At 39.6% G+C, this 288,358-nt stretch overlaps 1 protein-coding gene across 1 annotated transcript; it reads left to right on the top strand.

Moving 5' to 3' along the window:
* Positions 1 to 73,973: 73,973 nt before the first annotated feature.
* FAT4 (FAT atypical cadherin 4) lies at positions 73,974 to 209,975 on the top strand. The gene is given in 74 exon segments (XM_032224616.1): positions 73,974 to 75,540; positions 75,543 to 75,667; positions 75,723 to 75,854; positions 75,856 to 75,994; positions 76,033 to 76,137; positions 76,140 to 76,409; positions 76,412 to 77,212; positions 77,215 to 77,464; positions 77,466 to 78,247; positions 78,250 to 78,843; positions 78,846 to 79,157; positions 79,160 to 79,308; positions 146,339 to 146,435; positions 146,438 to 146,472; positions 153,801 to 153,943; positions 153,945 to 154,060; positions 155,435 to 155,488; positions 155,491 to 155,661; positions 155,664 to 155,780; positions 160,003 to 160,671; positions 160,674 to 160,924; positions 161,382 to 161,556; positions 169,556 to 169,736; positions 177,479 to 177,696; positions 177,699 to 177,725; positions 182,270 to 182,771; positions 182,773 to 183,699; positions 183,701 to 183,974; positions 183,976 to 184,634; positions 184,636 to 184,727; positions 184,730 to 184,936; positions 184,939 to 185,025; positions 185,028 to 185,129; positions 185,132 to 185,176; positions 185,179 to 185,250; positions 185,253 to 185,305; positions 185,307 to 185,364; positions 185,367 to 185,510; positions 185,513 to 185,566; positions 185,569 to 185,901; positions 185,904 to 185,951; positions 185,954 to 186,009; positions 186,011 to 186,062; positions 186,065 to 186,163; positions 186,166 to 186,273; positions 186,276 to 186,314; positions 186,317 to 186,432; positions 186,434 to 186,606; positions 189,031 to 189,070; positions 189,072 to 189,129; positions 191,966 to 192,071; positions 192,073 to 192,271; positions 195,917 to 195,971; positions 195,974 to 196,001; position 196,321; positions 197,478 to 197,656; positions 198,215 to 198,314; positions 198,316 to 198,340; positions 198,791 to 198,816; positions 198,818 to 198,936; positions 198,938 to 199,007; positions 200,485 to 200,714; positions 205,828 to 205,854; positions 206,230 to 206,440; positions 206,442 to 206,501; positions 206,503 to 206,643; positions 206,645 to 206,766; positions 206,768 to 207,123; positions 207,126 to 207,241; positions 207,243 to 207,423; positions 207,426 to 207,476; positions 207,479 to 207,520; positions 207,523 to 207,927; positions 207,930 to 209,975. Coding segments are annotated over 74 exon segments (14,835 nt in total). The 5' UTR covers positions 73,974 to 74,033; the 3' UTR covers positions 208,097 to 209,975.
* Positions 209,976 to 288,358: the final 78,383 nt, after the last annotated feature.

Here is a 288,358-nt window from a genome sequence, read left to right as displayed (position 1 = left end):
GGAGCAAATCACTAGATTACAGGAACAATTTGCATTGAGAAGAAAAAATGTCTACAATGAGGCCTGATTGCATAGTTGACATGGTTGCTACCTGCAAATACTGTAGGAATCAAGGATGTATTCAGACATCTTTATTGCCAGCTCAACTTTGGAACTGAACAAAATGCCTGTATTATTACAATGAGAAAAACAATGAGAAAGAAATTAATGAAGTGATCACAATTCTGCAGCTGACAAAAGAGTAGTCACAACAGGAAATTAAATTAAATTGAATTAAATCTATGTAGATACTGTGGGGATTTCTGGCTTCATCAAATTGTATTTGTGACTATAAAATGTAATTTTAAATCAGGCTCTGTGAGACTAAAGCTCATTAATGATGAAACTGTGATATTCTTCAGTTTAACAGTTTATATTATTAATAATTATATTTTCAAGACTGAATTTTTTCATAATTAATTTAATTATGATTCCATTATAAGTTAAGATAATAATAAGTGATTAGCCATGTATATCCATGACATATCAGGGTATTTAGAACTATGTTTGTTCTTTATTAGAAGAAGCCATTTGATAACTATGCACATACGCTTCTCTCATTGTTATTCCAACACCATGTACTCTCACTGTACAATAATGGGCTAGAATAAGAATAAAGAAAAATAAATATTCACAATCTATCTGCTTGTATATAGGTGCTTGGGTGCTGGCTACACTCCCTATGGCATTTAGTTTATATGTTACATGCTTTTATCATAGCATATATTATTTTAAATTTTATTTATAAAAATATGAAACTTTTACTATTGCCTTGGCATTAAAAAACAAAATATATTTCATTATCTGCATTTCCAAAATAAGATGAGATGAACTGAACCTATCAATACAGAATCTGCTTGATGTGATATGTCATAAAGTCAATGACTCCCACCCTGCATGCGATCAGGCTCCTGAATGCAACACAACATCCTAAGTATATAATATGATGGACTTTCAGGGCGGGCACAACATGTTCATATTAGAATACACCTGAATTTTCAGTGTAGAATAGGGTGACCAGACCTCCCGCATCTGGCGGGACAGGCACGCCTTTTCATAATTTTTCCCACGTCCCGGGCCGTTCTCAAAAAACCCCACTTTATTTTGGCGCTCGCTGGCTCCCCCGCCCATCAGCTGCCGCCAGCTCGCTCGTTCCGTTCCCCCTTCTATTCTATTCTACACTAAAAATCTAAGCCAGCCCAGCCTGCCGCTCACTGATTGGCCTGGACTCCAGCCAATCAGTGAGCTAGCTGGGATGGAAAACTTTAAGCACGCGGCATCCCAGCCAGCTCACTGATTGGCTGGAGTCCGCTTAAGCATGCCGTGCGAGTCTCCATTTCATTTCACCTTCGCCGTTTGCTTTTGCTGCTTCACTGGTGAGTAACCGGTGGGAATCGGGAGGCTTCACCGCTTTGGGTGGGCAGCGGTGGCCTTTAGCAAGGGAAGGCCTTCCCTAGGGAGGCCAGGGCTGGCAGTAGCTGCCGCGGTCTGGCTTTCCCCCCCCTGCCCCGCCTCCTCCACTACTAGCCTTTGTCCCTCCACAGTAGGGCGGCTGGGGGGAGGAGACGGCCCTCCTCTCCTTCTCCCCCTTTGCGGAGTTGGGCGGGTGGGCCGTCTCCTCCCCCCAGCCACCCTACTGTGGAGGGACAAAGGCTAGTGGAGGAGGCGGGGCGGGGGGGAAGCCAGACCGCGGCGGCTACTGCCAGCCCACGGCCTCCCTACCCTGAGAGAGAAACCAGGGAGAAGATGCGGGGGGGGAATTTGCATGGGGCGGGCTGCAAGAGGGAGTGAGTGAGTCTGGATTGCTGCAAAGCAAGTCTTGGGAAGTCCTTTGCACTGGCTAGAAAAGGTCTTCACTCACTCCCTCTTCTTGCAGCACGCCCCGATGTGAAAAATGCCGAGATCGGCGCACTTGGGGCTGCAGCGATTTCTGTCAAAGCAAACGTGGGCGCAGCCAAAGAGCTTGTCTGGACGGGGCTGAAGGGAGGGAACCAGGAGCCCAGCAGAGCAAGAGCGCCACATGCCCGCCGCAAACAAAGCACATCTGCGCCCGCTGACAACTCCTGCGTGTGAGAAACGAGCCGGGCTTCCCCAGGAGACACCCACCCCCAGGCTGGGGGGGGCTGCAGGTGGGGGAAGGGTGGGAGGGGGGGTGGAGGAGCTGCCGCAAAGGCACCGCATTTACCCCTGCACCGAGGCTGGAAACGGCAAAGGCGACCAGGAAGGTCCGATCGGCCGAGACCATCACTCCATGCTTCCTTCCCTAAAAATTTACATTTCTGTCAGAGAAAAGGTCACAATGATGTGTGGTAGGCGGACCTCGGAGCACAACGGAGAACTTGAGAAACAACTTGTTCCTTGAGAAATCAGTGGACAGCCTGAAATTCCTGTAGAAAATGTAAGGTTTCAGGTACCTAGATAGACTGTGCCAGAATTTAAATATGCAGTGGTCATGACTTAAAAGGACAGATGCAGAAGATTGAATAGAGTTAAAAAGCAGTGATAAATACATTTTATAGCTGACACGACTTGAATTACACAGCAACATACTAGGATTTATTAAACTTCATATAAAAATATTATATACAGTGTGAGAGAGAGAAAGTGATTTCTGCTTTTATACACAGAGACATTTGAGTGTACATATAAATAATTTGACAGTTGTACTATATTTGTATGGTCACAAATTAGACAGTTTTCTTCATACATTGTAATACTTGTTAAAGTATATTTTACATTTTTTTTTCTAAAAGCTGCAATCTTCTGTTTTTATATTGGCAAAATTCCAGCTAAAATGCTGTTATCAACCATATCATCAAGAAACATATGTTGGTTCAATAAACCTAACCTCTTCTTTGTTTGTGTGAAGAAGACTTGATATCTACAAATGACAGTTTCAGAAATTTTGGAAGAAACATATCCTTCAGAGAGAAAAACTGTCTTGGAGACAGTTAGAAAGATACTACCCAAAAGATTCATTGGCAAACCATAAGCTATAATGTGTTAGATAAAACCAAAATCCTGGATGACTTTTCAGGTCAAATAAATGACCCCACACTTAAATCAAAAACCTTAGTTTTATTCTGCTTTTGTTCTGACCTAGGCTTCACCAAATCACAAAACAGGCTCCTTGTGTCCCACCCGCCAAACCTTTTTATTTGACTAATGAGAATTCCTAGCATTCACGTCCAGCAAAGTCCCAGCAAATAGACTTTCAACAGTGAATTGCAAACACACACCTTATCAGTCCTTGGATAGTTGCCAGGTCAATAACTTCTAGATGCAACACTGTATAAGGAAATACTTGGCATGGAGTCTCTCAGATAAGCAAATCTTCACACTAATGAACGAATTGTTTCCTGCAAACACCTTTCTCCCTTTGCTCCTATTTATTTCCTATGGGAGGGACCATTCAGCATCCCCTTGTGCCTTTACTCCCGAGCCGACCTCTGATCCTTAATTGTTTCCTTCTCCTGACAGCTCTGCACATGTGCACATCAGGAACAGGCTCCAGCTGTTCTACAGCTTATCTCTGACTCCAAAGATAGCTGATACCTGTCGGAGTGTCCTGGCCCCATCTCTTCCTCCAACGCAGAGCACTCATCAGAGCCTTCCACAGACTCCAGGACTGGCCCATGTTCCTCCCCAACCTCCACTCTGTCGAAGTCTGCTGCCAGCTACGCTGGCCACTGGTGGGCCATAACAGCTTTAGAGAGAAACAGGATTCTCTGTTCCAAAAATTGTTACCCTATTTCTATATGACATTGCTGCATTATATGACTCTATAACATTGCTGCATTCAGTCACCAATAAGTTTAAGCCTCAAATCCTCAACATTATTTTTGTATCTCCTTAGATGGTGTCACACTATTTTTGTCGTACCAGTGATCTTCATAACTTGACCAATACTCACTTCAACTGACCAATGACATATATCTAACAATTCCCCACTTGACTTTGCCATATGTTTTTTTTTTTAATGGTGAGGGAAAAGTCATCATTTGTTCTGATGGTGACAAGACAACATGATGCATCAACTGGATGCAATGGAAAAACAAAAGGAGAAGAAGAATAAAGTGAGTGTTCCTACCTGTGGTGATAACACACTGCACTGTTTTAGAGTTTATGCTTCTTACTGTAAGTGTTCTTGTAACATTTCTTCCTGTTACAGAGACCTGAAGTTAACAGAACACTATGATATCACTGGGGATATGGCTAGGTGATGGTTCCAAGCATGGATTGTCAAAAACACCCCATATAAGGGAGCCTTTTGTGAATTTAGGGCTGACTAAAATGAGATCAATGATAGTGAAATTTTGTAGACAGCTTTGTTTAATATAACAAACTATTCTTTGGAGAGGTGGCATTATAGAGATCTTCTGGCTGCTGTGATAAATTTGCACAGGAAAATAACTCAGATTTCCTAAAATCTTCAGTTCTCATCAGTAAATGATGACCAGGTGCTATTTGCCATATTAATTTGGACTCCTTTTGATTTGTGATCTCTGAGGAATATTTAGTTTGGCTGTTGCAAGTGGAATATTGGTCACCCGGATCTAAATTGTTAATGCCTCCTATATGATTAGATTTGCCAAAAACTGTAAAGGAGATTGTGGTGTGCTCCTTTGAATGAGATCCTTTAGATTGTTTGGTTCTAACAATTAGTACAAATTATCTATGCAGCTCTCTAAAAGGAAGATTATGTTTGCCTATTATAGATTATGTTTGCCTATTATAGGCTTCAGGCCTGGATATGAAATTAAGGCATTTTGGTTATTGTTGTAGATTATTTCTATCAGGCCTGGATACCTCTTCTAATGCTTTTAAAGCTTGTGTCAGCACTTCTTCATTGGATAATCAGGAAAGAAATCCACAAGACTCCATTGATAGAAATCAAGTGTACTTTTACTAATTATAAATGAACAGAAGCGTAGCAAAGCAAAGTCTGATTATTTAGGCGCGAAAGCAAATGATATATAGAATAACCCATTCCCCACCCCTTGGCATCCCATGCACAGTCCAATCATAATTCCCCCAAGTGTCAGGTGCGAGATAACTTCGAAAGGCATCACCAAGATGGAATGTCGGTGCCATTGGCCTTGGCGGGAAACCTCCTCCGCATGCGCAGTACGACGGGCAGTAGAAACTCCAGAATCTTCCTCCAGCACAATTAGCAGTCCCCTCCCAAATACCATGCCCTCCCTCCTCATTTCAATGGCAGCCGAAGCAGCACAAAGCAGAGGCTGACAGGTTGGTTGTTGAACACTATTGACCATGATATCTTATAGTACTATGGGAGTTGGTGATAGTAGGTACTGTCTTACAATGATTTTACTCCTTCTTCAATGAATAATTGTAGTCTATTGTGGAGTGAGAAGTTGGCCTAGTGGCCTCCGATTTACACTATGTGAAAGGGGTTGGTACTTTTTCCCTGTGCTTTTTAACACATATATGAAACTGTTGGGGAATGTTGTATGCCAATTTGATATGTAGTTTCATGAATCTTCTGATGATAGCCAATGGTATAGAGTATAAGCAATAATCAATTATTTTCTGTGTTTAAAGACAATTAACTAATTTGAAGTTTTATTAGGACTATTATTTATGAATATTTACACATTGGTTCTAATAAATTATTCTGGCAAGTAAAAAAAAACCCAATACTCAGAATTACAAAGTACAGATAAATGTACAGAGGCTTCCATTCAATCCAAAAAGCTTATCATGCAGAACTATTAATGTTGCATATATCCACTAGTCTGATGCTTACACAATAAATTGCCCTAACTGAAGAGGTACAGCAAGGACAGTAATTAATATTCCTTATTCATTTTGGGTGCATTATTTTAGTGCAGGTATAATAAACATTTGGAAAGATTTCCATTTTATTCATTTTGCTATAATATTTGAAGAGCCCCATTTTCTCACACATATGTTTACCATTTTATATATAAGGCTAGGCAACTGTAACTGAGGTTTAAAGTTGTGGTTTACCATAAATGACAGTGAAACAGATATTTCTGCTTATTTGTTCATCTTTGCTACTGTCTAAAGGTTGTTTGAATTTTTGGAGTACAGGTCTGGTAGCCGAATTGGGAGCTTTTCCATACAATCTGAAATCTTGCTATTGATCAGAAGATAAAGAAGGAAACTAGAAGTAGGATCATTATACTGGGGTTTTCCCTGAGTGCTTCTAATCAAGACATTTATTATATTAAATATTATTTACATTTAGAATGTGTGATTATTATTTTTCCCGTTCTTCCTTTTCCTTTCCTGTTTTTATTGTCTTGCCTTTTAGATTATAAACTATTTTGTATGCATGAAGATTCTTGTTATATTAATTGTATGCAATTAGATATACTGGAAATACTTTTCAATTGGGTATCAGATAAATACAAAGAAATAAGTCAATAAATAATAAATTAGCCTAGAATCTTTCTCAGAGTTACCAAGTCTGGGTTACAAATTCAAGATGACTATTAGATAGCAGCAAAGAACAAATCAGAGTAAAATATGCCATTCACAATTTGTTCCCACTATTCAAAGTTTTTATATATATTTCCTGTATTTGGTTGGCACTGAAAAAGAGAGATTTTTTTTATTGTCAATAAAAATTGTCATGATTGTCAATTATTTTGATAGGTTTCTGTCCACTAACTGAGTCTCAGTGCTTATACTAGATGCTCCACATAGATTAAAGCATTTTTATTGGATGCAGCATTAAGCTTTTGTAAATAAGTTTATCACTGAGTAGCAAATGGGTAAGAGCTGCTTACTGTCAAGTAGGAGCAAAAAATCATTTGATTATTGTCTGCAACATCACACAACTTTTACTCACACTATATTAGGAGAGAGTCTAAATATATTTTCAGAATGGAAATTCAAAACAATGGCAGCAGTTTTCATTAGGGTACTGTATGTACTGTATAAGCTGAAACATCAAGCCAACACAAAATCATCAAAACTCTTGGGGCCCAGTTCTTGAAATCTGAATTCCAAAGGGTTCCCAGAAATTGTGTGTGTGTGTGTGCGTGCGTGCGATGTGAAACAGTTTCAGTTTATATTTGTTTGTGTGTGAGAGTATTTGTGTGTATGTATGTTAAACAGAAATATAGAAATATCAAGGGTTTTTAAAAAATTGTATAGAAAGTATCAGAACATAATGATAAACATAGATATTAAACATAGCTTAATGATTCTGATTATAATAGTAATGATGTATAGTTACATCTTTAGATCAAATAATACAATGCTTGCCAGTGGAACTACTGTTTAAAAATTAAATGGCATGAGCGCCCTCTACTGTTACAATGCTTTCTTAACATGCTCAAGAAAGCCAATAAAAAAACAGTTAAAGGCTTCATGATTACATTGATGAGTACAGTGTTGTGCTTATTTCAGATACTCATGTAATTTAATACGGACAAATCAAAGGTTTTTTAAAAAACCAATGTGATCTTTATAGAATTTTTTTTTTAAAAGTAGAAGACAGAGAAAGCGTCAGAGAAAGCAATTATATTTTAGCAGAACTATACCCTTAAACTGTCACGCATAACTTTTGCAGTAAGGTCTCATTTCAAGGCCAAGATGAGAGCAGCCACACAGCATGTAAGAATCTATATTAAAACCATATATTATTAATAGCAACTCATCCAATATTTCATTTTTTTTATAAATTAGAACAAAATATAGATTTCTACTTCATTAACGAGCAACATATTTTATTCATTTCCCCTAAAACCAGAGTTCACAGAATAAAATAATTAAAATACAGCAATGAATTATTACTAGTAAATTAGGGTAAATTTCTTTTTAGGTTACTGTACATTGAATGTACAAGAGTTGATTGTATTATCTGCTCATTTTCTTGCAACTGGGTTTGTTTTATCTAACCTGAATATTGTTCTTACCTGTATTTAGGTTGGTAGGTGCGTCATCTCAGAAATATGCTGTTTAGCTTTTGATTCTTAAAGAAATTTAAAGCACAAATGATAGTATCAACTGAATTCAAAGCTCTACATACTTAACAATATTTTTTTTTAAAAAAACTCAAATAGGATACGATCAGCAAAAGTTGAAGCACCTCTGCTGAAAAATGCAACTCTACAAATAACAGCGTGGTTTCAGGTTTCTTTCTGCTTGTTTTTTTTTTCCAAAACAGTTCTAGATCACAGGTTGTTACGTTCTGGGTGATAAATGGAGGAGATAGTATTTTCCTGCTCCAACAGAGGACCAGAATGAGAACTTCAACTGACAATTATACACTATATACAATATATAAAACAAGTATGTTTAAGTCTCTATGCAATTACTTGTAATTTTAGACCTTGCCCAGATTTTAATAATATTCAGTAAAGTCCATATATTCCCAAACCATTATTTTTTCATCGTGTTATCATTGTCTCCAAAAGCTGATTTGATTGCTAACAATTTCTTCTTAAAGATGTCAGTTTTGTTCCAGACCAGTCAAAACCCTTGAGAAAAACGTACAAGGCAAAAATCAGTCTCCCCTCCTCAAATGCTTTGTGCTGCGTTTCTGTCAAAGCAAATTTGTCTCCTTTTTTGAAGGAGTGAGGACTGTTAGGGTTTAGCCTAATCTGCAAAGTTTGGGATAAATGTTCTGTAAAAGTTAGCCAGCTTAAGAAAAGCTGTGTAAGAGTTCAGCCATTCAAGTCTGCTTGCACTTTATGGGATCCATTTGGACACCATCTGTGGAAATACAGTAATCCAAGAAACCTATCTGTTTCAGATCAAAAGCACCCTTTTCCAATTTGTCAAAAAGGTGATTTTTCTTTTAATCTGTGCAAGACCTCCACACATAATGGTCATGCAGTTTTTCATCTTCAGTGTAAATAAATAAATTTAGTACCAATTTTTTAATTACCTCAGAAAAAATCTGGTTCATAAACCTAGAAAACATCTTCACAATTAAGCAATCCAAATGGCATCATGATATATTCAAACTTGCTATACCTGAAGTCAGTTAAAAATCATCACCATCTTTGACCCTAATGATATTGTATACATTGCGAAAATACAACTTGGTAAAAATGTGTATACTTTGCAATTTAACCAAAAAATATGACATGCGGGGCAATGGATAGTGGTCTCTCATCAACACAAAGGTATTTGTAGTCATGGACTATTGTCAGGGGAAACCTCTTTTTATGATTTGTAAAGGTAGGTGCCGACATTCTTGATTTTGAAAATATGATAAAGCCTTTTTGCAAGTTAGAATAAAAATACTGTTTCAAAGTTGATAGCTCCTTAACCAATATGGAATATTGTGTCTTAGCATGTATTTCATGTCCTAGGACATAAAGTGGATTGACAAGATTAATATAGACACAATCAAAGTTTCTTTTTTCCAAAAGTATTGTAAGATTTTAAAGTTCAACTACTCCAATCCCAAGACAATATGAAAGCAAAGATGGCTTATGATATACAGGATAATGGTTCTGTATGCTGGGCTGCTGTTATTCACATGAGGTCATGGCATGCATAATTGGGCCTGTTTTCAAAGTTTGCCCATCTATTGTTTCTACTTGCATTGGAGTTGTCAGGTTGACTGTGAATGTTGTATGTTGTATGTTTATTATACTTGTATGCCGCCATATTCCCGAGGGATTCACTGCGGCTAACAAACAAGTGGGGAAGGGGGAGATACAAAAAACAAACAAAGACAAAGACAAGATACAAAAAACAGATTAAAAGCAATGCAACAATCACAACAATTCAAGTGGGGCTGGGAACTCATCAGCCCCGGCCTGCCGGAACAGCCAGATCTTGACGGCTTTGCGGAAAGCCTGAAGGGTGGTGAGGGTCCGAATCTCCACGGGGAGATCGTTCCAGAGGGCCGGAGCAGCCATAGAGAAGGCCCTCCCCTGAGGGGTCGACAGTTGACATTGGATAGCTGATGGTATAAGGACTGTGAAGGTCTGTAGGGCTTTGATTGTCGCAAAGTCTATAAAATTAACTATTGCCCCAGAATCCATTAAGACTACAAACCCTTCTTCCTGACTCTGGGGTAGGGTCAAGGCAACAGAAAGTTTCAGTAAGATACCTTGATTTAGATGGTGTGGGGCCCTCTTTAATGTTTGAATAGTCCCTCCTGTGAGCTCTTGTGAGAGGAGGCTGTTGTCATTTCCTGATTCTGAACTCTACATTTTCATTCACACCCTGCCTGGAGGTTCTTTCTCCTCTTCTGGGGGCTCAGGTTGGGCTGGTTTTCACCATATGCACAGATTCTCCACTCCAACAGAGAGCCAAGTCGCCACCTCTTTCTTCTAGGGTGGTGAATTCTTGTCACCCCTTTTTGTATGGTTTTTTTTTTACCTCTTTGCTTGGTACCTGTTGTCAGGTACCTGTCTTTGGCATCCAAATGGTTGTGAATCTCTTCCAAATACAAAGTTGGTAAGTTTGGTCCAAAGCCTATGAAACTCCTTGCCTTATGACTATGGTCATTCAGTACTTATATAAAAGCAACTAGAGCTTCTTCATTCTAGTCTATGTGATTAGTTTGAATTCTGCTATATACAGTCAGACCTGAGCTGATGGATCCAGTGAGTCACTGTAATCTTTCTTATTGGATCTCTGAAGTTACCTCTGAAATTGACCATGAAGTTCTGATAGTTACCCATAATCAGGTCATTGTTTTTAATTATCAGAAATGACCATTGAACTGTCAGTAGTACCTGCAGAACAAAGGATCAGTTAGTTGACAATTCTGCTGCTTGAGTTCTCATAAATAACTTACATTGTGTTATGAAGGCTTTCATCCTTTCTGATTCTCCTCCAAATCTTTCTGGCAAATTTTCATGAATTCCCTGTAACATGGGTTGTGTTTAGTTCTCGTAGTTACGAATGACAGCCAGCAACACCCAGGCCGCGCCTGATTGGCTCTGGGGCGGCATGGCTGAGCACGGGCTGTGGTGCAGCACCTGCTCCATTCTTTGGGGCAGAGCTGCACCTTTGCCAAACTGGACATGGCGCAGGCCTACCAGCAGCTTGATGATGCGGCGGCCACCCAGACCATCGTCACCAACCGTGGGGCTTTCCGTTGTCGCTGCCTTCAATTCGACGTCTCCGTTGCCCCGGGGATCTTCCTTTCTTGCCGCACAAGGCGTCACTAGCCGAGCCGCTGCATCAGTTGCTCGACTGATCTGCGGCTTGGTGCTGGGGCAGCCGCGAGGCACATGCATTCGTGTCTGTCAAAGCCATGCTGACGTCAGAGACAGTCTTAGTGCAGTATAGCGACAAGATGCCACTGACGTTGGCAAGTGATGCCTCCCCCGTGGGCTTGGGGACAGTCCTGAGGCATGTCCTTCCCAATGGCTCAGAGGCCCCCATTGCTTTTTATTCCCAGACACTCTCCTCAGCCGAGAGGAACTACAGCCAGATTGACAAGGAGGCTCTGGCTGCGGTGTCCAGGATTAAAAAGTTCCACGATTATTTGTATGGTCGGTACTTTATTCTCTACACCGACCACAAGCCACTCCTTGGACTTCTGGCCAGTGATAGGTCGACTCCCCCCATCCTGTCTCCCAGGATGACCTGCTAGACGGAGTTTCTCGCAGCGTACTCCTACACGCTGAGATACCGTCCTGGCAAGCAGCTGGGGCACGCAGATGCCCTTAGCCGCTGCCCTCTACCCTGTTCTGACCCTCAACCATTCCCTTGTCTCTTGGTCCTCTTCATTGCTGGGTTGGACCTCCCACTCTCAGCCACTGATGTGGCCACCCACTCTGAAGCCGACCCTGTCTTTTCACAAGTCATGGCATGGGTCCTGAGGGGCTAGCCTACAGGGGGAGTCTCTCTGGAGTTCCTCCCCTTCAAATCACGTCAGCTGGACCTGTCACTCCATTGTGGTTGCCTATTGTGGAGTGACCGGGTTGTCATTCCCCCTCCCTCCAGCCCCAGGTCCTCTCTCATCTCCATTCAGACCACCCTGGGGTCATGTGCAAGAAGGCACTTTTCCGAAGTTACATCTGGTGGCCCCGCCTGGATGATGAGATTGAAGGCTGGGTGGGGAGGTGTGTGCCCTGCCAGGTGTCCCGCCCGGCACACCCCCCCACTTCTCAGGAGTGGGAGTTGCCTAGGGGCCCTGGTCCCACCTACATCTTGATTTTGCGGGTCCCTTCCACGGCCAGGTATTCCTGGTGGCTGTGGATGTCTATTCTTGCTGGGTGGAGTTGGTCCTTATGTCCTCCACCACTGCGGAGAGTATGGTGTGGGCCTTGCGGTGCCTTTTCACCACATATGGCCTGCCGGATGTTGTGGTGTCCAACAAGGGCCCGCAATTCTCATCCACAGCATTCCAGGCCTTTCTGGCTGCCCAGGGGATCTGCCAAACTCCAGTGGCCCCTTACCATCTGGCCAGCAATGGCCGGGCGGAGAGGTGGTCTAATCGGCCAAGGAGGCTTTGGGCCGAATGGACCGTGGCAACTGGCAGGCATGGGTGGATGGCCCAGCACTCCACTCCTTGCCCCCTCATGCGGAAAAGCCCCGTGGAGCTGTTGATGGGCCGGTGCCTGCGGACTACCCTGGATAGATTGCACCCCCTCTATTCAGGGACACAGCCTGGCAACCTGGGGGCCCCTTCCCATTCCTTCAGGGTGGGTGATTTCATGTGGGCCAGGAACTATACAGGGAACCCTCGGTGGGTGCCTGCCACCGTCACCGAAATAACTGGTCCCTGTTCCTACAGGGTCCACCTACCCGATGGCAGCGAGTCGCGGTGCCATGTGGACCAACTGAGGCACTGCTACCCTCCAGAAGCCTCGACTCCATCCGACACGCAGAGGCCAGCTGCCGTCACCTTGCAGCCAGCCCCGGGCCCGCCGCAGTTGCATTCTGATGTTTATGGCCTTCCCTGAGTCAGGCCTTCCCCACCCAGTTGCCAGGTCCCAGCAACCCATTGCACCGCTTCAAGCCATTCCCGCAATACACAGATCCTCCCAGTTAGGCCTTCCACCGTCAGGCCTCCCCAACCCCCTTGCTGCCTATGGGCCAGTTCATATTTTCCCGCCTGTTCAGGCCATGCCCCCTCCGCCCGGCCTACCTATTCCAGGGATTCCACCATTGGGACTAGACCTCGGTTACGTCACCTGGAGCTCCACTCCCTCCAGGGAGGAGCTACTATGGGGACATCTTACCTCTCCAGCACCGCCTCTCGAACTGAGGCATTCTGGGCGTGTCCGCCGTCCGCCCGCCTACTTACATGAGTACGCTTGCGCCATGTCTGGTGTCTGCACCCTCGCTGAGGGGGAAGAGGTGTTTAGTCCTCGTAGTTATGAATGACAGCCAGCAACAGCCAGGCCGCACCTGATTGGCTCTGGCATGGCATGGCTGAGCGCGGGCTGTCAGACATGCTGCTATTAGCCTCCCTGCTTGACAGCTCCGTATAAATAGCTGTCAAGCAGGGGGGAGGTCCCTGTCTACCACTAACTTGTCTGCTGTTCAGTTCTGTTAATAAACTGCTGTTGACTTACCTCAGGAGCCTCCTGCCTCATTCCTTCAGGGAACTGATCAGGTTGTACTACTGAAGCTGCTGTGGGTGCCAGGGCCAAGGGGACTGCTGACTGTACCAAATTCTGCATCTGTTGTAGAGTTAATGCATTGTTTCTGTTAAATTGTGTAGTTCCTGTCAGCATCCACTATTGCTTGCCCAGACATTGCTCCTGCTTGTGGGTTAGATCCTATGGCAGATCTTTCTTTTGCACTCTGGTTAAAAGTTTGGTGAGTTGAGAAGACTAATGTCAAGTATTTTTTTAAAAAACAGGAATACACATGAATGTTCAGATTAACAGATGTATTGCTAAAAGCCAATTCACTAACTTCTCAACTAAATGATCAGTACATAGTTAGAGTTAGTTAAGGGGCAATGACATTCAAGATTGGTTGGATTTCATTCTTTTGTAGCTATGTAAGAATTCTAAACTGATACCTCACTTCACTCCAACTCCGGACTCTGCCAGTCTCTCTCCTACAGTATTGCATTTTTTAAAAACAAAACAAAACAAAACGATTCAGGAATGGAATGAATGATATTTGAGAAACAGTATGTATAAATTAGCCTTATACAGAGTAAACTCTTATTTGCATACCATCTTTGCAGCGGCACAATCATTATGTTGCAAAATGGGTTGGAACAATGCTATTTATCATTTAATAATTAAGCATAAAAGCCTAATTACTTCAGAACAGAAGCATACGTTTCCTGTAGCCAGTATTCATTATTTTTATGAACCCAATGAATATATGCAGTATATTATTTTATTACAAATACAAATATTTATGATCAGTAAATTCAATTAAGGCAAATGAGTATAGAATTGTGGCTTTCTATTTCAATTCTATAAGCACATATGTACAGGTAAAGCCTAAAGAAGTTTACAACTAAAATGTATGCGTAGGAAATTATATACTGACACCACTATTTAATGATGCCTCCTGATGTTATTAAAACTCTCCAGAATGCAACTTGCTGTTTAAATTGACAGGTGGCTAACTTGGTAAAGAAATAATATAGATGGAAATAAAATGGAGCTATATGCATTTAAGTACAGCGGTAAAAATATAAAGTAGAGTTGGCCACAGAATTTGTTGCAACCATAGTATGGGATCAGCAATTGATGAATGCTAATATTAGTAGTAAATATAAATATTTAGCTACCAAAAACACTTATTGAAATCAACTCACATAATTTTTTGCACCATTAATTTTTATAATAAAAAAGATAAAGTGCTGCACTGGTTTTACTATGTTTACTGGTTTTAACTAAATAGCACATGAATACAAACATATTGCAACCTATCAAACATGCAGAACTCTTATTCATCACATTACAAGCCAATACCTGACTCAGAAGAAGATTAACGCCCGTCACTTTTCTGGGAAATGAAAAACATGGCTTGAGAGAGGTGCAGGATACATAATAGTCTATAGAAAAAAGCCAAGAAAAGTTAGCAATCACCAATATATGTTCTGTCATTTGAACACTATCAGGCCCAGACAGCATGGCCAATGGTGAGCGATAAAATACCATTAAGTTTAGCAAAACCTGGATATATTGCTATGTGATAATAACCCAGTTCTAACTCCTGCAGTAAGGCCATAGATACCCCAAAAAGTAAAACATCTATTTGCCTGTTACTTTTCCTACCTCTTTATATTGTTATCTCTTTCTCTAACTCTCTTTCTCTTTTTCCTATCTTTGGATTTATTCCTACTGATGTAGATTCAAATCAATAGACCTTTTCCCATCAGCATGTGATAATCAACCAACCACCAGGGGGAAGTAGACAATAAGTAGAAGGCTTAAACTTCATGCATCTACCTAACACTCTGCCTGTTCTTTGTTTAAAATGTTGCTAAATTTAAGTGACTTTCTTCTGCATTCTTCCCAGATATACTTAAATGCAATACATGATGATTGGCTGTTCTCTGGAGATGCTTTTTTTTTGCCCATTCTTATGTTTCATGAAAATAAATCTCTTTTCTGTTATAGAAATAAAACTTGCTTCATTAATCCTCAGATAATATAGATTTCCATTCCCAGGAACACATATATACAGAACACATAAATATCTAACAAGGTTGTAAGTTTTGAACTGAAGTGCTTTAAGGAGATAAAGAAGAGAGAAAAGGTAAGTCTCATCAACAGCTAAAGAAAGATTCAAAAAGAAAGTGGGAAGCATTCAATATGAAGTCTAAAATTTCACCCAGTAGAAAAATTAGAAAGACTATAATTTTCCCTCTGGTCATTCATGATAAAAACAAAGAAAGAATCCTCTTTATGCAGTACAAAGGGAGTCCAACAGAAACATAGCAAGACAGGAGAAATTGGGATATTGCAAGGAAGAGAACAGCTGGGATTATCTGTCTGGTGGGAGTGAATGTGTTACTGTGTTCCCATTATTCTTAAGTTAAATTCCCACACTTATTTGGATGAGTCTTCTCTCTTTGGTCTCCTTCCTACCACTAGCTCTTTATCAGTCTTAATGAGCCAACAACTGTTGGTGAGCATCCACAAGCCAACCACAACCGTTTTCAGCCTAATTGGCTCCATATATCTTTGCCAGTTTTCCTTCTATTCTACCTGTTATCTGAGCTTTTAAAATATTTCATTTGTTAACTGAATTCTAAATTCTCCCTCTCTGCAATATACATACCTGCTAGCCAAGTTTCAGAAGGCCAAGACTGCAAATTCTTTCAGTGTCTCAGGAAAGATGAGCTATCTTTGTTGGCTCAATGTTTGCCATTTGTGTCCACACACACTCCTCCAAGTATTGTATCTTTAAAGAATTAGGTGCTAGACATACAGCTGAGATTTTTAAAAAGTATATGTTGTTTAAAATCATAAAGCACTATCAACTCATTTTTCTAGACTATTTTATTTTTAGAAGACTGAATACTTTCTTTGATCTGCTTCCTTCCCAAGGTCCTGCTCCTTATGTAAGCTATTTTTTTCTAATCTATCCTATTTAGTTGCCACCCACCAATATATGATAGCTGATGAAATTCAGAAGCATTGAATGTGGTAGTTTGGACATATCAGTCACATGGCACAATGCCAATTTCCTTATTTTTTTTTTTAATATATTTTATTCATTTTCACATTCCATTTTGCAATCACTTATATACAGGGTAAGAAAAGAAAACACAATCAAAAGGAAAACACAACTCATCGTTCACAACCCCACCTGATGCTTTCATCCTCCATACACCCCATCTACCCCCTCCAACTTTCCTTTCTCCCTCTAACACTCCCCGCCTACTTCCCTTTCCCCTCAAACCTTCCTTCTCCCCTTACTCCCAACACACCCTCCTTTCATTCCCCTTACTCCTTCCTTACTCCTCCCTCTTCTTTCCCTCTACCTCCCTCCTTGGTGTATGCCTTTATTCAAGTGCTGTTTAATCTGATAAACCAAGGAAAAAAAAATATAAAGAAAGAAAAGAAAAGGAAAAGAAAACAAAAAAAAGAAAAAAGAAAAACAACCGTATATAAGTACATTCTTGTTCTTATTGAAACTATGTTAACACCCACCCACCCCCAAGAATCCCCATCCCTAATCCCCCCGACTTCCCAGGGCCCACACCTGGCACTGCCTTCTGTCTAAAGTATCTTGTGTACGTATGGATTAAAAATAAAAGTAATATATTAGAAGAAAGAAAAACAAAAAAAAAAGAAAAGGAAAAACTCTTTGTGTTGAGCTCAGCCCCCCATCTTTATCTATGCTTAAATAGTATAAGTCATTCTATCTATATTTTATTCTCATCTCTTACTTCTTTGTTATTTACCCCAACCTCCTGTAGACTCTCCCGTTCCTCTTCCTTAACCTTGTATTCAGATAAACATTTATACAGATTTGTGTAGGCATCGATATACAGTCTAACCAAAAATAGTCCCTTCCGGTAAAGTTTAAGCAACGTGGCTCATGCCACATATTCAAATATTACTTTACAGAGGAATAATCAAACTTTCCCTTCTAATAGAATTTAAACAACGTAAATAATCTTTCTTAACCTCATTTTAAAACAATAATTCAAAATAATCTAACCAAACTTTGTTTAAGCAGCGTGTATCAAGTATTACTTTACACAAAAATCAGTTTACGTTCTATCTTAAGATAATCCCAACCGGCTTTCTCTTCTAATAGAATTTAAACAACGTAAATCATTCCGCATGCATTTTACCCTCATCCCTTGCTTGTCTGATATTTACCACTATCAAATTTATGCAAACATTAGTTTAAGATCTAGCTCAAAGTAATTTCACCCAACTTTCCCTTCTAATAAGAATTAAATAATATGGATCATTCCACATATTCAAATAATACTTTCAACAAAAGTCAGTTAATCTTCTGTTTTCAAACTTTCCCTTCTAATAAAATTTAAGCAGCGTAAATAATCTTTCTTAACCTCATTTTAAAACAGTAATTCAAAATAATCTAACCAAACTTTCCCTTCTTAGTAAAGTTTAAGCAGCATGAATCAAGTATTACTTTACACAAAAATCAGTTTACGTTCTATCTTAAGATAATCCCAACCGGCTTTCTCTTCTAATAGAATTTAAACAACGTAAATCATTCCGCATGCATTTTACCCTCATCCCTTGCTTGTCTGATATTTACCACTATCAAATTTATGCAGACATTAGTTTAAGATCTAGCTCAGAGTAATTTCACCCAACTTTCCCTTCTAATGAGAATTAAGTAACATGGATCATTCCACATATTCAAATAATACTTTCAACAAAAGTCAGTTAACCTTCTGTTTTAAGGTAATCCCTTCTAACAGAATTTAAGCCACATAAATCATTCCACATTCATTACAATCAATATCACCCTACCAATAAGTTCCGCTTTTTCTACCGGAGAGAGGTCGCAAACCCCCATTCAGTCCACAAGTTTGGCAAATATTTTAAAATGTCTAAATCCTCGATCTCCGCTTTTCCGCTTCTCCAAGGGAGGAAAGGCTACCCCCTCCATCTTGCAGCCACGCGGCCTGCCGCTTGCCTTCTCCTTCCGCTTGTCTCTCCTCTTTTCCAAGTGAATCAGGAGGTCCCGCCTTCAAAGTCTTGTAATAGAAATCTTGAGCCTCCGAAACAGAGTTAAGACGAAATCTTTGATTCTCAAATGTGACCGTAATGCCGGCTGGGGCCTCCCATCTGTATTGAATCTGTTGGTTCCTAAGATCTTTAGTTAAAAAGGCGTAGTCTCTTCTTGCTTTCAACATCTGGAAAGGAATTTCTTTAAAGACAATCAAGTCCTGATTATCAACTCGCAGACTGTTATTATGAAACTTTTGCATAATCGCGTTTCTGGATTCTTTTGTGGAAAAATATATAATTATGTCCCTCGGGAGCTGTCGCTGTTCCGCTACCAATGAGTTCTGGCGATAGATTTTCCGAATCTGCCAATCAAAGTTAAGTCCCGGGCTTCCCACCACATGGCTGAGGGCTTCAACAAAGGTCTGTTTCAAATTCTCTCGCTCCTTTTCGCGGAGTCCTCTGACTCTTATTGCAAATGCCTTCCTATTAAAATTCATCATCACAAGCTGTTCTTCGGTGTCTCTAATTTTTTGTTGTAATATTTGAATATTAGTAGTCAAATTAAAATTAGCCTCCTCCAAGCTTTCCAATTTATTCTCTATTTCAGCAGAATAATCTGACAGGGCAGACACGGCTGCAAACGTATTCGCTTTCATTTGGTCAATTTTAGACTTTAAATCATCATATAGCTCCAATACAAATTCCTTGATTTCTTGTTTAAAATCCTTAAACATTTGAAAGAAAGATTCCTGTATTAAAAATTCTCCAGTAGAGGGCATAGGAGACAAGGGCTGTGACTCCAATATAAATTCTTTAGATTCTTTAGGCACATTTGTAGAGAGACGCTTCGATTTTGACCTGGGTGCCATAATAAATAAACAAATAAACAGCGCCTTCGCTCCCCTCTGTTTCCAAGGAAAAAAAAAGTTTATTTTGTTAAGGAGCGGTCTGCAGGAAGGTAAAACCGGCTAAGTACATCCACTATCAGTCACCAACGGAGAGAAATCGCCATTTTGAAGTCCGTTTAGACAAAGAAGTCTCTAAGACAAATGGTGCTGGTATTTAAGATAGTAATAAAAGCATAAATCTCGCAGGAGTGGGACCCGCCCGTATTAATCCTGGCTTGAAACAACTTTGCTTTGTCCTGGGGAGGGGCTCACCTGTCTGGGGCTGCAAAAAAAAAAGCAGCTAAGAAGAACTGGCTGGAGATAAAAGCTCCGCTCCTGCTGGGTCTAATCTCTGTCCACAGCCGAAAAAAAGAGAAAGGCTGTGGATTACGAATAGACCCTAGCACACAGAGCACGCAGAGCTACTCCCTGCCCCTTTCTTAGCCAAAAAGGGGTGATATCTATGATCTTATTTAGATATACAGACCAGATCTCTGAGAGGAGCTCGGTTGAGCCCTCCTCGGCAACAGGCTCCGCCCCTCGGATCGCCAATTTCCTTATTGATAGCTCTGGAAATCACATCCTGTGGACTGGAAAGTGTAGTAATCAGCTCCACTTGGTTGAAGAACATGGAAAAATATATAGTTAAATTGATTCAACCATATATAACAGAGAAACAACAGATCTTCAACAAATAAAAATGAAAAAATATGTCATAGGTTGTCAGCATACCGATGGTGCCTACACATGTATATGAGTTTTGCTGTGTGTAATTACAAAATGTGAGTTAAGAAATTCAGATTCAAGTTAGGTGCTACAGCCCAACCTACCTCACAGAGTTGGTTTTTTTAATTTTCTATTTTTATTTTATTCAAAGTAAAGTTAAAATACAAAACACCAAATATATATATATATATAAAACACAAGACAATCAAGAAATTAAAAATGTGCACTGAAAAGAAAAGAAAACCAGCACATATATACATATTATCCCACCTAGTCGAGTACATTGCAACATTGGTTCCCACCTCTTGCAAAATAGCCTCACCTAATTTTTAAACTAGTAAATATATTTGCAAATTATTGACCTGTCTTCTATATAGTATATCAATGACAAAATAGCCAACAGGAAAAACAATAATAATAAAAAGACAAGATTAAAATTTCAAAATCCTCTGTTAACAAACTTATTGTAGTCAACTCGTATAAAATTTACTACAGCATCTTATCTATTCCAAATTGTCCCAAAAATTAAGAGTAATTAATCCTGGATCAAGTATTCATATTTGTTTCTTAATGCCACCTCTTATCAATTGTTGTCTAATTAAATGTAATAAATTCAGTCTGTCTACCATTGTCAGTCTATCTTCCCAACAAAGTCCAAAGAGAAGTGATTTCCAATTAAGTAGGGTCAATAAATCCACTCTCCATTTTTTTCCTCTGTCCTATGAAAAAAATAATGTGCTATTGCTGCATTCAGACAGGCTTCTAGTATTGTAAAAGAATGCAGGCTTGAATTATGCAGTCAGCTCTCTTTGATCTGCAACTTTCAAATAAGATTCTTTTTGTGAATATAACTTGTCCAAAGCTCCGACCCTGTGGAACGATCTCCCCGTCGAGATCCGCACCCTCACCACCATCCAGACCTTTCGCGCAGCCCTCAAGACCTGGCTCTCCCATCAGGCCTGGGGATAGGTTCCCAATTTACCCGCCCGAGTGTTGACTGTTGAATGAAAGTTGTGTTTTATTATTTTTCTTTTGTTCACATTTTGTTTGTTTTTTGATATTGCACCCCCTTCCCCGTGATTGTAAGCCGCCCTGAGTCCCCTCAGGGAAAAGGGCGGCCTATAAATCTTAATAAATGATTAAATGATTAATGAATATTTTCCATGGTCATTATTATCTCATCAAGCTTTTTTTTTTTAAGGTTCATCTAAAGATTGCATGTTACTAAAAATTGTTTTGTCAGATTTTGGTCATGTTGCTTGTCTGTGGTTAGAATTATTGCTCTTTGTAACTTAATCAGGGAACAAAGAATGCTGAAGCAGAAAGAGGAAATATATTTTCTGGATATTTGAATCCAAGATTAAAAGAAAAATTAAAAAAATAAACTCCAAATATTTTGCAAATGCAAAAACCCTGTGGTGATAGTCTAATATTAATGCAAATCAAATGAAAGCACTTCACCATCCAATACTACACCGTGCTTCCTTATGAAGAAAATTAAAGTTAATCAAAACAACAGCATAAAACCAAAGGGAAAAAGAAAAAAGGACAGCTAGAGTCCAGCAGGGAGTTAAATAAATCAGCATTCAACCAGCGAGTCAACGTTTAAAGATAAAAGCAAAGTGGAACAGAAAAATTAAAAAGTGAAGTTAAAACCAAGGCATGCTTGGAAAATGACTTGCCAAGAGAAAGATGGATTTGCCCAGTGACTTTCTGACTGCTCCCAAAGGGAACTGGAATCCTCGAAACTCCCCTTTCAAGATGGGTCTACAGCCATCCAAAAGTGGTCATGGGTCTTTTCAGGTTCCCATTCGAATCCAGGGAGCAGCACTGCCAGATAATCAGCTTTGGAAGCAAGATCAGCAGATCATTGGCAAGAAAGAAAAAACAGCCTCTTACCATTCAGCAGCCATCTTGGGGAGGAGTCCCTCACAGAGTTGTTGTTGTAGGGAAAATAGGACCAATATTAGTTTGTTTGTCACCTTAGGTTATATATTTTTTAAAATGCAGGAATATAAAACAGCTTATATCCTGCAATGATACCTTTAATATTATTAAACAATAACATCTGTCTATCCCAGATCCTTTGTTAAAAATCAACAGGTGGGCAAAAGTGCCAAATGCAGTCTAAACATCTGGCTAATTGTGCTACCAACCATAATAATAAGGTGACAGACAATACCATACTATATTTTGAATATTAGATACATTTCTATTGATAAAATAGAAACAGCTATGTTTAAATCCTGAAGGCATTGAATGAAGGAATGTATTTTTATTTATTTGTTTGTTTGATTGATTGATTGTTTGCTTCATTTATTTATGTGCTGCCCATTTTACACTGGGTGACTTACAAACATTAAAACCAAAACCAGTAAAAGATAAAACAGTAATAACAATACCGTGTTTCCCTAAAAATATGACAGGGTCTTATTTTCTTTTGCCCCATGAAATATGGCCTTGGGCTTATTATCAGGGAGGGCTTATTGTTTTGGGGTTGCCAGGTGGCTGCTCCCTTGCGAGCAGACTCCCGAAGAGCCAGGCACAGCCTCAGGGGCGAAGCAGCCATGAGGTAATCATGTTCACGAGCAGCCGCCCAGCAAATCCCCCCTCCAGCTGGGCAGAGCGCCATTCACTGACCTAGGGGGTATCACTAAGGTGCCAAGCCACGTGGCGTTCTGCCTGCCCCATAGCTCCCACGGCTCAGAAAATTCAGGATACCCCCTAGGTCAGTGCATGGAGCTCTGCCTGGCTGGAGAGGGGGGTTGCATGAGCACCTGTTCCATCCCCAGCCTCACCAAGCCCTTGCACAGCTCTCCCAGGGCACCGCCACTGCCCACCACCGCCACGCTCTGAGTATAATTTCCAAACTCCAAAACTCGGGGCCGAGTCTTCAAGCATCGGCCGCTCTAGGAGTGCTCTCTATGGGGGGTGGCTGCCGGACAGAGAGACTTCCGGACAGAGAGTCTTCCGGACAGAGAGTCTTCCAGCAGCCGGCCCTTAGTCAAAGATTTATTTAGGTGTGTTTGATTTTTCTCTCAGTTGGTATGGCCCTAGGGTGCAGAATGATATAAAAGGTAGCTAAGGACTTTGAATTGGCTTTATTTCATGAAATAAGTTGTTTTGAGATATTTTATTATGTCATGTACAGGAAAACATATGTAACATTGATGGAAGGTAAAATAGACAAAAGAAACAAAAGAAATAAAATGACATTTCAACTTTGAGAAAGGGAAGAATCAAAAAAAATCAATATAGACATGCCTTTATTTTATATTGTACAAGTCAGAGCACAAGAAACTCTAGCTGGTGTACAAGTTTCTGTTATTATACCCTAAACAATAAAGTGGAATTCCAGTAATCCTTGTAATTGTTTCTTGCTTCATGCCATGTAACCAAAGAAGGATAGTATATTATATCTTCAGGAATGAGACAGAGGCTCGTGTCCGGTAACTCTGTAACCAATTTATTTTAACACAACTTGTAACAGTAACAGGTAACAACCAGGCAGGGTGCTGGTTTAACAATGTAGCAACAGAAGGATGATCTGTGTAGAGAGAGAGGCAGAGATGCAGCTCCAGCTGGACTGGAGTGTTCGTCTGCTCTGGTGCTGAACAACTGACAGTTTGAACGAGTCTGCCTTTTATAGTTCCTCAGACTCGCCCGGCAACTGACAGGCACGTCTGATTGGCTAAGACGCGCCTGGCTGCTGCCGAGCTGTCATTCGTAACAGCGAGGACTAACTTTTACTATACAACACTTCTTCCCCCCCAGCTGTGCGCATGCGTGATGTTTGCGCATGCGTAGTCTTGTAAGTATACAGGAGAACGGCGGACACGCCCCGAACGCCGCAATTGCATTGCAGGCGGATCATCGCATTGATGTCCCTGTCTGAGCTCCTCCCCTCGGGGAGTGAAGCTCCAGGTGACGTCTGATGGCAGAGGAACCCTGAATGGATGACTCCCACTGAATGGTAAGCTGGGCGAAGGGGGCGCGGCCGAGGATGTTGACGGCTTATGACTAGGCCGGTAGGCGGCCTCTGGAAGGGGAAGGCTAGGTCTATGTTGGCCTAAACGTAATGGGTTGGGGTTTTCAACTCCGGATTGAGAAGCACTGCTGGGCTGTGATACTGAGCTAGGCTGGCCTGAATTGGAGAAGGCTGGAGAGTTGTGGTTATTTAACTGCGGTTGCGGGTTCAGGTCTGGCTGAGAAACGGTTAAGCCAGGACCTTGCGTGTCGGCTTGAGAATCATTTTCTGATGACCGTCGTTGTCTCAATTGATCCAGGTGTCTTCTCCAGGTTGATCCATCTGAAACTCGAATCCTGTAGGAAACGGGCCCTGTTATTTCGGTTATAATTGCAGGCACCCATCTCGTCTCTCCTCCATAGTTTCTAGCCCAAACCAGGTCCCCAGGCTTAAAAGTGCGGGAGGGGGTTGGAGGCCCCAGGTTGCCAGACTGAATTCCTGAATAGACGGGATGCAATCTATCCAGGGTGGTCCGCAGGTGCCTGCCCATCAACATCTCCGCGGGGCTTTTCTGTGTCAGGGGGCAAGGTGTGGAGTGCTGTGCCAATAAGTAAGCATCCACCCTTGCCTGCCAGTCTCCACGGTTTAGACGGCCCAAAGCCTCCTTGGCAGATCTAACCGCCCTTTCCGCTCGGCCATTGCTGGCCGGGTGGTAAGGGGCAACCAGCGCGTGGCGGACCCCTTGCTCGGCCAGGTATGTTTGGAACGTTGTAGACGTGAATTGCGGGCCGTTGTCGGACACTACTGTGTCCGGCAACCCGTGGGTTGCGAACAATCGTCGCAAGGCTCGCACAGTACTGTCAGATGTGGTGGAGTGCATGAGCAATACTTCCACCCATCGAGAGTACGCGTCCACAACTATAAGGAAAGTCTGGCCGTGAAAGGGGCCAGCGAAATCTATATGTATTCTAGACCAGGGACCCCGAGGCATCTCCCATTCACGGGAGGGAGAGGAAGGAGGAGATGGTCGGGACTGCTGGCAGGTTTCGCATTTGGCGACCCAGGCTTCGATCTCTGCATCTAACCCTGGCCACCAAACGAAACTGCGAGCAAGGGCCTTCATTCTGCTTACTCCGGGGTGACTTTCATGGAGACGTTGCAGAATCTGTTGTCGGAGGACCGTTGGGATGACCACACGGTCGCCCCACAGTAGGCAGCCTGAATGTATAGAAAGCTCCCACTGTCTGTTCTTGAAGTGCTTGAACTGAGGTGGTAACTCACCCGCAGGCCAGCCTCTCAGGACCCAGTTCAATAGCTGTGACAGTGTGGGGTCAGACCGAGAGTAGGCGGCCACATCGGTAGAAGTCAATGGCAATTCTAACTGAGCAATTGCCAGAACAGAACGGCAAGGAACCGCTTGATCTTCCGTGTCCGGAAGAGGGCAGCGACTAAGGGCATCTGCATGCCCTATTTGCTTGCCCGGACGGTAGCACAGGGCATAAGAATACGCCGCTAAGAACTCCGTCCAGCGGGTCATCCTTGGGGACAGGATAGGAGGGGTCGGTCTATCACCAGCCAGTAGCCCAAGGAGTGGCTTATGGTCTGTGAATAGGGTGAAGTGCCGCCCGTATAGGTAGTCGTGAAACTTTTTGATTCCAGACACTGCAGCCAGAGCCTCCTTGTCAATCTGGCTGTAGTTCCTCTCAGCCGAGGACAGTGTTCTGGAATAAAAAGCTATGGGGGCTTCTGAGCCGTTGGGCAGGACGTGACTCAGAACAGCCCCCAAACCGACGGGGGAGGCATCACATGCTAGAGTCAGGGGCATCTTGTCGCTATATTGCACTAAGACTGCCTCTGACGTCAGCAGGGATTTGACAGCCGCGAATGCATGCGCTTCGCGGCTGCCCCATTGCCAAGGCGCGGATCGGTTGAGCAACCGATGTAGCGGCTCGGCTAGTGATGCCTTGTGAGGGATGAAAGGCGCATAGAAATTTAGAAGCCCCAGGAACGATTGGAGCTGCGCCTTTGTAGTAGGAGTGGGAGCGTTCCTGATAGCTGCCAATTTAGAAGGGGTAGGATGAATTCCCTGGGCATCAATTGTGAAGCCCAGGAAATCCACTTGGGGCACAGCAAAGAAACATTTGCTCCATTTAAATTTAAGACCCGCGCCCCTGAAACGGTCGAGGACTTTCCTCAGTACTTTGATGAGGTCTGAGCGGCTGTCAGCAGTGATCAGGACGTCATCAAAGTAAGGTACCACTCCAGGGAGCCCATGGAGCAGACGTTCCATGAGGCTCTGGAAAATCCCCGGGGCAACGGAAACGCCGAATTGAAGGCGGCGACAACGGAAAGCCCCCCGGTGGGTGACGATGGTTTGGGCAGCCGCCGCATCGTCATCCACAGGGAGTTGCTGGTAGGCCTGCGCCATATCCAGTTTAGCGAAAATACGGCCCTGCCCCAAGGAATGGAGCAGGTGCTGTACAACAGGGACTGGATAGGGGTTTGCCTGAAGGCCAAGGTTGATGGTCGACTTATAGTCGGCGCAGATCCTAATGGAGCCGTCGGCCTTCACCGCAATCACAATGGGGGTCTCCCAAGGTGAGTGGTCGACGGGCTCCAGTATGCCCTGCGCCACGAGCTTATCGAGCTCAGCTTCAACCTTTGGCCTTAATGCAAAGGGCACCCTGCGGGCCTTCAGTCTGATTGGTGCAACCTGGGGGTCCAAGCTAAGGGATATGGGGCTGCCTTTGTAATGGCCTAGCTGGCCATCAAAGATATCAGCATAGTCTGACAAGACTGCTGCTATGTCTGGGGGCGTGTCCGCAGTAGAATGAATCCCCTGAAGGGAGATACCCAAGGGAGAAAACCATTCTAACCCCAGAATTGCTGGTAAAGGTTTCTGAACAATTAAAGCAGGTAAAACAGCGCAGAACTTGCCATAAGAAACCCTCAAGGCATATGAACCTAGGATAGAGATATGGGACCCTTGATAGTCTGTTAAAATTGCGTTAAGGGGTGACAAGTGACAACGTTTCACGTGGGGGCACAACATAGAAAAAGTGTCCCAAGAAAGAAGGGATTTTGATGAGCCGGAGTCCACTTCCATCTGACACGGCTTCCCTTCAATCAGTATTTTAATATTGATTTTGTCCGTACCCTGTGAGGATGAGTTGATGGAGGTGTCATGCAGGGACGAAGAAGCTTGATTGATGTTAAAGCATTCGTCTTGACGCTGAGCAGGTTTCCGCTGCTGCGAGCTCTTCGGCGGGGGTGGAGGAGGACCATATGGAGGAGGTGGCTCGATTGCTGCAGAAGGAGTAGGAAGTGAAGCCTTGCAGACATGGGCTAAATGTCCTTTCTTTCCGCAGCGGCGGCAAACCGCTGCCTTGAAGGGGCAATTAGCCCGGGCGTGCGCTCCGCCACAGCCAATGCAAGCAGAGGAGTTTGAAGGGAAACGGCTGATGGCTTGACTCTGTCGAGGCTGCTGACGGCGGGGTTGTGCTCCAAGTCTATCTACCTGAAGTTGTTGTAGATAGTCAGGCAGGGGTGCTAGCTCATCAATTAGATTTGTAATGTACGTTGGCTGCTGGAGCGGAGGAGGAGTTGGAACGGTTGAGGCTTGAGTGGCAGGTAACCCTCCAGCAACCGTCATCTGCGCGAGGTAGCGTTCTATTTTGTTGGAGGATGAATCTGCCAACTCTGCAGCGCGAGCCTCGTCTATGGCATAAGCTAATGTGACCTTAGGCTTGCCCAAAAGTCTACGCCTGAGAAAAATATCCTTTAGGCCACAGACAAATTGCTCTGCGAGATTTGCCTCAAGATCTGGGAACTCACACTGCGCTGCAGCAACTCTCAAGGCTTGCAAAAATTGATTTACCGTTTCTGCAGGCTTTTGGACTCGCCTGCGGTAAGCGAAGCGTCTGGCTATTTGAGATGGAGTAGGTGCGTAGTATGCCTGCAATCCGTCTGTTAGTTCTTGCCAGGTGAGGTCGTATACCGCTCTAGGGGCGGCAAAGGACCTTGCGGTGGCAAACATTTCTGGGCCACAAGCCGTAAGGAAGAACCCACATTTCCTTGCTTGAGACTGACCTTGACGGTTGTTAGCGATTAAAAAGCATTCAAACCGTTCAAGAAATGCCTCCCAGGTTTCACCTCCAACCCCAAAAGGGGCAAACATTGGCATTCCGGCCATAGCAGTTGGTTGGAGAAGTGGCAGTTGGTTCCTTTTTCTTCTGGTTACAGGTCCCCAGTCCTCGTCGCCAGTATTATATCTTCAGGAATGAGACAGAGGCTCGTGTCCGGTAACTCTGTAACCAATTTATTTTAACACAACTTGTAACAGTAACAGGTAACAACCAGGCAGGGTGCTGGTTTAACAATGTAGCAACAGAAGGATGATCTGTGTAGAGAGAGAGGCAGAGAAGCAGCTCCAGCTGGACTGGAGTGTTCGTCTGCTCTGGTGCTGAACAACTGACAGTTTGAACGAGTCTGCCTTTTATAGTTCCTCAGACTCGCCCGGCAACTGACAGGTGCGTCTGATTGGCTAAGACGCGCCTGGCTGCTGCCGAGCTGTCATTCGTAACAGCGAGGACTAACTTTTACTATACAACATAGTACATGTGCTTTTTAAGACAATGACCATATTTATTTGTTTGTTTATTCAGGGTTGGTGGTAAGGGACATTCTATTAACCTACTGAGAACATAATAATTACCTTGTCAAGAGTGAATAATTTGGTTGTCTTTGAGAAAAATGCCTTGGCCATGATTGCACATAGTGAGGTTTCTCAAAAATGGTTGCCATGATGTAGGCATAGCCAGTGACAAAATACTTCCTAACCTAAAACTTAATTAGTGAACTTTATTCATTCAATAATTCTAGTCATTTCTGATCTCCTCCTCCTCCTCCTCCCTTTTTCTCAGGATGGCTTCCATTGTTCATCTATCTTATCTCTGCCACCATCTCCAATGTGCAAATATATATCAATTCAAAGTTCTGGGCTTCATCTACCCAATATTTTTACTGTTTGAGAATACCAATGGGTGTGTCTATTAGTGTACCCAGATATAATGCTAGATACATTTTAGGGCCTGAGGTAGAGCTACTCATGGTACATGTCAGGTCAAGGTGAATAGAGTTCAAAGGCAATCAAGTTATTCTGCCGTATATAGTAAAATATACCACCTCTTATATTTCTTCCAATAAATATACCAGTTAATATACCAAATATTCAACACAGTTAATATTCTTCCATATTTTTATTAGCTGTTATCTACTTAATTTTTTTCCTGGTAGATTTTCAGAAACATTCCTATAAATAAGTATGAAAGTAGCATCTGACTGGTGCCTTGGTGATTAAAATCCCTGTATCTGGTAAAAGGGATATATTGGCTCAGTGGCTAAGACGCTGAGCTTGTTGATCAGAATGGTCAGCAGTTCGGCAATTCGAATCCCTAGTACCATGTAACGGAGTGAGCTCTTGTTACTTGTCCAAGCTTCTGCCAACCTAGCAGTTTGAAAGCATGTAAAAATGCAAGTAGAAAAATAGGGACCACCTATGGGAAGGTAACAGCGTTCCATGCACTTTCGGTGTTTAGTCATGTTGGCCACATGACCATGTCCAAAGACATGGACATGTCTTTGGACAGCGCTGGCTCTTCGGCTTTGAAACGAAGATGAGCACCACCTCCTAATGTCAGGAACAACTAGCACATAGGTGCAAGGGGAACCTTTACCTTTTACCTTATCTGGTCTATAGCACTTGAACATTTTCTTGAAGAACAGCTAGATATCTCCCAATCTGTACCAAAAATACTGTCATCTGATTTTATTTTATTTTAGTAAGTTGAAATGACTTTCTCTGTGGGATATGCCATACTTAAAAATAAGTTTCTTTAGATTCAATAGAACTGAGTTTGCAGGAGATAACAGTCCAAAACATCCTTTTCTGCATGACCATCATCTTTGAATATATATATTTTTCTTTCTTCCACTGAAGAAATATTGTTTTGCTTATGAAAAGACAAGAATGATAAAAGTGTGAGTTATTTCTATGAAGGATATTAGATCCAAGAAGAGCAAAGGAAACAGTAATAGCCAGTCTGTAGGAGATGAGGTGGTAACATAATCAAATTAACTTCAAAGTTTTTTCTCTTTTACAATAAGTATTTCTTTCATTCGGATTCTGAAAGAGTCTAATCTTTAAAGTTCTTCTGCCGTCTTATATATGTGCCAGATGCCAAATAAAAGAAAAGAGACTTGCAAGGATTAATGACCTGTGATATCTCTTTGTTTTTCAGAGCAAACCCATCCAAAACATTTTCAAGGCTCCTTGTAATGCTTATATTTGATTTCCTGCTTTCATTGCAGCCTTGGGAAAACACCACAACTAAGAAACAGAGGGAGAAGATTGGGCATTTCATAGTGATATGGAAGAACCAGTCAGTGTTTTTTGGAACTTCCTTTTGTATTTTTCTCTTTTCTCTTTCTCATATTTCTCTTCAGAAATTCTTCTTTATATTTTGCCTTCATGGTTGGATGTTGGATCCAAAGAAAAAATAGCAACATGAATTTATTAGTGGTTTATTCTCTTGTTCTTAGGGAGAAAAGACCTGTAGCATAGCTTTGATTCACAAAATTATATTCTGCTTTTCTGTAGTTATATGACCGGATGTAGTTTTAAGGCAATTTAAGCCATAAATTTTAAAATACATCTACATACATATACATATCTATACACACACACACACATACACACACATATAAATGTTGCATTTGTGCTGATAAATATATGGAACAACAATGGAACAAAAAAAATATTGTATACCCACAAGCATTGTGAAATTAAACATATTAGAAACTTGTGCTTTCTCTTTTCTTTCTTTTCCATTTAACCAGAGTAGAATATATATACACACAACATATAATTGTCCATGTGAGCAAATATTTTCAATTGCTGGAAAGACGTTGGATCCGGCCATTTACCAATAGGATGCGAAGAAAGAAACATTCCCAAGGTGGTTCCCTCCGGGCAGGGTCATGCCATTGCCAGCAGCGGCAAGGTTCTCGAGGGTCTTGCTCACCTGGCGGGCCCTGCCACTCACTGCACCAGCCATGGCTCCCCCAGCAGAAGCTCCCCCCACATGAAAGTGAGCCACGGTGGCCCCTACAAGAGCCGCCATGAAGGACGCTCCCGCAGGCCCCGGCCTGGCACCCTCCAAGCTCCCCATGTGTCAGGCGTGCAATTATATCCCTTTTAGGATCTTTGGCCTGCCTGTCAGCCTCTGCTTTGCTGCTGCTTCGGCTGCCATTGAAATGGGGAGGGGGGGCATGGTATTTTGGAGGGGACTACTAATTGTGCTGGAGGAAGATTTTGGAGTTTCTGCTGCCTGTCTTACTGCGCATGCGGAGGAGATTTCCTGCCAAGGCCAACGGCACCAACATTCCATCTTGGTGATGCCTTTCGAAGTTATCTCGCACCTGACACTTGGGAGAATTATGATTGGACTGTGACTGGGATGCCAAGGAGTGGGGAATGGGTTATTTTATATTCATTTGCTTTCGCGCCTAAATAATCAGTCTTCGCTTTGCTACGCTTCTGTTCATTTATAATTAGTAAAAGTACACTTGATTTCTATCAATGGAGTTTTGTGGTCTTCTTTCCTGATTATCTAATGAAGGAGTGCTGACACTGCCACACTTTCTCTTATTTCATTATGTTGTTTCATTAGTGTAGTAGTTGGGAGGGGGAATACAAAGGAGTAGGATTGTGGAATGTGTTGTTGTCATTCTTTTCTAGAAGACCAAGGTCATCTTTTGTCTCCGCACCTTTGTACCTGACCGGAAGCAGCTGGGTGGAGATGCCAGCGTGGAAGAAGACGATTGGACCATGTGATGGATTTGTGGGTGTGGGGACAAGATCATGAACTTTTAACTGGGTGGAATCCCAGGAAGTTCTTTAGAATTGGGATTACACAGATATGCTAAGATGTCTGATTTATTAAATTGGAACTTTAAGGATCGTTTTGCTAATGAAGGAGTGCTGACAGTAAGCGAAGACTCACTCACACCCCACCAGGAGCTTTCAACCTACCGTGGGGGGTGTACTCACAAGAAGGAATGAAGAAAATGCCATTGCGAGCGAGCGATGAGGAGGAGACTCAAAGGGAAACTGCAGACCCATCTTTACCTGAAAGGCTGGCTGGCCTAAGAGTAGAGGAGCCTGCAGTTCGCCCCCGATGGACTTTGGGAGTGGGGCAAAAAGAGGATTCTGAGGAATTGGATGCAGGAGTTACCAGAAGGAGACTAAAAAAAAAAAAACCAGTGGACTGGGAAGAAGCTATGACTGAGCGGAAGACCCGAGGGAGAGTGATGGAAAGGGAGCAAACGGAAGAATTTGAACAAAGGTACTCCATGTATAAATTTAGGGAGGGTGAAGAGGCCGAGGGGGGATGGGAGCAAGCAAACCCAGAAACAGCCTCCCCCCCCAGCCATGGCTGCTGCCAGAGTAGCCCCCCCCCAGAAGACACAGAATGGCAAAAGTCCCTCCCTTACCAGTAAAATATAACGGTGATGCCAAGAGGTTGGGCCTTTTCGTCATTCAGATTTGGAATTACATGGAAATATATGGTCCAGATTTAGAATCCGTTGAGATGAAAGTGAGAATGGTTTTACTTTCTTTGGAAGAAAAGGCAGCCAATTGGATGGTGAGCTTACACCAATGTAATTCCCCTCTCCTGAGGAATTTTGATGACTTTATGGCTGCACTAAAGAGGAGGTTTGATGATCCGCTCATTGAGAAACGCGGGAAGGTGACTTCCTGGGAGGAGCCTGCTGGTGGTGGCAGCAAAAAATCAGCTGCCTCCGAATTCCTGGCTACGTACCTGTTTAGAGGATCTTCCATCTGACGTCTTATCAGGTTTTCTTATCCTTCAGGCAAGAAGGAAAGAAGAAACTGTTTTGCTGGCAAATGCTCTTCGATTTTTGCAGCTTTTGTGCTTGCAGGGAAAGGGGGGCTAGCCCAAGGCAGAACGGCTGTCCGTGCTGGGAACGTCAAACTGCCTTGTGCAGGACAAAGTAGGTCTCCCCCACTCTGTTCAAAGTTTTGTTTGATTTAATCTTATCACGAGCTGAATCCGTTTGCGTGGACAATAATTGTTTATCAACATTTTAGCTTCTTTTCTTTTTCTCCTCCGAAAAATTATTTACTTAGAGGCTTTTAAAATGGCGCCGAGCAGGCTGGTTTCTCCGGTAATAACGAACACTTTTTCTTAATTCTCACAAGAATTCAAAACAAAAGAGATTGCTTATCATATGTTTTGGTTTCACAATAGGCCAGCAGAAGCTTTTTAATTAGTTTCATTTCTACAAGAATTTTACTCCTTCATTAACCTTGCTTATCTGGAAGTTAAATGGTGATGAATCTGCTGAATGGTCTTGTTACAATGTTTACTCACTGAAAGTTTTGCCAAGCCTTAAACTTCAAAATAAAAGGGGAACTCAGCCTCTTTACTTAAAGCTGCATATTCAGGCAATAGAGTTTTATTAACTGCAGGCAGATAAATTTTGAAATGGCCTCAAAACCAAATATTAACTTGAAGTCGTCACCCTCTACTTCCAGGGGCACATCCTCAGTGCCTGGCACAAAGCTGCAGCCTCCGCTTCCTACGCCCCCTGCTGGGGATGTGTTAACGAAAGAATTTTTCCTGAGTAATCTAAGCGAGGCTCTTAATGCACAGACAATTAAAATGGAAGATAAGTTTAGAGATAATAGAGAGGTGGTAAAGCAGGAGAGAAAAGAGGAAATAAAAGAAATGAAAGAAGAAATTAAAAGTGAAATAAAAGGACTTAAACAGGAGCTGTATGAGAAATTTGATGCTAAGGTTGGTAAAATTAGAGACGACATGCTGAGACTTGTAACTGTATTAACAGAACATATTTCTGGAATGGAAGATACTCTAGAGGTTCTTAATGATGCCAATGCTAACTTGACATTGAAAACAGAGGTGGTGGAACAAAAAGTGGAAAATGCTGAAAAAGAAATTATTATGATACAGTACCGACAAATGGAGTTCGCATTAAGAGTAAGGGGGCTGCGTGAGGAGAAACAGGAGAACCTGAAACAGATCCTATCGGAAGCTTTTGACCGCCTGACGGGAAGACCAGGGACCAACCTAGACTGGCAAATTGACAAAGCTTACCGCGTTAACTCCTGGCTGGCAAAGCAGAAGCAGCTTCCTCGAGACATCGTTATATATTTTACTACAAGAGAGCTTAGAAATATGGTACTGCAAGCGTCTTATAACACTAAGCTTCAAATTGGCGGTCAAGACCTGGCTGTTTTGAAAGAGATACCACCTCAAATGTTAAGAGCCAGGAGAGACTACGCTTTTTTGGTCGAAGAACTCAGAAATCGTCAGATACAGTATAGATGGGATGCGCCATTTGGCATCATATTTACATTTGATAAGCAAAGGTACCGCCTCAACTCTGTATGGAAAGCCCGAGATTTTTATTATAATATATTGAAGGCGGACATCCTGCACCATCTGGACCTAGAGAAAGACCACAAGAAGGACAGGATAGACAGCAAACTACACAACCACCAGACAAGATGGAGCATCTCTCTTCTCTAGAAGTGCAAGGTGCTATGGAACCAAGACCTAGCCGCATGACTACTAGACGTATGGAGAAACAAGCTAAAAAGCAACAGCATCAACAATCATCGGCCATCGATCAAGGAACTACAATAACAAATCTGGAAGCAGTGGGAGGAGCTAGACCTAAGGTTAAACAGGCCATGCAGGAAGCTCTAAAAATGCTTCAACCAACCAAAGATGACAACTAAGATTTTAACATGGAATGTCAACGGACTGAATTCTCCACAGAAGAGGAAGAAAATATTTCATTATCTCAAACAGTTTAAGAACGATGTAATTTGTTTGCAAGAAACTCATATCAAGTCAACTGATCAAAAATATTTGATCAACTCAAAACTTGGTCAACATTTTGCAGCTTCTGCTATGGAAAAGAAGAATGGTATAGTTGTATACTTAAGAAAAGATATGAAAGCTGAATTAATAGAAGCAGATCCCTTCGGAAGATATATTGCTTTAGACTTAATCTTAGAAGGGAAAAAGACATTACTTTTGGGAATTTATGCTCCCAATCAACAGCAAGATAGATTCTATAGAAATCTTCATGCTAAATTAGTACAGTGGGACTATAGTTCCTGTATACTATTGGGTGACTGGAATGGAGTGATAGACACTAAGAGAGATAAGAAGATTTCCCGCCTAAATACCAAGATGCGAGCAAAGTTACCCAAATCTTTCTTTGACATTATGGATGACTTTGAATTGAGAGATATTTGGCGAGAAAGAAATGCAGAGGAACATGATTTCACTTTCTTCTCTGATAGGCATCAATCCCTTTCAAGGATTGATTTTATACTAACCACTAATGATTTGCTTTCTAGGGTCAAGAAGACAAAGATTGCGGCTAGGGTCCTTTCGGACCATAACCCAGTTTGGATGGAGTTGGGAAGGGTAGTGCAGGCAAGAAGATCTTGGAGATTGAATGAAAACTTATTTAGATATGAAAAGTATATTAATGATTGTAAAAAATTGTTATCTGAATATTTCGTTTTGAATATGAATAAGGGTACATCTATGGAATTTGTATGGGATGCAAGCAAAGCGTATATGAGAGGAGTTTTGATGAATATAAATAAAACACATAGAAATAAGCAAGGGTTAAAACGAACAGAACTGGAAGAGGAAATTAAGAGAAAAGAGCTGGAGTTAACAATGAACCCAGACGATACAAAGGTTAAGGAAGCTATTAACATATTAAAATCTCAATTTGACATGTTGATCTCTGACCAGGTAGCTACTAATTTATTATATGCAAAACACAATACTTTTTGTAATGCAAACAAACCTGGCAGATGGTTAGCTTATCAGATTAGGAAAAAAAGGAAAACTCGAAATATATCTAAACTGATTTACAGAGGGAAGGAGGTGTTTCAACAGGAAGAGATTCAAAAGGCTTTCTGGGAATTTTTTACAGAACTGTATAAAGGGGATAAAATTAATGGTTTAGACATAGACAAATATTTAGACAAAGAGAAAATACCTTCAGTTAGAGAAGAACACAGGCAAAAATTGAATCAACCAATAACCTCGGGGGAAATCCTGCAGGTAATTAAGCAATTAAAGTCAGGGAAAGCACCAGGTACAGATGGCTTGACAGCGGTTTACTATAAAAACTTACAGTTAGAAATGGTAGAACCTCTTAGAGAATTATTTAATATGATTCAAACGGAAGGTAAAGTCCCTCCATCTTGGAAGACAGCGTTTATATCTTTGATACCCAAAGAAGATCAAGATACTACTCAACCCAAAAATTATAGACCTATTTCATTACTGAATGTAGATTATAAAATTTTTACTAAAATATTAGCAAATAGGTTAATGTTGGTCATTCAACAATTGATACATACGGACCAAACAGGTTTTATACAAGGGAGACAGATGAAAAGTAATGTCAGATTAATTATTAATGCATTAGAATATTTGGGAAAGAACAACCAGATCCCTGCTGCGTTTATATTTTTGGATGCTGAGAAGGCCTTTGATCGAGTTAACTGGCAATTTCTGCTGAAGATACTCCAAAAAATGCAGATAGGAGATAATTTTTTACAGTCAATTAAAGCAATATACCAACAGCAAACAGCACAAATCATAGTCAATGGAAGTTTAACAGACTCTTTTCAAATTGGAAAAGGTACAAGACAGGGCTGTCCTTTGTCCCCATTATTGTTTATTATAACTTTGGAAGTATTGTTGAATAAAATACGGGGCTTGGATGGTTTAAAAGGGATCAAGATTAGGCAGCAAGAATATAGAGTCCGCGCTTTTGCGGATGATTTGGTTATAATATTGGAACAACCGCAGGAATCCAGTATGGTTTTAATGAATACGATTAATCAATATGGTCAAGTGTCTGGCTTTAAAATAAATTTAGGAAAAACCAAAATATTAGCTATAAATATGAATATTAAACAAAAGGAAGAATTAGGAGTGATGTTAGGATGTGAGGTAGTTAAAAAAGTCAAATATCTTGGAGTTAACATTTTAACTTCAAATGGGAAATTATATAACCATAATTATGAACCACTTTGGCATAGCATACAGACAGAGATGAAAAAATGGGAGAAATTGCACTTATCTTTGCTGGGTAGGATAGCGGCAGTGAAAATGAACATTTTACCAAAATTTTTATTTCTTTTCCAAATGTTACCTATACTTAAAAAAGATGCGAACCTTTTAGAATGGCAGAAGGGTATCAACAAATTTGTGTGGGCAGGAAAGAAGCCGAGGGTAAAGATGAAAATAATGCAAGATGTACGTGAGAGAGGAGGATTGAAACTACCTAATTTAAAACTATATTATGATGCAGTGGCATTATCTGTAATTAGTGATTGGACTCATTTAACCAATGATAGAATATTGAATATTGAGGGACACGATCTGGTATTTGGTTGGCATGCTTACCTGTTATTCAAAAAAAAATTGGATAAGAATTTTAAAAGTCATATTTTAAGAAATGCTTTATTGCGGGTTTGGAAGAAATACCAATATAAATTAAATGACAAGATACCCATGTGGGCAATTCCTAGACACGCAATTGAAAATATGAATACAGCACAAAAACAGGACAGAATTACTTACAGACAGCTTCTTACCTCGAAAAGGGGGGTATTACAATTAAAATCTTTAGAGGTATTAAAAGAGGAGAAGGTAGTTCAAACATGGTTCCAGTATGGGCAATTACAGGCTAGGTGGAAAATAGATCAAAAAATTGGTTTTATCCAAGTTGAGGATAATCTGTTTAAACAAGTAAGAGATCAAAGCTTAATGCATATAAAGAGGATACATAATGTATTAATACAGATGGATTCGGAAACAGAATTAGTTAAAGATTGTATGATAAAATGGGCTCAAAATATTGAGGAATCAATAATGTTGGATACATGGGAAAGAATCTGGGTAAGAAACGTGAAATTTACACAAGCTCAAAATCTGAGAGAAAATTTTTACAAGATGTTCTATAGATGGCATTTAGATCCTAAAAAGTTGGCTTCTATGTATCCGAATGTACAGCCTAAATGTGGGAGGTGTGGTTCTCTCAATGCTACATATTATCATATATGGTAGACCTGCCAAAAGGTTAAGGCATTCTGGATAAAAATATGGTGGGTCATGCAAAATATTTTTAAAAGAAGGATAAAGTTTATTCCTCAGTTATTTTTACTAGGTATATGTACTGACTTTACAGTGGTAGAGACTAATTTGATTCTGCACCTGATAACTGCAGCAAGACTGTTGGTGGCGCAATATTGGAAGAAGGAAGACTTGCCTACAATCCAAGAATGGACATTGAAAGTGACAAACTTAGCCGAGATGGCTAAAATATCGGCATATCTCAAAGATCATTCAAATGAGATATATAAACGAGACTGGAAAAAATGGATTGACTATATACAAAATAAATACGGGACCAAGAAATTCCAGTTAGCCTATGCTTAAGATCAGAAATGATTTAAACTGTTAAAAGTTAGTTCAGTAAGAAGAAGCTAAGGTCAATGTAGAATGTCATTAATTTCTTTATTTCTTTTTTCTCAATAGATTTTAGACTGTGTTAGTCAAAAATCCATACCGTGTACGGGTTCTGGGAAGTCGGGGGGGGGAGGAGGAGGGGGGGTGGAGGGAGGGAGGGGCACACACAAAAAAATTGTACTTCAATGTCTTAATGATTGACAAATGATGAAATATTTGTGTTTTTTTTTAAAGAAATAAAATAAATATTTGGATAGAGAAACGCGGGAAGGTGAATTTCATGGCCCTAAAGCAGGGAAATAGACCAGTGGCTGAATATGTTCAGGAGTTTCAACAGCTTTCATCGTATATGAGGGGGTGGTCTGAGGAGGCCCTCCTGGATCAGTTTGCATTGGGATTAAATGAGGACATTTACCAACAATGCGTTAACAGACACCTTCCCAAGTGAGTTGTTGCTTGGTATGAAAATGCAGCAGACGTTGAGCTAGATTTGATTAGACTTCAACGTGCAAAAGGGGAAAAAGCGGAGAGGTCATCCCCCCCAGCTCAAAAAGCCCCATTCCGCGTCGGGGGTGAAGGGAGGGGAAGCTCCGCCAGCAAGACCAAGGCTTTCACGTGCTTCTGTTGTGGGAAGGGAGGCCATCGCACCGTGGATTGCTGCGTTAAACTTCCCCCAATGCCCCACCCCCTGCCAAGAGGGAAGGGAAGGCAAGCAGGGCCCCGGGAAAGAAAAAGGAAGCTGTGTGCGCTGCTGAAAATACCCCCCAGCGTTTCCAGCCAGAGGTGGAGGAGGAAGCGGACGTGACCACCAGCTCCTCTGATGAATCCGATGACGATGCCTCGCCTCGTTGGGTGAGTTCAAATAAAGGCCCCATGTTAATCCCAATTGAGTTAAGGGTGCCACCTGCTTGTGCGACAGAGCAACCCTCGCATTAACAGAGGGAGGGGTGGCTGCGCATTCGGACCAGCACAGCCCCAGACGGGGAGGCTGAAGCCTCAGAGCCTGCTGGCTCCAACCCCACTTTGGCAGCCAGGGGCCAAGATAGAATTGAGGGGGAAGAGAAGATTCCAAAGGAATATTGGGACCTGAAAGGAGTTTTTAGTGAAAAATCTTCCGATAAGCTTCCGCCCCACAGACCCACTGATTGCTCCATCGAGATTTTGCCTGGGTTATCGCTTCCAAAACCCCAAATATATTCTATGTCACCCAGGGAGATGGAGGAAATGAGGAAGTTTATTGACAAGAACTTGCAAAGGGGTTTCATTGAACCAGCCAGACCCAAGGTGGCTGCCCTGTACTATTCAGAGAGAAGAAAGATGCCTCTCTTCGGCTCTGAGTGAACTTTAAGAACCTTAATTCAATCTCTTCCCACAATCTCTACCCTTTGCCTCTGATGAAGGACATGCTGGCCCAACTGGAGAAAGGCCGCATTTTTACTAAACTGGACTTACGGGAGGCATACTATAGGGTCCGGATTAAGGAGGGGGACGAGTGGAAGACTGCTTTCAACTGCCCCCTAGGTTGCTTCCAGTTCCGGGTAATGCCCTTTGGCCTGCAGGGGGCGCCTGCAATTTTCATGCAATTAATTAATGAGGTTTTGCATGACCACCTCTACAAGGGCGTTATCGTATATTTGGATGATATCCTTATTTACACGCAAACACATGACGAACACATCAAGTTGGTCCGCACTGTCCTAAAGAAACTCCAAGCCGCGGAGCTTTATGCCAAATTGTCCAAATGTGAATTTCACCAGGAAAAGATAGACTACCTTGGCTATGGTATCTCCCACGCAGGTGTGGAGATGGACCCCGCTAAAGACAAGGCGGTCACTGAGTGGGAGGTGCCCCGTACACGCAGGCAATTGCAGAAATTTTTGGGGTTTGCCAATTTCTATCGTCTTTTGCCAAAATTGCACTTCCCATCACTAATTTGTTGAAGTCCAAAAGTGGGCCGAAACCCAAGCCTAGCAAGCTGTTGAATTGGACCATGGAGTGTCAAGCTGCTTTTGAAAAGTTGAAATGACTTTTTGCCGAGGAGCCGGTTCTGAAGTATCCGGAGATGGACAAGCCCTTTGTCGTTCAAGCTGACGCCAGTGACATAGCGGTGGGGGCCCTATTGCTTCAGACCAACGACCAAGGTAATTTACAACCTTGTGCCTACACCTCTCGTAAACTCACAGACACTGAGAGACGTTGGGCGATCTGGGAGAAAGAAGCATTTGCTGTACGTTGGGCTTTGGCCACATGGCGCCACTTCCTGGAGGGCGCTAAGCACCCGTTTGAGGTGTGGACTGACCATAAGAATTTGGAGGCTTTGAGGACTCCCAGGCAACTCTCCCCTAAGCAGATGCGCTGGGCTCAACATTTCAATCGTTTTAATTTCACACTTAAGTACATCCCGGGGGGGGGGGGAGAACTTCATGGCTGATGCTTTGTCCAGACTCCCTCAATACAACTGCTCTAAGCTCAGCGTTGTCCAGCCCGTTCTTCCCACATCCAGCCTCGCTACTCCTGTTGTTACTAGGCAACAGACACGCTCTATGGTCCCAAGATTTTCTTTCTGACCTCAAGAAGGCCCTTCCTCAGGATGATTGGTTCCAGCAGCATCAAGGTGAATGCACCATGAGAGATGATTTGCCATGGATTGGAGCGAAACTTTACGTCCCTGCCTCTCTTCGTCTCGTTGTTCTCCAACGGGCTCATGATTCCAAGTTGGCGGGGCACTTTGGTTTTGTGAAGACGCTGCATCTGGTGAAATGGCAGTTTTGGTGGCCCTCTTTGAAGAAGGACATTGAACTTTATGTCGCCAGCTGTCCCATTTGTGCAGCTGCTAAACGTCCGCCGGGGAAACTGCAGGGTTTGCTCCAGACTGTAGCTCGCCCTGTCTCCCCCTGGAAGGAGATTTCTATGGACTTCATTGTCGAACTTCCTGAGAGCCAGGGGCACACTGTCATATGGGTGGTTACTGACTTGTTCTCCAAGCAAGTTCATTTTATACCTTGTCCAAAGATTCCTTCTGCAAAAGCGCTCGCTAAACTATTCATTTCTCACGTTTACCGGTTGCACAGCGTGCCTGATTGCATCATTTCTGATAGGAGCGTGCAATTCACCTTGGTCTTCTGGAAAGAATTTCTTAAGCACATTGGCTCCGCCCAAGGCTTAAGCTCCGCCCACCACCCTCAGACTAATGGGGCTTGCGAGAAGACTAATTCTGTTCTGGAACAATATTTACGTTGTTTCATCAATTACCAGCAAGATGATTGGGTGGACGTTGCCGCATGAGGAAGTGGCTTATAATAATTCTGTACATAGCAGCACTGGGTTCACCCCTTTACGAGTTGTGTTTGGCCAGGACTTTGTTCCTATTCCCGAAGTTCCTCTTGAGCAGCCGCAGGTTTCATCCATCTCCGAGTGGAATGAGCGGTTGCGGCATATTTGGCCTTTGGCACTTCGTACTTTGGATGCTGCGCATCGCGCGCATAAGAAACAGGCTGGTAAGAAACGTGCTCAACCTTATCAGTACAAAGTGGGTGATCAGGTTTATCTATCCACAAAGTTCCTTCAAACTACGCAGAAATCGAAGAAGTTGGGCCCTAAGTATGTGGGCCCGTTTCCCATAATCAAAGTCATCAATCCTGTTTCGGTTTGCTTGCAGCTACCCAAGCACCTCAACCGTGTATATCCTGTTTTCCACATTAATCTCATTAAACCTGTTCGTTTTTCATCTTTACGTCTGCCAGTGGATCCGCCACCTGCCCCCCTATTGATTGATGGTGAACAGCATTTTGAAGTTCGAGAAATTTTGGATTCTCGGAAACGGTGGAGTCGCATTCAGTACCTGGTGGCTTGGAAGCATTTTCCCCAGTCTTATGCCGAGTGGGTGGACAAGTCCCATCTCCGGGCCCCCCAACTGCTCCGCCAGTTCTATTCTGCTTATCCTGACAAGCCCTAGTTGTCTCTCCTTCCTGACTTTTTCTCCCCCCCTATTTTTCTTTTTCTTTTTTTGTTGTTCGTCTGTTTGTTTGTGTTTTTGTCGTTTTCCATGCCTGACCGCCTTTTTCCGGAGGAGGGCCAGATGTCAGCCTCTGCTTTGCTGCTGCTTCGGCTGCCATTGAAACGGGGAGGGGGGGGCATGGTATTTGGGAGGGGACTACTAATTGTGCTGGAGGAAGATTCTGGAGTTTCTGATGCCCGTCTTACTGCGCATGCGGAGGAGGTTTCCCGCCAAGGCCAACGGCACCGACATTCCATCTTGGTGATGCCTTTCGAAGTTATCTCGCACCTGACACTTGGGAGAATTATGTTTGGACTGTGACTGGGATGCCAAGGAGTGGGGAATGGGTTATTCTATATATCATTTGCTTTCGCGCCTAAATAATCAGTCTTCGCTTTGCTACGCTTCTGTTCATTTATAATTAGTAAAAGTACACTTGATTTCTATCAATGGAGTTTTGTGGTCTTCTTTCCTGATTATCTAATGAAGGAGTGCTGACACTGCCACACTTTCTCTTATTTCATTATGTTGTTTCATTAGTGTAGTAGTTGGGAGGGGGGAATAGAAAGGAGTAGGATTGTGGAATGTGTTGTTGTCATTCTTTTCTAGAAGACCAAGGTCATCTTTTGTCTCCGCACCTTTGCACCTGACCAGAAGCAGCTGGGTGGAGATGCCAGCGTGGAAGAAGACGATTGGACCATGTGATGGATTTGTGGGTGTGGGGACAAGATCATGAACTTTTAACTGGGTGGAATCTCAGGAAGTTCTTTAGAATTGGGATTACACAGATGTGCTAAGATGTCTGATTTATTAAATTGGAACTTTAAGGATCGTTTTGCCTTGGACTGTGATTTAATTCTACATGATACTTGGAATGCTGACATTATCCCAATTCTCTCTTCAAAATCAATCACCAGCACCCCCCCCTCACGGGGGCTGGTGAGGAGGCTGATTCCCAACGCTGACTGACCCGGTCAGCATAAAATATCAGCGAACAATTATGAGAAAGCCTTTTGAGATAAGAAGCTGAGATGAGACGCTTCTCTTCAAATCTTCAAAGGTGAAGGAGTTTCTCTTTCAAAATTATTGCATCTGGCAAAAAGCACAGCCAGAGGGGGATGAACAGAGGGGAATGGAGAGGCTTATTCTCCACACAACTAGAGGATGGCCAGAAGATCTGATGAATGGAGATCCCAGCCATCCTCACGCAGTCATCACTGATGGGCTTCCCGGACCATTTCAGACAACTAAACGTGAGTGCATGCTCCCCCTCCTTCCCCCCAGCCAAGGCTTGGAAAAAACCTGGAGTTAAGATTTTGACTCCTTCCAAACAGTGAGAAATGAAATGAACCAATACCCTGCAACTGAGTTGAAGACAGAATCCCAATCAAAATGGGAAATTCAACCCAGCCAGCAAGAAGGGATTTGACCAGCATCTTTCACTTGCCAGCCACCAGAAATTGCGCTGCAGCTTGTGAATGAAGCACCACCAAATTGGGCTTTCTTCCCAGAGTATGGATGGATAAGATGCCAGTGGGCACCTACTGAGCCATCAACATGGGAAAATCCTCCAAGCCAGCAGAGGGGGCCTTGGCCCATAACTCCTCCAAGCCAGCAGTGGGGCCCTTGGCACATAAACCCCCCTAGCCAGCCATTATTGGTTGAACTGCAACCTGTGAATCTGGCAACCCCGGGATGGGTCTTAACCCCAGGTCATGGATGGAAGGGATGCCAGTGGGCACCTGCCCTCCCTCAGCAGATGGCACCATGGCCGATAACTGGGCAGTGGCCAACCGAGGGATTGACCTCCCCACTGGTTCCAGTCTCCCCTGCAATGCCCCAACAGGTTCTTACCCCACCTTCCTGCAGAGAAGAGTTCTCAACAATGGAAGAATGGATGAATGAGGGGAAGGCTGCAAGGATGGATGGCGGGACAATGTGCACCTGCAATGCCCCAACAGGTTCTTACCTCACCTACCTACAGAGAAAGGTTCTCGACAATGAAAGAAGGGATTACCAAGGGGGAAGCTGCAGGATGGATAGCAGAACAATGTGATAAGGCAGTTCCTAAGTTTAGAGATGTGTTCTGTCCCCCCCTTCACGGCTCTTATCAAACGGCAAGATTTAAAAGGACTTTTCTTTATCAGTTCTCAGTTCAAACTGGCTTCGAGCCCAAAAATAATATAAATACAAGTCTCTGACAAGAATGCAAAACAAAACTCTTACAAGCAATGCACTTCTCCAGTGTAGCCTTGAATCAGGGTTACAAGAAACAGAAAGCACTTATCCAAGTGTAACAAGCAATGTTGTACGAACCAAGAAACCCACGAAGGAACGTATGTTGACTCCTGCGACTAGGGCGTGGCAGCATCCATCCTTTTATCTCCAAACCTGCCTCCAAAAAGCCCCAGCTGCATAATGAATCTTGTATCCCGAAAAGACTCACAGCAGACATCTGCTGAGTCACAACACTATCCCCCACCGCAGGGCCCTTTCCCCGGGGTTCAATGGTCTGGATGCGGTGGGAATGTCGTGTCCACAAGATGACCCGCACCCATTTCCCTTGGTGCCTTTTTCATGAATCCCAAACCTCTGGAGACATAGCCTCCTTGAATCTGAACTCTTTAGGGATCCGGTGGCCACCATGTTTCCTTCCGCCCTTCCCGGCTTTGACACCCTGTCCAGGGTCATCCACCCTCCACAAGGCCAATCCACCAGCCCCCCTACCGTCGGAGGTTGATGGCAGCTCCACCAGCTTCGGTCGAGCCTTAACTCCCTGTCCAGGGTCCTCCACCCTCTGCAAGGCCGACCTACCAGCCCCCTTTCCGTCAGAGGTTGACGGCAGCTCTACCAACTTCGGCCGAGCCTTAACTCCCTGTCTAGGGTCCTCCACCCTCTACAAGGTTGACCCACAACCCCCTTTCCGTCGGAGGTTGACGGCAGCTCTACCGACTTTGGCCAAGCTTTAACTCCCTGTCTAGGGTCCTCCACCCGCTGCAAGGCCGACCCACCAACCCCCTTTCCATCGGAGGTTGACAGCAGCTCTATCGACTCCTGCTGAACCACCACGCAATCCCCTTCTGCAGAGCCCTTCCCCCGGTTTCGATGATCGGGGTGCAGCCCAGAAGGGTTGGTGACGGCCTTCCCGGAGCATGGTCCAAGACCCTGGGACTCCACTGGGACCCTAGAGACAAAGTCCAGTGTTGCGGGGACCAGAATCGACAACGGCTGGAATCTCGACGGAGTTCTCTTTGTAGACCTGGCCAAATGACACTGGGGACATGACTTCATGCACCTCCATACATCATTTTTCAGATGGGGCCACCAAAATTGACAGGAGGCCAGGCGCAACGTCCGAACAAACCCACAACGTCTTGCTGCAGACGTGCAATGAATCTGCGTGAGCACCCGTCGACGGATGTGCCCTGTGGCAACATAGAGCCGGTCCCGACACTTCAAAAGATCCCCTTCCAAAGTCCATGGGGATGCCGGCCCCACTTCCGCCTTTCGTCGCTCCACCCAGTCGTCACCCCGCTGTGCATCCTGTACCAGAGCCTGCATGCTCACAGGATGACAAACAGCAGCGCAGGATGCAATGGGTAGAACAGTCCGAGGTGGAAGCAAGTTCACAGGGTCGGAGTTCTTTACTTTACTCGGAAGGGCATCCACCCTGGGACTCCACACCCCCAGAATGCATGCTATCTTGTGCGAACGGGGTAACACGGCTGCACCAACGTGTGGGTTGTCCGACTTGATCGTGCGTTGCTGAGGGACAGCTGCAGTCCGCACAACCTTTCTGTTCTTCTTGGGGCAGCTCCCTGCCAAGTGTCCAAGATCCCCACAGTAAAAACACAATCCCTCCGCACGTCGTCTGTCCATCTCTGTCTGTGACACTCAAGGTCGGACAGCACCCAACTCCATGGGCTCCTCCCAGTCCACTGCAGTCTCTTGCTGAACCGGCATACTGGTGGTCTCCTGGAATACACGGCGAGGCTTTCGCCTCTGCAGATGGGTGTCTATCCGGAGGCACAGGTGGACCAACGCGTCAAACGTCGGTGGCCTGTCCACCTTCGCCAGTTCATCCTGCAAGGCCTCAGACAATCCATCTTGGAACGTGTCCATTAGAGCTGGTTCATTCCATGTGGAATCCTGGCTACGTAGCCTGAATTCAGGCACATAGTCCTGCAATGACCCAGTCCCCTGCTGCAGTGATTTCAAACTTCTGGCAGCTGTTTCCCCTTTGATCGGATCTTCAAACATCCATCTGAAATATTGGCAGAAGCCCTGGAAGTGATCCAACAAAGGGCTCTGCTGAACTAACAAGGGGGTAGCCCACGGGGCAGCTGTGCCTGAGAGCAAACTGATCATGAATCCCACCTTCGTCCAGTCAGTGGGAAAGTCCTCCGCTCTCAGGCTAATAAACAGCTGGCATTGTCCCAAGAATGCTGCAAACATGGCCAGACTCCCATCATATTTATCTGGCATGGCTACTGGGCACTTCCTCCTTGGCTGGGTGGGGGGGTTTGCATCTGAGAGAGTTGCTCTCTGCAACTGTTGAATTTGATCCAATAACCTTGCTATTTGCTGCACCATTAATCTACTTTCAGCCATCATCTGTTCCATAATTACTGAGATTAAGGCTTGTCAGGGGCAGGAGTCAATCTGTTCTGTCCCCCCCTTCACGGCTCTTAACAAACGGCAAGACAGGCAAACTTAAAAGGACTTTTCTTTATCAGTTCTCAGTTCAAACTTGCTTCGAGCCCAAAAATAACATAAATACAAGTCTCCGACAAGAATGTAAAACAAAACTCTTACAAGCAATGCACTTCTCCAGTGTAGCCTTGAATCAGAGTTACAAGAAACAGAAAACACTTATCCAAGTGTAACAAGCAATGTTGTATGAACCAAGAAACCCACGAAGGAACGTATGTTGACTCCTGAGACTAGGGCGGGCAGCATCCGTCCTTTTATCTCCAAACTTGCCTCCCACAAGCCCCAGCTGCATAATGAATCTTGTAGCCTGAAATGACTCACAGCAGACATCTGCTGAGTCACAACAGAGATGTAACTAGGTTCCTTTCCTCATGGGGGACAATAAAATGCCACCATTTCTGTCAACTTGGCCACAAAGCATCAGAGTGCTTGGCTCCAGCCCCCATGCCACAAACGTGTGCACAAACCACCATGGCGGTAAAGAGAAAGCCCCAGATGCCACCACAGAAGAGTCATCTGGGCCAACAACCTCTGGAAGAGGATTCCCAACTTAAGGTGACGAAGAGTCCTACCAAGGGGGAAGCCTCGGAGGAGGAAAAGGGCAACCAACCTCTGGAAGAGGACCCCCAACTTAAGGCAGGGGTGGGTTCCTGCCGGTTCGCACCAGTTCTTGCGATCCGGTTCGTCAGTGAACCCGGAAGTAATTAACTTCTGGGTTCCTAGCTCCTAGCCCCTGTCGCTGGGTGCCTGCAGGGTTTTTCTTTTTAAAAAACGCCTCTCCGGATGATCTTGAAAACCTGCAAGGTTGCTTTGGAAGGGGACATATGGGCAGCATTTCCCCCTGCCCTCCTCCCTGGGAGCCTGCAGTTTTAAAGCAAGCCTTTGCACAGTAAAGAAAATCTCACGAGCGAGAGAAGTTCTTACTTGCTTTTACTGTGAAGTTGCGGAAGCTTCCGAGGCTGCAGGCAACCAGAGATGGGGTGGGGGAATCCCTCGCAGGTTTTCAAGATCGTCTGCAGAGAGGTGTTTTTTAAAAAGAAAATCCTGAAAAGGATTTGGAGAGATTGGCAATTGGTCTTTGGTGGGGGGGAATCCCCAAAACCAGGAGCATAGCCCATTCCCCCTCCCAAGAAGACCGTTTTCTTTTTAAAAAACCCTCTGCAGAAGCTTCTCTGTGGAAGCTTCCAAGGCTATAGGCAAGCAGAAATGGGGTGGGGGAATCCCTCGCAGGTTTTCAAGATCGTCTGCAGAGAGGTGTTTTTAAAAAGAAAATCCTGAAAAGGATTTGGAGAGATTGGCAATTGGTCTTTGGTGGGGGGAATCCGCAAAACCAGGAGCATAGCCCATTCCCCCTCCCAAGAAGACCGTTTTCTTTTTAAAAAACCCTCTGCAGAAGCTTCTCTGTGGAAGCTTCCAAGGCTATAGGCAAGCAGAAATGGGGTGGGGGAATCCCTCGCAGGTTTTCAAGATCGTCTGCAGAGAGGTGTTTTTTAAAAAGAGAATCCTGAAAAGGATTTGGAGAGATTGGCAATTGGTCTTTGGTGGGGGGGAATCCCCAAAACCAGGAGCATAGCCCATTCCCCCTCCCAAGAAGACCGTTTTCTTTTTAAAAAACCCTCTGCAGAAGCTTCTCTGTGGAAACTTCCAAGGCTATAGGCAAGCAGAAATGGGGTGGGGGAATCCCTCGCAGGTTTTCAAGATCGTCTGCAGAGGCATTTTTTAAAAGAAAACGGTCTTCTTGGGAGGGGGAAGAAGAAATGTTATTCCTTTTTGCAAATGTTTTATTTGTGATGCAATATGTTGCTTTTAAGTGTTTAGACCAGGTTTATGTGTCTCAAAGTGGCTGCTTTTCTATGGGCAGGCCAGGTTTGTTGCAAGGCAGTGTGTTTCACCCTCCTTGTTTAGGTAATTCTGAGGTGGTTGATGGTTCTGTGAGTGCCTGTCCTTTATAATTTTCCACATTGCCTTGATGGTTTTTATTCCAGTGACTTTGTCTTTCCTGTTCTTAGACTTAGGAAAAAAAAAACTGGTTTCATTGGCAGTCTTTTTTTTGGGGGGGGAGGGATTTTTATTTTTTTGGTGTTTTCCTAGCACTGTCATAGTTTGTGGGTGTGGGTGGGTGTGTAATGTCCCGCAGTTATCTATGCATTAATAATGATCTAGTAATATTAATAATATCTAGTAATTAGTAATATCTAGTAATAACATCGTCTTGGCCACTCCCACCAGGTCACATGGGTGGCAAGCCACTCCCATCCGGTCACATGGGCAGCAAGCCACTCCCACAAAGGAGGCCACGCCCACAGAATAGGTTCAAACAATTTTTGAAACCCATCCCTGACGAAGAGTCCTACCAAGGGCGAGGCCTCAGAAGAGAAAAAGAGCAAACACCTTCTGGAAGAGGATCTACAACTTAAGGTGACAAAGAGTCCTACCAAGGGGGAGGCCTCGGAGGAGAAAAAGCTGAAGATGACCCAATGGTGAATGCACCCATCTGCCCCTTCACCTTCCAAGTCAACCTCCAAGTGCCTGAGACGGGGTTGGAGGGGAAAGTTGAAGCAGTTGTGGACACCAGTTGCACTCGATGCTTAATCAGCATGGCGATTGTCAAGCAACTAGGCATAAGCACAAGACCTCTAGCCTGTCCCATTCGGGTTGAGCAGGCAGATGGAATGCTAATTGGAGGGGCCCAAACCACACTAATAACTGACCTGGTGAAGTTACAAGTGGGCCACCACTATGAGCTTCTCAGATTCATTGTGGCTCCAGAGATGCCGGAAAAAATAATCTTGGAGCTTGCATGGCTTGACAAATGGAAGCCTACGATAAAGTGGGAAGATGGTGGTAGGAAATTGATGATTGTGGTTGAGCCGCTATCACCGGTGGAGGAAAAGGGCCAGCCAGGGATTATTGAATCCAGGAGCCCAGAACCTGCAGCAGAGACAAAAAACCCCAGCTGTCCAACAAGTACCCAAAAACTTGTTGGGCAATGTTTTGTCGAGAAAACCGCAGCATGACAGTAATGGAAGCCAGGATAAGCTGATGACAGCTATCAAAATTGGTGCTCCCAACAGACCAGTGGCTCAACAACAACCAGGAAATCCTAACAATGGAAAATGGATTAGCCTGGAAAGGCTAATCTGTACGTCCCCGCGGGGTTGAGGCTGGAAGTTCTACAGCGAAGCCATGAGGTGGAACTAGGAGGCCACTTTGGACTCTTAAAAATGCTCCACCTCACCAGGCATCAATTTTGGTGGCCAAAGATGGAATCAGAGGTGGAAGATTACATAAAAAGCTGTGCTATTTGCTCAATGATGAAACCACTGCCGGAGAAGTCCCCTGGACTGCTACAACGAGTGGCCAGCTCTAACCGATCATGGTAAGAGGTCACAATGGACTTCATCATGGAACTCCCAGTGGAATAGAGTAATCTGGACAGTTATTGACACTTCATCGCTTGCTCAGGGTTGCTGTCCACAAAGAAATTAGCGAAAATGTTTGTGAAACACATTTATCGCCTAAACAGAGAGCCCAAGAGGATCATTTCAGACTGCGGAGTCCAGTTCACAGCCAAGTTCTGGAGAGAGGTTCTGAGATCAATTGGGTCCACACAAGAACTGAGCTCAGAGGTTCATCCCAGGATGAACTGCGTAGCAGAGAGAGCCAATGCGGTAGTGGAACAATACATCCGGAGTTATGTGGACTATCAGCAAGACAACTTGTCACACTTGCTACCCTTCGCCGAAGTGGCTACAACAATGCGGTTTACAGCAGCACTGGATTTATTCCTTTCCAGATTACCAGTGGCATGGAATTTGTTCCCATGCCTGAGCTGCTTAGAGAACCTTCCTCCTCCATGTCTTTGAATGAATGGATGGACACGCTAAAGAAAGGATGGAAGAATACGAAGAAGACTCTAGCAGATGTGGCAGAAGCCTACAAGAAGCAAGCTGATAAACACAGCTCGCTCCAAACCCCCTTCCATGTGGGGGACAAAGTTTTTGTGTCTACCAAATACATAAGATTAAGAATGCCTAGCAAGGAATTTGGTCCAAAATTTCTAGGTCCATTCCCAATAGTGAAGATAGTTAACACAATTACAGTTCAGCTCAGTCTATCCAGAAGTCTAGGGAAAATTGACCCAGAATTTCATTGTAGCTTGTTGAAACCTGTAATTGGGTATAGCATAAGACCATCCACCCAAGCTTTCCCTTCTCTTGTAGTGATAAAAGGGGAACCACAATCTGAGGTGGAAAAGATGGTAGACTCCAGGCTGAATAGGGGTCACTTACAGTATTTAGTGCAGTGGAAGGGTTACCCTTTGTCTGAAGCCACTTGGGTGAAAAGCTGGAACTTAAAAGTGGAGAAGTTAGTAGAACAATTCCACAAGAAGTTTCCCGATAAGCCAAAGGGTCTCCTGGGGGGGGGGTTGTAATTTGGGTTATGTTAACTTTTATGTTATTCTCTTTTCAGGAAACATTTTTCTTCTGAGGAGAGGCCGTTTGTAAGGCCTGCAATTATAACCCTTTTAGGATCTTTGGCCTGCCACACTTTCTCTTATTTCATTATGTCGTTTCATTAGTGTAGTAGTTGGGAGGGGGAAATAGAAAGGAGTAGGATTGTGGAATGTGTTGTTGTCATTCTTTTCTAGAAGACCAAGGTCATCTTTTGTCTCCACACCTTTGCACCTGACCTGAAGCAGCTGGGTGGAGATCCCAGCATGGAAGAAGATGATTGGACCATGTGATGGATTTGTGGGTGTGGGAACAAGATCATCGATTTTTAACTGGGTGGAATCCCAGGACGTTCTTTAGAATTGGGATTACACAGTTGTGCTAAGATGTCTGATTTATTAAATTGCAACTTTAAGGATCGTTTTGCCTTGGACTCTGATTTAATTCTATATGATACTTGGAACGCTGACACCGCGACAGGCAGCCTCTGGAATGACGGGCTGGATGGGGCCCCTCTGGACATGGGTGGGGGGACCCCAGCGTGGGAGGGAGGCTGGGGTGTCCCCTGTGGGTGTAGTGGGGTGGCGGGTGAGCACTGCCATTGGTCAGGCCAGGCGACGCTGGTTGGGGGAGACGGCGCCAAAGCTGTTGGCCTCATGGAAGTTGTTGAGCGTCTCTCCTCAGTGGAGCTGCGCTTGGGTTCCCCCAATTCGGTGGCCTGGAAGAGCGAAACATCCATGATCTCGGAGGAGGAAAAGTCCTCGGTGTCTGACTTGTCCAGGTTATCATAGCTCTCCGTGTCTTCGGCGATGCTTTGTTGGAGCTGAGGCTGGCTGAGATCTGCACCGGGGTCACGCTGGTGATCTGGAAGCCGCTCTTCTTCTTCAACTGGGTGCCCGCCGGCAAAACAACCAAGAATTGAGGAGCTCTTTGTTGGCAAGAGATCTGTAAGTAAAACTAACCTCCCCATCTCCAACAATCTGGAGAGATTAGAACAGGACCGGCAAAAAGATATGGCAAATCAGCATTTACTAGACTTCTCCGATCTGGGGGAGGGGGAACAAAATGAATGCCAGCTCTTATCACAAACAACTAGTCCAACAACTTCCTTTATGGAGTCTAAGTTAAAGACTAAAAAGGCAAAGAACAACCAGATAATTCAGAGTATGGAGAGTTTACCCTGGGAAAATTCAACTGAGTTTATGGCAAAGCAATGCCTTCTCACAGTGCAAACGGTGGTTTCAATATTTGAACAATTAATTGCCATCCAACATGATGTAGAGTCATTGAAAAAAGATTTAGCTGTTTTTTTTTCAAATGCAATATCAGGCCCCAAGAACTCCCACTAAAGTTCTGGCAGAAGATTTGATTAACTCCCATTTGCAGGATAAGGAAAAGGAAATAGAACAAAGAGCCAGAGAAACAGTTAAAGAGACAGATAAAAGGAGTCCTCTCAAAAAAACAGTCCCCCCCCCCAGACAAGGCATCGAGAGGAAAAGGTATCAATAAAGAAGAAATCAGGAAAGAATCCCTCCCACAATTACAACAATCACATCGCTCGCTACAAACACAAAGGATAGCTTTTAGAATCCATTTGAACTTAATTATGGACGTTGGAATTCCAGAAGTGCAATATTAATTTCCCTAAGCCAGCTTCTTCACTGTCACAGGGGCATGATTGATCTCCGTGCTGTGGAGTGGTTACCTGAGGCCCCAAATTGGAAATGGATCCTTCTGTCTTTCAAACAGCCCACCATACCACAGATGTTATTCAAGATGAAGGCATTTTTAGCCTCCTTCCAAATCTTTCCCATCAGAGTCTTTGGTGAGGAAAGGGTTATTCCATTAATAACTAACATGCGAGCCTCCAAGGCTAATCACACCACCTCATTTTCAACCTTGGAAAAGAAAGAGAATGATAGTGGGAGTCAACCAATCTTGCCCGGAGAAGAGATACTTAACAGCACAGAAGCTGGCCTCATTAACGCTTTTGGTGCTCTCCCAAGGAAAGAACAAGACAATATATTATTCAAGCTAGAAAATTTAAAGAAATCCTTATTGGTCACAATGGACACAGCAGAGCCACTTATAGACCTGGTTTCCCCAATAATTGAGCCTCTCACTCCCCCCCCCCCCGAGGACAAGAGATTGCATGAATTCAAGATCATAGAAAATAGAAACCAAGACCCAAAGGGGGTATTAGAGACCCCAGTAGAGATGGAGATTTTTCATCCCTGTGTGAAAATTCCCTGACACCTTCATCACCGCCAGCTCCAAACCAAGATACTGAGAGTCGACTCACGAAAGAGCCACCATTGCAAAGAATGAAAGATGACCTAATAACGCCTTGCCCTACAACCAGAGAAGAGGCTTTGGAATGGCAAGCTCTGCTAGCTGGTGCTAAAACCACTTACCCATGGTTGTTCGCCACCCTGAGTCTCTCGGGAATAGGCAGCATACAAGTTGAATAAACCTAACCTAACCTACCCTGAACAAGTTTCTCAAGAGTCTACACATGACCTAGACGGGTCGTCCCTACTTTTAAAGAAGACCAATTCAGTGAGACTCAATCCATGGTAACAACCAGACAACTTCCCTTTGTATAAATCAAGTTTCCTGATGAGCTCCAAAAGTTGACCCACTCTCCCTTATAACCTGGAATATAGCAGGTTGGTCTGTCCCATCAAAAGACCAACTCTTTTTTGACTATATATCACAATTTGACATCCTCTTCTTGCAGGAAACCTGGGCCTCCACAGAGATTCAGTTAGATGGCTATTGGATCAACTCAATTCTGGCTGTCCCAAGCAAGGTGGGGGGGGAGAGCTAAAGGGGGTATTGTGACATTAGTTAATACATCCTTGCATTTTAAATGTGTACCACTGCCACCTTTCCAGTCATGGGTTGTAACTACATTACTCTTATTTAAACAGGTGGAGATTTTGCTTTTCAATATCTATATTCCTCCACTTAATAAGAATAATGTGATTAACATCTTGGGACAGCATAGAAGATTTTATTCTTGGCTGTTCAGCCAAATTCCCCAAAGCTGCAATAATTATAGGGGGGGGGGACTTAAACGCTAGGATGGGACCAAATGATCAAGCATTATATAAGCAGTTTAAGATTCACTATGATGAAAATGTAACAGATGAATCTTCACACGCCAGACAATTTAAAGACCCTAAAGCTAATCGGGCAGGCTTATGTGTAAGACAAATGACTGAACGTTTGGATCTGTGTATCCTTAACGGGTCCCCATGGGTCGATTTCCCAGCAGAATATACTTACCGGGAAGCAGGAAGAAAATCCACAGTTGACTACTGGATAATATCATATGAACTCCTGAAGTTCTTACAGAAGATAGAGGTAGACTCGTGATTGGAAAGTGATCATAATACAATACTCCTTACTCTCACATTGCACCAGAATTCTCTAAGGGCAGGCACAGCCTACCTACCCAGGTTAGAAACTCAAAATACCCAGGTAAAAATTAAATGGAATGAGAAAAACACTAAAGAAGTTACCAAATGGATGTTAGCCCCTGAAACCATAGAGTTACGTACATCTCTACTAAGAAATAACTGTGGGGGATCTTACCTAGAGGGGTTTGAATCCTTAATTTTAAACTTGAATTCGGTTCTCAGTAACAGATCACTAGCTCACCCCAAAATGCTAGTTTCAAAAAACAAAAAATAGTTTGATAGAGATCGCGTTCAACTAAAAAAGATATATAATGAAGAATACAAGAAAAGTAAAGGTGCCCCCTCCGAGGAGCACACTTACTACTTAAAGCAGCTGAAAACACAATATAAGAACCTTCTAAAAGAAAAGAAAAGTGTGGCTCTGAAGGAGTCTTGGCATAGACTAATTACAGCAGTCAGGACAAAAAATACATCCCTTTTTTGGTACATCACCAGGGGACTGGGAAAACCTCCCCTACAAATCAGGTTCCAATTCATGCCTGGGAAGAATATTTTAGGGAGCTTTATACAGATCCTGACTATGTAACCAAGGAGAGCCAAGCTAGTTTGCACCACACTCCTCACTGGCTCCCTGTTACACCAGAAGAGATATCCCAGTTGATTGGAGCCCTAAAGGCTCATAAGGCACCTGGAGCTGATAATGTCCTGCCAGAAATAATCAAAAAGAACGCCAGTTGGTGGGCTCCACTTTTAGCATCACTGTTTATATTTATAGACAATACAGGCCATATGCCTAGAGACTGGGGAGTAGCAATTATCATACCAATTTATAAAAAAGGGAATAGAAATGACCCAGGCAACTACAGACCCATTAGTCTTCTAAGCGTTATTAGTAAACTGTATGACAAACACCTAAATTTTTTTTCATGCTTTAAAATTTAACACATATTATATTTCCCCCCTCCCCCCCTCCCCCTAGATCCCCGCCTCCCTTCCCTCCCCCCGACTTCCCAGAGCCCATACATGGTATAACTTTTGACAATCACAGTCTAAAATATCTCTACATTGAACTCAGCTTCTTGCTGTTACCCAAATTTTTAACAATTTACGTTATTACTAATTTTAAGCATAAGCTATCTGGAATTTCCTAGTCCCGTATTTGCTTTGTATATAATCAATCCATTTTTTCCAGTCTCGTTTATACTTCTCATTTGAATGTTCTTTAAGATATGCTGAAATTTTTGCCATTTCGGCTAAGTTTGTAACCTTTAAAGTCCATTCTTGAATTGTAGGCAGGTCTTTCTTCTTCCAGTATTGCGCCACCAAAAGTCTTGCTGCCGTTATTAAGTACAGAACCAAATTAATCTCTACTGCTACGAAGTCAGTACATATACCTAGTAAAAACAGTTTGGGAGTGAATTTTATCCTTTTTTTGAAGATATTTTGCAAGATCCACCAAATTTTTATCCAAAATGCCTTAACATTACGACATGTCCACCATATATGAAAATATGTAGAATCGAAAGACCCACATCTCCAACATTTAGGCTGAACATTTGAATACATAGAAGCAAGCTTTTTGGGATCTAAGTGCCATCTATAAACATCTTATAAAAATTTTCTCTCAAATTTTGTGCTTGTGTAAATTTTACATTTCTTACCCATATTTTTTCCCATGTGTCCAACATTATAGGTTCTTCAATATTCTGAGCCCATTTTATCATACAATCTTTAACCATTTCGGTTTCTGAGTCCATCTGTACTAATACATTATATATCCTCTTTATGTGCATTAAACTTTGATCTCTTATTTGTTTAAACAAGTTATCCTCAGCTATTACAAAACCTATTTTTTGGTCTATTTTCCACCTGGCCTGTAATTGGCCATACTGAAACCACGTTTGAACTACCTTCTCTTTTTAAGTACCTCTAAGGATTTTAATTGCAGCACCCCTCTTTCTGTATTAAGAAGTTGTCTATAAGTGGTTCTATCGTGTTTTTGTTCTATATTCATATTTTCAATTGCATGTCTAGGAATTGCCCACATGGGCAATTTGTCATTTAGTTTATGTTGATATTTTTTCCAAACCCGCAATAAGGCATTTCTTAAAATATGATTTTTGAAATTCTTATCCAGTTTTTTGTTGAATAACAAGTAAGCATGCCAACCATATACCAAATCATGTCCCTCAATATTCAATATTCTGTCATTGGTTAAATGGATCCAATCACTAATTGCAGATAAAGCCACTGCATCATAATATAATTTTAAATTTGGTAATTTCAATCCTCCTCTTTCACGTACATCTTGCATTATTTTCATCTTAACCCTCGGCTTCTTTCCTGCCCATACAAATTTGTTGATACCCTTCTGCCATTCTAAAAGGTTCGCATCTCTTTTAAGTATTGGTAACATTTGCAACAAAAATAAAAATTTTGGTAAAATATTCATTTTCACTGCCGCTATCCTTCCCAACAAAGATAAATGCAGTTTCTCCCACCTTTTCATCTCCATTTGTATACTATGCCAGAGTGGTTCATAATTATGCTTGTATAATTTCCCATTTGAAGTTAAAATATTAACTCCAAGATATTTGACTTTTTTAACAACCTCACATCCTAACATCACTCCCAATTCTTCCTTCTGTTTGGTATTCATATTCATTGCTAATATTTTGGTTTTTCCTAAATTAATTTTAAATCCAGAGACTTGACCATATTGATTAATCGTATTCATTAAAACCTTACTGGATTCCTGCGGTTGTTTCAATATTATAACCAAGTCGTCCGCAAAAGCGCGGACTCTGTATTCTTGCTGTCTGATCTTGATCCCTTTTAAAGCATCCAAAGCCCGTATCTTATTCAGCAATACTTCCAAAGTTATAATAAACAATAGTGGGGACAAAGGACAACCTGTCTTGTACCTTTTTCTATTTGAAAGGAATCTGTTAAACTTCTATTAACTATAATTTGGGCTTTTTGCTGCTGATATATTGCACCAATTGACCTTAAAAAGCCACCTCCTATCTGCATTTTTTGCAGTATCTTCAACAAGAATTGCCAATTGACTCGATCAAAGGCTTTCTCAGCGTCCAAAAATATGAATGCGGCAGGGATTTGATTATTCTTTCCCAAGTATTCTAATGCATTAATAATTAACCTAACATTGCTCTTCATCTGTCTACCCTGTATAAAACCTGTTTGGTCAGTATGTATCAGTTGTTGGATAACCACCATTAACCTATTTGCTAATATTTTGGTAAAAATTTTATAATCTACATTAAGTAGTGAAATAGGTCTATAATTTTTTGGCTGAGTAAGATCTTGGTCTTCTTTGGGTATCAACGATATAAACGCTGTCTTCCATGAGGGGGGCACTTTACCTTCTGATTGAATTTATTAAATAATTCTCTAAGAGGTTCTACCATTTCTAACTGTAAGTTTTTATAATAAACGGCTGTTAAGCCATCTGTACCTGGTGCTTTCCCTAGCTTTAATTGTTTGATTACTTGCAGGATTTCCCCAGAGGTTATTGGTTGGTTCAACCTATACCTATGTTCTTCGCTAACTAGGGGGATTTTCTCTTTATCTAAGTATTTATTTATATCTAAGTCCCTAATTTTGTCCCCTTTATACAACTCTGTAAAAAATTCTCGAAATCCCTTTTGGATCTCTTCCTGCTGAAACACTTCCTTCCCTCTGTAACACAATTTGGATACATTTCGAATTTTCCTTTTTTTCCTGATCTGATAAGCCAACCATCTACCGGGTTTATTTGCATTACAGAAAGTATTATGTTTAGCATATAATAAACTGGTGGCTACCTGGTCAGAAATCAGCATATCAAATTGAGATTTTAATATGGAAATTGCTTCTTTAGTCTTTGTATCACCTGGGTTCAATATTAATTCCTGCTCTTTCCCTTTAATTTCCTCTTCCAATTCTTTACGTTTTTGCCCTTGTTTATGTCTATGTATTTTATTTATATTTATCAATACTCCTCTCATATAGGCTTTGCTTGCATCCCATACATATTCCATAGGTGTACCCTTATTCATGTTAAAAACAAAGTATTCAGATAACAATTTTTTACAATCATTAACATACTTTTCATATCTGAATAAATTTTCATTCAGCCTCCAGGACCTTGTAGCCTGAACTACCCTTCCCAGCTCCATCCAAACTGGGTTATGATCCGAAAGGGCTCTGGCCGTAATCTTTGTCTTCTTCACCCTAGAAAGTAAATCATTAGTAATTAATATAAAGTCGATCCTTGAAAAAGATTGATGTCTGTCGGAGAAGAAGGTAAAGTCATATTCTTCTGCATGCCTTTCACGCCAAACGTCTTGCAGTTCGAAGTCGTCTATCATGTCAAAAAAGGATTTGGGTAGTTTGGCTCGGAATTTAGTATTCGGGCGAGATGTCTTCTTATCTCTTTTGGTGTCAATCACGCCATTCCAATCACCCAGTAGTATGCACGACTTAAAGTCCCACTGTACTAATTTAGCATGGAGATTTCTATAAAATCCATCTTGTTGTTGATTAGGAGCATAGATTCCCAAAAGCAGTGTCTTTTTCCCTTCTAAGATTAAATCTAATGCGATATATCTTCCAAAGGGATCTGCTTCGATTAACTCAGCTTTAATGTCTTTCCTTAAGTATACTACTATACCATTTTTTTTTTTCCGTAGCAGAGGTCACAAAGTGTTGACCAAGTTTGGGATTGGACAGATATTTTTGATCGGTTATTTTGATATGAGTTTCCTGCAAACAAATTATATCATTCTTAGATTGTTTAAGATAATGAAATATTTTCTTTCTCTTCTGTGGAGAGTTCAGTCCATTAACATTCCATGTCAGAATCTTAGTTGTCATTTTTGGTTGCCTGAAGCTTTTTTAGAGCCTCCCGCATGGCCTGTCTCACCTTGGGTCTAGCTCCTCCCACAGCTTCTGAGCTTGTTGCTGTAGCTCCTTGGTCAATGGCCGAAAATTGTAAAGATTGTTGCATTATGGCTTGTTTTTCTGTTTGTCTGGTGGTCATATGGTTAGATCTTTGTTCCTTAACCCCTTGCCCTTCTGGGAGGGGGAGATGATACGTTTTGTCTGGTGATTGTGTAGTTTGCTGTTTCTCTTGTCCTGCTTGTGGTTTTTCTCCATATCCCGATGTTTCAGGGTGCCCCACTTTCAAAATCTTATGATAGAAATCTCGAGCTTTCCATACAGAGTTGAGACGATATCTTTGCTTATCAAATGTAACTATGATGCCAAACGGGGCATCCCATCTGTACTGTATCTGGCGCTTTCTGAGCTCTTCCACCAAAAAAGCATAATCTCTTCTGGCTCTTAGCATTTGAGGTGGTATCTCTTTCAAAACCATCAAATCCTGTCCGCCAATTTGAAGCTTGGTATTGTAGGACTCTTGTAATATCTTATTTCTGGATTCTCTTGTAACAAAATATATTACCACGTCTCGGGGGAGTTGCTTTTGTTTTGCCGCCCAGGAGTTGACGCGAAAAATTTTATCAATCTGCCAATCAAGATTGGATCCCGGTCTTCCCACCAGACAGTCAAAGGCCTCAGAAAACATCTGCTTTAAGTTCTCCTGTCTCTCTTCGCGCAGCCCCCTAACTCTTAATGCAAGTTCCATCTGGTTATACTGTATCATAATCATTTGTTTTTCAGCATTTTCAACTTTTCGTTCCACCTCTTCGGTTTTAGATGTCAAATTAATTTTGGCTTCATTGAGAGTTTCTAAGTTCTCTTCCATTCCAGAAATATATTCTGTAAGTACGTTTACGATTCCCAACATATCATCATTTATTTTGGTAATCTTGGTATCAAATTTATCATATGAGACTTTTATCTCATTGCTTATCTCTTTCCTTATTTCTTCTCTGAACTCTCTAAGAGCTTCCAAATTCTGTTCCCTTGATTCTCTAAACATTTCCAACAAAAATTCTTTTGTTACAACATCTCCACTAGGGGGCATAGAAGGTGGGGCTGTGACTTTGTGCCAGGTATGGGAGAAGCAGATTTAGGAGGTAATTTCGCAGGATTCGACTTTGAAGCCATAATATCTTTGCTTCAAGCACTTAACAAATCACTATGCCAAGAAGAGGAAAAAAAATTCTCCCTTTTTTGCCAAGAATTTTACGGAGGATTTCAAAGAGCTGGCATTACGCCAAAACAGTTCAACAAAACAAAACAAAAAACAGAGAAAAGCCCTGTTCGGAATGTCTCTGGGTCAACAAAGGGCCTTTGAAAACTTTTAATTAGATAAGGAAGTCTCTTCAAAGGGAATAATTAGAAAAGCTGATTAGAAAAGCTGCCGGAATGTATCATCATTGCAAATACAAAGGCTGGAGAATCGCCATCTTTAAAAAAAAAAAAAAATTGACACTGAAGCTTGAGTTTCTAAAAAAACAGACGTAAAGTTCTCAAATATGAGCTCTGCTTGTATTAATTTCATAAGAAAAAAAATAATTTCATTAATTTGTCCTAAGGGGGGGTCTTGGCCTTGTGCCGTTAATACAGCAGAGAAATCTGGCCGGAGATGACTCAGCTTAAAAAAAAACAACCCCCCCCCTCGTTTGCAGCAGAAAAAAAAAAGCCACAAACTGCAAGGAAAAGTTCTTACCAGCTGAGACGCTCACTACAATCTTCTTATCTGAAGTTTGAGTTATCTAAAGGGTGTTTAATTAGATAACGAACCAGAAATCTGGGAGTGGCTCAATTAAGCCGCTGCCGATGGCTAAGTTCCTCCCCGGAAGCCTCAAACACCTAAATTATAAACTTCAAGATTTGCTAATTTCAGGGGGGATAATCAAAGATGAACAAGCCGGTTTTAGAGAAGGAAGATCGACGTTGGATCATATCTTGGTACTCCACCATTTAGTACAAAAATACACACACACACACAAAAAATCCTCTCTTTTTGTGGCCTTCCTGGATTTTAAACAGGCCTTCGATTCAATATCCAGGATCACCCTCTGGGAGAAGTTAAAATGCACCACTATCGATAAATGCCTCCTCTTCCTCATGCAAAAATTGTATGCCAATTCCACCCTGAAAGTGAGATGCAATCCCCAAGGAAGTTTAACTGGCTCAGTAAGGGTACAAAAATGGGTATGGCAGGGTTGCATCCTGTCCCCCTCCCTCTTCAACTTCTATATTAATCCCCTGATTGATCTTTTACAGAACCCTGATTTCCATCCTCCAAACCTAGCACAACGCAAAGTGCCAATTCTCTTATATGCTGATGACGCCGCTATCATTTCACAAACCCCCATAGGACTGAAGAGAGCAATTAGGGCAACACTCGGGTATTGCAGGCAAAACAAGCTGGTCCTTAACTTCGATAAATCAAAAATTTTAGTTTTTGCTAAAAGACCAAGCCAATACTCCTGGCAAATAGAAGGTTATAGTTTGGAACAGGTGAGAACATTTAGATACCTTGGTGTGGTTTTCCACTCACTAGGGACAAGGAAGGGACACTTGGATCACACATTGCAAGTAGCCATTAGGTCCTCAAATGCAATCAAACATTTCTTTTATACAGGTGGAGGTCAGTTAGTACCTGCTGCCTTAAAACTTTTTGAGGCCAAAACATTGGCACAAATTCTTTACGGGGCACAAACAGGAATCCTTGCAAAGAGAGACTTGTTAGAAACCATTCAAACAAAATTCCTGCGAGCCATCTTAGCTGCACCCAATGGAACTCCAAATGCCCAGTTAAGAATTGAGACAGGCATGCCTCAAATTCAAGTAAGAGCATGGAAGATGATGGTCATTTATTGGCTTAAAATGCATTTCTTTCCAGAAGGACTGTCCTCACTAGTGTTGACTGACAATTTCTCTTCCCCCTGGAAACAAGCAATTGATCACAAGCTGGGCTCTTATGGGCTCTCACCATTATTCTTAATGTCCCTAGGCTTTGAGCAAGCAAAGCAAGTAGTAATCAATAGAATGAGGAACATGGAATTCCAAGAAGAACTAAATAGGTTGCCTTTCCACAGCAGGGACTGAATCAAACAGGGTGTGTGGGAATCGGCAAGATATCTAAATGACCTGATCTCTCCAAAACAAAGAATAGCTTTCTTCAGAGCCAGATTTAACATTCTTCCTTCAGCACTCCTCCAGGTCAGGTATAAGAGAACACCTATAGCCGATCACATTTGTATATGTGGTAAAGGAGAAGTGGAAGATAATTCACATGTACTATTACACTGCGAGCTATACAGAGCTTGTAGGTTGCATATATTCTCCCCTTATTAGAGAGATTGCCAGGGAGGGCAGACAATTTTTATCTAGGCTTCCTCCTCCAGGACACTAACCTGGTTACCACGTATGCAGTGGCAAAGTTCTGTGCTGCTGCAATGTCCATAAGAAAAAGATTGGCTACAGAAGTATAGTACCATCTTGTACCAATTATCTGGACATATCTTCAACAATCTTTGGACCATAATGTTATTATCCACTTTTAATGTAATTATATTTTAATGTTAGTATTTTTAATATAGTGTAAAGACAAATGTACATTGCTGGTCTTTGACCATAATAAAGATCTTACTTACTTACTTACTGCTGCTGGCCCTCCAAGGCAGCATTGTGGGCTGCACCATGTTCTTCCTCTCCCGCGCCTCCGCTGCTGAATGAGGCTGCTGCTGGTGCTCTTGCGGCTGCTGCTGCATTGGGGCCAGTGGGAGGAAGGCCTGTTGCCACCACCGAAGATGACGACACCTCCCTCTGGTGTCGCCCCAGCTGGGTTGAGGAGAAGAGGAGGAGGAGTCGGCCGCCCCCGACCAGGCTTCCCTCAGTGGTGGTGGTGAGAGAAGGCGGCCGGTGTCGCCTGAGGAGCAGGATGAGGAGGAGGAGGAGGAAGGAGCCACCCCTGGCGACGCGGCTATGAGGCAGCCCCCGCTGGCTGCAGGCTCATCCAGAGATGGTGCCTCTGCTGCAGCCACTTCACAGGGCACCCAGTGGCTGCCCCAGCCCCGCTGCGCCTCAGGCTGACACTGTGGCCACTGCCCTGTTGGAGCCATCTTGGCGAGGCCATAGCTGGCTTGCTGTGAGGGGGGTTGGAGAGCGCACACAGCCGGCCGGGCTGAGGAGACACTCCACCTCTGCCTCCTCTGGAGCTCTGCTGGCTGGGCAGGGGGAGGCTGTCTTAAGGGTGGGGGCCCAGGGATGGTGCAAGCACCACCCTGCTGCAAACAGCAAAGGCCCAGCAGGAGGGGAGGGGAGAGAGGGGAGGGGAGGCCAAAGGGCTTCAGCTCCCCTTGGCGGAAATGGCTGAAGCTCGTTGGAGGAGGGGCAGAAAGGGGAAAGGGTGCGGCCACAGCCCTGCCACACATATAAAGGGACTGTCGGGATGAAGCTGGAGAGAGGCCAAACTGTTCCAAATATACTATACTCACGAAATGAATGCTATGGTAAACGACACAGCTCAATTCCAATGCAATGTCACATGAAATAATTAAATCAAAATGAAAATAAATCCAAATCTATGAAAATTCAATATAACAATGCAATCGGAAACATTGAAATGGAATCGTGAAATATTTAGTATAGTGTGTATTGCTTTTACGTCCAACAGATGATGCTGGTTTTTAAAAAAAGCATGTTTTTACCTGTCACAGGTGTGACATCTATGTAATATAGGTATATAGAAACACATGCATATTCAAATGCAACATTGTGTCAAAATTTCAAAGCAATCAATGAAGAACATTTGGAGATTTAAGATTTTGAACAAATGAACATTTACATTTTTATTTATATAGAGATAGATGATAGATAGATAGATGAGAGAGAGAGAGAGAGAGAGAGAGAGAGAGAGAGGGAGGGAGGGAGAGAGAAGGCGTGTCAAACTCAATTTCGTTGATGCCGGCATCAGGGTTGTGTTTGACCTTGGGGGGTTGGGGTAGGTTTGGCCAGAGAGGGTATGGGCAGCTCAATGTCACTCATGTCAAGAGTGCCTGTGGTGGCCCAAGTGCTCCACCAGCAAAAACAGACTCCTGAGCTCTGTTTTTGGCCATGTATGGCCCTCCTAAGATCCGTTTTTGCTGGCAGAAGGACTACGGCTCAGTCCTTCACTGTTTCCAGGGCAAGCCTGCGGGTGAGATCTAAGCACCCCATGGGCCGAGCCATCTCGGGGGCCTTGAGCTTGACACCCCTGATATAAAGGGACTTCCAACAAATGCTCGAAATGCAATCAAATTCCAGGTGTATTTTATCATATAACTTAATAAATATTCTTAATTACTGTATTAGATAAATATAATAATGGTAATGCACAGAATATTTAAATAAAATATTAAGGAAATCTGAAGCCTTTCTTCTAGATAGTATAGACAAATTTATTGAAAAACAGTTTGGGATGTTGTTTCTCTACATGGTAACTCTAGAGTGCGAGGATTGTTTATGCTAAGGATTAGAAGGAAAAGGAATGCCGACGGATAGAGAGTAGACTTTAAAATTATTGAATTAGCAGAGATTGTGAAATTAATTACATTGATTAGGAACAATGGGTTAGACAAGTTTGTAAAAGATTGGAAGCTATTTGTGGACTTTCTGCATGTTAAATACAACACAATACAAATTTGTATTTGTATTTGTATTTGGTTTATTTGTATGCCGCCCTTCTCCAGGAGAGACTCAGGGCGGCGAACAACTCAGGGGGGAAAGGGAACATAAACACAATACACATAATTAAAATACACGAAAATCACACAGCCATACTAGTCGAGAGGGGAGGGGAACTCATCAACCTCAGGCCTGCCGGCACAGCCAGATTTTGACGGCTTTCCGGAAGGCCTGGAGAGAGGTGAGGGTCCGGATCTCCGCTGGGAGTTCATTCCAAAGGGCCGGAGCTGCTACAGAGAAGGCCCTCCCCCGGGTGGTAGCCAGATGGCATTGGCTGGTGGACGGAACCCGGAGGAGGCCGACCCTGTGAGATCTAACGGGTCTTTGGGAGGTAATTGGCAGCAGGCGGTCTCTCAAGTACCCAGGTCCAATACCATGAAGGGCTTATAAGTTATGACTAGCACTTTGAAGCGTATCCGGAGACCGATCGGTAGCCAGTGCAGCTCGTGGAGGATAGGTGTAACGTGGGTGCACCAAGGTGCATCCACAATCGCTCACGCGGCTGCATTCTGGATGAGTTGAAGTCTCCGAATACTCCTCAAAGGCTGCCCCATGTAGAGCGCATTGCAGTAGTCCAGTCTTGAGGTCACGAGGGCGTGAGTGACTGTTGCGAGTGCCTCCCGGTTCAGGTAGGGACGCAACTGGTGCACCAGGCGAACCTGGGCAAATGCCCCCCTGGTCACAGCCGACAGGTGATGTTCTAAAGTCAGCTGTGGGTCCAGGAGGACTCCCAAGTTGCGCGCCCTGTCTGAGGGGTGTAAATTTCACCCCCCAGCCTGAGTGGTGGAATACTGGCCAAATTCTTGGGAGGAAAACACAACATCCACTCGGTCTTGTCTGGATTGAGCACAAGCTTGTTAACCCCCAACCAGACCCTGACAGCCTCCAGGCACTGGCACATCATGTCAACGGCTTCACTGAGTTGGCACAGGGCGGACAGATACAGCTGAGTAACGTCCGCATATTGATGGTATTTAATTCCGTGCCATCGAATGATCTCACCCAGTGGCTTCATGTAGATATTAAACAGAAGGGGGGATAGGACCGAACCCTGAGGAACCCCATATTTCAGGGGCCTAGGGGTCGACCTCTCTCCCCCAACTAACACCGACTGCGACCTGTCCGAGAGGTAGGAGGAGAACCACTGAAAAATGGTGCCGCCCACTCCCACCTCTCGTAACCGTCGCAGAAGGATACCATGGTCGATGGTATCGAAGGCTGCTGAGAGGTCAAGGAGCACCAGGATGGAGGAATGAGCTCCATCCCTGGCTCTCCAGAGATCATTGGTCAGTGCGACCAAAGCGGTTTCTGTGCTGTAGCCAGGCCTGAATCCAGACTGAAAGGCGTCCAGATAATCGGCTTCATCCAAGGACCTTCAGAGTTGAGAGGCTACCACTTTCTCAACAACCTTCCCAATGAAAGGGAGGTTGGAGACTGGCTGGTAGTTGTTCAAACTAGCTGGGTCCAACGATGGCTTCTTCAGGAGGGGTCTCACCACCGCTATCTTTAATGCCAGTGGGAAGAAGCCCTCCCGAAGAGAAGCACTCACCATCGCCTGGATCCAGCTCCGCGTCACCTCCTTGCTGTTCGCGACCAGCCAGGAGGGGCACGGGTCCAGTACACACGTGGCAGCACTCACCACTCCCATGGCCTTGTCCACTTCATCAGGAGCAACAGGTTGAAAGTCAGTCCAGAGGTGGTGTTCAAGACCTTCCCCCGGTACCCCGGCTGGCTCTGCGCAATTGGAGTCCAGGTCCATCCAAAGCCGAGCAACTTGTCCGCGAGGAACTGGACATATTCCTCTGCTCTACCTTGTAAAGGGTTATCCGCAACCCTCATATTTAGGAGGGAGCGGGTCACCATAAACAAGGCGGCAGGGTGAGACTCAGCGGACGCTATCAGAGCGGCAATGTGATTGTTCTTAGCTGTCCGTATTGCCGATAGATATGCTCCGATGCAGGTTTTCAGAAGTGCTCGGTCTGACTTGGATTTACTGGCCCTCCAGCGGCGCTCTAGGCATCTCTTTTGGCACTTCATCTCCCGGAGGTCGTCGGTAAACCAAGGAGCCCTCCTGGATCCACTGCTGCGGATCGGCCGTAAAGGCGCAATTCTGTGGAGAGCCTCAGATGCTACCGAGTTCCAAGTAGCAATTAAGGTCTCAATAACATAGGTTAATAGAGGGATTTATTTTGAAGATGAGGGTTAATAACCATTGGGTTAATATAAGATATATAATATTGGTTAAATATAATAATGACAATGCATAAAATATTTTAAATACAATATTTAGGTAATCTGAAGCCTGCCCAATGGTAAAATTAATCTCTCTCTCTCGCATACACACATACACAGGTAAAACTAATCTTTAAATCCCAAGCTGTTTTTCAGTCGATTTGTCTATATTATGTATAAGAAAGCTTCAGTTTCCTTAAACATGTATTTTAAATATTTTCTGCATTGTCATTATATTTATCTAATATAATTTAGCATACTTTCAAGACATTTAAAATACACCTGGAATTTGATTACATTTCCAGCACTTGTTAGAAGTCCCTCTATACATTTTCACCAATCCAGAATCAAATACCAGCAAAACATCATTTTATAAAGGTGTTCTTTTAAATTGTAATTCAAAATAAATTTTAAACCATTGGTCCATATGTTCTCCCTTTGGTCTAACATTATGTTATAACATTTTTTGTCCATTTTATCATACGGTGTTTCATCTTCCAGATTTATGTTAAATAACATTTTATAAACTTTAGCAATCAGGTGGTCATCTCCAGAACGTAAATTCATATTCTATTCAGATTTGTCTCCTGCAAAAGTGAATACTGGTGTTTTTATTAAGTTTTAATCTTTTAGAAATTCTCTAATAATGAATGGAGTCGACCATCAATTTATAGGCAACAATTTTTGATAACTTAAAGAACAGGGGTTCTTTTAACATATTCTTTGCTGTTGCACATTTTTATTGGCAGAAAGAATTTTTTTCCATTAACAAAGATTTATAGACCTACTCAGAGTGAAAGATACAAAAAAATAACTTTAATTCTTGAACCAGTTATAAGTTTATTACTGCATGCTAGCTAAATAATAGAAGATAGTGGTGGGAGGGAGCTCCATAAATGTTTTGGTTTTTTGCTTCTAAAACCTAGTTGCAAAACTCTTTGACCAGAACTTGCTACATCAGTACACTATGAGGCATAATTGGCTCTATATTTTCTTATTTAGTGGTAGTTTCCTTTTATCACTTCTCTGTGGATAGAGAATCTTACCACAAGAGCCTTTTCAACTGCCACTCTGGAAGATCCACCGCTTGTAACTTTTTGCTTTCATGGGTCTTTACAAGCTCAGAGCCCTCCTAGCTTAAAATAGTAGTATCGTTCTGCTTATAAAGACTGATGGAACATTACCACCTCTTAAGGAGCAACATACTGTATATGCTTCTACACAAGAGTCTAAGGAGGAATGTTATGCTCCAAAGTGGAATGTTATTTTTAAATTCCTTTGGACAATGAAAGGCAGGAAATGCTTATCACATTCATAGATAACAAAAATCCTGAACAGGATAGCTAAGATTAAAGGAAACAGAAAATGACATACATATTTCATTATGTGTAATAAAATTTAACAACATTTCAAAATAACAAAATAACAAAAACATTGAACCAACACAGATAAGAGGATTAGGTATTATAAAAAGAGGAGTATAACTACTTATGTGGTGGTAGTTTTTCTAAATACATTTAAGAAGACATTTAGCCATTTAAGTAACTAATAATTTCATGTGTGTTCCTGTTTTTATGGCCCCTTCCAAATACATGAGAAGGTGGATGAAGAATTATATGGAAGTTAATGCTATTTATTCTTATTGATATTGATTTGATTAAATTAAAGATATAACTTGGGTTAATTTGGCTGAAGTTTTTTTCTTCCGTTCATAAATAATCTATCTAGACATTACAATCCTGCATCTTTACACGTGAAAAAGCCAAATGCTTCACAAATATTTATTTTACTAGCATTTGCATTTATTTAGATATTTAATTTGCTGATGCTTCCTGATTTTGTTTATTTATTTATTGAACTTGACGTTTCAAAGTCAGAAATATGAAATTTCTTCAGGAACCAGGGGCCACAAGTGTCAACTACATTGAAAAGAAAATGATCAATCTGGTGTCACACTAACAGAGGTCTTGGCCTTTCATACTTTTGTCATATCAGTCCAAATATGTAAATCACAAAAATTGGGTCATGATGTTGCCATACTTTGGTCAACTGCTCCATGGATGCCTATGCCACTGATTGAATACAATTTGAAGTTTTTCTAGAAAAGATACCTTCTCAAATTATGTATCCTTCCACTAATTTTGTTCAAGGCAACTACAAATAAATGTTATTAATATTTTACACAACACACACACACACACTGCAAAGGACAGTTGAAAAAATGAAATCCTGGGCTTTAATAGTATAAAAGAACACCAGGGGGAGCTCTTTGCCTGCTATTGAGTTGCTGAGCACCAAATCCTGTGCATTCATGTCTGCAAAGAAGTTGAAAACCAATGAAACTTTATTTCTATCTAGCTTACAATTGCTGATTTGACTGTGTTTTTCTAAATAAAAAGTCCCATTCCAGACAATAGCAACCAGATTGCTCTCATTCTATTATTGTCCCACTTGTTTTTTAAAAAAAGTCCCAATAAACTGGAAGGAAGAAGGAAACTGCAAGGGGGGGGGGGGAAGAACAATTTTCAAGTGGGGAATTATAACAGTGAATCATTTATCAGAAGATTCTGGGCCAATTCTGCCTGTTATCATCTCCTGTGATGTATGTTGTGGCTGCTGACTGTACTCCTAACAGACTCTGTCAGATTGATGCCAATTCTCTCTCCCCTTCAATTCACATTAGGGTTCCTTTGAAAATTTACTCCACAACAGCATTTTTTTATTTAATAAGTTTATTTATTCTTATTCTTGTAAAGCTAATCCTCAAGTCCAGTATATTTTCCATTTTTTTATTATTTTTGCCCTCTAAACTTTAACACACACACACACACACCCCTACCTACCTACCTTATTTCAATTATAATTGTAAAAATACTTGTAGTTTCCAAAAATGGTGGAGAAGTGTGAACACCCACACAATGATATTGGTCACCAACTTCAATAAACAATGATCAACAACCCATCTGGAAATTTATACATGATTTCCTGATACTCTTCCATATCTATATTTGGTTGAAGTCCAGTCTTTTAGCCCCATTTGTAGTCTGCTTTCAGTTGAGCTCAACTTCATAAATCACAAAGTAATAAGAGAGACAGTATATGAACCAGCTAAAGGAGGATTTTTAGTCAGATTAGTTTGGTGGAGAGTTCATGTACGCTTAAATCTTTCCTCATGAAACAAAGGGATTTAAACGTGCAGCTTTCTTATCAGCTGCTTTGGAGCAGTAGCCACACCAGAGTTGGGGGAACAACAGTACTGACCCCATGCCTTCCCTTCCCTACTAAAGGAGCAATCAAGGCTGCTCTTTACCTGCTATCTTCCCACAGAGCATGGTGGAAATTCCTGCCATTTATTAAAGCTAGTTCTGTCCTTAGGGGTCAAATGACAATCAAAAGAGCAGGTGCATTTTAAAACATTTATTTATTCTACTCTCCCACTGAGTGGCACTGTGGGAAAGAGGGAGTGCTCAAATGCCACCAGCAGCTGTTCTTTGGCATCACACCTGCTGTTGGGCCACCCACTTGAAGGCACAGTGGCCAAGCATCATCCATCCTCTCTCTTCACTTGTGTCGATCCTGGCCTCCCAACACTCATTTCACCTCCTGAACAGAAGAATGTGGGAGAATAGGCTGTGAAGAGTATGAGCCACCAAAGAAGCTTTTGAAGATTGCCTGATGTCTTCTTCTTTACCGGCCTTACCTGGAAAAACCAAACTGCAGCACCTCATAAGAAAGAAGATAGTCTTTATTACTAATGGTTCCTTGCCCAGATTTAGAGGGAACTATAGCCATTGCCTTCTGATTTTTCTTTTTTTAAACTGGACCTGCTGGGAACCGTGAATAACCGGAGACCTCTCCACCAAAGGCAGGACGCACCACTTTCTCTCCCTTCCTAAAGCACTGGTCCTCGTCCTCAGCAAAAAAAAAAAAAAAAAAAAAAGACGAACAGAAGGTATGCACGGAATGGATGGTGGGAACTGAAATCCTACACCTCTGGAACCAACAGTTTAGGCAAAACATGTTATTGCTGCGCAATAAAGCAATTTCGGCCGAACTTTTTATTCTCGCGCGGGTCCTGCGAGGTCTTTTAAAGCAACCCACCCCCTTCCAACGGAGAGGAATAGTTAAAGTTAAATTCGCGTCGCCCCTTCCCAGACATGCTTGCTTAATAATCCCTTTCGGACTTATTGTTGATTACGGTCATTCAAAGTGGATTTAGCCCACCCCCCATCCTTTCCTTTCTCTCACCCTCTGCACAAAGCTGACATCTAAGCAGAGACGCGGACAGACTCCCTAGCTTCCCGGCCCCGCTTCTGCCAAAAAAAGAAGAAAAAAAGGAAAAAAAAGCCTAGCAGACCAGATTTCTCTGTCCCCGCATCGTGCCCCCACCACCCCCGACTGCCAATTTCTTTGATTGACACCCTTGTAGAGCCATTGGGGCTCAGGTAAAAAAAAGGGGGAGAGCTTTTCGAAGGCAGGCGATGAAGAGGCGGAGACTCGATTTACTCCGACTCAATGAAAAGAAAGGTGGGCGGGGTGGGAGATGACAGACCAATTGGAGGCGGAGATGAAGATAGCGCGGACCCGCAGGGGGAGGGGGGCAGTCGCCTCTGAAAGTAAAGAGGGAAGAGCTGAATGAGTACCATACAAAGTTTCTGCCTGGCTCGCTGCTGTGCGGTTTGTGCGGGCAGGAGGCTCCCCCCGCCCTCCTTTCTTTTCTTCCCGCGGAATCAAGTAGCTCCTCCGAGGGTCCGAGGGGGCTCGCGACGCCGGAACGAGAGGGTGCGTTTAATGTCTTCCAAGGCAAACCTTCGGAATTACAAAAGTGGGCAACTGATTTTAACAGAGTAAAGGACCGGTTGCTTCCCTTCCCCGCTTCATGTTCCCTTCCCCGCTTCATTTTCTGTCTGGCTCTCTCACATCCCTGCCCTTCACTTTCTTTCCTTCCTTCCTTCTTTCTTTTTTCACACTCTCCCCCCACCCCCGCCCAGAAAACGCTGAGCTCAGCGAATTTGCAAAAGTGGCTCGCTGTCAGAGCCCAGCCTGGACCCGAGCGGGTGCGCCGAAGGAGGGACGGAGGAGGAGCGGCTCGCTTTAGCCGAGGGCGAGAACTTTTGTTTAACAATGCCCGGCAGCAGCCTGGACTGCCCCAAAGTCTCCGGCGGCGGCGGCCACTCAAGCTTCGGCAGGACGGGGCAAGAGAAAAGAAAGCGAAGGAGCAAGCGGCAGCGGCAGCGGCAGCCCGTAAGTGAAGGAGGAACTGTTTCTTTTCCCCCTTGGAAGGCGCTTTCACTTGCCCGCCAGCAAAGCCGGGAGGCTGGAGGGAACTCGGCTCAAATACTCTCCCACTCACCGGGCGTTTTGTGGAAGGGAACCGTCTCCCCGTCCTTTTGCACCGACCTCGGGGGCCTGCGGAGGGTTGTCGGGCATGCAAACGTTCCCCGCCCGCACAAGTAGCTTGAGGAGGGGAACTGGGATCCGCCTGCCTCTCATTAGGAGGCAGCGGCGGCGGCGGCTCCTGGACCCTCCGCCGACTCTTCGCCTTGTGCTGACCTTCGTATGCAGCGGAGAGAGAGAGGGCGAGAGATGCCCGCGGTGGCGGAGGCGTTGACAGCCCTTCTCTTCCACCTAAGCGCTCCTGGTAATGTGGATTGACGTTGCTTGCCCGACACCCGCTGGACTTTCCGCCTTGCTGGGTTGGCTTGCCGACCTGGATTGTGGCTGTTAGACGGATTTTGCTTCACTTTCCCACGTTGCCCCTCACCTGCACCATGGGCTGCTGGGGGGCGGGCAGCGCCTCTTTTACTTTGCTCCCCTGCCTTGTGATCTTCCTGCTGCTGCCGCTTCGTGCCTCCACTGAGCCCAGGCAGCTTTTCAAGGTGTTGGAAGAGCAGCACCAGGCACCGTGGATAGGTTCCATTGTCACCCGTCGGGGCTTCACCTATCGCTTAAGTGAGCACCATGCTCTTTTCTCTATCAATGCTACATCGGGAGATCTCCACACACTTGCCACTATTGACCGTGAGAGCCTGACCAATGATGTAATGGACCTTGTGGTGCTTTCTAGCCAGCCGACATACCCGAGTGAAGTGCGCATCGTGGTGCTTGACCTCAACGACAATGCACCTGTCTTCCCAGATCCTTCTATTGTGGTGACTTTCAAGGAGGACACAGGTAGCGGCCGACAGCTTATCTTGGACACAGCTACTGATGCAGACAGTGGGAACAATGGGGTAGACCACAGCTCTTACCGCATTGTGGATGGCAATGAAGAGGGCAGATTCCGACTTAACATCACTCTTAATCCTAGTGGAGAGGGGGCCTTCCTGCACTTGGTCTCTCGTGGTGGGCTGGATAGGGAAGCTACTTCTGCCTATCAGCTTCTGGTGCAGGTAGATGACAAAGGGGAACCTCAGAGACATGGATTCCTACAAGTCAATGTCACTGTTCAGGATATCAATGACAACCCACCTGTTTTTAGCCAGACTCTCTACCAAGCTCGAGTGCCTGAGGATGCACCAGTTGGGGCCAGTATTCTTCAGGTGACGGCAGCAGATGCTGATGAGGGCACCAATGCTGACATCCAGTATCGTCTGGAAAGGGCAGAGAGTACTGGAGGAGATGGAAGTGGGATACTTCCTTTTGAGGTGGACCCTGAAAGTGGGGTCATCCGTATCCGGGAGGTTCTGGACTATGAATCTCAACGGCAGTACTCACTAACAGTTCAGGCTATTGACCATGGAGTACCAGCTTTAAATGGCCGTGCTGAAGCGCTAATCCACCTGCTTGATGTGAATGATAATGAGCCAAGGGTCAAATTTCGCTATTTCCCAGCTACTTCTCGTTTTGCCTCTGTAGATGAGAATGCAGCCCCTGGCCCAGTTGTGGCATTGCTGACTGTGAGTGATGCTGATTCACCAGCAGCTAATGGGAATATTTCTGTATCCATCTTGGGGTGGGAATGACAGCGCCATTTCGAGGTCCAGAGCAGCAAAGTACCCAATCTCAGTCTTATCAAAGTGGCAGCTGCTCTTGACCGAGAACGCATTCCCACCTATAATCTCACCGTGGCTGTGATGGACAACTTGGAAGTTCTCCTCCATCACTGATTCATCCCTTCTTCTCTGAGTCCAGATGGAGCTTCTCCTGCCCCAGTGAGCCGCTCTTCTGTGGCCAGCCTTGTCATCTTTGTCAACGATATCAATGATCACCCACCTGTTTTTGGGCAGTCAGTATATCAAGTCAATATTAGTGAGGAAGTACCACCAGGCAGCTATGTACAGGCTTAAGTGCTACAGATCATGATTCTGGTCTTAATGCCAACCTGAAGTACAGCATAGTTTCTGGAAATGAGTTGGGTTGGTTTTATATTAGTGAACACAGTGGCCTAGTTACTACTAAGAGTGTTGATACTGTCATGACTACATCTCTGCTAGGTATCTCTGGTCAAGGCATGGCAGCATCTGGGGGCTGGACCGGGAATAGTTTCACAGGTGGTGCTGAACATTAGTGCCCGTGATCAGGGTGTGCAACCTAAAATTTCCTTTGCAAAACTCGTAGTGAATATCCTGGATGTTAATGATGAAAGGCCTCCAATTTAGTAAGCCAGATGGATATCATGTTTCAATAGCAGAGAATACACCTCCGGGAACTGAGTTGCTAGTCCTCACTGCTGTAGATGGTGACTTGGGTGACAATGGGACTGTGAGATTTGTCTTGCAAGAGAGCGAAATTGGGGGAATTCAAGGTGGTTTTCCAATAGTTAGCTGGGGAGCCTTTTGCTTGATCCTGTTTCAGGTAGACTTAGCACAATCTCACAGTTAGACAGGGAAGAACAAGAACACTACTCACTGCACATCCTGGCCACTGATCTGGGCATCCTGCTCTCTCTTCAGTGGCTCTGGTCAATGTGAGCTTGCTTGATGTGAATGATAACAGCCCTTATTCTACCCTATCCATATTTTGCTCACGTCCAAGAAATGAACCTGCAGGCAGCTATGTTGTCACTGTGTCTGCTAGTGATCCAGATCTTGGACTCAATGGCAGACTTAGGTATAGTATTTCAGCAGGAGATACTTCCAGGTTTCAAATTCATAGTCAGACAGGGGTCATCACCACGAAAACCACCCTAGACAGAGAGGAAAAAACGCTTACCAATTACAAGTAGTAGCCAGTGATAGTGGCAATTTGCAGTCACAGAATGAGGCCATAGTTACAGTCACTGTTTTGGACACTCAGGATAACCCCCAATATTCACCCAGGAAATCTATAGCTTTGTGGTGTTTTGAAAATGTTGCTCTGGGTTACCATGTTGGCAGTGTTTCTGCCCATACTATGGATCTCAACATCAACATCACATATCTGATCACTACAGGTGACCAAAAGGGTATGTTTGAAATTAACAAAATGACTGGCTTGATCACAACTGCTAGTATTATTGACAGGGAAGAGCAAGCATTTTACCACCTGAAAGTCGTGGCCAGTGGTGGAACAATAACTGGAGATGCTCTGGTTAATATAACAGTTAGAGATTTAAATGACAATTCACCCCACTTTCTTCATGCAGTAGAAAGTGTGAATGTGGTTGAAAATTGGAATACGGGGCATACCATTTTCCAAGCCAAAGCTGTTGACCCCGATGAAGGTGCAAATGGCATGGTTGCTTACAGCCTGAAGCAAAATCCTAAAAATCTGTTTAGTATTGATGAACAAAGTGGTGCTATCAGTTTGACAGGGCTTCTTGATGTAAATGATGGGTCTTATCAAGTGGACATTATGGCCTCTGATTTGGGAGTTCCAGAACGTTCCTCTAGTTTCATTTTAACTGTCTTTGTTCATGATGTAAATGACAATCCACCAGTATTTGACCAGCTTTCTTATGAAGTCATTATTTCTGAACTGGAGTCTGTGAATTCCAGATTTTTTAGTGTGCATGCTTCTGACAAGGATTCAGTACAAATGGTGAAATAGCTTACAACATAATTGAAGGAAATACAGGAGATGCCTTTGGCATATTTCCAGATGGCCAGCTGTACATAAAAAGTGAACTAGACCGTGAAGTTCAGGACAGATACACACTTCTGGTTGAGGCTTCTGACAGAGCAGTAGAACCACTCAGTGCCACGGTAAATGTTACTGTTATTCTGCAAGATGTAAATGACAATAGACCACTGTTTAACAGCACCAATTATGTTTTTATTATGAGAGGAACAGAAAGGTGAATCCTTTGTAGGTAAAATAAGTGCTGTGGACAAAGATTGTGGATCTAATGGAGAAGTCAGATATTTGTTTGAACACATGCAGCCTGATTTTGAATTGAATGCTCTAAGTGGGGAAATAACAAGTACTCATCAGTTGGACAGAGAATCCCTGATGAGACAAAGGGGAGCTGCTGTATTTACACTTACTGTTATTGCAGTAGATCAAGGGTTGCCAAAGCCTTTAAGAGATCAGGCAATAGTGCAGGTGTACTTGAAGGACATAAATGATAATGCACCAAAGTTTTTGAAAGAACTGTACCAAGCAACAATATCAGAATTAGCCCCAAACCTAACACAAGTTTTAAGAGTTTCTGCTTCAGATGTCGATGAAGGTAATAATGGACTAATCCACTATTCTATAATTGAAGGAAATGAAGAAAACCAGTTTGCGATAGATACTGGCACTGGCCAGGTGACTTTAATTGGGAAATTGGACCATGAAGCTACTGCATTTTACTCACTTACTATCCAAGCAGTGGATTCTGGGACAGTTCCCCTTAGCTCCCTTTCCATGCTGAACATCAATGTGTTGGATGAAAATGACAACAGTCCTTCATTCCCTAAAACTGTTTTATTTGTTGATATCTTGGAAAACATGAGAATTGGTGAACTTGTAACTTCAGCCACTGCTACAGACTCAGATTCAGGTGACAATGCTGACCTTAATTATAGTATTATAGGAACGAATAATCATGGAACATTTAGCATCAGTCCTAATACAGCCAGTATTTCCTTTCAAAAAAGTTGGATTTTGAAACACAGTCATTGTATAAACTAAACATAACAGCAAAAGACAAAGGGAGGCCTCCTCGGTCTTCTACTATGTCAGTTGTAATATATGTCAGGGATTATAATGACAACCCACCCGTGTTTCCAGCTGGAGACATATTTAAGTCTATTGTTGAAAACATTCCTATTGGGACCTTGGTCATTTCTGTAGTGGCACATGATCCTGATGCAGATATTAATGGGCAGTTGGCATATACAATCATCCAGCAGATGCCAAGGGGAAACCATTTCCGTATAGATGAAGTCAAAGGGACAATATATACAAGTGCTGAAATAGACCGTGAATTTGCTAATCTTTTTGAATTAACAGTCAAAGCCATGGATCAGGCTGTGCCTATCGAATCTAGAAGATTTGCTTTGAAGAATGTGACAGTTCTTATAACTGACCAAAATGACAATGTTCCAACTTTTGTATCCCCAAATGCTCTGGCTGTAGAACCTTCTGTTGTAATAGGTACAGTCCTAACTACAATTGTGGCTGCCGATCCTGATGAAGGAGCAAATGGGGAGGTTGAATATGAAATAATTAATGGGTCACAGACATATTTATTCTGGATCGCTACAGCGGAGAACTGAGAGTGTCATCAGCTTTAGTGCCATCCCAGCTTATGTACAGCTTCATCATTTCAGCCACAGACCTTGGCCCTGAGAGAAGAAAATCAACCACTGAGATGACTGTAATTCTACAAGGACTTGATGGTCCTATTTTCACTCAACCAAAATATATTACCATTTTAAAAGAAGGCGAACCTATTGGGACAAATGTGCTATCCATTGAAGCAGCTAGTCCTGGAGGGCCAGAAACTGTAGTGGAATATTTCATTGTATCAGTTCGTTATGAGGACAAAAAGTTGGCCGCCTCTTTACTATTGGCCGCCACACTGGGGTGATTCAGACTGCTGCTGTTTTGGACAGAGAGCAGGGAGCACGCCTGTATCTGGTGGATGTTTATGCCATTGAAAAATCTGCAGCTTCGCCTCGGACCCAGAAAGCTGAGGTAAAGATTTTTGCTTATTTCATTATTTTTCTTTCCTGTCCTTGTCCTCTCTCTTTCCGTATGGCTTTTAATCTCCAAAATACGACATTGATGTTTGTTTTTCTTATCATCTTAAACTGTCATTGCGTGCAGTGTTTATTAATACTAATTTTCTCTGAATTCATTGTGACTTCTGAATAAACACTTTCAATCTTGGAAGTGTTATTTTCTTTAGAATTAACAAGGTATTGTCACACTTTAGAAGTAATTTGTGGAATGCAATATGAGCAAAGATTTTTCTGCATAATTAGTACTTGCCCTAAATATTTTGCCAGATTTGAAATAAAGGATAGGATTTGAATATTTTGTGTTTGACCAACTCATTTAAGCAATAAATATGAAGTGTAAGGCTTTTTTCCCTATTTTAGTTCTATTGTCCTGCAATTTGCATTACCTGTTTTATACCTGATATTTCAAAGTGTAAGCAAAGTGCAATTAGAGGAAAGAATTTTTGCTTTTGATATCAGCTCAAATACACACACACACACACACACACACACACAGATATGTGTGTATATGTGTATGTATATGTATATGTATATACATATGTATATATATATATGTCTGTGTGTGTGTGTGTGTGTGTATAATATATATATAATATAATATATATATATATATATATAGAGCTTGGTGTAACACACTGTGACATTTCTTCTTAATCATTTTACCAATAATACAGTGTTTGGATGAGACCCAGGGAAACTTAGCTGGTGCTTCCAAATGAGTTTCCCTTCACCATTCTTTCCAGTTTCTATTTGTCTAGCCTTGCCAATATTCAGCTTTATAAAAACATACAGAGAGGACGAGAGTTACAGAAGCCAAATGGTGAATAGCAGAATGATTTTTTTTTTTACTACCGTGGTTCAGGCTACATGGATTCCAAAACATTACAGGACATTATTGCTATTATTATTGTTGTTTCAAAATGTTGTATTAAGTTCCTAATAGGCAATTTGTATCATGCATATATTTGTTTACATGACTTTCCTAAGCTAGAACCTGCTTTGTCTGTTGTGGAAAATAAAATGCCAGCTAAGGTGGGGGCTTTCTTTTTTCCGCTTGACATTGTTTGAGGCCCTCATTTCTGCATAGTAATTCTGGCTTGTGTTTTTGCTCACAAAAACTTGGAACACTCAGTTAGCAGGGGATGCCGGAAGTGAGAGTGACTCATTGGCTTCTGTTATGGTGTAAAGAAACTTGAGCTCTGAACTCAAACAGAATTGAGTTCTGTATAAAAATTGCAGCCAAGAAATAATACCTTAAGCATATAGTCTCACTTAATTAGTGATCACGTGAAATTCCCTCCTCATAAACATACTTTATTTTGGATTGTAAAAATGCTGTATTTTAAATTGAAGTAAGTAAATTGAAATAGCATACTTGCTATTATCCGCAGTAATTTCATACCAGTTATGACATTATTCTTGATTACTATTTGAAGCTGCAGAATTCTGATATATGTTGCTTGATTAACCCATATACAGAATTATTACACTGTGGTAGGCCTGAACTACATTTTTCCTTTGCCTAGTATGTCTTGGTTCCCCCCCCCCCCCAGATGTGTCATTGAAGTCATCAGAAATCAAGTCTGATTCTAAGGAGATTTTATATAGTTCATGTTGAATTAAAGCAATTCAATTTGTCCTTAAAGACTTATTTATTTTATATTTTTATTAAAAATCAATGCATTTTTAACACGAATAGTAATATAACTATTGTTACTGGAAGGAGTCTTACCATGTTTTATATATTCAATGAATACTACTGTATATATTATAAAAAAAGGATGTCCCCACTGGTTTCTTTATCCCCGAGTTTAGTCCAAGGCAGCTAAAGCAAAATAAACTTTAAATTTCAGCATGGGTTGTAATTTTACATCCATTCATATTAGCTTGTCCCATTGAACTTAATGGTGTTTAACATTTCATAGAACTATATGGAATTATTAATTTGTTTCCTATTTGAATGTTAATGAAAATTATATGATTGTATAGCAAATAGTTCATTAAGTGAGCTTCAGAAATATTTGAGAAATTCCTGTGAAAACAGTACATTATTGCAAGGAAAAAAGATTTGAGCAAAATAATTACATTATTTGTACAGTATTTTATATTGTAACAGTAAAAACACAGTTTTATAGGAAAAATGAATTATTGTATATGCCCAAATCTAGTATTTGTTATTAGTGCTAGACTGTGCTTACTTTATATTGGCAGTGATGCTTTCGTAGAACAAAGTTCTATTGACTTGCATGCTTGCATACTTGCATTAACTTGCATAGCATAGAATTCCAAACCCTATTAATATATTAAATGGATAAAGGTGCCACTTTAGAACTGACATATAACAGAGGGAGCTCATATAGGTTTTATTTCATTTTTTTATTTTCTGACTTTTTCTAATATGCAATAGCAGTTGCACCTAGACTTATATATCACTTCATAGCCCCCTCTAAGCAGTTTTATAGAGTCAGCGTATTGTCTCCAACAATCTGGGTCCTCATTTTACCGACCTTGGGAGGATGGAAGACTTAGGCCAGAGGTGGTTTTCATCAGCTTCTGACTAATTCAGGAGAACCGGTAGTGGAAATTTTGAGTAGTTCGGAGAACCGGTAAATACCACTTCTGACTGGCCCCACCCCATCTATTCTCTGCATCCCAAGTTCCAGCTGATTGGGAGGGAATGGGGATTTTTCAGTATCCTTCCCCTGGTGTGGGTCAGAATGGATATTTTACAGTATCCTTTTCCTGCCACAGCCAACAAGCCACGGCCACCAAGCCACACCATGCCTGCCACATCATACCCAGCAAGCCATGCCCACAGAACTGTAGTAAAATTTTTTAATACACCACTGGCTTAGGCCTCACAGAATCAAATTCCTGGAATGAGGCAGTGAGTTAGCCTGTGATATTGCATTCTAACCACTGCACCACCACGGCTTTAATATGCCTAAATGTGCTGATTCTATAAATTTTGCACAAATTATTACAAAGGAATGTCATTTCCCATGCCATATCTAACAACTATCATCTCCCCTATCTTCTGTCTACCTTTGCAAATTATACACTTAATAATTGTTTCATTGGTAGCTATTCAATTAATATTTTGTAGCAACAAAAAGTCTTTATAACACTTGATCTTCTGTCAGTAATAAAACTAGCAGTTCTTAACCCCAAAAAGTCTTGTTTGACTTTTCATGTTTTGAAATTAGGTACAATTTAGAAAGATATTTAACTTTCAAAAACTGGTTCCAATATTATGATAAAAGAGAAACTGTCTGATACTAATTTAGGTAAATGGCATTATCAGTAGCTTTTTTTGAACATCTTCACAGTAAGGTGTACAGTATGAAAAAAGAAAAGAAAAGACCCACCCATTGTTGCTGCTGGAGCCACTGGTTCCTGGATTACACATGGTACTAACACTGCTGATGCACCTATACTTAATGAGAAAAGAATGTTTCACAACAGATTATAAATTAGGAAAGAGATATGAAGACCTATATCAGTTGTTGATTGGGAAATATTTGATCAAGAATTTTTTAAGATGTCCCAGGAAAAAGCATGCAATTTTAGAATCTCTGTTAGGGTTAGGATTTCATGCATGGTTGGTTCCCAAGAACAGTGTGCTTTAGGATAAAGGGTCAAATATCATTATTTCAGTTGGGCAAGGATTTAGGATTTTTGCCTTAAAATTCGGTTTTAAAAGCAGGGGAACCATATAGTAACAGGAGTGACTTGAAAGATTCTACAATAGAAAACTTTATGTTTCCTGATCAAATAGGCACAGTAACATGTATGCAGGAATTTTTTCTTGTGCATTTTCCATCCCAAATCCATTAGAATACTTCTTCTACAATTTATTTAGGCAGGCATTTATTAACTGGAATTGATTGCTGTACTATCTTTATTTTAACAAGATACATTTTTGATGATGTTTTAAATAAACACTTGACCATAATATTAAGTTGTAGAAACATTTTGGTTAAACTCATCTGAAGAAACTTATCTCATTTAGGAATTTCAAGCTATCTTTAGCTGCTTACACAGTAGAAGTGTTAGGTTTGTTTAGCAAGGTGTATTGGAGCATCCTTCTTTTTTCACACAATTGAAGGTGTTGTTAATTTCCCACATATTTTATTGTAATTATTAGGCAAAGATAAATATAGAACAATTACTTAAGTGATATGTGCTTTCATGATTTTGAAATGTAAGTATCAGCATAAGACATTTCTCTCTCTCCCTTTCCCTCTTTCTCTCTCTCCTTCCCTCCCCTCTTTCTCCCCCTCTCCATCTCCTCCCCTCCCTGCCTCTCCCCCCCCTCTGCCCAGATATTTTCTATTGGAATAGAAAATGAATGCTACATTTAGAAGTCATGGAATCTATTCATGAACACTGAATAAATTTAATTGTGTAAAACTGAATATACTATGTAGAGTTACCATATCTGGACTGCAACAGTCTGGATGATCACTATATTTATTGTGTCAATTTTTGTACCCGTCTTTGTGGTAACTTTAATCTTGAGATATGACCCTGTAAAGGCATGTGTAATTTAGTTACATAAAACTTACTGTCTAACTTTACAGTGTGTACGATTAAATATTTATTATGATGGTCTAGGAGATTCATTAAAATGATTGAATTTTTAAAAGTCCTCTGCAATGATTAACACAGATGTTTTTCTTGGAGTGTTTCATATAACAATTTTAGATACCCCGTTGATCTGTCTGTTTCTCCATTTTATTTCCTCCCCTGGTGTTTCTGTAATCCATCATGAAGCCTCATGCTGTGTGAATGAGAAAGAAATATTTCCACCACAGGTGGACCAGATTGCCTTCACTTCTCAATTGTTTATTGGCTTCCTCCCTTTGGTTTATATCTGGATTGGTTTCTACTGGGTCCTAGGCATAGGAAAGTCTTTCCTTCCAAGGTCAACAAAAAGCATTTCATTCCTAGTAGCATCACTTAGTGCCAATACTTTAGAACTTTTAAAATTAACTCAATAAGGGGAAGGAAAGTAATATACCAAAGACTAGCATATTTGAGGAATATTATTAGCAGTTCAATAAGATAAAAGCAGGATTCCTTTACTTAGTTCAATGGATTTAATCCTACACAATATTCACCTGTAATTGCAACATATGTGTTCATTTTTTCATGAAATTGTCAGAGTCTCAACACTGAATTACAGTTGACTTTAGCAGGATTTTTCTCAGATTATGGAGCCTTAGGTTTAGTATCTTTCCCAATTCATAAGTCAAAGTGAAAACTTCATATTTCTGATTAGTGAGAAGCAAACAAATTAACTCATTTACATACTTTCTGGGTGATTTAGTTTTCCTTTCAGTTTTTCCTTTTATACTGCTGAGATGCCCAGAATCCAATCATAGCAATATCATAGGGAAGATATTACTAGACATTGTTATTTTGGACTATCATATTTAGAGGACTCGTTTACTTTCTCCAATTATATGATAAAACCTATGAAAATTAATCCATACAGTAAGATAGAGGTAAGGTGAAAAGGTTTTTTTTTTAAAAAAATTAGCGTTTTGATTGAAATTTTTGAGTTTTATATGGTTCTTAAGGATATTTTGTCAAACATGAGAAAGTTTGGTATGTTAGAGATTTTCAAAATCTTTCATCCTTAGATGGAAAAAAAGGGCTAATAACATTAATAAAATAGGATCTTTTAAATTAGATTGGAAATCCATATATAATTTCTTTTTCCTTTATCGTGGCCGTGTGTGTGTGTTGTGTGTGTGTGTTGTGTGTGAGAGAGAGAGAGAGAGAGAGAGAGAGTTTGTATGTGTAATGTGATTGAAGTCTGCACAAATATATTTGTGTGTTTAAATAAATCTCTAAGGAGAAAAAAGGCAGTTTATAGGAGTGAAGAGGCAAGATAATTAAAGGTTGTTATTTATAGCAGGAAAATAGGTTATATCAACTAAAGTTCATCAGAAAAATAATGTAAGTTTTTAATAACATGTTTTACGGGAGAAAAAGAACATTTGTAAAGACAGACGTCTTTTTTCAATTATAGACTGTTTTCATTTTTGTAAAAAGGCTGTGAAAAATAACTATACAATTGTGTGTAAAATGTAGTTTGGCACAAATTCCTTTATCTGTCAAAGAAATGAAAGTTTCAGTTACCAACTCATAATGCATAATTAAATATAATTAAACAAGAGTCAATAATACCAAGCTATTTAATCATATCCTTGACAGGGATAATTATAGTAATAAATTGTCTAATGAATTTATAGTAAAGAATAATATAAAAACTACAGTTTGTGCAGAAGAGAGAGAAATATATGTCTCTTTGCCAAAATGCTTGGCCTCAAAAAAAAAAAAAAAAAGAACAAGGAATAGTAACGGATAAATATGCATTACTATAATTGTTATTGTTACTATAAGTATTATTTTTTTCTGATCAGTTCTTTGCATATGTCTACACTACATAATATGTATGCCGTAGAAAACTATAAAATTATAAAAAGCAATTACAAATGAATAAGGATAAACACATTCCAGAAACCATTGTTCTGTTGTGACTTTAACAAGGGGCACAACAATCCTGCTTGACAGGGAAAGAAAGTTTGGTATGTTAGAGATTTTCAAAACTTCCTTTGTTTGAAGTTTCCATTATCTTAGTTGGAAGCCAGATAGTGTCCACCTAAGTTTTTCTGATCTGTGCTGCAAAATCAAATATTCCACTAGATGGCAGCAAAGTGGTACAGAACCTCCAAAGTCTGCCGCCATCTAGTTTTGTTTTGTATTTTAAAAAACATAGATATGTTAGTTCTAGTCCATCTTTCATCCTTAGATGGAAAAAAAGGGCTAATAACATTAATAAAATAGGATCTTTTTAAATTAGATTGGAAATCCATATATAATTTCTTTTTCCTTTATCGTGGCCGTGTGTGTGTGTGTGTGTGTGTGTGTGTGTGTGTGTGTGAGAGAGAGAGAGAGAGAGAGAGAGTTTGTATGTGTAATGTGATTGAAGTCTGCACAAATATATTTGTGTGTTTAAATAAATCTCTAAGGAGAAAAAAGGCAGTTTATAGGAGTGAAGAGGCAAGATAATTAAAGGTTGTTATTTATAGCAGGAAAATAGGTTATATCAACTAAAGTTCATCAGAAAAATAATGTAAGTTTTAATAACATGTTTTACGGGAGAAAAAAGAACATTTTGTAAAGACAGACGTCTTTTTTCAATTATAGACTGTTTTCATTTTGTAAAAAGGCTGTGAAAAATAACTATACAATTGTGTGTAAAATGTAGTTTGGCACAAATTCCTTTATCTGTCAAAGAAATGAAAGTTTCAGTTACCAACTCATAATGCATAATTAAATATATTAAACAAGAGTCAATAATACCAAGCTATTTTAATCATATCCTTGACAGGGATATTATAGTAATAAATTGTCTAATGAATTTATAGTAAAGAATAATATAAAAACTACAGTTTGTGCAGAAGAGAGAGAAATATATGTCTCTTTGCCAAAATGCTTGGCCTCAAAAAAAAAAAAAAGAACAAGGAAGTAACGGATAAATATGCATTACTATAATTGTTATTGTTACTATAAGTATTATTTTTTTCTGATCAGTTCTTTGCATATGTCTACACTACATAATATGTATGCCGTAGAAAACTATAAAATTATAAAAAGCAATTACAAAATGATAAGGGATAACACATTCCAGAAACCATTGTTCTGTTGTGACTTTAACAAGGGGCACAACAATCCTGCTTTAACAAACAAGTCAGGGGAAACATAGTTTACTTGACATTAAGAGTCCATGAAAAATATGTATAATTAAGGTTGAATTTGTAGCAAAGTAATATTAATATATCTTGCATTACAATTAAAAAAAGACCATATGATGTAAAACAGATCACCACCTCCAGTGCTAAGTCTCAGGAGCTTTTTATGGAAATTAAAATAGTGAATTGCTGCAACCTAGCACTTTGCTTGGAAATAAGCTTTTTAAAATGAAACATATAGTGGTGCTATAAATAATGATCAAATCATGAAAACTCAATTCTTTGTTTTCAAACATCTGGACTAATGTGAGCTCATTAAGGCTATGGAATATTTCTCATAATAGGAATTTCCTCATCAGAAAGAGTTATTACCATCATAAATCAATCTTCAACTTTGGTTTGTATAAGAAATAACTCATAAAATTTTCTTATATATTTTATTTAATAACTAAATGCCATTATTGTACAACAGTGGACATGTATTGTCTCTACCTTTTAACGTTTAAGTTTTAAGATTAAATCTTAACCTTGCAATATCTTCATACTAATCTTGAAACTAATCATAAAAAAATGGGACTTCAAGTGTCTTATTAAGATCTACAAAATTTGACTTTTAAAAATTTATTTTCATTTACTGAAATCTGATATACACGAGAACTTTTTTTTAAGGCAATTCAAGGAGATTCCAATATTTGGATAAGAACCATGGCAAATGTTGTTGACTACAATATACACATACATACATACATACATACATACATACATACATACAGCACAGGCTGTGCTCGATACAGCACAGGCTCGTTCCCAGTAAGGGTATGGCTAGCTGATGAGAGCTAAATAGCTTGAAATAGATCTATACTAGTCTCCCTTTATTATTTATTAGCATATATATATATATATATATATATATATATATATATATATATATATATATATATATATATATATATATATATATGTATGTATATATATATATATATATATAATATATATATATTATATATGTATGATATATGTATATAACTATATATATATAAGTGTCACAACCCCTGGTAAGCCCCAATTATGGGAGGAAGCTAACTGCTTCCAACATCTGTCAATCGGCTCGTCACAAGAGTCCATCACGACAGAAACCCAATATTTTTACTGTTGCCTTTTTGTTATATTTGTATCAGCACAAATAAAAACACAAATAAATAAATATATATATTTATATATATATGCTCACACACACACACACACACATGTATATATATATGTGTGTGTGTGTGTGTGTATATATCTATATATATATATATATATATATATATATATATATATATATATAAGATTTTTACAACCCCTGGTAAGCCCCAATTATGGGAGGAAGCTAACTGCTTCCATCATCTGTCCTTCGGCTCGTCACCAAGACATCTCCAATTCTACGCGGGAGAAAACCCGAACAACTAGAGACCTACACACACACACACACACACACACACACACACACATATATTTAAGTCACAACCCTGGTATGCCCAATATGGGAGGAAGGTCACACTTCCACTCTCTGTCTTTGGCTCGTCACAAGAGACCATCCAGACAGAAACCCAATATTTTTTTTTACTGTTGCCTTTTTGTTACATTTGTTATATTATGCTGATAAATAAATAAAGGGAGACTAGTATAGTCTATTTCAAGCTATTTAGCTCTCATCAGCAGGGTATGGCTAGCTGATGAGCTAAATAGCTTGAAATAGATCTATACTAGTCTCCCTTTATTTATTTATCAGCATAAATATAACATACATATATATATATATATATAATATATATATATATATATATATACACACATACACACACACACACACACACATACATACACACACACAACACACACACACACACATACATACATGCATTGCTCCTGGAAGCACAAAGCCTGAAGATGACGAATGAGACTTTGTCGAAACGTCGCAAAGACACCTCCAATTTTACGGGAGAAAACCCGAATAACCAAAGACCGACCGACCTACTACCTACATACATACATACATACATACATACATACATACATACACTATATACCCAGAACAATCTTAATGTGTATGTGAACAACGTGATCACTCTTAAAAGATCTATCATGTAATAATTTCATTTTATGATCTTTGGCTTAAAATATTCATTACTGAGTCCACCGATTGTTCAGCCAAGTAAAGAACTTTGGCTGTTCAGTTCTTTCTTTCCACTTAAATAAAGAACTTGGAAAAGATTGACTGATGTTCTGTTTGGTTTGAATGTTGCCACATAGCTCGGGAATAGTGATGGTTTTAATTTACATTTTTTAGTTGGATCATGAGTGGTTTTTACATACTTCAGAATCATTGCGGGATGCCTTGTATATTATCTATCATTGGTTTCCAGTTGAAGGATTTGATGCTTTATTGAAAAATTAATAACTTTTTTAAAAAAAAAATAGCATCTAGTAATAATAGTAAGAACAATAACATAAAACCTTACATATTCTGTATTTGCTGAAGATAAGAATGGGGAGAATGTGCAAATGTGGCATGCTACAGATGTTTTTAAAGAACAGTTAAAATTCCATAATATTTCTGCTCTAGTCTCTACTATTGGCATGGATAGTCTTTTGGTGGATGACTAAGAATCATAGGGATAAGAAACATGGAGCAAACAAATAAAATACCATTTTGATAGGGTGATGGGGAAAGGAAGATAAAAGAAAACTTTTTTTGAAGAACTAAGCTAAATCTTCTTTTAGAGTTTTATCAGGCCTGGGAGTGGTATTACCCACTTTACATTGACAGAGATCACAAGTAGCTCATTGATATTTTAATAAATAATGTAATTGTACTTATAAGATTGTACAATACAACATGCAGTAAATATAAATGAAATGGGACTAGCATTGAATGTTAGCATAATATCTTTTGTCCAGAACCATATGCAATGAGAACTCTGTAGAGCACCAACAACTCTTGGGCATTTCTACAGCTTCAAATTCTGCAATCTATTCTGCTGTCTCCAAGTCTAAGAGCATCACAGACTGAAAGAGATTCACATGTTTTGCCTGCAATGTAATTTCTATTGGCTGCTCTGACTTCGAATCATTGTTCAAGGATTTTGATGCAGACTCACAAGGTTAACGCAAAATAAGTTTCTACAGAAGAAGATAAAAAGATAAAAATCTTGTGGCATGTTAGAAACAAGTCCCTGGCATAATTGTATAAGATTCTGACAGTGGAGGTACCTTAAAAGGGCATATCCTGATGATCCAAGGAATCAAGGATGTTTATAGCAGGACAAAACATCCCTCAGATAATCAAACCCAAATTGGAGATGGTCCATTTAATTAAGAAATATGCGTTCATTTTACAGCTGAAGCTCAATTTTTTAAGTTCCTAGCATTATTTAACAAATTAATTTTATTATGTCAAATTTAAAAGGAAAACTAAGCAGCTTAGCCTTCCCCTATTAAAATTAGTGGAACCAAAGTGCACTCCACTTTCATTGGATTGTCTTCTATTGTGTTTTATAGCACTGGAGATAATGAAATGGGTAATTTAGTTAATAGATTGGGTTGTTAAATCTTCATTCTCTTCACCCATCTTTCTTATCTCCTCCTTCCCCCTTGCACACTATAGAATATTATGAACAAAAATGATTATAGTTTATTTACATGCATATAATCTAATAGTTGTTAATATCTATAAACAGATGATAAGATGTTGTAACAATAGCAATAGCAATAGCAGTGGACTTATATACCGCTTCATAGGCCTTTCAGGCCTCTCTAAGCGGTTTACAGAGAGTCAGCATATTGCCCCCAACAATCTGGGTCCTCATTTTACCCACCTCGGAAGGATGGAAGGCTGAGTCAACCCTGAGCCGGTGAGATTTGAACCGCTGACCTGCTGATCTAGCAGTAGCCTGCAGTGCTGCATTTAACCACTGCGCCACCTTGGCTCAATAATATTTAACATTCTGCAAAATGTGTTTTGTATCTTAAAGAAAGTACTTTGGAGTACTATTCTCTTATTTGGCATTAACACACAAACTCTAGATGCTGATTAGTAATGCTTTAAAATAAAACAGTTTGAAGTTCTGTGGACCGCTTCTTCTTCCATCAATTATAACGTTTCTCTCATCACAAAGAAGAAACCCTTATTCAAACCTCTTTACAAACTTTTTTAGTGAAAACTTTTGGAAACTTAAAAGGCTGTTGGGTATAGATAGGTTTCAATTGTCTGAATTTTCAAACTACTACAGAAGTTGATTTCTCTTTCATTTAATTGTTTTCTTTTATCTTTTTTTATTTTAAATCAGAAAGCACTTGACTAACATTGCTCTTTTTGGGTAACAAAAGTGTTGGAAAATCTTTAGACATTTTATTGCTGCACTTTTTCACAATAGAAAATGGCAAATAAAGGCCCTTTCCACTTGATTAGATAGTAAGGCGAACATCGTCTGAGTGAAGAAATACCTTAACATTCCCTGATTTTCCTCTCTTTATATCATTGTCTCTCTCTATTTAATTTGACAAAATAAGAAAACTGTGCCTAATCAGCCACAATGCAGTCATTCAGAAAGAACTTAACATTGCAGGAATTGATGCATTTTTATATTGCCTAATGACTTGAGGGAATGATTGCAACATGTGAAAAGTAAGGTTGGGGGAGAGAAAAAGAAAAATTATAGCCATCTTTTGGTTCACAGGATCAAGAAATGCAGGTCATTGACTTGATTTTCATGGGAAGGCCGACTCTGGCTTGCTCACAGACTTGGTGACTAAACAACCTGATATTGACAGTCCTGGTTTGGGTGGGTGAAGCAAAGTAATGCAAGATTTAAAAGAAAGATTTGAATGGACGACAATAGTTCTAATTTCCAGAACTGTACTTCTATTTTCTTAGTGAAAATGTTATTTAGCATAGTGACAAGAGAAATATTAATCATTAAAATAAGATATCCACGTTAATTAATGGAATTGAAAAAAGAGAAATGATGTATAAGCTGAAATCTATCCATTTTTTTAAAAAAGTGTTTTTTTAAAAAACTGGAATATATACTGTATACACATACACACACGTGTGTGTGTGTATTGTACACACATACACACACACTGTCTTGGCAACGTTTCGGTGAGGTCTCACTTGCCATCCTCAGGCTGGTGTTTTTGGCTTAAAGCGTGGTCGGAGATGCCGTCTTTCTATAAATCCTGGTGGGGGGGTGGAGTGCTGGTGTTGTTTCAGTAAGTAGATTGATTGGCTGTGTGGCTGTATCATGATTGGTAGATTGGTGCTGATTGATGTTGGCTGTGTGTCCATTGTTGTTTTGTGTTGTAATGGCCTGGGTGGTGGGTGGGATCTTAAGATCTTAAGAAACCCCAAAGACAAGATCCAGCTAGAAAACCAAGGAGTCTATGAAATACCATGCAAAATCTGCCTGAAACATACATAGGACAAATGAACAGGAGATAAATGCAAACATCGCAGAACACAAGAATGCAGTAAGAAAAAAAGAAAAAAATTCCTCCCTCTTCCAGCAGCTTAAAGCTACAGGACATGAAATTAATTTTGAAGGAACCAAATTAATTTCCAAAATGGAACACTTCAACAAAAGAATAATTATGGAATCTATCGGAATAGAAACATCCCCACAACATGAATAAAACATGACAATACCTCCCGCCTGCCAGACATCTGGAAACCAGCCCTGGTAAACAAACGACCCACCCACCACTCAGGCCATTACAACACAAAACAACAATGGACACACAGCCAGCACCAATCAGTACCAATCTACCAATCATGATACAGCCACACAGTCAACCAATCCACTTACTGAAACAACGCCAGCACTCCACACACCTCTATCAAGATTTATAGAAAGACGGCATCTCCAATCACGCTTTAAGCCAAAAACACCAGCCTGAAGATGGCAAGTGTATGTGTGTGTGTGTGTATGGCATATATATATATATAATATATATTATATATATATATAATGTTTATATATTATAAATGTAAATAAATGTTTTTGTGTGTATATATGTTTGTGTGTGTATATGTGTGTTTGTATGTATGTTATGTATGTATATGTGTATATATAGGTGTGTGTGTGTGTTTGTGATATGTATGTGTATGTATGTATGTATGTATGTATATATGTATGTATAATGTATGTAAGATTTTTACAACCCCCGGTATGCCCAAATATGGGAGGAAGATCACTACTTCCATTCTCTGTCCTTCGGCTCGTCACAAGAGACCATCCAGGCAGAAACCCAATATTTTACTGTTGCCTTTTTGTTACATTTTGTTGTATTTGTGCTGATATATATATCAGCACAAATATATATATATACACACACACACACACACGCACATACATACGCACATACATACACAACACATACGCACGCACATACATACAGTACATACATATATACGTATTTTTATAAAGCAGTTTTTATAAAATCTTCCTTGCAGAATTTGTTGGTTACCCAATTTTTTAGTCCAGGACAGTCACATTAATTCATTCATGAACAAATCTGATTTCCTTTACATACATTCCTCACTTAATGTTTCTAAATATAATTAATTTTCACACTCACAAATAAAACTTTACAAATCAACCTTTATTATCTTGGTTATGAATCCATCAGCATTGGTGTCAGTTTATACATCCCTTATTTTGATCACAATCCATGCTACTATATATGAAAATGACTGTGTCAAAAACACCTCAGGATTTCACTTTCACACTTTATTCTCAATAAAAAAACTAAGCCAATTTATATTTCTGTCTATTGTGTTCAAATAGCAATGGAACTTCCCAGGATAAAAGAAACTACTAAATCATTTTCTATCAACAAATCAAATCTTATTTACTTACATTTCCTGCCGAATAATGTCCTGTACATACATCGTTGATGATACCAGATACGCAATAGTTGTAAGTATATGTTATATGACTACAGTAGTGTATAGGAAGCCAGCCACTGTCCTCTATTAGTTCTAAAATACCTGTTGCAAGAAAATATTGAAAAATTAGAATTGGTTTGAGAAATTGTGTCTGTGTCAGGCCTGCAATTATTTCTTTTAGAATTTGGCCTGCCACACTTTCTTATTTCATTATGCTGTTTCATTAGTATAGTCGATGGGAGGGGGGAATAGAAGGAGTAGGATTGTGGAATGTATTCTTTTCATTCTTTACTAGAAGCCAAGGTCATCCTTGTCTCTGTACTTTGACACCTGAACGGAAGCAGCTGGGTGTGGATGCCAGCGTGGAAGAAGAAGATTGGACTATGTGATGGATTGTGGGTGTGGGGACAAGATCATGAACTTTTAACTGGGTGTAATTCTGATGTCATTCCAGTATATGGGATTCCATAGCATGATGCCAACATGTCTGTCTTATTAAATTGGAACTTTAAGGATAGCTCTGCCTTGGACTCTGATTTAATTCTGCATGATATTTGGAACGCTGACACTCTGTTTATTTTATATACACAATAGCATATTACAAAACATGAGTTAAGTAATTCTGATCTTTTTGCTTATGATTATCTTTTTTTTCCCAGCAGTCAGTTACAACTCAGGTCCTACAATCTCTCTCTATATATATATCTATGGCAAATCTAAAATATAAACATGGATTTTGATAATTATGAAAGGAATCAGTGAACCTTCAAGTTACCTTGCTAATTAAAAAATAATATGAACAAATGTAAACAATGCTGTAACCTATAGAGCAGTAGTCCCAAACTTTTTTGGCCATGCCCCACCTAAGCGTCTCTAAAATCCTGACACCCCCCCCCATGACATATAATTCTTACTATTCAAAAAGTGAACTCCTACTTACAGGAAGAAGCTTAACTTGGTTTAAACAAGGTTCCAAAGATGCAAATTATAAAAAAAATAACTATTAAAAGAAGATGGTGCCAAAAGTGGGAAATTTAAAAAACATTCTTAGCTTAATTTATGAATAATAAGATTGTCATGAATGAAAGGGGGGCTGTAACCTATGACCCCCCCTACTCACCACTTGGTTTGAACCTGCAGCTTAGTGGGGAAGTGCTTTGGTATTACAGTAGGTGGAGATGAATCACACAGGCCTGGCAAGGCCTATGCATCTGTGGCCCAGCCCCAGATTGCTCTGAGAGAAAAAGTCTTGTAAAACATGGCCTGGGAAAACACATACTAAAAATAATTGTAAATCTAACAATGTTTTACTGAACTTGGGTCCTGGTTCTGTAGTATCCTCACTGCTGGGCTTCCCTCAGCAGCCATCTCCCTACAGAGCAGCTTTCCCTGCAACCACCCAGCAGCAAAGCCAACAGGAAAGAGAGAGAGACTCTGCCAGGCCCATGATCCTTATTGGAAACACATTTGATTGGCTGGCAGCTGCTCCCTCCTCCCCCCAGCTGGGATATCCTTTTCAGACCAATTCCTAGGAAATGCATTTTAACAAAGACAACAATAGGTAAATGAAACACAGCTGTTGCATCACAAATATATAAGAACAATTAGCAGGCTTTCAAAAATTAAGTTAATAGCTCATTTTCGAATTGCCCCCATTAAAAATCCAGTTGCCCCCTCCCCATGGGGCATGGGCCCCATGTTGGGAACCACTGCTGTTGAGTAAGAGACTAACATATTTATACTTACAAGTGGTATAAAAAATTTGAAGTCATCTCTTTACAATCCTTTTTATTCCTTTGATCTCAGCACTTCTGTCTTTGGTATTCTCTTTTTTCTTCTTTTCATTCTAAATACTATTTCTTGTTCATTTTTGTTCTGCATTCAAAATGCTAATAAAAATTATTTATAAGGTGATAATCAAACACAGTGATGATGAAGGTTATGTTACTCTATGTGAAAATTCCTAGATCAAACATATTTCAGAGGAGACATGTCACAATAGAATGAAACAAAAATGCAGAGCTATTAGTTATTTTTGATACATTCAAAGTTATTTGTATTATTATAGTTCTTTCTTTGGAGCAACAGAAGTTTGTCTTTATAGAGAAAATACTTCCTGAAAACCTGTTATTTTTTAAAAATACTTTTACCAAGGCATACTTTAGCTAAAGGTAAATCTAGCATGGCCTGTCATTCTTAAGTTGTTATATGTGCTACAGCTGTTTATGCTGATTGACACAGTAATTCCCTAAAACGAGTGTTCCTGCTGATTTAACTGTGTGGTATGTGGGTGTCGGCAGTATATCTACAGCACTTTCTTCCAGGGGACCCAAAAATGTTGGATAAAAGCTGTTTTGTCACTGTAACCTCTTTGAATTGTTCAAAGGCCAAGGTGACAGCTGCCTTATTGCTTACAGGGGCATCAAGGGTGGTCTCATTTTTGCACAAGCTAATAATTTGTTTTAAGCAAAGTGGTGTCTGCCATTATTTACTTCAACCTCATTCTTCTTTTATGTGGTAATAGTTGCAGATAAAGAATTGTTGACTGTGTTAACAATTCCTTATAAACATTTTTATGATGTTAAATTATTTATATGGGTAAAGATGGCAAATTATTTATATTGTACACCTCTTGAAACACTCTCTGAGAGATATAGACTGTTAAGAAATATAAATGAATGCATGAAAAAATGAATGAATAAATAAATAAATAAATAAATAAATTTGGATTTCATGAACTGAGTCATATTTAAATGTCTTATTAACAATGACACCATTATGTACTATTTAGAACAATTTTTAGTAATTAGCTAAATACAAACACATGGACTTTTATACTATTGAATTTAATCCTAATGTTAATTTTTTTATATACAAAATATACCATATCATGATTTCAATTTCTTCAGGTATTGTAGAACCTTATAATTCACAAGCATTATTAGCAATATCAGATAAAATAATAAGATACTACTCCCTAGCATATATTTTGCATTCAGTCTTACAATCAGCAACTTAAAGGAACAAATTATAGGTAGTGTGGTTTTTTTTCTTATGAATTGTTGCCTTAATTGTACTGTCAAATATAATCCTTAATTCATATGAAATTTAGTCACATTGAAATAATAAATTTTAATATATTTTATAATTGGAATGACTGTTTTAGTATAATACAGTATTGGTTAAATTATATTTCAAGGTAATAAAATTATTTCTTAATATGAATTTAAGAGCAAAATTGGAAGAAAAAGTCATTGTTCTATTGATGTTATTTTTTATCTATATCCAATACATCATGAAGATAATATAATAATCCTGTCAGTATTATTACAGATTATAAACTATCTATTGGTGATATATTTTAATTGGTAATTGAATCCTTCCTGTCTGCCTTAGTCCCTTCCTCCTTTCCTTCTCTAAAAGCAAAAACTAAACATTTTTCAGTTGATTATATTTCTGTAGTGAACAACTTGGCTTTTTTGTGTAATTGTTTTTTGTAGTTGTGGCTGGTGTTCAGTGATCATTTTTTCATTATATTCTTAATTCATTTGAACTGGGGTATTTTCAAATAATGTGGGTGATATCTCCAGTTGTCAAGTTACATATCCTCTTTTGTCAAATCATAACAGCTTTAAATGAGTAATGACCTTAACAAGATTTGAAATATTGACCTCAAGGTGAAAAGCCTTATATCCATTACAAACTTTACAACACTCACATCTTCCTATTTTTTTCCTCAAAAAAAGAAAATGCTTAACATTGTAAAAAATATGAAATTGTAGTTCTATACATGTCTCTTCAGAATTAAAACACATTTTGTGGAGCTTATTCCCAGAGTACTTACTTATTCCAGTTGAAATTTAGTACAAATAAGTGTAACACATATATGTAAATTAAGCTATATAATCTATATAGTGTCAGTGTCATGATGAAATTAATTTATTAAGTTAACATTAATTAGTTAACAGGGTTGGGAATTTGGAGATGAAATTTCTATGTACAGTGGGATAATTGTCTGGGTTATCATTTAAAAATAGGCTGAAGAAATAAAACTATGATTTTGAGGATACAGTATAAAAGGGAAAAATAACAATCTGTGGCTTTAAAAATATGTAGCCTTTTAGTGGTACTACATGCTAATTGTAAACTATAATCAGGAAGTGTAAAGGCTCCTAGAAAGAGTGGTAGCTGCTTCTCCCACAGCAAGAACACACAATCTCTTACCACAAGCATAAAGGATACTTTGCAATTTCCTATTCCTCTGGGGTTTGGATGTTTGTTCAGTACAGTCCTATGTTCTGACAGTGACATTTTTCCAAGTAGCTAATCAGTAGACTGTCAAAAAATATGTTACCACTGTTCCCTAGAGATTTGGTTGGCCCCAACCCTGCCAGCCTTTTTGAAAACTCTTCGATACAGTTATGTTCCCAGGCATGGCGATTGGAGTATTAGTGGAGCCTTTAGCATACTATAATGTTTAGACTGATTTGGCCTCTTGGCTGTTGCATGGGTGTTGCTGTGTTTTATACTACGGTTTGTATTATTTTTACCTCCTAACTCCTCAGAGTCACTGTGTGGACTTATACAATATAACTGATAAGTATGCAAAGTTAGCATAACACCTAAACATGACAATCCTGGCACCATCACAGTGCAAAAGAATGTAATATAAAAATGGGCTACATTAAAAAAAATATCCTTCAAATCAGGCTCAACTTCTGGTAACTTAGCAGAGGTGGGTTCCTACCGGTTCGCACCAGTTCGGTAGAACCGGTTCATCAAATCTACCTAACTGGTTAGAAGAGGTTCCACCAGTGGACCTGGAAAGCAGGCCACACCTACAGAAGAGATTCCAAAAATTTTTGAAACCCACCACTGTAACTTAATCAAACTTCCATATAGTTTTCTTAGCTTTTCTGTTCAAATACAATTTTTTGTAACAGCCCCAGAATGTTTGAAGGAACATTCGGAGATGAAATATTGTTATTGTAACAATCACAGTGTGAACCTATTATGTTTTGAAAAGAAAAAAATACATACATTACATCTCCCAGGCACAGATCTGAATTAATAATGCATAATAAAAAGGACAAGGAAGAAGATACTAAAGAATTTCTACTGAATATTACGATTTGGAGAACTGCTGGATTATCAAATGACTTATTATTTCATGCCTTATTCCCAGATTTTTTCTACTTTCCTATTTTATATCCTTAAGGTCTATTAGGCCTTCCATCAAAATGCTATTCATACCCAAGCCTGCTTGAATTATAATTAAGATCAGTCTGGCACCTTATATAACACAGATTACAGAGGTAAAGCAATTTTTAAGTGGTTATATCCATAATGGTGAACCTATAGCACCTCTCTGTGAGCCATCACCCTAGTTCAGCTCCACCGAGCATGTGTATGCATTTCCCACTAGACAGCTGGTCATTGGGTCTCTGCTGCATATGTGCAGGGAGAATGCGGGCATGGGGGGATGTATGCATGGGGGGCATGCGGGAGGCACACACGCATGTACAGGAGCGAGGCACATGCATGTGGTCATGTACACAATGCATTTTGGGGGGTTGAGCATGTGCACGCTTTGGGCACTTGCTCCGGAAAAGGTTAGCTATCACTTGGTTCAGGGACGTGCAGTCACTAGAGGCAAGGGAGGCAGAGCCTCACCACTCTCCTCAGGAAAAGAAAAGAATTTTTTTTTTTTTAAATAATTAAAGCCAAGATAGTTGCTACCAGATTCCAGGTCACAGTGGCTTGGTGTCTGCTTAGTGTTAACCAAAGCAGGAGGCGAGAGAACTCGGGGCCTCTTTTCCATAAGGAATTTTTCGCCTTCTAAAAGTTAATAAAGAGTTAAAAGGCAAAGAAGTTCAGATGGAAAAGAGGCACTAATTCTCCTGCCTCCTGATCTGGAAGCAGCCAATCATGTCTTCTTGAGCACGCTTATGTTGGGCGGGTTATTTCGGAGGGCGCGCTTCAGAGGAGAGGGGAGTGGGGAGGAGGCTCGCTCTTCACCCCTCCCCAACCTTCCCAGGGTCCAGATTCCCTTCGCTGCAAGCCTTGCTGTCTCTTGCATCCCAAAGGTGGGTGGGTGTGGGAGCTTTGGTGGCCCCAATTCTTCTCTGGGGGCGGGGGTGTCTCCTGGGGCTGCTGGCTAGATAGACTCCCGAGGAGCGACTCCTTCCCTCCTAGTCCCCCTGTGGGTGGCTGGAAATGTCCGCACATTTCAGCCAGCCACAAAACGCTTAGCCGGGGGTTTCCTTACAACAGCCAGGCGGGAGAAGCCCTCGCTTCTTTCTTGTGGAGACGGGCACTTTGCATCGCGGGAGCTGCCAAGCGCCTTTACTGCAGACCTGGGCGCTTGGCGGCTCCCACGATGCAAAGTGCCCCGCCGCCCACCTGCTGACCCGGCCTGCGGCCGCTGCTTCTCCAAGCTCCACCGCTGGAAGTCTTGGATCGCCTCTGGGGGAAGGCTGAGTGAGAAGCGGAGCGAAGCTTCTCCGCGGCCTCCCGGTACTGCACAGAGGCTCTTGCAGGAGTGCATGCGGGGCTGCTCCAGGGTGGGCGGCGGCATCGGGGGCGGGGGGCACTTTGCATCGTGGGAGCCGCCAAGTGCCTTTGCTGCAGACCCGGGCGCTTGGCGGCTCCCGCGATGCAAATTCCCCCCCTACCGCCGAGGCCGAACGCTGCCCTGCTTCGCAAAAGGATGCCCAGCTGAGCCTCACCAGGCATAAACCTCACCGCACGTCACTGACTTGGTTATATAGTGTCTGGAGCTGTACTAGCAAAAATTGTTGGTAATATTTGATGTTGATAGCAAATCAGTAAAATAAATTAAATCATAACCTCAAAGCACAGAAAATAATCTTGATAGCTGCTGTAGGGTCTTCCAAAAACTAGAATAGAATTATAGCACTATTGGTTCTATTGCTTAATGTTGACAGAAGATATACAGAATGAAGTGCACACATTTGAAGAAAGCTGATGTTCTGTATGCTACAAATTATACAGTATGCTAAAAAATAATAATCTAAACCCCAAAACCAATTATTACTCATTCTTTGTTTCAGACTGAACTGTTTTATAAATGCTTTTATATTTGAATGTTTTACTCCTGTTTATTCTTTAAGGAAAACTTAATGATTTGCCATAATAGTCTTCATGCCTTTGTTTATGATGCAAGTGTTCAAAGTAATTCAGGGAACAGGAGAAAAACATGAAAGTGAACTTATTAGGAAATTGCATATATCCATCTGTGAAATTTCCTTGAGTTGACACGTGGAAAAAAAAAGTGACATCCTTGTTTTTAATAGATTTAGTTTTCATTTAGATTCCTTGCCTTTGCAGTTAAATGCTTTTCATAAATAGCCAGTAAAAATAACGAAAAACTAATAAAGCAAAAAAAGGATGAAAAATGTTTAATTTCAATTGTGTAATGCTGAACTGCATGTAAAACTACTTCTTGCTTCTTACAGAAATAATTACTGAAATGGAATCTCCTAAGTAGCTTCTGTGAAGAAATCCCACACCCAGGTTTTGTATATGTTGTTTACTATAAAATGATAGACTTCCTTCCTTCCATTGAGCATTAGATGTTTTATGAGTAAACATATTACAAAGAAAGGGTGTGCATATGCATAAAATTACTATTATTTTTTTAAAGGTCAATTAAAATTGGAGACTAAGATTAGCCTTAATCCTGTTTTGTCCTTAGGGGGGAAAATTCTTTCGTTTAATTGTAAAACTATATCTTGCCTTCCTTAAAATGCCCAACTCTAACCAAAAGTGCTGTAACAAATATAGCTTGTAGCTCTTAACAGCAACCTGAGTATGATTGCTCATATTTCTCAATAATACTAAACTAATCTTTATCTTTTGGATACATGCAGATTTTTTTAACCCTCTCACAGTTGGAGGAACATCATTGTCAGTAATTTTGAAATAAATCATCATAAATTGGCAATAAAAGTATGACACAGAGGAATCAACACAAGAAACAAGCTAGATCTACAGAAGATTGTAGAACACAACTTTGAGGCTGTTTCTTATACAGGCAGTCCTCGAGTTATAAATGGAATAGAGCCTGCTAATCGAATGCATGGGTGATTAAGTGCACATGAGGTATTTCTGGATGGGAAAGGCCAAGGGGGATTCAAATAATTTAACAACCGGTTCTCTGCCCTAATGACTAGGTGGTCATGTGACTGGGTTGGCGTGGCCAGCTTGATTGGTCTCACCCTTAGGAAATTTCTCCTTAGTCTAACTCACAATAAAATAGCACTGTTCCAATGTTTAGAATAGAATAGAATAGAATAACAGAGTTGGAAGGGACCTTTGGGTTTCTAGTCCAAACCCCTGCTTAGGCAGGAAACCCTACACCACTTCAGACATGGTTATCCTATCTCTTCTTAATATCTTCTTAAAATGCTCCAGTGTTGGAGCATTTACAACTTTACAACTGGAGACAAGTTGTTCCATTGATTAATTGTTCTGTCAGGAAATTTGAAGGGCTCCTACAAAAATGAGATGGTCAATCTATTTTCCACAGCACCAAAAGGCATGACAAGAAACAATGGATGGAAATTAACCAAAAAGAGAAGCAATCTAGGACTAAGAAGTAATTTTCTAAGGGTGAAACCATTTAGACCTACAGGCAGTTTGCCATCCAAAACAGACCTCCAATTAGGCCTCCGTATACCTCACCCAGCACATTGCAGGTCAAAATGGAAGGGCTGGAAAAGGACTGCCCCTCCAAACCTCAATTTTGGATGGCAAAGTGCAGGACAAACGTTGCAGAACCTCTGTGGTTGTTCGAAAAGGCAAACAACTGCTGTGGTGCTGCAAGATTTGTAGGTTCAGGACTTGTTCATAAACATTAGGGGGCCCTAATCGCATAACTTTGAATGGTCACTAAGGGAAAACTCATAAATTGGGGATTACCTGTATTGCATTGTGTGTGTGTCTCTGTGTGTAGTTTTATTCAATTTTGTACATCACCCAAAGTTATATTTGTGAAATTGGCAGGCATACAGATTTGATAAAAAAATAGTTAATTGACTGATGGTACTAATTGCCATGCTTCTAGGAATTCCATATTATTTTGGATTCAACTTGGTCTAGGATGCTGTTTTCCAGTTGAAACTATACAGTAGTTAAGAATGTGTTGTGTTGTTCAATTAAGACATTTTGTGACTGAGCATGTCTTCCGACTGCTACTTTGTGTTCATGATGTCCTCTGCTAGTCTTCTTTTTGGAAGTTGTTATATAAGCAGTCTGTTTCCTATTTCTGGTATTCCAGGTTGCTGCAGTGTGCTTGTTTTTGATCGGTACATTTGTACATAAATGCATGTGTGTACACCACACATGCATTTGTGCTCATCTGAATAATGTTATTATGAAGCTCCTCTTGTTGGATCTAGAGCTAGGGTTGTTACTTGGGTAGTGGAACCATTGGTTGGTGTGAATGGTTTTACAATAGACTTGTGTTTCTATTGTGATAAGGATATCCAGGATGAGTAGTATGTTGTTTTTTCTTCCTTTCCTTGGGGAGATTGCTAGTTGTGTTATGTGTTTTCTCTAGTAGTTCCTTTTTTATTTATCTGCTTCTGGGCTTTAGCCTGAGCAGTTTGGTTTGGAGTTTAGTTTCCTTTTTTCCAGGTTGTTTTAGGGATGTAGTCTTGATGGTAGTTGTCAGCATTTTGTGTGTTTTGGTGACATGATTTCGTCTTCTTTTTCTACATGTTTAATCTTAAGTAAGCATCCATGAACATTAGCTGAATCAATTTTCACCTAGTTATTATTTTATTGTAGATTTAATGCCAAAACTGAACTTTTATGTATTCTAATATCAATTTGATCTCAATCAGATTACAATAAGAACTAACTAGAAATTGCTGCATTGCTATAAGGAATCAAAGAATCGAGACATAATTCAAGTGTTGAATATAATATTTTATCTCTGTATAGCACAACACAGCACAGCACTGAGATATATCAGGCAATACGTACCAGAATCAAATTTACAAAGTGTGAGAATGGGTCTATTGAATAGAATAGAATAGAATAACAGAGTTGGAAGGGATCTTGGAGGTCTTCTAGTCCAACCCACTGCTCAGGCAGAAATCCCTATACCACTTCAAGCAAGTGGTTATCCAATATCTTCTTTAAAACTTCCAGTGTTGGAGCATTCACAACTTCTGGAGGCAAGTTTAAGGTGACCAGACGTCCTGCTTTTGTCGGGACAGTCCCGATTTCTCACAATTTGTCCCGTGTCTCACGGCATTTTTAAAAAGTCACAATTTTTGGAAAGAATGCACGACAAGTAGTATCTCAGTTTCACTCCAAAGATTTTGAGAAATCCACCGGTGACTTCTCACTATGCTAGCTGAGAGTTTCCATTAGAGGCTGCCTGAGCTGCTCCCTTCCATTGGCTGGTTGCTCGGGACCCTGCTCCTCCCCTTTTGCATCCCTATTGGCTGGCGGGCCTCTCTGGCTCTTTTCCCACCCACTCCCGCCCCCATGAAGTGTCCCCACCAGCTTAATTGCTGCCTTACGGTCCTGGAAGGGGTGTGGTGAATTCTCCTACATCGAATCGGGTTCCTGCACTTCCAAATGGAATTCATTCTCACTGTTTCCTCTTCAGAGAGTTAACAAAGGGCGAGAGCCCCCTGGGGGTGGACGGGAGAAATTCTAAGCGCTTGCCATGGGTGAGTGGACGAAAGGGCATCGGCGGTGCTACCAGGACCTGCTGTGTTAGGGCGAGGGAAGAGCAGGGCGGGGCCTGAGGGAAGCCAGAGGGAGGGGGCTCGGAGGGAGGGGGGAGCCAAGATGGCAGTGGCTGAGGAGGAGGAGATCTCCCGGCCGCTGCTGCCACCAAGGAATTGCAGGATGGTTCCCTCCGCTCTAGTCATTTTGCAACCCAGGGACCGGGGGAGCAACTGAAAGGCTACGCTTGCGGGGCTGTCCTTGCACAAGGCTTGCTGCGAAGAACACTGGGGGGCACTGGGGGGGGAGGCATATTGCAAGGTTGTGCCTTTCTGGCAGAAACGTTTTTGGCATGGGGAGGGGAGTGGGAGGTGGGGAGTTTTTCTGCTCAGGTTCTCAGCTCGAGGTCTGGTTTAAGGCCAGGAAACGTGACTTGATCACCAACTGTGGGGCGGGGGGGGGCTGCTTGTGTTTCTGTTTGTGTGTTTGTGTCTGGGTGTTGAGGCACTCAGGTGCACAGGTTTCCCCCAGCTGGGAAGCTGCATCCTCAAGTCCTCCTTTGCACGTCCCGCATTCTTCACCGCAAAATTTTCTCTGCTGGGGCTTAGAACAGACACGGCGCCTGTTCTGCCACCAGCTGGAGAAAAAAAAACTTATCTGGAGCCCCGTGAAGGAAGCCAGGTTCACGGGGAGGTGGGAGGAAGAGAGGGTGGAGGTTAAAGCATAGGAAATGTGTGAAACCGCCTTCCTTTGCCTGTAGAGAGAGGGCTGGCCTCCCCAAACCCCCTACGCAAGGGCCGGGAGAGGCCTGCATCCCCACGCGACTGTACGCCATTCAGGGCGGAGGCCTCTCTTCCTTTCCCTGCAAAACACCAAGCAGTGGATGATGGGTCGCTAAGCTGCATCCTCCACGAGTTTCGGAGAGGCAGGATGTCTCCCGACCCAAGTGGACTTGTTTGCAAGCCTCTCTTGGGTGTCAGAACGCAGCAGCGCTCGGCAGAGTATAGCCCTAATCTTCCCCCTTCCACCATCGCTGAGACGGTTTTCCCCTTCTTTCGCTTGGCTCGCCTTTGCTTTCCTCCTGCAACAAATTCGCGAAACGTAGCAGCAAGCGGGTCCAAGCTACCCGTCCCCTCCTCCGCGCTGTTCTGTTTTCTCTCTTCGGTTGCCAGTGGCTAAAAAGCAGCTCCGGTGAGCCAGCTTCTCCTTTTGAAAGAGGCCGGAGCGTTTTTGGCGCAGGGAAAAGGTATCGGGGCCTCCTTGTGCGGGTCCTGGGAATTGGAGGCTGCTGCATCCTGGCTGACCTTCCTCTTCCTCTCCTTCACCTTCCAAATTTCAGCGACCCACTAGGGGGCGTCTCAGCAGAAGACCTCCAAGGAGTAGCGCCGTGGGTTTGGGGTATATAAGGTTGATTTTAGCCTATAGTGGCTGTGCCCCGGGAGGGTGGCCTGTGGGGCTGGAGGCTGCTGGCGCTGCTGCGCCTCTGCTCTGCCGCCGAAGATGCCACCGCCACCCCCTCACCGGCTCTTCCCTCCCGGACGCCTGCCGCCCAGGAGCCGCCCAAAGGCTTCCTGCCCACCACCAGCTGCACCATGGCCGACTTGCCCCGGGTGGGCTGGAAGGCTTCGGGCGGCTCTTGGGCGGCAGGTGTCCGGTCGGGAAGAACCGGCGAGGGAGTGGCGGTGGCAACTTTGGCAGTGGAGCAGAGGCACAGCAGCGCCAGCAGCAGGGCAGCCTCCATCGGGCGATGAGGCAAGCTGCGTGCGAGGCCGCTTTGGCCAGCCCGCCCCGCGACTCTTGCTATTGCTTGGGATGGAAGGCTTCGGGCGGCCAGAAGGTGAAGATGAGGCCAGGCGAGAAGAAGGACCTGGGCACGCTGGGCTACGTGTTGGGCACCCCTTTGATTCCCCCCCGTCAATGGTGTCCTGCTTTGCCAATTTTAAAATCTGGTCACTTTAGGCAAGTTGTTCCACTGATTAATTGTTCTGTCAGGAAATTTCTCTTTAGTTCTACTGCTTCTCTTCTTGATTAGTTTCCACCCGTTGCTTCTTATCCTACCTATTACAGGTCTCATCTTGATAAGATACAAGGGCTGTAAACCAGGCAATTGGCCTTCTTGTGAACAGCTCACATTTTATGGAATTTGCTGTTCTAGAGGCATAGATGAGACCAATGATCTTGCCTGCCAGCAAGAAGTGGTGAGGCTCAAAGCAATGCATACAATTTGGACAGGAGATTACTTGTTTTTCTTACATTAATTTAGTGACATCTATGAAGATTTTGTATTCCAGTAGAGACAGCCAGTATTGAGCTATGCTATAAATACAGGGGAAAAATAGCATTTTGCTGTTTGGTTTGATGATCACAGACTTTCAGAATTTTCACATTGTGCAAATTATATAGTTTAAACAGAAGAAATACAGAACTGTGAGTGCTGAAGAATTGTTTCTTTATAGCAGACTGGTGTCTGAAAGAACTCTAAGTTGCTTATCCAAACTCCAAAATATTTGGGATTTTAGAATAAAAGAAATCTAAATCACATAGTAAACAACTTCTTATGTCTTTGCTTCATCTTTAATTTTGATGCCTAGGTCATAATGCTGTTAATGGTATGCATTGTTGTCACCTTCAGAGTTTCTTAAATTGTTTTTTCTAGTTTGATCCACAAATATTATCAGTATTCAGACCACAGATTCTAGATTCAGACATTGGGATTTAGGGAATAGTGGCTTTATGAAATCAGAAACATTGTGCCTTAAAACATATTAAATAAATGAATGGAGAGAAAAAAGTGTATTGGCAAAAATTGGTTTCTTAACTGTTTAATAAATGAATTGAGATAGTTATCTATTCAGTAACTAAACAGAAAATAGAAATTTGTAATTTAAAGCTCTGTTTTAAAACAAAATGCATTATACATTAATCCAAAGAAATCAATTTGATTATTTTTCATTTGTTATTCATTTTTGGATTATGTATTATGACACTCTTTTTGAATGTATTAATTATTGTGCAATGGTTACAACTGTATTTTCAAAATAATAAGTAATTCAACCATACTTTTAAAAAACTTTTTTAAGGCTGAAACAGAAAATTATAATAGTAGTACATACTAGAAATGTAAAACAAATCTGTCTGGGTCTTCTTTTCAAGCCAAAAATATGGATGCCAAAAGTAGAACATGTTACGATATAAGTGAATGTGCTATTTAGAGTTAGCTAGAGAGCCTAGCAAATGACTGGAATCTTAATTAAATTCCAACAAAGTTGCAGAGTGAATAAGTATTTCATAAAGTATTAAAGTGTGCATTGTGAGATGTGTGTTATGTTTACATTTCTATACGAAAAAATAGTACAGACTATATGGTAGGGAGAATTGAAAGCGACAATTATAGAATATTTTTATTGGTTTCATTTGTCTATTTGCCTAATTTGCAGAAAAATGATCTAATTAATGTTACTAACTGATTTTCATGTTCCTAATTTGGATAGTCTCTAATTTTTGTAAGAAAGGCTAGCATTCTCTTTATCAAATTATAATTATAATAGAATTTCTAATTAGGTATTCATAGAATTACATTGTGATTATTTTTTTTTAAATAGTGTGGAATTCTTACAATAAAGCTTATTCTTTGCATTTAGTTTTCTGCTTCTTTGCCACCCCATCCTAGAATGACATGCATTTGTGATGAATGTAAATATGTAGTAAAGATAAAACTACAATAATACAATGTATAATTGTTATTTGGTTTGTTTGGCTGTTAATCTTGGGACATTGTTTATGTTCAGAGTTTTTTTCCAATGTTCTAGAATTAGCTTATGGTCTCCATAACATAGATTAAATAGATTACAGATGTGTTTGCAGAAGGTTGATCATATGCCAAAAGGAAAACATTAGGAATGTTGAGCAGGCACTATATGAATAAAAAGTTATTGAACTTGCAGAGTTATATTTCTCAAAGCCACATAGCCATATATCAAAGATTTTTTTTAGTATTAAAATAATACTGTATATGTTGAACTGATTTTCAAATAGAACAATAGCCTACAACTTAAGTTTATGGCTAAGTTCCTTTCTCGCTTTCAGTTTCTAGATAATAGTTTTTATATTGTCTTAGCCTCTTCATAATATTTCTAATGTGATTACAGAAAATGACTAAAATTAGTATAAGCCAGCACATGCACGCACTGGAGTGCCAGAACTCAGAAGAGAGCAGCTTGCCACCACACACATGTGCACTGGACCAACTGTCTGCCATGCATTTCCATGACAGAACCCAGAATAGCAGCTGGCGATGGGGTGCATGCTCACAGAGAGGGCTCTGCGTGCCACTTTTGGCATGCGTGCCATAGGTTCGCCATCACAGGTATAAGCAATTTGTTTTATAATTAAAATGATAATTCTGTCCTTTATTGTCAGTCTTCATTCCAGTTATTGCTAAAACTTTCAGCTCTCCTTAACCCTAACCCTAACCCTGTATTTGGTAGCTAATCAGAGAAATTGACTTGTCACTGCATAACTTCATGAAGTTATTCTATAGTCCAAAATAAAGAAGTTACAGTATGTTCATTGAAAAGATCTGCTGCTCCAGGACACAAATGTCACTGTATATAAGTATTTGAATATATATGTTATTGATATTACTCCCAGTTTAAATCCTAAGCATCTTTTTCTGTCCTTTTGAGTCAACGGTCTTTTAAACATTAAATTCATAGCTTTGACATTTGTAGGGACCTGTTCAGTGTTTAAACAACACTTCTTTCTGGCCTGAGCACATTTGGTTCCAATGTTAGCCACTTCAAGCCTTACCTTTATTTACATTTTTAAATACATGTAGCTGTAATAAGCAACTTGTCTTTTGGTTATTTTGGATTCAATAGTTCTAGGAACTAGAGGAAAGCCTTGCTTGTCAGTAATACTTGGGACCCAGAATTCTGTTGCTAAGCTAAGCTAAGGCAGGATGTCAAATGACTGCATCAAGCTATGAGGGCAGTTCCAGCAGTCCCAGTTGCCAATGTTAGGCAGATCCTGCATGGTTGCAGCATCCCATAGACACCTGATTGTGAGCCAGTTGCCAATTGCCAATTTACTTGGTTTGTGTGCTACCATAGCAATGCCATAGCATTGTAGATGTAGGCCAGTGTTACTTTTTTCATACCTGTATCGGTTGTACTAGTCGTCAGGCACTTTTTGATAGAATGTGTGGGTATCCATTTTGCTGGAGGATGTTGTGTAGGCAGCCTTTTTCCTTTTTCTGGTGTCCTGGGTTGCTGCAGTGTGTTCGTATATAGAGAAATAAACCACATTTACACACTATTCAAAAAAGACAATTGAAAAATTAAGAAGAAAACAAAAAGAACAGGACATATTTTCACCAGCAACCAATACCCAGATAAGTAGGAATTAATATATTAAATAGAAAACAGTATCTTAATGAAGAAACAACCAAGGAGAAAACCATACTCCCATCAACATTGATAGGGCAAGCTACTGTAATAAAGCTACTGTATATAAACCTTAAACTCACTGATGATATTCTTAGTCGGGTAAATGACATGGCAGCAAGCAACAAGCAGATTCACCAGGACTCCACTGAAAAATATATGTCTTGTCCAAAATATATCTTATCTCAACTATTGAAAATTAAGCAATCTATTACATAGTATTAAGTGTGTGTGTCTGTGTCTGTGTGTGTATGATTATTCTAAAACAATATTATATAATCAAATATTAATCTAATTACTAAAACATGCTTTTTCTAATCACATTTTCTGCAGAGTTGGACTGAATTAGGAATTCTAAAACTTTATTGATTATAGCAAGATACACAGTAGGGTAGAAAAGCAACCTAGATCTTAATATATCTTGTATAAAAGCCACTAAATGCATATCAGGTACCAAGATAGCAAAGGCTGCTAAAATATTCATGTAACACATAATGTAATCTACAGGGAGGCAGGTATATCATTTGCAACTATTGAGTAAACAAATAATGTTGATAGCTTCTGGATATGTATTGAGAATCAGATTACTGAGGTTTAAGTACATTGGTCCATTTTTAGGCTTCAAGAACCAGCTTTCAATGATACTTAGTTAAATATGATATGTAAGGCTGCTTTTTCCATCTTAGTCTGAGCTCAGACTCACATTGAATTTCAAATTTAGAACATTGTGACTGGAAAGATGTCATCATTTAACCATTTGTATAATTCTTGATTAGATATTGAAATTATAGACATAACATTTTATTTTATATAATTACATGGAAATAATAAAATGTTATGAAATTGATTATGCGCCATGAAGTTGGGGTCAAATCTTACCATAATTTATGACTATTGTAAATGCTGCTTTTAAAATTGTCCCAATTTTGACACACTACTCTTTAACCAAAGTGTTTTAGTATCCACATGTAGGTTTTCCTCAACTTACACCCACAGTTTAGCCCTAATTTCTGTTGTTAAGCAAGGCAGTTGCTAAGTAAGTTGCACCCCACTTTATGACCTTTATTGCCACAGTTGTTACGTAAATTACTGCAGTTGTGAAGTAAATCATGCGGTTGTTATGTACATCTGGCTTTCTCCATTGACTACTTATCGGAAGCCATCTGTGAAAGTTATAGATGGTGATTGCATGATGCCAGCACCTGAATTTGATCATGTGACCATGGCAATGCTGCAATGGTCAAAAGCAGGAAAACCAGTCATAAGTCACTTTTTTCAGTGATGTTGTAACTTTGAACGGTCAGTAAACAAAAGGTTGGAAGTCAAGGATTATGTGTACAAAGTCCACCATTTATCATCTATGATTTTTAATTAGACAATCTTAGGTGAAAAGAGAATATAGACAGAAAAAGAGAAGTCTGTGCAAAACAATATGAGAACAAATTAAAGAAAAATATAAAATATCAATTCTTTGTTTGTTTTCATTCAAAATTGTGATTAAGAAAATCATTGTTAGCCAGGTTTAAATAAAAAAAAAACATGATACCTGTTAGCCAAGAAAACATATTCTCCCATACAATAATGAAACTTGAACTCATAGTGACTGATTAGAACAGGGTTCTGTGATATCAATAGATATTTTTAATAGAACAGTCAAACCTAATGTATAATGGTGGGTTTAGAAAAAAGCAAATTCTGTAATTAAAAGAATCATAAACAGATTTAAAAATAAAACTACTAATAATGCATTTAATAATCTAATCATCAATAACATGTGGTAAGACGATATTTGAAGTGCTGTGTATAGCTTTAGTCATTACTCCTTAAAAACAGTACTAGAACTAGAAGAGGTGTAAAAAAGGTGGCAGTGGGTGGATTACTAGAATAGTTCCCTAGGGCCATATGTTAGGGCACGCCAGGCATTGCCCTGTCAGCTCCAGCTGACTTCGGCCTTATTTTTAGGCTGTTTTTCACTCTCCAGAGACTTCCCTGAAAACACCCAACGTGCAACAGGAACCGACTTCCAGTTTGGCACGATGGGCCGTTTTTCATGATCCAGAGGCTTCAGGAAAGCCTCCTGAAGGCTCCAGAGGACAAAAAATGGCACTATGGGCAAACTGGAAGTCACAGTTCCCAAACTTCCGGGTTGCTCATACAGCCGTTTTTCACCCTCCAGAGGCTTCAGGGAAGCTTCCTGAATCCTGGAGGGCCTCGGGGGGGGGGGCAGGGAGGCTGTTTTCACTCTCCCCAATCTCCTAGAAAGTCTCTGGAGCCTGGGGAGTGTGAAAAAAGCACATCAAAAGCAGGGGGAGCACTGGTGGTGCGTGCATGTGCATGGGGGGAGTGCGTGCATGCATGCTGGGGGCAACGTGTATAGCATTAGGGATGTGGCACAACTACGCACGACCCCCCCCTGAACTCCTCCTGCTTTTGGCACGCAATCCAAAAAGGTTAGACATCACTGCCCTAGAGCGTCTTGATAGATTAAATCATGTATATGTAAGGTAGCATATGTTAGGGTTTTCAATGCAAGAATCAGATGAGCGCACAAGTGCACAAGGCTATATTTGCATGCAAAACTATCTCTTTCCCCCTGCTGTCGATGCTGCTTCTCTGCAAAACCAGAAAGATTGGGAACCACTGGCATGTGCAACATGAACAGAGATAAGTTTTCTTATCTCACTATATCCAATTTCAAAACTTCACTAAAACCAAGTTCAGGGAAATTCAAGGTGATGGAAGAAAATATTTCTTTATATGCAGCGCACAGCTAAAGTGTATTGATCTATTAATTTGTTCCAGTAATTGTAACAGCAGCCAGGTTGGGTGTTTTGAAAAGGATATTATACAATTTCATGGATGATCAGGCTATCTGTGGTTCTCAGTACTAATGGATATTTACTTCCTCCTTATTTGCATGCTTTTAATGTGTTTGCTGGGAATAACCATATTGCCTTCCAATTCAAATTTGTGGACTTCCCAAATATATCCAGTGGCTCCTAAATTAGATAGGCCTATTGATTGATCCAACAGGACTGTTATGTTTTTAACATAAATGAACCTAAATCTCATTTACAGGGAAGTTATAATTAAAATTGTAATGATTTGGGCATCTCCAGTTTAGTGAGCTTTATTTTATTTGCTTTATTATTTATCATTTCCTTTGTACTCAATTTTAGTCACCCAAGTCACCTTGCAAATAGACTATCATATAAATGATCAAATAAATAACCGAAGAACTAAATAGGAGCTGTGTTGGAACAGTGGTTAGAATGCAATGTTGTAGCTTACTCTTCCCACTGTCAGGAGTTTGATCTTGACCAATTCCCAGTTGACTCAGTCTCTGTCTGTTCAAGTTAGGTAAAATGATGACCAGACTGTTGGGGCAATATGTTCACATTGTAAACCACCCAGAGAGTGTTATAATGTACTATGGAATGATATATAAGTCTAAATGCTATTGCTGTTGTGCTTACAGCAACCAATCACAGTGTGTATTGCATCATGCATGAATCAATACTCCTAACTAATCAACTACAATTGTGTGTTCTGGCCTAATGCACACTTTATTGTTCCAGCTACTAAAGTCAATATCCTAACATATTACTATAATTATATTGTGTGCCAGTGTTCACTTTGAAAGTTTCTTATTGGAATGCTATGGCCCATGGATTATCAATCTGTTTATCATCATAATTCTGACTTTACTGCAACTTGATTATGACTATGACTAAGTGTTGTATCTTATACTTTTAGATACGAGGCGTGAGGTAAAGAATAATGGTTTTTATTAACAGGCAACAGCAGAACAGTAACTTCAGAACACGGACAGCGCTCGGCTGCCTGACAGCTCTTTATATATGACAGCTGTCAGGCGGCTGGCCAATAGGCGGCCAGTGATTGTCCCGCCAGCCAGCAGGCGTGCCAGGGCCAATCAGGAGCCTGCGGCTCCAGCGCCCCCTGCCGGCTGTTGGGAGGACGCAACACCCCTTCCCCCCAGACTGCGCATGCATAGTTTTTAGGTACGCCGGCCTTCTGTGCACGCGCAGGGATCTCCGGAGAGAGGGAGTGTCCGTCGCTGGAGGAGGAGGTGGTCCGCTGCTGTGATGCAGCGGGTGGGAAGGTGCGGCCCCCAAGTCCACAGGAAAAGTCAAAGGCGGCCTCCATTGGTTGAAACATTGGAACGGCAGTGGCGCGAAGCGGGGAAACAGGCAGGAGGTGGCAGCGCTGTGGCTGGACGCGGCTGGGCAGGATGGGTGGCCGCTGGGCGAGCAGGCCCCGGCTGCGGTGGTTGTGGAGAAACGAGCGCGGCTGGAGATGGCAGAGCCACGGCTGTGGCTGGGCAGGTGGAGCGGCAGCTGGGTAGGCAGACCCCGGGCCGTGTTGAGCGGACGATGTCGTTTGCAGCTGCGGTCCCTCGGGTGCCCGGCGGCGCAGTTGATTCAGATGGTGCCGACAAAGTCTTCCGTCACCCAGCTGGACCCTATAAGAGCATGGGCCGGTTAACTTGGTGATGACCCCTGGCAGCCATTTCGTGTCCCCCGCGAAGTTTTGAGCGAATACCCCCTCACCCACCAGAAAAGCCCTAGGGGATTCAGGGGGAGGGCCAGCGGTGGGGGAGAAGGACGGGTGGAGCTGGTCAAGGGTGGTCCTCAGGCGGCGGCCCATGAGGATTTCCGTGGGGCTCTTGCTGGTAGACTGGCATGGGGTGGAGTGTTGGGAAAGCAAGTAAGTGCGAAGGCGCAGAGGCCAAGGCAGGTGGGCAAGGCAGGCCAGGTCCTCTTTGGCCGAACCCCTCTTTGGGCGTGTCTTATGCCCAGGGAAGCAAGGAAGGAAAGGAAAGGGGCGGATTGGAATTGAGGTCCGTTGTCAGAGACGATGACATCTGGTATTCCGTGAGTGGTAAAGAGGTTTTGTAGAATTTGAATGGTGGCGCTGGTGGTGGTGGATGTCATGGGAAAAATGTCCACCCACTTGGACAGTGTGTCCACCACAAGGAAAAAAGATCGGCCGTCCATGGGGCCGAAAAATCAATATGTAGGCGGCTCCATGCGGAGGAGGGGGTCTCCCAGGAGCGGGCAGGGGTGGCGGCAGGAGCCGGCCGGACTGCCTGGCATGGCGGACACCGCTGGACCCAGGCAGTGATGTCCACATCCATAGAGGGCCACCAGGCATAGCTGCGTGCGGGGGCTTTCATATGCACGATGCCCGGGTGCCCTTCATGGAGTGATGCAGAACTTGGCGGAGGGCGGCAGGTACGACGACCTGGGAGCTCCATAGCAGGCAGTCCTGAAGGACTGACAGCTCGTCGCGGCAGCGGAAAAAAACGGAAGAAACCTGGAAGAGCTAGTCTCCTCCGTCCAGCCCCACCGAACTGTGTCCAGGACCCTCTGGAGGAGGGGGTTGGAACGGGAGGCTTGGGAAACATCGGAGGCCGAGAGGGAACACTCAAAGTCATCGGTCAGGGCCGCAACCGTGACCAAGGGGGCGGGGTCAGAGCCGGGAGCGGCAGCGGGCAGCGACTAAGGGCATCGGTGTGGCCCATGTGTTTGCCTAGCCGGTAGACTAGGGAGTAGGAGTAGGCGGAGAGGAACTCCGACCAACGGCCCATGCGGGGTGATAGAATAGGGGGTGTGGGTCGGTCGCCAGCGATGATGCCCAAGAGGGGCTTGTTGTCCATTAGGAGAGTGAAGCGGCGACCGTAGAGGTAGGGATGGAATCATTTAACTCCCGCAACGGCCGCGAGGGCCTCCTTGTCCAACTGGCTATAATTGTGCTCAGCTTTGGACAAGGTGCGGGAGTAGAATGCAAATGGGGCCTTGGAGCCATCAGGGTAGGAGTGGATGAGGACGGCCCCCACCCCAAAGGGGGAGGCTCACAAGCCAGGAGGAGTGGGAGGTGCTCGTCATACTGAATGAGCACAGGGGCAGAAGTTAAGAGAGTTTTGACAGCTGCGAGCGTATGCGCCTCGCGGTCTGTCCAGGTCCAAGGGGGGGAGGTATCGAGAAGGCGATGCAAAGGCTCCGCAACAGATGCCTTGTGGGGGATAAAAGTGGAATAGAAATTGAGGAGCTCCAGGAAGCCTGGAGCTCCGCCTTTGAAGAGGGAATGGGGGCGGAGGCGATGGCCTGACTTAGAAGGGGTGGGGTGGATTCATCGGGAATCCACAAGGAAGCCAAGAAATTCTATGGATGGCACGCTGAGCTGGCACTTGGAACGCTTCAAGTGCAAGCCGGTGGCACGGAAGCGGGAGAGGACAGTTCTAAGGGTTTTAACGAGTCCTGACTGGTCCGGAGCGGCTATCAGGATGTCGTCAAATTAGGGGACGACTCCCGGGATGCCAGGGAGCACCCGCTCCATGAGCCCTGGAAGATCCCGGGTGCCACACTGACCCCGAACTGGACCGGTGGCACTTAAAAGCACCACGGTGCATTACTATAGTTTGGGCCATGGTGGAGGCCTCATCTACTGGCAGTTGCTGGTAGGCTTGGGCCAGGTCCAACTTCGCGAAAATTTGGCCCTGGCCCAAGGAGTGCAGCACATGCTGCACCACAGGCACCGGGTAGGGATGAGCCTGTAGGGCCTTGTTCAGGGTGTCTTGTAATCGGCACAGACCCTCATGGAGCCGTCAGCTTTCAAGGGTAGGATAATGGGGGTCTCCCAGGGGGCAAGGTCGACGGGCTCCAGGATGCCCTGAGAGACAAGCTTGTCAATCTTGGCGTCCACGCAAGCCCGGAGAGCGAAGGGAACCCGTTGAGCCTTCAGTGGATGGGCGCCACCATGGGGTCCAAATTGAGGGAAATGGGCGTGTAGCACCCCAGTGTGTCGGGAAAAATGTCACCGTACTCCGACAAAAGGGCCTCTAGAGAGGAAGCAAAGCGGAGGGAGTTAATGCCTGCGATACTCAGCCCCTTGACTAAACCAGTCAAGCCCCAGGAGAGAAGCTAGGGGGCGGCGTACCACCACAAGGGGAAGGGACCCCTGGAATTTATGGAAAGAGACAGGGAAGTAGCCACAACCCAGGGTGGGAATAGGGTTTCCCTGATAGTCGTGAAGGAGGCAGTCAGCAGGGGCTAGCTGGCTGGCCTTGAGGGTCGGTATTAATGACCTCAGGGTGTCCCAAGACATAATTGTGTGGGTGAGCCCGTGTCCAATTCCATAGTGCATGGGCGGCCTGTGAGAAGGTGCGAAGATGCATCTTACCCTGTCGCCATAGGAAGAAGATGGAGCAGAGTCAGCCTGCCAGTCGGGCAGGGGAGGCTCAGGGCCGGACACAGCGTAGCAGCCCATGCAGGCGGAGGAGGAGGAGGAACCAGGAGGCTGGCGGCGGGAAAACAGCAGGCTGAGCAGAGAAGCCAGAGAGGAAGCGGTCTCGGGTTCCGAGCGTCTCCAGGAGCAGATCGGCAGACATTGGAGATGTGGCCCTTCTTCCCGCAGCGGTGGCAGAGGGCCGTTCTGAAGCGGCAGGAGGCCCTGGGGTGGCGGCCACCACAGCTGAGGCACCCGCCGCCATCCTGAGGAGGCATGGATCGAAGGCAGTCGACGGACGACAAAGCGGTGTCGGCACAAGGATCGAGGACCATCATTTGACTGCACAGCAGAGTTGGGCAGCGCCGGCAACGCCGATGGCAGGAAATGGCGGATATCTGGGGTGGACTGCCTGGCCATTTCATAAGCCTGGGCGTCGTCCACCGCTATCTTCATCGAGAGCTCGGTGCGAGCCAGAATTTTCCGGTGTAAGTTGATGTCGAGGAGCCCATAGATAAATTGTTCGAGTAGGGCATCCTCTAAGTTGGCAAATTCACAGTTAATCGCAGCGGCTCGCAATTCAGCCACGTACTGGCTGATGGATTGGCCTTGCCTCTGAACACAACGCCGGAAATATTGCCAGCGGGTATACTTAGAAGGCGAAGGCTCATGGTGAATCTTGAGCCGAGCCATAAGGACATCTAATGGCACAGTGTGTACCGGGCTGGTGCAGCGAGAGCCCGGATGGTGGCGAACATTTCTGGTCCACAATAGTGGAGAAAGTGCCCTGTCGTCTCCCCTCAGGGAGCTCGGAGAGGTCGTGAGCCATGAGGAAAACCTCGAACCTCTCTAAAAAGGCGTCCCATGATTCAGCCTCTGGCCTGAAAGTGGCAAAAACAGATGAAGGAGCCAGGGCAGGGACGATGACGGGGTCTGTGTCGCTCATCCTCGTCGCCAGTTTTAGATTCGAGGCGTGAGGTAAAAAATAACGGTTTTTATTAACAGGCAACAGCAGAACAGTAACTTCAGAACATGGACAGCGCTTTATATATGACAGCTGTCAGGCGGCTGGCCAATAGGCGGCCAGTGATTGTCCCGCCCGCCGGCAGGTGCGCCTGGGCCAATCAGGAGCCTGTGGCTCCAGCCCCGGCTGCCGGCTGCGGGACAATCATCCCAATCATGACTATAACCATGTTGCTTGTATTTTTACAATTTATATTGTTCTGTTTGTTTCCTAGTATGATTTGTTATTAGTAACCTATGACTATCACTAAGTGTTGTATCTTATAATTATTGATGAATGTATTTTTTCTTTTATGTACACTGAGAGCATATGCACCAAAGACAAATTCCTTGTGTGTCCAATCACACTTGGATAATAAAGGATTCTATTCTATTCTATTCTATCCATATTAGGTACTTTAAATACTGAATGGAATTTGTTCTTGGGAAGTAGATGAAAAAAATCATGTGACTACAGGAAACAAAATATTATTAGCAGAAAAGTGTATTTCCTCTTCTGCCTATCTATTTGAAAATGGTGTTAGGTTGTTAAGGTTTCCATTTGGAATGGGATTTAGCCTAAAGTGAATTGCATTCTTTCTTTCCTACTGTGGAAATTTTCCATACATAGAATAAAGTTTGACTGATTTTAGTCTTAAGAATGAAAAGAAATCTCTGCTGAATGTTCATCTTTTTGATAGGCTTTATTTAAGCCTACTGCCTGCTTCTAACTGCTAGGCTTACTTTTAATCTACCACAATAGTGACAAATACCCCCTTCCTCTAGAGATGGGATTAAAATGGGTTTGCACCAAAGACAGAATTGTATTTTTCTGGGAAACTTTTGTTATTACTTGTAAGAAATTAGATAAAATAATTCGTGTTTCTCTCCCTATATTTCTTTTTTCCTGAATTTCTTTTGGTATTACCTAGTTTATATAATTATATAAAGTGAATATAATTATTATATATTTTAAACTACAGATTGTCTTATTTTTCTTACTGGATTGCTGTATGCTGTTAGAGTCCGTCTTTCTGAGATTGGCAGCTATCAGTGGTGAGTTATGACCAGTACACCGCCTGTGCTCCTTACCGGTATTTGAGGTTTCAGGGCTTCTGCTTACGGCGCCTGCGCGATGCTCCATTGAACAGCTGGAGCATCACTGAGGCGTCACAGACCATTGCAGGCGGTAAGTATGCATGTGCGTGCTATGCACATTCATGTGGCAGACACCTGGCCCCATTGCACCATACCGGTTGCAACGGGATCCGGAACCCACCACTGGTGGCTATGTATTTGATTAATAAATAAACAATTTTAAGTTCTGAGGCAATATACAGACAGATTATTGGTTAGTTATAAAAATCCTTGGTAGATCTTTAAAAAACATGTTTGGTATTCTAATATATGGAAACAAAATTAATGACCACAAATGTTTAATGTATTATTATTTGCATTTACACAGTAATGCAAATTATACTTTTTGAAATCAAACTAAAAATATTAGTTTAGGGAATCCCATTTTAGCAACAGTCAAATGAATTCTTTAATTGTTTTAAGTATATTATTGTTGAAGGTTCACATTTGAAATGATAATATTAAGTATATATTAAGAAACATCTATCTCCAGATGGAATCTTCCTGAAAAAGCTCAGTACTACTTGGTTGTTAATTTTTTTAAGTGTATTTTTAATAAGTTCCTAAGTTTGGATATTATCCTGTTTAAGTATTATCAGTGAAGCATAAAATATAATAAAAGAATGTGTCCAGACAAATTGTATGGTTATGATTGTGGTGGTGTTTATTCAACAGTAAAAAGAATAAGTCAAATGCAGATGATTCTTCATGAAGACTTTGACTTTTATTAGTGATATGAGACTAAGTGTGACAATGGGATAAAGTAACGTATGTTATAAACTATTATATGTAGTCTCATTAGACATCTGGTAGCTTCTAAATATGGAACTGTTGATTTACTAGTGGTTTTTACTTGTAAAAACTTGGGATCCATTTCTCACCTTTATGGATAATTTTTCATTGATCCAGTTTCACATATAATAAACATCTGGATCAAAAATCACTTTAAGGTCATATCGAATGCTATAGTGAGTTTGGAACACATAATAGTTTATATTATCAAATTGTTGTATGGTTTTTCTACATTTATGTTAAAAAAGCATCCTACACTCTTTTCTAAGAAGGGCTTTGGTAACTTAGAACACAGATAAAAGAAATTAAGTCTAGATTTAACTAGCAGAGAGATTATGGAATATAAGATGGAAAAAATAGCAGACTGAAGATGGCTCTGTAAAAAGCAAAGATGACAGCTGCAGCTATGAGAAAGGAGGCAATTAGTAGACTGGATCCTTCAACCCTCTCTGAAGAAAAAGAGGACATGAGATTGTCCATGTGATATTCCATATGATTTTTCTCATGAAGAAGCTGCAAGATAGTAGTCTCCAGAGAGGGAGAATTTCAGGAAGTGGGAACAAGAATTGCCATTCTTGTTTCAGCTGTAGTCAAGGATTATGGTAAAGGGTTGAGATATGGAAATTTTATACTTAATTAAATAGTTACTTAGAGTTTTTTGGACAATTTTTTATATCTGGATTAGAAAAGATTTTGCATATGCTTATAGTAAAGAGTTATGGAATGAAGAATTTTTGCCTGTTAATTAAGAGGAAGTAAAAAGACAGTAAAACTAAGAAGTTTCTTAGAGTTTTTCTTTTTTTCCTCTCTTTTTTTTTTGCTTTCTAACATATTTTATTATTTCTTTCTATTTTTTTTTAGTTTGTATATTTTACTGTTGTAGTTAAAATTGAAATAAAACATTACTTAAAAAAGAGAATATGTAAAAATATTTGTAAGTAATAAGATATAGATATTCATAGATAAGCTGGCTGTAAATAAAATTGATCCAGACAAATTAAATGAAAGAAAATGATTATTCATACCTGTAGTTGTGGATTGAGAGGAGCAGTCCACAATGGATAGTGGTAAGGTGAAGGTTTCCCCCCAGGGGTAGGTTGCTCCTAGCTAAGGTGACCAGACGTCCTGCTTTTGGTGGGACAGTCCCACTTTTGAACAATTTGTCCCGCGTCCCGCGGCGTTTTTAAAAGGGCCCGATTTTTTTTTTAAGCACAAAAGGAAAAATTTACAAAAAGTCATGGGGAGCCCAGGGGATTGTTCCTCGCAAGCATCATGGTCACATAGAATGCAAATGAAGGTGCTTATATCTTGCCTGGCTCCATGTGCTCGTATTCAAATCAGAGTCACGCTGAGTCCCATTCAGAGGGCGGAGGGATGCTGTGCTTTTTTTGTTTTGTTTTACCTGTGTTCTCACAACCATGCAAAGGTGGGTTTTGTGCTACAAGGATCTTTTTTCCCTGTCTGCGGTTCCGATTGCAGTCATCCTTTGCTTTGGATTAAAGCACCGTTTCTCATTCCTTGCAAAACTGGAGAAATGGCAGGGCCGCCTCCCTCCCCCCTTTCCTTACAGCACCATCAGTTGCAAAATGTTCCCCTGATTTGGTTTATACGTTTGCAGCAATGCAATCCAACAAATAGGAAAGTTTTAATAAGATTTTCTGACTTTATTTGGTCTCTGCTGCCCCCCCCCACCCCAACCCCATTAGCCCTTGGGTTTTGTCCCTTCCCAAGGAGAGAGTGGGAGGAGAGGAGGAAGGAAGGAAGGAGGGGGGAAGGAAAGAAGAAGGGAAGGGGGGAGGGGGAGAAGAATATGGAAGGAGAGAAAAGAGGAGGAAGGAGGAAAGAATAGAAGGAGGAAGGAGAGGAGGAAGATGGAAGGAGAAGGAAGGAGAAAAAAGAGGAAGGGAGAGGAGAAAGAAGGAAGGAGATAGGAAGAGAAGGGGAAGAGAGGGAAAGAGCAGAAAGACAAAGAGGATGAAGTTGATAGGCAAGAGGAAGGAGGAAGGAAGGAGAACGAAAAAGGGAGGGAGGGAGGAAAGAAGAAAAAGATGGAACTAGAAAGGAAAGAAGGGAGGGAGGGAGGGAGGGAGGGGAAGACAGGGAAAGGCAGAAAGACAGAAGGGTGAAGGTAGATAGGCAGAAGGAAGGAAGAGGGGAGAGAAATAGGAAGGAGGGAAGGTGAAAGGATGGAGAAGAGGAAGGAATAGAAGCGAAGGGGGAAGAGAGAGATGGAAAGAGCAGAAAGACAGAGAGAAGGTAGATAGGCAAAAGGAAGGAAGCTAAAAGAATGGAAAGAGGAAGGAAGAGAAAATGAGGACGGTGAGTGAGGTGAGGAAAAGAGAAGAAGAGGGAGAAGAATGGAAGGAGAGAAGAAAGGAAAGAAGAGAGGGAAAGAGCAGAAGACAGATAAGGTGAAGGTAGATAAGCAAGAGGAATGAAAGGAGAAGGAAGGAAGGTGGAAGGAGGAAGGAAAAAGAAAAAAGAAGGGAGGGGGAGGAAAGAAGAAAATAATGGAAGAAGAAAGGAAGAGAAGGGGAAAGAACAAAAAATAAAAAGAAGAAGGGAGGAAGGAGGGGGAAGGTGAAAGGATGGAAGGAGGAAGGAAGGGAAGGGGAAGGAGAGATCATAAGAGCAGAAAGACAGAAGGTAGATAGCAAGAGGACGGAAGGAAGGAGAAAGAATGGAAAGGGAGGAAGGCTAGAAGAAGAAAGAGGGAGGGAGGGAGGAGGAAAGGAGGTGAAAGGAGGAAAGAAGGACGGGGTACTTCCACTTGTAAGCCTGGGACTGAATGCAGGAGGAGTCTCTCCATAGGATCAGCTGCTCCTCTGATCATGGTCTATGAAAATAAAGTTACTGCCTGCCTGATGCAAATTTAGACAGACAGTGCTTGGGCTGCCCTCAAATCCCCCCCTTTATCTCCTCCTGTAGAATTCAGCCCCTGAGTTTGCCTTTGAGGGCCATCTAAATTAAGGTGACCAGACGTCCCGCTTTTAGCGGGACAGTCCGCTTTTGGCAATTTGTCCCGCGGCATTTTAAAAAGTCCCGATTTTTTAAATAAAATTTAATCAAGAAACACCCCCCACCCCCGGTCAATGGTGTCCCTCTTTACCAATGTTAAAATCTGGTCACCTTACTCCTGGCATTACTGCTGGTTGGTGCATGCAAAAATTCTGCCCCAAACCATTACCGGTTCAGATGTACCAGTCCAAACCAGTAGGAACCCACCACTGGTTCCCCTGCACACACGTGGTAGTCATTACAGCTCTAGCTGGCATGACTAAACGCCAAAGGCACACGGAGTGCAGTTAGTGGTATTCACATTCAAATTATATTATTATTATTATTATTATTATTATTATTATTATTCAGTTTAATACAATTTACAGATTTTAGTTAAAAAAGTTAGGAAGCAGAGACTTCCCATTTAGTTTGCAAGTTATAAGACACATATTTTAACAGCCTGGAGAAGTGGGAGAATGGACTGGCCATGATAAATAACATGCAGTCTGTTGTTACAGGCATCTGTAACCAGGTAAGTCCTTAGAGCGGCCACAATGAATCAGAAAATGTACAGAAGTGACTGTAACCTAACTTATTTGTAATGAAATTCAGGAGGAACAATTGGCAGAATTCCTGTGTAAACACAATTCCTCTCCTCTTGATGTTTAAATGTGATGGAGCTTTTGTCTGAGGCTTTGCCTTGGAGTGTGTTCTTCAGCAAAGAATAATTTGGGCGCTGGGGAGAAAAAAAAGAACCCACTCCAAAATGGAGTGAAGTTTAACATTCAGAAAGGAGGAAAGAGTCAATCACAATTCAATTCAATTCAATTTATTAGATTTATAGGCCACCCAATCCCGGAGGACTCTGGGCGGCTACAAGCAGGCTGCAAATATAAACCAGATTGAGTGGTGGTGTATAATGATTAAATTTTAGAAGCACTCAAAGCTTTCCTTAGTTCCTTTCACAACTGTTTTTCTATAAGGCTCAATCTCTATTTTGCATTAGTTTACCTATGGTTAGTTTGTGTTATACATGGTTTTACGTGTATAAACATCTCTTTTTTTCCCCTTCAAGTCCATAGCCATGCAGGTCTCCCGTTGCTGCTAGGTGAATGCAAATGAAGTAATACTTTTGATGAAAGTTTGTATCTTCGGGGGTTTAGCCTGTTAACATATTGCAGATGGGCTAAGTGTTTGCAATTTGAATACAAGCTGTGTTTAAGCTGACCTTGTGTTCTTTTCTTCTTTTTTTCCCCCTCATAACGATTTGTTAAACAAATCAGATTTCATTTCTTGCAGCTTATACAAAGTTTTCATCAATTTATAAAGTCAACAAATTTAAATTTTTTGAAAGGCATCTTGGTTAGATTTACATTCATCAATCAAATATTTATTATTGTTATTACAGCAGCATGTAAGTCCTACAACGCTAAAGTGGAAACGATCTTTCATGTTACATTTTTTAAAAATTGTATTAGTGTTGCATTCATTATGTGGTAATATTGACTGAAAACCTATTTGGAAAACTGTTGGGATCAGGGGTTGCAGCTATCCTGATATTAGACAGTCTTCAATTCTCCTTTTACCAGATTCAAGATATTCCAAGAGAAGAGGAGACAACTGGCAAAATATTTAGTAAACATACCTCCTAATTATGAGGGGTATGGTGGTCTAGTGGTGAAGTCTAGTGGTGAAGTCTCTCAGTGCCCATTTGGAAGATTGAGAGTTCAATAGGTAATGGCTATTCAATAGGTTTCTCTACTAGGGTGCAAAGAAAAAACATTAGCTGTGAACACTGTGTGATGTCAGGAAGGGCATCTGGAATGGCATCTCAGTTTCATCCAGTTGTCCCAACTCTTGTCTGAATTAAGGGGTTATAAGGTCATTAAAAGGGAGGGTTTTTTAAACTTCCTAATTAATATGTTGTGAACAATAATACATAGTCCTGAAAAGTCATGGCTATGTTAGAGTCATAGGTGCATAGAAAGTAAGGCATGTTTGGCATAAAACTTGAGAAGAAGTTTCTGAGAGGAGACAAAGAGAAAATGATAAGAAATTAATGTGTGGGATAAAAGGAATTACATGAAAGAATTAAAGTTTAATATTTTCAATATGTTGCTATTGTTGGTAGATTATTAATGATTTTTTTTACTAAGTTCAAATGATGAGACTTTAAAGATGTGTTTATGGATAAGATATAAGATATGAGAAGAATTTTTATGTCAAATATCTTTCTATAGTTGAGTCCAGGAGCGAGAAAGTTCTAAAAGTTCAAATGGGTTTAGAATACATTTTTTTCCAGTTTATCTTCTTTGACTGTTGATGTTTAGAATATGTAATTCACATATCCAAACATGTTATAAAATATTAAAAAAATATTATGTACTAAGAGTGAATGAGAGACACATTCAAAATTGCACAGCTTAACATAATGTTCCAGCTGCATTAAAAAGAATAAATTGGAAATCATAAGTACTACAAACAGAAGAACAAATTGTATAGCATAGAGACTTTCTTCTTTTCAACTATTTCTTGCTCTCAAGTTGCAATCCATAAATAATTATGGATTATTATGAGTGAGATATTTTATAAGATAAATTTATTTATCCTTTAATTGTAAAAGGTTAAAGTAATTGAGGAGAGACAGAGAATACACTTGACTATTTTAATTGCCTTAGAACATCTGTACATATAAATCTTGTTGTTCATAATTGTTTATATATAAAATTACCTGCAAAATAAAAGTAGAAAAAAATACCACAGAAAAATATATTTTATTTGTATTAATTTTTGCTACAATTATTGTGAAAAATGAAAGTAATCACAGGCAATATTTAAAACTACTAGACTCTTTTTAGTAGTTTCAAATATAGGATGGCCAACATGATCGCCAATGTCTGATGATGGATATGGCACAAAAAAAGAGTCTCTCTAAACTACCTCTTGTATTTCTAGAGACTAGAAAACTATTGAAAAGTCTTCTGTGTCATACAAAACATACAGTATATGTCTATGCAGGTGTGCACGAGTATGTATGCTTGTGACTGTAATACATATACAGATATAAATTATATAGAGATAGAATAGAAATATAGACATACATAGATATAGTATATATTATTCCTTTTAATCTATGTCATTGAAAGCATCTAAAGTTTCTTGATAATGTTACTTCTTCCATCCTCCTACTTCAATGAATTCTCAAATGATTAATTAGAAGAGTCTCTACTATTACTAAGACTAAGGTGACCAGATTTTAGCTTGTCCCTCCCCCCCACCTTTCCAAAGCCAAGCTTCATCCGATTCTAACCAATCCCAGCGCCTCTCGCATCTCTCCTTTGCAAGCATCACCCTGGCCTCTGAGCATGTGCATCTTTTCCCTGGCTTTCCACCTAGCCGTGAGCGGATGGTGGTGGGATCGCCGCCCGAGAGCCGCCAGCCTTCCTGCCCAACACCTACTCTCCCCAGACTTGTTTTGATGAGCACGGGGCGACTGATGGTAGTTTGCACGGCCGCGCCTGCTCAAACTATCATCAGTTGCCCCGTGTTATAAGATTAAGATCTCTGTGAATTAGATTCCGGCTGATGCGGCGGGCGGCGCGGATTGCAGCAGGGACGGCCGCCGATTGCAGCCCGATTGCGCCAGGGGCTGTGCTGGCGGGGACAGGCGGGGGGGATGGGACTGGTCCTGCTAAGGGTGCAGAGGACGTGCCTCTTGTCGTCGAGACATCAGCTGCCCTCCCTTCTTCTGCCTTATTCTCACGTCCGTCTACCTTTGCGTTGGGAAAGAGAAGCGGAGTGGGAAAGCAAGACGGATTGCCATTGTCAGTTGCCAGGCTTCCAGCAGGTTGGATGGACACCCCCCTGTGCTCCGCCCAGTAGCAGCAGCAGCAAGGCGCTGATGAGTGTGTGGCGGAGACACCCACAGCTTTCCGGCTCACTGATTCTCCCCAACCCTGCGATTTTCCTCCTTTCCAGCTGCGGGGGTGGGAGGCCTGGGATCTCCCTAGGTCAAATCTGAGAGGAAGGGGGGGAGATTCCATATGAAGGCATCCCGAGGCTGTACTTTAACCCATGCGGGAAGTTTGGGGGGGGGTTGCATCTTTTCCCTGGCTTCTCCAAGCTTCGTCCCCCGCTTCCGCTTCTCAGTTGAAGACAATTACACACACACCCCAAAGAATCCCAGGCAAAAGTTCCTCGCCTAGTTAAGCGGCCTGGATCCCAGCTCCGGGCACCTTTCCACGGTTGGCCAAGCTCTGCTCTCCGCAAAAGGTAGCCTCGCCGCCACCTCTCTATTCCCTTTGCCCGCTGTCGGTAAGAACAAAGCCCATGGGGGAAGCTGCTTGTTTGTGTACCCACTACTGCCCCCTCCCCACACCAGAGACAGACAGACTGACACAGAGAGAGAGAAAATAAATTAAATAAAAACAAAAAAAAAGAAAAGAAGAAAAAGAGGAGAAGAGATGAAAGAAAGAAAAAAAAGAAAAAAGGAACAAAGAGACAAAGAAAGGAGAGAAGAGAAGATAGATAGAAAAGAAAGAAAGGAAAAAGAAGAAAGAAAGAAGAAGAAAAGAGAAAAAAGAAAGAAAAGGAAAAGAAAAGAAGAAAAGAAAGAAAAGAGAAAGAAAGGAAAGGAAAAGAAAGAAGAAAGAAAGAAAGAATCCAAAAATTTTTGAAACCCACCACTGCTCCCATCCCCCCTGGGGCTGCAGTGGAGAAGTCTTTATTATGTAAAAGGGATTAGCTTGGCCTTCTTAATGGCCCATTAACAGTGGGGATGGGCAGGAAGCTACAGGCAACTATTCTGTCTTTTAAAGCATGTTTCTCTCTTCTTTTCATATCCAGAGAAATATTCTGCCTTTTCAATATTTCCTAGGATATCTCATTTTTCTGGGAGAGGGCTAGATGATAGCTTCCCACAATACCATTCTCTGAAATGGTTTGTAACTTGCAGTTTATTCTTCCAAATACTCACAACTCTTTCTCATTGTTTTCCTCTATTTGGAAAATGTATAGCCCAGCTGGGTAGAAGTCAAATTAGTATTCAAACTTTCTCACCATTACTATGTGTAGTGACTTTTTATATGCTATTTCAGTATTAATAATTCATCACTTTATATAGTAACTAGAAAACAGAGATACCTGAAAGGGCAGGAATTATGCCAGACGTGTCCTTCATTCAAATAATTAATTTCTCAGCATTTTCATTCAACAAAAAATTGGTTTTGTTTCAAAGGTTACACTGATAAAATGTGTTACTGATCTACTAAGATCTCTGGAAAAATCATTAGTACCTATTACATTTCACTGCTGGGATGTCTATTTTATAAATAAATTTGCTCTGGGAATGAATGGTATGGAAAGCAAAAGAAAAAATAAGCAGGTTCATTGTTAACTACGTCTCTAGAATGATTAAGTAATGGTTAGATAGAAATATTTCTTTTTGTAACATTAATTGTTCCATTATGCCATATTTTCCACCTGAATTAAAGATTTATTAGTACTGTTTTGGATTGCTCTACTTTATTTGTTTTTATATGATTTCCTGTCATGAAATTTTTGTTAAAGCCTATAATTATGAAGAATTAAAATGGAAAGATAGACTTTAGGAGTATAAATGGACATATTGCAGAAATAATCTGAAAATTAAAAATAAATGAGTACTTTCTTGAAACTAAATTTCTTGTACCTTGTCTACATCATATTTAAAATTATGTGATGTATTTGCTCAAATTCAAAAAAAATATTTTGAAAATAAGGTCTGGGAGCTGAAAGTCATCTAAAACTAGAGTTTCAGCAGACAGAGAAACAAACTGCGCAAGCTGCTCAGAAATCAACATATTAAGAAAAGAGAAATTAGTATTAGTCAGTATTTAAATAATATCACAGATATATTTCATTAACTTTTTCTATGTTGTTAAAAGTTATAGTGTTGATTTAATACAGTATACTAAATATTACTTAGCCATTGATTCAGCAGTGTTTAATACTAATCAATGCTTAATTCATGCTTAAATATCTGGCGTACAAATATATCAGGTGTGCGGAAGTATGATAAAGGTTATGTTATGTGATTTTTACTAAGTATTCTGATAGGAAAGAACCAAGATAAGTGCACAAGTGAAAAAATAAATATGAAGAGAAGAGAAGAAAATAAATTTCAGACAAATAAGAGAGATTCAGTAGAATAAATTATATTTGTTATATTTATTTTGATATACTGGACCTTTTGGGGAGAAGGTCGCTAAAACCAAATGCCAAATAGTAAGAGTCATTGTGTCAGTTTGCCTCTTTGTTATAACAATGTAGTTTATACCTTTGTGCCATTTGTGCAAACTTGGTTCATTTAGTTAATGATGCAATTGATACTTTTAAAAAATAGAAAATTTATATCATCTGCATAACTACACAAGAAATAAGCATTCACACAATTATGTTAAATGCAAATTGTCAAATATCAATAATTGGGCATAGATTTTAAGATTAAAATTTGTTTCTAAGATGAATGAGAGTCTTTATCAATCCCCATATCAAGGAAATGGTTGTGAAATAGTTTAATACAGAGGTAGGTTGCTGCTGGTTCGGCCTGGATCAGGGTAGGAACCGGTAGGGGCAGCGGTGGGAGGCTCAGTCCACCCGCCTGAACACTTCTGCATATGCGCAAAAGTGTTGCGCATGGCACACATGAGCAAACCAGTAAAATAAATTGCAACCCACCACTGGTTTAATAAAATTATTAATAACAGTCAGCCATGTTCAGATACGAGTGCTATTTTTTGGGGGGAAATCTTAGCCATTGTCTTATTAAAACAAGAAGGAAGGAAGGGAGGGAGGGAACCTATATTTGTTATTGCTTTCACTGATTGGACAGAAACTATTTAGTTTTAGTTAATATTGTCTCAATCCAACCAGCATCTCTTCCTAAAATTGAACTAGGAAAATCTTGGAATATGGTCCTTTTATCTTTGTTGTTCCTTCTACCATATAGTTTGAGACATGTCCATCCCCCTAGTGTTCACACACTTATGGTCCACCTTTATAATTCTATATTTTTACTATTCAAATACCATATTCAGCAAGAGGCTTCATCTATGTTCTTAATTTTTTTTGAAAAAGGTCTTTGAGAATGCCTGTGCTGCAGAAAAGGCAGCAGTTGTCTGGAAAGGTTGGCAAATAATTCAAACAATTATGAAAGTATATTAATTTCAAGGGGAGCTAAACATAGCCGTATGAGGGGCTGTCACTTTGAGGAGGAAAAAGAACTTATTCAGTTCCTGCTTTTCAAGCCACATGAGAAACACACAACTCCACTCTTTGTTATATCACTACACACTCTGTGGGCTTTCAAAGGCATTTCACTGTCAAGAGTATTGCTAACTACTTATCCACACTTGTGGCTGTTCTTGGCCGGTTGCCCAGTTTGCCTGTATTCAGAGGGCTTCCCCACTCATCCCTCTCTGCACTGCTCCATTCTTCTTGATAACAGATATGCTCAAGCTGCAGGAACACATGCTTCTGCTGCTTGTGATGCATAGTGATTCATAGAAGGAATCGTCTTAGTTTGTGAAATAAAAGCGGTGCCTGGCCCACGCTGAGACTTAGACAAGGGAAACTTGCCTTTATTGCCACCTCATGTTAAATTGACATGGTCCTTAAGTTTACTATTTGTTTTGCATTTTCCTCCTCTGCTTGCCATAAACCCTTGCATAAACTGATTTAACAGACTTTTACACTTCTAAAAGAATTTGCTTTCTCATGGAAGTCCAACTTTGGGGTAGAAAGATTTGGCTCACTCTTCGGATCTAGTTTTTGTTTCATTAGATTTCCTACTCCTATCCAACCTTGTACCCAAGCTGGAAAGTATGGTAGGAATAGGTGATGGAAATAATAGTATGCTGTTTATCTTTTTACACAGATTTCCAAAGGAAAATATTGTTCTCCTACTAATAAATTGGTTTCCCTTGCTACAAACAAATGCTTTTTCTTTATAACTTATTTTTTTAATTCACGGAGATACAAAGATCTATGGCTTTTCTTGAAAACAGCACTTATATTTTCTCACCCTGAATAGTCCTTCTTACACAAATGTAATTAACTATTTTCAATAATTTTTATTACTATTTTTTAAAACAAATATACTGGATAGAAAAGCTTGGTCTTGCCTTAAAACAAAGGTTGTGTTGCCCACATTTGACAAATTGGTGTGATGATATTTTTTTTATAACTTTATACATTACATACATTAATCATTTTAAACCAGAGTAGATTTTTTTATTATTTTTTTCCAGTTTCAAATATGTTTTATTTTCATTTTCATTTCATACAGTCACATATACTGTGCATAACCGGGGCCATATAACATTGAGCAATAAACACAGCCATCCTTGTCAAAAATACTCCCCAAAATACAAACCCAATATACCACTTCAACCCTCCATACACTCTTTCTTTCACCCCCCTCCAACTTTCCTTTCTCCCCTCCAACATTCCCCTCTCCTACTTCCCCTCCCCTCTATCACTCCTTTCTCCTAATACACTCCCTCCCTTCCATCTCACCCTCCTTCCGATCCTCTCTCCCACCCTCTCTACCCCTCTTTCTTCTTTCCCTCTGCTCCTCCCTTCAGTGTATTTCTACTATCTATCAATATATTCAGCTTCTTATTTTTACACTAGAATTAAAAGGCAACAGTATACAAGTGCAATCATGTTACTTTAAAATCTAGCACATACTATATTTCCCCCCTCCCCCCTATGACCCCACCACCTTCCCCCCCGGACTTCCCAGAGCCCGTACACGGTATAGCTTTTTATCAAACACAGTCTAAGATATATTAAAACCAAGGAAATTAAAAAAAAGAAAAAGAAAAAGAAAAAGAAAAAAAAAGTCAGTAAAATCTCTGCCTTGAACTCAGCTTCTTGCCATTACACAAACTTTAAGCAGTTTACATGTTCCTAATCTTAGTTGTTTGATTACCTGCAGGATTTCCCCAGAGGTTATTTGTTGGTTCAACTTTTGCCTGTACTCTTCTCTAACTAGGGGTATTATCTCTTTATCTAAGTATCTGTCTATACCCTTAATTTTGTCCCCTTTATACCTCCTTCCCTCTATAACACAATTTGGATACATTTCAAATTTTTCTTTTGATTTCCTCTTCCAATTCTTTTCGTTTTTGCCCTTGTTTATGTCTATGTATTTTGTTTATATTCATCAGTACTCCTCTCATATATGCTTTACTTACATCCCCTACAAATTCCATGAATATACCCTTATTCGTATTCAGAACAAAGTATTCAGATGGCAATTTTTTACAATCATTAATATACTTTTCATATCTAAATAAACTCTCATTCGACCTCCAAGACCTTCTTGCCTGCATACCCTTCCCAATTCCATCCAGACTGGGTTATGATCCAAAAGGACCCTCGCCGCAATCTTTGTCTTCTTCACGCTAGAAAATAAATCATTAGTGATTTGTATAAAATCAATCCTTGAAAGGGATTGATGTCCATCAGAAAAAGGGGTGAAGTCATATGCCTCTGCATTTCTTTCTCGCCAAACATTTCTCAATTCGAAGTTGTCCATCAAGTCTTTTTCCCTTCTAGAATTAGGTCTAATGCGATATATCTTCCAAAGGGATCTGCTTCAATTAATTCAGCCTTAATGTCTTTTCTTAAGTATACAACTATACCATTTTTCTTTTCCGTAGCAGAGGTCACAAAATATTGACCAAGTTCGGGGTTGAACAGATATTTTTGATCAGTTGATTTGATATGAATTTCTTGCAGACAAATTATATCGTTCTTGAACTATTTGAGATAGTGAAGTATTTTTTCTCTTCTGTAAAGAGTTCAGACCATAACTCCTTGATCAATGGCCGATGATTATTGAAGTTGTTGCAATATGCCTTGTTTTCCCATTCGTCTGGTAGTCATACGGCTAGATCTTTGTTCTCTGGTCCCTTGCCCTTCCGGAAGGAGGAAATGGTGCTTTTTGTCTGGTAGTTGTGTGATTTGCTGTTTATCTTGTCCTTCTCGTGGTCTTTCTCCAGATCCAGATAATTCAGGGTGTCTCACCTTCAGGGTCTTGTGATAAAAATCTCGGGCTTCCCATACAGAGTTGAGACGATATTTTTGTTTATCAAATGTAATTATGATACCAAATGGCACATCCCATCTATACTGTATCTGACGGTTTCTGAGTTCTTCCACTAGAAAAGCATAATCTCTCCTGGCTCTTAGCATTTGGGGTGGTATTTCTTTCAAGACAATCAAGTCCTGTCCGCCAATTTGAAGCCTGGTATTATAAGACTCTTGTAGTATCATGTTTGTGAACTCTCTTGTAGTAAAGTATATAATTACATCTCGGGGGAGTTGCCTCTGTTTTGCCACCCAAGAGTTAGCGCAATAAATTTTTTCGATCTGCCAGTCAAAGTTGGACCCCGGTCTTTCCACCAGACGGTTAAAAGCCTCTGAGAAAATCTGCTTCAAGTTCTCCTGTTCATTTTCACCCAGCCCCTGACTCTTAATGCAAGCTCCATCTGTTTGTAGTGTATCATAACAATTTGTTTTTCAGCGTTTTCAACTTTTTGTTGCACCACTTCAATTTTGGATGTCAAGTTAGTGTTGGCTTCATCAAGAACCTCTAGCTTATCTTCCATTCCAGAAACATATTCTGTCAATACAGTTACAAGTCCCACCATATCGTCCTTTGTTTTGGCAATCCTAGTATCAAGCTTATCATATAAGTCTGCTTTAAATTTCTTTATCTCCTCTCTGAGTTCTCTGAAATTTTCTAAATTCTGCTCTCTAAATTCTCTAAGAGTCTCAAAAAAAAGTTCTTTCGTTAGCAAATCTCCAGTAGGGGGCATAGAGGGTGGAAGCTGCAACTTTGTGCCAAGTGCGTGAGATGTACTCCTAAAAAGAGGTCTCCCCGAATTTAATTTTGATGCCATTATATCTTTTCTTCAAACAATTATTCAACAATTATTCAAACTCTGCTGGCCCGTTGTGTAGCTTACGAGGAAAGAAAGTATTAAATCCCCCCTTATTTGTTCTTAGAGGTTTTTCAAAAGGTTTCAGAAAAGAGCATTGTAACAAAGCAGGTTTCAAAAGATTAGCATTGTAACGAAACAGTTCAGCATATTCAACTCTGTTTGGAATGTCTCTATATTAACAAGGAGTCTTTTAACGCTTTTAAAAGTTGATAAGAAAAAAGTCTTGTAAGCTCTTCAGAGAAACGAAACTAATTAGTAAGAGAATGCTATCTGGCTGTTCCTTTGATCTTTTTCTTTGCCGGACAGTTAGGAATGTGGCACCCGCCATTTTAGGAGCTTATTTTTTTAGAAACCAAGTACACAAAGAAAGCTCTTTCTTTTTTTAAAAAAGGAAGATAAGGTTCTCGGGTACGGACTCTGCTTGTATTAATCTCAAATAAATATATCAAAAATTGTCCTAAGCGGGGGTTCCTTACTTTGCGCCGTAATGATTACAGCAGGAATTTCTGGCACGGAGATGTGATTCAGCCTTCGGTTGGCCCCCCTTCCATTCGCAGCAAAAAAAAAAAGCTGCAAACTTCAAAGAAAAGCTCTTACCAGCTGGATCTCTCTCACTCTTCTTTGCCTGAAGAATGAGGTATCTACCAGGTATTTAGGCAGATAACGCGGCCAGGAACCCGGGGGCAGCTCGTTAAGCTGCCGCCATCAGCAAGGTCCCGCCCCGGAAGTCAACCAGAGTAGATTTTATCCACAGATGTATGATGAAATATTCAGGAAACAATGAAAAAAAAATAATCCAGATCCAAGGCCATTGAATTCTAAATATTGTCTTTGAAAATAAAGTGCTATATTTTAAAAAATAAAATATATTTCTTTGTCAGGCCTGCAACCATCTTTTTTTTGGGGTGGGGGGATCTTTGGCCTTCTACAATTTCTATTATTCTACTGGATGGGTGGAACTGCCAGCATGGCAGTGGAAGATTGGACCATGTGATGGACTTGTGAGTGTGAGAGCAAGATCTTGAACTTTCAACTAGGTGGGGAAGATTTAGATTTATTTTATTTGTATGCCGCCCTTCTCTGGGAGGGACTTAGGGCGGCAAACAACTCAAAGGGGGAAAAGGGGAACATAGAACACAATACAAGTAGTTAAAATAGCCAAGAATCACACAACCACACAGGTCGAGAGGGGAGGGCAACTCATCAACCCCAGGCCTGCCGGCAAAGCCAGGTTTTGACGGCTTTTCAGAAGGCCTGGAGAGAGGTGAGGGTCCGAATCTCTGCGGGGAGTTCGTTCCAGAGGGCCGGAGCTGCCACAGAGAATGCCCTCCCCCGGGTAGTAGCCAGTAGCTGCTGAGAACTAAGCCTTCTGTGTGAGCTGCTGAGAACTAAGCCTTTCCGTGTGAGCTGCTGAGAACTGCTAGAACTATTGAGGCCACTTGCGAACGTTGTGGCCGTTTGATAACGCTATTGTTTCTGGATGCTGTGGAGTTTGTGGGCTTTATCATCTTGAGAACCTTGTTGGGCCACCTGTGGTGAGAGGCGGACAGTGACCCCCTGACCACCGGGGCCGAAGACACCTGCTGTAACCTGGAAGAGCAGGCTGAAAACCATCTGGCTGCTGTGGAAGAGGCTATCGGTGACTGCTGGGGGGGGCCGACCCCCCCCCCAGGATTGCCTGACGCCTCCTCTGCTGTTTGTGCCACTGTAGGGTCAGGCTAGGGACAGGGTAGGGTTAGGTTAGACTTTAGGGTGGGTTAGTTTAAAATATAGTTATGATAAGGTTAGGATTAGGGTGAGGGAGGGGTGGGGGTGGGGTCGCTAGCCTGATGGCCTACTGATGGGCTGCTTCCACGGGTAGTGTCACGGTACAGCCGGGAGTGGGGTTCTCCCCCCCTTTTACCGTGGGGTTATCCCTGGCTCCCAGGTGTTCTTTGCCCCAGATGGGAGGGAGTGCTGCTGGCCGCCGTCTCCTGTGGCTGGCCCTACAACTTTCGCCGTTACTCTTTATTACCCGCAGCCCACTTGACTTCCAGGCCTGCCTGGTTTCGCTCTGGACTATTGTGAACTACTATTCTATGCCCCACTATCCTTGGACTTTGGATATCTGTTCTTCGGGAGGCTTGGACATTATCCCCCGGCCTCCTTGGACTATACAATTGGCTGGACTGCGCAGGCTCATAATCATAATCTTTTATATATTGGTAAATTTTTATTAAGTTTTATATTTTATGTGTATGGGGAGTGCATGGTATGACTGTGACTGACTGAATGTCCCACTTTTATTATATTGCTGTTTCTGTTTTAACTTGCATTGTGGGGGAGTGATTGGCTGTATGTATGGGTTTGTCTGGCGGGCTGGGAGTTTAGCCGGGACCTCCTGCACTGAGTGCTTTAGCAGAAGTGCTAGGGGGACCCGGGCCTGGTTCCGGCCCTTGGTTGTGTGTGTTGAAGGGCCTGCCGATGAATCCGGCCACTGGGGGAGAGGGTGAAGGGACCACAGATGCGGGAGTGGGCCAGAACATAAGGGTCATAATGGGGAGGGGCAGATATGGCGTGAACTTCAGGGCAAGCCATTACCGGGGAAGGAGGGTTCCCTATATTAGAGGGATCCCCCTTCCGGCCCTGTGAGTTCCACTCCAAGGCCAGATGACGTGAGTAGTCAGGACCCTGGTCTCAGGTTGCTGTTGCTAAATGCCAGATCTGTGGTTCATAAAGCCCCCTCGTCCAGGACCTAATTATAGACGAGGGGCAGATCTGGCATGTATTACTGAAACCTGGCTGGGCCTGGAGGGAGGAGTCCCCCTCACAGAAGTGTGCCCAGAGGGTTTTCAGGTGCTTCATCAATTGCGACCCTAGGGAAGGGGCGGAGGAGTGGCCATTGTTATCCAACAGTCTTTAGTTCCTCGTAGGATCCCTGCTCCAGAGCTTGTCGGGTGTGTGAGTCCTTGCTGGTGAAGATGGACCTTGTGGGTCAAGTGGGCTTGTTGTTGACGTACCTGCCTCCCAACAGCATGACAACAGCCCTCCCCTTGCTCCTCGAGTCAGTAGCCGAGCTAGCAGTTGAGTTCCCCAGACTTATGATACTGGGGGACTTCAACTTGCCTTCGCTCGGCAAACATTCTGATGGAGCACAGGAGTTCATGGCTTCTGTGACAGCCATGGGCTTGACCCAAGTAATCCAGGGCCCGACTCACTCAGCGGGTCACACACTCGACCTCGTATTTCTCTTGGAGCAGTGGAGTTGTGATCTTGGTTTGAGGGGTAGTGAGATCTTGCCCCTGTCATGGTCAGACCACTTCCTCCTGAGGCTTGACTTTCGGAGACCAATCCCCCGCTGTAGGGAGGAGGAACCGATTAGGTGGTTCCACACCAGGCGTCTTATGGATCCTCAGGGTTTCCAGACAGCGCTTGGCGTTATGCCTGATACTCTCGCCCACAGTCCAGTGGAGACCTTAGTTGCTACTTGGAACTCGGTAGCGTCTGAGGCTCTCCACCGGATTGCGCCTTTACGGCCGATCCGCCGCAGTGGATCCAGGAGGGCTCCTTGGTTCACCGAGGATCTCCGGGAGATGAAGGGCCAAAAGAGACGCTGGAGGGCCAGTAAATCCGAGTCAGACCGAGCACTTTTGAAAACCTGCATCGGAGCATATCTATCAGCAATACGGACAGCTAAGAACAATCACATTGCCGCTCTGATAGCGTCCGCTGAGTCACGCCCTGCTGCCTTGTTTAGGGTGACCCGCTCCCTCCTAAATACAAGGGTTGCGGATAACCCCTTACAAGGTAGAGCAGAGGAATATGTCCAGTTCCTCGCGGACAAAGTTGCTCGGCTTCGGATGGACCTGGACTCCAATTGCGCAGAGCCAGCCGGGGTACCGGGGGAAGGTCTTGAACAACATCTCTGGACTGACTTTCAACCTGTTGCTCCTGATGAAGTGGACAAGGCCATCGGAGCAGTGAGTACTGCCACTTGTGTACTGGATCCGTGTCCCTCCTGGTTGGTCGCGAACAGCAAGGAGGTGACGCGGAGCTGGATCCAGGAGTTGGTGAGTGCTTCTCTTCGGGAGGGCTTCTTCCCACTGACACTGAAGATAGCGGTGGTGAGACCCCTCCTGAAGAAGCCATCGTTGGACCCAGCTAGTTTGAACAACTACTGGCCAGTCTCCAACCTCCCTTTCATTGGGAAGGTTGTTGAGAAAGTGGTAGCCTCTCAACTCCGACGGTCCTTGGATGAAGCCGATTATCTGGATGCCTTTCAGTCAGGATTCAGGCCTGGCTACAGCACGGAAACCGCTTTGGTCGCACTGACCGATGATCTCTGGAGATCCAGGGATGGAGGTCATTCCTCCATCCTAGTGCTCCTTGACCTCTCAGCGGCCTTCGATACCATCGACCATGGTATCCTTCTGCGATGGTTACGAGAGGTGGGAGTGGGCGGCACCGTTCTTCGGTGGTTCTCCTCCTACCTCTCGGACAGGTCGCAGTCGGTGTTAGTTGGGGGAGAGAGGTCGACCCCTAGGCCCCTGAAATATGGGGTTCCTCAGGATTCGGTCCTATCCCCCCTTCTGTTTAATATCTACATGAAGCCACTGGGTGAGAATATTCGATGGTACGGGATAAAATACCATCAATATGTGGACGATACTCAGTTGTATCTGTCCGCCCCGTGCCAACTCAGTGAAGCGGTTGACATGATGTGCCAGTGCCTGGAGGCTGTCAGGGTCTGGATGGGAGTTAACAAGCTTGTACTCAATCCAGACAAGACCAAGTGGCTGTTGTGTTTCCCTCCCAAGAATTTGGCCAGTATTCCATTACTCAGGCTGGGGGGGTGAAAATTTATGCCCCTCAGACAGGGCGCGCAACTTGGGAGTCCTCCTGGACCCACAGCTGACCTTAGAACATCACCTGTCGGCTGTGACCAGGGGGGCATTTGCCCAGGTTCGCCTGGTGCACCAGTTGCGCCCCTACCTGAACCGGGAGGCACTCGCAACAGTCACTCACGCCCTCGTAACCTCAAGACTGGACTACTGCAATGCGCTCTACATGGGGCAGCCTTTGAAGAGTATTTGGAGACTACAACTCGTCCAGAATGCAGCCGCGCGAGCGATTGTGGGTGCACCTCGGTACACCCACGTTACACCTATCCTCCGCAAGCTGCACTGGTTACTGATCGGTCTCCGGATATGCTTCAAAGTGCTAGTCGTAACTTATAAAGCCCTTCATGGTATTGGACCTGGGTACTTGAGAGACCGCCTGCTGCCAATTACCTCCCATAGACCCGTTAGATCGCACAGGGTCGGCCTCCTCCGGGTTCCGTCTACCAACCAATGCCATCTGGCTACCACCCGGGGGAGGGCCTTCTCTGTAGCAGCTCCGGCCCTTTGGAATGAACTCCCCGCGGAGATTCGGACCCTCACCTCTCTCCAGGCCTTCCGGAAAGCCGTTAAAACCTGGCTGTGCAGGCAGGCCTGGGGTTGATGAGTTTCCCTCCCCTCTCGACTTGTATGGTTGTATGACTCTTGTGTATTTTAATTACGTGTATTGTGTTTGTATCCCCTTTTCCCCTTTTGAGTTGTTCGCCGCCCTGAGTCCCTCCCGGAGAAGGGCGGCATACAAATAAACTAAATCTTAATCTTAATCTTAATCTAGGTGGCATTGGCTGGTAGACGGAACCCGGAGGAGGTCGACCCTGTGTGATCTAATGGGTCTTCTAGGAAGTGTGATCTAATGGGTCTTCTAGGATGTGTGATTTAATGGGTCTTCTAGGATGATCATAAGTGTGAAGATCAGTTGTAAGTCAATTTTTTAGTGCCATTGTAACTTCAAACAGTCACTAAATGAATGATCATAAGTGGAGGAATACCTATATTGAATTTAAAGATTAAAACTAAAGAATTTATGGCAATGAAAAAACAAACTATAGATTCACAGGAGTCTCACCAAATTCTGGCAGAATTAGTTCTCTTATGTACAAAATATTTTCCAGCAAGTCACCTTAGGATATTTGAATATGGTTTTGAATGAAAACTGAAACTTTTAAAATAAATAAACATCCCTAATAATCAAATTAGAAATAAGCAATAATCGTAGATGTCCAAAATGTAGTAATTTATAAATATAAAGCGTAAATCCAGTTTCATCATTAAGCATCAGGGTAGAAAGTGGAAGATCATGATGAATTCAAGTCCTGCCTTAGCCACAAAAGTCATCTGGATAACTTTGGGCCAGTCACTGTCTCTCAGCTCAATTCATCTCACAGGATTGTTGTGGAGAAAATAGAGGAAAAAAATGTGTCTGATATGTTCACTGCCTTGCGTGAAAGTGGTATACATATAAACAAATAAACAAATTATTAACTAGCAGCTAGAGGAAAAAAGAGTCAAAGAAAGGTGGATGACTACAAGAATTTTTTTTCAAGTGAATCTTTTTAATCTTTTGAGTTTGCTTGATTTTTTAAAAAGTGTTTTGTGACCATCAAATTTTCATTTCAGCCTTCACACCTATGCAAAGTATGCAAAATGTGCACAATATGTAAAATGAAAATGTTCATTTCATGCATTTTTCTTTGCTTTTTTTTGTTGGGTTTTTTATTTAATTGTTTGAAACTGCGATGATAAAATAAGAAATAAGAACATGAGAGAGGGAGATTTTTTTCTTTGCAAACTAGTAAAAATTTCTCTTCATTGGGATAAGAGAAATAGTATATAACATATATTTTGTTTGTTTGTTCTAACATTTATGATGAAAGGAACTGACAAACAATAAAAAGTTGAATTAAAAAAAATAAAACGTACTAAGGCAACTGAGACAAATACAGTAGCAAAGAAGAAGAAAAAAAGTATTGCAGAAAGAAAGGAGTTCAAATTATATTGGACAATAAAAGGATTTTTGCCTGTGATAAACAGAGAATTAGAAGAGGCATTAGGCAGACTGTCCAGATAAACATGAAATATTCTGTAGGTCCTTTGAGCCCAAACCACTGGTTGAGTGAGAAATTGAGCATTTTTTTCTTAATTTTAGCCCAGCATATTCTATATTGGTATCTGAAGTTGTCTTCTGTTCCTTCCTAGGCAGACTCTTAGGTTCTTGAAGGCCTCTTGTCATTCTGTACAAAGGACGTTTACTAGAAACTGCCAGACTTCTGTGGAGGATTAGGCCTTCAAGTGGAAGAGAAAATTTGCCCCCATTTAACTAGACAGCTGTCTTTTTTCTCCTAATAGAAGAAGTATGCAAATAAACCAGTAGTATGAATAAACAAATAAACAAATAAATGTAAGACATCTGGTGACCTTTTTCTACTTGAGTCACAACCCATCTGTAAGTCTCTGATGAGACACATGCATAAGACTGCTGTGGTTAGAAGAAAGAATTATCAAATAGAGTTTTGCCTTGCGAGTGCAAACTATATTTACCACATTTAAGCTAGCTCAGCATATTTGTGGCTTTTTCCTTGATTTCACAAGACAGTTGAAAATATTGTTGAGAAGGAGTATTGTTTCTTCATAAGTAGAGGATGTCATTGTTTTGCTTAGCGCAAACTATTGGAACTATTGACATTAAAAGATAGAAAATAAGGACAAAATTTGGGAATATATATATGTGTGTGTGGTGTGTTGTGTGTGTATGTATGTGTGGTATATATATATATATATGTATGTATGTATGTATGTATGTATGTATATATATATTATTATATTATATATATGTATGTATGTATGTATGTATGTATGATGTATATATATATTATATATATTATATATATATGTATGTATGTATGTATGTATGTATATAAATTACACACACACACACACACACGTATACGTATACTATATGAATATGTATATGTATGTATATATATATGGGATATGTCTTCTTGTCAGGTCAAGCCAGAGCCTTTCTCAGGTTCTTCAACTCCTAAAGATTTTTTTGGGGGAGGATTAAGGGGATATGGAAAGAGTAAAAGAAAACTCTGATATATGAATCCAACCCCTTTTTGCTTATTAATCAATCCTTACTATTAGTAATCAGTAATGAGTAGTAATCAATGCCTTATTTACCCAATTGTTGTATGATGCTAGGAAATTAATCTTCTATGTTATGAAAAAGGTTTATGGCTATATAAATAAAAATATACCGTATGTTTGTGTTTTGTGACTGACCACTAAGTAAGTAACTTTGTAGACTAGAATTAGCTTGACTATTAAGCGCTGTCCTAGTATAGCTTTGATTGGCCTAGTTACATTGCTGCACACAGGATTCTTCAAGGATAAAGAACAATTTGGGGAGAACAAAGGGTCAACACATTTGGATTAGGTAATTAGAAAGTCTGTAAGGGGTAGATTTTCTTCCATTGGAATAAATTATCAGTTTGACAGTTTGAAAGTGCTAGTTTATAAGTGACAAATCAGATGATAAACGATGGGATCTTTGGCTTTCTAGCTGAAGAAGCAGAGGTCAGAGCTGTAAAGCGATCAAGTGGTACTTTAACTAGACAACTGATCTAATAATAAAAGGCTGCAGAAAATGATTGACAAGAGCAAAGTTAAGCTAAAGCCCTAGTGCTTAAATTTCATGAAAAGCATAAGAAGGCTGAAAGCAAAAAAAGGCTTGTGCAGCATCTATTCTTGTGGATATGAATTGATATCATCAAGTTCAGGAAAATCTGAAGAAAAATCATTCCTGGTATTATTCATTAGACAAGATCAAAGAAACTCCTTTAAGTTAACAGGAAAGTTGCCTAAGCATATATGATATTGAAGCTTTGGCAATGTTTTGTTTCAAATTAATACTTATTTCATGATTTTTTTATAATAATGCCATCTTTTTGCTCACCAAGATATTTTTCAGTTTCCCAAGCTACAATGTTGAGTAATGGTTGTTATCGACTGACACCAGGACACCTTGGTTCAAGTTTGATTTCAAACATGGAAGCAGTGAATTTGGGCCAGTTTTCTTCCATCCATCCATCCATCCATCCATCCATCCATCCATCCATCCATCTATCTATCTATCTATTCTATCTATCTATCTATCCATCCCCGATCATCTATCTATCTATCTATCTATCTATCTATCTATCTATCTATCTATCTATCTACCTACCTACCTACCTACCTACCTACCTACCTACCTACCTACCTACCTACCTACCTACCTACCTAGCTAGCCAGTCAACCAACCAACCAACCAACCACCTACAGTACCTACCTAACTATATCTGTCTGTCATCTATACAATTTGTATGCCATATACAAACTGGGTCTCAATGATTCTGTCACTCACAGCAACTAAAACAAGAAGAATACAATTTATAATAAATGAAAAATAAAAGTTATTGTGAATGACACACCAAGCAGGAGCAAAACTAAGAAGTTATTCTTTCTTTGACAAAGACCTGAGTGAACAATTAGGTCTTCAAATCTCCACTAAACAACAGCAAGATGGGCCATCTGGACATTACAGGAAACTTTTTTCCAGAGGGCCTCTATAGAGAGACTATATGTCTGGCATTCTGATAGATGGTTAAATTAAAGGAACCCTGAGCACATCAACACTACAAAATTGAATTAATTGGGCAGATATATGGGAGACAATTCCTCAAGTAACAAGGCCCTATGCCATAGTTTTGTTTTTGGGGATGATCTGAAGAATTGTTATGCTATTACTTTCTGAAATAGAGATTTAGTTTAATGGCAATTAAAGCTTTACATTTTGATAGAAAATAAAATATTAAATAAACTAATCTATGCCCATCTGTCCATCCATCCATCATCCAACTTTTAATTTAATCATGCCACCCAGGAATTATTAAGTTAAGTGCGTAATGAAAAAAATGTTTTTAAAACCATGATTACCCAAGGGGGGGGGGGTTGTTTCATTTTCAAATTGTTAGGCTCTGAGTGTAAATGAGATTTCCAGTGGTACTGCATATTACAAAGTTCACTGTATTTTCAAGTTATATATCACATTGTCATCAGTTATTTATGTTTATCCTTTTTTAACATTCTGAATTATAATTATCCAGGCTTTATTTCAGTTAATTCTCTGCATACGTATGAATTTTTGCATAAAATAACAACTATGGATTGGCTACAAATGTTTTAGACTAAAAGGGATATTGTGAAATTGTATCTGATAAAATATCGGTGACTACCTGAAATATCAGCTGTGATAGTATAGTATGAATAAACTAGAGAGTACTACTTTAAGACACAATCTGTTGAAATTTATAGACTTCTTTACTCCTTGTTATTTTAAAGGACAAGGCTTGATTGGTAGTAAACACTTTGCTTTATGGCCTGCTGCATATTATCTATATCATACCTTGGGAACTTGGGATAGTCAACAATTATAACTTAACATATCCATGGCTTTAATATCAGCCTAAATATATAAAGGAATTTCCATGGATATTCTCAGTCATCCAGGTCATGGTTGTCCCAAAGGTGCTTTTTCAAGAGGCAACTGGACTTTCTGGTTTTTCTTGGAAGACATTTCTCTTCTCATCCAAGAAGAACTGAAGAAGATTTTCCAAAGCTGAAAAAGTTTTTGGATAAGAAGCTAAACATCTTCAAAGAAAAACCAGAAAGTTCAGTTGTCTCTTGAAAAACACCTTTATGACTATAGAAAGGAATGTATGTTGCCTTGAGATCCTTGGAGCAAAGGTGAAATCAAAATTAGTAATAAATAAAAATTGCACATTTAGGAATGGTTTTTTCTATTTGGATTTACTCATTCATATTAACTAAATTAACTATTCAGATCTGATTTAATTTCAAGGTATATAGTTATAGGACAATTTACTGATCAATAGCCTTGTAGATCATATCCATGCCTCTCATATCAAAAGTATATAAATTAGTTTGAAAGCTAAATATATAAGATCATAAATTCACAGATAACCAGTGCTGGTGTATGTCAGTGTGTAACTGATTCTAACTCATGTCTTTTAAATCAAGTTGAGGGAAATCTCATGTGAATAGAAGTAGAAGTGCTGAAATACAATTACTTTTCAGTCTGTCTACTTGAGTGGTTCCTTGCTTGGTTTCTTTTTTCATTTACTAATGTATTTGCTTTCTGTCTTTGCTGAAGGGAACTCTATCAGAACTGTGACATTATCTCCTTGGTGGTCTTCAGGTTTTGGTAAAGTTATTGCTTAGGGCCCTCTTACTTTCACTAAAGATATAAACCAGCTGTTGTCTGTCGCTTCTTTATTGGGAAATAATTAGTATGTGTCTACCTAAGAAAGGAAATCTAAGCTTTTAAATGCTGCATCAGCAATCCTATGAGAACTAAACAAACTTGCTTACATAGAAGAGAGTAAACAACTTCAGCAGATCTTTCAGATGCTACCATTAATGTCTCCAAAGAATATAAACAGAACTTGTGAAAAATATATGTTTGGGTTAAAGGTGAAAAAAGAGTAGTCCAAAAGAATGTTCATATGATATGCTTCTAATACTAATTTTTAAGATTCCCTTTCATACAGAAGTGTCTATCATGTCCTATTTTTATGCTAAAAGTTGCATTCCTTGTTTTAGTTGTGATACTTGCCAATATATAAATAGTCAGGGAGAATTTTACACCACCTTGTCTTTATGTCAGGCAGCATTTAATGGTTGAGTGATCTTGTGCCCTGGGTCTTGGCAGCTGTCCTCTAGAGGCCAACTTTTGGGGATTACATTGACAGTCAATCAGTGGACCATGTCCAATGTAAACTAGACTAGGACCATTTAAATTCAGTTTCTATCAACAAGTCAAATTAGCTTTATGGAAGCTAGAAGCTTTTCTTGGAAGATTTAATAACAATGTAGAAATTTAACAGACACTGTCTTATTTCTTGTTTTGTTTAGGAAACTTCTTAAAGGATTAAATGATGCACTATTTATTGAATTTATAAAACATAAATAATTTGCAGGAGTATTCAATTAATTATATTTTTCTCTTACTTTCACTGTAGGTGGAAATAACTCTGCAGGATGTTAATGACAATCCACCAGTGTTTCCTACAGATATGCTTGATCTGACTGTAGAAGAGAATATAGGGGATGGATCTAAATAATGCAACTAACAGCTACAGATGCTGATGAGTAGGTTGGCTATTTTTCTGAATGGTGTTATAGTGTTGGTGTTAAAGTGATTTGAATACCCAGATTGATTTTCTACAATATAACTGAAACATTAAGAATTGTTAGGGAGTAGGACATAAAATGTGATTGCTGATTAAAAATGGAGTTTGATATAATTTACCACAAATATGTTTAGCTGAAGACTCCCAAACACTTGAGCTAGGTAGGGAAGCTTAAGGACTTGTCTTTTTACCTATATTTGTCTTTTCTTATGCCAACCTTCCTGATCATGATTTCTGTGTAGACTTCTTTGCCCATTAACAAAAAGCTATGCAGTCCTGAGGCCATTTCAAAGAAATGTTATGAATTTCTGATTAAAAGTTATTTCTCGATATCTGTACTGACTCTGCTTTCTGAAGTATAATGTCAGCATCGACTTCATTTAGTAATCAGGAAAGAAACCACTCAACTCCATTTGAATTGAAATCAAGTGTACTTTTATTAATTATAACGAACAGTTGCAAAGCAAAGCTGAGTCTGATCAATTAGGCCCAAAAGTGAATAATATCATATTAATTCAATCCCCTCCCCTTGGCACCCCCGTTCATAGTCCAATTATAATACCCCAACTGTCAGGTGGGAGATAACTTCAAAAGTCATCATCAGGATGGAATGCTGGACAGTTGGCTTGGCGGAAAACTCCCTTCTTCCACATGTGCAGTAAGGTGGTCAAATCAGCGTCTAGAAACTTCCTCCAGCACATCATGATTCCCCTCCCAGATACCATGCCCCCCCGCCCCGTTTCAATGACAGCCGAAGCAGCAGCAAAGCAAAGGCTGACATCCGGCCCTCCTCCAGAAAAGGGTGGTCAGACCTGTAGAAACGAAAAGAACACAAACAAACAGACAAACAACAAGACATGAAGAGGGAAAGGGGAGGGAATAAAAAAAGAAAAAGGAAAATTAGGAGAACATCCAAAGTCAGGGTTTGTCAGGATAAGCAGAGTAGAACTTGCGGAGCAGACGAGGTGCTCGAACATGGGACCCATCAACCCATTCAGTGTGAGAAGGGGGAAATGCTTCCAAGCCACCAGGTACTGGACACGGTTCTGGCGTTTACAAGAGTCCAAAATCTCACGGACTTCGAAATGTTGCTCACCCTCAATCAAAAGCAGAGCAGGCAGTGGAGGGAGAGGCGGCCTCAACGACGAAATGCAGACAGGCTTCAGGAGATTAACATGAAAAACAGGGTAAACCCGGTTGAGGTGCTTAGGCAGCTGGAGCCGGACAGAAACAGGGTTGATGATCTTGACAATGGGAAATGGGCCCATATTTGGGCCCTAATTTTTTAGACTTTTGGGGTGTTTGAAGAAATCTAGTGGACAAATAAACTTGATCACCAACTTTGTATTCATAAGGCTTAGTCCGTTTTTATCAGCCTGTTTCTTATGAGTGCGGTGCGCAGCATCCAGAGTCTGGAGAGCCAAGGCCAAATGCGTCGAAGGCGGTCACTCCACTCGGACAGCGATGACACTTGGGGCTGTTCACAAGGAACTTCAGGAATGGGCACAAAATCCTGGCCAAACATCACAAGGAAAGGGGTGAACCCAGTGCTGCTATGCACGGAATTATTGTAAGCTACCTCCGCATGAGGCAACAAATCCACCCAATTATCCTGTTGGTAGTTGATGAAACAATGTAAATATTGTTCTAGTACAGAATTAGTCCTCTCACAAGCCCCATTAGTCTGAGGGTGGTGGGCGGAGCTTAACTCTTGGGCGGAGCCAATCCGCTTCAGAAACTCCTTCCAGAAAAGGGAGATGAACTGAACACCTCTGTCCAAAATGATGCGGTCGGGCACCCCATGTAAGCAGTAAATATGGGATGAACATCTTAGCGAGAGACTTAGCAGAGGGAATCTTGGAGCAAGGGATGAAATGGACCTGTTTGGAGAACAAGTCGGTAACAACCCAGATAACAGTGTGTCCCTGACTCTCAGACAGTTCTACAATGAAATCCATGGAGATCTCCTTCCATGGGGCCACTGGGCGAGCCACTGCCTGAGTAACCCCTGGGCTTACCCGGAGGGCATTTAGCAGCAGCACAAACGGACAACTGGCAACATATTTCTTAATGTCCTTTTTCAAAGAGGGCCACCAAAATTGTCGCTTGACGAGGTGGAGCGTTTTGATGAAGCCAAAGTGCCCTGCCATCCGGGAGTCATGAGCCCGTTGAAGAACAATGAGTCTAAGAGACACAGGAACGTATAATTTCGTCCCAATCCAAGGCAATTCATCTCTCATAGTGCATTCATTCACATGCTGTCGGAACCAATCATCATTAGTGAGGCTTTTTTCAGGTTAGAAAGAAAGTCTTGAGACACCTCTACCTTAGAAACTGCTTGACTTCTAGTAACAACAGGAGCAGCGAGGCTCGTTGCGGGAATGACAGGCTGGACCACACTGAGCTTAGAACAGTTGTACTGAGGAAGTCTGGATAAAGCAGCCATAAAATTTTTCCCACCTGTAATGTATTTCAAGGTAAAATTAAATCTATTGAAATGCTGAGCCCAGCGCATCTGTTTAGGAGAAAATTTTCTGGGCGTCCTCAAAGCTTCCAAATGTTTATGGTCAGTCCATACCTCGAAAGGGTGTTTGGCGCCCTCTAGAAAATGGTGCCATGTGGCCAAAACCCAGCGAACAGCAAAAGCTTCTTTCTCCCAAATGGCCCAACATCTCTTCGTGTCGGTTAGTTTGCGAGAGGTGTATGCGCAGGGTTGTAATTTACCTTGACTATTAGCTTGAAATAACACAGCCCCCACAGCCACGTCACTGGCGTCAGCTTGGACAAAAGGTGCATCCATGTCCGGGTGTTTGAGGGTTGGTTCCTCCGCAAAAAGCTGCTTTAACTTCTCGAAGGCAGCTTGACATTCCATGGTCCAATCCAGCAGCTTGCTAGGCTTGGGTTTCGCCCCACATTTAGATTTCAGGAGGTTAGTTATCAGGAGAGCTATCTTAGCAAAAGAGAAATAAATTGGCGATAGAAATTAGCAAAAAACCCAAATTTTGCAATTGCTTGCATGTACGAGGGGCCTCCCACTCGGTGACCGCTTTGACCTTAGAGGGGTCCATTTCAACACCCTCGTGGGAGATACTAGCTAGGTAATCAACCTTCTCCTGATGAAATTCACACTTGGATAATTTGGCGTAGAGTTCAGCTGCCCGAAGTTTCTTCAGCACTGTACGAACCAGCTTCATGTGTTCTTCACGTGTTTCCATGTAAATAAGTCATGTAAACCTCATTAATTAGTTGCATGAAGACCGCTGGCGCCCCTGTAGGCCAAACGGCATCACACGAAATTGGAAACAGCCAAGGGGACAGTTGAAAGCAGTTTCCATTCATCCCCCTCTTTAATTCTGACTCTATAATACGCCTCTCTTAAGTCCAATTTAGTGAAAATACGGCCCTTCCCTAGTTGGGCTAGCATGTCCTTCATTAGTGGCAACGGGTAGAGGTTCTGAGATGATATGGCATTCAGGTTTTTGAAGTTAACACAAATCTCTGGGAGCCATCTTTCTCTCTCTGAATAGTACAGGAGCTGCTACCTTGGGTCTTGCCAGTTCAATGAAACCCCTTTCCAAGTTCTTATCAATGAATTTCCTCATTTCCTCCATTTCCCTAGGGGACATTGAATATATTTGGGGCTTTGGAAGCTTCACCCCAGATAAAATATCAATGGTGCAATCTGTGGGTCTGTGGTGGTGGGGGAATTTATCAGAAGATTTTTCACTAACCCCCCCCCGAGATCCCAATACTCCTTTAGAATTCTTTCCTCCCCCTCAATTCTCTCTGCCCCCTGGCTGCCAATGTGGGGCCAGTAGCATCAGAGTCTGGAGTCTCAACCTTCCTCTCAGGGGGTACGTTTGTGCGAATTCGTAACCAACCCTCTCTCCAGTTAATGCGGGGGTTCCATCTACGAAGCCAGGGGAGACCCAAAATAAGGGGTCAGTCCATCCCAGGTGCCACAATAAAAGTTATTAATTCTTGGTGGGTCCCCATCCTCATATCTATGGGTTCTGTAGAAAAATGAGCAGGGCTGCCTCCTGTAATAGAACCATCAATTTGGCAAAAAACAATAGGGGTTTTCAAAGTTCTCAACTTCAAGCCTAGTTTTTCCACCATCTCAGAGCTTATCATGCAGTGGGAACAGCCTGAATCTGGGAGAGCTAAAAGTTTTTCAGTTGCACCAGAAGATGGCACTCTCAGCTCAATTGGGATAAGCATGGGGCCAGTTCTGGAACTTACCCAGCGATGAGACTCCTCCCCATCAGATTCATCAGATGAGTTGGGGCTCATGCCTCCCTCCTCCTCTGGCTGGAAGTGTTGGGAAACATTCTCAGCAGCGAAAGCAGCTTCCCTTCTCTTGCTTGGAGTTTTCACTGATTTTCTCTCCCTCCCGGGGGGGGGGAGAAACAAGCTGAGCCAATTTGACATGGCAATTCACAGCACGATGGCCCTCCTTTCCACAATGGAAACAAGTGAAAGAGTTGGCTTTGCCTGCAAAACTTCCCCTGCCCTCACTCCTGGGGCGGGGGGTTTTTTGGGACTGCTGGGGGGGATTTCTCCACATCTCCCTCTTTCATGCACTGAAGCCTGGCTAAATCCAATTCCACGTCTGCAGTGGTTCCATACCAAACTGTTAAACGACGGGGAAGGCATCTGTTTATGCATTGTTGGTATACTTTTTCATTCAATCCCTCAGGAAACTGATCTAGCAAAACATCTTCCGACCACCCCCTCATATAAGCTGATAATTCCTGAAATTCCTGCACATAATCCGGCACAGTTTTGTTTCCCTGCTTAAGAGCCATAAATTTCAGGCAGCCGCGACATTCGGTCAAAGGGTCATCGAACCTCCTTCTCATGGCTGCCATAAATTCATCAAAATTCCTCAGGAGAGGGGAATTGCATTTATGTAGGCCGACCATCCATTCAGCTGCTTTCTTCTCTAAGGCCATTAACACCATCTCACTTTAATTTCATCTGTCTCTAAATCAGGTCCATAGATTCCCATATAATTCCAGACCTGAATTATAAACAACCCAAGAGTTTTGGGGTCTCCATCATATTTTACAGTTAAGGGAGGGACCTTTGCCATCCGGCGTTGCCTGGGGGGGCTGCCCTTTGAATGACTCTAGCCGCAGGGGGGGCTGGTTCTGGGTTTTCTTGCGCATAACCCCCCTCGGCCCCTTCACTCTCCCTTAAGCTACGCATTGAGTGCCTTTGTTCCAACTCCTCTGTCGGCTCTCTTTCCACTGCTCTCTCTCGGCTTCAATGTTCAGTCCATGCCTCTTCGAGGAGTCTCATGGCGTGGGAAATCTTGTAATCTTCTTCTCCAGTGCCACTCCAATCAGCTGCTGATTTTTTCTTTGGTCTCCTTCTCGTAACTCCAGCATCTAATTCCTCAGGGTCCTTTTCTGTCCACACCCCAAGTCCATCTGGGACAGACAGCAGGTTCATCCACTCTCAGTTCGGCCAGTCTTTCCATTAAAGATGGTCCTGCTGCTGCCCCCTCTTCTTCCTCCTGGTTGCTTATATGCAAAGACATTTCTTCTTATGAGGGCACCCCCCTCGGTAGTTGTTAGCTCCGGGATGGGTTGAATGAGACTCAGCTTATTGTCAGCATCGACTTCATTAGTAATCAGGAAAGAAACCACTCAACTCCATTTGAATTGAAATCAAGTGTACTTTTACTAATTATAAACGAACAGTTGCAAAACAAAGCTGAGTCTGGTTAATTAGGCGCGAAAGCGAATAATATCATGTATAATTCAATCCCCTCCCCTTGGCACCCTGTTCATAGTCCAATTATAATGCACCCAACTGTCAGGTGGAGATAATTTCAAAAGTCATCAGGATGGAATGCTGGACAGTTGGCCTTGGTGGAAAACTCCCTTCTTCCACATGCGTAGTAAGGTGGTCAGATCAGCGTCTAGAAACTTCCTCCAGCACATCATGATTCCCCTCCCAGATACCATGCCCCCTCCCCGTTTCAATGACAGCCGAAGCAGCAGCAAAGCAAAGGCTGACATATGATTAGCAAGACTAATTAAAAGATCACTAAGGGTTCACATCAGGTTAATGGTACTCATTCATTCAATCAATCAATGATTATTCAGTCAGGGACCAAAGGGGACTGGACAAGATTCTCTAACTATATCTTAGGTCATAGTCACAATAAGTGAACTGGCCTCACCTCCAAGATAAGGTGCTAAAGAATTGTGGGTTTTCAGAACCCGCATTAGAGTTGCTCATTTCAGTGCAAAATAATTAATTTAGAACAAAGCAATGAGTTTAAATTACAGTTGATATAGGTAAGAAATTCATCCTCACGTTGGCCATCATCTATTTATCTTGGCTTAATTTTGTTTCCAGTAAACTTTTTTTAAAATTTAGCTAAGTCTTGAAAGTCTTGCCAAGTCTTAGCATGAAATCCTAAGCCATATAAAATCAGAAGCTTGGATTAGTGTCATTTGGGCAGACTTACACTTGAAAGTTTTGGTGAAACAATGTTACCTTTAGGGTGAAAATATTATCTTTTTACTGGTATTCTTGATATTACCATTATCTGTTGCTGTCACGGATTGGGTATAATATAATAGCCTTGTAAAAGCAAGAGAAAAGATTCCAGTAGTCAGGTATGATTATGTCATGATAAACTATGGTTAAGCACAGCATATGAGTTTTTCCTTTGTATTGTGAAATAAATAATACAAAGAAAAGCAGAGCAGCACCAAACTTTTCTTCATAAACATATGAAACAAAATCATATTTTCAGTTGCATACAAATCTCAAGTGGCAAATCTTACATTTAAAAATTCTTAATGATTTTGCATGTAGTTCCAAGAGGTTTTCCAGTTATTGTACATTCTTTGTAACACACTTTGCACATACTCAGTTTTCCTGAGTAAATTCAAGGCATCCAAGAATCAAATAGACCATGGACTGGAGCTATTCATAGTTACACAAACCCTTACCCTAATTTAGATCCCCAATAGTATTTTACCACAGGATCTGCTTTCATATAAAACACAGCCTCTTCACAGTGCCTTCTAGCATTTTGTTGCCAGGGCAGGGATGAAATATCTACTAATATGATTCAAAAGTATCCTTGACATTTCACGTTAGGGTTCTTCATCAAGAAACACTTTAATGATTCACTAGCTAGAAAGCCTTGTTTTGCATTTTTAAATATGTCTGTTTTAATGCAAAATGTGTAACTTCATTGCTTATTGAAGGTTTAGATGAAATAAATAATAATCTCATCTATTTTTTTTTTAAATTATTTTTTCAGGGTGCAAATGCTTTGGTAACTTACACCATCATTAGTGGTGCAGAAGATAGTTTTCATATTGATCCAGAATCAGGTGAATTGATAGCTACCAAGCGTTTGGATCGAGAACGCCGTTCCAAATATTCTTTGCTTGTCGTGCTGATGAGGTCTCCAATCTTCAGATATGAGAATCAACATTACTGTTAGCGATATTAATGATCATACACCTAAATTCTCCAAACTATGGTATTCTTTTGATATAGCAGAAGATATCACTCCAGGTAAATGAACACTTAATATGAAATTAATGCACCCATTTTGATTAGTTGAAGTAAAGGAATCATTTTTGAATGTTAAAATGAGGATGGATGGATGGATGGATGGATGTTATAAAATAGATGATATAGATATAGTTAATGTATTCTTGAATATCTAAGGTAATGTATCTCTATTACTGGAGCTTTATGAGGGAGCAGGAAGTAAATTTAACAAAATTCATCCTATTTTTTTTACTACAATAAAAACATACTAAAAGACTTGTACAGTGGACCTCCAGTCACAACCGTAATCCATTCCAGGACTTTGGTTGGCACCAGATTTGCTTGTGACCGGAAGGAAGATTGACTGTGCATATGCACACAAAAAAATAAGGCAAAGAAGGGAAAATTCTGCGACAGGGAAAATTGCTGCGGCTGTGATTGATTGCCACCCTAGGATCTGTTCGTCAACAGAGTGAAACATTTAGCGGATTTTTTGGTCGGCACCCGATTTGGTCATGGTCAGAAGCGTTCGTGACCCGAGGTTCCACTGTATTTTGTCTGCAGTACAGTTTAATCCTTAACTTCAAGAAAAGAAAGAATTCAAAGGCAGGAAGCACAGCGACAGCCACTGATATTTTATAACCTCATTATATAAGAAGGCTGCAATAAAAAACCCAGTATGTTCTATTTTAAAGAAACTCTGTAAATTCCCCAAAAAAGGGCATTTTGACAATAAAGTCATAGCCAATTTTGAAGTATATATTTTTCAAAAGACTATTATTCGACTTAAGGAAATACAGGTGTCACTGAACTGAATACATATTTTCTTTCATCTCATTCCCCCACTTGTTTTCTCTATCTTTCCATTTATCTCTAGGTATCTTTCCTATATTAGAAAAGCAATTGTTTCCCCAGGTTAGATTATCTCAAAAAAAATGTTCCTTTACATTAAAATTGTCTTCTTCTGCACCTCAAAGACGTTGCATATTAGTGGTCAAAAATCTTGAAATAAACCCTGGAACCCTTTGGCCATTTTTGTCCATAAATCTGATGCAATGTGTTATCATAATCATTACACATCTGTATATTTTTTGGCTTTGTATTTACAAAATTTTCATTTACAAAAAGCATTCTTTTTTAAGGAAGAGGCATATGTGAGAAAATAAAACCAAAGCATTTGCCGATTCCTTTCCACTCCAATCAGTTTCTTGCCACCAGATTTTCTTGCTGCTGATTTTAAGCCAATGCTTCAAACACATAGCACAGGAAATGAAACTGTAGGAAAATAGCAACTTTTTGTCATTCCCATTCACGTGAGTGTTATTGTTCTAAAACAGTAGAAGCTCTGATCCCATTTTTTTCTTTTGGTTTCTTTCCCCCCCTTTCCCTATTTAGGATCTTTAGTAGCAGCTATATTAGCTACTGATGAAGATTCAGGAGTAAATGGAGAATCACATATATTGTGAGTGAAGATGATGGCGATGGGACATTTTTTTTGAATCCAATTACTGGTGTTTTTTAATTAACCTGCACATTGGATTATGAAGTACAGAAGTATTATGTCCTTACAATTTGTGCCCAAGATGGAGGTGGGCAATCCACCACTAACAGAGTTTATTTTAATATTTAGATGTAAATGATAATTCACCATATCAGCATGGCATCTATAGCACTTCTTTGATGGAGAACATACCACCAGGCTCTACTATCCTTATTTTCAATGTTACAGATGCAGATGATGGTATGTATTCTTCCATATTTTAACAGTCTGTATTGTGGAGTATATTTGCACATGTATGTTATAGGACAAATAGTATTCGGATGCCATGGTATTCCAAATATAATAATATCTCCTGTAGTTATTCTAACTGTTCTGTGCCCATAGTATACTTGCTAGATTGCTAGTTTAATATTGTTTACTCTTTATGACAATACCTTTGCAGGATCACAAAAAGAAGTCTCCATTCCAGGTTGTGATATTTGTTTAAAATAATATATATATATATATATAATATATATACACACATACATACATACATACATACATACATACATATACATATATACATATATACATATACATAGATTTTCATGGGTGTAGGTATGCTGATCTTGTTGTATTCGGGTCTTTTCCCATGTAAGATTGAGATTGTCTTGGCAACGTTTCGGCGAGGTCTCGCCATCTTCAGGCTGGGTTTTGGGCTTAAAGCATGGTCGGAGCTGCTGTCTTTCTATAAATCTTGGTGGGGGTTTGTGGAATGAAGGCTTTGTTTCAGTAAGGGGAATGATTGGTTGTGTGGTTGTATCATGATTGGTAGATCAGTGCTGATTGGTACTGGCTGTGTGTCCGTTGTTGTTTCGTGTTGTAACGGCCTGGGTGGTGGTTGGGGCTCATTTTTTTTGACTAGGGCTGGTTTCCAGATGTCTGGTAGGCGGGAGGTATCATCACATTTATTCATGTTGTGGGGGTGTTTCTCTATTTTGATAGCTTCCATAATTATTGTCTTGTTGAAGTGTCCAGTTTTGGAGATTAACCTGGTTCCTTCAAAATTAATTTCATGTCCTGTAGCTTTAAGGTGCTGGAAAAGGGAGGAAGTTTTTTCTTTTTTTCTTACTGCATTCTTGTGTTCTGCGATCCGTGCATTTATTCTTCTGTTCGTTGTCCTATGTATGTTTCAGGGCAGATTTTGCATGGCATTTCGGAGACTCCTTGGTTTTCTAGATGGATTTGTTTTTGGGGTTTCTTAAGAGGGATGTAGCTGTTGAGATGTGTGAGGAAGTTGTCCAGTTTTTCTTTCCTGTGTAGCCAAATCACGAAAGTGTCATCAACATATCTAAGCCAGAGTTTGTGTTTGTGTTCAGATTTATCTAAGGCGTTTGTTTCAAAATGTTCCATGTATAAGTTTGCAATGACGGGTGAGAGGCGTGATCCCATGGGTGCTCCTTCTATCTGTTTGTATCTTTCTCCATTATGGACAACACGAAACAACAACTGACAAACAGTCAGCACCAATCCTACCAATCATGATACAAACACCCAGCCAATCATTCCACTTGCTTAAACAAAGTCAGTACTCCACACCCCCCCACCAAGATTTATAGAAAGATGGCAGCTCCGACCACGCTTTAAGCCTAAAACCCATCCTGAAGATGGCAAGTGAGACCTCGCCGAAACGTTGCCAAGACAATCTCAATCTTACATGGAATATATATATTCGAAACATTTTATACATTTATATATATTAAAAGAATGAAGCAAAGTTTAAAATAAAAATAGCAATGGTTAATAATTGAATAAGAGTCTGAATTCATATTTCATATTCCTTCTGAGAAAACATTGATTCTTTTAATATTCTTTTAATAAATATCTGATATTTATTAGAATGTGAAAAAAGTAAAAGATTAAAAAAGACAAGCTAGAAAATAAAAATCCATTAAAAATTTGAGTTTTTTTTATTAAATTAGGTAGATAATATTTCCACATTATTTATTTAATGCTACGAATGCTTTGCTTTTAGCATAAGGATATAATAAGTAATGGATATTGGTTTCAGTTCAATATACTACACATTGTAAAAATATAAGATGATATTTGAGCTCACAGTTATTGATGTCCGTATTATCATTATGAGTTCAAATATCATCTCCTATGCTTTACAATGTGCAATACATTCACCAGCTTTTATTGCAGTGTTGTGCAGAGGACATTATAATTTTACTGAAATTTGCTTTTCTTTCCTTTATTTATAAATAACAGTTTAGAATTATTCACTTAAATAATTTATATAGCTGCCTACAGAAATAACTCTGTGTAGTTTATAAGATATGAAATGCATCAACTCCAATGTATCCCCCTTCATCTCTGTGTGTCCAAGGATTAACTGTCAACCGCAGTCACAACCAGTAGTAACTTTTGACTATGGCACACTCATGTAATCAAATACATATTTTCCACATTTAATTGCTAGTAATCAAACTGCCAACCTAATAAATTTGTTAAAATTAGACATTTTTAAAAAGTAATAGTATAAATCTAACTTTGGCTGCTTACTTCAAACAATAATCCAAAATAAATTATTCAGGATGCAGTAGTTCACTCATGAATGATTTGCCTTGGACCTGAACCAGCTAAGGTCATGTCCCAATTTACTTCTACTATATAACATTCCCTTTTGCCAGTGGAAAGATCAACTATCAGAGCAGAGGATACTTTGTTAATGAAGTGAACTAATAGATTGGAAAATATGTGGGACAAGGAAGAAACTGAATTACCCATGCCCAAATTCTTGTCCTACCAGTATGATTTCTGTCAGCACAAAATTAGGCTGATCTGAATCTAGTAGGAGTTCTAAAATGCTAATTTTCATATGGTTTGAATTCAACTTAGATTCAGGCAATGATTGTAAAATTCAGATGATGTAACTTCGCTACACACAGCCTAAACATAGCCAACTGTATTGATTAATGACTTGGATGTAGATTTGTACTGGAGAGCTAACTAAAAGACTTCTCTGATGATCAATTGTATCTATACAAAATCAGTGTCATTATATTTTGATTGTTAATCTAGACAACTCTTCTTAACTTTAAGTAAATATTAAATATTTGCTAACCCAATCCATTAAAATATTTTCAGTTGTAGACAGATGAAGAAACAATTGAATCAATACAATATTAGCTATTTCGTCTGATAAATTTGTTACAACCGCCAACTCTTATTGTAAAATAGATATTGGCTAAAACTACACTACACTAATTCAGATCATTTGCTTAATCAGTACCAAAATATCTTCAACAGGATCCTGAATTTTTAAAAAAATCCAATGATAGACAGATTATTCTATCATTTTTATTTATTTGTCAAATTTATATAGCCAACCTTCTTGCAAAAAAGTCACTCTAAGTCAGTAATGGCTAACCTTTCTCTAAAGGTGTGTCAAAACTGTGTGTGTGCGAACGCTATTGTGCGCTTACCCACCTGAACATGCGCGAGCAACACCCCCACCATCATGCATGTGTGAGTGACTCCTGAGTGGGAGGAATTTTCCCCCTCCCCATGCTCCAGAGGCTTTCCTAAAACCTGGGGAAGGAAAAAAGGCCTTCCCCGACCTTCTGGAAGCCGTTTTCACCCTCCCTTAGACTGTTGAGCTGTTTTTCATGCTTCCTAGGCTTTAGGAAAGCGTCCAGAGCTTGGGGAGAATGCAAAACAGGCCCAATGGGCCAACCAGAAGTTCAGAAACAAACTTTCAGTTGACCCATTGGGCCTGTTTTCACCATTTCTAGGCTCCAGAGGCTTTCCTGAAGCCTGGGGAGGGCGAAAAACAGCCAAACAGCCCAACCAAAAGTTTGAGAACAAACCTCTCCTGAAGCCTGGGAAAGGCGAAAATGTCCTACCCCAGCCCTCCAGAAGGCCGAAAATCAGCTGGCTGGTGTGCACATGCATGTTGGATCTGAGGGCTGCCAAGGGCTGCTGTGCTGGCAAATATGACCCATAGGTTTGCCATCACCTCTAGGTAGTGTAAAACAAAGGTAAAACAATAAATAACAAGCTAATTATTAGCATTAAAACATCTCCCTAATTCACCCAGTCCCTGGGTTCTCCAGGCATGACTGTTCACCCAGATTCCGACTGACTGTTCACCTGGGTTCCAACTGACTACATCCATATTCACTGAAGTTCCGACTGATTGTTCACCCAGGTTTCTCCAGGCCTGATTTTTCACTGTTCCCCAGGCCTGACTGTTCAATCCAATTTTGAGGAACCTGTGATAAAACTAGTCTCCCTTCAGGGATGGGGGTGGTGGTGATATTTTATAATGCCACAGCAGAAAAGGCCCGGTATTTAGGATTCACCAAATGTAGCTATGTATAAATTATATAAATGCAGTCATATAAAGTTTGTATTGTTTTATGTTCATAATGATTGGAATTATGAAATCTTTCTTTTTAACCTGTTTTTTTAGGTTCTAACTCACAGTTGTCCTATAGTATTACTTCTGGAGATAGCCTAGGACAATTTAGTATTGACAAAAATGGTGTTCTAAGCATCAAGCAAACATTGGATCGTGAAAGCCAATCTTTCTATAGCCTGATTGTTCAAGTTAATGATATGGCTTCTCCTCCAGCCTTCAGATATACAAGCACAACACAAGTATCTATTATTCTTCTGGATGTCAATGACAATCCTCCCAGTTTTATCTCTCCAAGACTGACATACATTCCAGAGAATACGCCCATTGACACCATTATATTCAAAGCCCAAGCAACTGATCCAGATAGTGGTCCAAACAGCTATATTGAATATAATTTATTAAATCCTTCAGGAAACAAATTCAGTATTGGAACTATAAATGGAGAATTAAGGCTGATTGGAGAACTTGACAGAGAATCAGTTTCTAATTACACCTTGACTATAATTGCCACAGACAAAGGACAACCATTTCTCTCTTCATCTACAGATATAGTTGCAATAATCCTTGACATCAATGATAATAACCCTCTTTTTGCTCAAAAACTATACAAAGTTGAGATTGCAGAAAATACTCTGACGGGGACAGATGTAGTCCAAGTATTTGCTACAGATAATGATGACGGTTCCAATGGGCAAGTTCGTTATACTATAATCAGTGGAAATACAATAGTGATTTTCGGATCGACTCTGTCACAGGAGTAATAACAATAGCAAAGCCTTTGGATCGAGAAAAAATAGCATCCTATTCATTAACAATCCAATCAACTGATCGTGGAAGTAGTCCCCGGATTGATACCACTATCGTCAGCATTTTTTTGTTGGATATTAATGATTATATTCCTACATTTGAGCTGTCTCCCTATACTGTAAATGTCCCAGAAAATCTAGAAACATTACCAAAGATCATTCTTCAGGTTAGTATATTTTAGCAAGGAATAATAATAAGATTTACTAAGATCTGAATGTGTATGTTATTGTACACACACACGTGCACACACAAAAAAAATCCTGCATATAGCAGTGTCTAACTGACTTTGAGTTAACTTGAAAATGTCAAGCAAAATTTGACCCAGTTTGCTGAATTGTGTATCCATTTAACCAGCTGCTTTGTAGCATCTTCATATATCTGTATTGCTATTCTTGTTAGGATTCAGCAGCAAGTTGAGAAAAATTTTAAGTAGATAAAAATAATATTTAAATATGTGTAATTAATTGCACATATAATATATTTTCTTTTAAATCAATGTAAATACGTATTTAATGGATAGATTTTTGTCAAATAAAAAATCATAAACATGAAAAAATGTTTGAATGAAGAGAAGATGAACAAAGCCATTATTTTCAAAGTAACATGCTTCATTACTCCTATAGGTTGTGGCAAGGGATGATGATCAAGGACTAAATAGCAAACTAACCTATTTTATTATTTATGGAAATGAAAATGGTGCCTTTACTCTCTCAGCAAATGGAGAGCTCCACCTTGTACAGAGCTTAGACAGGGAAAAAAAGAAGGAATATATCATGTTGGTCACAGCTGTTGATTCAGGTAAGCAACTTATAAGCTTTTAACATTTTAATAGCATGAAAAGTTCAGTGAGCAAAGAATTATTCACTTGATTTTTTTAAAATCTGCTACATTGTAGTATATGTAAGACTGGATGCATAATTTATTTTGTTTTATTTTCAAAGATCAATTTCTTTACTCAAGCATAAATGCAATGTGGGCCTAGTTCTGTCAAAGATAATTAAATTTATAGTGTTATAGTCATATTAACACTGTAAATATTGTTTCATACTTCCAAGTTTCCGGTACAGATGATGATCTGCATAATATGTCTAAGCATGTACATTTTGTAGCTATTTGTTATGTTGATAAGATTCACAGGAAATTTTACTGGTATAAACTGCAGAAAAGTCTTCTCACAAATTGGTTGTTTCACAGAGCTCCATTCATGTGGTATGAAAGCTATTCATAAACATTGACTGGTAATCCTTGTTTTCATTAAAAAATGAACTGAATATATCTCTATCTATCTATTTATATAAATTTCTACTAATTAGTTTTAAGGTAAAAAAACTTCTCCATTGTTTATGAAATAAGCTTTAGTATTTATTTCTATTTTTGTGAAGATTATTGGAAGCTAAACAGCCAATTTACATCAAACTTGATTTTAGCTAAAATGCTAAGAAGGGATTTTGAAGGGAGAGAAAGGATAAGAATTTTAAGATGGGAAGAATCTGAAATTTGGCTGGATTAAGCAGGAACTGATGGAAGCCACATAAAAAGAGTGTTATGGATCAAGTCTTACTTTTTTAAAAAAGTTGATTGAGACCAATTTTATATTTACAATGATACATTGATTCATTTTTCTTTTTATCCTTTTATCTCATGCAGTTTTTAGCCATATGAGTTGAACTTCAGAACTCTTTTAAACTTTAAACTTTGTTTTGGAGAAGTGTCTTTAAGGAAATATTGCAATTTCCTTGTATTCCAGAGAGTTCATTAGTTAATAGCAAAGCCCACAAAGTGGACCAGTGACGTGCGGTGAGGTTTATGACTGGTGACGCACTGACATCATCACCCAAGATGCTGAGGAACAGAAACATTTTACATTTACAAAATATAACAAAGACATTTCAGTACTCAACAGCATACAGATACTCTGAGGTTACAACTGTTCATTTAGTGACTATTCAAAGTTACACCACTAAAAAGTGACTTAAGACTGTTTTCATTTGTGACCATTGCAGTATCCCCATGGTCACATGATCAAAATTCAGATGATTGGCAACTGGTTCATATTTATGATGGTTGCAGTGTCCTGGAGTCATGTGATCACTTTGTGCAACCATCTGACATTTTGCAACCTTCTGACAGTAGACAAGCAAAGTCAATGGAGGAAGCCAGATTCACTTAACAACTGTGTTACTAACTTAAAACCTGCAGTGATTCACTTAACAACTACAACAAGAAAATTTGTAGAGTGGGGCAAAATTCACTTAACTATCTTACTGTGCAAAATTAAATTTTAGGTTTAATTGTGGTCATAGGTTCAGAACTACCTGTCTCCTATTAAAACACGACAAATGATCATCATGAAGGGAGGACTGTGACATCTTTGATCTTTTTGCAATTGCATAGAAAATGGCGAGAATTAATATTCTACTTCAGTTCTACTTGGAAATGAATAGTTATCAGTAATAAAGTTTAGCAGGGAATGGCATACACTATTGAAAACATATCGTCCCCTATAACCCTGGGTAGATGTTTTGGAATATATTTAAGGCAAGTTAAATATTAATAATTAATTTGATATATGTTGCCTGCACTGGATGTTTGCATAATGGAATGGAGGAGAGAGGAGAGATGAAAGGCAAGGAGGGAGGAGGAATTCCTACTCTTTCCCCCAGTATATCCCTCAGCAGTATGCTTAAAGCCCTCAATGGCAGGTAACTGTAGTTCACATCCAGGTCTGCTCAACCACCCCGCTTTGCATCCCAGGTATTATTTAGGTAGGGGTGGGTAGAAAACAATGAAGAATAAAGGTGTTCCTCCTGGAGCTTGGAGGAAGGGGAGCAGCCACCCCCGACTGTTATCAAAGGAACCTCAGGTGGTTAAAAGGGAATAAGCGCAGCCTTAGCTCAGCAGAAATGACTGGATTCTATTATTAGCCCACCTTGGATAATAAAACGCTATTGCCATCCACGCTCCAGCAGGCGAGAAAGGGGGGGGGTAACTTCCAACAAAATACAGCAATCAGAAAAAAGCACCTAGGGGCGAAGAAGCTTGTCCGGGGAGAGCCACGTGCTACTTTTGCCTTAGATTCATCTCCTCCACACGCACACCTTTCTTCCTGGGCTCTCTCCCAGCTACCTCGCCACCTGCTTCTTTTCCCTTTGCCTTCCAGCCCGCCAAGAAGCTCCAGATCTGAGCCAACCCACCATTGCAGCTTGGCCTGGGCCGCGGGGAATCCTCACTACGGAAAGTGCTTTCTTTCGCCTGTGGTGGAACTCAGGCATTCTGTCATCTCCCACAACACCCCACTGACTAACCCATCTATTTGTTGGAAGCTTTGGTAGTCTCACATTCCCCCCCCCCATCTTCCTCCTTTTGCAATTCATGGAAGGTTAACTCAACAGAGAAGACTCAATCCAAATGGCAACTGGCATTGCATTTATTAAAGAAAAAAGAAAAAAAGGAAATCTGAAGGAAAAGAGGAGCGTGGGGTGGGGATGGGGGGCATCAGAAACGGAGAAAGAGAGGAGGAAGAGCGGGCGCGACGCTGCAGCTTTAAACAAAATGACAGAGTTGGAAGGGAAGGGAGCAATGACTTCACTGGACTCATCCCTTACTCTGCTGCTGCTGAGTCAAAGGAAGAATCAGCGCCCTCTACTATAAGGCAGGAGAACTGCATGCCTCACCTACCTCTGGACTTTTTAGGCTTTTAACCCTTGCTTAACTCTGCTCGAGCAATCACAAAACGCCTAAAAAGTCAGACTAGATGAAGCACGCAGTTCTCCTGCCTCATAGAAGAGGGCTTTTTTAGAGGCTTTTTTAAACAGTTAAGCAGAGACATCCACGGTGAGGCAGCAGCTAGCTAGCCTCACCTCAGTACTCGCCTTTTTCCTTTTACATTTTTTTTTCTTTTCATGATGGGAGTGATGAGGCTGTGCCTCCCCTGCCTCATCTGACTGCACGTCACTGAAGTAGACAGTACACTGGCTTTTATTTTTTGGAATAATCATATGATTAATAAAAATGTTCTCCTTTGAATTTTATAATATAATCTTCTCGCTGCCCATTTCTAAGGCCATTCAAATGTTGTCAAAATCCATCAGTAGCCATATTTTTGAATCTGCTTCAGATCCAGAGATAAAGCTAACTAATTTTTTAATAGTTCTCTGAAGGATAAGAAGAAAAATGTAGTGTTTTCCTTCAACAGCTTTGTCAAAATTATACTCATTTAAACAATCACTGAACATAAATCAAGCCTTGAATATTACCTTAAAGAGTTTTATTACCTGTAAAAAATGTCATTTGGTTATTTTCAACACAGCAGTTAGATTTCCTTATATAGAGCCTGCTTCATACAGTATTTTGTTGTCTACTTATTTTCTTTTTCTAAGAACATCTGTGATTGATATAGTAAAGTTGACATATGTGAATGTAAACATTCACATCAACATGTCATTTGATAACTAATTCTTAATGTGTATTATTTTCTGTTTGCTGTGATGACAAACATGAAATCAAATAAAGCAGATAGAGGAGATAAATGAGAATTAAAAATGAAAAGACATGTTAAGGCATGTTAATTTTATTTCATTTCAGGGCTTTTCTCCTGCTTTTCAGTTAAAAAAACTGTCAGTGGATCACAGATAAAACTATCTGCAATTAATATGAATTCAGGTTTTTTTGTGTATGAGTCTGTGTAGAGGCAATTACACAAACTCTGTATTGCACAATTCTGCAAGTCTGTAAATCCACAATTTGCATTAATGCAAAGAGAATTTGGTTTTCAATCTGTTGCTCTTGCATATGGCTCCCTACATAGGAGGGTTATGAAGCAAATTCTGTCAGGTAATTGGCAAATTAATTTTGACCTAACAATTAAGTAAGCATTTTCAGCTTTTGCCAATAATTGCCATCATCTTGCTTCATGAATCCATAAGCAAGGTAAGACTTAGATGCAGATCTGTCTTAAGTAGTCCAAGATTGTTTTGCAAAACTGTCTTCAGAGAATTATTGCTGATTTCCTTGGATTCAGAGACTGCTGTGGAAAACTTAGAAAGCAAACATGCAGGAATTTATAAGTGATTGAAAATGTGAGGTAATCTGTTTTCTCAATAAAGAGAATTGGCATTTCTTTAAAAAAACTGCAAAGTTCTTGTCCTTATACTGCTCTTAATTATATTTTTGCTTTGTATATATAAATGCATGGCCGTGTGCACATGCCTTTACAGTGTGTACATATATTTGTATATTTCCTTTGTGATTTCAACTCATTTCAAGTTTGAAAAAGTTAACATGAATTGCTCCTGAGAATGGAGAGCTTAATCTGCAGTTAGTTTTCACTAAACATTAATGTCATAACAAGCTGAATCTCAGATGTGAGTGGTTTCTTAAGTCTGCCTCTAAAATTTATGTGGCTGAAATCAGCATGAGATGACTTTTCCCCATGGCTGTTAGTGGCTATGATTCATATAAGCTAGGAATGGGAAATGGGCAGGTTTCCAAATGTTACTGAATTGCAGATGAGGCAGGGATATTGGGCATTGTTGTTAATTTGGATGATCACAGATTGTTCGTCATTGACATAAGCCGTTAATATGAAGACTAGAAACTGAAATCAAGTCATAGAATTAGCAAGGCCAAAAGCTTGGTATATGTCCATTTTGTTCATAATTAAAACACCACCCGTACTCTTTCATTTAACTCAAGTAAGCCACAAAGGAGAAATGTGATTTATAAAAAAGCATCAGCCACAAATTTTTGAAGTATTGTTACAGCAATTAGAATGCAATTCCCCATTTCATTAAAAAAAAAATGAGTTCTGATTGCTCTCTAAATGTGCAACACTATTTAGAGTTGTACTGTTCTTCTGTTGGAGGTTGGGAGACAATAAGAAAAGAGAAGATTATCACAAGCTATACATTGAATTTGAAATTTAAAATATGGGAAAATACATGGTGGTTAAGAAAGGATCAACTTTTATCTTGACTTAAAATGTTGGCATTTTATTTTACTTTATTTATAACCTGTTGCTGCCCAACTCGCAATGATTTTGAAGAGTTTATAATTTGTTTAAAACAACAAATTAGAAGGGTAGAACGACAAAATTAGATGGGAACAAATGAAAATGAATTATTCAAAAATGAGGTTTCAAAGGACTAGGTGAATAGTCAAATCTTCAAGGAGCAGCAGGTTGGGGGCCTTCAGATCTTACGGGGGGGGGGACTTCATTCCAGAGTACAGGTTCTGATATACAGGAAGTGCACTTATTTAATTTTGTTTAATTGAAGAATTTAGAGTGCACTCCATCTGCCAGGTCAAATAAGTCAGGCAGATGCTGTGTGAATTAGGTGCTCCTTCAGGTAACCAGGCTCTATGCCATGTAAGACTTTATAGGTAATGACCAACACCTTGAATCATGCCTGAAAGCAAAGTGGCAACTGGTGCATATTAGAATGCACAGGTATTACATGGATATACCAAGGTAGGCCTATCCCTACCTGTTCCACTGCATTCTGAACCAATGAAGTCATCTGGATGGTCTTCAAGAGCAGAGAGCCAAGTGTGAGATGACAAAAAAATGAATGACTATCAGAAGGAATTCCTGAACTAGGAAAGGGCAGAAGTGGTGCATCAGATAAAACTGCAAAGGCTTTCCTGTTTCCTCATTAAACAGATCTAGGAAAATCCTTCCTCCGCAAGTTCTATACCACCCTTGAATGAAAAAGTGCCGCCCCACCTAGGGTCAGAAATAAAATATAGGTTCTTTCTCTTTTTCTATTTCCATTTATTACTGTGAATTTTACATGAAACACAGTTAATGAACTGCTTCTTAATTTTTGTCTGTTATTTTTTTAAACTATGTTGCTAACTAGATCATATGGTTTCTAGGGTGACCTCAGTAACTTTTTACACTTATTGTTTGGTCTTTCTGTTTGCAATGCCTTTCACCCAAAACCATATTGTGCTTCTTTTGTCCTTCTATGAATAAGGGTGTGTTACATTTATCAGCATGCTTTCCTGGTGTACTTTTGTAGGCTTAAAATAAATCCAAACCATACTGCTTCACGATCTTGATTTGTTACAGCTTACTTGGTTCCATTAAGTGGTTTGGCAAATTACACATTTCCCAAAAACATGTTCTAATTTCCCCCTTGTGCATTCCATGCTGTGGTCTTCAAATAACTATTCCTTTTAAAGGAATTCTGTTAAAATTAAAATGTTTGCATATTTCTTCTATGTGCTTTCCCTTGCATCATTCAGGGCTTTCTATTTTGTAAGTCTTACAACAAATAGCATTATTTGACTTAGTATCCATAACTTAAACTGTTTATGTCAGATTATAAATTTTATATTGAGTTCTTGTTAAATATATTATAGAGTAACATATGATATCCTTTTCATAGCTTTCTATAGAGTAGTCCATTTAGCCAAAATTTGGATGAATCAAAAAAGATATTAAAACCATTGAAATTGATTAGACCATTAAATTGTGTTTTCCGATATGGTTTGTTTATATATCTTAAGCCTACATTACTTGACATGAGATTTTGAAGGAAATACGATATTTAAAATAAAACCAGCTGACTCGTCAGATACTATGCTTATGGATTATATCATTAATATTTTGATGTCATCATCACTTCAGAGTTGGCAGTTTTTCAAAACATTACTCTTAAAGAGAAGATTAATGTTACAATTCCAGGCTTATTTGGGCCTAGCCCTTCAGTTTCATATTCTAGAAAAAGTTCAAGCAGCCAGCAGAGAATCTTACCTTAATGTATTCACTCATCAATGAGAAACGGAGCTTATACTCATTTTGTAAGATTGTATATCCTAATCCTGTATTTCCTGATATTAGAATGTTGAAATTGCTGTGTGAACCTTGCTTCAGTGATCATTTTCTACTGTCATGGGCTTGGCAGACTGTCTTTGTGGCATTTATGGCCATCTCCAGGGTCAAAGGCAAATGATGAAACTGTTGAATTCTATGGTTGTCTCTGCTTGTGGCTTTCTAAGAATGCTGAACCATAATTCCAAAGATCATTACTATTATGATGACTAGCCCTTCTCTGTGAACTCTGGCAGACTACAGTTTCTTACACAAAACACATTAAAACTAAGAAAACAGAATCTCCTAGAAGTCCAAATGACAGTCCTGCCTAATTAACAGAATTGAAGTTATCTGGAATTGGTGCCAGTTGTAGTCCATAACATGGAACAGTTATGAGCCAGTTGTGGGCATTTACCATGATGTCACAAAAGAAAGTTATATCATCCAGCATATTTTATTAAACCGAGAGATAGTTTTCAGGAAGGAAATGCCTCCTAGATAATTTTATTAACAATCCTTCCAAATAGATGAAATCCTTTGAAACTTAGGATTTCCTTTGAAATCCTAAGAATAGAGAAATGACTTTACTAACATATTTTCTGCTGCAATTTCTGAGCATAACTTTCCTTTCTTTGCCTTTGTCTATCCTGGGGTCATTAAATTCTAGCTTGGTTTTTACCGGCCAAATTGTACGAACAGTGCATGCAGCATTATGGTGTGAACAGTCTCAGGCAGCCAGTATCTATCGATTGAGATTGACCCACCATTTTAAATTTCAGTGGCAAACATTTCACTTCCTAGTAAGGGTTTCAAAATTTTCCTGTGTGGTTTTCCTGTCAGAAAGGGATCTTATTTCTTAATTATTTTGGATTTTGAACATGGTAAATTGTGAAGTATCTTAAATATGATATAATAAAGATTGGGGTAGCCAGCAATAACATTGTCTCCTGCATAATTCCATCATTTTTATTTTTCTAGGAATTCCCAGCCTTACTGGTACAGGAACCATTTCTGTCAAAGTAGATGATGTCAACGACAATGTACCCAAGTTTGCCTTTAATATGTATTCTAAAACCATTCCAGAGGATGCACCTACTGGCTCAGATGTTTTGCTTGTAAATGCCTCAGATTCGGATGGCTCCGTGAACGCTGTCATCAGGTATGAATACTTATTTTGGTGGTTATCAGTGAGTTCCTTTAGAGTTTGTTTGTCCTTATTCTGGAACTGATTTAATAGAGGGGTCCTTGGTGCTGTTTGAGCTTGCTTGTTTTTTTTGCAGATGTTTCATTACCCTAACTAGGTAACATCATCAGTGCTACTGCTAGCCCTGATAATGTTACCTAATAGGGTAATGAAACATCTGCAAGAAAACAAGCAAGCTCAGAGAGCACCAGGACCCCTCATTTCAATTTTGAGCTGCAAATATTCTCTTTCATTGATTTAATAGAGCTGAAGATTTATATTTCACTAAACAGTTTCCTATACTTTTATCTGAACTAGACTGTTAAAATATGCAAAATGCATATTTCTAAATTTTAATACTTTTATAGTTCACAGCAATATACCAACATTACAAAATGGTGTGAGATATCAGCATGCCATATTAGTGTCATCTGTAGAGTTATGGAATTTACTCTATTTGTAGGTACTTATGTGTATCATTTACTAGTATAATTACTGTACTAAGATAGCATCCTTTATAAGATGAACATAACTTTATTTTTGGAATGAAGTGGATAAAGCTTTTGCAAAGAATGTTCTTTTCTGCCTTAAAAACTAAATTGGCTTTTAATAAGAATGAAGTAGTTGTTTGGGGGAAAAATTAGAAACCAAAGTTCCAAATGCTTGCAAAAAATATAATTACCATGTACTAAAATTAGGTTCATACTTTTTACAAAAATATTTTTTCTTGATTTACAAGGTATTGTTCTGCATTTAGTGATGAATTAATGAATACCATTCTTCTACATTAAAATTGTGTTGACAATCATTAATGTATTTTTAAAATGATAAAGGACTAAAACAGTGTAAATAAGTTTCTATGGGCATGTAAAGTTTTATCCAATGGTAAATAAATTATAAATGAGTGATAAATAAGAATAGTGTAGCCAATACAGTACCACTTTCAGATCCACCTAAACCCCTCATATCCCAACACCAATGAAATAACATATAAAGTCTCACATGAGACCACAAAAATCGTATTCTCACTGAAATCTTCTGTGCTTTTGGTAGTTTTTGACTATTCTCACGAGAGTTTTGTTAATGCCCAATGTAATATCATTAAAATTTATGATGTTAGAGGGAATGCATATATACAAATGCATATATGAATGCATGCATGCCCAGAAAAAACTTGGCAACACCTGGATAAGAAACTATAAAGAGAATTTTTATTATTTTTGGTCATAATCTGTATATATTAATGGTTTCTGGATTTGTTGAAAACAACAGTTGTAGGTCAAAAAATAGTATTTTTCTTTCCAGAGATAGATTGTACAAAAAGAATTTGTTTTCAGCAAATTAGGAAAGATTTTTTCCTTGCCATTCAGAAAGCTTATTAGTAGCCAGTATTGGTTCACCGACAAATGTGCGCTTGACAAAAGCGTGCTGATGAAACCGCGGTGAGAAAACCGCAAATTCGAAAGCGTGCCAACGAATGAGCGCAGAAGCGCGCTGACAACAGCGCCCCGACAAAAGCGCGCCTTCAACAAACAAATAATAACAACCGAATAACCCTAACCCTAACCCTAACCCTAACCCTAAACAGAACCCTGAACCTAACCCTTACCTTAACTGAAATCGTGCTTTTGTGGGCGTGGTTTTGTCAGCGCTTTGTTGTGTGACATTGTGGTTTTTTTCGCTGCAGTTTCATCAACACGCTTTTGACGTGCGTGCATTTGTCGGGTCATGGCCAATATTAATGGGACATTATCAAGGCCTAATGTTTTTTACAATTTTTTCACATTTTTTTTTCTTTTGGAAATTAGAAAATTCCTATAATTTATTATTACCAGGAAATGAGGCAGGGTTACATAAAATTTAAGTGGCAGTAGCAGATTTAACATTTTCTCATTGGGGTTATGGGTTTTTAATAGAATGCAGAGAAGCTTCATGTTTGTTTCTAATAACTTTTGTCATTCAAGAAAACCAGAATAAGCTCCTTTCCATTTCAGCTTAATGTGAACATCAGCTTGTTGTTTTCCAAAAAACATGGAAATGGAATTTAAGACGCCTCATTTTTTTGAAAAAATGTTAGTCTTTTCAAAGAAGCAAATTCAATATAGTAATCAGTTTAACCCTTACTCTAGTTCATTCTTAAAATATAAAATTAATAAAGCACGCTTAACTTAAAATATTCATATTTTTTATTTGATTGACAATCTTAAAACTGTAGAACTGCTGCCATTGCTATAATTTGTCTAAAATGTGTTGTAATGAAATTACACATCATTTTATTCTATAGGATTGCACATCATTTACACTGTATAGGAAATTATTTGTAGAAAGCCTTACATATGCAGAAATAATACTGGAAAGTAGAGTTTTGCTATCTTAATTTCCTGTAAGAAATATTTGCACAAGCCTATTTTATTAACTTTTGCTGTGATCTTCAAAAATTCATAATGGTAAAACTCCAGTCCCTGCCAGTCATGTGCAACTCTAGGGGGTGATATTCATTTCCATTTCTTAACCGAGAGAGCCAGCATTGTCCAAAGACATTTTCCTGGTCATATGACCAATATGACTACATGCCAAAGGTGCATGGAACACTGTTACCTTCGCATTGAAGTGTACTTATTTATCAACTTCTCATTTATATGCTTTTGAACCAATGGTGAAATTCATTTTTTTTTACTCTCGGTTCTGTGGGCGTGGCTTGGTGGGCATAGCAGGGGAAGGATATTTCAAAATCTCCATTCCCATCCCACTCTGGGGCCAGCCAGAGGTGGTATTTTCCGGTTCTGTGAACTACTCAAAATTTCCACTACCGGCTCTCCAGAACCTGCTGAATTTCACCCCTATTTTGAACTGCTAGATGATCAGGAACTTTGGCAAGTAATAGGAGCTTACCCATGTATGGTGCTTGAGTCTTAAATCTAGACTGTAAGATTTCCTGTTGACAAGTTCAACATCTTTAACTACTGAGCCATTGGACCCCCTTTCAAAATTCATACCAAACATTAATATCAGAGATTATATCTTGATTCTGTGGTCTACTCTTATAGAATATCCAGAGTAATTCTTATTAGCATAGTTTGATCCAACTTTCCCTAAATTTGTGTCTTTCAAAAGTATTCCCAGTATTTCCATTCATTCCTAGTTATTCCAATATATTGTGAATTGCACTTTAATATATCTGGAGGGCATCTGCTTGTGAAAAGATGCTTTATAGTTTATTGGATTAGTTCTTGAGACAGACATTTCTCAACATTACAATTACAAGGGGAATGCAACATATGTAAAAATAATATGTCAATTTCCATTGTTTCTGGACAGTCTGCAGAAGATAAGAGTATTTATTTGCTTACTTTGGTAGTGAGACAATCAAGGAAGTCATGTTCCTTTAACATTTGGTCTGATCTAATAGCATTCATCTATTTCTGTACATCAAAAAATTCAAAACAATCTTGAACAATAACTTTTGCAGTACTATATTCTGCAGCTGGATCAAACCTATCAGTCTGAGGTAATTTTAGTCATTCTGGATGAAAAAAAAGATTAGATCAAGATCAACATAAGGAATGATATTGTGAAATATTTAAGGAAGGAAGTATTGCTACTGACCATTCACCTAATAAATATTTCTTCTCTACAATCTACCAACCGGGCAGTCCTTCTTGGTAGCATAGAAAATGATATGCACGACTACTTGCACAGTTAATATTTTATGGGAAATGGTTGTGTTGGATTATGGTTAAAATGAATTCAGTTCTGAGTTATGTAAGAACTCACGTTGTAGTTTCCTACCAACTTAAAAAAATGACATCATGTCCAATTGTTAAATGAAAAGAAATTTGCAAGAGTTAACAGTCTGGGCCACATGAAAACAAAAGGGATTATATTCAGTATAGCCACTGCTGAAAGTTCTAACAATTTTGGTTGCTGATGCAGGCTCAGTGGATAATACTATAGAAAGCTAGTGGTGTTACTTCATTGTTAAAGATTTGTGTATTAAAATACAGGGACTTTGCTTTTCTTCACAATTTTAGGTTAATAGTGCTTCAGTAAATAGCTTTACATTATAAACTCATACATTCCTATGAATAGTAAAGGATACATTTTTGAAGGCATCCTTGTTACCATTCAGATCACACATACACATATGTAGGCAATATCTAGATTGCATAGCATTGTAAGGTATTAATTATTTAAAGAATTAAATATTTACTATCTTCATAGATCAGTATAAGGGTGGAGTACTATCAATTAAAAATAATAGATGATACAATAATCTAAACAATGGAGACATATAAACAAAATATATGAACAAATATATGAATTAAAACAGAAAGTATATATAACAAACAAGACTCTAAAAGACTCTAAAAGGACAATTAGATAGATGTTGTTGTTAATCGTGAAGTTGTGTCCGTCCCATCACAAACCAATGGACGTTTTTTCTGAGCCTTCCTGTCCTCTACTATCCTCTGGAGTCCATTTAAGCACATGCCTACTGGTTCTGTGACTCCTTCCAGATACATTTTTGAAGGCATCCTTGTTACCATTCAGATCATCCATGCACTATTTTAGTCATTTCTATTCTTTTCATTTTGAGCTAAAATCATTAGGAATTTAATAATTATTATTGATATGTTTTACTTTTTAAAAATTTGATTCTGTTTTCCAAATTATAAGGCCACATCAGAGGAACAGATTGCTATGAGTTTCAGTGGACTCTTTTATTGGAAATGTTTAAATGGGTGATCATCTGCCAAGGAAGCTATTATAATGGATTTATACAGGGAATAAGGGTGCTTAGAGTAGAAGACTTCAAAAATCCCTATCATTATTTATCTACTATGATTCTTTGATTTATAACTGTTCTCAATTATATATGTGTGTGTGTGTGTGTGTGTGCGCGCGTGCGTGGTTATATTTGTGCTGATAAATAAATAAAGGGAGACAGGCAACAGTAAAAATATTGGGTTTCTGTCTGGATGGTCTCTTCTGACGAGCCGAAGGATCTTCCTCTCATATTTGGGCATACCAGGGGTTGTGACTTTAAATATACATATACTATACGTATACGTATATGTATACATATGTGTGTGTGTGTGTTGCATTTGTGCTGAAATAATAAAGGGAGACTAGTATAGATCTATTTCAAGCTATTTAGCTCTCATCAGCTAGCCATACCCTTACTGGGAATCAAACCTGGGCTGTATTACATCATCACAAGAGACCATCACGACAGAAAGCCATTATTTTTACTGTTGCCTTTGTTACATTTGTGTTGCATTTGTGCTGATAAATAAATAAAGGAAGACTAGTACAGATCTATTTCAAGCTATTTAGCTCTCATCAGCTAGCCATACCCTTACTGGGAATCAAACCTGGGCTGTATTACATATCAGGCAGTTATTAGCCACTAAGCCACAGGGTCTCTTCCTTTATCAGCTAGGCCAGGGAAATAGGTATGTGTTGTGTCACAACCCCTGGTATGCCCAATATGGGAGGAACACACTGCTTCCTTTCTCTGTCTATCGGCTCATCACAAGAGACCATCACGACAGAAAGCCATTATTTTTACTGTTGCCTTTGTTACATTTGTGTTGCATTTGTGCTGATAAAAATAAAGGGAGACTAGTATAGATCGATTTCAAGCTATTTAGCTCTTATCAGCTAGCTATACCCTTACTGGGAATCGAACCTGGGCTGTATTACATATGAGGCAGTTATATTAGCCATTAAGTCACAGGCTCTCTTCCTCACAAGAGACCATCACGACAGAAAGCCATTATTTTTACTGTTGCATTTGTTACATTTGTGTTGCATTTGTGCTGATAAATAAATAAAGGGAGACTAGTATAGATCGATTTCAAGCTATTTAGCTCTTATCAGCTAGCTATACCCTTACTGGGAATCGAACCTGGCTGTATTACCTATGAGGCAGTTATATTAGCCATTAAGTCACAGGCTCTCTTCCTCACAAGAGACCATCACGACAGAAAGCCATTATTTTTACTGTTGCATTTGTTACATTTGTGTTGCATTTGTGCTGATAAATAAATAAAGGGAGACTAGTATAGATCGATTTCAAGCTATTTAGCTCTTATCAGCTAGCTATACCCTTACTGGGAATCGAACCTGGGCTGTATTACCTATGAGGCAGTTATATTAGCCATTAAGTCACAGGCTCTCTTCCTCACAAGAGACCATCACGACAGAAAGCCATTATTTTACTGTTGCATTTGTTACATTTCCTTCCATATTTGGGCATACCAGGGGTTGTGACACAACACATACCTATTTCCCTGGCCTAGCTGATAAAGGAAGAGAGCCTGTGGCTTAGTGGCTAATATAACTGCCTGATATGTAATACAGCCCAGGTTTGATTCCCAGTAAGGGTATGGCTAGCTGATGAGAGCTAAATAGCTTGAAATAGATCTATACTAGTCTCCCTTTATTTATTTATCAGCACAAACGCAACACAAATGTAACAAAGGCAACAGTAAAAATAATGGCTTTCTGTCATGATGGTCTCTTGTTGATGAGCCGATAGACAGAGAATGGAAGCAGTCTGCTTCCTCCCATATTTGGGCATACCAGGGGTTGTGACACAACACACACACACACACACAACACACACACATACACATATGTAGGCAATATCTAGATTGCATAGCATTGTATAATTATTTAAAGAATTAAATATTTACTATCTTCATAGATCAGTAAGGGTGGAGTACTATCAATTAAAAATAATAGATGATACATCATAATCTAAACAATGGAGACATATAAACAAATAATATATGAACAAATATATGAATTAAAACAGAAAGTATATAACAAACAAGACTCTAAAAGACTCTAAAAGGACAATTAGATAGATGTTGTTGTTAATCGTGAAGTTGTGTCCGTCCCATCACAAACCAATGGACGTTTTTTCTGAGCCTTCCTGTCCTCTACTATCCTCTGGAGTCCATTTAAGCACATGCCTACTGGTTCTGTGACTCCTTCCAGCCACTTCATTCTCTGTCGTCCCCTTCATCTTTTGCCCACAGTCTTTCCCAGCTTTAACCTCTTCTCAAGTGAGTCCTTCCTTCTTATTAGGTGGCCAAAGTATTTGAGTTTCATCTTCAGAATCTGGCCTTCCAAAGAGCAGTCAGGTTAGTCTCCTCTAGGACTCACTGGTTTGATCATCTTGCAGTCCAAGAGACTCACAAGAATCTTCTCCAGCACCATAGTTCAAAGGCCTCAATTCTTTGGCGCTCAGCCTTCCTTATTGTCCAACATTCACAACCATACATTGCAACTAGGAAAACCATAGCTTTGATTATATGCACTGTGTAGGAGAGCATAACTATTAGTATGTGGAAGACTATACCTGTAAAATTATAGAGCACTCTGGTATGAAAAACTAGATGGCCATTAAGTCTAGTTTATGGCACAGGTCATTATCCAACAAATTTTAAACACTGCTGTATAGAATCTGGTAATGCTGTATATTGTCACAGAATTGGTACGTGAAAGCAGCAGAGGAGTGTAGAATTTTTCTGTATTCCCTTGATATTTATGCAGTCATGTTGAGATAAGGCTTGTACAAATGCGTCCATTATATAGGCAATGGAGAAGATCGGCAGATCATACAATGTATTCAAATATGAATTATAAAGCCATATATTTCATAACCCAATAAATATGGAAAATGTTTCTTTTTTGAATTTATGCAGCTATAGTCTCAGTGGTGGAAATTCGCAATTCACAATCAACCCTTCCACTGGACAGATCATTACAAGTGCTTTGTTGGACAGAGAGGCTAAAGAGAATTACACTTGATCATTGTAGCCAAGGATGGTGGAATTCCAGCTGCTTTCCAGTTCAGCAAGTGTTCTTGTCACAATTGCAGATGCCAATGACAATCCCCCTAAATTTCAGCATCATCCTTACGTCCTCATATACCCTCACCAACAAGTACAGGTAAGAGAGGGTATACAAGCATTTACTTCAATGGGGTTTCAAATTTCTTTAGAACCTCTTCTGTAGGTGTGGCCTGTTTTGTGGGAGTGGCTTTGAAGTCATGTGAGGTGGTAGTGGAGTATGTGGCCGGGTGGGCATGGCCAACTTGGAAAATATGATGAAACTCACTTAATGACGCTTTTGCTTAGCAACCAAAATTTTGGGCTCAATTGTGGTCATAAGTTCTCTTCTTTTTTTCTTCTTCTTTCTTCTTTCTTCTTTTTTCTTTTTTTTCTCTCATTCTTTCTCTTTCTTCTCTTCTTTTTTCTTTCTGTCTTCTCTGGTCTGTCTCTCTCTTTGGGCTTTGTCTCCCTCCCTCTCTGTCTCTCTCGTCATTCTCTCTGTGTTGTCGGTCTGTCTGTCGTCTCTCTCTCTCTCTCTCTCTCTCCCCTTCTCTCTCTGTCACTATGTGTGTGTATGTGGTGTGTCTCTCACTCATTCACGTAATCAGTCTCTGTCTCTCTCTCTCTGTCTCTCTCTGCCTGTCTGTCTCTCCCTCCTCCTCCCTCTCTGTCTGTCTCTCTCTCTCTGTGTCTGTCAATCTCTATCTGATTTCTCCCTCCCTCTCTGCACTCTCTGTGCCTCTCTCTGTCTGTATGTCTGTCTCGGTCTGTCTATCTTACTCACACAACACACACTGTGATCACCTTGTTGAGTGTTCCAATCACATTTGAAATCAATAACTAGCCTGCATTTATGGTTTTTTGCAGCATTCTGACAGTGAGAGAACAAGTATATGGTTAAAAGTACCTGGCAGTGGCGTTTTTCCCTGGGGGCTCCGCAGAACATCCCAAGATTTTGGAGGGAAGCTTACAGCCCGGAGCAGGACCAAAGCTCTCTACCAACTGGCCCTTCCTCTCTCGGAAGGCTTCCTCGGAAGGCTTCCTCGGGAAGCTTCTGCAGAAGCCCGGGCGAGTAAGATGCTTAAGCTCCCGCCACCCCCATGCCCATGCTATAAGTGAGCCCAGGATCCTTGCAAGGCCACAAAAAGTCACTGGCCTATAGTGCAGGGCCGTGGCAGGCTGCTCCACCTGTCCTGCCGCCGCCCCCCGGCCCATGCTTAGTTGCTGCTTACTTACCTCCTCGGCAGGCAGCAATGGAGAGCCAAGCAGGAAAAAAGGTAAGTGGGTTTAGATAGGGCTCTTAGAGGTGGGTGGGGCGATTGGTGAACCAGCCAATCAGTGAGAGGTGGGCGGGGCAAGCGTGGTGCAGACGGGCGGGGGGAGAGAGCTGGAACCAGTTTTAAATGGCCCAGTAGATTTGTGGAACCTCTTCTATAGAACCTGTTAGAACCAGCAGGAACCCACCTCTGATCTACTCCTAAGAGTAATAAGGAAACAAGTTAATGTAATTAAGCCAGTCCCTGAGTATTTCACATACAATAATCTTAACATTTAAAAGATTGATAAGCATAAAAGATTTATGTTGGTATCTATAAACACATAAAGAAATGCCTCTAATGTCCTAAGTTCACTGCAAACTTAATTTTTGTAGTGGACCAACTTCAAGAAGAGACTGGAAACAATTTAGATTACCTAAAACACTTTTTAAAATGCATCATATATTGTAAGTTACATGGGCAAAAATAATGAAATTTTCATGTAGAGATTCTATAATTTGAAATCAGTAATATAACTAGAGAAGTAAAATAATATTTTATTTTTATTTTAATATTTTTTCAATTTCTGTTTATTAATACTCTTTGTATTTACATGTAATTAAGATGGCATTTTTAATTATGTACACTAGATAAATTGTAAATGTCTTACTCAATGTAATTATAATCACTTATTTCATATGAAAAGGATCAGAATTCACTTGTAATAAACATGTCACTATGTGCTACAATATATATTTATTGGAGCAAAATTTTGCAATAAAATTTTTATTTATTTATTATTTATTATTTATTTATTTATTTATTAAATCGATTTATAGGACTCTGGGCGGCTTACATCGAAGAAAGAAGAATAATTTTAAAAATGACAATAAAAACATGTTAAAAACAACACACATACATTCGTTACGATCGGGGCTGGACCTCAACAATGAGGTCAACAGCCCCAGGCCTGCCGGAATAGTCAGGTTTTAACAGCTTTTCTGAAGGCCATGAGAGTGGGCAAGGTCCGGATTTCTGGGAGTAGCTTGTTCCAAAGGGTCGGAGCAGCCACAGAGAAGGCTCTCCTCTGGGGAGCCGCCAGCCGGCATTGTCTGGCTGATGGCATCTGAAGGAGGCCCACCCTGTGGGATCTCACCGGCCGTTGGGAGGAATGTGGCAGTAGGTGGTCTCAGAGGTATGCTGGCTCTAAGCCATGTAGGGCTTTAAAGGTAATAACCACACCTTGAACTGCATCCAGAGACCAATTGGTAGCCAGTGCAGCTCGCGGAGGATCGGTGTGACATGGGTGTACCTAGGTACACCAAATATCGCTTGTGCGGCCGCACTCTGGACTAGTTGCCCCATGTAGAGCGCGTTGCAGTAATCCAGCCTTGAGGTGACTAGGGCGTGAGTGACCGTTTGGAGTGCCTCCCGATCCAAGTAGGGCTGCAATTGATGCACCAGGCGAACCTGGGCAAAGACCCCCCTGATCACAGCTGACAAATGATGTTCCAGTGTCAGCTGTGAATCCAGGAGGACTCCCAAATTGCGGGTCCTCTCTGAGGTGTGTAAGTTTTCACCCCCCAGGATCAAGGATGGACTGTCTGGACTGTCCTTCGGGGGCATCATCCACAGCCACTCAGTCTTGTCAGGATTGAGTATGAGTTTGTTTACCCCCATCCAGATCCTGACAGCTTCCAGGCATCGGCACATCACATCCGCCGCTACACTGTGCTGGCACGGGGCACAGAGGTACAATTGTGTATCATCAGCATATTGATGATACTTAACCCCGTGCTGTCGAATGATCTTGCCCAGCGGCTTCATGTAGATGTTAAATAGGAGGGGGGACAAGACCGAGCCCTGTAGCACACCACATTTAAGGGGACTAGGGGTCGACCTGTGTCCCCCAACCAACACCGACTACAACCTGTCAGAGAGGTAAGAGGAGAACCACTGTAAAACGGTGCCTCTCATTCCCACCTCCTCCAACCGTCGCAGAAGGATACCATGGTCGATGGTATCGAAGGCCGCTGAGAGGTCAAGAAGCACTGGGATAGAGGAATGTCCTCTATCCCTGGCCCGCCAGAGATCATCAGTCAGTGCGACCAAAGCGGTTTCTGTGCTGTACCCAGGCCTGAAACCAGACTGAAAGGAGTCTAGATAATCTGCTTCATTCAAGTTCCGTCGGAGTTGAAGCGCCACCTTCTCAACAACCTTCCCCAAAAGAGGAAGGTTGGAGACAAGACGATAGTTCTTAAGAATAGCTGGGTCCAGAGAAGGCTTCTTAAGAAGGGGCCTTACCACTGCTTCCTTTAACGGCTGCGGGAAAGACCCCTCCTGTAAAGATGCATTCGTAATCCTATGGATTACTCCAGCCTCGTGTTACCTCCCTGGTGGTCGAGACCAGCCAGGCGGGGCACGGGTCCAGTAAAATTTTTAATTTTAAAAATTAAATTAAAACCTCTTTAAAATTGTTTCATAGTTCTGATTCTCAAAATACATTTTAGTGAATAGGTTTAATTTTCAGTGAAGTTTAATTTTAGTGAATAAGTTTAATTTTCATGAAAAATTGTGACCAAAAATGGTTAAAAGTAATGCTGTCAAAGGCATTTCAAATTGCAACCGTTTGTTTCCTAGGGGAAAAAAAGTTATATTCTTCATAAAGCAATCTGTGGTTGAAATAAAATAACTTAAGAGACAGTTAAGCTAGTACAAAAGTTTTTGAAATAAATATCTGCATGTGCTTATAACTGGCAGCTGAATATAAAAGCTTACTCAAAATTCAGTGCCATTGTGTTTGCTGCCATGAATGTTGGGGCTTTTTTTTTTAACAAAAACATTTACCAATAACTTTTTTCACCTATAACTTTTTTTTTATTCATGTTTGTTGTTGGGAGTAAGGGATGATTCAATGTTATTCATTGAAGAACGATTGCAGGAAGTGGGTATGTCTAGTTTAATAGAAAGAAGGACTAGGGGACACATGATAGCAGTGTTCCAATATCTCAGGGGTTGCCACAAAGAAGAGGGAGTCCAACTATTCTCCAAGGCACCTGAGAGTAGAACAAGAAGCAATGGGTGGAAACTAATCAAGGACAGAAGCAACTTAGAACTGAGGAGAAATTTCCTGACAGTTAGAACAATTAATCAGTGGAACAGCTTGCCTCCAGAAGTTGTGAATGCCCCAACACTGGAAGTCTTTAAGAAGATGTTGGATAGCCATTTGTCTGGAATGGTATAGGGTTTCCTGCCTAGGCAGCAAGTTGGACTAGAAGACCTCAGAGTTGGTCCCTTCCAACTCTGCTGCTGTATTGTATTGTAAAGCATAACATTTCTAGACTGAATAAGTTACTGAAGTTCATTGTTTCAGCGCTGATACGAACTTTTTAATTGTACTTTGCAGGTACTTTTGTATTTGCAGTGACAGTGACAGATGCTGATGCAGGCCCTAATGCTAAGCTTCACTATTCCCTTTCGGGAAAGAATTCTGAAAAGTTCCACATTGATCCATCTAGAGGAGCAATTATGGTGGCTGACAGACTTTCTGGAACATCTGAAATTACCTTTACTGTGAACGTCAATGATTGTGGCTTGCTTCCAAAGACTGATTCCACAACTGTGACTGTAAGATTTGTAAACAGAGCTGATTTTCCACAAGTGCATACTAAACAGCACAAATTCATGTTTCCTGAAAACCAAGCAGTTGGCACTTTCATCACTTCTGTTTCTGGAGTGTCATCGAGAGGTGATTCTTTGTCCTACTATATCGCTAGTGGTAACCTTGGAGGTACCTTTCAAATTGACCAATTAACAGGGCAATTGTCAATCAGTCAGCCTTTAGATTATGAAGCTGTACAGAAATACATTGTCTGGATTGAGGCTAGGGATATGGGCTTCCCACCATTCTTCTTATTTGAAACTGGAAATAACAGTGATAGATATAAATGATAATGCACCATTATTTGAACAGGATCCATTCTTTGTTGAAGTAATGGAAAACCTTTCACCTTCTAAAATAATTACTGTAGCTGCAGTGGACAAGGATAATGGGCCAAATGGACAGTTAAGTTATGAAATAATTAATGGTAATATAGAGAACAGCTTCACTATTCATCATACAACTGGCGAAATTGGAAGTGTCAGACCTTTAGACAGGGAACGAGTAGGCCAATATACTCTAACTGTAAAAGCTTCAGATAGAGGTACTCCTACACAAAGTGCAATTGTCCAAGTGCTTATCAATGTATTAGATGAAAATGATAATGCACCAAAATTTTCTCATATATTTAGTGCTCTTGTACCTGAAAATGCACCCCTGGGTTACACTGTCACACGAGTCACAACATCAGATGAAGATACTGGAATAAATGCAATCAGCAGATATTCAATAAGGAGTACAAATATACCATTTGTTATAAATCCTAACACAGGAGATATAACAGTTAGCAGGGTTCTAAACAGAGAAGATACAGATCGCTACAGGATTCGAGTTTCAGCACATGACTCCGGATGGACTGTTAGCACAGATGTGACCATATTTGTGACAGACATCAATGACAATTCTCCACGATTTACAAAACCGTCTTACTACTGTGATTACCCTGAAAGTAATGAAGTTGGATCCAGAGTGACCCAAATATCTGCCACAGATCCAGATGAGGGAGCTAATGGACAAGTCTTCTATTTCATCAAATCTCAGTCAGAGTTTTTCAGAATTAATGCATCTACAGGGGAGATTTTCAGTAAGCAGCCTTTAAAGTTCCAAAACTCCAGTGCTTCTAGCCAAGGTAATCTTAATAGACACAGCTTTATAGTTATTTCCTCAGATCGAGGCACCCGGATTGATGAGTGAGACTACGGTCACAATAAATGTTGTAGATAGCAATGACAATGCACCCCAGTTTGTCTTCAATCAATATTTTACACCTGTTACTAAAAATGTGGCCATTGGGACAAAACTAATTAAAGTAACTGCAGTTGATTCTAAAGACTTTGGTCTGAATGCAAAAATTGAATACAGTATTTCAAATAAAAACCCTACAGATAAATTTATTTTAGATAGTAAGACTGGATGGATTTCAGTAGCATCTTCACTGATGAATGAGAGATGAATAAAAACTTCTAATAAAAATAAAAGCCAAAGACAAAGGTAATCCCCCTCTCTCATCAGAAGTGCCAGTACAAATAGCAGTAACAGAGGAAAATTACTATACACCTGAGTTTTCTGAAAGACATTTAAGTATTACTGTTCCTGAAAGTCATGCTGTTGGAGCGATTCTCAGGACCATGTCAGCTGGGGACAAAGATGCTGCTATGAATGGAGTAATCCAATATAATATTTCTTCTGGAAATGAGGCTGGATGCTTTGCAATTAATTCATCTACTGGTGCATTATACCTTACAAAGTCCCTTGATTATGAGTTATGCCAAAAGCATGAGATTACTGTAAGTGCTATAGATGGTGGGTGGGTTGCTAGAACTGGATACTGTAGCATCATTGTGAATGTTATTGATGTGAATGATAATTCTCCAACTTTTAGCCCAGAAGAGTATTTTCCCAGTGTTTTAGAAAATGCTCCTAGTGGAACAACTGTTATTCATCTCAATGCAACTGATATTGATTCTGGACATAATGCTGTCATTGCCTATGCAGTTCAGTCTTCAGACAGTGACTTGTTTGTTATCGCTCCTAACACTGGAATTCTAACCACTCAAGGCTTCCTAGATTACGAAACCAAGCAGAACTATCATTTAACTATAAAGCCTTTAATGTCCTGAGGAGGACAAAGTAGCTTTGCTACTGTCACATATATTTAGAGGAACACATGAATACGTGCCACGATTTGTATCTAAGCTTTACTATTTGAGATTTCTGAAGCTGCTTCTAAAGGAACTGTTGTAGGAGAAATTTTTGCAAGTGATCGTGATTCAGGGATTGATGGAGATGTCCACTACTTAATATTTGGTAGTAGTAGAAAAAAACGGTTTTCGAATGATGACAATAGTGGGCAGATTTATGTCACAGGTCCTCTTGACTAGAGAAAAGGAAGACGGATCTCTCTGAAAGTGCTTGCAAAAATGCTGGGAGCATCCATGGTGCAGATATAGATGAAGTGGTTGTGAATATCACAATATTAGATGCCAATGATCCTCCCATCTTCAACTTGGAGTCTACAATGTCCGAATCAGTGAAGGTGTTCCTGTTGGGACCAATGTCACATTTGTAAGTGCCTTTGACTCTGATTCTCTCCCTAGCTGGAACAGGTCTCCTATTTTATTGGTAATGGAAACAACAATGGTGCCTTTTCGATTAACCACAGACAGGACAAGTTACAGTGATTGCAGAGCTTGATCGAGAAGTCTTGCCCATTTACAATCTCTCTATATAGCAATCGATTCAGGAAGCCCACCAGCAACAGGCAGTGCCTCTTTATTAGTACACTTTGGAAGATATCAATGACAACGGTCCCATTCTCTCTGCACCTGAAGGAGAAATAATGGAAACAATCGGGCAGGGACATTTGTGATGACACTTCAGTCCATTGACCCTGATCTTGCTCCAATCAAGGTCCCTTTTCTTATTATTTGCTTAGCAGTGGTACAGCAAACCAATTATTTTAGTCTCAGTACTGCTGGAGTTTTAACTACACTAGAGAAATTGATAGAGAACAAATCAGTGACTTCTATTTGTCAGTAATTACAGAGACTCAGGCATTCCTCAGATGTCTTCCACAGGAAACAGTTTATATAAAGGTAATTGACAAAATGATAACCCATCACATCCTAGAACAGTAGAAATCTTTGTTCACTATTATGGAAATTATATTTCCTGGAGGAATGTTAGGCAGTGTAAAACTCAAGATCCTGATAGTTTAGATACCTTTCAATGTTCCCTTACATCAGGAGTTACAAGCCTCTTCAATATTCCACCAAATACTTGTGACTTGAATTCCCTGGCAAGATCAACGGATGGAACATTTGACCTGACAGTTTTAAGCAATGATGGCTTGCACAACTCAGTTACTAATGTCATTAGAGTTTCTTTTCAGGATTCAATAATGCCACACTTGATAACAGCATTCTTCTCATCTTAGTGTGCCATCCTTGAAAGAATTTTTGACTAATCATTATCTTCATTTTCTGACGGATTGCCAAACGCCCAGTTAACGGACTAGGACTTACAGTACAACTCTATGGATATTTGAGGACAACAATCAAACTTTTTTGATGGCAGCAGTGAAGCGGAACAACTACCAGTATGTTAATCCTGGTAGTGTGACTACTTTCTTTGAAAGTATTAGGAAATTATCTTTCGACAAAGTGGTGTGAAAAATACAATCTGTGATCATGATTCTTGCTTACAAAATCCTTGTCAAAATGGAGGCAGCTGCTTGAGGAAACTGGCTGTGAATCCTAAATAAGAAGCTATGACAGTGTGCCAGTCATTATCATGCAAATGAACCTCTTCAGCCTTTTACCTGCAGATGCATGCCAGGATATGATGGAGCACTATGCCAAACCGATGTCGATGAATGCTTCCCATCTCCTTGCCATAATGGTGGAACCGTGCCATAATCTGGTAGGAGGATTCTCTTGCAGTTGTCCCAATGGTTTTACTGGAATAGCCTGTGAGAGAGATGTAAATGAATGCCTGTCCACCCTTGTAAAAATGGTTGCCTTCTGCCAGAACCTCCCAGGAAACTTCAACTGTATTTGCAAACCTGGTTATACAGGTAAGATATTGTTTCTGCATGTGCAGTTTCTATTAACTGAAATAGAAATATGGCATCTATGGGCTTAATTTGTTTGTTGTAACTTTTCATTCTGATTCTGTTGAATATAGTTGGGCTACACATCTAACGTTATTATAACTTAAGACATCAGCATTAATGCTGTCAACATTAATAATATGAATTTTATTCTTTCCTGACTAGTCTCTCATTTGCATAGATAGAAAGTATGCAAACGAAAAGAAACAAATCTGTTTCTTAAGTGTTTCATAATAAGCAAACAAATCTTTCTTCTTAAATATATAATTTAAAGGAAACTACATAGGTCAGGAGAACGATAGCATTGTCTAACCCTTTCTCTTATATTAGCTTCCATAGGTGCATATCTATATATATTATATATATAGTATATATATATATATATATGTATGTATGTATGTATGTATGTAGTATGTATGTAATGTATGTATGTATGTATATACATACATATACACACACACCCACACTATACTAAGAACAATTCCATCAAAATGTGTTCCCCACATTAAATGTAGTTTTTAACATCATATTGTTATGCATATTTGAAAAATAAACTGTAGCCCTTGGAGACTTCCTTTAGAGATTGGAGTTCTGAGATGTGCCAGAAAATAGCTTCAGCCCTGGCAAAGTTCCACTCTGTCGATCTGATAACTCTGTTGACTAATCAGGAGACTGAGCCACTGTGTGAAATCTATTAATTCATAGACAGAATTTCATCTGCATCTGTTTAAAAAAGCATGCCACAATTGGCATATGTTGCCTAAATCATTATTGGCATAAGAAGCACCTGTTGCATTTTTCTATGTAAATTCCAGCAACATTGCCTACTGTGCCTGAAGTCGTATGAAATTATTCATAACTGATCAACTGATTTAATTAAACTCATTTTATGAGATTGTGTTACACATTGACTGAGAAAATCAGTTATTTGGCCAGCAGTATATAGCAGTTGCACAGCACAACTATGTGGCTCCAGAGGTTAAATAACCATGTTCTTGCATAGTAGTTAATGAAGGTACTGATTCCCATACCTGACTATCATACTTATTTCTTGGCACAGCTATCTTTCTACATATAGGTCTGTAATTTTCTTCATCTGTAAAAACATAGTTATTGGAAATTTATATCTATATGTGTGTAACATATATCAGACATTTTTGAAGTATATGGATCTACATCATATATGCACATACAAATATTCTAAGCATACTATTTTCTCTTTTCAAATTTCCCAGTTTTAAATAATTGTGCATGAAAAAGTAAAAGAATGGGAAGCTTAAATCTTAAGAGCAGAACTTGTGCTTTTAATTTATATTTTAGAGGTAGGGTTAAAAAATAGAAATTTGAAAAGACCATTACTGAAGGGCAGCAGAGTTTATAATTCTTTCTTAATATGATAGTTTAATTCTAGAAAGGTTCTTGCCCCAGCAGCTTTTTTTCTAAATAAAAAAAAAATCAGATAATATACACACCACATACACACGAATACACCTATATATATTAATGTCCCTTTCAAATTTCACTTATATTTGAATCGAGTATATTTCTGCTAATTGATTGAAATATCTAAATTTATTTTCTTATGAGATTGCAGCCTTAACCGTTTAACTTTCTCCATTCCTCTTGTATCATACTAACTACTGGGGTGTAATGTCATTCCTGCCACATTCCTCACATATGCAGTATGCATGGATGAAGAGATGACTTATATGAATTGAGTTCAGGGCAACTTCTGTTTGAGTCTTAATATGTGATACCAATCTGATTTTCTGATTTCTTTAAAATTATGGCTGTTTCCTCCCATTCTATCATATTTAATAAAATGGTAAAGGTTTCCATATCAGTAATGTCTGACTTTGTGGCATGGTGCTGATCTCCGTTTCTTGACCAAGCGAGAGTTGTTCAAAAACAATTCAATAGACATGTGACTATGCAAATAACTGTTAATTAGTCCCCTCCCACGTGGTAAACAAGCAATATGAATCCTTCTTAAGTTCATTGATCTTTCAGTTGGTGTTCATTAAACTCGGATATATATATATATTATATATATATAATATATATATTATTATATGTATATGTATATGTATATGTATATGTTATATGTATTATGTATATGTATATGTATATGTATATGTATATGTATATGTATATGTAATGTATATGTATATGTATATGTATGATATGTATATGTAATGATATGTATATGTAATGTATATGTATATGTATATGTATATGTATATACATACATACATACATCACATACATACATACATACATACATATATATATATATATATAGAGACGGAGAGAGAGAGAGAATTAATTCTGATGCAAAATGTAATTATACATAGAATGAGTTATAATAATAGATCTCTTGAATATTCAGGAAAACTTGTGAATCCAGCATCAACTATTGTGAATGCAATCCCTGTTTTCAATAGAGGATCCTGTCAAAATGGAGTGGAAGGATACTATTGTCATTGTCCATTTGGTGAGGAAGAATGTTTCTGTTTCTGCTTCATTCAGATTCACTCAGAGAATTCTACCATTGTATTCTAGTCTTAACACAGCATGCCCAAGCATTTTTTTTAAATTTTAAATGCAAGGCCAGGTGCTAATGGGCAATACATAACAGTATATCCTCTGTTCTACTCCAATAACTAAACAATATTCAGATTCATCCTGCATATTCTAAATCTGTAATAGAGTCATCCTCATAAATTTCTCTAGCTCCTTCTTTAAGATAATTCTTGACATTGAATTAAATCATCCTGTGTTAAATACTCTCAGCGTCCAATATTAAAAGGAAAATTTCTTCCCGTATTATTTTTGTCTGTACTAACTAAATTTATACATTATGTTTATCATGTTTAATAGGATAACATTTTCAAATTTTGTTGGAACGTTTCAGTCTAATGGTAGTTAGCAATCAGTAGACTGCTAAAGCAGTATAGTAAAAGGAAAGCATTTATTTTAGGAAGGAATTTCACAAACCACCAAACTTTTAGAAAATCAAAAATATTTTGTCCTTTCAAGATAAGGAATCCTACTTAAGAGAAGTAGCACTAAGAAATGGTAAACCAAGCAAGTAAGTAATGAAAGGCATAATATAAGGAGAATAAAAGGAACTATAACTGAATTTGTTTTATATCAGTGGAATCCTTATACAGTTTGCTGCTCTGGTAGTGGTATTTCCACCTTCAACCTTGGCATTTTTCAGCATTCTCACAGCACAGACTAACATAAACAAATTTACATTAACAAAATAGTTTATTCTGGTCCAAGAGTCCCACTTTATATGACTTTAAATAATTCAAATGTATCACAGGGCTGATTTTTCATCATTCTTTGGGCTTTAAAAGAATGTAAATCTTTTAATTCCTGCTACAAGATTTATGTTTAAAAAGTAATATTTACAATTTCATAGTTATACAAATTTCTTCTAACAGATTAAGATATAGCACCATCAAACTATATAATCACTACAAGAGTGTATCCATTTATATGTATTGCCAGACGATACTCTTTAAAAATGTACACGTAAACCAGAAAGACATTTTGCAGGACAAATGCTGAACATGGTAGTAATTATAGAAGAAGTCAGAAATTACTAGCTTATACAGTGAGGCTACTATGTATAAAAAATGTAAAGAAGATACAGCATCTGGCTATAATCATATGCAAGTCTTGCATGAACTTAAAATCCATGTTAAATTACTACTGTTTCATACAAAATAGAATTGGTGGATTTAGATATATTCTAGGTTTCAGCTGGTTCAGTTTCCCTTCATTCCAAATTATTGTTACAGAATGGGGGAAGAGTTGGATCATTCCTATTGTCTCAAATGATATTTGAGAAACAATCCTTATAAAATGCCCTGTCTTTGCTAATCAGAGCAAAATAATGAAGGGGTTTAATTTCCTTCTGTTAGTCCTCTAACCTTATCTGACCTTTTATTTTCAATCTTATCCTTGAGTCTTGTTAGTGCAGTGGTTAGAGTGCAGTACTGCAGACTACTGCTGACTGCCAGTATCTGCAATTTGGCAGTTCAAATCTCAGCAGGCTCTAGGTTGACTCAGACTTCCATCCTTCGAGATGGGTTAAAACGAGAACCCAAATTGTTGGGGGCAATATGCTGACTCTGTAAACTGCTTAGAGAGGGCTGTAAAGCACTGTAAAGTGGTATGTAACTCTAAGTGCTGTTGCTATCTTTCTGTTTTCTCAAATCCATCAAATTCAGTATTCCACAATCCCCTTCGTTTTACTCTTATACCAATTGTCTCTTGCCCAATATTACTTTTACTCTTTTCTTATCCTACAAGTTGCTATCTAAAGAATGCTATATCATTCCTCCGGGCTCCAGTAGTACGCAAGTCACTTCATTTAATACCAATTGAAGCTTTTAAAGCTTGTTTACATGAATACCCATGTAGATCCATTACAATAGGCTATATTGGAATGTTATCAAAGGATGAATAAGTATAGCGATTTTACTTTGTTTGGAGATGTATTCCAACAATTTAGGGTTCCACAGACATCATTCCCATAAGATCATTCTCCCAGGGCTGTAATCACAACTAGCATAAATTTTCTTGTTTATCCAAATCAGAAAATATTTACTGCACACAAATAAAAGTAACTCCAAAAAATCCCTAAATAACTAAAATATATAAATCAATAACCTAAAAAAATAACTCAAATTTACTCATTTTTTAAAAAATGTTTATTGCACTCAAATAAAAGACCAAAGTATTCACAAAAGTAATTTATATCTATTTGAAACTATTAATTTTATAATTAGTTTGTACCTCTCTTTCAGAGTTCTATTTTTGTTTAGTAATACCTCTATTCTAATGATGACTAAATAAAGTTGTAAAAAATTTGATATGATAAAACAATACTAACATCCTAAAAAAAACAACATAAATTAAATATATGGTTATATTTAATTCAATCAACAAAAATCTTACTTGAACTGCAAGTCTTTTTTTTATATAATGTTGGAATATGCCTAACAAGTTAAATACAATTTAAAGTATTGCTCTGGATGTATATTTTAAACTATACCAGTTGTTAACAGGATATGTTTCACATACTTATAATTAACAAAAAAAAAAGCTTATTAAAATCACAATAGAGAAATCATTGTTTTTTTGCATATTAAAGAAATATTACTTATTTTTATTTTACTTAACATTATTTAATATTAATAAGGAATAAATATGACTTGAACATTCCAAATATTTTAGTTTTTGAGAGGAACACCAGCCCATAACATTTAATTAGTTCTGGAATGTTGTACAACAATATTTTGTTATTTTTACAGGTGTTTTTGGAAAACATTGTGAAGTAAATAGCTATGGATTTGAAGAATTATCGTATATGGAATTCCCCAGTATGGATCCAAACAACAATTATATTTACATAAGTTTCAACTATCAAAAGCAATGCTCTTATGTTATATAATTATGACAACCAGACTGGTGATCGGGCAGAATTCTTGGCCCTTGAGATAACAGAAGAAAGGTTGAGATTTTCATACAATCTTGGCAGTGGGACATATAAACTTACCACAGCAAAGAAGGTGTCTGATGGACAATTTCACACTGTTATTGCTCGGAGGGCAGGAATGGTAAGCATTGTTTTCATGGAAATTTAAGCTCCAATTTATTTCAGGGTATTAAGTACAAATAGAGGTTGTTTTTTTTTTAAGCAGAATTATAACTGAACTGGACAAGCTTCTTTGTTTTAAACGAATTCTTAAGCATATAAATGGCTGCTTCAAAAGAAAAAAAATCTAAAATGAGAATAATTAAAGAGGATTAATGGCTATCCTACTCTAATTAATTGGTACACTTGGGTGGAATAATTACTGAAGTCTAATTAAGAGATAATTTTAACTATATAATTAGCATTTATCTACTTTTTTAAAAAAAGAAATCAATAATAAATTGGAACAAATTGTAAAAATAAACTATTTTTTCATGGATCATATTTCCAAGCACTTCAATTTACAAAATTTGTTTCATTAGGGAAACTTTTAAATTTACAGTATGCTTTAAGTTAACCATCACCAACAAATCAAACATTTTTTTCATCACCAGCAAGTATAGGATAATAGGTTTTAAATGGAATATCAAGTATTTTTTTTACATATCATGAAACAGCACATCTTATTATTTTAAAACAGAGAAAAATATCCCTGCTAATTAATGATTAATATTGTTAAAATGTTAATGTAAACTATAGGAATCTGCCATACTCTTAATGCTACTGAAAGAGTAACATTTTCAAAATATTGTATAATTGTTGAAAGGTTGTAACCCTTTTGTAAACCTTAGAAATGACTCTTACAAAAGTGGACCTATAATTAATTATCTTATAGTTCCACGAACATTTTATTACATCTTAATAAGAATAGTAGTACCAAACTTTGAAAAGTCTTATGCACATCTGTATAGAGTCTAAGTGTGCCTTTGACTTTGCAAGAAATAAGAGATCTCTGCAATAATCTATAACTGTTGAAATATGCACAGATTATGCAAAAATAACTGTCTAACAATATACAGACAGTTCTCAACTTACAACTGGTCCCTTAGCAATCATTTAAAATTATGATGGACTCAAAAAAGGTACTTACAACTCCAATTTGAAGTTCTGACAGTTGCCTCCCCCTACAATCAAGTTTAAATACTAGGCAACTGGCCTGCATTTATGGTTGTTTGCAGCATTCCCTGGTCACATGATCACAATGCTCACTGCAGTCAATGATTTGCTTAACAACCATGGAATAATCTCCATACAATTTTGTATCCTTCATAAATCTATAAACTGGAGACATGGTTTAAATTTAACAAAGAAATATTAAAATATTGCCTTTTATGTGATCATTCCCTTGGCTGTGTCTTACTGCCCTGTCTCTCACAGTCATTTCCACATATCATTATAGTTGGTAATCCAATTGAAATGCAAAATGTTGTTGTTTGAAAAATCTTCTTGTTAATTTGTATAACATTCAGGTACTTTGAATAGTGAAATAAGTGGCATATAAATTTAATAATAAACAAACAAATAAATACATTATTAATTATAGTGATAGTTCCACTTTGCATCTAATATTCTGTTGGTTTTGTTATCTATATATCATATATATTTTTGTATAAGACACTACTGTTTCTTTATAATATATATTGAAAATTGAAGTGTGTATTGTACACAGGAGGCCGAAGAGAAGGCTGCACTTGCCAGATGAGCCTCTATCTTACATGCAGCCGTATCATTCTTCTCTATTGTAGTTGTTTCCTGTATCACATTGCCCCCCCCCCCTCCCTAGTTTCATCTCTATTGTTCTTGTGATGCATTTCCTATTCTGGTTGTATTATTCTTAACAGATGGATTCTGTACAGTGATGGCTTATAGTGTGCTTACTATAAGAAACTACATGAAACTCGGGGGTGTTTTATACATGAAAAATACAGTATTTATATGCATTCAGTTCAGTTCTTTGTAACAATAATTGAACATTATATAGACAAAATGCAATATATACCAAAGAATCATCTTGTATATGCCTTCTAAGACCAAAGAATAAGAAGGTAACTGACTAAAATGCAGGAGGAATAAGGGACTGCAGTGTTTCATTAGATCAAGGTGTGAACAGATTTAAGGCTATTCGTCATAATTCTTAATTCAACTTCAGTAATGTATTGTACTGTATAGAATCTGAATCTTTTTCAAGAGCTCTGATACAGCATGTTTCAAGGCCAGCAGCATCCATACTGTAGCAATTTCCTCTTATTATTTTCATCCAAAGGACTAATAAAAACAGCTTTAATATAATTAAAGATGTTGGTCCATTTGAGTAAGCTTTGGCAATCCTGTTTCAATGTGGAACGAAAGTGACAGCTTTCCTTCTGAAATAGTTTTCTGTACGATTTAGATTGAATAACATAAAACCTTTTGGGAAGTGGAAGATATATGGTCATATTTTACTGCGACTTTTTAAAAAACTCAGCATAGATATTTACATTTACAGCTGATTATGTGCCCACTGTTGTTCCAGATTAGGATTCTTGGCTTGTTTGCACCTTTTCTTGAAATGAATCTGTGGCAAACCACTCCAAAAAGATAATCAGGATCCTAATCAGCCTCTTAATCTTAATTGGGTCTATGATAAAATAACTGTACCATCTTTGAATAACAAAATTGCATGTTTTTTATTTGTAGCTTAGAGAGAAGCTTCACTTTATCTAAACAGTTTCATATAGACTGATATGAAAATTAATAGCCATGGAACATTTATTTAATATCAGTTTTTTTTCTTTGTCATGTAAGTGTTACAGACTGCTACAATATGTAGATGTTGTTTGTTTCTAGAAAAAATTTTTTTGCTTCATTTTATGTTTTTATCCTTGCATTAATGCAAAATCCTTGGCATGCCTGATCGGTTCAGTTTGTGTTAAATCATCATGTGTAATGTAAGAAGACCTTGATTCAAACTATATATTTCCAGTGCTCTGTAGTTCTTTTCACAGAGGGAAAAACACATTATGATTTTGTTTCCTGGAACAGTCTTCTGCCTATCAAATCATTAAGATTAATAAGTATCTATGCACTAAGTATGCTGAAATATGCCATTGTATCTTTCTCTTTCCATTTCTGCCTACAACTTCAAAATACACATTTACCTAATATTAATAATAGCAACAGAACTTAATGGGATTTACTTTGAACGGAAATGCATAGGAGTGACCTGAGGTCATATAATATTCCTGAAAGGTTGAAGGCCATAGATAACAAAACAATAATTTAACATGTGTGAAGTTATTTTTTTCTTCTTTTGAGGTAATGCCTTAGTTTTTAAATATATTTAGCATATTGTACAATTTCTATTACAGTTTTTTTAAAATTCTTTCTAAAATCAGAGAGAACTTTTAGCTTGAGAACATCATACAATTGTGGAACAGTTGTTATCCAGCATTAACACATAGAATTAAAGAGTAAATTTTCTAGGAATAAAGGAATCTAGGAATAAGTTTTGTCAGGTGAACATTACATTTATGTTGACAGCTGATTATATATAATATAATACATACATACATACATACATTAATATATAATATTTCTTTTTATAATGTATGGAGAAGTGCATTTTGAAAACAGACTATCCAAATCCAGTTGTATTCCTTAAATAGTGGAATATTTAATATTAAATAATTTAAACTTGATTGATTGTTACGTATAAAGCAAAATACTATTCCTGATTTCAATTTTGTAGGTAGCATCTTTGACTGTGGACTCTTGCTCTGATGAACAGGAACCAGGCTATTGCACTGTAGCAATGTGGCTGTGTCTAGTGATTGGTAAAGATAATTTCCTTTCATTTTCATTATTAGGAATGTTGATCTGCAAGAGATTAAAGACTGTTTTGAATAAGAAGAAGATACAAATCTGAACTCATATGAATTATTAATTCAATTATTTGAGAAAGCAAACTGCCATCTTTTCTCCATTCATTTCTTTTACAAATGACCAGAGTTAATATCTGTCATAACAATGTCAGGAGTACAGGTAGTCCTCACTGTATGACCATTTGTTTAGCAAAGTCTCTAAAATTATGACCATGACTGCAATTTAGGCACTTCGCAATGGCATGTATTTATGAATGTTTTGGTGTCCGAGGGTCATTTGATCTCCATTGTGATCATCCCAGCTGCTTCTGACAAAGTCACTGCAGGAAACTGGATTTACTTAATGACTAAGTGATTCACTTAATAATTGCAGGAAAAAAGTTTGTAAAACCAGGTGCAGTCACACAAGGGCTCAATGACTGGCAACAAAAGTTCATAATTTGTGATAATACTTTGAGGACTTTACATACTGTCAATCTCTATGATGAGTACAAAATTGTTTTTTAACAACTACTTAAATAGATTAAATGTATGTATAATTGACCAAAATCTGCATTACTAGTTTAAATTAGCAACATTACTGTTATGCATAATTATGTCAGGAGTACTTATAGACTTTTCATTAAATGTTGCTACAAATCATCACTAGGTAGTTAATAGATGTTAATCAAACATAATTAAAACAATGAACAAATATCGATAATTTTACTCATAAGAAAAGTGAATTTGTAAAGCAACAGACAAGGATTTTTTAAAAACTCTGTTTAAAGATGAAACATGAATAGATCAAAGCCATTTAGAGTTCACATTAGAGTGAATAAAGAAGAGAGGCTATGCTTTTAAAGTGTCCTAAGGCATCAAAAATGACAAGCTGAGAGAAATGTGAAGAAATCTCCACTCTTATTTACTGTATGTGTAAAAGAAGTGGGGTTATGCTTTGTTTGAGGTCCATCTTGCATTGCAACAACATAATTGTGTGAATCTTTTGAGTTCAATGTTTTTCTCCTAGGCTTGAAGTCATTGTCATTAATGGCTTGAATTAAATTTAATATAGATAAACCAATTAAAATTAAACCTGTTAAAATATGATTTATTCACATTCCTCTTTCAAAACTAATTTTATAGTTAACTTGTAGCAAGAATCAAGATTTGGAAAGGAGAGAGGTATTCTCAATAAAAGATTTGTTGTAATTACTATTCAGTGTTCAAATTCAATCAGAATTAAAATGAAATGTACATATATATAACATGATGTTTATGATGACTGAAAAAACAGTCCAGTACAGCTTTATCTTATGTAAATATACAGAGAAAATTTGTGTTTGATTTAAATAGTTTTTTGTAAATGATATTTTTGTCACAAAAATTACAAATTTGCTTATGTTAATGATTGGTTACTCTGTTTTCATTAATTTCCCCCGCTCATAGGACTTAGATGTGCAGCCAAACAGAGTGACCATTGGAGGTATCAAATCACTAGACCAAATCCTTCAAAGAAAAGGACAGGTAGAAAGCCATGATTTTGTGGGTTGCATAATGGAATTTGCAGTCAATGGACGTCCCTTGGAACCAAGCCAAGCATTGTCAGCTGAACACATCTTATATCAGTATGTTATCTTTGATAAGTATTAAAAACTCAGATTTTAGTTAGGCTTTTTATAAGTTGTGAATTTTATTGTGCTATAAATCAGAGGTGAATGGGACTTCATACGCATGTAGTTTCCCTCCTTTTTTGCATTTATTCTATAACTTCACTGTCAGATATCAGACTGGATCCATTGTTCATTACTTTTGTTTCTATTTAACTTTAGGTCCATTTTTTCACATGTTCCTTGATTATCCTTACGTTTCAAGAACATCACACCAGCTGTTAGAGTAGCATAGCTTATTAATGTTTTTTCCTCCAATTTTTAAACCACACCATTTCTTTCGACCCAGCCTCCCTCAATATACATACAAGATACAGGATGAATAAATAAGGAAATAATATAAATAATACATCTGGAGAAATCTTCACAATTTCTGTAGAACTTACAAATATCACACACTTTTGTTAGAAAACAGAGAAGAGACCATATGTGGCATTCTAATCTGCATAAAAATATGGGCTAGGTGAATGTACATATATGTGGCTCAATTGCAATTAAATTACTTTGTTTATTTAGGTGTCCTAGACTGGAAGGAACTTGTGCAATTAACCCTTGTCAACATGGTGGCACATGTCTGGATCATTGGTCATGGCAACAGTGTACCTGTAAAGAAGGACCTAACAGGAAAACACTGTGAAAAATGTAAATATATATATTTTTCTGACAATTAGCATTTCTATGTTATGAGTGAATGAGTACATAATTATTGGACTCATTCTATCAACATATAGAAGGTTAAATATTATACAAGTAATTTTACAAGAAATCAACCATGAAAAAAGACTTAATGTATAGTTGCAGATATTTTACCACTTTTAGCTAGATTTTTTTTAATCGAAATACTTAACCTGATTATATTACAAAAATAAGATGAACTGTTATGCAATAAAACATGGAAGATATACTCTATTTTTCTTTATTATTAAAAATAAAAACCAGATTTTTCTTTTTTTTGTAACTGCATAGAATTATTAGTTTCTGCATAGTTGAATGTCTTTAAAATAATATCTATAATTTTTCATCAGGAAAAGGAACATTATGCATAAGGTAGATGATGAGAATTTATTAATGAAATATCATTATTTATTTTAGATCTTACAGCTGACACTGCCTTGTCCCTTAGAGGGCAAAGGACGTCTTGACTATCATATGAGGCAAAATAGAAAATTGGAATATATGATGAGATATTATACTGGAAATGCCATTATGGAGCCTCGAAGTATGGATAGTATGGAGGTAAATCAGGACAAGGAGTAAAAGTGGAGTATTAATCCATATTCAGGAAAGCAGCAACTATACTACTGTGAAGGTAAGTGAATTTGATTAGGCAGCTAGCTATGTAATGTTCTTTGTGTATTCTGAATTCATCCTACTTATTTTAGTTTAGAATACCAGAATGTTGACTAGTGCTGGGCAGAACTCCAGCTACTAAAACAGCTGAATGATTTGGCTTCTAATCAGTTTTGTCTTGACTCCATGTGCTAGGTATTTGAATGGCAGTTGGAACAATGTTAACCACCATATATTCTTAATGAAACATTGCACGCTACAGGTTTTTTTAACATTTTCTTTTATTATGTTTTCTTCCTTATTCAGATTCCTATAAAAACATAATGTTCCAAATTAGAATCTTTAAACATACCAACACCTAAGTCAATTTCATGTCAAACTTGTCTTCAGTATAAGCATTATATTGAGTTCTAGTTAGCCATTCTATATCAATACACAGTAAAATGGATTGATGATTGATTAACAAGAGAAAGCAATGGATTCAGTCTTTATGAATGGCTTTGGTCAAATTTGCCACCATGCCTTTAAATTGCTCCTGCTGTGTGTCAGATCACCTCTAAGCTAACAAAAGAGAGAGAAAGAGACAGACAGCAGACAGACAGACAGACAGACATTTGGCAATACTTTGCAAGAGAACTAGCATGTCTTCCTGTGGAAATCTAATTTCTACATAAAACTGAAATAAGTTGTCATTCTGAGTTATTGAAACATTAGATATCTCTAGAATACAAAGTGAGTTTATATGCAGTTTTAAAATCTTTTTGTCCACTTTTATAATAACGATAGGATAGAACAATGGAAATACACTTCCCTTGTAAACAGGTTACTGGTTTAAAAAACAGCAGATTTAAAGAAATTATTCGTTTTGCTGAGGTCATATTTGTCCTTGTCCATGTCTCTGTCTCTGGGTCTGTCTCTCTCTCCCCCTCACTCTGCCTATTTTAGTGTTCAGTGCACTGTTTCATCCATTTGTTTAATTTTCTAGACACTCAACAAAGGAAAGTTTCACCTCAAGTATCTTTAAAAATGGTGAATATTGTTAAAGTCAATTTATTGTTAAAAATAAGTGAGTCAGGCAGTAGATATGTCAGTAATGTAGACAACTAGACATTTGATACCAAGAATGCCCAAAGGCCTTGTGGAGCACAAGCCAATATTTTAGGGATCTTGATGTTCATGATGGTGAGTGCTAAAGACAGTTTTAAAAGCTTGTATAATATTCTACATATGAATTCACATTTATGTGGAAATAATATTTCTTCATAAGTCTGAAATCAACACAATTTTGAGTGGTGGCTATTACTGTAAATATTTGTAGAATGCTAAATATTTGAATGCATAATGTTTGTGGAAAAATAGGAGTAGTTTTGTCCTGCAGTGACTTATGTGATCACACTAAAATTTCTGACAGCACTTGTACACACAATCTATAGGCATTAAAGTCTACATCATAAATGTCTACTTCTTAGGACATTTCTCTACTTTTTTAACTGCAGATAAAAAATGGCAAAGTGCAGTATGTTTCTGATGCTGGAGTAGGTGGAAAGGTGGAGAGAAGTATTCCTGAAGCTTATGTTTCCGATGGTCACTGGCATCTTCTGTTAATTGAAAAGAATGGGACTTCCACACTGATCACTGTTGACAAGATGCATAGCCGAGACATTCTACATGTCACACAAGATTTTGGAGGACTAAATGTCTTAACAATTTCTCTTGGTGGATCCCAGTTAACCAGCTTTCTAGAAGCAATGAACCAGGTAAGAAGAAAAATAATAACATGAATAATCAATCACAGAGAAGGGATATATAGTAATAATACAAATGAAAAAAGCAGTTAATACAAGACTATCTTAATTTAAAATAGCAGAGGGACTGAGTAAACATCCAAAGTTCCAGAGTTCATTTATGTATTATATAAGATTCTATTTATGCATTATATAAGATATATAAGTCCTGAATTGCACTATTATTTTATAATAGTGTAACAAAATATTTTTTAAACTTAGTTTGTACCCAAAAAGGGGCAGAATTTATTCATTACTTTTTTAGTTGTATGATGTTTTGGAATATTCAATAATAATGCTTATGATATTAATATAGTTGTTTAATCTTCTATACTGTGTTAAAAGAGCTTATTTGTTATTATATTTTTTTTTCCTGGTTTATTTTTAAATATATTGAATTAATTCATATTCAGATACTAAGGATTAAGAAAGCAGTATAGATGATGTTTTAAATTTATTTATATTAAAATTGTCTATTTTAGCCATATAAGGATTTTTTTTGTAATTTTATTCTTCTTTTTCACTGGGTACGATATAAGTAGGATGTGAATAAAACCGACTTTCCCTCCACACTGAAGATTTTTAAAGATAACAGATTGGGACAACCATTTGTCTGAAATGGTATAGAGCAGGGGTGGCCCATGGGCTGGATGCGTTGCATGCAGACCATGCCAACCCAGATCCATGAATGGGAAAAATGTCATGAAACATCGGGTGACAGCAACATGGTGCAGCCAGTTTGACACCTGTAGTATAGAGAATCTTGCTTGAGTAGGGGTTTGACTTGAAATCCTCCAAGGTCCCTTCCAACTCCATATTCTGTTAACAATATTGATTAGTCAAATTTTACTCCTATTTTAACATGTAATAAGCTTGTTATATTTTTTTTCCACTGTAAATGGATGTTCCAGTTAAAAGCTACAAGAATCTGCATTGTAGAAATATAAATTTTTTATACCATGTTGTCTTAATATTGAATTGAACTTCATATGCCATTCCAAAAAAATATAGAAAGTTATCACTGCATCAGCTCATCTTCCTTTTCTTAACCTGTATTAGTGTTTGAGATAAAGACGACTCTATTTGGGCGTGGCTAGTTGTGAGCTAATTAATCATATTTAGCCCTGTAGACATGCCAACCACCAAAGGCAGCAGCAAAGACATAGTTTTATTATTTAAGATATGTGCCCCTTGTCCCAAGCCCCAGGTCTTGGCCTATTTCCAGCCTTGAACCATTTAAAACAGGACTGTGGACATGGTAGGTAAGTGTGTGTGCATACGCATCCTCACTTATGCAAATAGTGAGGGACCATGTGTGCACATGTGCCATTTGTGTGAGCTGCTTATGCAAATGGAGCTGTGTACTCGCACTCTTGTCAAAAACTCGCATGGAACCACCACTGCCTGCCAATCTGCAAAGCCGAAAAATATGTACTCCTTTAATACAATTCCAGTACAAACCATTAGAGATATTCATGATTGATCAGAATGAGGCAGCTCAAAACCAAGTGATTTGGTAAAAGAATCACTAATGGCAAGCCACAAGAAAGTAACTTGAACCATTCCTTTTGCCAGGCATTGTCAGAATTATATTGGATAGATGTTAAATGAGTAGCTGTTTTCCATGATGGCCTATGGGAATTCAATCTTGTGCTGGATTGTACAGTATCCTGGTAAATAGGGAGGGCCTTACTGTTCAGCATCCTTGCCATAGCTGGATGAGTGCTTGTTGTCTTTTTAATGTGGGGGAGCATGAGATTGCTAAGTACTGGTAACCAGCACACAGGAGTGAGATGCAATGTGCCAGATACGATATGCATTGTCTGGCAGAGTTGGACATCAACCATGTGAGTGTTGGCCTCTGCTAAGACAGATATCAGCCCACTATTCAGCTGTTGAATAAACCAAAGCCAACAGTGTTTGTTTGTAGGGTGTTAGCCTCAGCATTTCAAGATATTCCAACCATGATCTATGGTGCATTCTTACTAAAACAAACAGAACTATCTGTCTTGACTGAAGCCACTAGGAATGTGTTCTAGGAAACCTCTGTGCTGTCATTCCTACCAATACCCAAATCTCAAATACCCAAATCTGTCATTCCTACCATTCCCAAATCTCATTCTCCACTAGCACAGATGATGTTACCTAGTTTGGTATGAAATTACTGCAAGAAAACAGCCAAGTTCAGAGGACACCAAGGACCCCATAGTTCAAACCCTGAGCTAAAATATTATCTTCTATCAATTAAAAAAACCAAGTGTCACGGAATATGCCACAGACTACCGCTGGGCAGAGAAGCAAAAAATGGCTTGGAAAAAAAATCAGATGCAGTGATTATAACTGCAAAGATCAGTTTATGCAGGCTAGAATTTCCTGAGACACGACTGTATATGAAAGTGAATCTAGAGTTTTCACTGCAAGAATAAAGACTAGGCTCACATGATCATGCTTTGGACAAAGTTAGCTTTGTAGAAATGGCTATAATGCTAGGAAAGGGGAAAGAAAAGAAAAGAAAAAAGAACAGCAGTAAGATGGGTGAATTCAGTTACAGCAATGGTGTGTGCTTTGCTGGAAGACACAAAGGCCCGGGCTTGGAACACATCTTCCTGAGAAAATCTAATTTTGTGGTCACAAATGATGACCACAAAATGACTTGAAGGCCCATAATTATCATTACAGGAAAGGGTAAGCACAGAAAGTCAATTTAGAATAACAAATCTAAAAAAATTGTGTAATTTTACTAATCTTCATCAGTTCACACTTTCACTCTAAATATGTTTATTTTCCCATGGTCCTTGGCCACACATAATTTACAACTTGTGGAATGGGCAGAACATCTTCCTGTGTCATTATATAGTAGAGCCATTGTGAATGGACTACCACTATCTTAGATGAACTACAACAGATCCCGAGGCATGAAATATCGCTTTGTCTTCACAACACAGCTAATTATGTTTAGATGATGCTGGAATTATGTAGGATTATGATTCTAGATGCTTAAGTTCTCACCCACACAGACATTCAACAACCCACACAGAAAGACACAATTACTCATATTACTTTTCTTGATTTAATATGCCCACATTTAAATTTTATTTAAAATTTCTTACTTTTTTCTAGTCAGAATTGATTAAAATAAGCAAAACTGTAAGGTTATTCATTCACTGCTTGCACAGAAATGAAAGCTGATGTAAGTAAAATGCTAGAGGATTTAGCAATAGCAATAGCACTTAGACTTTTGTACCGCTTCACAGTGATTTACAGCCCTCCACTAAGCAGTTTATAAAGTCAGCATATTGCCCCAACAATCTGGATCCTCATTTTACCAACCTCAGAAAGATAGAAGGCTGAGTTCAACCTTGAGCTGGTGAGGATTGAACCCCTGGCAATCAGCAGAATTAGCTTGCAATACTGCAGTCACCATCAGGGCTCCTGGTCCATTTAAATGAAAAAAAAAACAGCTGATTGAAGGGTGATTATAGCTGAACTGAAGAATAATGAATTATTGGGCTCCTTCCCTCCCTTGTTTTATACTGCTCAGCCGAATTCTGACCAGCATTTTTCAAATTCCAAATATGGGACTTTATTAAAAATTTACTGTCTTTTTGGAAGAAAAGAGTGTTTCTTTTCTGTTCTCAGAAACAGTTTTCCTCAGATTCACTTTTTCACAAAGTGTCCATCCATCAGAAAGGACACCTACAAAATAATGTTTACTTTTCAGTCCTAAAAAGAGGTTAATTATTCAGTGACATTGTATTCACATACAATGTATGTAAGTTGTTAACTGTTGTTCCTTCAAGTCAGTCTTGACTCCTGGTGAATGCCTGGACAAGTCCCTGCAGTTTTCCTGGAAAAACTTTTGCAAATGGTTTGCCATGACCATTTTCCTAAAATGGCTGATGAAAATGCCTGATGCAAGGTCATGCACCATCTTCTGTGCCCAAGTTCCCCATTGTCCTTAATCATTACAGAACATCAATGTGACCTACTACATTGCAAGAGCTTTAAATGAATAGCATTATTTTGCTGCTTCTGTATACAATTGGATACCTAGGCTATTCAGTGTTCATTTAAGACAAATGGTTCAAAAACTTTATGAAAAAACTAAGGATCAATATGACTTGTACTTAATAAATATAATTATTACATTATTGATTACCTCAAATTGGTTTTTTGTCCATTAAACATTCCCAAATTGTCCCCAAAATGAGATTGTGAACAAAATTTCTGTCTCCTGTCAAGCTACAAACCAGAGAATTAATAATAGGAAGGATGTGCTTATGATTACTTATTTCATTTTAACTGCAGCTAAGTTAAAACCAACATCCTAAGAAAAATAATGCATATGATTTGAAGAAACAGGAAATCAAGTGTGAAGGTGTTTTTTTTTAAATTTCAAAACCTGATGGAGTTGCTTTTGATACAATGATGAAGCATGGTGGCTCATGTGGTTAGGACACTGGGTTGGAGGTTAGCAAGCCTATGTTTGAGATACAAGTGCTTCTGCATGGTGGGATGAGTTCCCATAATCCACTCAAGCTTCTTAATAGGGACTGAAAGAAGCTCCCATGTGCTTCCCCGGGGCAATGGTAATATCATCGACTAACACTTTCAATCAGGAAACATCTTAAAGGGTACCTGTGACACAAACATGGAGATACAATAATAATCATCCAAATACATTCTAATCCTTAAATGTAAATAAAAAATTTGATCCAGGCATGAAACCAGCTGGGTGATTTTGGGCCTGTCCTCTCTTTCTCGGTCCAACTCGCCTTTACAAAGTTGTTGTGCTTTCTATTGCTAGGCTATAGAGACAGTTTGGTTTAGTGCAGAGGTGGGTTCCTATCAGTTTGGACCGGTTTGGCTGAATCGGTAGTTACTTGGTGGCCTGGGTCGCTGGGAGCAACCCAGGCCTGCCATGCCCCTGAACAGGTTCTCTGGTGGCGCCATAGGAACTGCCATCTTGTTTTTTTGCTTCTGTGCATGCACAGAGCAATTTAGTGGTACTGCACATGCACATGCAATGCACATCAAGTGTGTGTGTTTGCACAGTGCACATAAAGAATGCATGTGTGCGCAGTGCACCCCGAGCGAACTGGCAGTAGCAGCTGCCGGAACCCACCCCTGGTTTAGTGGTTACAGCATCAGGCCAAACATCCCACGAAAGCCAGCAGGTATCTTTGGCCCATCTCTCTCTCAGCCCAATTCACCTCACAGGGTTTTTGTTGTGGGGAAAATAGGAGAACTAATGTGTCATGGATATTTGCCACCTTGAGTTATATGAAAAAATAAAAGGTAGGAAGTAAAGTTTATATTTATTAGGTTTATTTACATATAAATCCCATTTAATGATTATTGCTTTATAGGATTATTTTTATCCATTACATTGTCAATTAAAATCGTTAAATTAGTTAAACTGCAACTTTCAAATCAATTTTTTTTCTATTTTCTTAGATTTGATGGTTGCATTGCCTATCTGAAATATGGTGAAGAAAGCCTTCCCTTCACAGGACAACATAGCCTTGCTACCATATCTAAATCAGATTCCTCTGTGAAGATTGGCTGCCGTGGTCCCCACATCTGTGCCAGCAATCCTTGTAGAGGAGAACTAATGTGCATTAACCAGTGGTATACATATGAATGTGTTCATCCTGGCGCCTGTGCGATCTAACCCCTGTCAAAATGGAGGCACTTGTGAACCTGATGAAAGAGCTGAATTTATTTGCAAGTTGTCCAGAATCACACACTGGAACAACATGTGAAATACTAGTTGTGTGCCTTGGTGTCATATGTGCCCAGGGACATGTATGCAAGGCAGGAATAAATAGTGCCTATGTATGTATCCCTCAGCTCTACCCGGCTGAACTTTTCTTTACCACTGTGGGCTGTTCCAGCCATTGTGTGCAGCTGTGCTACTTTGTTGGCATTGATAGTGCTTAGCTTGATCCTCTGCAATCAGTGCAAAGGAAAGAAGGCAAAAGTTCCAAAGAAGAAAAGAAACAAAGGAAAAGAAAAAGAAGGGCAGTGAGAACGATGCATTTGATGATCCTGACAATATACTGCCTTATGGTGATGATATGACCATCCGGAAGCAACCTGAAGGAAATCCAAACCCTGATATAATCGAAAGAGAAAATCCTTATCTCATATTTGATGAAACAGATATATTACACAACACAGAGACTATACCCAGTGCTCCTCTAGCTTCCCCAGAAGCAGAGATAGAACACTATGACATTGATAATGCAAGCAGTATAGCTCCTTCAGATGCAGACATCATTCAGCATTATAAGCAGTTCCGAAGTCATACTCCTAAATTTTCCATTCAAAGGCACAGTCCATTAGGGTTTGCAGACAGTCGCCTATGCCCTTGGGAGCAAGTAGCTTAACTTACCAGCCTTCATATAATCAAGGTCTAAGGACAACTTCACTAAATCATTCTGCTTGCCCTACACCAAACCATCTTTTCTCGTCATAGTCCTGCTCCATTCTCGAAAGCATCCACTTTCTACAGAAAATAGTCCAGCAAGGAAATGCATCTTTCTATAAGAGAATGGAGCCCTTTAGAAATGCACAATGAAGTCTGCCAAACTGTTATCTTTAATTATCCCAGTAGACTAGGGAGAAGAAGCAAGAGTCCTCAAATGATGAGGGTCATAGTTCCAGGCCTGGAAGTCGCTTAAAGCAACCAATGGGACAATTTCTCTCGAAAGTGGTCCTCCTGTAGGGCTTTCAATTGAAGAGGTGGAAGACTTAACACTCCACGCCCTAGAAATCCAAGCATCTGCAGTGCTGATCATGGAAGATCTTCTTCTGAGGAAGACTGTAGAAGGCCTCTGTCAAGAACAAGAAATCCAGCTGATGGTATTCCAGCTCCAGAATCATCATCTGACAGTGATTCCCATGACTCTTTTACATGTTCTGAGATGGAGTATGATCGCGAAAAACCCATGGTGTATACTTCAAGAATGCCCAAACTATCTCAAGTTAATGAATCAGATGCTGATGATGAAGACAATTATGGCACGAGACTTAAGCCTAGGAGATATCCAGGACGCAGAGGAGAGGGTGGCGGTCCTGTGGGTGCACAAGCACCTGCACCTGCATCCAGCATTAATGATACTTCCCCTTTGAAACTTGGACCACAAGGAGGAACTTCAACTGGGACAACCTTTTGAACTGGGGCCCTGGATTTGGGCATTATGTGGATGTTTTTAAAGATTTGGCATCTCTTCCAGAAAAGACAGCAGCAAACGTAAGTGAAGAGTGCAGAAATGGTACAACGCAACCAAAAGATGGAGAAGCTGAACAGTATGTATAGAACTTCATATTGACATTATCAAAATACAAATACATAAAATACTCAAGCCATTTTTTCAGTGTAGATAAAAAAGGACACACTTTGTTTTAGCCAGGGCCAGTGGTTAGACACATTTAAAATAATCGCAACTATGCTGCTGAGAAGGACAAATACGTTTGTTTTTTTGTTTTATTTAATTACAATTGGTTAAATTTGTTTCTACTGCATGCATTATATTTTCAAGCAAAATATCTTATATGTGGTATCTGGATCTTATCCTTTATTTCTTGTTGGTTTGTGATTTTTAAATTAAGAATAATTAGCTCTAAAAATGGCTACAAAATGTTTTGTTGTGAAGGGCGTGTTTGTACACAAGTTGAAATTGTTGTTTTGAAATGTAAAAATATCAACTATGTTGATTTGTTGAGAGAAGCAATTTTTACAGATGCTGAATGAAGGAATGACATTATTGTATTCTTCCTGAAACTATATCTCTTATCCCTCTGTTGCTCAAATATGAATATTTCAAATAATGATAAGCTTAAGCTTATCATTCTTTGATGGTATTATTGTTTATGTTCAAGGGGTCCTGTTAACCAGTTCAAGCTCATGAGGACTTTAGGATTGCATTATTTTTGACAAGGATGTGTGAGAACTTCTGAATGATTTCTTTTTCCTTGTTTCCCCAAATTGCAGTATTTTTAGCTTGTATGGAAACTGATATACATTATAAAATTGAACAAACAACAGAGTTTATAGAACAGATAATGTGGTTGAATGCAAGTGAGAATAGAAAACTGAACTCTTTTGGTTCCAAATTAATTCCAACTTGAATAATAACTTTGGAATGACAAACCACCCCATTGATATTTCAGTTCTGTCATCTGGAGAAATGAAAGATGCTATATGTAATAAAAACGATGACTCTAGCTCACAGGGGGCATAGTGAGGATTGTTTGCCTAAGTATTAAAAAGACATATAGCATTATATTAAGTATTATTATGGTTTAATAAAGATCACTCAAAGATCCTGCAGGAAGGCAGTGCTTAGAATAATTTGTTAGATTGCAGAATATTCTGTAAGAATTTGAAATAAACATATTTATTAAAAATATAAGTTGTTTCACTCTTGGAAGAGGAGACCAGTTTTAAAAATGTACTCATAGTGCTGTCATAGAAGAGTCTACTCAAGATCAAGTTCCATTAATTCAGCATGTACAATGTTGAAGCCTGGGTTGTAATTTCACTTCCTATCCCAGAGGGTAAAATCATCTAAACTTAATGAGAATTGCTTTTGAATAGCTGTGTATGATTGCTCTATTAGTAATGCAATACAGATACTCTAGTATGAAAGACATACATATGGAATCAGCTATGGACAGCAGAAATAACTTTTATCTTTAAACTGCATTGTGAAAATATGGGAGCACAGTCTCTATCTGATGCTACTTTTATGTATTTTAAAGACAAAAGCAGAAAGTTATGAGTATTTGCATGCAACATTCTTTATTTGTATGATACATATATGTATTTTACTCAGGTGTTCATATATGAGTATAAAGTTTATCCTAAGAATTGATCATTCAGTAACGGGAATCCTAAAAGTCACTTATAAAAGGTAATATTTTTAAACATCTCTGTTTTAAATTTGGGGGATTTATACAATGCCCTTATGTTTCCATAAAGCTTCTATTATACTGTGTTAAAAATGAGGGGGGGTTGGGAGGGGTTGTTCCTTGTTCATATTTTATCTTCCTTTCTTTCTGCCTGTTTCTTAATCTAAATTCTGATTTTGGTATCAATGTTTTCCTATACAGAATAGTTTCTTACTTTCAGGAAAAGTAAGAAAATACTCTTTTTACATTTGTTACTTCTGTAACATTCATTTTTCACATTTTGATAAAATTGTAACAGACCATATGCTTTTTAAGTGTACAATGCCAATAATAGAATTAAAATATTTATTTAAAATATATTGTGTGCAGTAATGGAAATGTGCTAATGCAGTTTTACAATGCAAATATGACACCTCTAGCATATTTAAAGAACACTAAGTTGTCATTTTGGCTAGAGATCCAGACCCCCCCCCCCCAAAAAAAAAAAAAAAAAAAAAAGCCTAGAGCAGAATTCCAGACAGAAGGCTGTTATCCACTCATTGGTATAACATTCACATGCAAAGAATATTGGTTAAATAGAAAGCAAGTTTATATATACCACATTCCTGACCAATATGAGTATCTCTGTAATGAGTCACCTGAAGGTACAAGAAATATATAAACTTTGAGCTGGGCAGGTCAATATCTTGAGCATTTCCAGTAAAAAGTAGAGAAGCACCTTTCTTTGGATTCAGTTTAAATTATTTAAACATCTGTCCAGTAATTGAAATAATCTATCAATAATCTTAATACATCAGTTAAGCCAATAGCAATTTTCTATAGTATTTCTTAGCTGTGTCATCTGATGTGAAGAAGAAAGTACACCCTCTTTTAGTTATATGGTTGTCAGGGTTCCAAGTAACACCCTAACGAAAGAAGACTCAAGAAGAGGCTTGAGTTTCCTCAAAGTTCTATTTTATGCGAGATTCATATTGGCACATCTGGGAAAACCTGAATCTGAAAGCTTCCAGGTTTTCCCCGTCCAAGTGAAAGTCCAAGTCCCTGCCTATCATGCACGTGTCCATCACATGGTCCAATCTGTCCCAACTGGAGATGAATCTTTTTGAAAAGTTCAAGGCAGTTAGTGATTGTCAACAGTGCCTATCTCTGACAGTATATAATAATAGATAAACCAAAGAGCAGGATATTATATACTCTGGTATAAATTTATAAGTAAAAATATCTTATAAGGATGTTGTTGAACATTACTATGTCATTGAAAGCTGGTGAGACAAAACAATGTGCAGATACTGTATTTCTAAGTTTCTATGAAATGGTAAGATAGATCAACTGATCTATTTGTCCAGAACTTGTCACTGGAGGTTTTCAAGAAAAGACTAGACAGCCATTTATCATGGATGGAATAAGGTCTCCTGCCTTGAGCTATTAAATATCTGTTTTTAAAAGTTGCTGTTTGAATCAAGTATTGTCATCATAATACTGATTGTGCATTGAACAAAATGTTTTTGAAATTAACCCCAGGAATCATAAGACTTACAGTGTTCTGGAGAAAATGTCTATATCAATTTACTTCGTTACAGGAAAAATATTCATGTTAGTATTGACCATATGAAATGTGTTTCTGTTTTTGCATTCATAGTACATCTATGTCTTTTTATCTTGACTTTATATGTGAGACAAACATATTTTTATGTTTGGATATGTTTTATACCAATAAGATCACATAGATTAGGCCTCCTCCGTATACCATCGGCCAGCCAGTGCCGGCTGGCAACTACAAGGAGGAGGGCCTTCTCAGTAGTAGCCCCGACCCTTTGGAACGAGCTCCCCGTAGAGATTCGCACCCTCGCCACCGTCCAGGCCTTCCGCACAGCCTTGAAGAACTGGCTCGCCCGTCAGGCCTGGGGACAAGGATAGTTCCCCTCCCGAATGATGAATGTATGTTGTCTACTATTTTATTATATGTCTTATCTTAATGTCTGTATTCCCCTTCCCGATTTTATGTGAGCCGCCCTGAGTCCCCTCAGGGAAAAGGGCGGCCTACAAATATTAATAAAATCAAATCAAAATCAAATCAAATCAAATCAAATTTTTGCCCAATGAAGATGCAAGTGGAAATTCTAATAGTACTCGAAGAATGTATTTTTAAAGAGAGCCAGACTCAGAATTTTTTTTAGAAGAATGTCTAGATCTGTATATAATAGCATTAGTTCAAAGATGAAGAGTAGACATATATGTGACTCCTAATTCCATCTGTTGTGAATTTTTTCATCTTACATTCAGTGCTCTCTAGTCTCAGATGTGCTTCTCAACGAGGGATATTTTACCCAAGATACATGTGTTATTTAGTCTTCCCAACTCAAACCGGTAGTTTCGTAGGTTAAATTCCAATACTACATCTGTTCAATATGAAGGATTATACAATTTCCTCTTCTTGTATAACCTTTGCTTATGTTCATAATTTTGTTTTTCACGCTATGAAGATCACTGAAAATACAAAATGATCAAGATCACTCTAAAAATCTCTAAAAGTACAGCTTCCTAAAGAATCATATATTATATAGTTAATTATAGTATATATTAAATATCATGACAGTAGGTTCATAATACACCCTGTGTATTAATGGTATTTTACAGTTTGTGCCAACAAGATTAGAACTAAACATGACTCTATAGAACAAACAATTCTAAGTAAGAATTGACTTAAATTAAAAAAATTAAAGATGAGGATAATATGAGAAACTCATTTCTGATTTGCAACCTATATTTTGGTTTCATCATAGCTCTTTTTTTAAATGAGAAAAATCCACCATTACATTGAATGGCCTTGACAAATCTGTTTTACATCCAAATTATACAATGGTCATTTAAGAATAAAGGAGTCAGTAAGTTCCACAATGAAAAAATATAGATGTACTACAATGTATCTATTCTTATCTAACATAACTCCAACATAAGCTCCCAAGTACCAAAATAGATTCCAAAATATATATGGGAATATGTATTAATTCCCTCTTTTAAAAAAAGATATCGACATTTTTCTCAATATTGCTTTACACAAGCAGCAGATGGCAGCATTTGGCCAGCATTGTTTGAGCTTGAAAGCTAAGCTGGGTGAAGCAGGTTAGTAATGGGATGGGAGGCAAATTGAAAATATTAGGCTGTAAACTAGAGTGTGAAGAAAAAGAAAAAAAATCCCTGAACACACCTAGGACCACATCATAGAAAGTGGCAAATAACTTCCATAAGAGCCGAGGTAGCGCAGTGGTTAGGGTGCAGTACTGCAGGCCACTTCAGCTGACTGCTATCTGCAGTTCAGCGGTTCAAATCTCACTGGCTCAAGGTTGACTCAGCCTTCCATCCTTCCGAGGTGGGTGAAATGAGGACCCACACTGGGGCGGGGGGGCAATATGCTGACTCTGTAAACTGCTTAGAGAGGGCTGAAAGCCCTATGAAGCGGTATATGTCTAACTTCTATTGCTATTATTGCCTGGAAAACTACAGTACGAGTTCATTAAATCAGAATAGTTGAGTTTTAATGAAAGGAAAATAAGTTTACAATTTCTAGTATGTCTTTTTCAAGATGTCTCCCTGGTATATAGTCCTATGAAAAACCATAAGAAACTCAGTTAAGAAAACCAGGGAAAACATGGTTTCAACAGATAAGTTAGTTTTGGGTTTTTATATATATATATGTTCAGGTCATGATAGTGGTCACCTCCCATCCATGCTTTGTTTTTTATGTCCTCTTCTGCTGGACATCAAGATTTCTAGGAGAAAACCAGAACCATGCCATACAATGCCAAATCGCTAGAAGACAGTTTATTAATTAAGTATCCCATACAAAGTGAATGAGCTTAGCCATGAAGAGGCATTTTATCACCAAAGATACATTCCCATTTTCCCATGTAACAAGGCAAAATGATTCACAGGTGCCATTCATTGCTTTCTGGCTGGAAGCTGACTAGAATTGGAAAAGACATTTGTAGAAGTCTTCTCTGATCACTTTTTCCAAAACCAAACATCCCTTTGAAGATTAGCACAATGCTATTATACTGTCGTTCTTTTGTTTCTTTTATCCATTTTTGATACATCCAGCAGATCAATAGTAAGCCTCAAATATATCTTTTTTCTCTTACTATTTTATGCAGCTTGGTATTTAATATTCACTCTTCTAAATACAAACTTGGCAGGACTGGGAAATATTCCTGTAACCCCAAGGGTAACAATAGCAGGAAAGAATGTTTTAATCATAACACTACATCTTCCTTGTTACTACTTCAAATATTTTTTATACCTTGTGTTATCTTCTACCCTTTAGATATATACTTTTTTTAAAATATAAGGATTAAAAAGGATGTATGTGCATGCATGTACAGCTGCCGAGGTGGCGCAGTGGTTAAATGCAGCACTGCAGGCTACTTCAGCTGACTGCAGTTCTGCAATTCGGCTGTTCAAATCTCAGCGGCTCAGGGTTGACTCAGCCTTCCATTCTTCTGAGATGGGTAAAATGAGGACCCGGATTGTTGTTGGGGGCAATATGCTGATTCTGTAAACCACTTAGAGAGGGCTGAAAGCCCTATGAAGCGGTATATAAGTCTAACTGCTATTGCTATTGCTATTGTGTAGTAAAAGCTTTTGAATGTGGTTTTATAGTGCCCTGTTTTGAAAAAAAATCGCCTCACTTTTCTTCCTTATTTTCTCCTGTGCAATAAAAAAAATCTAGTGGAGCACAAGTTCCCAAGGCCCTAAATAATTGAGTCTGACAAGAGTTGTTGTTTTTCAGTGCAACTGAAGTTTCCTTTGCCTCATGATTTTAGCTGCTTCTGTTTTGACTTTATGATTTCCCATGATAGCTGTAATTGAATACATACTAAGCAATTTGTTGTGTTTCAAATGACATTTAATACTAAAAAGAAGCCGGCAACAAAGGACAGTGAATGCATCAGAAAACAAGATCCTTTTCATTCCAACCATGACATAATTGAATCTGCAGTTATCTAAGTGATATAATGTAATGTATTCTATGTTACTGTCTGCCTACAATTCCAATGGTCAGAAGCTATCATTAGCTAAAGTAGTTTAATATGATCTTTTTTATTAAACCATAAATTTTATTCACAGAAGAGATTTGATACCCTGCGATTGATATTATGCAATCATTGGTTCTAGTAAAAAATCATGCAACGGATCCAGAAATTAAAGGCAAAACTACTGTAGTAATGTTCACTGGTTTTTCTGCCTGCATAACAGCAGTAGGAGAGAGGAAGGGAAGGACATTTTGTGAATTCATTAAACATTTATCTCTTCGGATATTTCACAAATTTAAGTAACAGTTTCAAATGGTTTCAGAACAACAATTTTCTGAAAGATAAATATACATCAGATATAATTAGTGCCATCAAAGTATACCTAATCTCTGATAACTGCATGGACAAATACTTTTGTTAGGGTTCCAAGTAGCATCCAAAATTAAATCAGAGTCCAAGGCAAAGTATTGCTCAAAGTTCCAATTTATTAAGAGAGCCATGTTGGCACATCTGGAAAAACCCGAATCTGAAGACTTCCCGGTTTTCCCCACCCAGTTGAAAGTTCACAATCTTGCCCCCACACCCACAAGTCCATCATATGGTCCAATCTTCCACTGTCATGCTGGCAGTTTCACCCATCCAGTTTCGGTCAGGTGCAGATGAACTTGGCTTTCTAGAAAGGAATTTTATTTTGGCTACATAGCATTTAACTCTGTACAATCCCCCCTCCATTTTCCCACAATTGAAAAGGCATAGTAGAATAATAGAAAGTGTGGCAGGCCAAAGATCCAAAAGGAATATGGCTGCCAGACTGACAACTTTCTCAACTTGCCATTGGTTAAAAAAATTGTAGCTCTTCTTCTTAATCCCATTCTTATGCTATACCTATTATTTCACATTTTCAATTTCCCAGGGACATTTGCAGCAGTAGTCTTTCACTTCCAAAGAGATATGAGTGTAATTAGGGAAAGCTCCCTAATTACAGCAATAATTGCCTGCACATTGACAGGAGTGATGGATCAATTACTCAGTTATGTCTATCATTCTGAAAACAATACAACTCTCCTACTTCCCTCAAGTTTATCAAACTTGTCTGCTCATATTTTTTGTCCAAAGGTTGTATATTTCTGCTTGCTAATCATAATCTCAATAGAATAGTCAGTCTTTACTTGATCCATGCTTGATTGCCTAGTTGATTGTTTTTTTCTTATAGTCTTATAGTCCATGATTCAAAAGTATGTTTCTTCCCCTGCCTTCTAAGAGTCTACTCTCACAATATGAATTATTGTTATTTCTCTAATTATTCTCTGCTGTGATTAAAAAAATAGTTCTATTTTCTATCATCCTGGGTACATTTTCAATTAATATTAATTCATTAATATTCAATTTACTTTTCTATCATTGGGTCTATATTTATGTATTCTGGAGACAAAAGAAACCATTCTTAATTCTTCTTACGTTTTATTGACATATCTTTGTTTTTTTAACATTTAACCCATTTTCATTTTTGTTTTAATAATTATCTTTTATAACATGTTTTAACTTTCAACTAATGGTGTCATCTCCATGGATTGTTTTGTTAACATGTAGACTTCCAGTTTCGAATAGAATTCTGCTGTCTTTTAATATGTTTCTTGGATAAATTAATTAGGTGTGGAAACAACATGTATCCTTATTTTATGCGTTTTGATGTTTATCCATGTTCAGTTTTTGTATTAGATTTTTGTACTGTATGAGGACTTCAAAAACATAATTAAATGTTCTGGCTTTAAGTATATTTTAGTAGTAATTAGCTCTAATAGATTTTGTGTATCATATTAAACTTAACACAGTACTTCCCAGAGTGATCTTACAGCAAATAGAACAATAGCTCAGAAAAATGTATATATGGTATTTCTTCTTCACAACATATTTGTAGTCTATTGTAGGCTTTGGTGAATATTTTCTATGAATAATTTATCAGTCTTGCATCAAATTTCTACCTATCAGTTTGATCAGTTATTTACAATTAACATGCACCTTTCCATGCAATTACCAATTACCATGCATTGAACTGACACATTTGGTTTTCCCACAATTAAAAATATTAATATTTAGTATAAATTGGGCTGGACAGAAGTATTGCCAATTTACAAGCCACTATTTTTAAATAATTTGTTTTAAATGTTGAGTGAATAATCAAGTAAGCATCTAAGAAACATTCTAGTGAAAGTCTGAATAAAATACATCAGAATAAGAAACTTTTGTAGAATTATTGTAAACAAATGAGCATTATCTAATTATTCAGAATGTATGTGTTGTGTTATTCTTTACAGAATTTAGATTATCAGAATATCCCAAACTTTTTGGAAAAATACTATTGTTTAAAGATTCCTAATAAGGCCAAATTATATAAAGTTCCCTTTTTAAATCAATTTATAATATTCTAATTGCCATTCTCTTGGGAAATTTCTAGAATAAGGTACATAACATATGAAGTTGTACATAAATCTCATAGTAGTAAGGACTGTTTGCAAAGGCAAACATTTTGCAGAGATAAAGTGCAAGGTTTAGTGTAAACTAAATATAGGTATGTTAGCTTTTATTTTTCTTATTTATTAATACTTTTTATTACTATTATTTTTTCTAAACTTTGTTTAACATCTGTTATTATGAGTGTGATGAGCATATAAATTATAGTGTGATGAGCATATAAATACTATATATGTATCTCACTTCTGTGCAAAAAATTAAAAGGCATATAATTTGTGATGTTAAAATTTTGAATGTGTGTAGTACACAGGCATGTTTGATATTTAAAGTGTGTGTTTAAAACGTGTGAATAATCTTGTGTTTAAAAATATGTAGCAAGGAAACAATCTTGAAATTGAAAAGGTATGAATAAATGGATAATGATTTTTTTTAAAAAAAATAAACCTATATATCTAAATGCAGAAACAAAATAATTCTTCAATAATATGGACCCCAAATTTGAACAGATTTATTCTTATTCCTGTACTCTTTCCTTTGACCAAATGGGTAAAACTGTAGGCTTTAGTCAGTTAAAATGTATTCCTTCTTTTGCTTGGAACAGGATATCAAAATGTATTTTAACTATCCTAGGATTTCTCTCATTACAATTGTTTCTTCAAACAATTTTGGTTTCCTAATCAAGTTTTCTGTGCAGTTTCAAGGCAATTAATCTAAATAATGCTGCGATTATAAGATCACTCAAAGGGAGTGTGTTTGGGGGTTTGCAATGGCACTTAGCTCTTGAAAGTATGAAAGACTCTGTGTTTCCACAGCTGCAGCCTGCTATAAAAGATGCTGTGCCATTCTTTTATTCCTCTTGCTGGAAAAAATAAATTGCATCCAAGTGACCTAGATTTCTACTAGGGACCCTGTTTCTTGATTATCATGATCTCATGACTAGACAGAAGCAAGATGCAAATTGCCTACTGAGCACATTTACTTTTATTTGGGGGGGGGGGATGTTCTCAAAGTTTGCCAAGATTGCAAACTGATACAGCAAACTAAAGTCAGCAAGAAAAAGAAAACCACACACACAGATTCCAGAGTGAAGCCGCCGTAAATCAAACCATTAAACTACATGTGGTCAAATGCTTTTTCATGACTACTTTGTCTCATTTTACAAACTCCTCTCATTCCCTCCCACCATCCCCTGTGTGAGCACCAAAGAAGATAAGTATTTTGAAATCTGTTGGGATTTTCAAGGAGGGAACGAATGAAAAAATAATAAAAATAATGGAATATAATATAATCCAGAAGTATTTCTTTCAGCATATTTTGATGTACTTGTCTTTGTTATTATGCAGACTGCTAAGAATCATTGCATAGAAGTCGTCTCTGAAGTGGTTCCATATATTTATAAAATAATTTATAGCAAAATTTATGCCACTGAATTGAATCCCTTGTTCAGGCCAGGAATCATATTAAATAAGTTATTCTAAAGGATTATATTCTTTTTTTTTCCCCCATAAGAACATGTCCATTGAAAGGTAACCACACATGCTGAAACTGGTCGTGCATTAGAAATTATTTCTTATTTATCCTAATGTTTGGTGCGAACCTATCTTCCTGTTACCTTATTTCATTATATTAAGTTTGAATACTACCCAATTATAACTGACTTTGGGAAGCTCTCAACAATAAATAACATAAAGTATCATAATACAAAAATTAACCAAACACAAAAATAGCTACAAAATAATCACAAGAAGGCAATTCAACAAAAAGAAAATATAAAATACCACAAACAGGATGATGATAATGCAGCCCAAGGCGTGGGTAAATAACTAGGTTTTCCGGACTATTATCAGAATGGGAGCCATATAGATCTCTAATGGGACCTCATTCCAGGAGACTGGCATTGCTATGAAGATGTACTTTCTGGATACGAAAAGACAACACTTATGAATTGAAAGTACCCGAAACATCCTTACTTTGCCACATCATACAGGACAAGCAGAAGCCAAACCACAGTTTTGTCCCATGTCATGTAGTGCTTTAAAAATGATACCTTGCATTGTGTCTGGAAGAACACATTGGCCTATTATTCTGTGCTCTAGAGAATTAGATTTCAAGATTATTTTGGGTGACATAATTGCACATATCTCAAGATGCTACCATGTTACCTTCAATCTTCTTCTCTTATAGTTTAATATTCCCATTTATTTCAGTCCTGTTTCTTATGCATTCATTTCCATTTTCTTACTACCCTTTTCTGGACCTGCTCCAATTTCTTTGATAAACTGTTCAAGATGGGAACTTCCCAACTGGAATAAAGTATATGATTTCTGTTGATGCAGCCTAAAACTGCATTCTCCCCTTTGTTTAGCTACATTACATATGCTAATTGGCATTCCAAGATTGTTTTTACAAGTACTATTAACAAGCTAAGTAGTAGAAGGGGCATTTCATTCAAACTGGGTTCAATTATAGAAATGTACATGGATTCAGAAATGCAAAATATATAGTTTCATACATTCTTTTCAGGACATCCTTGCCTAGTGACCACAATTGGAATTGGCAATTCCATTGCTAAGTATTATAGTTCAACATTGTTGTAACTATAAATGATTGCTAAATAAGGCCTCGGAAGTAAGCAGGAATTACCCATTTAGTACTTAAATGTTAAAAGATTTTGAAAGATGAAGATTCATACCGATAGTTTCTCTGTACTGCTTTATTCTTTCGCATCTCCAATGTCATTGTATTCAGACAAGTAGTCTTCATGATCAAATAAATGAGATTATAGTTCATTCCCCTTAAATGTTATTGCCTTAGAAGAACAAGGTTGAAATGGGATAGAATTTCAGGAAGTCTGCATGGCCATCTTCCTACCCATTTTGTTCTCATAAAAAGCTGCATCATCTTTGAAGATGGCTTATGTGTCTTTACAAAGAACACATTAAGGAGCACATTAATAATGTAAACAATAGAAGTAGAGGAAATCTGCTATCTGTTATACAAATGTATGTAATATGTTATTAATCCTCAAGTTTTGCCCACTTGTTTAGAGAAAATCCAAAATTATGACAACACTGAAAAAATTCACTGAAAATAGTGACTTACAATCAGTTCTCACATTTACAACTATCACAGTGTTTCTGTGGTCTTGCAACTGGTTTACACTTGCAACTGGTTTACACTTATGACAATTACATGTTGCGATCATGTAATTAGCACTATCAGCAAACTCAATGGAAAAGCCAGCAGTGAAGATCTGTTCATGTTATATACCCCTTAAATATTGTGATTTCCTTAACAACCATAAGCAAAAAGGTTATAAAATCAGATGCAATCATGTGATGTCTGACTTAATGACTGCACCACTTAATAATACATTTTCTACCCTCCATGTGGTCTTAAGTCGAGGACTACCTGTACATTTTTAACACATTCACCTTATTCATGGAGAAGAAATAGAATGTGTATCTTTTCTGGTCTTGCTCTTGCAATGCAGAATCCCCACTGTGAGGGTTAAAGTCTGTGGTTATATTGTAATCTTACTTGACAGATGCAGTTCAAAAACTTTGCATGATTGGGAAATGTAGGGCAATCAAGATGCTTGATCTCATGAATGACTGTAACTACATTCAGCTTAAGAGGATTACACATTAGTTTCTGAACTTCCCATCCCTAAGGATGGGCCTTCTGCATTGTATGCATATCTTCATCCCTGCATAATGTTGGAATCTAAATTTCTGAAAAGGCAAAGCAGTAAAGTATAATTAAATAGAAAGTCTAATCAGCACTCCCCATTTTCAATTAGTGAAGGGAAGATTATATATGATTAGGCAGTCAATGTAACACTATATTGCACAGAAATCTGATTGTCTTACATAATTCTAAAACACATCAAGAATGTGTATGTAGTTCCTAAAAGATACATTTTTGCATGTCTAAAGGCAATTAATTTGGTCTTTCTGGAGCACATTGACACATGGAAATCTGTTCAGTAAAAGAGAAAGCAGTTAAGAATCTAGTGCAGACCAATTCAGAATGCATCCTGCTGTTTTATTGGCAAAGATTATAGTATGTGTGTTTTCTTTTGCCTTAACAATGGGTTTATAGCCTAACTGTAAAGATCCAATTTGTATTACAAGGAAGAATCAACAGGCCAGATTGTAAGCTCTAAAAAACCTCAAACTCAAAATGTGAATATTAAACTATTAAAATTTTAAAACAGAGACAATTTTGAACAATGTACCATTTTAATCTGGGTCTAACTCATATAATTAATTTTAATACTAATATATAGGTGTTAAACTATTTTTAATGTTATGGAAGACCAAGCAATCTGCAAGTCATGTTCATAATGATGCAGTAATTGGCTCCTTCAGAATCGCTGTAGAATTTTAATTATTTTTCTTTTTTTAATATTATTATTTTATCATTAAAAATAAAATACAAATCAGAGAAAACAAACAAACAAAATGAAACAAAACAGAAGCATACATTCAAACCTAACAACAACAACAACAACAACAACGAACAAAATCGGCTGCATAGGTCAATTAAATTTAATATGTGGAATCCACCCTGGTTGGGTGCTGAAAGAAAATAAAAAATATTAAATTCTTCTCCCTTTTTACACACACACACACACTCACTCTCGCACACACAAAAAAGAATCAACAGATTGAGTTAAATATTACGCTAATCTTCAAATCCCTCTGTTAACCATCTATTATAATATTTAGCACGTAGAAAGTCCACAAATTTCCAATCTCTTATAAAGTGTCTAGTCCATTATCTCTAATCAAAGCAGTTAATTTAATCATCTCTGCTAATTCAGTCAATTTCAAAATCCAGTTGGCACCCCTTTTTCTTTCCAGTGTTTGGCAATCCTTGCAGCCATCACCATGTGAAGGAATAGCATTCCAAATTATAATGGCTTATCAATTATACCTAAAAGAAAAGCTTCAGGTGTCATTAATATTTGTATCTTAAATATTTTTTGCATTGCCATGGCTATATTTATCAAATATGTTGTCATATTGCAAGACCACCACATATGATAAAATGAACCTGGATTTTGACTACATTTGCAGCATTTATTAGAAATCCCTTTATACATTTTTGCTAGTCTATCTGAGTCAAGGACCAATGATACATCATTTTATAAAAGTTTTCTTCAAGCTATAATTTAAATTTTAGCCCATTCTCCCATTTATCTAGCATTATATTATACTCAAAAAAAAATTGCACATTTTACCATACACTTTTTAACGTATTCATCTTCTAGGTTCATCTTGAGTAACATTTTATAATTTTATATACTTTAGAAATCAAGTGGTCATCTCCAGAGCATAAATTATCGTTCAGTTCAGACTTTGTTTCTGTGAAAATAAAACTTTTTTAAAATCAAATTTAAATCTTTTAAAAATTCTGTAATAATTAAACCAATCGCAACCAAATCATTCATTTACTAATTGTTTTCTTGACTTTATCCTAAATCCCCAAATATTAATAAGTCTCTTTTTCTCTTACAAGATTCCAGCAAAATTGATCTTTTAGAAGTTGGTAATTACTTTTTACCATCCTTATAAAAAGAAATGTTTAGAAAAAGGATTTATACAGGAAGTATTTATTTTTTCTTAAGAAAAGGAGAATTAAGTTTACCTCCATAGTCTTTGAGATAGCCATTATTTGGCGCAGTGGTTAGAATGCAGGCTATTTCTGCTGCCTGCAATTTGACAGTTCAAATCTAACCAGGCTGAAGGTTGATTCAGCCTTTCCATCTTTCAGAGGTGGGTAAAATGAAGACCCCAAACTGTTGGCGGCAATATGCTGATGTTGTAAACCACTTAGATAGGGCTGAAAACACTGTAAAGCAGTATATAAGTCTAAGTGCTATTGCTATTGTCATAACAAAAATAGGCATATTTGCCACTCTTAAGCAATTTTTCAATAGTCTATTACTATGCTGCAAGCAACAGCTGGCGTTTTATACATGATTATATGTGGATTTGCTTAAGATATCTAGGTAATAGAGGCAGACGGAAAGGCTATTTTAGTCATCCATAAGAAATCAACAACCAAGAGTCAAAAAAACAGGAGTCAATATAAGGTATCTTTAAAATAATGAAATGTGATTTTATGACATGAGTTCCAGCATGCGATGCAGTTTTAGGCCTAGGCCAGTGATGGCGAACCTTTTTTTGCCTCAGATGCCAAAAGCACACGCACCCCCATAATTTAATACTCCCCAGGCCATGCCCCCTGTGCATGCATGCATGATCCCCTGCTGCCCCATGCATGTGCATGGCTTTCTTGGAGCTTGGGGACAGCAAAAATGACCTCCCCTGCTCCCCCAGAGGCCCTTGGAGGCTGGAAACAGCCCATTTTCCAACTTCCAGTAGGCCCAGTAGGTCCATTTTTCCCAGGCTCCAGAAAGCCTCTGGAGCCTCCCCAGGCTCCAGAGGCTTTCTAGGAGGCTGAGAAGGGTGAAAAACAGCCCAACACACAAACCGGAAGTTGCCCATTGGGCCATTTTTCTCCCTCTGGAGGCTTCAGGAAGCTTCCCTGAAGCCTCCACTGGGCGAAAAACAGCCCAACTCACAAACCAGAAGTCCATTCCCGAACTTCCAGTTTGTGCATTGGGTTGTTTTTTGCCCTCTGGAGGCTTCAGGGAAGCCCCAGGAGAGTGGAAAATGGCCAAAAGTCAAGGCTGAAAATCAGCTGGCAGGGCAACACCTCGCATGCCCTCAGAAATGGCTCTGTGTGCCCCATGTGGCATGCATGCCATAGATTCACCCTCACGGGCCTAGGCAATCTAGGCATCAAATTTTAGTGATCCCCAAATTGAGATGATTTCCGAAATATACAACATAGGAATAGAATCTGATCATCTGTTTTTTAAAAAAACTTCCCCACAAAATGGATGGAATAGTAGTGAAGAGCTCATAAATTTGTTGTTGCAAATCACACACACACACACAAACACACAAACACACAAACACACACACACACACACAAACTTTATTTCTGCTATGGGCCCTAGGAAACTGATATTACTAAAGCAAGACAAAGGTCTTATAGGAAGATATTGAGCAAGAAAGTCATATGAATATCTGTTTATCAAAGTGATATCCAGGAAAAATGGTAATAGCACACTCTGTGTACCTGTGCACTTGTTTGAGCATTAAATTTAATTTTGTTGAATTATTGCCATTTAGCCACATTTGACATGTGGCTAAAATAATTTGTTTTGATTTATAAGAGGGTGGAAATGTCAAAGAAAAGGAAAAAAAGTGTTCTGCAAATCAGATGATAAGCCAAACCATAGGAAGCACCAGTTTATGACTTTGCCTAAGAGGCCAAATTGTGTCAAGCTGGGTCTATCAGCATGTAGGTATTAGGTGTGGTATTGCAACACTAATGTAAAAGATACAGAGTTAGCATCACAATCTTGCAATGCACATTTCATCATTTTTTTCTCATCTCCCTGTAGATTCCCAGGCTATAAGAATGTACTTTATTTATTATTTATACAATGTCTGTCTGTCTTTCATTTCTGTTCATAAGGTAATCAAAAAAGAAAGACATTTAAATTTTTTTATAAAACTCTTACAATTACTATTATCACTATTAAAATAAGGTGACCAGACGTCCCACTTTTTCAAAATTTGTCCCGTGTCCCATTGCGTATTCAAAAAGTCCCGATTTAAAAAGGACGCCGTTAAAAAAAAATTTTTATTTCTCTGAAGTGTCGTTCCTGATGTGGCCTTTAGGGGGCAGTGGTTTCCCTCCCTCCGCTCGGCTTGCTCGCAGCCCTCCCTCCCCTACTGCTCTTCCAATCATATCTCCCTTCCTTTCAATCTGGTTGCTTTTCTCTGGTCTCCTTTGGTGAGGGGGGGCGGGAGGGGGGGAGAAGATCTGTCATTTTCCTTCCTTTAAAAAAAAGGGGGAAAAAACCCAGGATGTATTGCAAATAAAGAAATCCACCCCAAATGGATCAGGAGGCAGGATGGGGGAGGGGAGTGAGAATTAGGGGAAAGGGGGATTTTCGTCCCATGCCTTGGATTTCATTTATTTATTTTTTAAAAAGTTGCTTTTCTTGTATTTCCTTTGCTAGTTTGTTTGGTTGAGGGTGGGGGATGAGTGGAGAAAAAAAAGAGAAAGAGATCTGGGAGCTTGAATTGGGGCGGCTGGAATTGGGGCTGCGGGATGGGGAGGGCAGTGTCTGTGTGTATAATTTGGAAGAGGCGGGGGGGATGGATGAGATTTTCTTCTCTCCGCTGCTCTTCTCTCGTCTCCTTCTGTCGGATGGGGTTGGGAGTGGGTGGGTGGGGGCGTATGATCCCCTCTTATTTTTTTAATCTATCCCTTTCCTACCTTGTGATCTCTCACTTAACAGTTGCAAATAAAATACTCTACTAGCAATTCCCCTTTTGTTGCTGGTAAAAATCGTACACACACACACACACACACACACACAGACACACACACACATTTTGACTGCATCCAGTGTGAAGTGAGCAGGAATGGAGGCTACACACACACACACAAACACAGAGAGAGATTAATAACCCCCATTTTGCAGCCCCAGACTCTTAAAAACTCATCCATCCCTCTTCATTCTTTACATTTCTCTACACATTTCTCTATTTATCATATTAAGTCTATCTCTTTTTTTAAAATTATTATTCTGCTGGTCTTCCTGGGCAGCCTTGAGACCCCCCCACACACACAAAAGAGGCAAGTTGTTGTAATATAGTTCCTTGTGTAGGTGTGTGTCCTCCATGGCCTAGTTCATACTAGGGCCTGCAGGGTCACGCTGAATCACACTACTCATGGACTATGTGAGCCAGCTACTCCCACACATGCCCTTTCCCCTCCCAATGCCATGCAGCTTGTAATCTTCTGTTCCCCCTTTGCCCACCCTTTGCCATGATGTGATTTTCTATTGGTTTATGTGTAGAATGCTGTGATTAGCCCTGGTAGATGAAGAGGAAGAGTCTTTTTGACAAAAAGAAAATAAAAAAGTAGGAGATGTTGTAATATAGTTCCTTGTGTAGGTGTGTGTCCTCCATGGCCTAGTTCATACTAGGGCCTGCAGGGTCCTGGACTGGTTCAAATAATGACAACAGGTAGCATTCAACCAAACACATAGTAGGGGAATCTGCGGCGAAAGACGGGGCAGCCGGTCGGGGGAGTGGAGGGTGGAGGGTGCTCTGCTCTGTGTTCCAGGTCAGAGACAGAGACAGCCTCAAGCTGTGGTTCCTGTTGGTTGGTCATGGTCAGGCTGCTTCTGTGTTTGTGTAGGTGGTTGTATAGGTGGTTTTGGCAAATATGGTCTTACGTGCCATCCTGGAATCCAAAGAACTTTGTCTTTTAGTTGGATTGCAGCGTAGTTCCTTTCCCAGGAAATCAGGTCAGCAGGTCCTCGCCACGTCAAGTCAGGCAAGCAGTGATAGCAGACAGGTGGACAGGAGGTGTCTGCAGTAGGTGGAGCTGCAACATGACGAGTCGCTGCTGAGGATGGTGGGCTGCCGGTGTGTTGCACTGCTGGGAGGCCAGGGGGCATTTTCCCCTATTGCCAATATATCTGCCCAGGGCATGTTTTAATGTCTGGTTGGAGCGCTCAGCCAACGCCTGACCCCGGCTGTTATAAGGAATGCCAAATTTATGCACAATGCATAAAGCGGGGCCATTGTCTGTTTTTAATTCTTTTGGGCGTCCCAGCGATGCAAAGGTCCGAATACAATGATTAATAACATGTTTGGTGGCTTCACCCCTTTGGGGGGATGCCATAATGTAGCCTGAATACGTATCAATGGAAACATGTAAATATTTCCAAGGGGCAAATGGAGGATATTGGGTAACATGCATTTGCCAAATTTGGCAACACTCTGTCCCTCAGGGATTAACTCCCATTGGGAGGCAATGCGCTTGCCGGCTACAGGTAGGGCACTGCTGAACAATGGCAGAGGCCTCATTTGCAGTAATGCCAAATTGTTTTATGAGCGCTTTTTTATTCTGGTGAAAGTAAGAGTGGCTATCCCAAGGTGTGATAGCAGAACAAACATTAACATGGGGTGGGGGGGCTGATGCCGCAGCGTCAGCAACATCATTGCCCTCCTGGAGAGGCCCAGGGAAAGGCTGATATGGGAGACATGGAAAAAATAACAGCGAGAGGAGACAAGACCTTGTAAAGTGAGAAACAGAGACAAAAGTTTTGAATCAATAGAAGAAGAGAGATAAGACTCATACAAACAGGTTATAATCTGAGTCACATAAAGACTAGCAAGAATTAAGTTAAACAGTCATTTGTCAAATAACTGAAAGGCCAAGATGGAAGCGGCCAAACTTACACATGCACAAAACCATTTTTCTCCATTCCAATTCGGATCCTATAAATCAATTGCTCTGTGAAACATCTGTGAAAAGAATTCCAAGGGCTTCCCGGGGGGCCGTGGCCTGCAGAGGCCCCGTATCAAACCCATCCCCTCCCTTTAGCTGAGGGGCGGTAACATTGTTGGACAGACCCTTGGCAATTGCCTTGTTAATCTCTTTAAGGTATTCGGAGGTCCAAATGGCAAACTGAGAGGGGGTATGAAGCATGCCTGACAAAAGGGTTTGGAACAGTCCCTTGCAGTATGGGGATTGCACCCCATAGGTGGAAACTGCTTGCTTAGGATCTTTAAGAGCTCTATAGGGGATTGAGTTATGAGTGGGCACAACCACCCCAGCCGCATTGGTTTGAAAGGAAACGGGGAAACAATCCTGTGCCAATTCCATGTCCCCTTGATTGTAAGCATCGCGCAGAGCGTCTTGGAGAGCGCTACGCCACACTTGCGGGGCGGGGGAAGGGGCAGAAGGGAGAGGAGAAACCTTCTCTTCCAGAGGGGCCGGGGGAGGTGGAGAGGCCGGGGGAATTGGAGAGGCCTCGGAGAGGGCCATCGCCTGGCAAGCAGGAGAGGCGATCTCCTCGTAGTGTGGGGGAGGTGATTCCGAGGGCTTAAAAGCAGCCCCCTGCATATCTTCCTGAATTTGAAAGCATCTTACAAGAAGTCTCCAAGTAGTGAGAACTTCTGGCAGGGCTCGAGGTTACTTTAAGAGAGCCCTTCTCAGGGTAAATGGGACAGTTCTTGGATGTAAGCCAATAGAGAGAGGAAATGTTTTTTCGGGGGAATGGGAAGCGGATGGCCTGTCGCTTGAGAGATTGCAACAGACGATTTAACGATTTCCCGAAGCTCCTGCAGGTGTGCAGTCTGAGCCTTCGAGAAACCTGAGCATTTGTCAAATAACTGAAAGGCCAAGATGGAAGCGGCCAATTCATCTCTTTGAGCAGATTTTCCCTTTCGGTCTCTTTCACTCTTATTCTTTCTTCCTCTCTCCCACTCTTTCATCACTTTCTCTGTACTTTCTACTACCCAACCTGTCCCCATAATTTACCTACTAAATAGGCGCAGTTCCCTTACTATGTGTTTGGTTGAATGCTACCTGTTGTCATTATTTGAACCAGTCCGGAGAAATTGAAACCAGTGTGGACATATTACATGATACCGTTCAAACAGTTGGACAAACATACAAAGCCTTGGACTCCTGGTGGGACTGGATGACCTCTTGGTTACCAAATTTTATCTGGTTGGGAAATGTTTCCAAGACCATTATAACCCTTGTTGCTTTGCTGATACTGTTGTGTTGCTGTATTCAATGTTTACCCTCTTTATTAACTATGTGTAAGAATATACTCTCTAGCTTGGTTCCACAGAAGAACATTCACATTGTCAACCACATGGAGTTACATGAACAGTCAACCCCCTTCATGGGGAAAGTTCCCTTCCGCATGCCCAGCGATGAAGAAGGTGACGCTGCCTTTTAAAAAAACAAAAACATTCCGGGTGTGTGTGTGCAGGGCAGTTTCTGCTGTCTGAAACACACATACACAGGGATGCAAAAACATCGCACCAGAAACATCTTTCCGGCCTAAATGGCCAGGACTCACTATGCAGCCTCATGTAACATGGACTATGTGAGCCAGCTACTCCCACACATGCCCTTTCCCCTCCCAATGCCATGCAGCTTGTAATCTTCTGTTCCCCCTTTGCCCACCCTTTGCCATGATGTGATTTTCTATTGGTTTATGTGTAGAATGCTGTGATTAGCCCTGGTAGATGAAGAGGAAGAGTCTTTTTGACAAAAAGAAAATAAAAAAGTAGGAGATGTTGTAATATAGTTCCTTGTGTAGGTGTGTGTCCTCCATGGCCTAGTTCATACTAGGGCCTGCAGGGTCACGCTGAATCACACAGGAGACAACTGGCTCCGAGAACACCATAACATCCTGATAATGCATAACATAACATCCTGAGATATGCCCTACCAATGACGCCCAGGATTTGACCTATATAGAGAGAACTTTCCTGAGCAGTAGATTAGAAATTGTACTTTTACAGGCTGTTTTTACTCACATGCTATTGCTCCTCCTGCCTTTGTCCTATCTCAATAAAAGGGGCTCTCAGACTCTCATCTGGGTCGCTCCATCTCGAGAAAATTTGTCTCCTGTCTTTTCTCAACATTGGCCTCATGGGCGAACAGCGGAAACTTCACAGCAAGTTAGAAATTTAAATTTTCATCCAGCATGACTAAGGTGTGCTTTATCCAATTTTCTCCTCTTGAGCTTCTGTGGGCAAGGGCAGTCTACCTGCCAGTGTCAGGAGTCATGGGAAAGGAGCAATATAGGTGGATTTACAAACTATATTCGTGTAGACTTTCTAAAGAGATTTAGCGATGATGGCATAATAAGATGTGACAAGGATTTCATGGTGCCATATAATGAACTTGGCTGCATTGAGTCATTTAAAAAAAAACTTACTTTTTTTAAAGGGGGCGTTCTATTTAGGAACGGGTCTCCCTGCTTCCCCTCTGCATATTCTGCTTTAAAGCAGTGGTCCCCAACCAGTGGTCTGTGGTGGACCACTGGTGGTCTGTGAGAAAATTTTGGTGGTTCGCAACAGATTTGTATTTATGATGGTTTCAATGTCCTGGGGTCATATTGACAAAGTTGACAAAGTCAAATGGGGAAACCAGATTCACTTATGTTACTAACTTATCAGCTGTAGTTATTCACTTAAGAACTGTGGCAAGAAAAGTGCTATAGTGACCAAAGTTACAATGGCATTGAAAAAAGTGACTGATGACAATTTTTCACACTTAGTGACCATTTTCACACTTAGCGACCGTTGCAGCATCCTCATGGTCACGCGATTAAAATTTTGATGTTTGGCAACAGTTACTATTTATATTTGTAAATTGTAGTTATGTTGAAATAAAAAAAATATTACAATACTATTTTTGCATTGTATGAAATTTTTTGTTGCTCCGTATAAAATTTTTAATCCCCCCCCCCCTCGGTCAAAGGTGTCCCTCTTTACCAATCTGACAATCTGGTCACCTTATATTAAAACTAACTGAAACTGAATAGGCTTTGACTTATTCCTTGAAAGTAAAACACACGCAGCTCCCCAGGGAATATGTTTCATCGCTTTGGGGCAATACAGCATCCTCGGTATCAACCAAGTTCCTTCTTAAAATATAAGATGTTCTGAATAGCACAGTTTTTGCAGTTCTGCTGGTGTTATTGCAGGAAACTGCAATTTGTAAAATTCTTGGACATGGTGCCAAGTGCCCCGATGACAATGGGTATCACTGTTACATGCTTCATCCATAGCCATGTAGTTTCAATGGCCAGATCGCGATATTTCATTATTTGTTCTAGTTGTTTGTCTTCGACTCTGGCATCTCCAGGAACAGCGATATCAATAAACTGTACACTTCGGCCCTCTACAACCATGATATCTGATGTGTTGTGCTCCAAATGACTTTGTATTTGAAAGTCCCACAAGATCTTCACCTTCTCATTTTCGATAACTTTTTCCACTTTGTGTTCCCATGACTTTCTGGATACAGGTAAATCATATTTTTTACATAATGACCAATGGATTAATTTAGCAACTTGGTCATGTCTAGCTTTGTAATCAGTTTATTGCTGCTGCTGCTGCTGCTGTTGTTATTGTTGTTGTTGTTATTGTTATTATTATTATTATTATTACTGATATAATCTAATGATGATTACATTATCCCTTGTATGGTTAGGATTAGTAGCAGGATAGTAACTAAAACATATGTAGTGTCATATCTCATTTTACTATGGCAGCAGATGCCAATCTTCATTGTAACAGCAAGTTTGCAATTTCACAATGCAGTATTTTTTTTAAAATATCTGACAAGCAGGGAAAATGTTAGTGTTTTCCTTCCTTCCTTCCTTCCTTCCTTCCTTCCTTCCTTCCTTCCTTCCTTCCTTCCTCCCTCCCTCCCTCCCTCCCTCCCCCTCCCTCTCTCCCTTTCTCCTTCCATTCATCTTGGTTTTCCTAGTGATGTTGGATAAATATTGCTCTGATTAAAATCAGGCAAATATTTTCGGTTGTATGTAATAGGTAATGTAAAGTACATATGCAATGCTTTAACTGAACATTTAAACTTCACAGAGAGAAAGAATTTCATCTGGATTCATTGTTTCAATGAAGCACAGTTTTATTAATATTACTGGTTCTTGTCAGTGCTCCATGCTCTACTTGCTTTTCATGTGACTTTTTTTCAGCAATGTTTAAATCCAAGTAAAGAAAAGATAGAAAGATATTATAGAAGGATAACCTGTAGACTAGATTCTGTGATACTTTTTTGAAGCCAAGTATCTCACTTCAGTAATATTTAATGATAGCAAAGTCATATGTAAAACAAACAAAAATCCTTCAACTAAAAGCAGATCCCTTGGCAATATATCTAGGCTTGCTTTTAAAGTATTATTTTAGTAGCTTAAATACCAAATTCAAGACATACAGTCTATTGTTCAATAAAAGGAAGAGAACTCTGAAGCTTCCAGGGTTTTTTGGTATTAAAAAGTTAATAGTTGTTGGGCAACAGAAACAGAATTCTGGGTTAGATATTTTTAGTATTACAAGTTTTTCTTGTCCTTTTTCTTCTTTGTATTCAATCTAGACAACATTATAAGTTTTGAATTGTATTTTTCTATGAAATTATCACTCCCCTAATACAGTATGATACAAGCATTTAGTTCCTCTTTTACTAAAAACTCTACTAAATGTTCATTGTTAAAGCTTTTAAAATATATAAAAGTCACATATATTTTTTATTTGTTATCTTAGCACATAATACATTTTTATTTTCTAAAGACATGGATCAAATATTTCAATTTGTTCATTGTCACCAAAGCCTCATTGGATTTCTGTGTAGGTAATACTTTGAAACTGATTGTGCATGATTATGCATCATTCCAGGAAAACAGTAATATATAAAATATATATAAACTAATTTTGCACCATTTAGATTTAATTTGAATTTTTACATTCATCTCCTATAATGCTCAAATGATGTTTTTCATAAAAGGAATCAAATGTGATCATAACATCAATTATAATTATGGGAAAAAGAAATCTTTAATATACTATTTCTTAAACAGTGTACTTTTTTAAAAAAGTATAAAAAATATGCTTTCAGCGAAGGACATTGGACTCTAACAAAATGAGGGGTATTAATTTCTATGTCTTTTTTATTTCCTGATGTAGATTTGGGAGAAAGCTACACTTTATTGCCAAAGGATCCATTTATAGCATTTTCTATAATTTACACTTTTTTCTAAATATTATTTTATCATAGGAATTTCTGCTTGCATTCCTGGATACAACACATCACTTTATTTCTTTTAATTTCTCAATGACACTTCATATTTTCCATGTCCAGTGGGAAACCAGACTCAGAATTTTCCAGGTGCTTCAATTTTTGTCAATAAAAAATCAAGTACAGAGTTAACCATAACATTCAGCATATTTTACTAATCTCTGACTCAATTTTCCCTTGATTCACAGTGGTTTACAGGCTGAAACAATCTTCATTTTTTGGCAACCTTCTGAAATTTTAGACATTCTTGACTTTCAGTTTTCCATGCATATGGAATACTACATATCTACAAATAACTTGACTATCTAACCTATTCTATCAGTACTCTTTTCTCACTGATCTCTTAGAACAGTGATGGCTAACCTTTTCCGGACCAAGTGCCCAAAGCATACGGGCATGTGAATGTGCACGTGCATGTCCAAACTTCCAAAATGTAATGGGTGTGTGACCCCTACGCATACCCCCATGCATGCATGCCCAATTCCCACATGTGCCCTGCTCCCATGCATATGTGCGTGCCACCGCATGTGCCCTGCCCTCCACATGCATGTATTCCCCCTGCATCCACCCCACTCTCATGTGGTTCCCGCATGTGCGCTCCCACATATGTTCCCCACACATGCACCTTTCCCCCCACACATGCGTGGCAGATACCTGAAGACCAGCTGGCCAGTGGGCGGCGCAGGTGTATGCGTAGTGAAGCTGAGCTGGGGAGATGGCTCACATGCCCACATATAGGGTGTTGCGTGCCACCTCTGGCACATGTGCCATAGGTTTGCTATCAGAGTCTTAGAACAATACCTGAAGAAAATAAAGCAATTGTTTTGCTTTGAGGTTTCTAAATATTAAAATAAACATTTCATATTTTAGATTATCCATAAAGCTTCTATCCTACCCTAATTGGGCATATACAAATATATTCTTTATACAAATGCATGTACAGAGATTGTAAAGATATGGACAAAAACTAAAAAAGTTTGTACATGTATTTCTTCACTTTAAATACACATCCTCTCTTCTGTCCTATGTAGACTTACTATATTGCTAAGAAGGGAAAATGGGAAAAATATACTAACATTCCCCCTTGCTGTTCTCTATAAACTGGGAAATTTCTAGGCAGAACCAAGTTCATTTGTTTAGAAACAGTGAGAGCTATGTTCAAAATTCAAGATATTTGGAAATCAAAATTTTGAATCTGCAAATTATTAATCGAATTAAACATTTCATGATACATATTGCTTACTCACTATTGCACTCAGATTAATCTACTTTAAAATCATTTTGCTTCTCATGTTTAATACAAACATGTTTTGTTATTTGGTGGGGATCAGTTTCCACTTTTTTACTACCATTTTGCTCATGCGTGCCCGTGCGATGCTTCTGCGCATGCACAGAAGTGTCCCGGTGGGTGGGCGGAACCTCCCACTGCCACCACTACTGATTCGCCCAAACCGGGCGAAACTGGGAGCAACCCACCTCTGGTGGGGATGCTGAAAATATATTGGTTTTCTGTTTACAAATAGTTGACTACCTTCGCAACTGGTGGAAAAGAACCACCAGGCATAATGATATCCTTCCTTCATTATCCTTATCTACCTGTTATTGTAGGAGGAGAGAAAAGGCAGGAGCTGAAAAGAATTTTAAGTACTCAGTGAGTTTTTAAAATAGGATTTATTATTGTCTCTGCATACAAAAACATAAGAACACAGAACCCCATCCTTTTTCATGACATAAAGATATATAAAAAAGATTTGATGGTAAATTTAAAAAACGTATCTCTATCACTTCATTAGGAATAGGTTTTTTAAAAAAAAAAATATGCCTCCTTTGAAGTTTAAGATGCTGGCCTAGAAACCAAGAGACTTGTTCTAGTGAGTTCTAGTTTTGCCTTAGGCTCGAAAATCAGATTGTTGATTTTGGGTCAGGTATTCTTTCAGCTCAACTCATGTCATAGGGGTTTCGTTGTAGGGAAAATAGTACATGTATGTGTGTGTGTGTGTGTGTGTGTGTGTGTGTATGTATGTATGTATGTATGTATGTATGTATGTATAAGATATTTGGCATCTTATAAATAAACACAGGAAAAAAATCTAATAAATAAAATAAGTAAAAATAATGTTTATAGTAACCAAATGAATAAACAAAAATACTTGCTGTATATTAAGCCTGAAGCCAGTAGCTAAGCAGTGCAAATATTTCTCTGAAATGTGTTTGTTTGTTCTGCAGACCAATTAAACAAAATACCAGGCATCACCAATTAACCAGGCATAGTGATTGATGTATAACTTCTTCCTTCTTTTTTCTAATATCCATTCTGTGGGGAAAGAATAAATTAAATATTAGCCTGCCTACTTAAGCTTAGTTTTTCTCTTTTATTTTCCAGGAACTCAAGGCTGAACTGAATTGCACACATATTCTCACTTGATTTAGATGTAAGGAATGGAAATTTGCATATCAAGGCTACATGTATTTTCTCTGAAGGTAAAACAAAAGTAGCAGATGGAAATAAAAAGAAATATAAAGGACAAAACTCATTATTTCAAGAAGAGATATTAACATCATTATACATTGTTCCAAAATGTTCTCTAATTCTACAATATAATATCCTCTACTAAAATTGGTTATTTCTGGCCTTAGATTTCTTACAATGATTTTCACAGATCAATTGTTCAATTGTGTATGTTTGTGTGTGTGTGTGTATGTATGTGTTCAGACCCCCTCTTCGCTCGCTCACAAACGGCAGTCAGACAGAACTTCAAAGGAAATATTTTTATCAGTCCTGGCTCAATCTGGCTGCGAGCCCAAAAATAAACGTAGATAAAGTCTCTGGCAAAAAGTTACACAGCAAAAGCAAAAACAAAAAGCCTTACAGCAAACCAGGTTTACAGAAAGCAAATCACTTATCCAAGTGCCTCTTTGAATCTTGAAACTGAACTCATGAACAAACGAAGGATGAACCACGAATGGCGAATGACGTTGACTTCTGGAACTAAGGCGTGGCACCATCCATCTTTTATCTGCAGAAGATGACCCTAACGAGCAACAGCTGCTCATTATTCCTGCATCCCGACGCAACTCACAGCAAGCTTCTGCTGAGTCACAACACTATGCCCCACTGCAGGGCCCTTTCCCCGGGTCTGACGGTCTGGATGCGGTCGGAATGGATTGTCCATAAGATGGCTCACCCTCATCTCCTGTATTTCCTCCTTCGTGATTCCCAAATACCTGCAGGAACCTTCCCCTTGCTCCAATGCTCCCCAAGTATCCGGTGGCCACCACGTCTCCTCGCGCCCTGCGTGGCATCGACATCCCATCCAGGGTCCTCCACCCTCTCCAAGGCCAACCCACCAGCCCCCGTGCTGTCGGAGACTGGTGGCAGCTCTAACAGCTCCGCCCGAGCCCTAACACCCTGTCCAGAGTTCTCCACCCTCTCCAAGGCCGACCCACCAGCCCGCGTACTGTCGGAGTCTGGCGGCAGCTCTAATAGCTCCAGCTGAGCCCTAACACCCTGTCCAGGGTCCTCCACCTCCTCCAAGGCCAACTCATAAGTCCCCTTGCCGTTGGAGTCTGGCGTCAGCTCCACCGACTCCTGCCAGGCCACCACAGTATGTATAAGCATAAGTGCCATTTTTTTAAACTTTAAATTTGCCATTGTCTGGACTTCTACTTCAATTAAAATAGAAGTCTGTTCTACTGTTCTTGAAGGTAGAGCAACTTGCCAGGCCAATCTTTTGAAAAGAAGTATTCTTTCGTTTTCTCTTAGGACAAGTCTGTTTTATTGCCTTAGTGCTCAATTTCCAAAACCATATATTCATATGACAAATATCAACAGTTGGAATGTTACACAAATAAGAATATCATAAATTAAGAATAAGGTATTTACATAAAAATTTCAGCTAAGCTATACATAATAATTCATTAGTAAGTATTTTACTGTATAGCCAACACAGGGTCATCTAGCTTAAGTCTCTCCTTCATTTATATCCATGAAAGTTTGAAGACATCAATGTTTTATATGATGGTCAGTAACATGTTGTTGGACTCAGGACAATAACTTTTGAAACCATGACAGATATAGTCATTTAGCTGTGGGTGTTATTATGACTGTCATGGAGATATAATGCTGATTGCCCTGTGCTACGTCATTGTCTCACTGTCTGGATTGTTCTCGGCTTCAGGCTGAATTATTTTACACAGCTATAACTTCTACATGGAACAGATAGCTTAAACTGATAACTTTACATCCTCACTACATTGGGTTTCAGGAAAGTGGATTTTAAGAGCAGGAAGAGCATAGAAAGAGAACAGAAAGATGGGCTTCAGTTTGAGTTTCTATAAAAAATAAAAGCTAAAGCATCAACCCAAAGAATTACAATGGAAAAAATGTAGACAAAACTGAACACAAAGGAAACTAATGTGGCTTAGTGCAAAATTGAAAATTAAAAGTGACATATATGTGTGTGTATGTGTGTGTTTGTATGTATGTATGTATGTATGTATGTATGTATGTATGTACAGTTCACCAAGAACATATACATATTCAGATATATACATTCTAATTTATAAAGCTATTAGGAAAACTAGAGTACAAAATGAGCAGGCATTAGCAATAATGTTAAGAAAAAAAGAGCTCCTTTTTATAATTTCAAAGTGGAAAAAAATAGAAACAGTGCATAAGCGTTCAATGAAGAAGACAGAAGAAATACAATAGATAACAAAGTAAACAGAATTACATATTCAATTTTTATTTTGGCTCAGTCTTCTCTGATAAAAAAATATGTGTTGTCCTAGACAATAGTGAAAAACAGGATAAAGAAACAAGATTGAAATCCATTTTATTTAATGTGCTTATATTTACAGGATGAAAATATGTTGGTGGAAATCCATTTAATTTAATGTGCTCATTTACAGGATCAAATGAATGGCAGACTAAAATATGGGAAGAGGTTAATGGGTGCTAAGCTATCTTTGAGAGAATCTATAGAATGCATGATATACCATGAAAAAACTGTCGTGTTTTCAAAACATAAAAAAGCATATAGGAAACTACAAATTAGTCAGTTTTACATCAATACAATAAAGATTCTAAATAACCATAATGTGATCCATTTCTGAATCTTATATATTCACTATATACCGCTTTAGGCAATAGCTAGAAATAAGCATTAATTGTTAAACTTTAATCATGTCAAATTAATTACTTGATTAATTATTATTTAACAGTTTGAATTGAACTGAATCAAAATTTTAATTGGATCTTGACTAGTAAGTACACCATGTCAATTACCAACACACCTTCACTGGTTGTTCAAGCAGTCTATAATGAAAAGCTACTGCAAAATTTCTTAAATTTTAATTCCTACTTAAAGCTGAGAATTCAATTCAAAGTGGCCCCTTCCAAATGTATAATTCTACAACTAATGTAATGTGGTTTAGTGGGCACCCTTATATCTGTATCGTCCAAAGTTGTGGCTAGTGCAAAATACAGCAACAAGGTTGTTATGCAGTGCTCTTAATGAGATGAGTTTAAGCTTGAAATAATTATTTAGTAAAATCAAGTTTTTTCAGATCCATTTTTCTTTCTTTCTCTTTTTTCCATCTATAATACTTAAATTATCAATTCAGCATATTTTCAATTTGAATAACAATTTGATATGAGAAATCTGTGAGCAGAGCTGCTATTTTTCGCTTGAAGTGGCCTAAGAACTGTTTTCATCTAAAATGTGAAGACATCTGCCTCTGATAAATGTTACCATGGAAATAATAGCAAGCCATAATATATAAAATTACTTCATATAATTTAATATTTGCATTTTATAATTGTTAGAATTGGCCTTCTTTAAAACAGAGACATTGTAAAAATGTGTGTTACATTATTTGACTTTATCTTCCATGAAAATATTTCTCTCTGAAATAGAAAACCAGTGATGCAAATAAATGATATTACATGTTTAATCTGAAAAAGTAATTTGGAGAAGATCTGAATAACTTATGAGATGACCCACCAAACATAAGTCACTAAGCAATTTTTTTCTGCCTATATGATCACCAAAATATTTGACAGACAATAATATATGCTGGTAGGCTTACTTTAAGAGCCGAGGTGGTGCAGTGGTTAGGGTGCAGTACTGCAGGCCACTTCAGCTGACTGTTATCTGCAGTTCAGCGGTTCAAATCTCACCGGCTCAAGGTTGACTCAGCCTTCCATCCTTCTGAGGTGGGTGAAATGAGGACCCAGACTGTGGGGGCAATATGCTGACTCTGTAAACCGCTTAGAGAGGGCTGAAAGCCCTATGAAGCGGTATATAAGACTAACTGCTATTGCTATTTAATTTTCAGCTCACAGGTAAATATCCTTCAGAGTTACAGGATTGCCATGCATCAACATGTAGCAATATGTATGATAGTTTTGGCCCAAGGGCCAATTTTGGCCTTTCGTGGCATGCTAGGAGATATTCTCCCCAAATAAGTCAGATAGAAAACAGTTGATAGAGTCATGACAAAAAACTAAATATAATGAAGCTGAGTTTAATAAAAACATAACAAACAAATTAAAGACAGATAATGTGATTACCCTTACTTGAAATTGTGGGAGGCCACAGGCTGCCCTGAAGCCTCAGGCTATGACAGGTATTGGCAACCTTAAACACTCAAAGAGCCACAAAGGTCCTAACTAGAAGTCCCTTGTTCAATTCCGGAGCCAACCGGAAATCTGGTTCCGTCCACCAAAGAGTCTTCTCCTAGCGTGACATCCTTTTTCCTCTACCTGTCCTAACCGAAAGCCCTATCAATTATGGAACCGACCAGCGACAGGGAGTCACAGCAGAAGGATGAAAGTGCCACATGCAGCTCCAGAGCCACAGGTTGCTGATCCCTGGGCTATGACTATCTGGTAGGCTATCTTGAGGAAATGTATTATATTCATCTACTCTGTTTTTTCTTCACTTAATGAGGAGAGCAAGATAGCAATTTGTGATTTCAACTGCAGAAACTGCTGAACTCAAAAGCAAAACTTCGCTTATTTATTTTATTTCTTTATTAAACATACTTGCATGATGTCACAAGAAAAAAAGAATCACCCACACAGAAGTTCATATAAAAAAATATTAGGGGTTATAGAATATAATTCTCTACCTCAAGACATGTACAGACATATGTAATGAATGCTGTGAAAGTAGGGTAAAAGAAACCAGTTTGGCCTCCAACAAGATGGATTATTTGCTTATAACCTGCCTTTCAGGCCAGAAGGCTCTCTAGCACTCCCTTCATAACACCCAGAATATACCAGTTACTGTATAGCAATTGCTAACTCTTGTCTAAGGAAGGTCTGGCTTAGACAGGAAGGGATGATGATGATGATGATGATGATGATGATGATGACGACGACGACGACGACTTTGTGCTACTGTTACTGGTGATTTTGATAGACTGTGTTTAATAAAATGCAAACCAATGCTGGGGTTTTATTTATTTTTTGACAGAACAAGTGCGTTTTACTTGTAATAAATGTCACTTAACACAAATGTCATTTTTATTAAGGTATCGTATTTTTTTTCTGAGAACAGAGTATTCACATTTATTACAGTTTGCAGATCAAGAGCCTTCATTGGACAACACATTTTCTTATCATTGTCGTCCTTCTTTGTTTCCTCCTTTTATCTTGGTATTAAACCAACAGACTAAGCAAAAAATGATTCCAAACTGGAATCCCAAAATGATTCCAAAAAAAATGATTTCTGCGGGCTGGTTCCTTCACACATTCAGGAACCAGCCTGCAGAAACATAATTATATTTCTGTTTAATTTCTAATTAAAGGAACTATACTCCTCTCCATTCATTCATAGCTTATCAGAGTTTTATTCAGCAATTAATCAATTTACTAAAACATGTTAAATCTTTTACAAACATAACATTTTAAAATTCCTCAAGTTTTATTTTGTTTGTCTTTTTCATTCACTGGTGTGATTTCTTATGAGCCCTCAATGAATAATAGAATTTAGAATTTAGAATTTATTAGAATTTGTAGGCCGCCCTTTTCCCTGAGGGGACTCAGGGCGGCTCACACAAAAACTGGGAAGGGGAAATACAGACATTAGGACAAACAAGTAATAAAATAGCAAGCAACATACATTCATCATTCAGGAGGGGTAACTATCCTATCCCCAGGCCTGACGGGCGAGCCAGTTCTTCAAGGCTATGCGGAAGGCTTGGACGGTGGAGAGGGTACGAATCTCCACGGGGAGCTCGTTCCAAAGGGTCGGGGCTACTGCTGAGAAGGCCCTCCTCCTTGTAGTTGCCAGCCGACATTGGCTGGCCGATGGAATACGGAGGAGGCCTAATCTATGGGATCTTATCGGTCGCAGGGATGTAATTGGCAGAAGGCGGTCTCTCAAGTATCCAGATCCACTGCCATGTAGGGCTTTATGGGTGATTAATAGCACCTTGAAGCGCATCCGGAGATCAACAGGTAGCCAGCGCAGCTCGCGGAGGATAGGTGTAATGCGGGTGAATCGGGGTGCACCCGCGATCATTCGCGCGGCTGCATTCTGCACTAGCTGAAGTCGCCGGATGCTCCTCAAGGGCAGCCCCATGTAGAGCACATTGCAGTATTCCAGCCTAGAGGTCACAAGGGCCCGAGTGACTGTTGTGAGAGCCTCCCGATTCAGGTAGGGTCGCAACTGGCGCACCAGGCGAACCTGGGCGAATGCCCCCCTGGTCACAGCCGTCAAGTGGTGGTCAAATGACAGCTGTGGATCCAGGAGGACTCCCAAGTTGCGAACCCTCTCTGAGGGGTATAAAATTTGACCCCCCAGCCTGAGTGGTGGAATAGTAGCCAAATCTTTGGGAGGGAAACACAACAGCCACTCGGTCTTTTCTGGGTTGAGCACAAGCTTGTTAACCCTCATCCAGTCCATAACGGCCTCAAGGCCCCGGCTCATCACGTCTACCGCTTCATTGAGTTGGCACGGGGCGGACAGATACAATTGAGTATCGTCCGCATATTGATGGTATCTAATCCCGTGCCTGCGGATGATCTCTCCCAGCGGTTTCATGTAGATGTTGAATAGTAGGGGGGATAAGACCGAGCCCTGAGGCACCCCATAATTTAGGGGCCTAGGGGACGATCTCTGCCCCCCCACTAACACCGACTGTGACCTGTCCGAGAGGTAGGAGGAGAACCACCGTAGCACGGTGCCTCCCACTCCCACCTCCCGCAGTCGTCACAGAAGGATACCATGGTCGATGGTATCGAAAGCCGCTGAGAGGTCAAGGAGGACCAGGATGGAGGAACGTCCAATAACAAGATAATAATAACCAATTACAGAATATATGATATGTCAATGTTATTTTGTGCTGCTTATAATATATGAAATATGAATAGAAACACTTTTGGTCTATGAAGCCTAAAGTTGTATTATTTATTTATTTTTGTAAAACATACATCTTCCCTTAGTAGAAAAAACCCTTTCACCTCTAAAATGAAAGATACTTAATCTAAGGATCAAATTCCCATTGGAAAAGTGTATATGTATGGACATACATATACACATGCACATTGAAAGAGAGAAAATGTCAGAGTGCTATATATGGATATGTTATATGTAACTTATTTATTGCAAGAAACTAAAGACATGTTTGATTTACTACTTGAAAAGAGCAGATGGACCAGAAAGTAAGTGAATTACAATGATAAAGTAGCTGGATATGTTAATTGTAACCACTGCTAGCCATATGATCAAAAAGCAGCATCCTCTGGAGTATCTGGGAAGGACCAATCATAACCTAAGGATGTTGAATGGTCGGAAGTGAGAAGGGACCTGACAACTTGCACTCAATGGAAATAAGAAGCCTGGATTTGTTCCTGAAGATTTTGAGGATCCTTTTTATCATTGCTATTGACACGAGTGCTCTTCTTTGTTCTCTGCATAGTTTGGCTGCTGAATACCTAATTGATCTGGTTGCCCAATTAGATTTACAATTGTGAATAGAGGCTTACTTGCTTCAGTTGGAACATGAATGCATTTGACATAGTTCTTTATGCTAAATATCTTGCTTGATTATGTAAATCAGTTAAAGCATTCACAGAAGTCTGGGTTTTTACTATCAGTAAAGCTAGTGGTTCAAATGCATACTGGGAAAGTGAGTTCACACTTTATTTTAGAGCTAGAATTAGCATGTTATACAATACATTCTGGATTTCACTGAGAAAATATCCCATAAACTTCACTATAGAAATATACTGTAAAAAGGTGGGTTTTCAGGTCACTTGCTTAAACTGATTTCAGTTATTCGTGGATTTATTCATAACAGCAATAGTTAGACTTATATACCGCTTCATAGGGCTTTCAGCCCTCTCTAAGCGGTTTACAGAGTCAGCATATCGCCCCCACAGTCTGGGTCCTCATTTCACCCACCTCGGAAGGATGGAAGGCTGAGTCAACCTTGAGCCTGGTGGGATTTGAACAGCTGAACTGCAGTCAGCTGAAGTAGCCTGCAGTGCTGCATTTAACCACTGCACCACCTCGGCTCTTGCTTGATCATAACAGAAAGTTTTGCTTTATAAAAGGTTTTATAATAGTGAAATATAAAACAAAACAAAAATCCTACAGTACTGGCAGGAAAAGAAAATTATGAGCGGTAATTATATAGGGGTAAAGATGGGGGGAAGCCAAGATACACTATGATGATTAAAATAAATGCAACACTAAAGAAACAAACAGGAAGCAACAAAAATATATCCATATAATAACTATTGATAGAGACAAAACAACTAATTGAATTCTTAAATCTGTATTCATTTCATTAAACGCAGACAATATAGATTTCGATTTCGATTTTAATAGATTTGTATGCTGCCCAATCCCGAAGGACTCCAGGCGGCTTACATGAAAACAGTTAAAAATATTAAAAAAGATCAAAATACAAGACAGAAACAAATTAAAAGGAAAACAGAACATGCACTCGATTTTAATGGGGCTGAAGTTCAGTCAAGATCAACAACCCCAGGCCTGCTGGAACAGCCAGGTCTTAACAGACTTGCGGAAGGCCAAGAGAGTGGGGAGGGTCCAGATCTCAGGGGGTAGATCGTTCCAAAGGGCCGGGGCAGCTGCAGAGAAGGCCCTCCCCTGAGGAGCCGCCAGACGACACTGCGTAGTCAACGGTACTCGGAGAAGGCCCGCCCTGTGCAATCTTATTGAGTGCTGGGAGGTATGTTGCAGGAGGCGGTCATGAAGATATCCAGGTCCTAGGCCATGTAGGGCTTTAAAGGTAATAACCAGCACCTTGAAGCATGTCTGGAGACCAATGGGAAGCCAGTGCAGCTCACGGAGGATAGGTGTAACATAGGTGTACCTAGGTACACCCAGTATCACGTGCCCGTGCATCATTCTGGACCAATTGTAGTCTCCGAACACTCTTCAGGGGCAGCCCCATGTAGGGCGCATTACAGTAGTCGAGCCTTGAGGTGACGAGGGCATGAGTGATCATTTGGAGTGCGTCCCGGTCCAGGTAGGGCCACAACTGGTGCACCAGGTGAACCTGGGCAAAAGTTCCCCTGGTCACAGCTGACAAATGATGTTCTAGTGTCAGCTGTGGATCCAGGAGAACACACAAGTTGCGGGCCCTCTCTGAGGGGTGTAAGATTTCACCCCCCAGGTTTAAAGATGGAATATCTGGACTATTTGGGGGGGGCAGCATCCAAAGCCACTCATTCTTGTCAGGGTTGAGCGCAAGCTTGTTCATTCCCATCCAGACCCTGACAGCTTCCAGGCACTAGCATATTACTTCTACCGCTTCACTGAGTTGGCATGGGGCGGACAGATACAGCTGGGTATCGTCCGCATACTGGTGGTATTTAATCCTGTACCTACGAATGATCCCACCCAGCGGCTTCATGTAGATGTTAAATAGGAGGGGGGACAGGACCGAGCCCTGCGGCACCCCGTAGTCAAGGGGCCTAGGGGTCAACCTCTGTCCTCCAACCAACACCGACTGCACCATGCCAGAGAGGTAAGAGGAGAACCACCATAAAACGGCGCCTCCCACTCCCACCTCTTCCAGCCACCGCAGAAGGATACCATGGTCGATGGTATCGAAGGCCACTGAGAGGTCAAGAAGCACCAGGATAGAGGAATGCTCTCTATCCCTGGCTCGCCAGAGATCATCGGTCAGTGCGACCAAAGCGGTTTCGGTGCAGTAACCAGGCCTGAAAACAGACTGAAAGGGATCTAGATAATCCGCTTCATCCAAGGTCCGCTGGAGTTGGGAGGCCACCACCTTCTCAACAACCTTCCCTAAAAATGGGAGGTTGGAGACTGGACGGTAATTTTTAAGGACAGCTGGATCCAGAGCAGGCTTCTTGAGGAGGGGTCTCACCACCGCTTCCTTCAAAGGTTGCGGGAAAGACCCCTCCCGAAGCGAGGTGTTTACAATCCTCTGGATCCAGCCTTGTGTCACCTCTCTGCCGGCTGAAACCAACCAGGAGGGACAAGGGTCCAGTAGGCGGCACTGATCGCTCCCATGGCCTTGTCCACTTCCTCAGGAGTGGCAAGCTGGAACTCACTCCACAAAGTTTGATCAAGGCTCTCCCTCGGCATCTCTGCTGGCACTGTCCAAGTGGAGTCCAGGTCCATCCGAATCTGAGTGACTTTGTCTGACAGAAACTGAACAAATTCCTCAGCTCTTCCCTGTAAGGGTTCACTCGCATCCCTCCCTTTCAGGAGGGAGCAAGTTATCCTAAACAGGGTGGCCGGGTGCGATTCTGTGGATGCAATAAGGGTGGAAAAATGAGCACATTTTGCCACCCGTATCACCACTAAATAAGACCTAATAAAGGTTCTTAGTAGTGTTCGGTCGGATTCGGAGTTACTAGCCCCCCAGCGTCACTCTAGGCATCTCTTTTGGTGCTTCATCTCCCAGAGTTCCTCGGTAAACCAGGGAGCCCTCCTGGATCCACTGTTGTGGAGAGGCCACAAAGGCGCAATCCGATCTAATGCCCTAGCCGCTGAAGTATTCCAGGCAGCGACCAAGGACTCAGTCGAAATGTGGGCAAGGGAGTCAGGTATCTCCCCAAACTCCATCTGAAATCCCAATGGGTCCATCAGGTGCCTGGGTGGAACCATTTAATTGGCTCCACGTCCCTGCAGTGGGGGAGCAGCTTCCAAAAATCAAGCCTCAACAGGAAGTGATCTGTCCATAACAAGGGCGAGATCTCAATCCCCTTTAATTCCAGATCACGTCTCTACCGCTCCAAGAGAAACACAAGGTCAAGTGTGTGTCCCGCCACATGAGTCGGACCCTGAATTACTTGGGTCAAGTCCATGGTTGCCATGGAAGCCATGAACTCCTGGGCCCCATCAGAGCGTTTGCTAAGAGATGGCAGGTTGAAATCCCCCAGTACTATAAGTCTGGGGAACTCAACTGCCAGTCCGGCTACTGACTCTAGGAGCTCAGGCAGGGCTGTTGCGATGCAGCTGGGAGGTAAGTACGTCAGCAACAAGCCCACTTGACCCCCTAGGTCCAACCTCACAAGGAGGGACTCACACCCGACATTCTCTGGTGCAGGGATCCTGTGAGGAAATAATGATTCCCAGATTATAACTGCAACTCCTTCACCCCTTCCTTGGTGTTGTGGCTGGTGGAGCACCTGAAACCCTTCTGGGCACATTTCTGAGAGGGGGACTCCTCCCTCGTGGCCCAGCCAGGTTTCAGTAATACATGCCAGGTCTGCCCCCTCATCTAATAGTAAGTCCCGGACGAGGGGAGCTTTATGAACCACAGACCTGGCATTTAGCAGCAGCAGCCTGAGACAAGGGCCTTGATTTCCCATGTCACCTGGTTCCCGAGTTGAGCTATCAGGGCCGGAACGAGGGATCGCTGTGACGTAGCGAACCCTCCTTCCCCGGTAATGGCTAGCCCTGGAGCTCCCATCGTACCTGCCCCTCCCAATTGTGACCGTAATGCTCCGGCCCGCCCCCATGCCCGTAGACCCCCCCTTTATCTCTCAAGGCCCCCGCTCTACTCGGCAGGCCATTCAGATCAGACATTCTGGGATGAGAGGTGGATCCGGGCCCCCATCCACTTCTGCTTCCGCACTCAGTGGAAGGGGCTCCAGACCGTGCTCTCAATCCCCTCATACACGCCAACCAGGCATTCTCCACATACATACCCCACAATAGTTTAAAAGATACAACAATACACTAAAAATAATTACACTAGTTTAAAAGAAAGTGGGATCATTCACTCACAGGCATACACATACACTCCACATACAGAAAGAAAAAAAGGGGGGGTTGTGCAGATATTAAATTAGTGTTAAAATTGTGCAAGTAAGATCATTAGTCCATAGGGAAATAGTTCGAGTTCTCTCCCAGACAGTGTGGTAAAGGGAGGCAGAGGTCTGGGTGGCCGAAATGGTGTCCCTAGAGTAGTGGCAGGCAGTAGTGGTCATAACAGGGAGACAGGGTCGAAAAAACTGGGAATCCAGGAGTCCAAAGTCCAAAGTCTGAAAGTCCATAAGCAGTCCAAAGTCCATAAGCAGGGAGAGCCAGATGGTAGAAGTAATAAGGTGGAGAGGCCCCTGTAGCCACAAAAAGGGCGAAGGAGAGGCCACAACGTGGAGAAAGTCCATTCAAAAGGAGGGGGGAGCGCCCAAAGGGATCGTAACGATAATAAGCAGAAGCAACTGTCCCTTCCATCCAGCGCCACACGACAACAACCAACCCACTCCGTAGAGACAAACGCCGAGCTGATAAAAACTCTGAAGGATCCAAGGGCTCTCCCAATTGCAGAGAAAAGGGATGAAGGCCGCCGGGGCTGCCGCAAGCCAAAATACGATGAAAGAAAAAAAGGGGGGCTGGGAGGGCCATGGCAGCGGCAACAAGGCCAGCCGCCTGATCCCATTCGTCACCATCTGGGCTGGCCACCCCCTCGTTGGCAGAATAGTGTTAATGCGGCCCCAAAGGATCTTCTGAATTTCACAAATCCAAAAGTAAAGTCCCAAGTCCAGAAGTAAGCTAAAAAGGAGCTGGCGTTATTAGAAACTGCCGGGAGCGGCGCCGTCAATGCGGCGCCGCCATCTTCACTGCCAAAACAGGAGAAGACGTGGGCTAGAGACCAGCCAGAGGCAGCAACCCCCCAGCTGATCGTCTGGCTGAGTCCCCAGGTCATCTTTTACCATATGAGCCCTTTCTCACGGGGTAAATACATATAGTTTACTGTGTGATAAAATGTCTGAGTTTATTTAAAAAGATGTGGTGTTATACATTCCTTTGCGGAAAAGGTAGTTTTAGATACAAGCTGCTTGCAGGTCAGCATGACATCGTAGACTTAAAGAGAATAAAATCAGCCTGAAGGAACTTTGCAATATTCCTAACTTTCTAGCGAAAACCTTCCGAGTGCTCCTTGGAGGCTTGGAAGAATGAGATTTACATTCCTTAAAAATTGACATTGAGTCACTGTCTGCAAACTCCTTCAGTGGGAAGATCAATTTGATTGATTAAGTTGGATGGATCACTGCACATTTGACACAAGCAGTTGTATTGTTACAGTTGTTGACTGGAATAATCTTTTTTTCCTTCTATGACCCTGTAATTTTTTGATTTTGGGTGAAGTCGGGGAGACTGAATGGAGCTTAGTGTTGATTGGCCAGATACCCTTCCTGATGCCTACCTGGAGTTTGCAGCAGATACTTTCTCTTTGTGCCCTGATTGAGAAAGACTGGCTAGCCTTGAACTCTCAACCTTCCAAGAAGGAGGCAAGCATCTTTACCTCTAGGCACTGGGCCACTCTTAATTGGAATAGTGTCTTTGTCAGGATAAAAGAGGTACTGAATTAAGGCAGATTCCAGGTTTCATCTTTGTAAATTTATTCTTGCCTTATCAATTATGCATATTATGTAAATTTCTTGGCAATTAAAGTACAATTGGCATTTTCAGAGATAACATAACCTCAAAATCTCTTTGTCCTATTAAGGGCAACAATATAGCTATGTAGGCTCCTGAATTATTTTAATCTTTAATAGTGCCTTTTTGATGAACTATTAGGCTAGCAGGGGTATTGTCAATCTGTGGCTCCAGAGCCACATGTGGATGCAGGGGTACCCTCCTCAAGTGAGTGCCAGGCCTCGACCAAAGTGCAGCAAAGGCGCACAAAGCGGGCAGGTTGACTAGCTGATTGGTAGCATCTTTGGCTAGGGTGTTCTGAGTCTGATCCTGGGATGGGCATACGAGGTTCGGTGAGGCTTTTTATTTCAGAGCTTATTTACTCCTCCAGCTGACTGGTGCCACCGCCAGTATTGAAAAGCATCCTCTGGGCAGCGAAAGAAGAGAGTGAAATGAGAAAGAGGTAAGAGAGAGAGAGCTAGAGGAAAAGAATGAGAGAGAGGGAAAAGAGAGGAAAACAAATGAGAGAAGGGGAGAGAAAGAGAAAGAAAGAAAGAAAAGAAAGAAAAAAAGAAAAAAGAAAGAAAAAAAGAAAGAAAGAGGAAGAGAAGAAAAGAGAGGAAACAAAGAGAGAGGGAGGGAAAAGAGAGAGAAAAGGGGAGAAAAAGAGAAAGGGAGAGAATGAGAGAGGAAAAAGAGAGAAACATATGGGAGAAAGGGAGAGAGAGAGAAAAAAGAAGAAAAAGAGAAATGGAGAGAATGAGAGAGAGGAAAAAGGAACAAATGAGAGAGGAGAGAGAGAGAGAGAAAGATACAGAGACAGAGAGAGATTTATTTCCCACAGAAAACACCAGGAGCCACAAAACCTGGGTAGACATGGCTGGGGGAGTCATATAAATGAGTAGAAGGGATGTTGAGTTGGCCACAGTGCCACACCCATCCAGGTTTTGTGGCTCCTGGTGTTTTCTTTTCTGTGGGAAACAGATCCAAATGTCTCTTTGATTGTTTGAGGTTTCAGACCCCTGGTGTAGCAGCATAAGAAGATATACTGATTGGGATATAATGGATCATGAGAGATCTCAGTTAGAAAGGGTCATTTTTTTTTACTTAAATTCTGATAATGGATCAGCAAAAGCATTTCATTTTTTGTCCTCAAGAGATCATCTTTATGTGGAAGCAAAATAGATATTTGTCCTTGTATTTGTTTTGGCTCTCATTGGTGCAGTCCTCAGAAGCTACTTCAAAGGTAAGATAAAAAAAGTTTCTAATGAATATTATAATATTCTCATAATATTCATGCTCAATATTTCTAATACCTTTTTTGAAATATAACTATATGGGTTTTGAGAACAAAGATATACTCTTGTGGGAACTTCCATCAATTAATATCTATTCTCACTACAGCTCCCAATTTTGTTGTATTTAAGTATAATGACAATAAAGATTATACTTATACTTATACTCACTACCACTGCTGATGGATCTTTAAGTGGTTCTTCCATTCTATGTCTGGAATTGTTTTTTGATTTCCTCTGTTGGACTTTGACAGGAGAAGGTGGCCTAGGTTTCATTTGAACCTCCTTCATACCACACTACACCCCCAACTAAATAAGAAATGTGATTCTATACATAAAGGAAACATTCATGCAATTTAAGTGTTTTACTACTAGTTTGATTCATATTGTAGAATTATTGTATATGTATATGTTTTTGAGAAGGGAAATGGAAATATAATTATAACTGCATATACAGTATTGGAAGCAAGATATTGGAGAGCTGGATTGATTCATCTTACCCAGCTTTAAACAGCATTAGCACATTGAAGAGTCATGAACTGAGGAAAGGTCTATAAAGTTCTACAGTATTACTGTTACAGGAAATCTTCATAAAGTTCAGCAGACTACATCTAGAAACAAGTTATAGATATAATCTACAGACACTGATAATCAGAGGGATGCAAAATATTTTGAACACACACTTTTTCAGGTATGGAATGTTGTATTCCGATTACAGAATGTCATTGATCTTAAAATAAGTTTTCTGACACTGTTCTGAATTTACTGAAAATTCTACATCAGAATGGGCTACTCCTCTCCACATCTTACAATCAGAAGAGTTGCTACAGAATTAAATGTTATAGCCCTAAGGAACCTGCATCATGACAAATTCATTTGTCTCATATCTACTCTGTGAACACCATCTTCCTAAACACAATACATTAACTTAGACACACACTGAAAACATTTTTAAGTACCTTGGATTTTTTCCAATCAATGTTATTTTATGCTATATACAAACTATATTCACTGAAGGTCTTCATTTTCTATACCATTTCAAGATGTTTTGTACAAAAGGTGGAATCTAAATAATATTAAGCGGACAACATTTTACACTATATTTCAAAAGAGAAATCACGTAATATTCTCTTGAGTACAAAAGAAAATTAGATCTACAGAAATCACAATTCTTTTTCCTCATATTCAATAGGATGTTCCAAATAACTGTTGATTTACATCACCTGAACATGTAGTCCACTCCCTACCAGAATGGGGGAATGTGTCATGGAACCATCCCTCTTAGAGTTGCATTCTTCTGGGTTTGTGATGGCAAGTGTTTGGATTTATCAGAGGATCAAATATTGGCATTCATTCAATACCAAGCACAATTTCATTTCAATCTTCAATCTGCAGTTTTTTCTCTGAAACAACATGACCTGTATTTATATAGTACTGAGAAAACTAAAGGCAATAATAAAATAACAAATTTCTCTCCAATAAAGCCACACAGAAACATGTCTTTCTTTGTGAAAAAGCCAGATACCTTATGTTTTGTGCCAGTTATATAAATACAGTATGTATATATGAAGGTGTACATTCATTAACAACTAACACAATAAAGTAGCTTTTCCACCCATTACCTCACTGGCTATAATGTCAAATTAGTACAGTGTAGTTATTGTCAAAACCTATGCATATGGGTTTTGACAATAATAGAAACTGCAGCTTGACATCATCCTTTGGCATCCATCTTTTCTAGCAGAGTATTCAGGCAATTTGAATAGACTTTTTCACTTAGAAAAATAAATTTACTTCAGGGGCTTTTGACCTATTGTATCATTTCTTTTCCTTTTTCCATATGAATGGCTCCAGTGAGCAATGCATTTAAAACTGGAAATTCATTTGTCCACATACCCTATCACAGCCCAAATTGCTCCCAGCTACCTCTATTTCAATCATGTCTTCTTTCATTTAATCATTCTGGATTCATTTCTGCAGAATTCTTTCTCTTTTTTCAGCCAACCTCTATGTTCACTCAATGCATGAAATAGTACTTAACCACAATGTGCTGCTTAAGTATTATCATAACCACTGCAAGATGAACTGTGCAAATGGTCAGGCTTTTAAGCTTCCATCATGGCTAGTAAGTCATTCCTTCTGGCTCTCACCACATCATGCCAGATGTTCTGAGACTGATCTTGGTTATTCTGTGGGAAGAAGAATGCATACAACATAGCTCATAGACCAAGGTTTTTATTCAATATATACCAAGGAGTGAGTTTCCTTTAAAAAGAACTCTAGTGCTTATGAGCTTAAATCAGATCCGAAAGCCTATTATAAATACTGGTAGTTACCATAACCCTATCTTTTTTAGAATGTCTAATAGTATTAGTAATTAGTAATTTAATAAATTTGTATGCCGCCCAATCCCGTAGGACTCTGGGCGGCTAGTATAGTATAAATAAGATAATTTTTTACTCCAAATTTACCATCATTGATTAAAATGGTATTGATCCAGGCATAACTCTTTTCAATCTGACAGTACAATACATTTTTAGCATTTTCAGAAGTTAGGCTTAATCATGCTTTTTTTTGGGGGGGGGGGGCAAAGAATATCATTTACAATTGACATAGCCCCTGTATATTTTCACTTGTTAAGCCATTCTTAAACAGGTTTTATTGCTGGTTTTGGTATTATTCTTTCTATAGTTTCTCATAGCACTGCCTCTCTGATTCCTATAGCCATGATCAGGCAAGTTTCCCTAGCAGTTGTCAACCTGTTCTGGATTCAAAACTTGCATGGAATTGGCTCAAGTATTTGGATAGAAAAGCATTTGTAAATATCAGGGTTGCAGAGTAGGAGAGCCTAAGAAATCATCACCACCATCATCTAAAACTTATGAATCTTGGGCTTTCTTATTCAATCTGCCTTTGGATTATGGATTCCCTATCTGGCTGCTCTCAGAGGGTCAAATTAGGTAATCTTTTTCAGCCCTTATTCTTAACACTGGTACACCACAGGATTGTGTGTCGACTCTCTTACTCTATAGTCTTTATGTGCATGACTGCATTTCCACTCATGCTAGTAATGCTATTACTAAATTTGCAGAAGATACAACTGTGGTGGGACTAATCTCCAGGGGGGGATAAGTCTGCCTATCAAGATAAGGTGGAATGGTTGCTTTTGTGGTGTTGAGACAATAACTTGGTCCTTAGCACAAACAAGGCCAAGGAGCTTATAGTGGACTATAGAAGGAATAGATCAAACATCCAGCTCTTGCTTATCAATGGAGACCAAGTGGAGCAAGTGGCCAGTTTTAAGTTTCTGGGTGTTATCTTAAAAGAAGACCTGACCTGGGGTACTCACATTGCAGCACTGTTATAAGGGCCCAGCAGAGAATATACTACCTGAGACTTCTCAGGAAACAACAACTGAATGAAAAACTGCTGTTGACTTGATACCGCTGCATCGTAGAGAGTATTCTAACTTACTGCATCTGTGTATGGTTTGTCAATTGCACAGTGGCAGATAGGACAGCATTCCAGAGGGTCAACATTATTGCCCATAGGATCATTGGTTGCCGTCTCCCTTCTTTGGAAGAGTTTTATAGCTCCCACTGCCTTAAGAAAGTTCAAAACATTCTCAAAAATCCATCTCATCCTGGTCACTTTTTTTTTGAACTATTACCATCTGGCAGACGCTACAGGATAATAAAAACAACGACAAACATACTAAAAATCAGCTTCTATCCCAGGGCAATAGCCATATTGAATTATATGGTATAATTGACCAACAGCAATATCGGATTTTCAATTTCAGTTATATAGAATGTGAAGGATGTATGTTTGTGTTTTGATTTTTATAATTGTAATTTACACTGAAGATAGCATTTATTTTTGTTGCACCATGTGCAATGACAATAAAAGTAAAGTAAACTAAACTAAAAGAAGGTAATGGCAAAACTGCAAGGTTGCTTGTTTCTGTAACAAGATTGCAACTTATTGTTTGCATCTTTGATTCTTTATGTCTCAGCTATGGGTTGAGCTATAGTATGGAAAATCTATGCACAGTTATGAACAGGTGATCATGTAGCATCTGTATCCGGAGTACATGCTTATTATAATGTAAGGGCAACTGATATATGCCAAACTGCATAATAATTACATTTCTGAAGAAAATGTGTGTGCCTATACATATAGCTGATAAATGCAAAGTTCTCATTAATACAGGAATGATTTTTGTATGTGCAACTTCTTCATATTCTGAATTACTATGAATTGATGCAGTGCTGGCACAGTGGTTAGAATGCAGTATTGCAGGCTAATTCTGCTGACTGCCAACTGCTAGCAGTTTAAGTCTCACCAGCTGAAGGTTTACTCAACCTTCCATTTTTCCAAAGCTGGTAAATGAGAAGCCAGATTGTTGGGGGCAATATGTTGACTCTGTAAACCGCTTAGAGGGGACTGTAAAGGACTGTGAAATGGTATATAAGTCTAAGTGCTATTGCTAATAATTTTGATACTGGAAAAAAAGACCAAGTAGCAGTCTTAATCCTTTTTTTCCCAGTTTCATGAATGTGAAGATTGTGATAAAGTTACAGCAAAAATGTTTCTGAAGAACTGCACTTTATCTCCAGATGATCTTAGGAAAGCATTTTGATTCTTATTCAAGAACTGTTTATTTTAATAACAGCAACTATTGTGCATAGAAAAAGAGTGTAAAAAACAAATTGAATTAGGCAGATACATCCAAGGACAAAGCAAATGCTTCCTAAATTAATATTCCAGATATGGATTGGAAATAGCATGGTGTATATATAATCAGTGGTGGGATTCAAAAATGTTTACTCCCGGTTCTGTAGGCATGACTTGATGGACATGGGATGGCTTGGTAGGCATGGCTTGGTGGTGTGGCAGGGGAAGGATACTGCAAAATCCCCATTCCTTCCTCCCTTCCTTCCTCAGTTGGGACTTGGGAGGCAGATAATAGTTGGGAGTGGGGCAGTCAGAGGTGGTATTTACTGGTTCTCTGAACTAATCAAAATTTCAGGTGCCGGTTCTCCAGAACTGGTCAGAACCTGCTGAATACCACCTCTGTATAATGCTCCAAACAAATGTATCCCTCCCACTTTTATTTATTTTATTACTTTATTTTATTACTTTATTTTATTATTTTATTTTATTGTTTTATTGTTTTTATTATTGTTTTATTGTTTGTTTTATTGTTTGTTTTATTGTTTTATTGTTTTGTTGTCTTGTTGTCTTATTGTTTTATTATTTATTTTATTATTTTATTATTTTATTATTTTATTATTTTATTATTTTATTATTTTATTATTTTATTATTTTATTATTTTATTATTTTATTATTTTATTATTTTATTATTTTATTATTTTATTATTTTATTATTTTATTATTTTATTATTTTATTATTTTATTATTTTATTATTTTATTATTTTATTATTTTATTATTTTATTATTTTATTATTTTATTATTTTATTATTTTATTATTTTACTTCATTTTATTATTTTACTTTATTTTATTTTTTATTTTTACCCTTTTTATCCCACCTTTATTATTTTTTTTAAATAATTCAAGCAGCAAATGTATCTAATAGCCCTTCCTTCTAGTTTCCCCACAATGACAACCCTGTGATACAGGTTGGGCTGAGAGAGAGTGACTGACCCAAGGTTAACCAGCTGGCTTTCATGCCTAAAGTGGGATTAGCTCTCACGGTGTCTCAGTTTCTAGTCTGATGCCATATAAGACATATACCAAGATTAGAAGAAAGAGAAAGCAGCTGTATAATTTCATTGACAACTTTATGCTGAATAAACTGCATTAGGTCTTACTTTTTAAATATCAAATTACCCTGTGTAGGTGTAATTACTTAATTCAGAAATTGCTTCTGTATTTAGCAATACACTTTGTAACTGTTTGTCTTTGACCGAAGAGCAGCATCTATGGTCAAATCTTCCAGGAACTGTTTTACTTGAGAGCCAGCCATAATTGAAACATACACTGATGCTTGTCCAGCAAGTCTTCACAACCTGAGCCAATTTCCCCCTAGTGTTTTCTTTCTGAGAGGAAGAAAGCCATACACTTGCAAAATGTGGCATCTGCCAGCAACTTGCCAGGCATGCTGTAAACGATCCATAGCTGGGAATAGGAAGAAATCTGGGAGTTGTTGCCTTCTTTTCCTGTACTTGATTTAAAGTCTAGTGGTGAGCCAGGCTTCTCACTCAGAAACAAATAATAATAAGAACACCCATTCTATGTCTTAAAGAATGGTGGTCTGAAACATTTACAACTAAGTGGGATTTTATAGTTGCACTAAGCACTGTTCTAGCACAGCATTTGTGTGCATTCAACACTATCTCACAACAAGGAAACATATTTCTCACAAAACGTGGACAGAACACTCCTTTTAACAATTTCCCAGGCTTCCTTACCATGCTGTGCACGCAGAAAGAGTTGCCTATTTGTTAGGATTATAATCTAATGGTTGGGTTGGCAATATATAAATCATGTAACAATGCTATACCTGTTTCTTTAAATCATAGTGTAAAATGTGATTGGTTGCTGTTTTCCTCAATCGGCCATAAGAGGGAGCCAGAATGACTGTTAACTCTCTGTTTGTTAGATGTTGGGCTGATCTGAGTGTTTTGGAAGCTGGCTGTTAGAAAGTGCTGTGAGCTATTGAAGTTTTGCACTGCTAGCAAACTTTGAGTACTGAACTGATTATATGATACTGGACTATGTTATTTGGATTATCCCTTAACTGAAAGACATTGATGACTGACTGTCTTATCCGTGTATGACTTGGACTGTTTGATGGACTCTGATACCTCTATTTCCACGAAAGTAAAAGCCTATTTAAACTGCAGTGTCTATGTATGCTGGTTTGTGTGTTCTCCAACACAACTCTCACAACGCTTCTCTGAACGCACTCGCTCATCCAACTTACGTAACACTATTATTTCTCATTTAAGAAATACCTAGAGATTCAGAGATCTTGTTGTTGGCAGTTACGCAAAAGATGAAACAAATAACTCCTAAACCTGTGTTTCATTTGTGTTTTGTTTTTATATTCCCTGCATAAGCCCATCTGAAATGCTTTCTTTCCCTTAAGGACACTTCTGAAAAATATGCATACAATTTTTGGATAGTGAATCCTTTCTTGGATGTTTTAGATCTCTTTCACATCAATTTGATAGATGGTGAGGTGCTTGAAACTGTATCTGTCTGATATTTTGCAGGTTTCTTTCATAATGAGAATTCTGTGATATATGTTAGATACCTATTGCCCCTCAAAAATCCTGGAAAGGGGATTGAAAAGATTGGCTTGTTTCTAAAAAATGAAACGGAAGCTTCATCTGTCTGAAATCCCATTTTTTAAAATCCATTAGTTTAACAACATGCTGCAAAACACCATTCTGGAATTAAGAATTAAACTTTTTCCCAAATATAATGTATTTTTTCATCTTTCTTATTATTGCTATCCATACCAGCCAAATATTAGAACTACTATTTTACAAAGAAACAGCTTTATCCACATACTTTTGCTATGATACTTTGAATATTCATATATATAAACATACACATGTACAAATAGATGTATTCTAGTGTATGGTTTTTAAAAGATGACATACTAGTGAAAATCAGTAAAAATATTTCAGAGCCATAGTTCTTTTTTCAAGTTTGTCTACAGCCTACTGAAACATCCAATGATGAAAATGCTGAACTCAGCATTATAATCTGTACCTTAATGCAGGAGGAAGATACAAAAAAACCCCCAATAGTTCCAATTTATTACACTATATTCTTTTTTGCCAGTCTGATGTGAACAAATTTTTACAAATTCATATATATTTGAAAACAAATAAGGAAAGTCATCTTTGTTGTTAAATTTGTTTATCACATCTATGAGATAAGCAAAACAATAATAGTCTTTTAGGATTAAGTTACTTGTCATGTAATGCCATTCAGTTTTTTGGTCTGAATGGGTAGTTAAACAGTTTTTCTCCCCTAGGGAAAAATGTACTAGTAAACTAGACTATTTAATTGTAATATTTATTTCAAAACTCATAAAATTAGAAACAATAAAATGGTCAAATAATCAAATGTACTGCTGAATGAAAACATCAGTGTTATGGAAGGACCCAACTCCGATTCGATCGCACAGACTAGGCCTTCTCCGGATTCCATCTGCCAGCCAATGCCGGCGGGCGACCCCCCAGGGAGGGCCTTCTCTGTTGCAGCTCCGGCCCTCTGGAACGACCTCCCCGTTGAGATCCGGACCCTTACTATCCTCCTGGCTTTCCGTAAAGCTACTAAGTCCTGGCTGTTCCGGCAGGCCTGGGGCTGTTGAAGTATCCAGCCCCACTTTAATTGTGAATGTTGTTGTATTTTAAATTGTTGTATTGTCTTATTTATCCCCCTTCCCTTTTTATTGTAAGCCGCCCAGAGTCCTTCGGGAGTGGGCGGCATACAAAACTAATAGACTAAACTAAACTAAACTAAACTCCAATTAAAAACTCCAAAACAGGCATTTTCTCAAAGCTCCCATTTATTAGAGTAGGTATACAGGCATATCTGGGAAAACCCAAATATAAGAGTTCTGGGTTTTTCCTCAGAAAGTCAGAAGTCCAAACCCAACCCCAACCCAGTCCATCACCTGGTCCAATCCCAATCCGTCCCAACTTCAACCATTGCTCCTCCAGGTTCAGGAATACCATGATCTTGATTAAAAAGAAGAATGCTATTATGTCTAACTACATTTCCTCTACTAAATCCCGCTTCCTAATTTCCCAAGCACAAGAATGTAGCAGTGTGGAAGTTTCCAGTGTTAATACGGCTTCCAAAGCTGACAGAAATATTCACTAGGAGATCATAGATCATCGAACCATTTCTAGAACAGCTCTCTAAAGAAGAACACCATGTTGTATGACAGGCTTCTCCCTTAGCTAGCAGTTCATCATTCCTACAGGTATCTAGTTTGAACTTACTTTATTGCAGCTTTGAAGAAATGAGATCTACTTTTTCTCTCTAAAGCAACAGGAAATAAAGTATGTTCCTCTTCAATGTGATAATCCTTTATAATCTGGTATTTACTTCTTAATCTTCAGATATTGGGGTGACATTATTCTTTCTCTTCTGTGACTTCATTGCATGTTCATCACACAGGGTCTAAAAAAATTCCCTTTTATTTTTATTTATTTGTTTTTCCTTTTATTTCTAGCATACATTTCTAGTAAAGGACCTAATTCTGGTTAGTTTGCTATATTATGCAAACTTCAATTCATTCTGAAATTTAATTTTTCTAAGAGTCCTTAAATTTTCTGTCAGCTACCTTGTATTCTTCCTTAATTATGTTTTTCTCTTCACATTTCATAAAGATTCCATTTTTCATTTCAACATAATAGAGATTCCTGAATGTACGTATCAGTGGTTCATTAGATTTTTCATATTTTTCTTTTGAAGGTTGATTTGAAATTGCACCTTCAGTGTCTCATTTTGTACAATTTGTCCTCTTTAGTGGATAATTTTCTCTTTCAGTATATTCAGTGGTGGATTGCTGCCGGTTCGCACTGGTTCTCGCAAACCGGTTTGTCACTGGACCCGGAAGTAAGTTCCGGAACGCCTGCCCCAGCCCTGTTGCTCACTCGCTCGCCCCGCCCATCTGGAAGCCACTCCATTGCTCGCTCTGCCTGCCCATCCGCACAATCCTAGCCCCACCCACCGCTCACTGATTGGCTGGCTCACCAATCGCCCCACCCACCTCTAAGAACCCTATCTAAACCCACTTACCTTTTTTCCTGCTTGGCTCTCTATTGGTGCCTGCCAACTCCAAGGAGGTAAGTAAGCTGCATCTAAGCGTGGAGGAGGGGGGCAGCGGCAGGCTATCTAGAGTGGCCTGCCACGGCCCTGAACTATAAGAGAGTCCAGTGACCTTTTGCAGTCTTGCAAGGTGCCCAGGCGCGCTTATAGCGCAGGGCCGCATGGCTGCCAGAAAGCACGGGGGTGGGAGGTTACACTGCATGGCTGGCATCTTGGACAAGTTTTTTGCAAGGTCCCTGGACTTGCCCAAGATGCCAGGCCACAAAAAAGCATGGGCGCGGGCGCGAGGGTGGAGGCAGGAGCTTACATGGCACAGCTGGCGTCTTGGACAAGTTCAGGGACCTCGCAAGGCCTTTGCAAAGTCCACAGACTTGCCCAAGATGCCAGGCCATGAAAAAGCATGAGCGAGGGCGGGGGCAGGGGCTTACGCAGCATGGCCGGTCTCCTAGGACCTCCTAGCTGGCCGTACTGCATCCCCAAGCCCTCCCGTGCCACGTTCTGCTGGAGCCAGACGGCAGCGTCAACAGCAGCAGGAGGAAGTCGGAGCTTGTCAAGCCGCCGCGGCAAGGCATCCCCGGAGGAGCTGAGAGCCTTGAGAGAGGGTGAGTGCGAGCAAATTCCACCCAAGGGAAGACGAGAAGGCATGGGGAGGGAGCTCGGGCAGCTGCCACAAGTTTGCTGCGGGGGGAAAAGAAAGTGTCTTAGACTACTTTGAATGGGTGGTTGGGGGGAGGGAGTAGAAAGGAGGTGGGGGACAGTGAGATTCTTGCTGCTTTCTGAGCTTGGTGGGTTTTTATAGACATTTCATTACCTAGTTTGGTAATGAAATGTCTGTAAGAAAACCACCAAGCTCAGAAAGCAGCAAGGATTCCATTATCCCCCACCTCCTCTTTCTCCTCTCTTTCTCCTTTTTGTCCTTTCTCCTCCTCCCCCCCAACCCCACACTAGAAGGGAGTGGGTTGGGGGGGGAGTGGGAGAAAGGACAAAAAGGAGAGAGAGAGAGGGAGAAAAAGGAGGTGGGTGATAGTGGAATCCTTGCTGCTTTCTGAGCTTGGTGGTTTTCTTACAGATATTTCATTACCAAACTAGGTAACATCATCAGTGCTAGAAGGGAGTGGGGTTGGGGGGGGGAGGAGGAAAAAGGACAAAAAGGAGAAAGAGAGGGAGAAAGAGGAGGTGGGGGATAATGGAATCCTTGCTACTTTCTGAGCTTGGTGGTTTTCTTACAGACATTTCATTACCAAACTAGGTAACATCATCAGTGCTAGAAGGGAGTGGGGTTGGGGGGGAAGGAGGGGAAAGATAGGACAAAAAGGAAAAAGATAAGGAGGGAGAGGACTGTGGGGGTCCTTTGGTGTTCTCTGAACTTGGTGGTTTTTAATTATTTTTAGAGAAATTATATTTATTGATTGATTATAGAATGTTTGTTACAAGAAATGTTATTCCTTTTTGCAAATGTTTTATTTGTGATGTAATATGTTGCTTTTAAGTGTACAGGTTGGTGCATGGCTTATGTGTCTCAAGGTGGCTGCTTTTCTATGGGCAGGCCAGGTTGGTGCAAGGCAGTTTTGCCAGATTTTGTGTGTTTTTGTGTGATACCTGGTTGTTTAGTTAATTGTGAGGTGGTTGCTGGTTCTGTATAGGTATAGGTATAGGTAATTTATTTGTATGCTGCCCTTTTCCCTGGGGGGACTCAGGGCGGCTCACAGTTCAGAGGGAAGGGAGGACAAACCAGATTAAACACATAAGACAATACATCGTTAAAAGCACAACATTCATACAATTCGGGTGGGGTTGAGGTCTTTAGCCCCAGGCCTGTTGGGACAGCCAGGTTTTAAGGGCTATGCGGAAGGTCTGGAGGGTGGTGAGGGTACGAATCTCCACGGGGAGTTCGTTCCATAGGGTCGGAGCTGCCACCGAGAAGGCTCTCCTCCGTGTGGTTGCCAGTCGACACTGACCGGCTGATGGAACTCGGAGGAGGCCTAATCTATGGGATCTAATTGGTCGAGTGGAGGTGATTGGCAGTAGGCGGTCTCTCAAGTACCCAGATCCAATACCATGAAGGGCTTTGTAGGTGACAAGTAGCACCTTGAAGCGCACCCGGAGATCGACAGGTAGCCAGTGCAGCTCGCGGAGGATAGGTGTTGTGTGGGTGAAACGAGGTGCACCCACGATCACTCGCGCGGCCGCATTCTGGACTAGCTGAAGTCGCCGAATACTCTTCAAGGGCAGCCCCATGTAGAGCACATTTCAGTACTCCAGCCTAGAGGTCACAAGGGCACGAATGACTGTTGTGAGAGCCTCCTGGTTCAGGTAGGGGCGCAACTGGTGCACCAGGCGAACCTGGGCAAATGCCCCCCTGGTCACAGCTGACAAATGGTGTTCAAAAGTCAGCTGTGGGTCCAGGAGGACTCCCAAGTTGCGGACCCTGTCTGAGGGGCGTAGTATTTGACCCCCCAGCCTGAGAGATGGAACACTTGGCAAATTAGTGGGAGGGAAGCACAGCAGCCACTCGGTCTTATCTGGATTGAGCACAAGCTTGTTAACCCTCATCCAGTCTCTAACAGCCTCAAAGCCCTGGCTCATCACGTCCACCGCTTCATTGAGTTGGCACGGGGCGGACAGATACAACTGTGTATCGTCCGCATACTGGTGGTATTTTATCCCATGCCGCCGAATGATCTCGCCCAGCGGTTTCATGTAGATATTAAAAAGTAGGGGGAACAGGACCGAACCCTGCGGCACCCCATATGTTAGGGGCCTAGGGGTCGATCTCTGCCCTCCGACTAACACCGACTGCGACCTGTCCGAGAGGTAAGAGGAGAACCACCGTAAAACAGTGCCTCCCACCCCCACCTCCCGCAGTCGTCGCAGAAGGATACCATGGTCGATGGTATCAAAAGCCGCTGAGAGGTCAAGGAGTACCAGGATGGAGGCGTGGCCTCCATCCCTGGCTCTCCAGAGATCATCGGTCAATGCGACCAAAGCGGTTTCTGTGCTGTAGCCAGGCCTGAAGCCAGACTGGAATGGATCAAGATAACTGTGAGCTTCCTGGCACTGTCCTTTATAATTTCCCACAATGCCTTGATGGTTTTTATTCCAGTGGCTTTGTCTTTCCTGTTTCTTAGGGTTAGGGAAAAAAACTGGTTTCATCTGCAGTCTTTTGGGGGGAAATTGTTATTTTGTGGTGTTTTCCTGGCACTCTTAGTTTGTGTGTGTGGGTATGTAATGTTCCGCAGTTATCTACATATTAATAATGATCAAGTACTAATAATATTTCCTTATACATTTTAGTGACCTTTCCTTACATAATTGGTGTTTTCTTTCATACGTTTAGATTTCTAATTGCTGTTTCTGTTAGTTAGCAATTGATAAAACAAATCCCAGTGAAAAAGTATTCGAAGCCTTCTTGATTTTAATTGTCAATTTATTCATTCCTGCGCATTCTAATATTTATTCGTTTTCATATCTTTGTTTTTTCCACTGTTGTGCAAACACAATTCCAACAGCTGTTAACATGTGTAAAATTAAATATGTATTTATTCCCTTTGAAATACAAGTAGTAAGTATTGTTTTTTGTACTTATTTTAATCTTATTTAAGTAGTAAGTGCACAAAATAATAAATTTCCTTTTTTATATCTTCTTTTTGTAGATCATCCATTGGAGCAAAGAATTCAGTGGCATCGTCTTGGCCACTCCCATCTGGTCACATGACTGGCAAGCCACTCCCACCCGGTCACATGACCTGCAAGCTACTCCCACCCGGTTACTTGGCCAGCAAGCCACTCCCACCCGGTCACATGGCTAGTAAGCCACTCCCACCCGGTCACATGGCTGGCAAGCCATTCCCACCTGGTCACATGGCTGGCAAGCCACTCCCACAAAGGAGGCCACACCCACAGAGTAGGTTTCAAAATTTTTTGAAACCCACCACTGAGTATACTGTATCATGTCTGTATCATTCATCGTGGATTTGACTTATATTTCCACAGAATTTGTCAGTATCTTTCCTTCTGGAGGTCTGATTCATCCCAAGTCCTTATTTAGATGTCATACATCCAAGAATATCATGATTACTTTCCTCCACGGTACCAGTCACCTTCATTTTTTCAACTTGGTGAAGATTTTATTCGGGACAGCAGACTCATCTGTTGTCTGTGAGAAAGAACAAGAATTTGCTGAATTTCTGACTCTAGGCAGGTAGATTACCAGCAGATGCCAACATGATTGGAATAAGCTTTTTTCAGTTTTGGGCACTTTTTCAAAAGACTGAACATCTGACAAAGAAATTATTTATTCATACTTTTTTGCCAGGGCAGGCAATCTATAATAACCTCACACAACAGTACCACTTTGGTATCTCCCTTTTTTATTAATTAAATACTTTCAATATGATTTCCTTTCTCTGTTTTTTGAATTTTTTTGCCAGGATATTTTTTTCTTTACGTACAGTGCAACCATATTTCTCTTGGATCTGTTTCTTTTGTATATGTTATAGCTTTCCAGTCATATATTATCATTTGACTTAACTTCAGTTTTGCCTATCACATTATACTTGATTTCATAATATTTCTTGTTTGTTTGCTCTATTCATGACCTCTCAGAAGTTGCTTCCCTATTTGCATACTGCAAAATCTGCTAAGAACTCTTGGAGGTTTATGATGCTAATTAAAAATTAAAACATTCAGAGTAGATAAATATGAACAAATCCAATTAAAACACCCACAATGAACTTAATAACCAATAAAAATTAGTATAATCAAATAATAACATCATCACAGAATTATGACTATTTAAACTAAAACATTATAAATTAAAGATAGTAAAGAAGGAAATATTACATTAATGTTCTCTGAAAATCTCCATTTTAATTAACTTACAACATGTAATTAGAATCTAAGGGGGAAACTTTCCATAAGGCACAGTTTGTGACAGAAAAATTATGGCTTCTTTCATTTCTTGAAAATATGGTGCAACTAGAAGCTATTTCCAGGATGAATACAGTAAATGGGCCAATTATAGTTGGACAAATCAGTCTTCACAAAATTCTCATGATATCTTTCAAGAACGATGCAAATACAATGTTTTAATTACATAAGAAGGTGTAATAAAGACTGGCTCTTCACTGAATTCTGCCTTGGATATTGGGTGATAGAACGTAGCAGGATAGTATTTCCAGGTCAGAGGGAATGCATTCCAGAAGAATCAAAGACAGGTCATTCCAGATATTTTCTGGGGGGAGGTGTGTGTGTGAAGAGGCAGCACTTCTTTAATAGATCTCAGAGTTTATGGTTGATGTAAATAGTAAAGTGCTTCAGTTTGGCAAGATTCTGTCTATAGGTGTGAACAATAATGAACTCTGCTTGGAAGAATAAAGTGTCTTCCTTGGTTCTTGAGCCTGACAATGAAGTTTAGTGTTTACTGTTACTTTTGGGCTTTATTCTCTTAATTTGTTTTTTATATAAATGGTGATTATTTTATTGTTAGCCACCCAGAGGTGTATGTCCATTGAATAGCTATATATGTTGGAAGCAGTTAGCTTCCTCCCATAATTGGGGCTTACCAGGGGTTGTGACACTAATATATATATATATATATATATATATATATATATATATATATATATATATATATATATATATATATATATATATATATATATATATATATAATACTTAATAGCTGTTTTTATTTCATTGGAGACAATTGTCTTCTTGCACTGTTTCCTTAGCAATAGTGATTAAACCTTCACATATATAGAAAATATTTAAAACCACTCCTTCCTGATAAATGCTTTTTGAAAACATGGATTCCATATATTTTGGAATTTATGTCTCTTTCTATTGCCAGAATATCCCTCATATTCTTAGGACATACAAGTTGATCTATATCTAGTTCATATCATTTTCAGATGCATTTAATTATTATTCCATTCTATTCAATTTTCAAATCAGTATGTCATTTTTAAAATATATAGCATGAAAATTTGCATTGTTTCAAATATATTTTTCTTAATTTACACTCCCCCCCCTTTATAATCCTAAATTTATTTTTTATGTACAGTTTTTTTCTTTTCTTTTCTTTTTTGGCAAAAAATTTTCTTTTTGCCAAAAGTTACATTGCAGAATTTGAAGATAGGTAACCCAAAATTGTTTTAGGTACCTATTGAACTGAAAAGGCAAAATAGGCTTCTTTACTTATAAACATAAACCAAAAGAAAAATTTTCATTACCTTCTTCCATTAATTCCAGTAGCTAGTGAGGTTTCTCCTGCAATGCCAAGAGAGAGAATGACATTTTCAAATATTACAGTTCTAAATCACTTATTCCTTTAAAAAGTCATGAATGGACCTTATCTTCTCCCTCACTTTCTAAAACTCAGATATGATCCAGCAAAACCAGTATTAGCCAAAGTTCAATAGAAGAGCTTTCAATAAATAAATTATATTTTGAATCTTTAAAAAAAAAATTCAGATACAGATAACTAATTATTATTTTATAATTTTTATTGAAAATTTTAATTTCAGTAGTAAACGACAATGCAAATTACACTTAGAAGGAAAAAGAAAAATGGGCAATAAAAATGCAAGGAAAAAAAGAAAGATGAAAAGAACAAAAGGATATTTAAAGAAGTGACTTCCAATCTTCATCACAACTGCAAACAAATTTAGTAATTCTTTATCTCCTATAAAGTTACATGAATGTTTTTCTTCTTCCAATAACCCATCCCTTATTCATACATAAACCCATAAATCATTAACATTTCAGTCCTGATATTAGCAAACAATTCATAAAGTATTTCCAGAGTATTAAAGGAAAATGTCTTGTTTTAATCTTGGTCAGACCAACCAACATTGTGTTCCTTTTGCTTCTAACAGTTTGGCTTTTAATTTATTCAGATATTGTTGTAGAATTTAGTCTACAATAAGCCATTTTTTAACGACTTAAAAAACCCTATGCCATGACGGACTTTGTAAATATTATGGAACAATTGCAGTGTCAGTTGTCCTTCATGTCCCATGCATTCAATTCAGGAGATATCCAGGTACCATCAGACTGCATTCCTATAATCTCTGACTATTAGCTACACTGGCTGTAGTTTTTCAAATTAGAGAGCAAATAATCTGAAGAAAAATACTTTTTCAGCTCTTGGAGCTCTCCTACAGACAAATAAAGGCTCCTCTTCTAGCTGGCAATCATATTTTGTACCGACTATCTGAAAATAAAGCTAATATTTCATTCAGCAAAGTATATAAAATGTGCCTTGAGCAAGATTTCAGGGCTGGAATAACATTCTTTCCAAGGTCTGTTTTCTTGAGTGATTGAAAGAGTTTCTAATTACTATGCAATCAGTATGAACTATTAGATGATCCAAATACCAATTAAGATGATGAGTAGAAGATATGTAACAGCTGAAGAAACACTTGTGAAGTGAAATTTTATACATACTTAGTTGGACTAAGTACACTGTGTTTTAGTCTTATTTCTAGGTAACTGAGCCCAGAATTATATTAGGACTTGAATAATCAAATACAATGCCTACGCCATTATATCTTTGCCTGTGAACTGAGATTTAATAAAATAATGTTCTTAAGGGAGCCACATCTGCCAGTGATTAATTATGTAATGATTCAAGAGAAAAAGTCTGACTATGGAATTGAAATCTATGAATAGTTGTTCTTAAGTGTTGTTCCTCTATTTGTAAAATTGATTTTTGTAGGACTCTGGCAACAGTTTCAGATGTAACTGTCCATCAGGCCTTTCTTTTAACTGGTATTATTGCACATTTCTGTCAGACTGATAATCCTATGCTATGTTCATAATTTATTATTTTAACTATTTTTAATTGCACCTGTTTTATTTTTATTTTTTCAATAGCTTGTTCACACACTTAGAAAATATTAAAAAAATAGAAATGTAATATAAATTTAATACATACATAATATATCTATATAATATATATAGATATATTCATTACAAGTTCCTGAATTGTATATATTTAAATATATGTGGTGTGTGTGTGTGTGTGTGTGTGTGTACATATATTTGCACATATGTATATTTTTGGCCAACTGGATGTTCTTTTTAATCACCAGACCTTCAAATGCTAGCCATCCAAATCTCCTAATTGGAAATATAAAAATATAATAACAGAATTTTGCACATAATATATTTTATGGCGCTGAATACTTTTCAGCTATTTTTCAGTATTTTCACTTATTTTACATAATTCCAAGCTGTACTCCCCATTTACTCTTTATATTTCTTCACAGAATATGTATGTATGTATGTATGTATGTATGTATTTATTTATTTATTTTAATTGGTCAACAAGTACAAGGAAACAAGTAGGAAAAACACATGAAGAAAATGGCACAAATAAATGGATAAAAATAAGCAAAACATAGCCATAAACACATAAAAAGAGTACATATAAATGGGACAGTAGGACAGGGACAGTAGGCATGATGGTGCGCTTATGCAGGCCCCCTTAGGGACCTCTTAAGAAATGTGTAAGGTCCACAGTAGACAATTTAAGGTAAAAGGTATGGGGTTTAGAGGAACTAACAACAGGATTGGGTAGGGTATTCCACACATTTACTATTCTATTGCTGAAATCGTTTTTCCTGAAATCAAGATTAGACTAGATTACATTTAGTTTGTATCTATTGATAGTCCTTGTGTTAATGCAGTTGAAGTAAGAGTAGTCATTAACAGATAGGGCGTTATGACAGATTATCTTGTGCACCAAATGTAGACGATGTAGTTCAAGGTTATCCAGGCCTAAAATTTTAAGCCTGGTGGTATACAGAATTTTATTACAAGTAGAGGAGTTGAGTACTCTTCTTGTAAAATGCCTCTGGACCCTCTTTAATGTTTTAATGTCCGAAATGCAGTGTGTGTTCCAGGCAGGTGAACAGTATTCAAGTATAGGTCTGACAAAGATTTTATATACCCTAATTAGCAGCATAGCATTACCAGAGAGAAAACTATGTAAAATAAGGTTGCCGACTCTGAATGCTTTTTTGGCAATGTTGTTATAGTGAGCTCTGGGGCTTAGATCTTTCAAAATGAATACTCCTAGGTCTTTGACAGAGTGTGGCTCATCTTTTAGATTGTTTCCACCCAGCTTGTATTTGGTGTTCTGATTTTTATTGCTAATGTGTAGTAGGACTGAGCATTTGTTAGCAGAGATTTGGAGTTGCCAATTTTTTGACCATTCAGATTAAGGTGACCAGATTTTCAGATTGGTAAAGAGCGACACCTTTGACTGGGGGGGGGGGGGGGGGCTTGATTAAAAATTTTATACGGGGCAACAAAAATTTTCATATAACGCAAAAATAGTATTGTAATATTTTTTTATTTCAACATAACTACAATTTACAAATATAAATTGTAACTGTTGCCAAACATCAAAATTTTTATCACGTGACCATGAGGATGCTGCAACGGTCGCTAAGTGTGAAAATGGTCGCTAAGTGTGAAAAATGGTCATCACTCACTTTTTTCAATGCCATTGTAACTTTGGTCACTAAGCCCATTATATCACCTTTCTTGCCACAGTTCTTAAGTGAATAACTGCAGCTGATAAGTTAGTAACATAAGTGAATTTGGTTTCCCCATTTGACTTTGTCAAAAGGTGACCCCAGGACACTGAAATCATCATAAATATGAATCTGTTGTCAAACATCAAAATTTTGATTGTGTGACCATGAGGATGCTGCAACGATCGCTAAGTGTGAAAATGGTCGCTGTGTGAAAAATGGTCATCAGTTACTTTTTTCAATGCCATTGTAACTTTGGTCACTAAGCCCAGTATACCACCTTTCTTGCCACAGTTTTAAGTGAATAACTGCAGCTGATAAGTTAGTAACATAAGTGAATCTGGTTTCCCCATTTGACTTTGTCAAAAGGTGACCCCAGGACACTGAAATCATCATAAATACGAATCTGTTGTCAAACATCAAAATTTTGATCGTGTGACCATGAGGATGCTGCAATGGTTGCTAAGTGTGAAAATGGTTGCTAAGTGTGAAAATGGTCATCAGTCACTTTTTTCAATGCCATTGTAACTTTGGTTACTATACCACCTTTCTTGCCACAGTTCTTAAGTGAATAACTGCAGCTGGTATTTTGTATTTTGGATAGAATCTTTTTTTAAATAGTCTAAGACAATTTAAAAAAAGAATCCACACAGAATAAATTGAAGTAAAACATTTCAAATTATTGTGCATAGAATTTATTTTGGATAGAATCTTTTTTTAAATAGTCTAAGACAATTTAAAAAAATAATCCACGCAGAATAAAAATATTTTAAAAAATCCTATGCACAATAAATAAAATATTATTTTAAAATACATTAAAAAAATAAAAGAAGAAAAAACCAGTTCACTTACCAGCAGGCACAAGTGAGCATTCCAAGTCAATCCAGAATGATGTAGATGTTAATACAAAGAACTGAGCAACTTAAAATGGTGAAATTAGTCAGGGAAATAGTTTTCAAAGAAACTTTGCCCTCCAACCTCCGTGCCACTCCCCTCTGGAAAATCCAGGAAATAACACTCGCGGCTTCTCTAGCCAAGCATTTCCTGGAGCTCTATGGTACTTGGTCATTTTTTCTTATAAAATGAGGTAAAAGAGGCGCAGGGGGGGTTTCTTGCTTTAATGTTTTAATATCTTCAATGAAAGTACTGAGACAGAGAGAGGTTAGACTGGGTGTTTTTTGTCTTGCCCCGGTTAGGATTTCTTAAGCAAATCCACTGGGCTTTCAACTTGAAGCCAGAAAATCGGGACTTTTTAAAAAAGCAGCGGGACATGGGACAAATTGTTATAAAGCGTGACTGTCCTGCTGAAATCGGGATGTCTGGTCACCTTAATTCAGATGCATAATCTAGGTTGTTTTGTAGAGTAGTAGAATTGCCTGTGGTGTTAAATAGTTTTACATTATTTATATGTTCCATATCAAATGCTTTCACCAATTTTTCTTGTCCATTTCAATTGCTAAAAATGGTTTCTTCTAGTGAGATGGACAAATAGACTATTTCATGTAAAATGTCTTCCATTTAGATCTGCAGTGTGAACTGTGATTTTCCTTCATGGCTGATGCATTATTTATTTGTTTGTCTAGGGTTTTTTTTGGGAGGGGGGTATGATGTCATTTAACTCTGAACCTTGCTTTGGAGACACAGTAGTCTTCAACATTATTAAACATTTTCATCAGAAATTATGCATGCTTTATTCTTCTCAATTTTTATGATTGTAAAAGTTTAAGAAGTATGTTGTGCTTTCAACTCAGGAAACTTACTCCTCTGGGAAGTCTCTCTTACCATCTTTTACTAATATTAACCAATCTTAACCAAATTAATGCTGCATTTAGGTGTTTTGTTTGCAGAATATTACAATGAATTGACTTGTTTGGAGTGTAGGGGATTTAGAATAAAACCAAATGAAATTATAATACTTCATATAAGCTATGTAAGCTAAAATTGAATATTTTCATTTATTTTCTTTTGTTCATAGTAAACTCCAGCCAGGCAAATGCACTCTAAGGAAATACATTCATTTTGCATTTATCCATTATGTAAATATAACTTACAAAATCCTTCCTGATCTTTCTAAAATTAATTACACCTGCTCTTAGTCTGCAATTCAAGACTCTTACAACTCTGCAAGATAAAATCAGGAGGAACTGTGAGAAAAAATACAAACACAATATAAACATACTGGCGCCAAAATGTAAACTTTGTATGTCACATTACAAAGACTCAGATTGAAACATAAAAGTAAACAGTGGAGACTGATCATCTACTGCTGTCAGAAATGAATAAGAAAATGTTTCAAAAAACATTAACCATAGTTTTTAGTCCTTATCGTTCATCTAGTTTAAATTCTATCTGCAAGCCTTTACATAGGACTAGTATAATATCAATAGATAAATTTATCTAGATCACTAGTGTCTTAGCACCAGCTGAAACATGGAACATTGGTCTGTAATAAAACTGAATTAGATTATTTTCAGATTTTGAAAACTGCTTTCAAGTTGACCAAAATCTTAAAACATTTGGATGGGGAATATCATTATAAGTATAAGTATAATCTTTATTGTCATTGTGTCAGGTGCTCCTTCGTTTAATAATCAAGAAAGAAACCACTCAACTCCATGCTTAGAATTAAGTGTACTTTTACTAATTACAAATGATGAGTAGCAAAGCAAAGCTGAATCTGAGTAAAATGGCACGAAAGCAATAGATATCATGTATAATTCAATCCCCTCCCCTTGGCACCCCATTTCATAGTCCAATAATAATTCACCCAACCGTCAGTTGGGAGATGTCTTCAAAAACCATCATCAGGGTGGAATGCTGGACAGTTGGCCGTGGCGGGAAACTCCCTTCTTCCACATGCGCAGATAGATGGTCAGGACAGCTCCTAATAAGAATCCTCCAGTACATAATGATTCCCCTCCCAAATACCATGCCCCCCCTCCCCATTTCAATGGCAGCCGAAAAACAGCAGCGAAGCAGAGGCTGACATCCGGCCCTCCTCCAGAAAAGGACGGCCACGCCTGCAGAAACGAAAGAACACAGACAAACAAATGAACAACATGACATAGAAGAGAGAAAGGGGAAGGGGAAAATTGGCAGTCCACATAGAAATCAGGGCTTGTCAGGGTAAGTAGAGTAGAATTTGTGGAGCAGACGAAGAGCTCGAACATGGGACTTGTCAACCCATTCAGTGTGAAATGGGGGAAAATGTTTCCAAGCGACAAGATACTGAATACGGTTCCTCCGTTTACGAGAGTCCAAAATCTCCCGGACTTCAAAATGCTGCTCCCCCTCTATCAAAAGTGGGGTGGGCGGAGGCAGAAAAGGAGTCCTCAACAGAGAAGTATGTTCTGGTTTCAGGAGATTAACATGAAAAACAGGATAAACTTGGTTGAGATGCTTAGGCAATTGGAGACGGACGGAAACAGGGTTGATGATCTTGACAATTGGAAACCGGCCAACATATTTTGGGCCCAATTTCTTCGACTTTTGAGTCATTTGAAGAAACTTAGTGGATAAATAAACCCGATCACCAACCTTATAGTCATGGGGTTTAGACCTCTTCCTATCCACCTGTTTCTTATGCACGCGGTGTGCAGCATCCAGCTCCCGGTGCGTCAAAGGCCACATCTCCCGAAGGTTATCATTCCACTCGGAGAGTGAGGACACTTGTGGTTTCTCGCAAGGAATCTCCGGGATGGGCACAAAATCTTGCCCGTGAACAACATGGAAAGGGGTAAAGCCCCTTGTGCACAGAAAAAAATCTGTAACTGATTACGTGTGCATGGGGCTTCCCATTCGGTGACAGCCTTAACCTTTGCTGGGTCTATCTCTATCCCTTTGTGGGAGATTCGATAGCCCAGGTAATCCACCCTCTCCTGATGAAATCCACACTTGGATAATTTGGCATATAGTTCTGCAGCACAGAGTTTCTTCAGAACTGTGCGAACAAGCTTCACATGTTCTTCACATGTTTCCATGTAAATAAGGATATCGTCTGGATAGACCATCACGCCTTTGTAAAGATGGTCATGCAAAACTTCATTAATTAGTTGCATGAAGGCTGCTGGCGCCCCCTGGAGGCCGAACGGCATTACTTGAAATTGGAAACAACCAAGGGGGCAGTTGAATGCAGTCTTCCATTCGTCCCCCTCCTTAATTCTGACCCAATAGTACGCTTCCCACAGGTCCAATTTAGTGAAAATTCTCCCCTTCCCTAGTTGTGCTAGTATGTCCTTCATCAGTGGTAAAGGGTAGATGTTTTGGGCAGAAATGCAGTTCAGATTCTTAAAATTCACACATAAATGAAAGGAGCCATCTTTCTTTTCTCTGAATAACACTGGGGCAGCTACTTTGGGTCTCGCTGGTTCAATGAAGCTCCTTTCCAAGTTTTTATCAATGAATTTTCTTATCTCGTCTATCTCCCTAGGGGTCATTGAATAAATTTGGGGTTTTGGGAGCTTCACCCCAGGTAGAATATCAATGGTGCAATCTGTGGCCCTATGAGGGGGCAACTTATCAGAAGATTTTTCACTGAAAACATCTTTCAGGTCCCAATATTCCTTCGGAATTTTTTCCTCCCCCTCAATTCTTTCCTGCCCTCTGGCCGCTAGTTTGGGGACAGTTTCATCAGGCTCTGGATCCTCCATCCTCCCCTCAGGGGGTATGGCTGACCGAATTCGTAACCACCCATCTCTCCAGTTAATGGGTGGATTCCATTTACGGAGCCAGGGGAGTCCTAAAATAAGGGGCCGGTCCATCCCTGGGGCTACCATAAAAGTTATCATCTCTTGGTGGGTTCCCAGCCACATTTCGATGGGCTCTGTAGTAAAATGAGCAGGACCGCCCCCCGCAATAGAACCATCTAATTGGCAAAATGCAATTGGGATTTTTAAAGTTTTCAGTTTCAAGCCCATTTTTTCAACTATATCTGGGCTTATAATGCAACGTGAGCAACCAGAGTCTAAAAGAGCCAGAATTTTCTCTTTTGTGTCAGAAGAGGGCACTCTAAGCTCAACTGGGATAAGCATGGGCCCCGAGGGGGAACTTACCCAGCGGTCTGTGTCCTCATAGTCACTGTCATCAGACGAACTGGGGCTTCTGCTCCCTCCTTCCTCCGGCTTGAAGCGTCGAGAAATCTCCTCCCCCCTCAAAATAGGTTCTTTTTTCTTGCTAGGAGGCTTCTCAGGTTTTTTCTCCCTCTGGGAGGGCGGAGCAGTGTGGGTCATCTTGACTCGGCAATTCACAGCATGGTGCCCCTCCTTCCCACAGCGGAAGCAGATGGAAGGCTTGGGCTTGCCTTTGAATCCTCCCCTTTCCCCTTTTTGCACCTTTGGGAGGGGAGATTTGGTGGGGGGAGGGGAATCCTCAGCTTCTCCCTCTTCCTTGTAACAGAGTCTAGCCAAATCAACTTCAATATCTGCAGCATGCTCGTACCAAGGTTCTAAGTGACAGGGGAGTTTCCTGTTTACACATTGCTGGTAAACGTCTTTGTTCAAGCCATCCGTGAACTGATCTAACAAGGCCTCTTCAGACCATCCTCTCATATAAACTGACAATTCTTGGAATTCCTGTACATATTCAGGCACAGTCTTTTTCCCGTCTGAGGGTCGTAAATTTAATTCTAGCCCGGCGCTCGGTGAGAGGGTCATCAAAGCATCTTCTCATGGCTGCCATAAAACCATCAAAATTCCTCAGGAGAGGGGAGTCACTATTATGTAATCCGACCATCCATTCAGCTGCTTTCTTCTCTAGAGCCATTAACACTATTCTTACTTTAGCTTCATCAGAATCCAGGTCAGGCCCATATATTTGCATATAATTCCAAACCTGAATTATAAACAACCCCAATCCACTGGGTTCTCCATCATATTTTACGCTTAATGGTGGACCTTAGCCATCCAACGTCACCTGCCCCCCCGCTCTCCGAATGTCTCTAGTTGCAGGGGGAGAAGTTGGTGCTGTGTCTTCTTGGGCACATTCCCCTTCACCCCCCTCCCCCAGTCTCCCTTAAGCTAAGCAATGGGTACCTTCTCTCTAGTTCCTCCGCCAGTCCTCTTTCCACACCACTCTCTCGAGCCCGGCGTTTGCCCCACGCCTCTTCGAGGAGTTTCATGGCTTGGGACATCTTGTAGTCTTCATCCTTAGATCCACGCCAGTCAGCAGCTGGTTTCCTGGGCCTTCTCCTCATGACTCCAGTTAGTGGTTCATCAGGTTCCTCTTTCTGTCCCACTCCCCAAGTCCACCTGGGTCTAACAGTAGGTTCCTCCACTCTCAGGTCGGCCAGCATTTCCATTAATGATGGAGCTGCCATTTCTCCCAAGTCTTCCTCCTGGTCACTGCCGTGTAGACATTTTTTTTTCTGTGAGGGCACCCCCCTCGGAAAGTGTTCGCTCCAGGTTGGGTGCGAGGTGAGACTCAGCTTAATGTCAGGTGCACCTTCGTTTAATAATCAAGAAAGAAACCACTCAACTCCATGCTTAGAATTAAGTGTACTTTTACTAATTACAAATGATGAGTAGCAAAGCAAAGCTGAGTCTGAGTAAAATGGCGCGAAAGCAATAGATAACATGTATAATTCAATCCCCTCCCCTTGACACCCCATTTCATAGTCCAATAATAATTCACCCAACCGTCAGGTGGGAGATGTCTTCAAAAAGCATCATCAGGGTGGAATGATGGACAGTTGGCCTTGATGGGAAACTCCCTTCTTCCACATGCGCAGATATATGGTCAGGACAGCTCCTAATAAGAATCCTCCAGTACATAATGATTCTCCTCCCAAATACCATGCCTCCCCTCCCCATTTCAATGGCAGCCGAAAAACAGCAGTGAAGCAGAGGCTGACACATTGTATTTAAATACAACAAAATTGATTTTTTTAAAGCAAGGTCTTACCAGTTATAAACTTTTTCTGTATTTAAATACAACAAAATTGGTTTTTTTTAAAGCAAGGTCTTACCAATTATAAACTTTTTCTACTCCTTTCTCTCATGAAACAAAGGTGGTTGCTACTTAAAATGATGGTAAAGTGTCAGTAAAATATAATATATAAATATAAGACTTTCTATCTCACGTCACTAGTATTTCCTTCCCTCAACTGAAAATTTCTATAGACTATAGCTGTGATGGCGAACCTATGGCACACATTCCACAGGTGGCATGCAGAGCCATTTGTCAGGGCACGCGAGGCATTGCCTTGTCAGCTGGCCAGCATGCATGTGCATGTCTCCAACTGATTTCGGCCCTTTGAGGCTATTTTTTGCCCTCCAGAGGCTTCCTTGAAGGCTTCCATTTTTCGGGAACATACTTCCGGTTTGCTCATAGGGTTTGGTTTTAGCCTTCCAGAGCTTTCAGGAGACTTCCTGAGGGCAAAAAATGACCCTACAAACAAACCGGGTTGCTTGTAGAGCCAGTTTTAGCCCTCCAGAGCATTCAGGGGCCTTCAGGAGGCTTCCCTAAAGGCTCCAGAGGGCAAAAAATGACCCTACGAACAAACTGGAGGTACGTTTCTGAACTTCTGGTTTGCCCGTAGGACCAGTTTTTCGCTCTCCGCAGGCTTCAGGAAGCTCCTGAAACCTCTGGGGGGCCTTCGTGGGGGCAGGGAGGCTGTTTCGCCCTCCCCAGGCTCCATAAATCCTCTGAGGCCTGGGGAGGGTGAAAAAAGCATGCCAAAAATGGGGGGAGCATTGGTTGTGCGTGCATGCGTGCTGGGGTTCTGCGCAAAGCATTATGGGTGTGGCATGCCCATGCAAGACCCCCTGCGCTCCCCCTGCTTTCAGCACGCAAGCCAAAAAAGGTTCGCCATCACTGTTCTATACAGTAATAAAAAAAAAAGACAAGATACTGTCTCATATTCTGTGCACAGGATATTCTCAACTACTCGTGCTCCTTCCTTCCTTCCTTCCTTCCCTTCTTTCTTTACTTTCCTTCTTTTCCGTCTCTCTCTCACTATCCTTCTTTTTGAAAAATTGGCAGAAACAAGTATTCAACTGTAAATGCCCATGATGTTTATCTTACAAGTAAGTTATGAGAAAATTCAATTCCTAAGAAAGAAATTTCTCATTAATGGGTGATTGGTTTGAACTTGAAATTTTTGCACTCAAACTATCACTAAGAAAGAAAGTTATTATTTTATGAAGTAAAAGTAGAAAAATTGGTAGAATTGCCAGAAAGAACAATTCTAAGGCACAGGATGTAAGGAGATAAAAAGTGACAAATGTTACTAGGTCAAACTAGTAAAGTGCAGGAACTATCAAGCAGGTGCATTAGCTTCATTGAGTTTTTCAGTCTAGTAGATCTTTGCAGTCACTTTTTGTCCTCATTGACAGATATTGAAGAATTAGCAAATGGATGGTTTTTACTGAAAGTAGAAATCATTATATGTGAAATAGCAGAGTATGTTCTTCTGAAATCTTCTGTGTATTCTTCTAAAATCTATTTTTAAAACTAGTTTAGTATTATGTCCTCATCTGGAAGGTGTATAAACTGTTCAATTCAAGAATTTGGATATTATCATGAAAGGCATGTATACAAAAGTCAAATATTGCTCAAATTGCATTGAAATGGGCACAAAGAATTGTTTCATATGAAGTTCACATCCTATTTTTCAAATAACATGTCAAATTGTGAATTTAATACACGAACACATAATATTTAGGTTTTTGTTCTTCAAATTTAAATTAGTGCATATCATCTCTTGAGTTACATGAAAGTTATGAATTGCATTATGCACACAAATATCTTGAAGCATTTTTCTGTAACTTTCATAGAAAGTGTTATAAGATTAAATAAATAAGGATACAATTGGTGCTTCAGAAGATATTTAAAATAAAAAATAGCTGCATATAAACGAATAGAAGATGATGGTTCAGGTTACTCCAAACAGTTTGGAATGCTGTGAACATATTCTGACATTTTTAATTACAAAAGTTATCCTTGCCATAATTATAAGCTCAGATTTTTAGCCAGTGCTGGTTGTAATCTTTTTATTAGAGAGATGAGAGAGGGATTGGAGAAAGTTGGTTTATCAGTAGCCATATCTATTTCTTCATTCCACATTTCCTAGATCCTATTTCTTAGTACAGAGTACAATGCTAAAGGTACAGAGGTAAAGATGATTGTTATTCCAAAAAAAATCAAATGTTCATTTCCATTCTTTTGATTTTTGCTAGTTATCCGGAGAGGCTCCATTTTGTTCTTTCAGTTATTCAGAAACATTATCATCTTTCTGGCCCATCATTACTATGGGTGAAATCCATTCTAGAACATAGAATAATAGACTTGGAAGGAACATTGGAGGTCTTATAGTATAACCCTGCTTGAGTAGGAAACCCTGTAACTGTCAGACAAATGCTTGTGCAGTCTCTTTTTTGAAAACCTTCAGTTCTGGTAACTCCAGTTCTCAATATAATGTTTTCATCAAAGCTTTTCTTGTAAAGGCATCATGTTTTGCTTTCATTTGTGAACTAATCTCAGTGTATAGAACACCTTGCCTAGAAAGAGAGTCCTCCTTCTCTTCCCCCCCCTCCTGATAATGTGTGAATAGAACTGGGAGGCCTCTCAATGAAAAAAAAACTTTTTCTTTTGCAAAAAGATCCAAATTAGGGTGCAAAGAAATGGATGAATTATGTTGGTGGTTTATTATGGAAACATTTTTAAAGTGTCGGGCTAAGGATGGAAATGGAAGCTGTTTGACTCCCAGAGGTCATCATTCTTACCCTTAACTTGGGGAATAGGGAGGGTGATTGAGAACTATGTGAACACAAATTTTGCTACTAAATTTTAATGATACAATTTCCTGATGCTTTGGGGAAATAAATGCAGGCAGGCAGTAGCCCCCCCCCCCCCCCCCCCGCCTGATTTAAGATGGTGGTCAATTCCCAAAGTAAGCTGATTTTGAAGTTATGAATACTTGGAATGTACTTTTTACTTCCTTGCTTGGGGGATTGCAGAAATATATACAATAAATTCTACAGTAATTTCTAAAAGTTAAACAGTGCTGGATTATGTTAATAAAAGATTCATTTAGAAGGAGCTCATGGATTTTGTCTGTGTGTTTTGTTTTTTGCTTAAGACAAGGAGAGCTCACTAAGCAGTATCACTTAAGTTAGTATTTTTTACAGCTGTTCTGAATTTCTGCCAGCCCCACTATCCAGGCCTTTATAATTGAAGAGTATTTCCCTTATAGCTATAGGCCATATTGAAAGCAGGCTCATGTTCTATAGGATTAAGGCAGGACTGTCTCTGCCAAAATTGCTGGGTCAACAAAAAATGATGTAAATGGAATGACTTTTGAATTTACATTTCTTTATTAAATTAGAAAAGAAGATACAAGGTGCACACGAAATCGAGAAATTGATTAATTCTTTCAAAGCCAAATAATGGACACACACACACACACACACAAACACACACACACACACACACATATATATATATTGAATTGCTGGATGTGGAATTTTTTAGCAGGCCTTCCTTCCTTAATACATGTAACACTTCAAATACTACATTTAAATTTAACCTAGCATAAATATAAAATATAAAGTTATTTCACACACACATAAATGTGTCTGTGTGCTGAAATGCTGAATGAATTTTTGATCAAGAGTCAATTTTCTTTACCAAATATCTATTAAACACAAGACACTGATTAGCATAACAAATGATGAACTATGCATGGCCCACTGTAAGACCAAGAATTACCTTTAAAATACTATAGCCTTCCTGAAAATGAAGTGGTTTGGAGGTTCTGAACTTTAAATTATATTATGATAAGTAAAGGTACTTTACTCATGGTAATATATGAGTGCTAGTTGTTTCCGGCTTTAGGGGCAGTGCTCATTTCCGTTTCTAAGCCAAAGAGCCAGCGCTGGCCAAAGGCATCTCTGTGGTCATGTGGCCGGCATGACTAAATGCCAAAGGTACATGGAGTGCTGTTACCTTCCCACCAAAGTGGTCCATATTTTTCTACTTGCATTTTTACGTGCTTTCAAATTGCTAGGTTTGCTGAGACAAGTAATGGGAGCTTTAGTGACTGTTAAAAGTTACAATGGCACTGAAAAAAGTTATGATTTATGATTATTTTTCACAGTTATAACCTTTGCCGAGTCCCCATAATCGTATGATCAAAATTCAGATGCTTGGCAACTCGTTCATATTTGTGACCATTGCTGTGTCCCAAGGTCATGTGATCACCTTTTGACAAGCAAAGTCAATGGGGAAACCAGATTCACTTAACAACCAGGTTACTAACTTATCAACTGCAATGATTCACTTAACAATTGTGGCATGAAAGGGTCATAAAATGGGGAAAAACTCAGTTAACAATTGTCTCACAGATGACAACAGAAATGTTGGGCTCCATTGGGCCATAAGTTGAAGACTACCTGTACATAAGGCTTTGTGTCCTTGGTTGATTTTGATTCCTAGATAGCTGGGTTAAGATATTAGTAGTACATATTATGCACATATTATGCACAGAGTCTCTTTATTTTGTGCATAATTATATTATGGTGAGATTGAACAATATTTTCTTAGAATCATATTTTCCCATGGTAAACTCTTAGATGCTTAGTGGCAGCCAGAGCTGAAGCAATAGGGCTAGAATCAAAAGATCAAGAGTTGGGACATCAGTTCTCAGACATACTTCCCCTACCTATTTTTTACACTTTCCCCACACTCTTTCCAAAAAGGTAGCCCTTACAAGATGACAATACTTAAAGCCACCAGTTATCCAGCATCTTAAGATCACAAATCTTATGTTTTCCTTTACTGTAGGCCTCTATTCATGAGTATGTGGTTGTGCAAGATGCATTCAATTATTTAAGTTACTGTATGTTCCACATCCAGCCTTCACTCATATTGTTTCACTTTCCATGACTTCAGTGCCAGCTGAGCCACAAATAAACACATATGTCAACAAATATCTTTTTAAACATAACTTTTTTATTTTTCTTTAAAAAAAAAACACAAATATGTCATCATTTGTCAATCATTAAGACATTGAAATACAATTTTTTTTGTTGTGTGTACCCCTCCCTCCCTCCACCCCCCCCACCCCCCTCCTCCTTCCCCCCCCCGACTTCCCAGAACCCATACACGGTATGGATTTTTAACTAACACAGTCTAAAATCTATTGAGAAAAAAGAAATAAAGAAATTAATGACATTCTAGATTGACCTTAGCTTCTTCTTACTGAACTGACTTTTAACAGTTTAAATCATTTCTGATCTTAAGCATAGGCTAACTGGAATTTCTTAGTCCCGTATTTATTTTGTATATAGTCAATCCATTTTTTCCAGTCTCGTTTATATATCTCATTTGAATGATCTTTGAGATATGCCGATATTTTAGCCATTTCGGCTAAGTTTGTTACTTTCAATGTCCATTCTTGGATTGTAGGCAAGTCTTCCTTCTTCCAATATTGCGCCACCAACAGTCTTGCTGCAGTTATCAGGTGCAGAATCAAATTGGTCTCTACCACTGTAAAGTCAGTACATATACCTAGTAAAAATAACTGAGGAATAAACTTTATCCTTCTTTTAAAAACATTTTGCATGACCCACCATATTTTTATCCAAAATGCCTTAACCTTTTGGCAGGTCCACCATATATGATAATATGTAGCGTCGAGAGAACCACACCTCCAACATTTAGGCTGTACATTCGGATACATAGAAGCCAACTTTTTAGGATCTAAATGCCATCTATAGAACATCTTGTAAAAATTTTCTCTCAGATTTTGAGCTTGTGTAAATTTCACATTTCTTACCCAGATTCTTTCCCATGTATCCAACATTATTGGTTCCTCAATATTTTGAGCCCATTTTATCATACAATCTTTAACTAATTCTGTTTCCGAATCCATCTGTATTAATACATTATATATCCTCTTCCTGGGAGGAGCCTGCTGGTGGTGGCAGCAAAAAATCAGCTGCCTCCGAATTCCTGGCTACGTACCTGTTTAGAGGATCTTCCATCTGACGTCTTATCAGGTTTTCTTATCCTTCAGGCAAGAAGGAAGAAGAAACTGTTTTGCTGGCAAATGCTCTTCGATTTTTGCAGCTTTGTGCTTGCAAGGAAAGGGGGGCTAGCCCAAGGCAGAACGACTGTCCGTGCTGGGAACTTCAAACTGCCTTGTGCAGGACAAAGTAGGTCTCCCCCACTCTGCTCAAAGTTTTGTTTGATTTAATCTTATCACGAGCTGAATCCGTTTACTGCGTGGACAATAATTGTTTATCAACATTTTAGCTTCTTTTCTTTTTCTCCTCCGAAAAATTATTTACTTAGAGGCTTTTAAAATGGCGCCGAGCAGGCTGGTTTCTCCGGTAATAACGAACACTTTTTGCTAATCCTCACAAGAATTCAAAACAAAAGAGATTGCTTATCATATGTTTTGGTTTCACAATAGAAGAATTTTACTCCTTCATTAACCTTGCTTATCTGGAAGTTAAATGGTGATGAATCTGCTGAACGGTCTTGTTACAATGTTTACACACTGAAAGTTTTGCCAAGCCTTAAACTTCAAAATAAAAGCCTCTTTACTTAAAGCTGCATATTCAGGCAATAGAGTTTTATTAACTGCAGGCAGATAAATTTTGAAATGGCCTCAAAACCAAATATTAACTTGAAGTCGTCACCCTCTACTTCCAGGGGCACATCCTCAGTGCCTGGCACAAAGCTGCAGCCTCCGCTTCCTACGCCCCCTGCTGGGGATGTGTTAACGAAAGAATTTTTCCTGAGTAATCTAAGCGAGGCTCTTAATGCACAGACAATTAAAATGGAAGATAAATTTAGAGATAATAGAGAGGAGAGAAAAGAGGAAATAAAAGAAATGAAAGAAGAAATTAAAAGTGAAATAAAAGGACTTAAACAGGAGCTGTATGAGAAATTTGAGGCTAAGGTTGATAAAATTAGAGACGACATGCTGAGTCTTGTAACTGTATTAACAGAACATATTTCTGGAGTGGAAGATACTCTAGAGGTTCTTAATGATGCCAATGCTAATTTGACATTGAAAACAGAGGTGGTGGAACAAAAAGTGGAAAATGCTGAAAAAGAAATTATTATGATACAGTACCGACAAATGGAGTTCGCATTAAGAGTAAGGGGGCTGCGTGAGGAGAAACAGGAGAACCTGAAACAGATCCTATCGGAAGCTTTTGACCACCTGATGGGAAGACCAGGGACCAACCAAGACTGGCAAATTGACAAAGCTTACCGCGTTAACTCCTGGCTGGCAAAGCAGAAGCAGCTTCCTCGAGACATCGTTATATATTTTACTACAAGAGAGCTTAGAAATATGGTACTGCAAGCGTCTTATAACACTAAGCTTCAAATTGGCGGTCAAGACCTGGCTGTTTTGAAAGAGATACCACCTCAAATGTTAAGAGCCAGGAGAGACTACGCTTTTTTGGTCGAAGAACTCAGAAATCGTCAGATACAGTATAGATGGGATGCACCATTGGCATCATATTTACATTTGATAAGCAAAGGTACCGCCTCAACTCTGTATGGAAAGCCCGAGATTTTTATTATAATATATTGAAGGCCGGACACCCTGCACCATCTGGACCTAGAGAAAGACCACAAGAAGGACAGGATAGACAGCAAACTACACAACCACCAGACAAGATGGAGCATCTCTCTTCTCTAGAAGTGCAAGGTGCTATGGAACCAAGACCTAGCTGCATGACTACTAGACGTATGGAGAAACAAGCTAAAAAGCAACAGCATCAACAATCATCGGCCATCGATCAAGGAACTACAATAACAAATCTGGAAGCAGTGGGAGGAGCTAGACCTAAGGTTAAACAGGCCGTGCAGGAAGCTCTAAAAATGCTTCAACTAACCAAAGATGACAACTAAGATTTTAACATGGAATGTCAACGGACTGAACTCTCCACAGAAGAGGAAGAAAATATTTCGTTATCTCAAACAGTTTAAGAACGATGTAATTTGTTTGCAAGAAACTCATATCAAGTCAACTGATCAAAAATATTTGATCAACTCAAAACTTGGTCAACATTTTGCAGCTTCTGCTATGGAAAAGAAGAATGGTATAGTTGTATACTTAAGAAAAGATATGAAAGCTGAATTAATAGAAGCAGATCCCTTCGGAAGATATATTGCTTTAGACTTAATCTTAGAAGGGAAAAAGACATTACTTTTGGGAATTTATGCTTCAAATCAACAGCAAGATAGATTCTATAGAAATCTTCATGCTAAATTAGTACAGTGGGACTATAGTTCCTGTATACTATTGGGTGACTGGAATGGAGTGATAGACACTAAGAGAGATAAGAAGATTTCTCGCCTAAATACCAAGGTGCAAGCAAAGTTACCCAAATCTTTCTTTGACATTATGGATGATTTTGAATTGAGAGATATTTGGCGAGAAAGAAATGCAGAGGAATATGACTTCACTTTCTTCTCGGACAGGCATCAATCCCTCTCAAGGATTGATTTTATTCTAACCACTAATGATTTGCTTTCTAGGGTCAAGAAAACAAAGATTGCAGCTAGGGTCCTTTCGGACCATAACCCAGTTTGGATGGAGTTGGGAAGGGTAGTGCAGGCAAGAAGGTCTTGGAGATTGAATGAAAACTTATTTAGATATGAAAAGTATATTAATGATTGTAAAAAATTACTATCTGAATATTTTGTTTTGAATATGAATAAGGCTACATCTATGGAATTTGTATGGGACGCAAGCAAAGCGTATATGAGAGGAGTTTTGATGAATATAAATAAAACACATAGAAATAAGCAAGGGTTAAAACGAACAGAACTGGAAGAGGAAATTAAGAGAAAAGAGCTGGAGTTAACAATGAACCCAGACGATACAAAGGTTAAGGAAGCTATTAACATATTAAAATCTCAATTTGACATGTTGATCTCTGACCAGGTAGCTACTAATTTATTATATGCAAAACACAATACTTTTTGTAATGCAAACAAACCTGGCAGATGGTTAGCTTATCAGATTAGGAAAAAAAGGAAAACTCGAAATATATCTAAACTGATTTATAGAGGGAAGGAGGTGTTTCAACAGGAAGAGATTCAAAAGGCTTTCTGGGAATTTTTTACAGAACTGTATAAAGGGGATAAAATTAATGGTTTAGACATAGACAAATATTTAGACAAAGAGAAAATACCTTCAGTTAAAGAAGAACACAGGCAAAAATTGAATCAACCAATAACCTCGGGGGAAATCCTGCAGGTAATTAAGCAATTAAAGTCAGGGAAAGCACCAGGTACAGATGGCTTGACAGCGGTTTACTATAAAAACTTACAGTTAGAAATGGTAGAACCTCTTAGAGAATTATTTAATATGATTCAAACGGAAGGTAAAGTCCCTCCATCTTGGAAGACAGCGTTTATATCTTTGATACCCAAAGAAGATCAAGATACTACTCAACCCAAAAATTATAGACCTATTTCATTACTGAATGTAGATTATAAAATTTTTACTAAAATATTAGCAAATAGGTTAATGTTGGTCATTCAACAATTGATACATACGGACCAAACAGGTTTTATACAAGGGAGACAGATGAAAAGTAATGTTAGATTAATTATTAATGCATTAGAATATTTGGGAAAGAACAACCAGATCCCTGCTGCGTTTATATTTTTGGATGCTGAGAAGGCCTTTGATCGAGTTAACTGGCAATTTCTGCTGAAGATACTGCAAAAAATGCAGATAGGAGATAATTTTTTACAGTCAATTAAAGCAATATACCAACAGCAAACAGCACAAATCATAGTCAATGGAAGTTTAACAGACTCTTCAAATTGGAAAAGGTACAAGACAGGGCTGTCCTTTGTCCCCATTATTGTTTATTATAACTTTGGAAGTATTGTTGAATAAAATACGGGGCTTGGATGGTTTAAAAGGGATCAAGATTAGGCAGCAAGAATATAGAGTCCGCGCTTTTGCGGATGATTTGGTCATAATATTGGAACAACCGCAGGAATCCAGTATGGTTTTAATGAATACGATTAATCAATATGGTCAAGTGTCGGGCTTTAAAATAAACTTAGGAAAAACCAAAATATTAGCTATAAATATGAATATTAAACAAAAGGAAGAATTAGGAGTGATGCTAGGATGTGAGGTAGTTAAAAAAGTCAAATATCTTGGAGTTAACATTTTAATTTCAAATGGGAAATTATATAAGCATAATTATGAACCACTTTGGCATAGCATACAGACAGAGATGAAAAAATGGGAGAAATTGCACTTATCTTTGCTGGGTAGGATAGCGGCAGTGAAAATGAACATTTTACCAAAATTTTTATTTCTTTTCCAAATGTTACCTATACTTAAAAAAGATGCGAACCTTTTAGAATGGCAGAAGGGTATCAACAAATTTGTGTGGGCAGGAAAGAAGCCGAGGGTAAAGATGAAAATAATGCAAGATGTACGTGAGAGAGGAGGATTGAAACTACCTAATTTAAAACTATATTATGATGCAGTGGCATTATCTGTAATTAGTGATTGGACTCATTTAACCAATGATAGAATATTGAATATTGAAGGACACGATCTGGTATTTGGTTGGCATGCTTACCTGTTATTCAACAAAAAATTGGATAAGAATTTTAAAAGTCATATTTTAAGAAATGCTTTATTGCGGGTTTGGAAGAAATACCAATATAAATTAAATGACAAGATACCCATGTGGGCAATTTCTAGACACACAATTGAAAATATGAATACAGCACAAAAACAGGACAGAATTACTTACAGACAGCTTCTTACCTCGGAAAGGGGGGTATTACAATTAAAATCTTTAGAGGTATTAAAAGAGGAGAAGGTAGTTCAAACATGGTTCCAGTATGGGCAATTACAGGCTAGGTGGAAAATAGACCAAAAAATTGGTTTTATCCAAGTTGAGGATAATCTGTTTAAACAAATAAGAGATCAAAGCTTAATGCATGTCAACAAATATCTTAACTGCTTTTCACTCACTATAACCCTATAATTCTCTGCTGTACTCTCATGCTTTGCTTGATTGGGAACATACCTATGACTTATTCCACTTTTATATTTTAAAAAACTATATAGGAAATAAAGATTGGAAATGAATTACTCTTCCTTATATATAAAAAATCCCTGTTTGTTCATTTTTTTCATTTCCACATGATATACATAGATTTGGATTTCTTTTCTAAAATTGGATTTTATTGTTAAATCAAACTGAAGGCCCTATGAATTGGTCTATCATAAATGAAATGGTTTTGAAATAATTGTAATGGTGTCCACACAAATTTTGTAGTTGGTGTATACTGTAGTTTGTTTATAATCTCACCCTAAATACTGGTTTTAAAAAAAAGTTTGCAAAATTTTCTGACACAAAGAAAATTAATAAAAAGAAATACTAAGCATGTTCAAAGTATATTCCTATTATTGCTAATTAAACCCAGCTAGTCATACACGTGGGACTGACATTGTTATTATGGAATCTAATAAGTTTTCAGTTTGTGCACCTTTCTTCTTCAACAGTATGTCTACCAATGAAATAATAATTTGAAACAGCATGTATAAAAGTGCTCAACTCTAAAGAAATATCTGTATCATTTCAACACATATAGTCATTCATATTCTTGACAGGCAACTATACGAAATTGTGATTGCATGCTTACGGCATGGTTTTTTTTTTCATTATCATTTTCTCCCAAAAATACATTCCTAATTAGCTCCTCAGGGAGCTGACTTCAAATGTAGAATATTTTAGGTATATATAATATCATTGTTAGTCCAACCAGGTTTCTGGCAAGAGTGATTATGATAAGGCAGAGAGGGATACCATTTTCCTATAAGTTCTAATTCACAAGCCTTACCTAAATAAATATCTGCATACCTCTGATCTCTTCA

Source organism: Thamnophis elegans, chromosome 9 (assembly GCF_009769535.1).
Source record: "Thamnophis elegans isolate rThaEle1 chromosome 9, rThaEle1.pri, whole genome shotgun sequence".
In the NCBI taxonomy this organism is placed as follows: Eukaryota; Metazoa; Chordata; class Lepidosauria; order Squamata; family Colubridae; genus Thamnophis; species Thamnophis elegans.
Note: the sequence above shows the minus strand (reverse complement) of the source record. Positions and strands in the feature narration are given on the sequence as shown.